Source organism: Rhinatrema bivittatum, chromosome 2 (assembly GCF_901001135.1).
Source record: "Rhinatrema bivittatum chromosome 2, aRhiBiv1.1, whole genome shotgun sequence".
In the NCBI taxonomy this organism is placed as follows: Eukaryota; Metazoa; Chordata; class Amphibia; order Gymnophiona; family Rhinatrematidae; genus Rhinatrema; species Rhinatrema bivittatum.
The window spans coordinates 98,823,291-99,067,083 of record NC_042616.1 but is presented as its reverse complement, the minus strand read 5'-3'; the positions used below and the strand labels follow the sequence as shown (position 1 = coordinate 99,067,083).

The following is a 243,793-nucleotide window of genomic DNA, read 5'->3' as shown; positions in this document are numbered from 1 at the left end:
AAACGAACCTTTCACAGGTATCGGTGGGGATTGTCAAGATTCCTTGGATTGTATGGGGGGAGGGTACAACGTCCTCAGCACAGGACTGCTTTGGGGGAGGCACGAATGATATGTGCCTTCCTGTGGTCCGTCTTCGATGATGAAGATGCAATAGCACAGAATTCCCCAAGGAGTATCTGGGGCACTGGGGGCAATGGTGGAAGCTGGATGATGCCATGGGAAAAAGAACACGGCACTCAGTCAATGCCCGGTGGCCACCGGGAGGCGACATTGTTAGTAACAAACCTCAAACTACCAGGGAAACTTACCAATACCGAGAGAAATATCCTGAAAAAACACAGAGAGACACCTGATGGGACTCGGGGAAAAAGAGAAAAGTTGTTTTCTTCAGCAAAAAAGTGCGAGCTCCACAGCTGCGAGGCTTCAGCTTCGCGGAAAAAGAGAGGCTGAAGAGGGACCCCGCATGGACATGTGGATAGTGGCTACATCTGATAATGTCACCTATGTGTGAGGACTACCATCCTGCTTGTCCTTGGAGAACTCATTGCCTTCAGGCAGGCAGGCAGAAACAAACATATATACCTAGAAAGTGTAGAGTTTAGAAAAGGAGCCCATAATTATATCCTAACTGAATAGAGATCATACCACAATTTCCTGATGTTTCCACATGCTCAGGGCACCACTTGTAGTAATAGGAGTTCTTAATATTTTGCTACTACACTGATACTAAAAATATTTTCTAAACCAAAAAATTTCAGTATCTAAATAAAAATGAAGTCTTTTTAAAGCAAGCTAGTGGTACAAGATTCCCAAATTATCATAGGAACAGAGGGTCACAGACAAGCTGGAATAATGTATTTATTAATTATTCTACAATTATGCTGTACACCTCTTCAAAATCACTAATAAAGAAATCCCTTCAAAGTGCAACCCTCAACACAAATAAATGCTGTGAGTGACCATCATAAAGAAGCACTAAATGCACATATGCCATGTGTCTTATGTATTTAGGGGGTCATTTTCAAAGGAGTTACGCATGTAAATGTGACATACTATCGTAGCAATTTTCAAAAGCTATTTACTCGAGTAAAGTGCACTTACTTGAGTAAATCCTATGGACAATTCAATGGCATATATTGTAGCAATTTTGAAAAGCCCACTTACTTGAGTAAAGTGTATTTACTCGAGCAAAAACCAGTTTTGCTCGAGTAAATGCTTTTGAAAATCTACCCCTTAGTGCATAATAGGGTGTAAGCATTGGTCACAAATCCAAATATTTTTTTGAGACTTTTTAGGAACATACTGTTTCTTAGAATAAGTTTTTTTAACTGCATTATTAAAAAGCCTCAAAAAATAAATGGATTTGTGACCAATGTGTTTGTTTCTGCCTGCCTGAAGGCAATGGATAATTATAACAGCTAGGTTATCATATTAACTTGTACTTAAACTGCACCTATCAGAGCAATACATGCTGCACTATTATTGATACTGACTAGAGTGAGTGCACTTCAGCCATCCTCTAAGTTGGTATATTATACAAGCAAAAAATAAGACATTGATTCAAACTTTTTTTTTAATTAGGAAAAAATAGATTATATTTGACCTCAGAATATATTAGTAGGTAAAAAGCATTACACACTAATCAAAATATTATTTGAGCACTACATTCCTTATGGTGATGCTAATAATACATGACTATATCATCTGACCCAGGTAGACTATTTCACCTATCAATCAACATAACCCATGTAAGGTAAAACAGGAAAATGATTGCACAGTAAGACTTGTATGCAACCATATTTTGGATTTTACTAACATACAAAAATATATCACTTTTTTCTTAGATTTACCTTGTCAACAAACCACTCCCTTGGTGTTAGGCCAATCTTATAGTGGGATGCTAGTGAAAAACCATGTATTCTTAGGGCACACCATAGCATTGCTCTGTTGATTTCTTTCTGCAATGCGTAATGTAGGCATAATGCAGGTTTTAACAACTGATACTGTTCTACATGACTACTTTAAATATTAGCACATAAGAATTCTCTTTTGATAACAAGAACGGCATAAAGGACAAATATGGGTTTCTCCTAAGGAGAAGTCTTCAAATGCCTGCAGACAAGTGTGATGAAATACATGTGAACAAGATAACAAAACAGTTTGGCGTGAACAGTGATTGTTGGTGTTCTCAGGACAGCACTGAATATGATTGGTGGGACAGAGTGGCATGATGCAGATAGGGCAGTCAAAGATCTCTCGACGAACTGCCTAAAAAAATACAGAGTAATTGCAATTAACAAACATACTTGGATGGCAGGTAGTACACAGAGCAACATTATCAGCATAATATTTTCAGTTTTTGCAGCAATGACTATGGCAGACCTTTTATATACTTTTACTGTAAATAAAGTAATAATTTACTAAAGGCTGTGGTTTTGTAAACAATGTTTTAACAAGAAATACCAAGGAGAATTCTTGGAACTTACTTTTCAGACTATGTGCATATATGTGTATATCAGACACACAAAAGTGTAAAAAGCCCAGAAAAACAGAGTTTTGGTCAATCTCTCACTATTGCAACTTTACTGAGATGAATTAAAGTAAATTGCAAGAAGATTGTGAGAAATTGCAAGAGAACCTTGCAAGAATGGGAGATTGGGCATCCAAATGGCAGATGATGATTAATGTGGACAACTGCAAAATGATGCATGTAGGGAAGAGCAACCCAAATAATAGCTACACACTGCAAGGTTCCACATTGGGAGTGACCACCCTGGAAAAGGATTCAGGTGTCATTGTGAATATGTTGAAATCCTCTGCGCAGTGTGCGACGATGACCAAGAAAGTAAATAAAATTCTAGGAATTATTAGGGAAGGAATGGAGAATAAAACTGAGAAGAGCAAGTTTGTTTATCATAAACAATGGTTTCCGTAGATAGCATGATGAATTAGCCCTGCTATTTGGGTGATATCTTCGGACGGCACACTCATTTGGACGTTTTCTTCAAGGATCAAAGTCTTTTGAGCTGCGCATGTGCGGCACTTCCCGCGGCACTTCCCGTGCACAGCTCGCGGCTCCTCTGCTAGAAGGCTTTGGACTTAGAATAAAGGAGCAGAAAACAACATGACCAGGGTGGAGGGTGGGAAGCTTGGCTAATTCATCCTGCTATCTACGGAAAACACAGTTTACGGTAAGCAAACTTGCTCTTTTCCATCGATAAGCAGGCTGAATTAGACCTGCAGGTATGGAATAAAGCAGTGATCTGTGATACTTGTCATTCCATACCGCAAACTTTTTTTTTTTTTTTACTCCTTGGTGGACATGGTTTTCTTGTCTAGAGCACAGGAGACAACTGCTTGACCGAGTATGCTGTCTGAAGTTCCTGAGTAGTCTAAGCAGTAATGAGCTGTGAAAGTATGAACTGAAGACCAAGTCGCAGCTCTACAGATGTCTACTTGTGGTATGTTTTTTAAATAGGCAATAGAAGATGCCTTTGCTTGAAGTTGGTGTGCTGAGACTGAGTTTGACGAGGGAGTTTGTGATCAGTTATGGCAGAACTAAATGCAGTTTGAGATCCAGTTGGATATGGTTCGTTTTGAGACTGCAATCCCTAGTAAGTTCAGGTTGAAAGATATAAACAGTTGAGAATTTTCCGAAAAGGTTGAGTTCTTTGTTTATAAGAAGCTAGTGCTCTTTTGCAGTTGTATGGAGTTGGGATTCTCTTTTGTTAGCATGAGGTTTGGGAAAGAATATTGGAAGCGTGATTGATATGGAAAGGTAATACTACCTTGGGCAGGAATTTTGGATGAGTTCTTAGAACTATCCTGTCATGAAAAAATTGCAGGTAAGGTGAGTAATGAACTAAGGCTTGAAATTCACTTACTCTCCGAGCTGAAGTTATTTCAACTAGAAAAAACACTTTCCAAGTTAAATACTTCAAATGAGAAGATTGAATTGGTTCGAAGGGAGGTTTCATTAAGTTTGATAAGACTATGTTTAGGTCCCACAGAACCGGAGGCTTTTGGAGCGGACGGTGGAGATTAAAAACTCCTTTGACGAAACGAGTTATTAAAGGAGGTGAGGCTATGGAAGTGCCATTAAGTCTTTCATGATAAGCTGCTATGGCACTTAGGTGTACTCTTACTGACGAAGTAATTAAGCTTGTTCTGGAAAGATGAAGCAAGTAGGTGAGGATTTCCTTAGGTGTTGAAGAAAATGGAGGAACCTTTTGAGTGTGGCACCACGAAGTGTACCTCTTCCATTTGAAGGAGTAATTTCTCTGTGTTGATGGTTTTCTCGATGCTTTAATGATGTGTTCAATGTCATCTGAAAGAGTGACGTTCTTTAAGATCTCGCGTTCAACATCCATGCCGTTAGGTGAAGAGAGGCGCATAGGGGGTGAAGGAGGGTTTTGCCTTCCTGGGTCAGAAGATTTGGATCATGACAGATTCCAAGGCTCTGTTTTGGAGTTCTGCACTAGATAAGCGTACCAAGGTTGTCTTGGCCAAGCAGAAGCTATGAGTTTCATCCATGATCAGTCTTGAATCAGTTTCTGAACTGTCCTTGATATGAGAGGAATTGGAGGAAATGCATAAAGAAGACCCTGTGACCATGACATCAGGAAAGCATCCTGTTTGTATCTGATGGGGCTGGGATATACTGAGCAGAACTGTTGAACGTTTCAATTTTGGTCTATCCAAGGGTGACCCCACTGTAGAAATATCTTATTTGCAACTGCTTGGTTCAGTGACCATTCGTAGGGGTGAAATATTCTCCTGAGACAGTTGGCTAATGTATTGGCTACACCTAGTAAATAAGTTGCCTTCAACAATATTGAATTTTGGAGAGCCCACTCCCATATCCAGACAGCTTCCCTGCAAAGAGTTCAGGAACCTGACCCTCCTTGCTTGTTTATGTAGAACATTGCAACTTGATTGTCTTTGTATCATTAAGGTTTGACCTCTCAAAAGATGTGTGAAAGCTTTTAGTGCAATCTTCATGGCTGGAAGTTCCAAAAGATTGATTGGATATGATCTTTCGACTTGTGTACATAGTCCATGCGTCTTGTAATGCAGATGTGCTCCCCATGTGCTCCCCAACCTTGTGTTGAGGCATCTGTTAAGATTAAGTCATGGACTGGGTCTTGAAGAGGAGATCCCACTGTTAGATCGTTTATATTTAACTACTAGTTGATGTCCTTTGCCATGGATTCTGTGATTATCTCTGTGAACATCAGCATCAGGAATTGAATCTACTGAGCTTTCAATCCCAATTGAAGACAACGCATATGGAGTCGGGTATGGGGAACTACGTGCTGCTAATTGTCCCAGAAAAATCAGAATTTGGTCAGCAATTTATTTTGTCATTGATAGTAGGTCCATACCAAGTTCATGCAATCAATTTATTCTTTCTTGGGGAAGGAACACAAGAGCTTCTATTATGTTTATCTTTGCCCCTATGAACTGAATAATTTGAGTCAGTTTGAGTACCGATTTATCGTAATTGATAAGGAAACCCAGAGATTCTAGACATGAGATTGTCCTCTTCAGGTGTTGAGATAAGGAGTTTGGGTCAGGGGAAACTATTAACCAATCATCCAGGTAAGGGAATAGACAAATTCCAACACCTCAAGTGGGCCACTGCCTCAGTCAGACATTTGGTGAAGACTCTGGGAGCAGAGGAAAGACCAAAGGGCAGAACCCTGTACTGGCAGTGTATGGAGTTCACCTGAAAGCAGAGAAACTGCCAGCAGGAGGGATGTATCACGATGTAAGTGTATGCATCCTTGAGGTCTAGAGAATACATCCAATTGTTCTGTTTTATGAATGGGAGAACTAATTTGAGGGATGTCATCTTGAATTTCTCCATCCACAGGAATTAGTTTAGGGTTCGAAGGTCTACAATTGGACAGAGATCCCCTGAGCATTTTAGGATGAGAAAGTATTCTGAGTAAAATCCTGAACTGATTTTGTTCTTCAGAATTATTTGGATAGCTTGATGCTGCAGCAGCAGTGTTTGTAGTTCTTGCTCCAGTAGGTGAACAGTGGAGATATTAGTCACTCTGGTAGAGAAGTGAGGAAGATAAGGTTTGGAGATAAAATTGAGATGATATCTCTCCTTCACAATTTGGAACACTTATTGGACTGAGGTGATCTTCTGCCATTCTGGGAAGTAATGTTGAATTTGTCCCCTGATCGGTAATTCTGGCTGTGGCTGAGATATCTTCAAAAAGACCGTGAAGGTTTTTGGAGAGGGGTCTGGACTGGTTTCTGTTGTTTCCTTTCTCTCTGGCAGGGTCTAGCCTGAGTTGTTTGAAGCTGTGAACGAGGTAGCTGGTAAGGTTGGAATTGTTGCGCTCTAAATGGATTGTAAGTTTTGTATGGTTTTCTTTGGAAGTAGCACCTAAAAGAGGATTGGAGATCTACGGATCCTGAGAGAGACTGGACTGCTACATTTTGTTCTTTTAGTTGAGCTACTGTATCCTTAAATTTGTCTCCGAACAAATTGTCTCCCACACAAAGGAGGTTAGCCAGTTTTTCATGAACATCTCTGATAGAACTGGAACATAGCCACGCCATGCAACGAGCTGCAATGGCTATGGCCGATGTTCTGGCAGATGTTTCAAAAGATTCACATACTGTCCGTAGAAGATGTCTGAGACCCTCTTCCATGTCATAAAAAGGTTGAGGTGTGATGGGCTGACCTGTGTCTGAACAGAGAAATAGTTTTAGCAATTGGAGGGATTCATAAAGATATTGGACAATGTAGAATTGATGTTGTTGTATGTGGGAAGTGAGCATCGCACTTTGAAAAGATTTTCTGGCATATTCGTCTAGAATCCTATGATCCCTTATAGGAGGAGTTGAAGAATATAGTTTGTTTGGTTTCTTTTTCGCTCGCTTCATAACTGATTCCACGATGACTGATATATGTAGAAGCGGAACTACTCTGTAAAAGTTAGATTTTTGTAGTCTAAATTTCAGATCTAGTTTTCTAGACACTGGAGCTGTTGCTTGCAAGCACTCCCAGGTTTTTGATAGAATGGTGTCTAATAATTTGTGAGATGGTAAAGCTGATGGTTCAGCGGGAACATCTACAATTTTTAGAATACCAAAAACATCCTCTCTATGGTCTGGTAGTTTTCTGATTTCCTCTCCTAGGAGGGTACACAGTTTCTCAATAAAACGAGAATAAGAATACCAGTAGAGCTGTCAGGGTCACCGGGTGAATCCTGCCATGTCAAGTGAGGCAAATGGATTTTCTCTGTGGTCTGCTCTGGGTTGGGAGAGCATGGTCAGTCAGGAATAATGGGGTATGGTGTGTACCCTGTTGGATCCAGAAAGTGTGGTGGAGATAATTGCGGATGCAAAGATGAAAAAAGATTTGTTATAATTGCAGAGATTTGATTTATGGCCTCCTGGGAACGGAATGTATTTGTATCCCCATGGGCCTTCTGAGGTTGAGTTTTTTGTTGTGAAACTTTAGAAGGTAATTGTCAGCGGTGTATGCCTGCAAGAAGGATGTCTGAAGGATGTTGAGGGGTCCAACAGACCTGGCTCCTGTTGGGGAGGTATGGTTCTTGGAGTTAGTTCTTCTTGTAAATGTGCTGATTTGTGAGGGGAACAAGAGGAAAGTCCCACATTGTGAAGAGGCTGAACTAATCAAAAGTGGTTTTTGAGGGGAAACCCACGGAGGATGTGATAATATATCCAAGATGGGGTCTTTTTTTAATTTATTTTTTAATTTTTTAATTTTTTTTACTATACCGGCTTTCATGACATGGATCACATCAAACCGGTTTACATTTAACAAAGTGTGCAAGATAAGAGATAACTCAAACAACTGTAACAAGAGCATTGTAAGGAGAGTGACAGTTACAATACAACAGGGAAATAAATAACTGGGACTTGGAGGTGAGAAGAGGGGGATTTAACTTACAGCAACTTATTTACAAGGTTACAAGATTGAGTCTGAATAAATGAGATTTGTATAGTAAATGATAGTGTTAATAATGTGAAGGTGATGGCAGCGAATGACAAAGTTTGTTATTTAAAACCATTTTTTATATTGTGGTTGAGATGTCGGGTGTAGATCTCAGTCGGAGCTTGGATAGTGTGGTTAAGATGTCTGGTGTAGGTTTCAGTCAGGGATTGGAAAGGCTTTTTTAAAAAGCCAAGTTTTCAGCCTTTTTCTAAATGTTGGAAGGCAGAGCCCTTTTGTAAGATGAGCCCTTGTTTTATGTTTGGACAATGCATGTGTCGTTTATTGTTTCTGCATCAGAGAATTTGAATGATGGTGCAAGTACGTCAGAGCAAAGTGCTTTTTGCTTTGTTTATGCGTCGTTGCATCATGATGATGGTAGTGCATTGTTGCATCATGTTTGTTTGGATGCAACGCATTTTGCGCCGGATGGCATTGATGCGTCATGTTTATTTTTTGACGCAATATCTGGTTTAGTTGGTTGAACTGGCTGTTGCGTTGTGCATCTTGCGGCACATACGGCACACTTGAGTCAGGATCACGCTCCTCCCGGTTCGATTTTACTTTTTTTGCATCTGATGTGGATCGATGCTTCTTTTGTCTCGGTTCAGCTGAAGAGGACCATCTGGGTAAATCGTGAGACTTCATTCTGGACCCTGGGGACGATTGAATAGAACGTCCCGGGAGTGGGGGGGGGGGGGGGGGGGGGTATATGAGCCCGAGGCAGGAGAGTGGTCCTGTCGAAGGCTAGCTATTTTAGCGGCCCTCTGACTTTGGGCTCTTGGGGACACACATCCACAATCCCGACATGACATTTGGTCATGGTTGGGGCCCAAACAAATATAAAGCAAAATTGCTTACCTTGTAATAGGTGTTATCCCAGGACAGCAGGATGTAGTCCTCACATATGGGTGACGTCACTGACGGAGCCCTAGTGCAGGAAAACTTTCTGTCAAAGTTTCTAGAAACTTTTGACTGGCCCTGTGAGGCCACTGAGCATGCCCAGAATGCCATGATATTCTCTGCCACAGGGGTCTCTCTCCAGTCTCATATGTAGCAATAAGCGTTAGCAAAAATAAAATAATAAAATATAACATACCCAACTCCGCGGGGTGGCGGGTGGGTTTCATGAGGACTACATCCTGCTGTCCTGGGATAACACCTATTACAAGGTAAGCAATTTTGCTTTATCCCAGGACAAGCAGGATGCTAGTCCTCACATATGGGTGAATAGCAAGCTAGATGCTGAGTCATCTTGAAGTGAAGCAACAGTGAAGTACTGCTGGTGAAAATGAGGCAGCCGAAGATCACAGCAGATTGGATGTAGAAGGAGTTGGGATTAAACTGGAAACAAGTTCTGTAAGACAGATTGTCCATAGGCTGAATCTTGTCGTCCCTGTTTGTCCAAACAGTAATGAGCTGCAAAGGTGTGAAGAGAACTCCATGTTGCTGCTTTACATATGTCAAGAATTGGCACTGAACGATAGTGTGCTACTGAGGTTGACATTGCTCTTACTGAATGTGCCTTTACTCGCCCTTGGAGAGGAAGGCCTGCTTTTTCATAGCAAAACTGTATGCAATCTGCTAACCAGTTGGATAGAGTATGTTTACCCACTGCTTTACCTGGTTTGTTTGGATCATAAGAAACGAACAGTTGAGTGGATTTCTTATGGACTGCAGTGTGGTCTAATTAAAAAGCCAGAGCACGCTTACAGTCCAAGGTATGTAAGGCTCGTTCCCCTTGGTGAGAATGAGGTCTTGGAAAGAATGTGGGTAAAACTATGGATTGATTCAAGTGGAATTCCGTAACGACTTTGGGAAGGAATTTTGGATGTGTACGGAGGACCACTCTGCCATGTAGGAATTTTGTATAGGGTGAGTACGTGACAAGTGCTTGTAACTCACTAACCCTTCTAGATGATGTAATGGCTATGAGGAAGATAGTCTTCCATGTGAGAAATTTAAGATCACAGGAATTCATGGGTTCGAATGGAGAACACATGAGCCTTGTTAAGACCAGATTCAGGTCCCATTCTCTAACTGGTGGTTGAATTGGTGGTTTAAGTTGAGTTAAACCTCTCATAAACCTGCTGACAAGGGGTTGTATGGATATTGATGCATCTCCCATCTTGTTATGGTAAGCTGAGATTGCACTTAAATGGACTCTTACCGATGAAGTCTGTAGACCAAAGTCTGAAAGATGGTATAAGTAGAGAAGTTGTGGAGCAGGTGAAAGGATCAATACTCTTGCTTGCACCACAAAGTAAACCTTTTCCATTTCGAAGAATAGCTTTTTCGTGTTGAAGGTTTTCGTGAAGCTATAAGCACTTGAGATACATTAGTTGAAAGACTGAGTGGTTGTAAAATCAAGTTTTCAACATCCATGCTGTCAGGGATAGGGATTGAAGGTTGGGATGGCGCAACCGACCCTGATCCTGAGTTATGAGAGTGGGAGCTACTCCCAGGCGAACGGGATCCCTGACTGAGAGGTCTAGAAGTGTGGGAAACCATACTTGTCGAGGCCAATATGGGGCTATGAGAATCACAGTCCCCCTGTCCTGTTGTAGCTTCACTGGAGTTTGTTATGAGTGGTATCGGAGGATATGCATATAGAAGGCCTGAGTTCCAAGGACGAGCAAAGGTGTCCTTGGCTGGCTGGTTCTTTTGTTTGTGTAGAGAGCAGAATTTGTCTACTTTGTGATTCAGATGTGACACAAAGAGATCTATTGTTGGTTGTCCCTAACGTTGAAACATCCTGGTCACTACTGAGGGATCCAGGGACCATTCATGTGGTTGGAACTGACGACTGAGTCAATCCGCCACTACATTGTGAATGCCTGCCAGATAAGTGGCTCGAAGGACCATGGAATGGTTCAGGGCCCAGCCCCAAATCTGTGCAGCTTCTTGACAAAGGAGATACGAGCCCGTACCTCCCTGTTTGTTGATGTACCACATGGTTACTGTGTTGTCCGTTTGGATAAGAACAGTCTTGTGGGAAAGGCAGTCTTTGAACGCATGAAGCGTATAACGTATAGCTCGAAGTTCCAGGAAATTGATTTGAAATGTTGCTTTGAGTTGTGTCCAAGTACTCTGGGTTTGGAGATTGTCTATGTGAGCTCCCCAACCCAAGGTGGATGCATCTGTAGTTAAAGTTATCTGTGGGACTGGTTGTTGGAAGGGTAGACCCTTGCGCAAGTTGTCCTTGTTCACCCACCAAAGTAGAGAACATTGTAGCTGATGGGTTACTTGAATTGGAGAATACAGTGGTTGAATGGCTTGGATCCATTGTGATCTTAAAGTCCATTGAGTTACCCTCATGGCGAGCCGTGCCATAGGAGTGACATGAACTGTGGAGGCCATGTGGCCTAGTAAGGTTAGAAACTGATGAGCCGTTGCTTGTTTCTGTGAATGGATCGAGTTTGCCAATAGGGAAAGTGTAGCTGCTCGATCCTGTGGTAGAAAGGCCTTTGAAAGGATGGTGTTCAATTCTGCTCCTATGAATTGAAGAAGATGAGATGGAATGAGATGGGACTTTTGATAATTGATAAGAAAGCCCATGGAGTGAAGTAGAGTAATTGTTAGACTGAGAGAAGCAAGAGCTCCTTGTTGCGAGTAACTTCTGATGAGCCAGTCGTCTAGATATGGGAAGACATGGACACTTTCTTTGTGTAAGTGTGCTGCTATTACTGCCAGACATTTGGTGAACTCTGGGAGCAGAGGCAAGTCCGAATGGCAGTACTCTGTACTGGAAATGATGATGACCTACCATGAAACGCAGTTACTTGCGATGAGGAGGGAATATTGGAATGTGAGCATAAGCGTCTTGAAGATCTAGAGAACAAAGCCAATCTCCTGTTTGAAGAAGTGGAAGTATGGTACCTAAAGAAACCATCCTGAACTTTTCTTTTTTCAGAAATTTGTTGAGATTTCTGAGGTCTAGGATGGGACGTAGGCCTCCGGTTTTCTTTGGAATGAGGAAATAACGGGAGTAGAATCCTCTGCCCTGCTGAGTCCGGGGTACCGGCTCTACAGCCCTGGCTTTCAGAAGGGTGGATAATTCTACTTGCAATTGAATTATGTGATTGTCGCTGAGAGAAAAAGGTCTCTGAGGAGAATCTGTTGGAATTGAGAGGAAATTGAGTTTGTAACCTCGAGAGACTATGGACAGTACCCATTGGTCTGTTGTTATGTTTGTCCAATGGTCGTAAAAGTAGGATATCCAGCCTCCTACTGGTAGATCTGCTCGAGGGTTGAGGAGATGGATTTGTTCTCTGGTTGTGGCCTCAAAACCCCACAGTTGGCCCAGTCTGAGGCGGGGCTGAGGTCGAGCAGTTCTTGTCTGCCTGGACTGAGAACGTTGTTGCGGCCTAGTAGACCTGCCCTTCGATGCTGGAGGGTAATAGCGTCTCTGTCGGTAGAATGGACGTCTGGGTTCATGGCGTATAGGACGGCGAGATGGCTGTGCAGCAGGTTCTTGTGGAACTAGGGATAGTTGTCGCAGGGTTTCTGAGTGCTCTTTCAGTTGTGCCACAGCGTCTTGGATCTTTGAACCAAATAGGTTGTCTCCAGCACATGGCAAATCGATCAGTTTATCTTGGACTTCAGGTCTAAGATCAGAGGCCTTAAGCCATGCCCAACGCCTAGCAGCAATCCCCGAAGCTGCTGTCCTGGAAGCTGTTTCGAAGCTATCGTAAGCAGCTCTAACCTCATGTTTCTCAGCTTCAAGTCCTTTATGGATGATGGTCTGGGCTGCTTCCTGGTATTGCTGTGGTAAAGATGTAGTGAAGTCCTGCATCTGTTTCCAGAGATTCCTCTGATACTGAGTCATGTAGAGTTGGTAGGAGGAAATTCTGGTATTTAGGATACCTCCTTGATATATTTTCCTACCCAGGGAGTCTAAAAATCTATGATCTTTCCCTTGGGGGGGGGGGGGGGGGTGTCGAAGAATGTGGACGTATTCTCTTTGACTTCTTTTGAGCAGATTCCACCACTACTGAGTGATGAGGGAGCTGTGATTTTTGATATCCAGGAACAGATTGTGCCAGATACGTAGTGTCCATTCGTTTATTTACAGCAGGTACAGAACATGGGTGCTCCCAGAGTCGATGTTGTAGATCTAGGAGGACCTCAAGAATAGGTATGGCCAATACCTGCTTTGGAGGGTCAACAAACTGGAGTACCTCCAATGTCTGTTGTCTGGTGTCCTCTTCCGCAACCAGTTTGAAGGGTATGGTATCTGCCATATCCTGAATGAAGCTGGTAAAGAATAAATCCTCTGGTGGAGACTTTTTCCTTTGATCTGGTGGTGAGGGCTCAGACATAAAATCTTCAGATGATGTATCTGTGTGGGTATCATCCCAGGTGTCATTTGGATCACCCCGATATGGAGATAGTGGGGAGGATCTTGGTGGATGATGGAGCCCTGAAGGTCCTGGTAGCGGATCATCAGAGGGTATGTCTGCAGAAGTGTCCTCTGATGGTTTTTGAGGAAGGGCATCGACCACTTTTTCTAATCTGTTCATAAGAAGTTGAAAAAGTGCCATTTCTGGTCGTTCCGGGTCCCCGGTTGATGTCGGCATCAACGGCATAGGGGTTGGCATCGGTGACGACATCGATGGTTGCTCCAGCGGAGGTTTCAAAAATTTTGATGGTATTGGCGTCGATGGAACCGTCTGTATCAGCATGAAGATCGGTGTGATCTTCATGCTGATACAGCATCGGTGCGGATACCAGCATCGGTGCGGAAGGCGCCGGAGAAAGCTGTAGTTCTTTAAGTGCCTGAAGGACTGCTTGCCTGATAAAATCAGACAATTCCGGCATTACAACTGGTGAGGGAAGAGCAGTTGTACGCGGTGGCAGAGGCTGCGCTGGCATATCATCCACAGAGCCCTGTAGAGCTACAGCAATGGGCATCTCTTGTTGAACAGGCCCAGGAGTTGAAGGAACGGGTGTTTCCTGGGTCCGTGGCCGCTTTGCGATCGATTCTCCTGGGGAGAGAGGTGATTCCGATGCTGATGGATGTCAGTGTTGATGTCGATGCTTTGAGCGGTGTTCGCCGACTGATTTTACCGATGCTATTGACGACGTCGGCGACGGATGGTCCCCCGATCCTTCCTGATGGCACTTTTTGAAAAGTACACGCTTGGAGACCCCCGCCGGAGATGATTTCATCGAAGTCGAGGGAGATGGTAGAAGTTGCAGATGGAACAGATGCTCCATCTTCTCCTGGCGGGCCTTCCTCCCTTTCACCGTCATCTCTGCACACTTCGGACAGGAATTGACGTCGTGTTTCTCACCGAGACACATCACACACTCGAGGTGTGGGTCTGTAATTGACATTGTACGGTTACAAACGGGACATTTTTTAAATCCCGTAGCTATTTTGTATCGACAGCCATCGATGACAAAAAAGAAATCCTGAGAGAAAAAAACAGTTTTACTCGGAGAGTAAAACGAGACACAGATTTTACTCACCAGCCGGTGGAAAACCGAGAGAGATCCCGTGTGGGAGAATTTCTGAGAAAAATATATGACTTTTAGTCACACAAATTTGTGAGGGAACTCACAAAGGCTCCTAATCCGCGATGCCTACAGCAGCGCGGAAAAACAAAGACTGGAGAGCGACCCCTGTGGCAGAGAATATCATGGCATGCTGGGCATGCTCAGTGGCCTCTCAGGGCCAGTCAAAAGTTTCAAGAAACTTTGACTGAAAGTTTTCCCGCACTAGGGCTCCGTCAGTGACATCACCCATATGTGAGGACTAGCATCCTGCTTGTCCTGGGATAACAATAATTATGATTGTCAGTGATGGACATTATGTGTCTGCATTGACAATAGTTAAAGCCAGGTTTTTTCACAGCCATTAGAGCACTGAAAAGTGCTGTTTTTCAACAGTGAGTCAATGGAGAAAATTTCTGAGGAGAGAAGAAAAAAGCATCCATGCCTGAGAACGGAAGAAAAATAACTGAAGCGGAGGAGTCGCAAGCTGTGCAGGGGAAGTACCACACATGCGCAGTGCAAAAGACTTTGATTCTTGAAGAAAATGTCCAAACAAGTATGCCATCCGATGATGTCACCCAAATAGCAGGGCTAATTCAGCCTGCTTATCGATGGAAAACATTATAATTCCTTTGCATGCTCCATGGTGCAACCACACCTTGAGAAGGTGTGCAGTTATGGTCACCACATCTCAAAAAAGATATAGCAGAATTAGAAAGGATACAAAGAAGGACAACCAAAATGATAAAGGGGATGGAATGATTACCCTATGAGAAAAGGCTAAAAGAGTTAGGACTCTTCAGATTGGAGAAGAGATGGCTGAGGGGAGATATAATAGAGGTCTATAAAATGAGTGGAGTGGAAAGCAGAGTTGCTTACCTATAACAGGTGTTCTCCCAGGACAGCAGGATGTAGTCCTCACATGAGGGTGACGTCATCAGACGGAGCCCTGTCATGGAACACTTTTATCAAGGTTTCTAGAACTTCGACTGGCACACTGAGCATGCCCAGCAAGCCATAATTCCTGTAGCCACAGGGGTCTTCCTTCAGTCTCGTTTGTAGCAAAAGGTGCGAGTGGGTGGGTTTCATGAGGACTACATCCTGCTGCTTTCTCCCAGGACAAGCAGGATGGTAGTCCTCACATGTGGGTGATTAGCAAGCTACAGGCTGACTCATATTTAATGTGGACCAACAGCATACAACTTGTGCAACAGGCACAACAACTGGTGTACTGTTGGGAAAAATGAGGCAGCCTGAAAATCACAGCAGATGGAAGTGGAAGGAGTTGGGATTATACTGGAAATAAGTTCTTCATGACTGATTGGCCAAAGGCAGAGTCTTGACATCCTTCCTTTTCTAGGCAATAAAGTGCTGCAAATGTGTGAGGAGAACTCCATGTTGCAGCTTTACAGATCTCAGCAATTGGTACTGAACGATATTGTGCTACTGACGTTGCCATGGCTCTTACTGAGTGTGCCTTCACTAGTCCCTGAAGAGGAAGGCCTGCTTTCTCATAGCAGAATTCAATAAAGTCTGCTAGCCAGTTGGAGAGAGTTTGTTTACCCACTGCAACTCCCGGTTTGCTTTTATCGAAAGAAACAAAGAGTTGGGGGGATTTCCTGTGGACTGCAGTGCGGTCTAAGTAAAATGCAAGTGCACGGTTACAGTCCAAGGTGTGTAAGCCTCTCTCGCCCTGGTGAGAGTGAGGCCTTGGGAAAAAGGTTGGTAAGACTATAGACTGATTCAGGTGAAAGTCGGTTACCACCTTGGGAAGGAATTTAGGGTGAGTACGGAGGACCACTCAGTCATGAAGGAACCTTGTATAGGGTGAGTATGTGACAAGTGCTTGTAACTCACTGACCCTTCGAGCAGATGTAATGGCTACTAGGAAAAGAACTTTCCATGTAAGAAATTTAACATCGCAGGAGTGCAAAGGCTCAAATGGGGAACGCATGAGTCTTGCAAGTACTACGTTTAGGTCCCATTCAGTAACTGGTGGTCATAGAGGGGGCTTAAGTTGCAGTCCATAAATCGACTCACAAGAGTTTGCACTGTTATTGGGGCATCCCCTACTCCCTTGGTGCTGAGATTGCACTGAGGTGTACCCGTACTGAGGAAGTCTGGAGACCAGAGTCTGAAAGGTGCCAGAGATAGTTTAATAGAGGTGGAGTGGGGCAGGAAAAAGGGGTCGATACCTTTTTGCATGCACCACCTGGTAAATTTATTCCACTTAGAATGATAGGATTTTTGTATGGAAGGTTTTCGTGAAGCTATAAGCACTTGATAGACCTCAGTTGAAAGATTGAGCGGTTGTAGGATCAGGCTTTCAACATCCAGGCTATGAGGGATAGGGTCTGAAGGTTCGGGTGGCGTAACATGCTGTGGTCTTGAGTTATGAGATTGAGTGCTGTGCCCAGGCGAACTGGTTCTCAGATGGAGAGGTCGAGAAGCATGGGAAACCACACTTGTCGAGGCCAGTATGGGGCTATGAGTATCACTGATCCCCTGTCCTGTTGTAATTTCACGGGAGTTGCTATTAGTGGTATTGGAGGATACACATATAGTAGACCTGTGTTCCAGGGGCGAGCGAAGGTGTCCATGGCTAATGTGTTTTGTTGCCTGTGCAGGGAGTAGAATCTGTCCACTTTGTCGATGGTTGGTTGACCCCAGCGTTGGAAGATTTTGCTCGCTACATGGGATCCAGAGACCACTCATGGGGATGAAAACATCGACTGAGGCGATCTGCAACTACGTTCTGTATGCCTGCCAGATAAGTGGCCCAGAGATGCATGGAGAGTGCAAGGGCCCAGACCCAGATCTGCGCAGCTTCTTGGCAGAGCAGATAAGAACCTGTTCCTCCTTGTTTGTTCAAGTACCACATTGCAACTGTGTTGTCTGTCTGTATGAGAACAGTCTTGTGTGAAAGGCAGTCCTTGAATGCATATAGAGCATAACATATGGCTCGAAGCTCTAGGAAGTTGATTTAAAACTTTGCTTCGAGTTGTGTCCAAGTACCCTGAGTTTGAAGGTTGTTCACATGAGCTTCCCAACCCAAGTTGGATGCGTCCGTGGTTAAGGTCACTTGTGGAACTGGTTGCTGGAAGTGTAGACCTGTCAGCAAGTTGGCTTTGTTTGTCCACCAGAGAAGTGACAGGTGCAGCTGGTTGGTTACATGAATCCGGGATGAAAGAGGCTGAGTGGCTTGGAGCTACTGAGATTTCAACGTCTACTGAGTTATTCTCATGGCTAGCCTGGCCATAAGAGTGACATGGACCATGGAAGCCATGTGGCCCAGCAACATGAGGAATTGATGGGCTGAGGCTGTTTTGTATGTGCACAGAGATGTAGCCAACTTGGAGAGAATCTCTGCGCAGTCGTTGGGCAGGAAGGCCTTTGCGACTGTGGTGTCCAAGTCTGCTCCGATGAAGGTAAGGAGATGAGATGGGTGGGTGTATAGTTCTCATGGACAGACAAAACTACATTAAAGAAATAGACCGCCAACTGTCTGATCATAATTTTTATGAAAAGTTGGATAAAGATCCGTCATCTGGTTTGAAAAAAAGACATTGATAATTTGCTATCTACAGCAAAAGATGGAGGTTTCCTTACAAATAAAGAATTTGATTTCTTAACAGTCGAACATCCTGTCATACCCATGATTTACATACTTCCAAAAATTCATAAATCAGTCATAGATCCACCAGGTAGACCTATAATTTCTCCTTGTTGTAGTATGGGAAGCATGGTGCCAAGAGGCACCATCCTGAATTTTTTTTTTTTTTAAGAAATTTGTTGAGATTGCGGAGGTCTAGGATGGGGCGGAGACCGCCTGATTTTTTTGGAATAAGAAAATAACGCGAGTAGAACCCTCTGCCCCTCTGAGTGAGGGGGACTGTTTCCATGGCCCTGGTTGAAAGAAGGGTGGAAAGTTCTGACTCTAGAAGTAAAGTGTGGTCTTTCCAGGTCCACAGTGGATTGGGTGGAGAGTCCGAGGGTACTGTGAGGAAGTTTAGATGGTAACCCTGGGCTATGATGGAAATTACCCATTGATCTGTTGTTACGAGGCACCAGTTGTTTTGGAAGTGGCGCAATCGGTCTCCTACGGGTATTTCTGGGTTTGGGTTCATAGATGAGTGGCCACTGATCTCTGGAAATGCATCAAAATCCAGAGGCTGGATCAGCTTGCGAGGCTGGCTGTGCTCTGGGTGCTTTGGGCTGGTGTGTATGTCCCCTTTGAGGGCTCTGGCTGGTCACGCTCTAGATGCAGGAGGGTAGTATTAGCATGAGCGGTAGAATGGTCTTCTGGGGTCCCTTCTCATGCTTTTACAGGATGAGGAGGGAGCGTCTGCAGTGACTGTGGACAATTGACGAAGGGTCTCATGGTAGTCTTTCAACTGAGTCACTGCGTCTTGTATCTTAGCATTAAAGAGATTGTCTCCAGTGCAAGGGAATCAGTAAGTTTGTCTTGGACCTCAGGTCTTAAGTCAGAAGCCTTTAGCCAGGCCTATCTTCTGGCACTGATTCCTGTTGCTGACAAATGGGAAGCAGTCTTGTAGGAGTCATATGCCACTCTTACTTCATGCTTTCCTGCCTCAAGGCCCTTGTGGATAATGGCAGTCAGGCTTTCTTGTTGTGGTTGAGGCAATGAGTCTGCAAAATCTTGGACCTGTTTCCAAAGGTTTCTTTGGTACTGGGTCATATATAGCTGGTAAGCAGCTATGCGGGACACCAACATGGAGCCTTGGAAAATTTTTCGACCCAGTCCATCTAAGAACTTCTGGTCCTTACCAGGAAGAGCTGAGGAATGCGGACGTAATCACTTTGCCTTTTTATGTGCAGATTCCATCACCACTGATTGATGAGGTAGCTGTGGTTTTTGAAAGCCTGGGGCATGTTGAAAAAAAATACTTTGCATCTGTTTTCCTATTTATTGGAGGAACAGTGTCAGGATGCTTCCATAGGCGGTGTAGGAGGTCCAACAGGACTTCATGTACTGGAATGGCCATAATTTCCTGGGGGCATCAACAAATTGTAGAACCTCCAAGGTCTTATGACATGTGTCCTCCTCCGTCACTAGATTGAAAGGGATGGTCTCTGACATTTCCTTGATAAAGTTGGCAAAGGAAAGGTCCTCAGAAGGAGAATGCCATCTTTCCTCTGGAGGAGAAAGCTCTGAGAGTAAATCCTCTGATGTAGAGGTATCGGTAACTACATCCTCCCATAGGTCATAGGGAGTCTCATGTCAAGATCCAGAAGGAGGGAGAATGTCCCAACGTCCAGGATGTGTGGGCATTGATGGATGCCTCGATGGAGGGTATATTGGCATCGATGGAGGCTTAGATGGAATCGATGGCATCGAGGGGAATGGTGGACGTTTAGGTCCCGAGAGCTCCGATGGACCAGGAAGTAGTTCCAGCATCGATGGAGCTGGAGTCGGACTGGAAGTAGTGTCATCATCCTCCGAGGAGCCCGAATGGGTATCAGGAGCTGCGGAGGTCTCGATGGCCGACTCGGTGCCGATGGAACGGGCTGAGTTGGAAAAGCACTGATGAGGGTATCAAGTTGGTCCAATAGCGGTGCAAACATTGATGGTTCTGGGGTCGGTGCTGGTATAGGGGCCGGCATCGCTGGCGGTTGTAGATTCCGGAAGGCATCAAGAACTGCCTGGCATACAAGTACGTCCAGTTCCTCCCTGAAAGCTGGTGTGGATAGCGCAGTTACAGGAGGAGGCAGGCTAGGCGTTACTGGCTCTTCCACAGGAGTTTGTGGAGGCACAGTACCTGGCACAGATAATGGTGGGGAACACCTCGGGATCTTGGGTGTAGAGGAGGATGGGGGCTCCTCTGTCCAGGCCTTCTTTGAAGGTGGCTCGATGGCCATCAATGCTGCTGTGAAGTCTGTGTCTGCACCGGGAATGGAATTGCTTCGGTGTTGGTGGCGATGTTTCCCTCGATGCTCGGTCCAGTCTTTCCCCGGCACCGAAGATGATGCTACCAATGCCCTGGATGGCGTCGGTGATGGACGGTCACCAAGGCTTGTCGGAGAAAGGATGTCTACTCACCGGCGATGACTGTGCAGAAGTCAATGGAGTTAATCTTGATTTGAAGAGAGTCTCCATCTTATCCAGACGGGCACGTCTGCCTTTTGGAGTCATTTGGGCGCATTTGGGACACCGACGGACATCATGCGACTTGCCCAGGCACAGAACACACACAGTGTGAGGGTCCGTGATAGACATTGTTCGCGGACACTCTGGGCACTTTCTAAATCCAGTCGCCATGATAAAAAGGGTGCGAAATGGTCGGTGGCCTGCGGGAACCAAGTGGTGAGGTGGCAGGAACCGACTAGTGACACGGGAAAGTACTCACCGAGCATCAGAGGGACACGGAACGTGATGGGAGACCCCTGCTAGGGAACTTTTAAGAAGTAAAACTTCAAGTTTTTCCGTGAGGAAAAAAGTTGAGAGAAATCTCACAGAGCTCCTAACCCGCGAGGCAAACTGCAGTGCGGAAAAAAAGAGACAGAAGGGAGACCCCTGTGGCTACAGGGATTATGGCATGCTGGGCATGCTCAGTGTGCCAGTCAAAGTTCTAGAAACTTTGACAAAAGTGTTCCGTGACAGGGCTCCGTCTGACATCACCCTCATGTGAGGACTACCATTCTGCTTTTCCTGGGAGAACGGGTAAACGCAAATTGGTTGTTTACTCTTTCAAAAGTACAAAGACTAAGGGACATTCAATGAAGTTACTTTTGAGCAAATAGGAGAAAATATATTTTTACTCAACACTTAATTAAACTCTGGAATTCATTGTCAGAGAATGTGGTAAAAGCTGTTATATACCTAGGTTTAAAAAAAGGTTTGGACAAGTTCCTGGAAGAAAAGTCTATAAATCATTATTAAAATGGTCTTGGGGAAATCCATTGCTTATCCCTGGGATAAGCAGCATGGAAACTATTGACTTTCTGTGATCTTGCCAGATACTTGTGGCCTTGATTGGCCACTATTGGAAACAGGACACTGGACTTGATGGACCTTTGGTCTGATCTAGTATGGCAAATCTTATGTTATGTTCTAACATTTTAAACAGCATAAAGAAATACCAAAAAATGATTTTTTAAATTAATACTGTTTCTTATTTTTAAAGTATTACTATTTATTTTAAAAACTTCTATCCTGCTCTATCAACATTCCAGAAGGGTTACATAAAAAAAAAAAAAAAAAAAAAAAAATCAAAAAATTATTTAACTTACAAACAGATAAAACAGACTTCAACCACCTGCAACAGGAAAGCCCTAGAATATAAAGTAGAGTTGCTTACTTGTAACAGATATTCTCTGAGGACAGCAGGATGTTAGTCCTCAAACATAGATGACGTCATCAGATAGAGCCCGATGCGGAAAACTTATGTCAAATTTTTTAGAAACTTTGACTAGGTACAGTGAGCATGCCCAGCCTGCCCTATACCATGCGTCTATGTGGGACGATAAAATAAAAAATAGAACCCCAACTGCATGGGATGGCGGGAGAGTTTTGCTTACCTGTTACGGAGAGCACCTGTTACAGGTAAGCAATTCTGCTTTCTCCAAGGACAAGCAGGATGGTAGTCCTCACACATGGGTGAATCCCTAGCTACAGGCTGCTCCCCAACACATAAGGGGACCAACAGACACCTAACCAGATGCCAACGGGCACAACAACCACAGTGCTATTGGTAACAGAGGGGAAGACAGCCTGAACCCAAACAATGGGCCCTAGGTAGGGAGATTTGGGTTACACACCTCGAAGAGATTCCAAAGGACAGACTGGCCAAACCTACTATCTCGTTGGCCATCCCTATCCAGACAGTAGTGAGATGCTAATGTGTGGAAAAAACTCCATGTCGCAGCCCTGCACATCTCCACAGGAACTGCTCACAAGTGGGCCACCGACAATGCCATGGCTCTGACAAGAATGAGCCTTGACATGAGCCCCAAGATGCAGCCCTGCCTGGGCATAACAGAAGGAGATGTAATCTGCTAGCCAACTGGATATTGTCTGTTTGGCAACAGCAATGCCCAAACCATTCTTATCAAAAGAAACAAACAGTTGGGTGGACTGTCTGTGGGCTTCTGTCTGCTCCAGGTAGAAGGCTAAGGCTTGCTTGCAGTCCAAACTGTCCAGTGCTCGTTCGCCTTGGTGCGAATGGGGCCTGGGAAAGAGTATTGGCAGGACAATTGACTGGTTATGATGGAAATCAGACACCTCCTTAGGCAGAAACATAGGGTGTGTATGCAAGACCACACTGTCATGATAAAATTTAGTATAATGTGGATAAGTCACTAAGCCCTGGAGCTCGCTGACCCTGTGCGCTGAAGTGACCGCCATCAAAAATATGACCTTCCAGGTCAGGTACTTCAGGTCACAGATGTGCAGTGGCTCAAAAGGAGCTTTCATTAGCTGAGCTAACAACACTTTGAGGACCCAAGTCATTGAAGGAGGCCTTAGGGAAGGCTTCATTTGAAGCAGGCCCCACATGAAACGTACAACTATAGGCTGTACAGAGAAGGGCATACAATCTACACTGTGGTGGTATGCGCCAGTTACACTGAGATGAACTCTAACGGTGTTGGTTTTAAGCCAGCCTCCGATAGTTGTAGAAGATAATCAAGCAATTTTTGTTTGGGGCAAGAGAGCAGATTAGGGCCTTCTGCTCACACCACATGGAAAACCTCCTGTACTTCAGTTCATAGGACTTTCTAGTGGAAGGTTTTTTAGAAGCCACCAGGACCCGAGACACAGCCTCTGAAAGATCAAGTGGCTGCAGAATTATCCTCACAACATCCAAGCTGTGAGCGACAGGGCCTAGAGGTTGGGATGCCACAGCCTGCCTTGATCTTGCATGATGAGATCTGTGGAAGACCCCAGACTGATTGGTTTCCAGATGGACAACTCCCGCAGGAGCAGAAACTAGACTTGTCTCGGCCAATGAGGGGATATGAGGATCATAGTCCCTCTGTCCTCATGAAGCTTCAAGAGAGTCTTTGCCATTAAGGAAATCAGAGGATATGCGAACAGAAGACCCTTGCCCCAATGACGGGCAAGGGCGTCTGAGGCTGGTTTGCTGTCTGACCTGTACAGGGAGCAGAACTGAGGCACCTTCCTGTTGCAGAGGGACACGAATAGATCTACATCTGGGCTCCCCCAGAGGCAGAATATCTGATTCATTATCCCCTAGTCCAGGGACCACTTCCGGGGTCTGAAGGCTCGACTTAGCCTATCCGCTACCAGGTTCTCTGTCTTGGCCAGGTACATGGCCCTGAGCACCATCCTGTGGGATAGGGCCTAATATCAGATCTGGAACTCTTTCTGATACAGGGGGAACGATCCCGTGCCTCCCTGCTTGTTGACATATCCCAAGGCTACTTGGTTGTCAGTCTGGATCAGCACAACTTTCTTGGACAGCCAATCTTTAAAAACCCATAGAACGTACCTGATAGTCTGAAGCTCCAGAAAGTTGATTTGACAAGAACGTTCCTGAGCAGACCACAGCCCTGGGTGCCAAGCCCATCTACATGAGCTCCCCACCCTAGGGTAGATGTATCCATGGTTAGCACAATTTGAGTAGGGAGACTCCGAAAGTTAATCCCCCGTTTCAGATTGGAAAGTACCTGTCACCAGGACAAAGAGTCCTTGAGAGATGGGGTGACTCGGGTGTAATCCTGGAGGCTCTAAGTGGCCTGGTGCCACTGTGACCTCAGGGTCCACTGGGCTCTGACCATGTGTAAGCATGCTAAGGGTGTGACATGGTCGGTTGCGGCCATATAGCCCAACAGCTTCAACATGTGCCAGGCTGATACCTGCTGGCTCTGTTGAACTTCTGCTGCAATGGTCACCAAAGCGACTGCCCTCTGGTGTGGCAGAAAGGACCTGCCGTGTCTAGCAGGGCTCTGATGAAGTCCAATTGAGGTGAAGGACTCAGATAGGACTTTGGGTAGTTGAGGACAAACCCTAGTGACTCCAACACCTGTATGGTCAAGCACATGGATCTGGTGACCCTTGCCTAAGAGGGGCTTTTGACCAGCTAATCGTCAAGATATGGAAACATTTACTTCCAGTCTGCGGAGCTGTGCCAACACCATGGCTAGGCCTTTTGTGAAGACTTGTGGGGCAGACACGAGCCCGAAGGACAACATCTGGTACTGGAAGTGCTGTTTTTCCACCACAAATTCGGAGATACTTCCTGAAACTCGGGAAGATCTCAATACGGGTGTATACGTCCTTTAGGTCGAGGGAGCATAACCAGTCCCCTTTTTGCAAAAGGGGGATCAAGGTGCCCAAGGAAACCATCTTGAACTTTTCTTTTTTTAGAAACCTGTTCAAGGTCCTCAGGTCTAGGATCTTTTCTTTGGAATCAAGACCTACCTGGACTAGAATCCCCACCCTCTTTGCCCTGGTGTTATAGGCTTGACCACTCTGGCTGTTAAGAGGAAGGAAAGCTCTGTTTGTAGCACCTCCTGATGCGCTGCTAGCCTCCAATATGAGCACGAAGGGCAATTTGGTGGGACACCTAAGAGATTTAATTGGTACTCCTGGCAGACAATGGACAAACCCCACTGGTCCAAGGTTATACTGGACCACTGGTTCATGAAGAACCACAGCCTGACCCTAACTGGAGGGTCCATCATCCTGGGTTTGGGCAACCGGCTTATGCTTCCTACGGCCCAGTCAAAACCCCATCCCCAGAGTTGACTGAGGAGCTGGCTAGGGCTTGGGAGCTCTCTGCTGTCTGGGATGGCCATGGGAGTTCTGATGGTGTTGACGGGATTGAGGAGGTGGAGGACAGTATTTCCTTTGGCGAAAGAAAGGCTTCATTGGCTCTGGCCTTGATGACCTTCTGGAGGAGGAGGCCGGGTTCAGAGTACTGGTGGAGAGCTGTTGGAGGGTCTCATGGTGTTCCCGGAGTTGGGCCACAGTATCCCTCACCCTATCTCCGAAGAGATTCTCTCCAGTGCATGGCACATCAGCAAGTCATTCCTGTAGTTCTGGTCAGAGAACTGAGGCCCGCAGCCATTCCATTCTGTGGGTGCCCATTCTTGCTGCAGAAACCCTTGATGCCATCTCAAAAACATCATAGGTTGCACGGACCTTGTGTTTTTCTCACTTCAGACCCTTGTGCACCAGCGAGATGAGGGTGTCTTGCTGCTGTTGAGGTAGCTGCTCAGACACCTCATGCAACTGCTTTCAGATGTCCCGCAAGTATTGGTTCATGTTGAGCTTCTAGGCAGCAATGTGGGCAATAAGCATGGCACCTTGGAACACTTTCATCTCAAGAGTATCCATCGCTCTGTGGTCCTTCCCCAGGGGCACTGAGGAGTGGGTCTGAGAGTGCTTGGCCTTCTTGAGGGCAGATTTGACCACCACAGACGGGTGAGGCAGCTGATGCTTATCGTATCCGGAAGCCTTCTGGATGAGGTAGACCTCGTCTGCCTTCTTATTCACAGGAGGCACTGTGAGGTGGGTGTTCCCAAATCCTCAGCAGCAACTCCTTAATGATCTCGTGCACCTGGACTGCCACAATCTCCTTAGGCTGCTCCACAAATTAAATAATCTCAAGCATTTTGTGCCTGGCATCTTCAGTCAAAAGCTGGAATGAGATGGCCTTTGCCATTCCCTGTATAAAATCTGTGAAGGATAAATCCTCAGGCGGAGACTTACTTTGCTCATCTGGAGGAGAAGAGACTGATGGGAGACCATTCGAATCCTTGGAGAACTCCATCTGATCATTCCCCCAGGGGTCATAGGGATCCTCATTCTCACTGTATGCCACAGGGGATGGGACCCTAGGTGCTAAGCCTACGTCCAGAGGTGCAGGCACTGATGGAACTGGACGGGGATTACTGGCCTTGGTGTCTCTGCCGTCCTCGGTGGAGCTTCCTCCTCTGAAGAACCGGCGACGACCACCATATGAGTATGGGGAGGCCTTGGTGCCCCACTGGGCACCTAGTTCAGATGGGTCAGTAACGCCCTGATGAGCACATTCAGCTTTTCCAAAAGCGGTACGAGGACCAGCGGCACTGGCTCTGGTGCCGTCGGTGCCACAGGACCGAAGCCTCGCAACCTCCGCTCCACCACCAGCTGGACTCTATGCTCTATTTATTTATTTAGATTTTTTATATTCCGCTTTTCACACTTTTTTCAGCGCTTCAAAGTGGATTATATTCAGGTACTCTAGGTATTTCCCTATCCCCAGAGGGCTTACAATCTAAGTTTGTACCTGAGGCAATGGAGGGTAAAGTGACTTGCCCAAGGTCACAAGGAGTGACAGCAGGACTCAAAGCCTGGTCTCCTGGCTCGTAGCCCACTGTTCTAACCACTAGGCTACTCCTCCATTCCTAGCTCTAGCTCCTCCTCAAATGTTGCCGATGCCAATATAATACCGACTGGGAGGAAGGAGGAGTGGCCAGATCCTTCCTTGGACCAGCGAGGGGATCAGCGACTTGCATCAGGAATGGTGGAGACATTCGCGGACCCCGGGCATCGATGGAGGATGGGCATTCCTTACCACAGGGTCTCTTCAGGGGCATCGAGGCAAAAGCCATTGCTTCCCCGTGCCCAGTACCATGCATCAACGGGGCCCAGTACCTATGTTTCTTGGTCTTCCCATGTTGCTCGGCATAGTCCTTCCCGAGTGCCGAGGTCGAGAATGATGAACCCGGCGTCCTCAGCCTGGAGGAGACTGACAATGGTCAGTCTCTGGCGCCCTATACACCAGTGACCTTGACAGAAAAGACCATCTATTGGTGCAGCTCCAAGGTCCCTTGATGCCAATGCCATCGTTGCCAATGCCGATGGCTTGGACCTCTTCGACCCAAAGAGGTTATCCATCTTGTCGAGCCAAAGTCAACATCCCTTCGGGGTCATCTGGGCTCATAAGCAACAACCCCGGACATCATGTAATGCCCCCACGCAGAGGATGCAAACATCATGAGGATCGATGATCGACATGGCCCTCGGGCACTGGGGGCATTGGCGGAAACCGGTCATGGCCATTTTGGGATGAAACAAAAGGGAAAAAGCATGGCATGATGGCAGTGGATATTGAAGGCCATCGGGGGGAACCAACTGTGAAATGAAACTTACCCGAATGCCAAAAACCCTATGGAGAGGCAACATAGAAGGAGCCGGCGATGGACCAATTGTGAAAAAACCGCAAAAATATAAAGTTTTCCACAAAGCAAAAGCCAAGATTTTAGAGCTCAATCAAACCACAAGGCTCACTGCTCCACAAAACAAAAAAGAGACTGAAGACATGTTATAGGGCATGCTAGGCTTGCTCAGTGTGCCTAGACAAGTTTCCCCACATCGGTCTCCATCTGAAGATGTCACCGATGTGTGAGGACTATCATCCTGTTTGTCCTTGGAGAACACCAAGATCTTCCAATCTGCCAGCAACCAATTTGGAGAGCAGTCAAAACTCCAAATCACCCAGTATGTACCTTCTACAGATATCAACCCAAGTTGACACAAATCAAAATAGAATGTTATAACACTACTGAAGACTTATGCTGTGCTGGACAATGATGATGAGTAATCAGGTACGATAAGTCCCTGCCCAAATGAACTTACAATTTAAGTGGGTACCTGAGACAATGGCAGATAAAGGTAACAAGGAATGTCATTGGGAAAAGTGAGATTTGAACCATGGCTTCCCTGGTTATCAGCCCATTGCTTTACTCACTAGGCCACTCTTCCTTCTTCCTGATACAATTTCCAAAATTGCAATCTCTTATTGTAGACAATGTAGTTGCCTACCTTTAACGCAATGTATGTCAGTGGTTCCCAAACCTGGCCTGGGGATCCCCCAGCCAGTTAGGTTTTCAGAATATCCGCTATTAGGGATGTGAATCATTTTTTGACGATTTAAAATATCGTCCGATATATTTTAAATCGTCAAAAATCGTTAGAGCCGCGATACAATAACAATTCCCCCGATTTATCGTCAAAAAATCGTAAATCGGGGGAGGGGAAGGGGGAGGGCGGGAAAACCGGCACACTAAAACAACCCTAAAACCCACCCCGACCCTTTAAAATAAATCCCCCACCCTCCCGAACCCCCCCCAAAATGCCTTAAATTACCTGGGGTCCAGAGGAAGGGTCCCGGTGTGATCTTTTACTCTCGGACCTCCGGTGCTTGTAGAAATGGCGCCAGCGCTACCTTTGGTTTTTCCGTATGGAAAAACGATTCGCGGCAGGAGATCGCTCCCGGACCCCCGCTGGACCCCCAGGGACTTTTGGCCAGCTTGGGGGGGCCTCCTGACCCCCACAAGACTTGCCAAAAGTCCAGCGGGGGTCCGGAACGACCTCCTGCAGTCGCATTGTGTTGTCTACGGCCGGCACCATTTTGCGCAAAATGGCGGCGCAAAATGGTGCCGGCCGTAGACAACACGATTCGACTGCAGGAGGTCGTTCCAGACCCCCGCTGGACTTTTGGCAAGTCTTGTGGGGGTCAGGAGGCCCCCAAGCTGGCCAAAAGTCCCTGGGGGTCCAGCGGGGGTCCGGGAGCGATCTCCTGCCGTGAATCGTTTTTCCGTATGGAAAAACGATTCGCATGCAGGAAGTCGTACCCGGACCCCGCTGGACTTTTGGCAAGTCTTGTGGGGGTCAGGAGGCCCCCCCAAGCTGGCCAAAAGTTCCTGGGGGTCCAGCGGGGGTCCGGGAGCGATCTCCTACGCTCCTGACCTCGGGGAACAAAAAACAAAATGGCGCCGGTGCTACCTTTGACCTGTCAAATGACAAGGCAAAGGTAGCGCCGGCGCCATTTCTACAAGCACCGGAGGTCCGAGAGTAAAAGATCACACCGGGACCCTTCCTCTGGACCCCAGGTAATTTAAGTCATTTTGGGGGGGTTCGGGAGGGTGGGGGATTTATTTTAAAGGGTCGGGGTGGGTTTTAGGGTTGTTTTAGTGTGCCGGTTTTCCCGCCCTCCCCCCCACTGGACCCCAGGTAATTTAATGCATTGGGGGGGGGGGGGTTCGGGAGGGTAGGGGATTTATTTTAAAGGGTCGGGGTGGGTTTTAGGGATGTTTTAGTGTGCCGGTTTTCGATTTACACGATTTTCACGATATTTAAAAAACCCAAACGGCGACGATCCGATTCCCTCCCCCTCCCAGCCGAAATCGATCGTTAAGACGATCGATCACACGATTCACATCTCTATCCGCTATGAATACACATGAGGCAGATTTGCATGCTTCCAGGGCCTTCTAATTTTACTTACTATCCATATACAAAATTTTTGTTTAAAACTGTGTTTAGGTCTTATCAAAATAATTAGGTTATGGGTATTGCTATTAAGTATTACTATTTCTTTATTTTATTTATTAGAACCCACCTGTATTTGTATTTTCTCCCAATTGGCTTCACTGATTTCTGGAACATTTTTTTTGTCCAACTGTTGAAGTATGTTTCTACTGGCAGCTAAGCAGTCATCAATTTCAGAAAAGAATTCATCGATGTTGGTATCATAAGATCTCAATAATCTATTGTTGATTTCTTCAAACTAAAATTTAAAAAATAAATCATTCAAATATCATTGAACTGAGATAATTGAATAAAAGGAAATGTAGTTTACGATGCATAAATCAATAAGGTCTGGAGTTCACCAATTCATAAGATATTAACTCTGCAAGCTAAAGCCAGGTCCTTGAGGTAACGAATTTCAAAGAGTGCTTTCATCAGCTGGCTCAGATCAAGGCTGATGTCCCATGAACTCTGGAAGTAAGCTCCACATAAAAGGGGCAATTTTCAAACTGGGAACCAGGACCAGAATCTACATTGGTGAGACCTTTTGGTGAAAACTGGTTTCCACCTTCTAGTGCTGTTTCCATCATTAGCTGAAGCTGCAGGGTCTTGATCTTAAGCCTCCCTACCCTGTGATGTCACCAGAGCCTGCCTTACAATCAATACAAGCCTGAGGTGGTAGACTGCCTCCAAAGTAGGGGAGAGGTTTCCGCCTTTGGGAGCCATTTAGGACTTTCGGGTGCTATTGGTGGTGTTTGTTTTTGGTAGTTTCATTAGTCTTGCAGAAATTTAGAGCAAATAGTCTCTGTGAGAGAGTGGGGTTGGTAAGGGTGGGCTCTCTTTACTGGTGAATGGGTAATTCTTAATTTTGAAATTGTGTATTTTGTAATGATGTAGTAATTTTATGCTTATATATTTTGTATTGGTATACATTGTTTTTGATGACATTTAATTTATGTTTTAAACTACTCTGACTCCTGGAAGAGTGATATAGAAAACAGAAACTATTCATACTAGGTCAAAAATCATGCATATATTTTTTTCCCCACACCAATTCTCAAAGCAAAGGTACGTGTGCGCTTTCACTTTGAAACTTTCTGCAGGTGTGACTTGAACCTGCTTTTTCAGCAGGTACAATTTTGCTGGAAAAGGATGCTTGAAGATTAGAAATGTAATCTATGCACATACTTTTCCTCCAAACTAAACACCCACCACCCTAGAATGCTTTTTCTCAATATGGCTAAAATAATACACAAGCTTTTGGTCACATTACGGAAGGGCAATTTTCAGACAGCTGATTTACACAATTAAAATGTTTTTTACCCATGTAAATCACTTTGAACATTGAACGCAAAGTGAGAAATTAAAGATAAACAGGAATCTGGCTTCCACCAATAAAGTGGAGATATGTTCTAATTGTACTAAACTGAACCTTGTCTTCAATTGATTTTCAAACCAGATTCAGATGTAAAAAGTACTCAAGCAATTTTTGTGTAACAAGGGAAAGTGAGCATCCTGACCAGCACCTCCTAGTCCCAGAACCCTTCACTGGGTACAAAAATAGAGGAAACAATGGTCACTGAGGTTTATTATACAAACGGGTTCATTTTCAAAGCCCGGTGTGCACAAATACTGGGAGATATGCATGAGGCCACGCTGAGCACATTATCAACGGCCCAGCCACACGCATATCTCTTGGTATGCATGGAAGTGCTGGGCCTTTAAAAAGGGTTGGGCTGGGGAGGGTCAGGGGCTAGCCGGGACAGCGCCATTAGGTCCTGTCCTGGGGAAGCATGTGCCGGCAGTCGGCCAGGGTGCGGAACTTGTTATTTTAGTATTTCCATCTTAGACTCACAGGTAGGATAGATCTAGTTGGCATTGTTAGGGGGTGGTTCTTATTACTAAGCACCCATGATTGACCAGAGGGATACTCTACTTGCCAACAAGTTCATGATCATGAATCCATTATCACCTGCTTTTGAGATGTCAGTTATTTATGCCTTGTCTACTTGATGGTTTCAACTGTTTGTCCAGGTTCTTTCTTGTGACCATTACTCACATCCCTTCTGATTGTTCACCAAAGTCTCTTCTGACCACAGACACCTTGCAGCTACCCTTGCTGATCCAAAAAGAAAAATTATTCCTCCCCTTCTTTGCCTATAAATTGATTTGCAGAATGATATATCTGAAAGGAAGTATGTCTGCAGTAATAAAGATATGGAATCTTAAGATGAGCCTATAAGGAAAATATGTTCTTATTTTCATAAGAGGGTCAGTCTTGCATTTAAAGAAAATATGTTAAAATAAAAATATGTTCTGTGTATCTACAAAACTGTATTAACTACTTACTATATCCCAAGCCACCTCTACTCAAAACTGTATGAACTGAAGGACCTGAACTACTTCCTCAGTGGACCAGAACCAATTCCTTAAACATTTTCTGAAAATCCAACCTATGAGGGCTAGAGATAGTTGGTGCTGGTAACCGTATAGAGATCTGCGCCAGCGTTGACATTAATATGCCCAGCACTCATGGAGAAGTCAACAGAAGCATGTGGCTCCATTTCCCCATAGCTAGTGTCTCAGCACCCTTAAGACATCATCTAATATCTCCATAAGAAATCTCCAATGAGAATGTCACAAATGACAAAAAGGTGGTAAGCCTCAAAATGTTCTAAATATCTAAGAAAAATGTACGGTGGAACTCCTTAAAGGCTTGGGAATGGCCTTTGGAGGACCAGCATGATTGGCTTTAGATCTTGGGAGGTTAGGCAATTCTCCATACACAGCTACTTCAGAGTATGGTACACTTTGAGCATGCTTGAATCCCCACAGCCAATATGGAACACTCAGGATATTGATGCCTTTGCTTAAGATTCTGTGCTTTCTTGGTCAATGAGTTTCAACAGTTTCATTTTGAGGTAATATGTGCATGAATAATGGTTGCAAGATCAGAATTAATAAAATAAACCTTAAAAAGAGCTTTTAAAAATAGCTTTTACATGTGTATCTAATGATAAGGTAGAATCCAAAACCTGTACTTGCTCTTCATAGGAATGGAAAACCTATCGATTACTGAAGTGAAAATGAATAGGGGGAAAACACTTTCATTATCCACAGAATTTCCATGTTTTGCAGATTAAGGCAAAATTTATAACTACGGTAATTAACCAATTTCTTATTTTATCAAGGCCAAGATTCAGCCTTTTCTCAGAGACAAGCAGCATGTCAGTCCTTGCACATAGATGACATCAAATGGAGCCTGGCACATCAATTTGATTCAAATGTTTGAGCATGCCTACTGGGTATCTTCAAAATGCTATATCACCACACCAGTCTCTGCTTTTCTACTGATCCCACTGGATTTTTTTCTCTCCTCTGTTAAGGAAATTTGCTTCTCAGGAGCTCAGAATGCATGCCTCATAGGGTCCTGAGTCTTCTCTCACCCCTTTAATCTTTAGGTAGGTTCCCAAGCATTTTTTATTTATTTATGCATTTACAAAATATATTTCAAGAATCCACTTGAAAGGCAATACATGTTACAAAACAGAAATAAAATATAAGAAATAAATGTTATAGGAAATTATACATCTCAAACTACCCAAGTCCTCAAAGGGGGATCCAAATACACAACCACAGGAAAAAAAAATTATAATTGAAAAATCACTAACTAGCACTAAAGGAGGTAGCTTATTACAAACATGAGAGGATTATGTTACTGGACAATCTGCACTCTACCTAAGGAGGTTGGAGAAGAACTTAAGGAAACCCTAGATTTATCACGCAAAAAAGCTGATAGTTGAGATGGTTGAAAGAAAACATAAGAAGCATCACGATATTTTATCAAGCATTTGCAGGGAAATCTAAGCAGAAAAAAAGGCACCAAGTTCTAAAATCTAGGGGTTTCATTAACAAAACTTGTCTCCTCCTCTTCTGTGTTTGTCTGGCAAGATCTGGAAAAATTTGTACTTTTAGGATTAAGAAAGATAGCATACGATGGCGGAAATACATTTTAAGAATCCAATCCCTGTCAGACTCTAGTAGAAAGGAATCAATTAGAGTAGCCAGAGTAACTGTTTTTTCCTCAGAGGTTTCCAAATTTGTAGTAAGATCCAGATTACCAGGCTCTATAGGCGAAAGAACCTACTTATTATTTTGATCAGAGAGACCTTTCTTGAAAAAAGGTATATAATGTATCCTTGAAATTAACGGGAGAGCTTGCTCATGAATTTTAAGTATGTCCAATAAATATCTTTTCCACATGTCCTTAGGTGAAACAAACAGATCTTTTGGGAAATTAATGCAACAGATGTTCCTCCCTGGTATTTGATTTTCCAGTGCAAGGTAACTCAATAGGGACTTCTCCAAACTGCTGCGGAGCAGCATTTCCAGCATCCTCCCCTGTGACAGGAGATTCTCCGAAGGCTCTGGGGTGCTTCCATCAAGCCCTCTGGCTCAGAACAAGACTGAATGCTGATAATTTCTTCTATCGGCACCGTTCCTCATATTGGTTCCTGCAATCTCACCTTAGCAAGATTGGCAGGGGCCGTCCACTCTTCCGGGGAAAGAGATGTCATCAGTTCGGGGGGGGGGGGGGGGGGGGGAGATCAAGTTCAGCTTCCTCCTGATCCACCTCGGCGAACTTTCTCCTGGAATAACAGCTCCCTGGCACACACATGAGTGTTCATAGGTCCCAACAGAGGGGTGGAAGAGATAGCAGCCGAGACCTCACTCTCTCTAGCCCTCTGTTTGCAGGCTGAATGAGGCATTTTCCACAAAAAATTGAAAAGGTAAGAGCAAGCTCACGCATGGCAGGCTAGTTTACCATCTTGGATCCCCAACCAAGCATTTTTTTTTAAAGTTTTTGGCAGCCACAAGGTGCACCAGAACTGCTGGATCAGGGTGGCATTGCTCAGGGTTTTTCCTATCAAGTTATTTGATTTTGCTGCTTTAATTTTTCGTCTGATGCCTCAGCAGGAGAAAGTCAACAGCTTTAACAAGTGACCCTACGTGAAAGGTTCATGACTACCATGGATCCCCATGATAGATATGTCCTTTGCCTGGGAGCCAACCATGATATTCAGTGGATGTCCCTATTGTGTGACCATGATCTCTAGAGAATGCTATTCATGGAGAAGCACTTTGGGATTCGTAAGTCTGGTTCATCAGTATTGACATCGAAGGACCAGGAGCTGCACTGACCACTGGTTGTGTATCGACATCAGGAGGGCAACAAGCACCAAATAGAACTGGGGGAGAGGCCATCATTTGCTTTTTTTCCACCCAAAGAGAGCAAGCTCTTAGATTCCAGTATTGTGGAGCCCTGATAATGTGCATCAGGTGAAGGCCAAGAAGCACTGGCATCTATCTCCATTGATATGTGATACTGGGAACAGAATCATTCTGACAGCATATTTGAATCATCCAAACCGTTCCCATGGAGAGGAAAGTTCATCTTCCATGCAGTCCCAGGAATTGTGACAGTCTCCAAGGGTCCAGTTGTCAGCCAGATACTTCTCAAGTAATCCAAGAAGAGGTGGTATCCGCAATTTTTGGTATGAAGCTGGATCATAAGATGTAGAGCATTGGTGCACCAGCATCAATAGAATCTATATACTTGCACATGGCTGTCCAGCTCTACTGGAGCCCTTGCTAGCACCTAGAGGAAGGGTGCAGCTGCTGGTTGCTGGAAGTGGTTCAACATCAGGTGTTGCAACTTTGATGATAATCTCCAGTACATTGGGAGTGGAAGCTTCTCCAAGGTGTCAGAGTTCATCAGAGTCTAAGCCCCAACAGACAAGTACTGCCCTCTCTGAGACCATGTCTGCTAGCCAGGTGAGGTCCAGGTCCACACCTCCAACATACCAGTCAGGACCAGCTCAGAGTACGCCTGGAGTTATGGCTATGAATCTGAGAACTTCTATGATCAAGTGGAGTCAACAGGTCTCCTGAGGATCTCTCCTTCACCAACTTTAAGAGTATGGGAGACACAACTCCATTTACTTTGCAAAAGGAGGAAAAGTCCAGGGCCTAGATACTGGATATCCACCAAACTGTAAAATCCTGAAAGGATATTGTGGCAGTGCCTGTCTATAAAATCTTTCAGGATGTACAGATGAGAAAGTGAGACAGTCCCCGCTTTGTGGCTTCAGTCAATAAGAAGATGGATGCAATATATACTGCATTGGGAAGGCTCTAGGATATGAAAAACAGCAGCTGCCTCACCAACTGGTGGTGGTCAAATTCTCTCTTAAGAAAACCAAGAGGTCTAGGAGTCATTCCTCTGAGCCCAGGGAACTTGCTGGATACCCTGAAATTGCTGGATATCCACCAAATTGTAAAATCCTGAAAGGATATTGTGGCAGTGCCTGTCTATAAAATCTTTCAGTTAATAGACTCTCAATTTCCGCTAGTGCAGTATTCCAAATTTTGAGCGCATTGGGTAAAGAGTTATTGTAGCGGCCGGGGGAGTGTACCGTGAATCTTGGTACAGAGTGGGGGCCGCTCTGACATCCGGCAAGTTGAGAGACTCGGAGGTGTCCAACTGGCGGGGCTGATGTAACCTGGATATCATGTAACCTCCCAAGGGAGCGTGGGCGGTAAAGTCTTACCCGCATTTCTGTGTGCTGTACAAGAAAATGTCGAGACCTGTCGCCAGGTTTCGAGGTGGACTTGCACCTGAGGCAGTATTTGCTGGATCTAGTGCTTAGCAGATCAGCGAATCCATCTGGAACTTCGGTCCTGAATTAGGAACCAGAAGCCAGAGTATTAATCAGTGCAGGGTCCCGTTGCTGACAACGGGAGGATGTCCTGATGCAATCCCAAATAAATGGTAGAGAGGTTCTCTTGGTATGGTGTCTGACATAGCTGGCAATAGCGATATGTGACACTAATACGATTCTTGGAAGACAGACTACCTAGAACCTTTCGAACCATGTGGCTCGAATTAGAGAACAGATCTCAATGGGAATGCCGCTGAAGCGGGATTAGAGTACTTACCATCCGACGTGGATCGCCGAAGGACGAGCCGGTGAAGACTGATGGCTCTGTGGATTTCAGGAGTCATTGAGGGGTAGCCTGTCGGACATAATATCCGTCTCAACTCTGAAACCTGGTATGGTAGTGCAGGTATAGAGGAGACAGGCTGAGCGTGGCTGGCGCTACCACAGTAATTTGTGGGGCCACAATCCCGCACCAATGTCGGTGGGGCACGCCTCGGGTACAGGGGAGCCATTATGACTCGTGAACCAGGCCCTCATTGCAGCGGCTCGATGTGTCGTGATGCCAGTGCAGAATTCTTTGGAACTCGTTCCAGTGTTTCTGGAGCACCAAGGATGTCAGCAGTGTGCGGAATAGTGGCGATGGCAGTGGTGATGTTTCTCGGCCCAGGCGTTCTCCAGCACCGAGAAGGATAGCACCAATGTGCTGGATGGCGTCAGTGGTGGACGGTCACCGTGCCGGTGACAATGAATGCCACGGTGCTCAGCCAAGTCTTTCCCCAGCACCTAGGTGGATGCCCTCGCTGTCTTGGATGGCGAATGTTGATGGACTGTCAAGCATGCCTGCACTGTTCCTGGTACTATGTAGTGTTATAGGCTAATATAGGGCTTTAATAAGACCCCAAAGCATGGAGCACTGTTTTTAGACGAGGGCATTACGTGGAGGTGCTATGTCGGTATTGACGGTGTCGATGGTGGCCGAAGCGGCCTCGAGGGCATTGTCAAAAATATATATATGAAAAACGTCGATGACCCAGGCACAGCAAGGATAACAATGATGAAAGCACTGATGGCATCGGTGTAGGTATCTATGGAAACGATGTGGCATTGAGAAATCGAAAAACATTGTTGGCATCGGGAAAAATGATGCCGGCAACGATGGAGTCAATGACCGCATCAATAGGAACGTCGACGGCATGGCCACGGGCGTCGACGGCATTGATGGTATCAACGCCATCGATGGAATCGACCCGGGCATCGACGCCACCGATGGAATTGACCGGGGCATCGATGGAATCAATGATGGCATCGATGGAACTGACCCGGACATCGATGCCACCGATGGAATCAACGATGGCATCGATCCAGGCATCGATGGCACCGATGGAATAGACGATGGCATCTATGGAAATGACCCTGGCATCGATGGAAGTGCCCTGGGCGATGATGGCATCGACCCGGGTATCGATGGCACCGACGACACAAGGGTGTGCATCGATGGCATCCATCCAAGCAATGATGGCATCGATGAAATCCAGGGGAAAATCAGTGCCATGGATGAAAAACATGGATGGTACTGATAGAATCGATGCAGGGAACGTTAGCATCAATGTACCGTGGGGGAGGGGTACCGATGGCATCGAAGAATGCAGGATGGTCTGGAAGGGGGTACCAACGGTAGCGATGGGGGCATCGACTGCGCGAGGGTACCGAGGAAATCGAAGGACCTGGATTCGACAGAGGCCCTGGTGGCAATGGAAACTGTGGAAGTCCCTGTCCCACTAGCGTTAATAACCAAGCAGAGTGTCACAGAGGGACACTCGCAGGCTATGTGTGGCTAACTATGAAAACATAGGGAGAGGGAAGGCTGCAGTCGGTTGGCAGGCCAGAAAGGTGACAGGAACCGACTGAAAAACAGGGCATAGTACTCACCGAGCGTCAAATAAATGTACGTGAAGGAAGACTCGTGCAGGGAAAAAGTGTTTGTGAAGTAAAAGTTTGTGTTTCCGTGTGGGAAAAAGTGTTAGAATTTCTCACAGAGCTCCTAACCGCTACTCTTACTGCAGAGCGGGAAAAAGAAGACTGAGGGAGACACCTGAGGTCACAGGGATAATTGCAGGCTGAGCATGCTCAGTGCACTCAGTGTGCCAGTGTCAGTTAAAGCTTTATAGAAACTTTGACAGAAAAGTTTTCCGTACAGGGCTCCATCCTGTGATGTCACCCATATGTGAGGACTACCATCCTGTTTGTCCTGTGAGAATTGGGATTTTATTTTCATGGAGCACCTCTCAAGGGAATACATTTTTAGATCCTTACGTCTCATGTCATATGGTTTCAGATACAGACTGCCTCTAGCTTTTCTCTATCCTCTCTGAGATGCAATCTTCAGAACTGAACACAATTTTCCAGTTGAGGGCTCACTAATGATCTGTTCAGTAGCTTGATCCTTTTTTCTGCCGGGTATGCCTTTCCCTATGTTTACCAGCACTCTTCTGACTCTAGTCACAACGCTGTCACATTGTTTGCTCTTTTGAGATCATCAGACACTATCAATCCAAAGTCTCTCTCCTGGTTGGAGCACATAATCTTCTCACCCATTTCATATAGCTTCTTTAGATTTCTATACTCCAAATGCATGACTTTGCACTTTTTTTTTTCCACTGAATCTTAAACAACAAGCATTTGACCATGTCTCAAGTTTTCTTAGATCATTTCTCATTTTGGCTACTCCCTCATGTGTGTCCACTTTGTTATAGGTTTACTGTCATTTACAAACAAGACAGACTTTTCCTTCTAACTCTTCTGCAAAATTGCTCACAAAAATATTGAACAGAACCGGCCTCAGGACCAATCCTTGTGGCACTTCACTAGTCACTATCTTCTCAGACTTAATTCCATTTAATTCTACCCTCTGTTGTCTAACACTCAGTCAAGTTTATAATCCAGTTCTATACCTTCATACCCACCTCCAGGCTGTTCTGTTTATTCATGAGCCTCCTATTTGGAATTTTTTCAAAAGTTTTGCTGTATTCCAAGTAAACCACATCTAGTATATTTACTTGATCTAATTCCTTTGTCTCCTAATCAAAGAAATCAATTGGGTTTATTTGATATGATCAGTATCTGGTAAAACCATGCTGCCTTGAATCCTGCACTATTGGTTTGTAGATAGTTTACTATCTTATCCTTCAGGTGAATCTCCATTAATTTTCCCACTACCAAAGTAAGATGAACCAGCCTGTAGTTTCCAACCTTCTCCCTGTTACCACATTTATAAAGATAGACTATATCTGTCCTTCTGCAGTCTTGTGGAACATAAGAACTTGAGAAATGTCATACTAAGTCCATCAAGCCTACCATCCTGTCTCTGACAGCAGCCAATCCACATCCCAAGGACTTGGCAGGATCCCAAAGAACATATCCAATCCTTCCTGCTCATACCAGGAACAAGCAGTGGCTTTCTCAAGTTTACATGGTTAATAATGGTTTTCCTCCAGGAACTTGTCTAAACTGTTTTTAAACCCAGTTATGCTAACTGCTTTCATCACATCCACTGGCAAATAGATTATACAGTTTATTTGTGCACTGAGTGAAAAAAAAATAATTACTCTGATTTGTATTAAATGTGCTACCTATTAACTTCATAGAATGTCTCCAAGCCCTAGTAACATTTGAAAGGGTAACACAAGTTTTCTTAACATAAAGAAAGATCTCCATAGACTGCAGGATAAATTAGCCATGACATATGGTTGACATCAAACAATCGCTCTGAACAGACCCTTCTCTCTTAGCTCATAGAACTTTTGCTCTGTTGAGCATGTGCAGGAGTTCCTGTGTAGCCTTGTGAGCTCCTCAGTTTATTTTACAGCTAACTTTAGCCAGTTGAGATGGGGCTAATTGGATTTTGCTCAGCCATAGTACATGCTGGAAAACTAAAAAAACTCTTTGGAGCTGGGATTCTAAGGAACCAGAACCTCTGCTGAATCTAAGTGCAATTTTATTTTATTTACCTGTGTTTTATTGTAATAGAGCTGTCTATTTGCCAAAGTCTGTGCCTTGTTCTGCTTGTAAGGGGTAAATTTGATATTGAAACCTGAATGTGAGCTATTTTGTCCCAGGGGTCAATCTGATACTTTGGGCTGTGCTTAGCCAGGAGACAGGAAGCACTAAAGCTTCTTGTGTCCAGCAAAGTAAAAGTTTTAACTTAGTAAACCAATCTGCAACTCAATTGCAGATTCAGAGTCCTGAGAACAACCTTTACCAAGGGTTAACTGACATCCAAAAGATGGGAAAGAAGGGAGAAGTGGTGATCGTTGGAGACTTTAATCTGCTGGATGTAGATTAGAGTATCCCTTCTGCAGAATCTAACAATAGTAGAGAAATAGTGGATGCCCTGCAAGGGGCTTTGTTCAAACAAATGGTAATGGAACCCACGAGAGAGAGAGCTATACTTGATTTAGTGCTCACTAATGGAGATAATGTCTCTGATGTCCAGGTGGGCGCCCACCTCAGCACCAGTGATCATCAAACGGTATGGTTTCATATCACACAAAGGATACGGAGAAGAAGCACGAAGACCAGAGTTTTGCAGTTCAAAAACATGGACTTTGATGAAATGGGGAAGTACCTGGAGGAAGAACTAGAAGGCTGGGAGAATGAGAGAGATGTGGACCAAACTAAAAGGAGCAATTACCAAGGCAACTAATCTATATGTTAGAAAAGTAAAGAAAAGCAAAAGAAAAATGAAACCTAACTGGTTCTCAAAGGAGGTGGCTGACAGAATAAAGGCTAAAAGAACAGCGTTCAAGAAATATAAAGGATCCCAAAGGGAGGAGCACAAAGAAGAATATCTGGTGGAACTGAGGGAGACGAAGAAAGTAATCAAGAAGGCAAAAAGTCAAGTGGAAGAAAGGATTGCCAAAGAGGTAAAGCGAGGTGACAAAACATTTTTCAGATACATCAGAGAAAGGAGAAAAGTCCAAAGTGGTATAGTGAAATTGAAAGGTGGAAAAGATCATTGTGTGGAGAGATATGAAGAAATGGCAGAAATATTAAACAAATACTTCAGTTCGGTGTTCACTAACTGACTGTTCACTAACTGACTGGAGAAGGACCGTCACTAGTTAACAAGAAACCGGAGGGGAGTGGAGTAGATGTAACTCCATTTACAGTAGAGAATGTATGGGAAGAGCTGGGGAAACAAATTGGAAAAAGCCATGGGGCCTGGTGAGGTTCATCCCAGGATACTGAAAGAGCTCAGAGATGTGCTGGCGGCTCCGCTGAGTGACCTGTTCAATAGATCCCTGGAAACGGGAGTGGTGCCGAGAGATTGGAGAAGAGCGGTGGTGGTCCAGCTTCACAAGAATGGGAGCAGAGAGGAGGCTGGTAACTACAGACCAGTTAGCCTCACCTCGGTGGTGGGAAAAGTAATGGAGTCGCTGCTGAAAGAAAGAATAGTGAACTATCTACAGTCGGGAGAATTGCTGGACCAGAGCAGCATGGATTCACCAAGGGAAGATCCTGTCAGACAAATCTGATTGACTTTTTTGACAGGGTGAGTAGGGAATTGGATAGAGGAAGAGTGGTTCGATATCATCTACTTGGATTTCAGCAAAGCTTTTGTTACGTCCCGCACAGGAGGCTGGTGAGTAAAATGAGAAGCTTAGGAGTGAGTGCCGAGGTGGTGGCCTAGATTGCAAACTGGTTGATGGACAGAAGACAATGTGTGATGATAAATGGAACTTACTCTGAAGAGAGAGCGGTGTTAAGCAGAGTGCCGCAAGGATCGGTGTTGGGACATAGCAAGGATCGGTGTGTGCGACATAGCAGACGAGATAGAAGGTAAGGTTTGTCTTTTTGCGGATGACACTAAGATCTGCAACAGAGTGGACACGCCAGAAGGAGTGGAGAGAATAAGACGGGATTTAAGGAAGCTGGAAGAGTGATCAAATATATGGCAGCTGAGATTCAATGCCAAGAAGTGCAGAATCATGCATATGGGGTGCGGAAATCTGAAAGAACTGTATTCGATGGGGGGTGAAGGGCTGATGTGCAAGGAGCAGGAGAGAGACCTTGGGGTGATAGTGTCAAACGATCTAAAGTCGGGGAAACAATGTGACAAGGCAATAGCTAAAGCCAGAAGAATGCTGGGCTGCATAGAGAGAGGAATATCGAGTAAGAAAAGGGAAGTGATTATCCCCTTGTACAGGTCCTTGGTGAGGCCTCACCTGGAGTACTGTGCTCAGTTCTGGAGACCGTATCTCCGAAGAGACAGAGACAGGATGGAGGCGGTCCAGAGAAGGGCGACCAAAAAGGTGGAGGTTCTTCATCAAATGACTTATGAGGAGAGATTGAAGAATCTAAATATGTACACCCTGGAGGAAAGGAGGAACAGAGGTGATATGATACAGACTTTCAGATACTTGAAAGGTTTTAATGATCCAAAGACAACAACAAACCTTTTCCTTTGGAAAAAAATCAGCAGAACTGCAGAAGATCCAAGGAGGAAGACTCAGAACCAATGTCAGGAAGTATTTCTTCATGGAGAGGGTGGTGGATGCCTGGAACGCCCTTCCGGAGGAAGTGGTGAAAGCCAAAACTGTGAAGGACTTCAAAGGGGCGTGGGATAAACACTGTGGATCCATAAAGTCTAGATTATGTGAATGAAGAGAGGGTGGCTTGCAGGAAAGACAGCTAATACCTGGAGATAATACCCTTATTCAATAGACATACACACGGTTAATGCGACTCTAACAGTGCTCTATGCTTCAACGGCAAGAGGAAATGTGGAAAAAAGGATTTGCATTCACAAAAAAGTGGGGAGTAGCTTGCTTGTTACGGCGGTTACTACCCCGAATCAATTAAGCTTGATACTTCACTTTCAATACATATCCAGAGTAGCTCTCTGCTTCAATGGCAGGGGGGATGAAGAAAAGTTGATTTATATTCAGATAACAACCAACAAGGACTAAATTGCTCAGGCTGGGTAAAGCAAGTGTTGCTTACCTGTAACAGGTGTTCTCACAGGACAGCAGGATGTTAGTCCTCACATATGGGTGACATCATCAGGATGGAGCCCAATCACGGAAAACTTCTGCCAAAGTTTCCAGAACTTTGACTGGCCCCTACTGGGCATGCCCAGCATGGCACTAACCCTGTAGCCAGCAGGGGTCCCCCTTCAGTCTTATTTGATAGCTACAGGCAGTGCCGAAAAAATAAAACAACAAAACATTACAAACCCAACACCGCGGGGCGGCGGGCGGGTTTCGTGAGGACTAACATCCTGCTGTCCTGTGAGAACACCTGTTACATGTAAGCAACACTTGCTTTCTCACAGGACAAGCAGGATGGTAGTCCTCACATATGGGTGAGTACCGAGCTGAGGATGTCCGAACATGCACCAAAGATACCCAACGGCATGCAACAGGCACAACAACTGGGGTGGAATTTGATAGAGGGCATCCTGAACCCCACCGGGCAGGCGGAAGGGTGTTGGTACGTCACGTTGGAAATAGGTTACGAAGGACAGATTGGCCGAAGATGGAATCCTGACTTCCGGCTTTGTCCAAGCAATAGTGGGCTGCAAAAGTGTGGAGAGAACTCCAGGTGGCAGCCCTGCAAATGTCAGGAAGCGGCACCGATCTTAGGTGTGCTACTGAAGTCGCCATGGCCCTTACAGTGTGTGCTTTAACACAGTCTTGGAAAGGAATGCCTGCTTGCTGATAGCGAAATGATATGCAGTCCGCCAACCAGGAGGAGAGAGTCTGCTTACCCACAGGTTGCCCTAATTTGTTAGGATGGAAAGAGACGAATAACTGAGTGCTCTTCCTGTGGGCAACTGTACGGTCTAGGTAGAACGCTAGAGCCCGTTTACAGTCAAGGGTATGCAGAGCCTGTTCCCCTGGGTTGGAGTGGTGCCTGGGAAAGAAGATAGGTAGTATGATGGATTGATTAATGTGAAACTCCGAAACTACCTTAGGCAAAAACTTAGGGTGAGTGCGGAGTACCGCCCGGTCCTGCAGGAGTTTAGTGTAAGGCGGATAGGTAACTAGGGCCTGTAACTCACTAACCCTGCGAGCTGAAGTGATAGCCAAAAGGAAAATCACTTTCCATGTGAGATATTTTAGGTCACAGGAGTGAAGAGGTTCGAATGGTGGTTTCATGAGCCGCCCGAGAACCAGATTAAGGTCCCAAGAAGGGGCCAGAGGACGTAAAGGTGGCTTGATATGGAGCAAGCCTTTAAGAAAACGTGTTACGAGGGGTTGGACTGATATAGGGACATCCCCCGACACCTTTATGGAAGGCGGCTACCGCACTGACATGCATTCTAATGGAAGAGGTCTTTAGAACTGATTCCGATAAGTGCCAGAGATAGTCCAAAAACCTTGGGATTGGACAGGAAAAGGGATCAAGGGATTGCGAAGAACACCATGATGTATACCTTTTCCATTTATAGGAATAAGATTTTCTCGTGGAAGGCTTCAGTGAAGCAATCAGGACACGAGAAACCGAATCTGAAAGGTTAAGTGGTTGAAGGATTAACCTTTCAACAGCCATGCCATCAGGGACAAGGCCTGAAGATTGGGATGGCGTAGACATCCGTCGTTCTGAGTGATCAGAAGCGGGTGCGTTCCCAAGGGAATGTGCCTGCAGATGGAGAGATCCTGGAGTATGGGAAACCACACTTGGTGTGGCCAGTGAGGTGCTATCAGGATCATGGTTCCCTTGTCCTGACAGAGCTTCACGAGAGTTTGACAGAAGAGGAAGTGGAGGGAATGCATAAAGCAGACCGGTTGCCCACGAGAGGGAGAATGCATCTCTGGGCTGAGAGAACTCGCTCCGAATGAGGGAGCAGTAGTTGTCCACTTTGTGGTTCTGAGGGGATGCAAAGAGGTCTATTTGGGGATGACCCCATTGCTGGAAGAGAAAGGTCGCTACCGAAGGATTGAGAGACCACTCGTGCGGTTGGAAGACACGACTCAGTTTGTCTGCCAAGACATTGTGCACTCCCGGCAAATAGATGGCCCTGAGGTACATCGAGTGGGAGAGCGCTTCCACCCAAATCTGTGCAGCTTCCTGACACAGAAGGAAGGAGCCTGTGCCTCCCTGCTTGTTGATGTACCACATGGCCACCTGGTTGTCCTTTTGAATCAGGATGACGTGATTTGATAGGCAATCCTGAAAAGCTCTGAGAGCATATCGCATTGCTCGAAGCTCCAGGAAATTTATCTGGTGTTTGGCTTCCTCTGGAGACCAAAATCCTTGTGACTGTAGATCGTTCACATGAGCTCCCCATCCAAGGTTGGAAGCGTCGGTGGTGAGAATGAGTTGAGGATCTGGCACTTGAAAGGGCAGTCCCTGGAGGAGATTGTTCTGATCTTTCCACCAGGCGAGAGACAGACGGAGTGCGTCGGTGATGTGGACAATGGTTGACAGAGGCTGAGTCGCTAAAATCCACTGTGATCTCAGAGTCCAATGCATGACTCTCATGGCCAGGCGGGCCATTGGTGTGAGATGGACTGAGGACACCATGTGTCCGAGAAGGACAAGGAATTGCCGAGCTGTTGCTGTATACTGAGACTGCAACTGGTGAGCGAGGGACACGAGGGTTTGCACTCATTGTTGAGGTACAAAGGCTTTTGCCTGTAAGGTATCAAAGTCTGCCCCAATGAACGACAAGGTTTGCGATGGGACTAAATAGGATTTCTCGTAATTGACGAGAAATCCTAGAGAAAATAGAGTGTGTAGGGTAAAATCCAGGGACGATCGAGCAGCTTGCTGGGTTGGGGCCCTGATTAACCAGTCGTCTAGATAGGGGTAGACGTGAACACCTTCTTTCCTGAGAAAGGCTGCGACAACCACGAGACATTTGGTAAAGACTCGTGGTGCCGATGCTAGGCCGAATGGAAGCACCCGGTATTGATAGTGCTTTGGGCCTACTAAAAACCTGAGGTACTTGCGATCTGGAGCTATCGCAATGTGGGTGTACGCGTCCTGGAGGTCCAGAGAGCAGAGCCAGTCTCCTCTTTGTAGAAGAGGTAGAAGTGAGCCCAAGGTTCCCATCTTGAACTTTTCCTGCTGGAGGTACTTTTTGAGGGCACGTAGGTCCAGAATTGGACGAAGCCCCCCGGATTTTTTGGGGATCAAAAAGTACCGGGAATAGAATCCTAGGCCTTTTTGCGAAAGAGGAACGGGTTCTATTGCCCTTAACTGGAGAAGAAGGGAAACCTCCTGCTCCAGAAGGACAGAGTGGTCGGTTACTCTCCACACTTGTAGAGGTGGTGATTCCGGTGGAAGAGCAAGAAAGTTCAGGTGGTAACCCTGAGCAATGATTGTTAGCACCCATTGGTCGGTAGTGATTGATTGCCACATGCCGTGAAAGTGGCACAATCGACCTCCCACTGGTATGCCTGGCAGAGGAGTCAGGCTGCTGCTCTCCAAGGGAAAGTCAAAAACCTGAAGCAGGCCCTGGCTGGGGAGCTGCTTGTGGCTTTTGCTTCCGAGGCTGGTGAGGCTGAGATTTTTGATAAGGCCTCGTAACTTGGGACCTTGTTGGTGGAGGATAGTACTTCCTTAGGCGGAAGAATGACTTCTTAGAGTCCTTCTTGAAGGGCTGTCTAGAAGGGAAGTCAGAAGGTATCGATGAGAGCTGGTTGAGGGTCTCATGATGGTCCTTTAATTCAGCCACTATTTGTTGAATCTGTTCACCGAACAGATTATCTCCTATACAGGGCAGGTCAGACAGCCTGTCTTGTACTTCTGGGAGAAGGTCAGAAGACTTGAGCCAGGCCCAGCGTCTTGCCGAAATGGCAGTTGCAGACACTCTAGTGGAGGTGTCGAAGATATCATAAGCTGTTCTTATCTCATACTTTCCTGCCTCAAATCCCTTGTTGACAAGGATTTGAAGATTTTCTTGGAATTAGTCAGGCAGGGTTTCAGAGAAGTCCTGTATTTGCTTGAAAATGACCCTGTTGTATTGGGTCATGTACAGCTGGTAAGAAGCAATCCTGGAGATGAGCATGGCCCCTTGGAACACTCGTCGACCAATATTGTCTAGGAACTTGTGTTCCTTGACAGGAGGGGTAGAGGAGTGAGGCTTCGTCCTTTTTGCTTTCTTTTGAGCTGATTCTACCACAACTGAGTGGTGGTTGAGCTGAGATTTTTGAAAGCCAGGGGCTGACTGTACTAGATAGGTAGTGTCAGCCTTTCTGTGTATTGGGGCAATGGATCCAGGGTTTTCCCAGTTCTTTTTGAGGAGGTCAAGAAGAACTTGATGAATGGGAATAGAAGTGATAACTATAGGGGCATCCAGGAACTGGAGAAGCTCCATCATCTGGTGCCCATCATCTTGCTCCGTCTGAAGCTGAAAAGAGACCAATTCTGACATTTCCTTCACAAAATTAATGAAAGAGAGGTCCTCTGGAGGAGAACGCTTTCTACTTTCAGTAGGAGAGGGAGGTGAAGGTAAGTCATCGGTGTCTGTGGAAGTATCATCATCCCAGGTGTCGTAAGGATCAGCAGGCTGACCTGTAGGACGAGAAGGGGCTTGGATACCTGAAGGGCCCGGCTGAGGCTCTGAGAAAATTGAAGGAATCACCGGGGGCACCGTGGACACCCTGTGGGGTATCGGTGCAGGCATCGATGGCGCCGATGTGCGTATCACCCCCGATGAATGAATCGGTGGCGAGGGACGACATGGCATCGATGGCTGAGACAATACCCCCGAAGGAGGAATGCGGAACAGTGTTTCTCCTCCCGATGAAGATGTCATCAGGGAGCTCACCGAAGCCATCGGAGACCCGGGAATCACCGGTGGAAGGGCAGTCATGAGTGCCTCCATCCGGGAGAGCAGCGGTGCCAGCGCTGCTGGAATCGGGTCGGTGACCGGTTCCACTCTCGGTGCCGGAGGAACCTGGAGTCGGCATCGCCTTGTCGATGGCCTCCTGGACCAGCCGGTCCAGTTCTTCCCGGAGACCTGGGGCAATCAGCCCCAGCTCCGTGACTGAAGAGGGAGGCTGAGGCACAGTCGGAGGGACCACCTTTATAGGCGGAATTGCGACTCCCAAACCCCGATCGGGTGAGGGTGGCCTCGATGTCCCGGTTGGTGCCGTTCCTGGACGGGGCTTCTTTGCTGGTGGCTCGGACGGTGGCTCGGACGATGATTTTGCTCCCTCAACGGTCCAAGACTTACGATGCCGATGGCGATGTTTCTCCCTACGATCCCTCGATCTTGAGGGGGAGAAATGGGAGTCGATGGCCGTGAAGACGTCGATGGCGGGCGGTCACAGGACGGTTATCGATGCTGGTGTGACTTCGGTGCCGGTTCCGATGACGTCGATGCAATGGACGGCGTCGGGGTGTGAGCACGGAAAAGGAGTCCCATCTTCTCCATTCTGGCTTTGCGACCTTTTGGTGTCATAAGGGCACATTTGGTGCAAGTCAGGACATCATGCTCACGGCCTAAACACATTACACAGACTCCATGAGGGTCTGTGATAGACATGGTGCGAGTACAGTCCAGGCACCAACGAAACCCCGACGCCATGGCCATAGAAAAATTGAGCCGCGGTACGGTCGACGGCCTGTAGGCTGCGAGGGCCAAACTCGACGGTAATCGACGAAAAACAGTGAAAAACTTACCAGAGTACCGCGGCCTGAGAAAAGTTAGAGGAGGGACCCCTGTGGGGCAATCTAATTTTAATTAACTCCGTGAGGAAAATTCCAGTCAGGAATCTCTTCAGAGCTCCTAAACTGCGAGGCTACTGCTGCGCGGAAAAAAGAAGACTGAAGGGGGACCCCTGCTGGCTGCAGGGTTAGTGCCATGCTGGACATGCCCAGTAGGGGCCAGTCAAAGTTCTGGAAACTTTGACAGAAGTTTTCTGTGATTGGGCTCCATCCTGATGATGTCACCCATATGTGAGGACTACCATCCTGCTTGTCCTGTGAGAAACAAATAAGCATGGGAGTAGCTTGCTTATTGCGGCGGTTAATACTCCTAACCAATTAAGCTAGATACTTCACTTAGCTCTCTACATTAATGGCGGGGGTGAAAGGGAAATAGAACCAAAGGTTACATTAATGGCGGGGGTGGAAGGGAAATAGAATCAAAAGGTTACTAAAGGCCAAGAGTAACAGATATGTATGAGAGAAAAAAAGTGTGAAAGCTTGCTGGGCAGACTGGATGGGCCATTTGGTCGTCTTCTGCCATCATTTCTATGTTTCTATATGTAAGTTAGTTGTCCTTCCAGGGAGGCATGGGAAATTCATCCTTCTGTCTACGGGGAGCACTGTTTAATGAAAGAAAAGTTAATTTCTCCATTGAAAGGCATGGCTGAATTAGCAAGGACACAAGGGGAGTCCCAAGCTCAGTCTTGCAGCGGATTACTTACTGAAAAGCAACCGGACCGCAGTGTAGAGAGTAGACTATTGGGAGAACAGGCCACACAAAACTGCTTGTACAAATTTACTGTCACTTTTTGATGAATTGTCCAGACAGTAATGGGATGTGAAGCTGTGCACTGATGATAAAGTTGCAGCTCTGCAAATGTTCTTGATAGGTACATTTCACAGATGAGCCACTGATACAGCCATGGCTCTCACTTGATGAGCCTTAACAGAGTTTTAAATCTGGAGGCCAGCAAGTAAATATCAGTGTACGATACAGTCTACTAGCCAATTGGACAATATACACTTGCCAGGATCATTAGATATGAATAGTGGCAATCCCTTACAAAGTGGCTGAGTTCTCTTTCTGTAGTAAGCCAAGGATCTCTTACTATTAAAATGAAGGGCTCTTGGAAAGAATCTGGGTAACCTGATGGCTTCATTTATATGAAAAGTTGACCCCATTTTTGGTAGAAACTTTGGGTGGGTGCAGAGCACCACTCTGTGGAAGAACTGTCTACAAGGAGAGTAATGAAGCAATGCATGAATCTCACTGACTCTTCTGGCCGACATGATTGCAATGAGTACTAATACTTTGCATATGAGAAACTTCAAAGAAGCCAACTCCAATGGCTCAAAGGCTTCATAAGGGGTGCCAGAACAACATTAAGATCCCATGGAACAGATAGTTTGGCCTTTAGAGGTTTAGTATTCCATAAGCCTTTCATAAATTGTGACACTAAAGAATGAGGAGATAGTTTATTCTCTTCCAGAACATTGTAAGCTGCTATGGCACCAAGATACATCTTGACTGATGAGTTACTGAGTCCTAATTAGGAAAGAGAGAGAGCAAGTACTGAAGCAGCTCCCGCAGTTCATATGTAAACATGTCCAGGAAGCTTTGTTGACATTAGGATGAAAACAGTTTCCATTTAAAGCCATAAGTCCTTCCAGTTGAGGGCTTATTGGTGGATACCAGTACGTCTTCAACTTCCTTGGGTAAGGAAAATATGTGATCACTGAATGCTCAACATCCAGGCCGTCAAGCTGAGATAGAGGAGGTTTGAATGATAATGACGGCCCTCTTCTTGAATCAATAAGGATGGATCAGCCCTTAGAGGAATCAGGGGGAGGATGGACAGTTGTACTAGGTATGAGAACCACACTTGTCTGGACCATGCTGATATAATAAGTATCAGGCAGGCCCAGTCCTTGAGTACTTTTTCAGTGTACTATTAGCGGAATCTGTGGAAAAGCAGATATGAGAGCTGTTCTTTAAGGTAAGCAGAAAAGCAGCTAGAGTGAAACTAGGTTTGCTTGGAAGGATGGAGCAAAATCTTTCTTCTCCTCTCTTTTCCTCTGATGTGAAGAGGTCGATTAAGGGATGTCCCCAAAGGACAAACAGCCCTTCAGCTATTGCCTGAAATAGGGACCATTTGTGAGGATGAAACACCCTGCTGAAGCAATTTGCCAATGTGTTGGATATCTCTGGAAGATTGGTTGCTCGCAGAGCAGCTTGATGGTTGCACTCCCATTCCCATACCCTTATAGCCTCTTGGCAGAGAGCCCATGATCCTATGCCTTCTTGCTTGTTAACATAAAGCATGGCTACTTGGTTGTCGGTTTGGATGAGAATCCTCTTTCCCTCAAGAGATGCGAGAAAGCACTCAAGGTGTGTCTGAGTGTCCCTAAGAACTGTGTGTGCTTCCCATCCCTTGCTGGATGGATCTTTTGCTAACGTTACCCAATGAGAAGTTGATGCATGGTGGCTCTCTCCCATAAAATTTATGGGTCTAACTAAGGCTAGATTAAGGCCAACTGATGCCTTAAGCACAGGCTGACAATGGTGTCCCCTCGGCTCTTCCATTGCTTAACTGACAAGACATTAAGACTCAATGAGTGCTGAAGGTGAAATAGATTAAAAATTCAGTTTTCTTCCAGGCCCCTAGGCCAGACCCTACAACTATATTAAATACAAACTTTTTAAAAAATTTAATTTATTTTAACACTAAATAGTAGTAAGCAATATAAACAAATTATTTACTTATAACTACCGGGCAACAGAAAAAAATGCAAATTTTCAAAACTATGTGGTACCCTGCAGAGCCCACAAGGGGCTTGCGGATGCCTGAGAATTGCATTTTCACATGTTGCTTGACCCAACCAGGTGGAGGACCTATGGCTTGCTCTGAAGAGGAGAAAGATCTGCTCAAGGAGCTCCTGATCATCTTGGCACCTGGGGAGCCAGAAGAGGTACTGCTCTGGGAAGAGGAATGGCTGCGGCTTTTTAAAGATTTACGCAGCTCTTCCATCTTACAGGATCTGGATCTTTAAGTCCTTGGAGACACCAACCACAGTGGAAGCAGTTAAGAGCATCATGGTTAGGCTGAAGATACAGGTAACAAAAGTCATGACCATCAGTTAATAGACATCTTGCCACAGATGCAATTCTTAAAGCCGACGAGGGAAGCCTTCTCTTCTTTTTTGGAAGTGCTTAAAAGTGCTGTTTGGGAGCTGCTAAGTCAGAGAGGCAACAAAGTTCTTAAGAAGAAAACAAGAAAAATATTAAGAAATTGAAAGATATAAACAAATAAAAGTAGAGATAAGGTACACTTACGCCATGGTGCTGCACTCCTGTAGAGGAATTAAATTCTTACTATTGGATTATTTATCCGCTTTTTCTATATTCCTTTCTATTGATTTAAGCTACACTTCATCTGTTTCAAGGTGGTATTATGTCAGTGCTGCTGAACCGCTCTGGTTGTTGCCTAGCCTTACTCCAGTTTTGAGAGTTTTTCCTGGGTCTCTCCCGAGGCAGTCCCTCCAGCAAAACACAGCTGTATTGGGGGCTGTACCGATGTGAATTACCTTTAAAATAAACAGCCAGTACCTTTGAAACTCTTAACTGTGATTGTAGAATATTTAAAGACTAAACAGTTTAATATTTATTCACATATTCTTGCCTTGTATTACTGTTTTATATGTGATTTTTTACTTCACCTATGCTTTATGTTTTTAAACAGTGTCCCACCGAATGCAAACTTTTAAAATATGCAACTGTTCTATTTTTTCTAATTTACTCATTTTATCATAGTCTCCTTGTTTCAGATTAAATGTTACTACAATAGTTTCCCTTAATCTTCTCCCTTCAAGGATTATGTTAAATTAGTAACAAAAGCCTATCTAAGGATGGAAGAAATACTGAGAATAGTTATATTTGTTTTGATATAGTGATTTTTGACCAACTTCAAAATGGTGTACAGGATACAATAAACAATAAAATAAAATAACTTTCAATAATAATAATAAAAGAGCATGATATATAATAAGTATACACGAAAAAAAAACCAGATACAAAAAAATCAAAATCAATACAATAAAATCAAACAAAAAAACCCAACCTTCTTCTAAAATTATTAATGGCCATCAATCTGAACTATAATTCACAGAACTTAGTGTCAAATTTCTACATTACTAATGCGCACTATATTGCGTATATTGTGTGATATACGCACTATTTTGCATGTCCCCACCCAGATACCCTCCCCTATTACAATGACTTTATTTGCATGCAATTTGCACGCATGAATAATATAAATGCCTGCAAAGAAGGTCATTACTAGGCAATTTGATGCAAATATTTTATCGCAGCCAATTGAGATGATGGTTAGCTATTATAAAATAACACCTCCCTGGTAAACATTACATGTGTAGCGGGAGGCTCGGGACCCTAATGAGGGTCCTGAGGCTCCCGCCGCACATTTACAGCAGCAATGAAAAAAAAACCCACGGCCAAAAGGGAAGGTCATGCGGGGGTCATTGCTTACCCCTGTTGCAACCCAGGACTGCTGGTCGAGACAGTCCTAAATCCCCCAAAATAAAAAAAAAAAGTTTAAAGTATGCACGCGGTGGCAGCGGCCCCCTGATCTTCAAGACCCCTCCCCCACAGTCAAATACCCCCTCCCCACTCCCTGATGGCAGTCCCCCTCCCCCTCATTGGACAAGCCCCCCCATCCCCACCCCAGAGTCTCCCTTACTTTATTGTTGTTCCTGCATCAGGGACTGGGGCACCTTCACACCTGTCCCAGTCAGTGCCATTTTGGAAAATGGGTGGGGACTGCTCCTTTGGGGGGGGGGGGGCTGAGGAGAGACTGCTCCACTGGGGGGCCAGGGAAGGGGGACTACTCCATTTGAGGGACTGTTCCATTGGGGGAGGGCTGGTGGCCTTGAATGTTAGGGGGGCTAGGGGCTGCGCCTTCAGGGAAATGGAGCAGGATGGGGCTGATCCTTTGAGGGGTCCAGAGGGAAGGGGACTGCTCCTTCAGGGGGCCGGGGGACAAGGGGAGGAGGGCTTTGATTATGTGTGGGGTGGGTAGTTTGGACATCAGGGTGGGGAGGCTGTGCGCATAGTTTAAACTTTTTTTTTATTTTGTAGGCGTGAAGTCCACCTTGATCAGTAGCCGTGGATTGAAACAGGGGCTGCCAATGACCTTGCTCAACTTCCCCGTTTGCCAGACATTTATTTTTTTGGTGGCCAGCAGCCCTTTAAGACGATGGCGTTCCCGTGAGATTGGGGTCACCATCACATTAAAGGGCCATTCTCCTTCTTCTTTTGTGTTGTGGTTTTTGGCTGCAACACAAAAGAACACGCCATTAAGCTGCAATCTGTTTTCGGAAGAGGGGCCCCACTATTGCGGTGACACCCCACACCACGAGAAAACATCGTGGCTTGTTGAATATAGGGGTAAGATTTTGCAGGCCATTAATTTAAAAACATACCCACAGATCTACACTGAACCCTAAAACTTTCTGGCCATTAAACAAAAACTTGTTCAAAAGCCAGGATTTAACCAGTTTCCTAAATTTAGGAAAGTTATTTTCTAGCCAGATATCAAAGGCAATAAATTCCAAGTCAAAGGGGATTGATATTGAAAGGTTGACTTATTCCTTCCAGATAAATTTCTTTAGGAGAAAGCAGACGCAAAAGTCCTTTCTGGGAAGATCTCAAAGATTATGCAAAATTAGCAAATTAAATTCATATAATCTGGAATACCTTTAGACAAAGCTTTGAGAGTCAGACATAGAATTTTAAATACCACTCTGCAATGAACAGGCAGCCAATGTAAATCCTTAAGTATTGGTGAGAAATGATCAGACTTGGACACACCTTAATCATCCTAGTAATCATATTCTGCAATAACTGTATGCATTTTAAATTGGTCTCAGTAATCCCTAAGTAGAGAGAATTGCAGTTGTCAATTTTAGAGTGGACTAGAGCACAGGATAACATAATCAAATCTGAAATACTCAAATAAGGTTTTAATCTCCGAATCATTTCGATACTGAAAAAAACAAACCAACAGATTTAGATGGACAAGAAATCTGCGCAGACATGGAAAGCACACAGTCCAAACATAAGATGTATGTAATTGAGATGTGTAAAAGCAGAGAGCTTGGGTGCACTGTGTGATAGTAGAGACGGGCTTGGACAATTCAGAAAGAGAGAAGGGGAAAGGCAGAACTGGAGAGTACAGCCAGAGAGAGGGGCGGAGCTCAATTTCCATATGTGGTAGTAGAGAATAGGTTGGACAATACAGAGAAAAAGGGGTGAAGCTGCAGCATACAGGGAGAGAGGGGGTGGGGGGGGGGGGGGAGCTCAATTTGCATACCAGAAATGCAGGCACAGGGCAATTTTCCTCTTTATTATACCTAGATTTGATTACATTTTGATCACTTGCCAACAGTCCCACCACCATTACCTCTCACACTAAATCCTGCATTGAAATGAGGATTAGATGTAGAGTAGACCCCTCTCATCTATTTTGGGACCAGCTACTCCATGATGCATTTATGGCATCTAGAAACTTTACATCGTTAGCATGTCTAGATGAATCATTCATCCAATCAATATTAAGGCAATTGCCATCTCCTATTGTTAATGTTTCCTAATTTGTTAGCTTTACTAATTTTTGTTAGTATTTCATTGTCTGTCTTTCATTGTCTGCAGTATACCTCTACAGCAACTCTTCCCCATCACATATGGAATTTCTATCCATAGATTTTCCATTGTGCATTTTGTCTCCTGGAAGACTATTATCCTGTTTCTATGCCCCTTTCCTCCTCGCCTCCAATTTGACCTGTCTCCAAAGATCTACTAAACAGGTCTTTCAGTGGACCCACCAGAATCTCTCCGATCTCCTTTAATATTCTGGGATACATCCAGCTGGGCCCATAGCTTTGTCCACTTCCTGTTTTGCTGTTCCACACAAACACTCTCTTCCATAAATGGCATTGTCTCCACCCCACTCCCAGATGCACTCTTGCCAAAGTCTTTTTCAGACATGGACTGCTAATTGTTGGCAAGAATGAACTATTTCTTTATAAGTATAGTGGATGCATGGGACAGTCTCTCAGTAAGGGTGGTAGAGACACGGATAGTATCTGATTTTGAGACAGTATGGGACAAGCACAGGGGATCTCTAAGAGAATGGTGTAAGGATTGTAAAACTGGATAGTTAGTATGGATGGGCAGACAATATAGGCCATATCGTCTTTTTTTTTACCATCTTGTTTCAATGTTTCTCATTCCAGCTATTTTAATGATATTGTATGCATTTTTTGTTTCATTTTTCTGATTTAAATACACTATAATATTTGTAATTAAGTGCTCTAATCTGAAAGAATTTAATGTTAATTTGGAAATTTAACCCACTGTTCTCATGTTAGCTAAATTCAAAGATACTATAAGACTCAGTGGATTCATAGTACAACAGTGGATACAAATGAACTGGCAAATTCTGACCCATAATTAAAATTTACAGTATTGAAAATACTGATAGTCTTAATAAAAATTTACAGAAACATTGTTTAAAGGTTACAAATCAAATACAGCAGTGTTGATATATCTGTTTTCTTCTTTTATAATGAAAGCTATGCATTAATTTGAACAGTTTACTATACTATAACCATATTTATCATCAATATGTCAAACAATCATGAGTTATTTAGAATGCAGCATACTAGCTAGGTGTTAAGAAGAGACAAACAAAATCACCCAAGTGAACTTTGTCCACTACAGGGAGGACTTTTTAAGTGATCTATCTTAATGACAGCAAATTGCTTACTAATGTGTTGACTTATGGCAACCCTCAAAAGCAAAATGAATAGGATGGAATTTACAGCATATCAATGAATCAGCTGATAAGCTTTTACTGGTTTAATATCCTTCTAGTCTTGCTTCTTGGAGTGCTTCAAGTTAGCAACAGAATGTTTGCCATCTCCATGTGATAAAGGAAGTCAAACGGCTAAACAAACCTAAGAACCATTATATTGTTTGGTGAGATTTAAATTAAAATTGTTGGAGAAATCACGTGGTTAGGAAAAGAGAGGAAATACTGAAGCCAACCACATCAGTTCACAAATGTCTTCTTACCTTCCTTCCTAAACAATGGTTAAGGCATTTAGCAAAGCTGGAGATAATATAATGTATTTGAAAAGATTTAACTGCAGTAATAAAAAGACCAAACCTCAATTAAATGACATATGCAAGCAGTTCTATAGATAATGATCAAAGAAATTCTCTACCAAACATACCACATTCTAGGCAACACTTTACTTTCTATATAAATGGGTTATAGATATTAGCATAACATGGTATCAGTGACCTTTCCAATCCCCTTTGATCTAAATTAGTAAAGAACTTTAATGGATTAGTGTAATGAGGAATACTGCAGCAGTATCAGACAAATAGAATACTTTCTACTTAGCAGTGACATTAAAGATCTTAATTCTAATGGTATGCCATTTGTGTAGAATATTAATTGTTTATTTGGCCTTATATAGTAAGCGTAAGATATTAAATCAACTTTGACTTCATTCATATTTATACACTGCCTTTCCAGTTATAGTTCATAACAATTTATAAAATTTCATACTTTATAATAATACATTTAAAAAAGATTGTAAAATAGTACAAATGCATAAAAAAACAAAACTTCACTTAAACCATCCATATGAAAGGATCTAAAATGTTGATACCATACCTAAAAATCCAGATTTAGTACAAAAGAAAAATATCAAATAAACAAATAATCTGCATAAAAGATCCAAGTCTAATAATACCAATATCAGATCATGTACTACAGTAACCAAACTCTATAACCAATAAAATGAGCTGAATTAATGCTCTCCTTCTTTCCTAAAAACATTTCACTGCTTTTCTAAAAGTTATTAAATCTAAGTTGAAATAAATTTCTTTAGGAAACAAGTTCCACATTACTGGAACCATATAAGAGCCTCTACATGCACTCTAATATCACTTCCTTCAGTGACACTACCTCTAAACTGGCCTCATTTGTTGAGCTTAATGATCTCCCAGACACATCTCTCACCAATGGTTGCACTGTTTTTTATTTTTTTAATCATACCACTAAATTTATTTTTCTTTGGGACCAGCAGTTTCCTCCTGCTCCTTTGAGTTCAGAACTGGGGCTGAGGATCTGGTGCCATAAGACTTTGACCTAGATTTATCAAATTGATATAAATATTGCCTGTGATTAAAAAAAAAAAAAAAAAGGGGGGGAGCTGGTTAGGGTAATTTTCCTGCTATCGCATAACATTGGTATTTTCCACAACACGCGCCCGAGAGAGAGCGAGCCTCTGTAGAGGCTCACATATAGGTTAACTATTTATACCATTGTAAGAGGGGGCACTAGTAACTCGGGGTGAGGTCTGGGGGGATGGGGTAGGTTTTGGGGGGCAGTTTTACATGCACAGTCATAGGTACAATCAGCACAGTTGCCATCAGTGAAGATTTTATGTGATTTGGAGTGATGAAAGGTTAAAGAAGAGTAGATTTGTACAATTTACTCTCTACCTAGCTTGATTGCAGCTAGGTAGAGAGAACGAACATATGATTGTGCATATAAAACTGCCCCCCAAAACCTACCCCACCCCCCAAACCTCACCCTGAGTTCATAATGCCCCTTCTTACAGTGATATAGAAAGTTAACTTAGAGAGAGAGCCTCTATGGAGGCTCACATATATCTCCTCCCCTCCTCTCCCCTCTTCCCCTCCTGAACTGGTAAAGCACAGTTAATGCAGGCATAACGCACAGAAAAAAGGTGTAGCTATTTCCAGTATTAAAACCTGCGTTGCTGTGCGTTACTCTATCACACGCCACGTAAACTGACCCTCATTTCTATTTACTCCACCCAAACTCCTCCCACTTGAATACTAATTTTAAATTTGCATATGCATTTTGTGATGTGGCATTTATCGCGCGCGTTATGGCATTATTGCGGGCACTCAGGCCTTTGCCTGGGCCAGTGGCCCGGGAGCATGTGAGCAGGCAGGCTAGGAGCGGGCCGGCAGCCTAACAGGTTATGACCCAGACCCTTGTCGCTTCAACGGCCAAGAGGTAGGGGACACTGAGGGAGTTTCAAGAGACCCGGACTTCCACAGTCAGGTCATGGTAAGCTCATCCTACGATGATGCCATGGCTACTATGGCCAGGTGTCTGCTGCGCTATCCCGGCTTCTACGGCCGGGATAGCCACGTCCGCTATTGGCAGGGTTGGCTCATCACTTGCTAGTAGGGTGCTGGTCACCAGGAGTTAACCCTATATAGTTTTAGGTTAAGGAACGTTGTTTGATTGGGTTATGTTATGATGTTATATTACTATGCAAAACTTGCAATGTTATGTTTGGGCTATGGCCATTATTTGTCCAACAATAAAAGCAATTTTCGAACTTAAGCAGCGTGAGAGTGGATTAATATGGGCATGGTATAAATGGGAGGAAAAGGGAGGGGAAGTTGGGGAAGAGGGTAAATGGGTGCAACCTATTCCACACTGCCCACATTGTGGACTTTTAGTTTGCAAAGGGTAGAAACTGGAACTATGAAAGTAGTTGCCATCTGCCAGTTATTTTTTAGTATACAGATATTTGTGAGTGTCCATTGTTGACTGAGACTGTAGTGTCTAAAAAAAATTAACACTTTCCATGCAGCAGACCATTTTGAGTTTGAATGCAGCTTGAGATTCCCTTTTCCCTCAATTTAAATCATGAAAATATCATCAATATACCAGTAATATCTGAAAGGTTTGGTGTGTCATTCATTCAGGAATGTTTTGTCCTATCCTGCCATAAAAAGGATGGCATACTCTGTTGCTATTTTGGTGCCCTTAGTGATTTCCATAATCTATTAACAGATGTCAATTTACAACCACATCCCCCGTGCAATGGCATAGCTACATATACAGACTCCTAACAATTACCCTGGACTACCAATGCACGACAGAAACTGTTGCAAAATTAAACTACTTCAACTTCAATAATGACATCTATTTAGAGTTTGTGAGAACTGCTTTTAGCATCAGAGAACTGGAAGAGACATTCCTGAGTGGATACCACATCTCTAAGAAAACTGCATCCTCATTCAAAACACCTATAGAAAATCTATTGCAATAGAGGAGAGGAGAGCCATGGAAGGGTACCACTTGTAGTAACATTACAACCAAGATCTAGAAAATTAAGAAAAATCATGAAAAACCTAGAACCACTACCACTGGAGGATGAATTACAGAAAGAAATAGTCCCTTCCTCCCCAGTTCTAGCCTTCCAGCAGCCACCTAACCTGAAATAAAAACTAATAAGTAAGCTTCAGACAAAACCTCAAATAGATGAAAATGGCACAAAACTATGCAAGATACCATGATGCAAGCACATAATCACAGAATTCTATGGCTACCCATATGGGAAGGACATAGCCTATCAAGGATTCATACTCATGCTCCTCTATGAATGTAGTATATTTGTATGACTTATATATACTTGTATATTTAGGTGACTTTGCCTTAACCTGTTCATTTTGTTTTGACCTGATAAAAGGAATGTAACGCCTGGAAGCTAGTCATGGAATATATTATCTAAATATGTGTAATTTATACCCAATGCACCTACTTCCGTATTCCTATCTATTGCACCCCACTTCTTATGTATTTAACTTGCATTCTGCCTTATATTTGTATATCATATCTATAGGTTTCCATTACTAATGTACTTTATGTCTTTTACTTTAAATAATCTGCCTTGGGTTTACTTTTAGGAAAAGATGGAATATCAAATGCTTAGAAATAAAAATTTAAACACTATACAAGATCTAATGCAAAAAATGTGAAGAAGGATGTTACATTGGTGAAACAACCTGAAAATTAAGAACAATAATATATATCCACAGACTTAAAATTATATATTACAAAAAAGAACAGAGCAACACCTCCCTTAATGACCTAACAATCAGACTCCTCAAAGTGAATTTCAGGAGAATACAAGAATGCCAAACATTTGAAATTAAGATGAACTAACACAAAAGGACTTTAGAGGAACATGGCTTTCTCAACCACCATCATATATAAGACATTTGATCTGTAATATCTACCATCATTGGCACCTTCTCCCCCTCTCTGCTAAACTGTAATAGTATATTCAATCTATGGCCTACTTGTCTCTGTACTATTTAAATCTAGTGCAACTGTGCTGTTTCTTCAGTCCTGATGAAGGCAGCTTAACTCTTGAAAGTTAGTCATAAATATATTAAGTTAGTCCAATGAAAAGGTATCACCTACAACTTATCTATTGACCCTTATTTCTATATATTGCTGAGCCTGGAAAGCAGAGTTGCTTACCTGTAACAGGTGTTCTCTCCCAGGACAGCAGGATGTTAGTCCTCACATATGGGTGACATCATCGATGGAGCCCTATCACGGAACACTTTTGTCAAAGTTTCTAGAACTTTGACTGGCACACTGAGCATGCCTAGCATGCCACTAACCCTGCATCCAGCAGGGGTCCCCCTTCAGTCTCATTTGTAGCAAAAAGTACGAGCGAAAAATAAAATAATAAAATGTAAGTGAACTCAACTCCGCGGGGTGGCGGGTGGGTTTCGTGAGGAGAACCCCTGTTACAGGTAAGCAACTCTGCTTTCTCCCAGGACAAGCAGGATGGTAGTCCTCACATATGGGTGAATAGCGAGCTACAGGATGCCCGAATAGAGTGAACCAAAAGCACCCAATGACGAGCAACGGCACAACACCACGGGTGCTGTTGGGTATGAGGGCAGCCTGAATTCCAGTGGGTCGCAGGTAAGAAGTTGGGTTATTAAACTGGAAACAAATTACGTAGGACAGACTGGCCAAAGACGGAATTCTGCCTGCCAGCCTTGTCGAGTCAATAATGAGCTGCACAGATCTGGAGAGAGCTCCATGTGGCAGCTCTACAGATGTCAGCAATAGGTACAGAACGGAGGTGTGCTACTGACATTGCCATGACTCTGACTGAATGCGCTTTCACATATCCCTGTAGCGGAAGGCCTGCTTGTTGGTAGCAGAAAGTAATACAGTCCGCCAGTCAGGTGGATTTGGTCTGCTTGCCCACCGGAACTCCCAGTTTGGTTTTATCAAAGGAGATAAATAAAAAGTTGGGTGGACTTCCTATGGGCCGTAGTGTGGTCCAAATAAAAAGCGAGCACACTTTTACAGTCCAAGGAATGCAGGGCCCGCTCACCTGGGTGTGAGTGAGGTTTTGGAAAAAATGTGGGCAGTATTATGGACTGTTTCAAGCGGAAATCAGAAACTACCTTTGGCAAGAATTTAGGGTGAGTGCGGAGTACCACACAATCGTGAAGAAATTTGGTATAAGGTGGGTATGTTAACAGTGCCTATAGCTCACTGACTCTGCAAGCCGATGTTAAAGCAAGCAGAAAGAGCACTTTCCAAGTGAGATAATGTAGCTCACAGGAGTGCAGGGGCTCGAACGGAGCCCCTGCACAACACTGAGGTCCCATGCAGGAATTGGAGGACGCAGTGGAGGCTTCAGTTGTAGTAAGCCTCTCATAAAGCGCCCTACAAGAGGTTGCGTTGAGATTGGGACATCTCCTACACCTATTTGGTAAGTGGCTATGGCGCTGACATGCACTCGGATGGAGGAAGTTTGTAGGCCAGACTCCGAGAGGTACCAGAGGTAGTCCAGGAATCTTGTTGTAGGGCAGGAAAAGGGATCTATTTCCTTTGTCGTGCACCACTAGGAGAATCTTTTCCATTTGGAACAATAAGATGCCAGCTGCCATTAAGAAATTATCTGTAAGAATTTCCCGCGACTCACGTGGTCGATCCACACTTGGCAGTTCCCCGGGGTGCCCTTGCGATGGTTCCGTTATTATTGGTGCACCCAGGCTTAGCGATATTTCCAGAGTCAGGGGGCTCGGTAGCTGCTCTTTACCGGCTCCCGCGACTTCAACATCCGGGTTGCCTATCGGCGTTTTGGTGAAGGCTTCGTTAATCCTTGGTTGCCGAATATCTCGTTCCAGGGTTTATTTATTTATTTATTTATTTATTTAACATTTTTATATACCGACCTTCATGAAAGAAAATTCATATCAGATCGGTTTACAGATAACATGAGGGGAATAACAAAGTCAACCATATAACAAGAAATGAAAGTTACATATAACAAGGGGGGGTATTAACCTGGAGGGCTAGGATAGCCGGAGCGATAGAAGGCAAAACTGAACAAATTAGATAATACAATAATATGATGAGAAGAGGCATAAGTGTATAGGCTACACTTGTCAGAGAGTTTAGGTAGGAGTCAGTGTCTGAATTAGTGAGGAATTGCTGGAACTGTAGGTTAAGTGAAGGCCTGGATGAAGAGCCATGTCTTAAGTTTTTTGCGGAAGGTAAACGGGCATGGTTCTAATCTGAGTTCTGTGGGCATCTTGTTCCAGATGGTTGGGCCAGCTGTAGAGAAGGTTCGTTCTTTGGTAGATGATAGGCGAGTAGATTTCGTTGTAGGGGGTTGCAGGGTGCCTTTATATGCTTCTCGAATCGGTCTGTCTGATGAGTATAATTTGAGGGGAATCTGGAGGTCTAGTTGTTGTTGGTTGTGAATGACTTTGTGGATTATAGTGAGAGCCTTGTGTAATATTCTATATTTGATTGGCAGCCAGTGCAGGTTCTGTAGTATGGGAGTGATGTGTGTTCCTCTGTTGGTATTAGTCAGGATTCTTGCCGCAGCATTTTGGAGCATCTGTAATGGTTTGATAGATGAAGTAGGGAGCCCGAGGAGAAGAGAGTTATAGTAATCTGTTTTGGAAAAGAGTGTGACTTGGAGCACTGTCCTGAAATCTTGGAAGTGGAGGAGGGGTTTGAGCCTTTTCATGACTTGTAATTTATAAAAGCAGTCCTTGGTAGTGTTATTGATGGCTTTCTTAAGATTCAGACGGTTATCAATGATTACTCCAAGGTCCCTTACTTGCGTGATCTGGGTGTTGCCTGCTGGTGGATTGATTAAGGCCGAGTGGTCCGAGGAGATGATTAGGAGTTCAGTCTTATTTGCATTCAGAACTAGATTCAAGTTGGTGAGCAGACTGTTTATAGATTTGAGGCAGATTTCCCAAAAGGCGAGAGATTTAGGGAGAGATTCTGTAATGGGAATCAGAATCTGTACATCATCTGCATAGAGATAGAATTTTAATTTTAGGTCCGTAAGCAGTTGACAGAGGGGCAGGAGGTATATATTGAATAGTGTGGGTGACAAGGAAGAGCCTTGTGGTACTCCTAATGTTGATTTGACATCTGGGGATTCGTTGTTATTGATTTTTACTTTGAAGCTTCTGTTACTTAGAAAGGAGTTAAACCAGCTGTGTGCAGATCCTGTTAATCCGATTTCTGCTAGGCGATTTAGTAGGATGGCGTGGTTCACTGTGTCAAATGCGGATGAAATGTCCAGAAGGACTAGGATAAAAGATTGACCTTTGTCTAGGCCCATGAGGATGTGATCGGCAAGGGAGATAAGTAGGGTTTCTGTACTAGCTGCTTTACGAAAGCCATATTGGGATGGGTGAAAGATATTGTGCTCTTCCAGGTATACAGAAAGTTGTGTATTAACAACTTTCTCCATGATTTTTGCTAAAAAAGGGAGGTTGGATATGGGGCGGAAGTTGGAGGGTTCACTTGTGTCGAGGTTAGGTTTCTTCAGGAGAGGTTTGAGGGATGCGGTTTTCAGCCTGTCCGGGTAGATTCCTTGGGCAAGTGAGCAATTTATAATGTTGGCCAATGCTCTGGAAATAGTATTCGGGATGAGAAGCAGTAGTTTAGTTGGAATGTGATCTGTTGGGTGGTTTGATGGTTTTAGTTTCTTAAGTATAGATTCGATTTCCAGTGGTGTTGTAGGTTCAAAGGAATCAAGGATGGCCCCAATATAAGTCCTGGAATTGAAAATTATGGAGGTTGGAGTTGCATTGTTCGGTAGGCGTGCTAATGTGTCTGCAGTTTTTTTCTGAAAGTAGAGTGCTAATTCGTCTGCTTTGGTTTGTGCTTGGTCGTCTGGAATGGTGGGTGTAGGTGATTTTGTGAGTTGGGAGACGTAAGAGAATAGGGTCCTGGCATCAAATTGAAGGTCGTGTATTCTGTGGGCATAGAAGTCTCTTTTTGTCTTTAAGATGGTGATCCTGTAGTTGTGGAGGGTGCGTTTGTAATCAGATAAATTAGTGGAGTTGGGGATCTTGCGCCATTCGTATTCTTTGTGTCTGAGATTTTGTTTCATCTGCTTGAGTTCTGGGGAGAACCAGGGTTGTTTCTTCTTCTGTATTGAGTTGATTATTTTCACCGTTTTAGGACATAATTTATTTGCTATTGCCTCAGTGATATTGTGCCAAGAGAGGAAGGCTGCATCTGGGCTAGTGGTGTCCAGATTGGGGAGTTCTTTGGTGAGATGATCACTGAGTGTGTCAGAAGTGCAGGTTTTCCTAAATTGGATGGTGGAAGGTGGTTGAGGAGGTTTAGGGCTTTCTTGAGTCATGAGTGTGGTTGTAATTATTGAATGGTCTGACCAGGGAATTGTGGTACAGATAGGATCATTTTTATAAGATATATTAGAATTGATGAAGATGAGGTCCAGATTGTGTCCTGCTTTATGGGTAGGTTTTTCTATGATTTGTTTAAAGCCCATAGCACCCAGGGTGGTAAGGAGTGCTTCACAGTTAGGGGTGAGGGGAGAGGCGTCTACATGGAGGTTGAAATCCCCCATTATTATGGCTGGCGAGTCCATGTTGATGTATTTGGCTATTGTTTCTATTAGGGGGGAGATATCTGAGTCCAGTAGTCCTGGCGGAGCATATATTAGAAGAATTTGTAGGAGTTTAGATTTGAAAAGACCTAATTCGAGTTTTGTAGGTGTGATGGTTTTGATTGGAAGTGAATTAAGTTTGAATTCCTTTTTGGTAGCTAGAAGAATACCACCTCCTCGTTTCTTTTGTCTGGGGATCGAGATGATGTCGTAGAGGTGAATCGGTAACTGGTTTATTAGGGCTGTGTCTGAGCTTTTTAGCCAGGTTTCTGTGATGGCACAGATATCTGGCTTTGAATCTGAGAGGAAGTCATTGAGGACGTGTGTTTTCTTTGTCAGAGATTGTGCGTTGAGAAGGGTAAGGGAGAACATGGTGAGACCTAGCATCTGCGTGAGCGGAGACGTCATGATTGGAATGAGAGATCTGGTAGTGTGTCTTGATGGTTGTTGAAAGGCTTTTGTGTGATGGAGGTGGCGGTGGTATATGATAGGGATTGGGAAGATTTGCATGTTGACTTCTCTAGGAGGAATGTGGGTCGTGGTGGAAGGCTAGTCTGACTGTGGGAGGAATGTTATAAGAGCTTAGGGCAAATTGAGAGTGAAGCATGAGTCTGTCTGCTGAAGAGCTGGATGTTTGAGCGGGCTGTTTGAATCTGTCTGGATGGGAGGGCTGAGCGTTGTGCGCTTCGGGAGGGTAGGGGATGATGCCCTTTGCATGGGGTCTCAGAGGTGGCTGGAGAGTTGCTGGAGAGGTAGACTTTTATTCCATACTGCTGAAACGGTCTGTTCCACAACTTTGCTGGCAGTTGCCTATGTTAGGGGTTTAGGTTGTTCCGCAGGTATGGCTCGAGCCTCCTCGGGGCTCTACGAAGGGGCGAGACAAAGGGGCAGGCCCCTTTGTCGCGCTCCTTCGGCGCGCGACGCTCAGCGCGCGGCGCCTAGCCGGTTAGGTTTTAAAGTCCTGCCGGGCTGTCTCTGGTTGGCTGCCCTCCTTTTTTAGGGCGGGCCTAGGCGCGTTTTTTTTAATTTTTTTTAAAGGTTTCCTTCGCCGGAAACGGCCTCGGCGATCGCGGTCGGCGTCGGGGTCCCCCGGGTGGGGAGGCCGCACACTGACCTGACCTTCCCCCGGTGGGGCTCCGGCGCCGGCCGCGCAGGTCCTCGGTCGCCGCGTGGAGAGGAGAGAAGAGAGAGAGAGATGGCGCCTAGCCGGGTAGGTTTTAAAGTCCTGCCGGGCTGTCTCTGGTTGGCTGCCCTCCTTTTTTAGGGCGGGCCTAGGCGTGTTTTTTTAATTTTTTTTTTAAAGGTTTCCTTCGCCGGAAACGGCCTCGGCGATCGCGGTCGGCGTCGGGGTCCCCCGGGTGGGGAGGCCGCACACTGACCTGACCTTCCCCCGGTGGGGCTCCGGCGCCGGCCGCGCAGGTCGTCGGTCGCCGCGTGGAGAGGAGAGAAGAGAGAGAGAGATGGCGCCTAGCCGGGTAGGTTTTAAAGTCCTGCCGGGCTGAGGTAATATCTCGTATTCAAGCTTTTCTTTTCATGTGTGGCATATTCTTTTTTTTTTTTTCCCGAAAAAACAAAAAGAAATAGAAAGCTCAATAAGAAATTTCAACAGCAGCCGGAGACACGAGCCTTCATGCCTTACAGCTCAGCGGCCATCTTGGTCTCCGTGTAAGAAAGTTTAGATGGTGACCGTGGGCAACCACAGAAAGGACCCATTGGTCCGTTGTGATTGAGTGCCATATGTTGGCAAAGTGGCACAAGCGGCCTCCCAAAGGAAATTTTGTTGGAGGCAGGGTTCGACTGCTGCTCTCTAGAAGGGAGCCAAAACCCCGATGCAGGACTAGTCTGAGGAGCTGGTTGGGTTTTCAGAGGCCGACCTCTTTGAGAGGGTCTGGTTGGTCGAGTCCGGGATGCAGGAGGGTAATACCTACAGGTTTTATGGGTTAGCATCCTGGGTTCCCGTCTAAATGGACTTTTGGTGGTAGATGAGAAGTCAGAGGGAACAGTAGATAGTTGGCGCAATGTCTCATGATGGTCTTTGAGTTGTGCAACTGTTTCCTGGAATTTCTCTCCAAACAAATTGTCCCCTGTGCATGGAAGGTCTGCTAACCTGTCCTTGACTTCTTGACTTGTCTGAAGATTTCAGCCATGCCCAGCGTCTGGCACTTATACATGCTGCTGACACTCTGAAGGCAGTCTCGAAGATATCATAGGCAGCTCTGACCTCGTGTTTTCCAGGATCAAGGCCCTTTTGGAGGATGGAATTCAATCCCTCTTGAAACTCCTCTGGCAGGGATTAGGAGAAATCCTGAACTTGTTTCCAGAGGTTTCTAGAGTATTGTGTCATGTATAGCTGGTAGGCTGCTATACGTGCCATCAACATAGAACCCTGGAACACCCTGTGCCCGAAGGTGTCCAAGGATTTCTGCTCTTTGCCAGGAGGGGCAGAAGAATGAGGTCGGGACCTCTTAGCTTTCTTCTGAGCGGATTCGACCACTACAGAGTGGTGAGGAGCTGGCTCTTCTGGAATCCTGGAGCTGATTGAACAAGGTAGGTAGTATCAGTTTTTCTGTTCACCGGTGGAACTGTACCTGGGTGTTCCCAGGTATGTTGTAACAGGTCAAGCAGAACTTCGTGGACTGGGAATGCCATCGCTTCTTTGGGCACATAAATATATAACATTGCCAACAATCGGGAAAACAATTTTTATTTATTTGTGTAACCAGACCTCATATATTATAAGGGTAAACATTTTTTTTAATTCCCCATTATTTATTTTACCACATCTATAAACTCTTAGTGGTTATTCAACTTGTATAATCATTGGTTCTGGTTACCATTTTTTTAAATTATTAGTTCTGGTTACCATTTTTTTAAATTATTTAGTGAACAACACTTATCGTTTTAACGCTGAGAAGAACGCTGAAGGAGTGATCGTCTATCAATGTGCCCGACAGGGCTCGTGTTTCTTAATAGCTTAGTCAGGGGCCAAATTTTCAACTTTAATTTGCTTCTCTTCTTTTTGATTGTTGCCAGTTAAATGCTTCACTCCCTTCAGGATTCAAGCCTGCCGTGCTGCATAAAAGCTACAAGTTGAATAACCACTAAGAGTTTATAAATGTGGTAAAAGAAATAATGGGGAATTAAAAATTTTTTTTACCCGTATAATATATGAGGTCTGGTTACACAAATAAATAAAAATTGTTTTCCCGATTGTTGGCAATGTTATATATTTATGTGTTATGAGATACACTGACCGTGCAGTTTAAGAGTATAGTTGTTAGATATCACTTCTTTGGGGGCATCCACGAATTGCAGAACTTCCAGCATTCTGTGCTTGGCATCCTCTTCAGTTTGCAGCTTAAAAGGGATGGTTTCAGACATTTCCTTTATAAAGATGGCAAACGAGAGATCCTCTGGAGGAGAGTGGCGTTTTTCTTCTGGGGGTGAAGGCTCTGATAGGATGTCCTCAGAATCCTGAGAGTCAGAGGAATCATCACCCCAGGGATCATATGGTTGGTCTCCTCCACCCTGTGGTCCTTCTAATGGAGGCAGAATCCCTAATCCAGCTGGATTAGGAGGTGGCACCGATGGAATCGGTGGAGGCGGTACAGAGGCCGGTGGAGGCACTGATGGCATCGGTGTTTTTGATGATCGTCGGGGTGGAAATATATCTGATGGCCCTGGAATCGGGTCCAGCATTGACAGATCTCGCTCTTCATCGTCCGATGACAGAGGAATTGGGGTCAATGCCAGTGGAGGAATCGATGGTCACGGAGGCATTGCCGGTCCGGAAGGAGCGGGCACAGAAGGAAGTGCGCTGATAAGGGTGTCTAGCCTTTCAAGAAGTGGAGCCAACATCGTAAGCACCGGGTCAGGCTTCGGCATGGGAGTCTGTGCCAGTGGTGATTGAAACCCTCAAAGTGTTGGTAACACAGCTGCCAGTGTTGGAGGCTCAATAGGCGTTGCTGGAGGGTCCACAGGAATTTGTGGATTCTCGGCTCCCGGCACCGTTGCAGGTGTGGAACGCCTCTGTGTCCCGGGTCCAGAGGAGGATGGGGGCTCCTCTCCCCGGGACTTCTTGGTTGGTGGTTCCAACGATGTTGGTGCCCGCTCCCGAAGAAGATTCTCGTTGGTGTCGATGACGATGCTTTTCTCGGTGCTCGGCCCAGTCCTTCTCTGGCGCAGAGGACGATGATGTTGAGGCCTTCAAGCGTGATGATGCCAGTGAAGGCCGTTCCCCGGCGTCCCGATGCTGAGACATCGATGGAGATGGAGTCGATGATGAAAATGGCTTCCGACTCGGTACACTCTTGGCCAGAGTAGATGGGGACAAGCGCTTAGATTTGAATAGGTGTTCCATTTTTTTCTAAGTGGGCCTGGCGGCCTTTCAGAGTCATTTGGGCACAACTGGTGCACAGTTGGACGTCATGGGAAGGCCCCAAGCATAAGACGCAGACATAATGAGGGTCTGTAATGGACATAGTCCTCGGACACTCGGGGAACTTCTGAAAACCGGTTGCTATTTTTGGAAAAAATAAGTGCAGCACTCGGTCGGTGGTCGTTGGGCACCGATGAGAGCACCTTCGGGAACTGACTGCAAAGAACGAAGTAAAAACTTACTGGCGCTAGCAGAGGTCGATGGTCGATGGGGGACCCCGGGATGGGGAAAAAGTTTTGAAATTTTTAAGAAAAGTTCTGTGAGGAAAAAAGTTGTGAGAAATTCTCACAAAGCTTCTGAGAACCGTGAGGCAACTGCTGCATGGAAAAAAAGAGACTGAACGGGGACCCCTGCTGGGCATGCTGAGTGTGCAAGTCAAAATTCTAGAAACGTTGACAAAAGTGTTCCGTGATAGGGCTCCATCGATGATGTCACCCATATGTGAGGCCGACCATCCTGCTTGTCCTGGGAGAAAGATTAATGTCTCCTTTCAAAGTCCTATAAATGCTGAAGATTTATGTGACATTTCCAAGATAAGATGCTCTCAATGAGCTGATGGTGATGTTTCATTTGCGATATTCCAAAGTACTGGTAAGTACAAGAATCTAAATCAGACCCTGATGCAAATTTTATAAAGAAATGCATTAAAGAGTAAATTTTCAATAATGTGCCTAACAACTATATATGTATTTTGCAGCCTGTGCAAATCAAGCTGACCTTCAAACACAAAGTACCTGCATAGTTTGTGCTTCAAGGTCGGGGAATTAAGTAAATAAAGCATGAGCGAACCCTATGTCATCTCAAATGAGAGCATAAAAAAAACATACATTTTTCAAAACTTTTTCTCTGACCAAGTTAAGGTCCTTCCCCCCTCCTCCCCAAGAATGTTCTTTTTTAATGTGGCTAACAATATATTATGAACGTATCTGTATACTTTTAGGCAGCTGAAAATCTGCTTAGATGCATTCAGTCATTCTCCCCATGTAACCTCTATTTTTACCCATAAAGGTCCTGTCTAATCCTTTGAAAATTTAACCCTATAATCTCAAGAATTAAACTGGAAGGTTTGCATAAAAATTCACAGTAGACATCATGGATCACATCATAAACTTTGCTTAGCAACATTTCAACTAAACCTAGAACTAGGGAACAGTCCATGAAACTAACTGGTAGAATATTCAAAACAAATTTAAGAAAGATTTTTTAGTCAGCACACATTTAAACTGTGGAATTTGTTGTCTGAGGGTATGGGCAAGGCAAATAGTACTGCTGGGTTTAAAAAACGATCTGGGCAAGAAACTGGAGCACATGTCCATTAACAACTAAGCCTGGGGAACACTGCTGGGAGTGAACATCAAGGAACGACAAGTGAGGTAATCAAATTTGCAGATGATACAAAATTGTTCAGAGTAGTTAAATCACAAGCAGATTGTGATAAATTGCAGGAAGACCTTGTGAGGCTGGAAAATTGGGCATCAAAATGGCAGATGAAATTTAATGTGGATAAGTGCAAGGTGATGCATATAGGGAAAAATAACCCATGCTATAGTTACACAATGTTAGGTTCCATATTAGGTGCTACTATCCAAGAAAGAGATCTAGGCGTCATAGTGGATAACACATTGAAATAGTCTGTTCAGTGTGCTGCGGCAGTCAAAAAAGCAAACAGAATGTTGGGAATTATTAGAAAGGGAATGGTGAATAAACAGAAAATGTCATAATGCTTCTGTATCGCTCCATGGTGAGACCGCACCTTGAATACTGTGTACAATTCTGGTTGCCGCATCTTAAAAAAGATATAATTGCGATGGAGAAGGTACAGAGAAGGGCTACCAAAATGATAAGGGGAATGGAACAGCTCCCTTATGAGGAAAGACTAAAGAAGTTAGGACTTTTCAGCTTGGAGAAAAGACAGCTGAGGGGGGATATGATAGAGGTGTTTAAAATCATGAGAGGTTTAGAACGGGTAGATGCGAATCGGTTATTTACGCTTTCGGATAATAGAAAGACTAGGAGGCACTCCATGAAGTTAGTATGTGGCACATTTAAAACTAGTCGGAGAAAGTTCTTTTTCACTCAACACACAATTAAACTCTGGAATTTGTTGCCAGAGGATGTGGTTAGTGCAGTTAGTATAGCTGTGTTTAAAAAAGGATTGGATAAGTTCTTGGAGGAGAAGTCCATTACCTGCTATTAATTAAGTTGACTTAGAAAATAGCCACTACTATTACTAGCAACGGTAACATGGGGTAGACTTAGTTTTTGGGTGCTTGCCAGGTTCTTATGGCCTGGATTGGCCACCGTTGGAAACAGGATGCTGGGCTTGATGGTCCCTTGGTCTGACCCAGTATGGCATGTTCTTATGTTCTTAATGGATCACTCCATGAGGATCTGTTGAGTACTTTTTCCAAGCAACCCAGACTTGCCACAATCAGAGACAAGAGACTGGTCTGAGCAAGTATGGCATTTCTTATGTTAAAAGAGTTAGGAATGAAGCAAAAATGACACACTGACTACAACTGTTTAGCTAAGTGAAACATACCTTTTCTTCAAAGAATATTTTTCTTAACTTGATGTCTTTTGGGGGAATTATTTTTCTTATGTTTTTATACCATTTTCGGACAATATATCCACGCCAACATGCTTGAATCCTATTACAGAAAGCAGTTTAGAAAATTCTACTAATATTGACACAAGAAAACAAAATATGAATTATTCTACAAACAAATGATACAAAAGAGAAAGTAAATATTCTTCCTCTGTGTTTATTTATTAACTCCCAAGACAAGCATAAGATTATATTTCCCAAAACCGGAAGCTGAGAATTATCACTCCTGGAATCACCATGCCCTACCAAGTGAGATCATATTTTTCATTGCAAATCACAAGACTCTCACTATACCTATAGAAACTGAATGTAATCCACTTTGATGCACACTGTGAAGTGACGAAAAGCAGAATATAAAAATCTAAATAAATAAATACACTGTGCGGCTGATGTAATAAGACCTGTACTAAAATCAGCACTCTGTTTTAGCACAGACATGGCCAAAACAAGGTGGCCCCATGGGATACAAAAACCCCATGCTAGAGAATCCTCCCCTCCACAAATAAACCATGCTAAAGCCTTGCTGCAGAAGCCCGCACCAAAACCCAGTGCTAAAAATCTGTGCTATTGGAAAAAATGCTGCAGAGATCCTTATTGGCTGTTTAAAGTGACATGGGCTGAATAGCAAAAGTGTGTACCTTGTAATAGGTGTTATCCCAGGACAGCAGGATGTAGTCCTCACATATGGGTGACGTCATTGATGGAGCCCTACTGCGGAAAACTTTCTGTCAAAGTTTCTAGAAACTTTTGACTGGCACTCTGAGCGCACTGAGCATGCCATGATATTCTCAGCCACAGGGATCTCCCTTCAGTCTCATATGTAGCAATAAGCTTTACCAAAAATAAAATAATAAAATGTATCAAACCCAACTCCACAGGGTGGTGGGTGGGTTTCGTGAGGACTACATCCTGCTGTCCTGGGATAACACCTATTACAAGGTAAGCAATTTTGCTTTATCCCAGGACAAGCAGGATGCTAGTCCTCACATATGGGTGATTAGCAAGCAGAGTCATTTTGTAGTGAAACAACATTGCAGTATTGTTGATAAAAATGAGGCATCCGAAAATCTCAGCAGGTTGGATGTAGAAGGAGTTGGGTTTATACCGGAAACAAGTTCTTTAAGACAGGTTGTCCGTAGGCTGAATCTTGTCGTCCTTCTTTGTCCAAACAGTAATGAGCTGCAAAGGTGTGAAGAGAACGCCATGTTGCTGCTTTACATATGTCAAGAATTGGCACTGAGCGGTAGTGTGCTACTGAGGTTGACATTGCTCTTACTGAATGCGCCTTTACTCGTCCTTGGAGAGGAAGGCCTGCTTTTTCATAGCAGAACTCTATGCACGCTGCTAGCCAGTTGGAGAGAGTGTGTTTGCCCACAGGATTACCTGGTTTGTTTGGATCAAAAAATACAAAGAGTTGAGTGGATTTCCTGTGGACTGCAGTGTGGTCTAAGTAATATGCTAGCGCACGTTTGCAGTCCAAGGTATGTAAGGCCCATTCCCCTTGGTGAGAATAAGGCTTTGGAAAGAATGTGGGCAAAACTATGGATTGGTTCAAGTGGAATTCCGTTACTACCTTGGGAAGAAATTATGGATGTGTCTGGAGAACCACTCTGTCATATAGGAATTTTGTATAGGGTGAGTACCTGACAAGTGCTTGTAAACTCACTAACCCTTCTAGCCGATGTAATTGCTATAAGGAAGATAGTCTTCCATGTGAGAAATTTAACATCAAAGGAAGTCATGGGTTCAAAAGGAGAACGCATGAGCCTTGTTAAGACCAGATTCAGGTCCCATTCTGTGACTGGTGGCTGAATTGGTGGTTTAAGGTGAGTTAAACCTCTCATAAACCTACTGACAAGAGGTTGTATCGATATTGGAGCATCTTCCATCTTGTTATGGTAAGCTGAGATTGCACTTAAGTGTACTCTTACAGATGAGGTCTGGAGACCAGAGTCTGAAAGATGGCATAAATAGTCTAGTAGAGAAGTTGTGGTGCAGGAGAACTGGTCAATGTTCTTTTGCGTGCACCACAAAGTAAACCTTTTCCATTTCGAAGAATAATTCTTTCATGTTGAAGGTTTACGGGAAGCTATAAGCACTTGAGAGACATTGGTTGAAAGATTGACTGGTTGTAAGATCAAGCTTTCAACATCCATGCTGTCAGAGATAGGGATTGAAGGTTGGGATGGCGCAACTTGCCGTGATCCTGAGTTATGAGATTGGGAGCTACACCCAGGCGAACTGGTTCTCTGATTGAGAGGTCTAGAAGTATGGGAAACCATACTTGTCAAGGCCAATATGGGGCTATGAGTATCACGGACCCCTTGTGCTGTTGTAGCTTCACTAGAGTTTTGGTCATGAGCGGTATTGGAGGATACGCGTATAGAAGGCCTGAGTTCCAAGGGCGAGTGGCGTCCTTGGCTGGCTGGTGTTTCTGTCTGTGTAGAGAGCAGAATCTGTCCACTTTGCGATTCAGGTGAGATGCAAAGAGGTCTATTGTTGGTTGTCCCCAACTCTGGAATATCCTGGTTGCTATTAAGGAATCCAGGGACCACTCGTATGGTTGAAACTGACGACTGAGGCGATCTGCAACTATGTTGTGGATACCCGCCAGATAAGTTGCCTGGAGAAATATGGAATGTGTCAGGGCCCAGTCCCATTTTTGTGCAGCTTCTTGACAAAGGAGATACGAGCCCGTACCTCCCTGCTTGTTCAGGTACCACATGGCTACTGTATTGTCCGTTTGAATTAGAACAGTCTTGTGTGAAAGGCAGTCTTTGAACACATGCAGGGCATACCGTATAGCTCGAAGTTCCAGGAAACTGATTTGAAATGTTGCTTCGAGTTTTGTCCACGTACCCTGGGTTTGGAGATTGTCTATGTGGGCTCCCCAACCCAAGGTGGATGCATCTGTAGTTAAAGTTATCTGTGGGACTGGCTGTTGGAAGGGCAGGCCCTTGCGCAAGTTGTCCGTGTTTGCCCACCAAAGTAGAGATGTATATAGCTGGTGGGTTACTTGAATTGGAGAGAACAGTGGTTGAATGGCTTGGATCCATTGTGACCTTAATGTCCATTGGGTTATTCTCATGGCTAGTCTTGCCATAGGAGTGACATGAACTGTGGAGGCCATGTGGCCTAGCAAAGTTAGAAACTGATGAGCTGTCGCTTGTTTCTTAGAGTGTAGTGAGTTTGCCAATAGGGAGAGTGTTCTTGCTCGATCCTCGGGTACAAAGGCTCTTGAGAGAATGGTGTTCAATTCTGCTCCGATGAATTGAAGCAGGTGAGATGGAATGAGATGGGATTTTTGATAATTGATGAGAAACCCCATGGAGTGAAGTAGAGTAATTGTTCGGTTGAGAGAAGTTAGCGCTCCTTGTTGAGAGTGACTTCTGATGAGCCAGTCGTCTAGATAGGGGAAAACGTGGACACTTTCCTTGTGCAAGTGTGCTGCTATTACTGCCAGACATTTTGTGAATACTCTGGGAGCTGAGGCAAGTCCGAATGGTAGTACTCTGTACTGGAAATGTTGGTGACCCACCAGGAAACGCAGATACTTGCGATGAGGAGGGAATATTGGAATGTGAGCATAAGCGTCCTGTAGATCCAGAGAACAAAGCCAATCTCCTGTTTGAAGAAGGGGAAGCATGGTGCCTAGAGAAACCATCCTTAACTTTTCTTTCTTTAGAAATTTGTTGAGATTTCTGAGGATTAGGATGGGACGTGGGCCTCCAGTTTTCTTTGGAACGAGGAAATAACGGGAGTAGAATCCTCTGCCCTGCTGAGTCCAGGGCACCGGCTTTACAGCTCTAGCTCTCAGAAGGGTGGATAATTCTGCTTGTAGATGAATTATGTGAGTTTCGTGTAACGAAAGAGGTTTTGGAGGAGAGTCTCTTGGAATTGAGAGAAAATTGAATTGGTAACCTCGAGATATTACCGAGAGTACCCATTGGCCTGTTGTTATCTGTAACCAATGAGTGTAGAAGGAGGAAACTCGGTCTACTGGCAGGTTCAGTTTTGGATTGCGGAGATAACTTTGGTCTCTGGTGATGGCCTCAAAAACCTGCAGCCAATCCCGTCTGCGGTGGCGGTTGAGGCCTAGCAGCTCTAGGCTGTCTGGGTTGAGATCTTTGTTGCGGACGAGAAGATCTACCCCTGGATGCTGGTGGATAACATCGTCTCTGCCTGTAGAAAGGTTTTCTAGATTCTTTCCTTGGTGGACGGCGAGACCGTGATGAAGCAGTCTTGCGGAACTGACGACAGTTGGCGCAATGTCTCCGTGTGTTCTTTCAGTTGGGCCACGGCATCCTGAAATTTTGACCCAAAGAGGTTGTCACCTACGCAGGTAGATCCACCAGCTTTTCTTGTGCCTAAAGTCAGAGGCTTTTAACCATACCCAGCGACGTGCACTTATTCCTGAGGCTGCTACTCTCGAAGCTGTTTCAAAGTTGTCGTAGGCGGCCCGGACTTCATGCTTTCCAGCTTCAAGTCCCTTGTGTATTATAGTCTGAGCTGCCTCCTGGTACTGCTGAGGTAGGAAGTTGGAAAGTTCCTGCATCTGCTTCCAAAGATTCCTCTGGTATTGCGTCTTATAGAGTTGATAGGATGCAATCCTTGAATTGAGCATAGCTCCTTGGTATACTTTTCTCCCTAAGGAGTCTAGAAATCTATGGTCCTTTCCAGGTGGAGTGGAGGATTGAGGTCATACTCTCTTGGACTTCTTTTGAGCCAACTCCACCACAACAGATTGACGTGGTAACTGTGATTTCTGGTAACCAGGAACATGCTGGACAAGATAGGTGGTATCCACTCTTTTATTAATCGGTGGAAATGAGCATGGATGTTCCCAGAGTCTATGTTGCAACTCCAAAAGTACCTCGTGGACAGGAATGGCCCGGACTTCTTTTGGAGGATCCACGAACTGTAAGACTTCTAAAGTCTGCTGTCTCGTGTCTTCCTCCGACACTAAGTTGAATGGTATTGTGTCTGCCATGTCCTTTATGAAATTGGTGAAGGACAAGTCCTCTGGAGGAGATTTCTTCTTGCCTTCCGGCGGAGAAGGGTCAGACATAAAGCTTTCTGACGAAGTATCAGTATGCTTGTCTTCCCATGAGTCATATGGCTCTTCCCTGGAAGGGGAAGTTGGAGAAGACCTCGGTGGTCAAAAAAAGTCCAGAAGGCCCTGGCTGAGGCTCATCGACAGGTCTCTGTCCAGGAACATCCCCGATCGGTTTAGGTGGGATAGACTTTGGTGGAAGAGCACCAACAATGGCGTCAAATCTATCCATGAGTAGTTGAAACAAAGCCAATTCTGGTTGACCTGGAGCCCCAGGTAGTAGAATCGGTGTTGTCGGGGTTGGTTCCGGCATTGGTATGGGTACCGGCATCAGCGTGGGCACCGGCTTCGGTGTTGTCACCGGCATCAACACTGGTGTCGGCGAGGGCATCGGCGATGGTCGATGCACCTGTAGTGCTTGTAGCACCGCTTGGCGGATAAATCTGCTCAATTCCTCCGTGATAGCTGATGTAGGCAGAGCAGCTACACGTGGTGGTGATGGGGGGGTTATCGGTCCTTCCACAGGGCCCTGTGGAGGTTCGATGGCTGGCACCTCGACAGAAGGTGAACACCTCAGTGTTTCCTGCAGGCGAGGACGCTTGGTGGTCGATTTCTCCGGGGATAGCAGAGATTCCAGAATCGATGGATGGCGATGTCGATGCCCATGTTTCGGTCGATGTTCCACTGCTGACCTCGTCGATGCCACGGATGGGGGTCGGTGATAAACAGTCCCCTGAACCTTCCGGACGACGTTTTTTAAGGATCAGTTGTTTTGAAACTCCGGCCGGAGATGACTGAGTGGATGTCGATGGAGAAGGTAAAAGTTGAAGATGGAACAAGTGTTCCATCTTTTCTTGTCGCGCCTTCCGACCTTTAGCGGTCATTTCAGCACATTTTGGGCAAGATGTTACATCATGAGATTGGCCCAAGCAAAGTACACACTCGAGGTGTGGATCTGTAATGGACATGGTCCGATTACAATTGCGACATTTTTTGAAGAAAAAGTGTGAAGAAAAAATATGTACTCGAATGAGTCAGAATGAGAATAGTTTACTCACCAGCCGGTGGTAACGAGGGAGACCCCGATATGGGAGAGAAATTATCAATTTTTTAAATCTGATTTTTAGTCAGAATTGTGAGAAAACTCACACAGGCTCCTGCTCCGCGATGCCAGAAGTAGCGAGGAAAAACGAAGACAGAAGGGAGACCCCTGTGGCTGAGAATATCATGGCATGCTGGGCATGCTCAGTGGGCTCAGAGTGCCAGTCAAAAGTTTCTAGAAACTTTGACAGAAAGTTTTCCGCAATAGGGCTCCATCAATGACGTCACCCATATGTGAGGACTAGCTTCCTGCTTGTCTTGGGATAATGACATGTATCTGGTGTACATGCATGTCCATTACATTTTCTGGGATACTCCTCCTTCCAGGGCCCTGTGTGAGTGTTGTTAGGAGTTGGTAGTGGTTAGTGCTGGTGGTACTAAATTGCTATTGCTGAGTGGTGTACCTGTCCCCACCACTGTAGCGGAATACTATGCACTTCTGGTTCTATGCACCTCAAAGGGCCCACTAATGTTGAGATTACTTACCTGATAATCTCCTTTTCCTTAGTGTAGACAGATGGACTCAGAACGAATGGGTATAGTATCCGCGTGCTAGCAGTTGGAGACGGATCTGACATCAGCACGGGGTATATATACCCCCACAGGAAGCGTAGCAACTTAGTAATCTTCCTTGTAAAAGCTGTTATGGATGTGTGTACTGACGCTCAGTGAAAAGTGAAACAGGATTCCCCTGACCGATTGATAGTAGCTGGAGACCGCCAGCATTCCCAACCGGAAGGCGTGAACACCTGTAGAGTGTACGCTCTTATGGAAACAGATGACATGGCTTACCTTGAATCGGTGAAACCCATGTACACAGGCAGCTGGGCGGAATGCTGAGTCCATCTGTCTACACTAAGGAAAAGGAGATTATCAGGTAAGTAATCTCAACATTTCCTGGCGTGTAGCCAAATGGACTCAGAACGAATGGGATGTACAAAAGCTTTACTCCCAGCCTGGGCGGGAGGCTGCCTGAGGACCATGTAGTACCGCCCTCGCAAATGCTGAGTCCTCCCTGGCCTGGACATCCAGACGGTAGAACCTGGAGAAGGTATGGAGGGAGGACCATGTCGCCGCTTTACATATTTCTGCAGGCGACAGCATCCTGGATTCCGCCCAGGATGCCGCTTGTGCTCTGGTAGAATGAGCCTTGACTTGTAGAGGCGGAGACTTCCCAGCCTCCACATAAGCTGCTCTGATAACTTCTTTAATCCAGCGGGCGATGGTGGGCCGCGAGGCCGCTGCACCTTGCTTCTTCCCGCTGTGGAGGAAGAACAGATGGTCCGTCTTTCGTAGTTCATGTGTCACTTCCAGATATCTGGGCAGTAATCTGCCAATGTCGAGATGGCGCAATATGCGCCCTTCTTCAGATTTCTTCAAACCCGCCGTAGTAGGCAAGGATATTGTTTGGTTAAGATGAAACTGTGAAACCTCTTTCGGTAGAAAGGAGGGAACCGTCCGAAGATGGATAGCCTCAGGAGTGATTCGGAGAAACAGATCTCGACAGGACAGTGCCTGTAGCTCTGATATGCGGCGTGCTGAACAGACAGCCAGCAAGAAGACCATCTTCAAGGTTAGAGAATGGAGAGACAGGCCCCGAAGGGGTCTGAAGGTGGATCCCGCAAGGAAATCCAAAACAAGGTTGAGGTTCCATAAGGGCACAGGCCACTTCAGTGGCGGACGAATATGCTTGACTCCTTTCAGGAAACGAGAAACATCTGGGTGCTTGGCAATGGTCTTGCCATCCCTCCTGGGACCATAGCAAGACAGCGCAGCCACCTGAACCTTGATGGAGCTGAGGGAGAGACCCTTCTGAAGTCCATCTTGCAGGAAATCCAACACAATAGGGATCATAGTCGCATGTGGATTGGTGCCATGGGTGTCGCACCATGCTTCAAATACTCTCCAGATCCTGACGTAGGTGAGGGATGTGGAAAACTTGCGAGCTCGGAGGAGTGTATCTATCACGGGCTCCGAGTAACCTCTTTTCTTCAGCCTAGCCCTCTCAATGGAGCTGGATCCTCGTGGAGGATGGGACCTTGACGTAGAAGGTCCCGGAGAGGAGGCAGGGGAAGAGGTTCCCCTACCAGTAGTCTTCTCTAGTCCGCGTACCAGGGTCTTCTTGGCCAGTCTGGTGCCACTAGAAGAACTAGGCCCTGGTGTTTCCGAATCTTGTGGATGATGGCGCCCAGCAGAGGCCACGGAGGAAAGGCGTATAAGCAGAGTCCCTGGAGGCCATGGCTGCACCAGGGCATCGATTCCGTGGGAGAACAGATCTCGCTTGCGGCTGAAGTATCTGGGTACTTGAGCATTGGACTTGTCCGCCAGTAAATCCATGTCCGGAATCCCCCAGTGATCCACAATCATCTGGAAGGCTGTGGGTGACAGCTGCCACTCCCCCGGATTTAGGGTTTCTCTGCTGAGGAAGTCTGCTGTGGTGTTGTCCTTCCCGGCAATGTGGACGGCGGAGATGTCCCGAAGATTCGCCTCTGCCCAAGCCATCAGTGGGGCGATCTCCAGAGATACCTGACGGCTTCTGGTTCCGCCCTGACAGTTGATGTATGCCACCGTGGTGGAGTTGTCGGACATCACTCTGACTGCTCTGTTCTTCAGTCTGTGAGCAAATCGAAGGCATGCCAATCGGACTGCCCTGGCCTCTAGACGGTTGATGTTCCACCGCCCTTGTGCGGCGAGTTCTTCGCAGTGTGCTCCCCAGCCGCTCAGGCTGGCATCTGTGGTGAGCAGAGTCCACGTGGGTGATGACATCTTCGACCCCCTGCTCATGTGGTTGGACTGCAACCACCACCGCAACTGGGTCCGAACTCTGGCTGGCAGAGGAAGGTGCGTGGAATAGTTCCGCAAGCGGGGGCTCCAGCAAGAGAGTAGGGAGTGTTGTAACGGTCTCATATGGGCCCTTGCCCAAGGTACCACTTCCAAGGTGGATGCCATGAGGCCGAGAACCTGCAGGTAATCCCAAGCTATGGGCCGACTGGCTCCCATCAAGTACTGGATACACGTCTGGAGTTTTAACCTTCTCTTGGTAGTCTAATGCCATGAGGAATTCTCCTGGCTGCACTGCGGTCTTGACGGAGCGCAGAGTTTCCATGCGAAACCTCGGGACCCGTAAGTATCGATTGACTGACTTGAGGTCCAATACAGGCCGGAAGGTGCCCCCTTTCTTGGGTACCATGAAATAAATGGAATAGTGTCCAGAATTCACTTCCCAGGCAGGTACTGGGATGATGGCTTTCAAGGACAGGAGCCTCGCCAGGGTAGCTTCCAATGCTGCCTTCTTGTGTGTGGGACAGGAAGATTCCACAAACTTATCTGGAGGGAGATGATGAAAGACCAGATAATATCCCTCTCGGATAATGGCGAGGACCCACTGGTCCGACGTGATCTCGACCCATCTGGGGTAGAAGAGGGTTAACCTGCTCCCTATGGCTCCGTCCCCCAGATGAATCGGCGAATTCTCATTGGGAGGCGCGGCCGGGACCTGAGCCCGGGCCTGCTCCCCTCTTGTGCTGCTTGGTCCGAAAGGACTGATTCCTGGCCTGAGGACGTGGTGCCTGGTAGCGACTCCTATAGGGAACAAAGCGCTGTGAACTCCTGCCCCTGGAGGACCTTGGAAATGCGCGCTGGCCCCTTCGGAACCGATCTTCCGGCAGTCTAGGCACTGGAGAGGCACCCCATGTGCTGGCCAGTTTATCCAGGTCGCTAGCAAAGAGGAAAGAGCCTTAAAGGGCAATCTGGTGAGGCCGTGTCTTTGAAGGTGCATCAGCTGACCATCTCCGGATCCAGAGCTGCCTCCTGGCGGCTACGGAGGATGAGATCCCCTTAGCTGTTGTCCGGACCAGGTCTGATGCAGCATCCGTGAGGAACGAAAGAGCTGACTCCATGTCAGCTGCTGGAGCGTTGTTCCTAACCTGTGACAAACAGGCACGCGTCACCACTGTGCAGCAGGTCGCGATCTGCAAAGATAGAGCTGCCACCTCAAAGGTCTGTTTCAGAATGGCGTCCAGCCGCCGGTCATGAGGCTCCTTGAGGGCCGTCCCCCCTTCAACTGGAATGGTAGTGCGCTTGACCACAGCGCTAATCAAGGCGTCCACCTGAGGGCACGCCAGCAGGTCCTGAATAGCCGGCGCCAATGGGTACATGCCCATCAGGGCCCGGCCCCCTTTAAAGGAAGCCGCTGGTGCCGCCCATTCTAAATCTATCAGTTGTTGTGCCGCTTGCAAGAATGGAAAATGGCGGGCTGTAGGACGAAGACCTTCCAGCAGGGGGTTCTGCGCAGAGGGTACCGTAGCGCTGGGACCTGTTATATCCAACTCCGCCAGACACTGAGACACTAGGTCGGAGAGATCCTCCTTAGGGAAGAACCGCCTCATGGTTCTATATGGCTCAATCCCTGGGGGAAGTTCCCCCTCGTCCGGGAGTTCGGACTCATCCGGTGAAACCTCCTCGTCTGACTGATCTGGACTGTCCAGTGGCGGGAGGACCCGCTCACGATAAGGGCATGAGGGTCCAGGAATAGGATCCGCAGGAGCCGCCACCGCAGCGGCAGCGGCAGCAGCCGCAGCCACCGCAGGAACAACAGGGACAGCAGGACCTGGACGGGAAGCCGTCTGCATCTGTACAAAGGCATGAATCCCCTTAAAGAGATCCACCCAGGAAATGGAAGCAGCCTCTAATCGCCGGGGTACAAGATCCCCCGTTATTCCCGATTGGTCGAGACTGCCCGCTAAATCCGGGGTAGCCCCTGGGGAACTGTCAGCAAATCGTGGCTGAGACTGGTCCTGGCCCGAGGGTCCCACGGCCTCCTCACATTGAGCACATAGGGAGTCTGGCTCTTCACTGTGCGTGGCTCTAAGCTGGCATGCAGAGCAGAGGCCAAGGGCTTTAATGCCTGAGGCAGGCGCCGCCGCCGCTGAGGCGTTCTGTTCCATGGAAAAGTATGCGCTGAATGAGAAGCGGCAATAATATATGCTTAATAGAACAGGCGCACAATAATAATAATATGCGGCAGCAATATGCGCTTAATACAACAGACGCACAAAAAATAACAATATGCGGCAGCAATATTTATTTATTTTATTTTATTTAAAGACTTTTATATACCGAAGATCATGTACTGGTACATATCGCTTCGGTTTACATATAACCAGATTGGGAATTACCATAAATATGGTGTACATAGAACAATGATTAATAGTCAGAAATCGATAAACAGTAAACACAACAGGTGCACAAAAATAATAATAATATGCGGCAGCAATATGCGCTTAATACAACAGGCGCACAAAAATAATAATATGCGGCAGCAATATGCGCTTAATACAATAGGCGCACAAAAATAATAATATGCGGCAGCAATATGCGCTTAATACAATAGGCGCACCAAAAGAATAATAATATGCGGCAATAATATATGCTTAATAGAACAGGCGCACAATAATAATAACATGCGGCAACAATATGCGCTTAGTACCACAGGCGCACAATCATAATAATATGCAAGACGTTCTCAGCAATAGGCGGCCATGAAAGCCGCTCAATTGGATGCAATATGCTCTCAGCAATATGCAGGTAGCAATACACGCTCAATGGCAGGTAATACGCTCTCAGCAAGAAGCGTCTAGTAATACACACTCAATGGTATGCAATAGGCTCTTAGCAGGAAGCGGTTAGCAATACACGCTCAATGGCATTCAATAGGCTCTCAGCAATATGTGGTTAGCAATACACGCTCAATGGCATTCAATAGGCTCTCAACAATAAGCCGTTAGCAATACATGCTCAATGGCATTCAATAGGCTCTCAGCAATATGCGGTTAGCAATACACGCTCAATGGCATTCAATAGGCTCTCAGCAATATGCGGTTAGCAATACCCGCTGAATGGCATTCAATAGGCAATCAGCGATAGGCGGTTAGCAATACACGCTCAATGGCATTCAATATGCTCTCAGCAATAAGGCAATATACGCACAAGGAGGAATAGAGCCGCGCCTATTACGGGCGCTCAATACCTGAACTAGGCCCACAAAATGGTGCCCTCCACGGCATGCCATGCCGCCGATCCTCTGTTCCTCGGAGACCAGAAATAAGAGATGTACGCCTTACCTGATCCTCAGCGCTTCCCGGCTGGAACCCGGGCGGTCTCCGGCTGCGGGGGGAGAGGGCAAGTACCTTCACCGCCGCGTTTGAGGATATGCACCCGCTGCCTCGTCCACGCCGGGACTGAGGCGCCTCGAAAGCCTCACCCGAACCTCGCCCGGGGGCTGTGTCCCTGCCGCGATTTGGTCACCGGACCGAGGACTTAAACCTCCGGGGGATCACGGAAATCACCCCGGGAAACTCTACTGGGGGAGGGACCTTAGGGTATCACCGCAGGAGTGCGGGGCTCGATGCTGTAGAAGTTGTAGTAAGTAGAAAGTAGAAATTAGAAAGTAGATTTGGAAAACACGCTCAGCAAGCGTGTAGGCTCTCCAAACTGCTTTGGAGACGGAAATTACTAAGTTGCTACGCTTCCTGTGGGGGTATATATACCCTGTGCTGACGTCAGATCCGTCTCCAACTGCTAGCACGCGGATACTATACCCATTCGTTCTGAGTCCATCTGGCTACACGCCAGGAAATCCATTTTGGTTACCTACTCCAGAGAGCTTACTGCAATTTTTAAGTATGCTCTTTGTTTTGACTTGCGTTTCAAACTTACTATGCAACCAGCCTTCGCTGTATTTCCCTACAGTGAAATTTTGGGCCAGCGTAAACTGTGAGGATGAAGGAGTCATGACTGATTCCAGCAAATTTGGAGACAATACTGAGGATCTTCATGTGCGCATGGGCAGACAATTTGTATGTTCAGGGAGTGGAATTGCTTCCTTTTCCGGTATGCCTTTTCTCCTACGTGTGTGTGGGGGGGTAGTGACCTGGGTGCAATCCATTGCACTCTACATTTGGCATGCCAGCTATGTTATAGAAAGCTTGCTTCATCTCCTGCCACTCCATAAGCTGCTGTGGGTAATGGATGTCATGCCTGACCTTTTTCATCATGGCCCTCAGTACCTGGCTGAAATGCCTTGAGATCTTTGACTAGTCCATACCAGCCACCTCAACCACTGTGTTTTAGAATGAGACTGAGGCAAGAAACTGCAAGATGCCGAGAAGCTTGACCAGGCCTGAAATAGCACATCCATGCTCTGTTAGAGGATCTCTAAAATTCTTGATTTCTTTATAGAGACTGAGAATAGCCCTGGAGCTCAGTCTCCAGTATCTTCAGCAGTTGTTCTTAGGCAGAATATCCCCTGCCTGCGTGCCCTTCTGAGAGCGGCTTGAACCAGACAACTTGCTCCTCTCAGGCCCTTCTCTCTCCTTCAGCAAGAAACTATTTTTTCTCAGCCTGCAGCCTCTCTCTTCTGCTGTGCTGTAAAGCTTCTACCACTGTCATTCTTTGGCTGACCCACACCAAAACAAGTGCATGTAATCTTGTTATCAAGCTAGGTTGAGAGAACATTGCACAAATCTCATCTTTGTGTGATTTTCCTCACTCCGAAGATCATCAAATCTTCACAAGAGAGCACTGTTCTGTTCGTACGTCTCACTTTGAATGTCAAAGTGGCCCCTAACCCCTACACTAATACCTAAACCTCACCTTGAGTGACTAGGTGGGCCTCATATAGGGGTATAAATACTTACCTAGTATGAGGGCATTATGGCTAGGCTCTCACTCTCTCTCCCCCCCCCCCCAAAAACGGGATTTGCGAAAACATCGCAAAGTGTGATAAAGCCTGATCGCACGGCTTTACACAAATGAAAAAGGTGCAGTTAAAATACGCGTTAAAGCTGTGCGATATGGCTTTGCAAATTATGAAGCCAGCCCACTTGGCCACAAAACCCGCCCCAATCTCCTCCTCTTTTTCTAATTTGCATCGCACTATGCATTAAGGCGTTTTCGCATGAGTTAAAGGCATTTTTTGCATGCGAAAACGCCATATAGCAGTTTGATAAATGACCCCCTTAGATTGTAAGCCCTCTGGGGATAGGGAAATACCTACAGTACCTGAATGTAATCCACTTTAAAGCGCTGAAAAAAAAAGTGTGAAAAGCGGAATATAAATCTAAATAAACAAACAAATAAATAAATAAAAAATAAATCTAAATCAATAAATAAATAAAATAAATAAATAAATAAAATCTCCCTGCTAGCAGGGTTTTCTACATCGTAAATTGCATGGGGCCGCCTAAACAAGTCGCAGATCTTTGGGTGGGTTTTTCAGCACAAAACGCTTTATTATATACATGAGTAAGATTAGCATTAGAAAATCTGTGCAAAAAACAGCACAAAAACCCATGGATGGTTTAGCGTGGTTTATTACATCGGACCCTATGTGTGCTTTGAAATCCATCTGCAAACACAGGTAACATTAATTCAAATGTACTCTGCAGTTAGATGTGAACATACACCTTCTTAAAGAACAATAGTTCATTCTGTTTCCACTCATTCTATATCTAATTTTAATTTAAAAAATATATACATTATGCAATATCATCTTCATATCTATTCAATATAAAAGATTTCCTTACCTAGTGGCACATTTTGTCCTGAACAGACGAGCTCCATCATAGATCACTCTAGTCTGGTACTGCATCTTCCTACACATGGGACAGATCTTTTTGCCTGTAAACTTTTCAAAAGCCTGGAGACAAACCTTGGGGAAAAAAAAGACCCGAGTTGTAATTATTTTGGCAATAATGGAGTTAGCAATTTTAGTGCTGACAAAATCTTTATTTTCATTACAGTTTAAAGAAGAAACTGCATTTAGGTTGATTCTGAACAATATATTAATCAAATACTCACACAATTTACAAGAATATATTTAACTAACTTATTTATTTAATTTATTTATATACTGTTCTGTTTTATCAATCACGGTGGTTCACAATAGCAAGCATGAACATACACGTAACAATCATGCATTAATTAAAATATATATATACACATCAGAAAAACAATACAAATACTTGGCTACAGTGGTAGACTCAAATATAAATATTACACCCTGTATATACACTTTAGTTTTGAATCATATGGATGCAAATTTAGACTGAACTGCTAGGGGTAACAGTAGAAAATTATTTCCCAACAAGGATAGAAAAGTAACCAACAGGGTTTACAATACTTAACAAAGTGGTACACAGGGTATTATTTTTCCCAAAGGGTTATCATTTTCCCTGTAACCTGACAAAGTTCAGTATGGTTCTGTTCCATTAAACCATACATTACGGAGGGAAATATTGATATATCTTTGTTTGGATGGGCTCATCCAAATTCAAAATTTGTTCAGATTTCTAAATCACCAATAAAACAGATCAAATCAAAATCAGAATTTTTACAGGTGAGTTTGATTTGGCAGGCTTAACTTCATTTAAATTAAAAATTTGGTTTATAATTTATTGAGCTGGCTAGGTTATGCTCAATTCAACAGTTAAGGGTAAGCAAGAGGATTTCACATGATCTAAGTCACTATCCCCTGGATTCATCATCCATGAGCTGCGGGAAAATAAGGGGCAGGGGGTGGTAGTAAGTAGCCCGATTGCGGCCATGCTGCACACTATCACCCCCGTAGCGCCAATGGAAAAAGTGTAGTTATTTCCGGCACTACTGCCAGCGATAATGTCCGAAACATTATCACCCGCAGCGCTACCGGCTTCTCATTTTCCTAAACCTCGCCTAAACCCCGCCCAAACTCCTCCCCTTTCTCTCATTAAAATTTTCAATTTGCGATAATGTCCTAACACATGCAATAATGGCGCATCGATTTGAAGAATGACCCTGTATCTTAGCTAACCTGTGATTTTTGGCAGCTATAACTGCACTTAGGCCTACATTTACCAACGTCGCAGGGCTCCCTGAATCATGCGCTAATGGGGGGCAGGGGGGCGGTCCTGTGATAGCCGGCAGCGATCGCACCTCCGCAGTGCGATCGCTGCCAGCATTGTGCCGAATAACTACACCATAAAAGGTGTAGTTATTCGGCGCGAAACTGGCAGCGATAAAGAGGCGTATCTTTCGCTGTCTGCGAAGTCTTCGTGGCGTCAGCCCCGGTGCCACTCCTCTTCCAGGGCTGATGCCGCCCCGATCTTGGTATCGCACGTGATAAGGGACTTTTCGCATGCGAAACGTCCCTTATCGCGTGCAATACGCATAGAATATGACCCCCTTAGACAACAAAAGTTTGATTCATCCAAATTTGAGACTTGTAAACTTTTCTGGCACAAAGATGTTCATCAAATTCTGGGAATAAGAAGTCACATTGTATGTTTCATACTGGACCAATAAAACTGCAGGATAAGGCCTATGCCTCTTACAGTGGTGGTAAAATAGAAGGATCACTCCTAGAGCTATACATTGTCAGAACATCATATCATTTGCTGGTGCTAGATTTTTGTTAGGGGTTAGAGCAGTGGACTATGAACCAGGTGACCAGAGTTTGAGTCCTGCTGTCGCTCCTTGTGACCTTGCGTAAGTCACTTTACCCTCCATTGCCTCAGGTACAAAAACTTAGATTGTAAGCCCTCTAGGGATAGAAAAATGCCTACAGTACCTGAATGTAAACCGGTGTGATATCTCAATTGAGATCAAATGTCGGTATATAAAAATAATAAATAAATTAATTAATTAAAAATAAATTACAAGAGGATTGTGAGATATTGCAAAAGCACCTTGCAAAACTGGAAGACTGGGCATGCAAATGGCAAATTAAATTTAATGTGGACAAATGCAAAGTAATAAAATTATGGCCTAATTTTAAAAGGCCAGTGCTCGCCAATACCGGGAGATACATGCGTCGCGTGCATTTTCAAAGCGCCGCAGTCACACACGTATCTCCTGGTATGTGCGGAAGAACCGATGTGAAAAAAGGGGCAGGGAGGGGCAAGGGCAGGCCAGGACAGTGCCATTAGGCGATCCTGCTGAAGCACGCGCCAGCAGCCAGCTGGCTCACGCAACTTACTACGCGCCGGAGAGCAGGTAAGTTGGAGCGTACTAAGAAGGAACTGGGGAAAGGGCCTATTGCGTTGCCATACTATTCTTACAAAATTTATTCCCCTTACGTGCGCGAGTCGGCATTCTTGTCCACTTGCACGTGCCAATATAAAATTGGCGCATCCACGTGCGCGCGCCGGGAACCGTGTGCAGGGAAGAGTAACCCAAATTATAGTTACACAATGCAAGGTTCCACATTAGGAACCATCATTCAGGAAAAGGATCTAGACATCATTGTTGATAATATGTTGAAATCTTCTGCTCAGTGTGCAGCAGGAGTCAAACAAACAAATAGAATGCTGGGGATTATTAGGAAAGGAATGGAGAATAAAACAGAGAATATTATAATGCCTCTGTATCGTTGCATGGTCAACCTCATTTTGAGTATTGTGTGTAGTTCTGGTCACCATATCTGAAAAATAAGATTTAGTGAATTAGAAAAAGTACAGAGAAAGGTGACCAAAATGATAAAGAGGTTAGAACGAATCTCCTATGAAGAAAGGCTAAAGAGATTAGGGCTCTTAAGCTTGGAGAAGAGACGCTGAGGGGAGATATGATAGAGGTTTATAAAATAATGAGTGTGTAATGAAATGAGTAAACGTTAATTAGCTGTCTACTCTTTCAAAAAGTACAAAGACTAGGGGATACAAAATAAAGTTATTAGTTGATACATTTAAAACTAATAAGAGAAAATATTTTTTTACTCAATGCATAATTCAGCTCTGGAATTTGTTGCCAAAAGTTGGGATGAAAGCTATGGGGCGGATTTTGAAAGGGTAACGCGCGTAACCCTTTTAAAAGCCGCATAGGCTCGGCAACGCACGCAAGCCCCAGGACGCGCATATGTCCCGGGGCTTGAAAAAATGGGCGGAGAGTGGGCGGGGTGGGGCGGTGCCGGAGCCTCCAAGCACAGCGGCCATTTGCCGATGTGCCCAGGATTGCGGGCTGGCCGTTGCCTATTTTATAAAGGCCCGGCGATGCGTGTAAAGCCCCGAGACATGTGTAAGTCCCGGGGCTTGCAAAAAGGGGTGGGGAGGGGGTAGGGTGGGGCTGTCCAGAGGCAGGGCAAGGTCAGAGGCTCCTGGCACAGCGGCCATTTGCTGCTCGGCAGGCGCAAGCAACTTACTTCAGCCCCAGGGCTGAAGTAAGTTTTAGAACAAACAAAAAAAAAAAGAAAAGAAAAAGGTAGGGGGGGAAGGGCAGGGGAGGTAGGGGAAGGGAAGGTGGGGTAGGGGGGTAGGGAACGGGGGAATGTAGCGCTGCTTGGCGCACACAAGGTGCACATGTCTTAAAATCTACCCCATTGTTTGTTTGATAGTTTAAGAAAAAAGTATAGAGACTCATTTTCTGTTTTTTTTTTTCTTTTTACAGAAATCCTTCTTTAAGACAAAGAGGCAGAAGCTTGACGGAGGAGCAATTTATAGAAAATTCAGCTGCTCGTATTTTGCTTGGTTCACTCTCTAAAAGTCATATTACTCCAATTTTATTCTTTCTGCATTGGTTACCGATTAAATTTAGAATCCTCTATAAGTTATTATCTATTGTCCATTCACTATTATATAACCCCTCTTCAATCTGGCTTGTTCCAGCCTTTGGATTTATAAACCAACTAGGCATTTAACGTCACTAGACAAAAATTTACTAGACATCCCTTCCATGGCTCAATGAGACATCACCAGGAAAAGGGCTTTTCAGTCGCAGGTCCGCTGTTATGAAAATCTTTCCCGACTACACTTCGTAAAATTTCAAATCCCAAAGAATTCAAGAAATTGTTAAAAACATACCTATTTACAAAAGCCACTTCCCACACAGAATCCACTTAATGTTTTACCATTTTTATGTTCAGACGTTACCAGGGCTTACTTATTTTTGTACTTCTTTCTCTTTTATTTCCATTTTTTGCTTTTAAATACTATCTTAGTTTAGTTAATTTATAATTTTATGTATGTAATTTTGCTTTCTTCCATTTTACATTTGTTCGTCATTTTTTATTATTATTTTATTGTAAAGTACTTTGTTCAATATTTTATTGCAAAACAGTAAATAAATAAATAAATAGTAAAACAAAAGCGGAAACTATTTAGGACTTTGTACAAGTACTAATGAACCTTAGTTTACAGAATTTAATAGCCAGCTTTTCTTTCAGAGAACTCATGAGAGAAAAACAGAATGGATAATATAGGTTAGGAGACCAGATAGATCCATAACATAAGAGAAGGAATAAGATAATCCAGATTTCACTTCCTGCATCTATGGCCTTTTAGTCTTGATTTTCTTAGAGAAATTGGAACCTCAAGTCTATCGCTATAATGGCTAAAACGGGCTGACTCAGTCTGTCCATTTGAACAAATATTTATTTAAAAAATGTATAAGCCGCATTATCCAAGGTTCTAAACAGCAGACAATAAAAATATCCATTATAAAAAATAATTGAACAAAATATAAAATAAAAACAACTGAGCACTCTCATACAAAACAGAAAAAATTAGAGTAATTGAAAACAGACTAACTTTATGAGGTATAAAAAATTTCCCTGACTAGGTGAGCTTTTAGTATCTTCCAGAATGTTTTGCAGCAGTATATTTTCCTTAAAGCAAAGGGTAGGTCATTCTACCATATTGGCCCTGTAACTTGAAAACAAACTGTCTCTAAATTCAACAAGCCTAATAGATTGGTGGCTGGGAACATCAAGTAAACACTGAGTTCAGAACATAAGTTTCTTGCAGGACGATAGATTTGAATCAAGAAGCTAAGGCAGGCTGGAGCTGTCTAGTCAGATCAATGGTCTAAAGTCAGGTTTTTCAAATTGTAACTAGAGTTATTAATGAAATACCTTGGACTTCTGCAGTGATTTACATTTTATTAAAAGCTTAGATTTCCTATTAAAATTATTAGTGATTACATCATACTTTTTACAAGAAAAGTTAAGAACAAATTACTTACTTTGTGAAATACATGGGAGCATGACAGCAGCACCTGTTGCCCAATCAAAAGAAAAAACATAAAATATTTGATATAAGGTAATTCAAGATATTAATGCCATGCATGCATTTTAATTATATAGGAGGTACTTTTCATAAGGATTTACACGTATAAAAGGAGCATATATCATAGCAATTTTCAAAAGTCCAATTACACACAAAAACCCTTTTGAAAATTACATCTATAACCTTGAACCATATAGATATTTATATAAATTAAACTTTTGTCTTCTTATAGTTCCTAATTCTCTGTTTCTGCACTGTTACATTTAGTAACTTTAGCATATGGATTCAGGGTTACATTTAGCAACGTTCTTCAATCATTGAAATTTCATAATATTAAAAGAATAAAATAATAGTAGCCAGCACTTAGGCTCATTGGTATGGCCTATATACTTAAAGTACATGATGACAATTTTTTTTATTCTCATTCTGCATATACTTTCGAGGTTAAAATAAACACAAAGAGTAAGAAAACACCACACCAAATGTATAATTATCTAAAAAATAAGTAGATCATGATAGGAAAGATGTTTATAGAACTAGTAGTATTCTGCCAAAATCAGGATGTTTCGCTACCTTAGTTCAAACCTTAAGGAGAGCACCAAAGGTTAAGTAAGATTTGGCACCGATGAAAATGCTTCTTTTCTGTTCTTTGTTTTATTGGCTTCCCTTCCCCACAGGGTGAAAACACCACTGGAACTGAAAGTCTTCATACAGTTGGCCATTTGCCATTAGTCCTTTTACATTTACCAGCCCAATAATAAAATTGCTCAAGTTTCATTATTTTCCAAGAGCTTTGTATGTATATCTAAGATACATGCAAGGAATTAAAGTCAAAGTTTATATGGAATTTGACTTTCATTGTATATTTATGCTTATGTAGTATTGTCAACTCACCCTGTGTGCTATTTTAGCAATGAAACAGTATATAAATAAAAGATAACAATGATTTCTCATGACTGTATGAAGGGATTCTAGAAGAATGTATAATTTACACTACTGAATGCTTTTTATACTAATTTTTTTTTAACTAGATCAACCTCAAAAGTAGATGAATCATAAGAAATTATTAAAAACCACCTAAGAAATACCAAATGGAGTCAACAAAAATGTTTATTTAACAAACAGGAAGCATCAAAGTAGTCTATTCAGCACTGTGTTGCTGCAAATAGCATAACCACTATGTTCAAATTATATACCATTTTTTCTTTTATTGTTTTTTATGCTTATTACATTTTTTATAATACTGGTCTTCTTAAAACTACATACTTCAACCAAAACAATTTTTATATACTATAAAGTCCCTTTGATCAAATTCCGTCATCTATGTAAAAATTCCTGTACATGTCCCTATTTATTTTTTGTTTCTAAAAACTGTATTTAAATCTTCGTCGAGCTTGTGGACATATTTATGTACATCCTGACACTGTTTTGGCAAATGCCTGCTTCCGGAGACCTTCCATACCACGAACTGAAAATGGACAGAGAATCTCTGGTCAACTCCAACATTAAATGCCATCATATCTTTTAAATTACAACCCCCCCCCCCCCCCCATGAATACTGATACCCAGTTATAAGATTTAACCAGTCATCTTATTGCAAAGCCATTCATAGAACTGTATGATCATATGACAAATTCTAGCCAATCTCAGGCTTCCAATGAGCAATTTTTTCAAGGACATTCAAAAGCACAATACCATAATCAATCATCCGCAAACGGTGTAGAGCAGAGTTGATTACCTACATCAGGTGTTCTCCAAGGACAGCAGTACTCACACATGGTTGACATCATTACATGGAATCCAGCATGGAACTTTTACTTCAAAGTTTCTACAGTTTACATAATATGTGCAGTATACCATACTGCCACACATCCATGCAGGGGTCCCCTTCAGTCTGTAATTTAGCTTATATTTGGAGAAGGCAACTCTAAAGGGAAGTTGGTGGCTTTTGTGAGGACTGACAGCTTGCTTTGCTCGAAGAACATCTGCTACAAGTAAGCAACTCTGTTTTCTCCGAGGACAAGTAAGATGGCAGTCCTCACACATGGGGAAATCTAGCTACAGACTGCCCCAAATGAAAAAGGGACAAATCCGAAACACTGCCAACGGGCAAAAAACTGTTTTTGGTGGCAACATTCCATTTTTGTAATTCTTATGGGGATAATATTTAGTAAACCAATGATCAGACAAGTTATCCAGCTAGTGTTAACTGGATAGCTGGTCCTGGATATTTAGTGGGATAAATGTCCCACTGAATATCCCCAAATAGTTATCCAGCTAACCGTAGCCAGATAACTTTAAATACAACTGGATATTTTTTTGAATATTGCTGGTTAGGTATAAAATTATCCAGCTATGATAAGCCAGATAACTTTAGATTTAACTGGCTATTCAAAAGAAAATAATCTGTTAAGTCGCAAAGTGCTAGGTATTAAAAACATTACAAAAAAAATTCACAGGCCTACTAGCCAAAACACAGTGCCCCTTCTCCCTCCCGTCCTAGCTCCAAAGGCTCGGCCCTTACAATCTCCTCCCTAATATCCAGCAGCCGGGAACCTGCACCCACAACCAGGCCCGAGGCCTGTGACCAGGCCAGCGACTAGGCCCAAAGCCCAGCCAACCTACGAGATCTCCGACCGGGACGCCAGCCACTCCACCCCCCGGCTTCTTTCGCAGCCTACCTCAAGGCGACCTCCTATGTCCTGAACGTGACGACGACATCATCGAAGCAACGATGGGTGAGCTTTTAAACTGCGGCTGTCCCCGGGCGTCGCGCACAAGAAGGAGCACAACAAAGGAGCCTGCCCCTTTGTGCGCACCGAGAAGACCGCCACCAGCCATCACCCCGCTCACTCATGAAACCCACCGTTCCCCAGCTACTTCAAAGGACAATCTCTTCCCCTAACCCCAGATCCATGTCTTGCAAACCTACCATCCAAACCCCAAAGCCACCCCCCCACCACTCCAAGACCAACATCGGGGGACACCCCATCACACTGAACCAATGCCCTAAATCCACCTACCCCCACACTACCCTCTCCCCCTAGCAACACCATGCATACATACCCCAAACTACCCCCTCTCAACTGCAACTGCCCCCCACTCAAAAAGACACCACATCCCCTCACACCCGACGCCTCACCCCCATCCCCACCTCCCACAACACCCCCCTCACGGCTCTATCAATACTAACTCTGCTACTCATCAATGAACAATCCATCTCCAAAAAAATTCCCATTCTACACGACCTCCTAACAGATAACCACCCCGACATCCTGTATATCACCGAATCATGGCTCAAAAAATCAGACACAGCCCTAATCAACCAACTTCCTCACGCAACATACAACATCTTCTCCCTACCCAGACCAAAAAAAAAAGGAGGTGGCCTTCTCCTTCTGGCCCTTAAAATTTCAACCTCACATACATCCCCATCAACATATCACCCCCCTAGAAATAGGCCTTTTCAAATCTAAAAACCTCCAAATCCTCCTACTATACACCTCCCCTAAATGCCTAGATGACAAGCTATCCACCCTCATTGAAACCATCTCCTCCCAAATCAACATGGACCTACCTGCAATTATATTAGGAGACTTCAACCTCCCTATGGACACCACCCCCCTCCCACCTCAATGCAAACTCCTCCTTGACACTGTAACTGCAATGGGTTTCAAGCAAATCATATATTCCCCGACCCAAAAATCAGGACACACCCTCGATCTGATATTCATCAACAACAAAATCTCAACCTCCAACAGCCCTCCCATCACCACCATGTGAGTAGCATCCCATGGTCAAACCATAAATTCACCCAGACCACCCTTCAACTCAAAACCATCCACACTGAATACAACAACTCCAAAAAATACATCAACTTCCACAATCCTTGCTCCAGCGAAGACCTTACTCCAGCGTCATAACCACCTTAGACCTCAACGATCCAAACATGGCCATCAATTCCTGGATTAACATCAAACGCTGAAATTGCCAAAACCAAATGCCCCATCATCTCCAAAGCAATCACCAACAACAACCCCCACAAAACACCATGGTACACCCCTAAGCTGAAAAACACCAAAAGACTACGCCGACAAGCTGAAAAAACCTGGAGAAAACATCCTACTCCACCCAACCTCGACAGGTACAGAACGTTACTCTACATCTACAGAACCGATACCGATAAAGCCAAGCGAGAATTCTACGGAAAGAAAATCCATCAACACCAATACAACCCCAGAGCCCTATTTGACCTCGTCTCCAAACTGACGCAACCCAACCACCTTTCTCCAACCACAGGCAGCAACGCAAAGACCTGCGAAGAACTTGGCCGCTTCTTTTCAGATAAAATTACCAAACTCATAACCCCCAAACCCCACACAAACAAAGAAATCCCAACCCTGCCCATCACTGCACCCCCCACTTGGTCCAACTTCGAACTTATCGCTTCAACCGAAGTAAAGAAAATCATTCAGAAAATAAATCCAGCCATACACCCCATTGACCCCATCCCAGTCAAGACTCTCAAACTCATCCCAGATCTCATCGCCAAACCCATCGCGGACATAATAAACACCTCACTTGAACAAGGCATCTTCCCTGAAGCCCATTCTCAAAAAAACACATCTCAACCCCACCGACCTCTCCAACTACAGACCCATCTCAAATCTCTCATTCATATCCAAGATCATCAAGAAGCAAGTGAATCTCCAACTCTCTGAATACTTAGAAAACCAAAGCATTCTGTATCCCACCCAACACGGATTCAGAAAATCTCTCAGCACCAAGACTTTCCTCTTAACCCTCACAGACACAGCGCTCTAAGAGGCATCGATGCCGGTCATTCCTACCTTCTCATCCTACTGGACATCTCTGCTGCATTCGATACCATAAATCATGACATACTACTAACCCGACTAATGGAGACTGGGCTAGGTGAAAACACCCTCAAATGGTTTAGATCCTACCTATCCAACAGATCCTACAAAGTTCGCCTCAACAACTGCGAATCAGAGCAATTTCCACTCCCCCACGGCGTACCTCAAGGATTCTTTCTCCCCTCCACCCTGTTCAATATATATATATACTCCCTCTCTGTAAACTCCTCTCCAGCCTGGACCTCTCATATTATATCTATGTAGACGACGTCCAGATTCTTTTCCCCATCAAAGAAAACATACCAAAAACCATCTTATTATGGGAATCCCTCTCCATCCAAATAAAAAACCTCCTCACTCATCGTTCACTCTCGACCACAAAAAAATCAGAAATTCTACACATCTCACACAAACCCACCACAAAAACCATCCAAGACATCACCCCCACTCAACCAAACACCAATCTCACTAACGAAGTAAAAGACCTTGGTATCATCCTTGACTCGAACTCAACATGAAAAAACATATCAACCTAACAATCAAAGAGGGCTACTACAAGCTTCAAGTCCTCAAAAGCCTCAAACCTCTACTATTCAACCACGATTACCGCACAGTACTACAATCCCTCATACTCTCCAAGCTGGACTACTGTAACTCCCTCCTCCTCGGACTCCTTGCCTCCACCACCAAACCTTTCCAGCTTCTGTAAAACGCAGCAGCCAGATCTCTCACAAACACCAACTGCTCACCACACATCACCCCCATTCTAAAAGAACTCCACTGGTTCCCCATAACGTACAGGTCACAATACAAAATCTTCACCCTCCTGCACAAAACCATAAACAACGAAAAAATCAAATGGCCAAAAGACTCTCCCCAACCCCATGACTACCAGAGAAACCTGTGGTCCCAAAACACAGGCCTGCTTGCCATCCCTCACACAAAACTAGCTCACCTTACCTCCACCAGACAACATACCTTTTCAGTAGCAGGCCCCTCCCTCTGGAACAAGCTGCCCACCCAACTAAGACTGGAACCCTTCACCCAATCATTAAAAAAAAAAACCCAATTGAAAACATGGCTATTCCAAAAAGCCTACCAACACACAGACTAATCCCCCCCGCTCCATCCTACCCCTATTTTCTCACTGTTTACTATGTCTCACTCTCTGTTACCATGTTCCTCCTCTCCAATGTTTCCATGTATCATTAAGACACCTTAATCTCATGTTAAGATGCTTATATGCTATATTGTATTTGTTATAAGGCACCTTAGCCTAAGTTAAAATGGTTAAATGCTATATTGTATTTGTTACAAGGCACCTTAGCCTAAGTTTTAAAATTTGAATGTTCAGTCCTTAATGTTTAATGTTATAATGTATCAATAGTAAGACACCCTTGTCATACTATTCCAACAGTTATAATATAAACCGATGTGATGTACTCCAATGAATGTCAGTATATAAAAGTAAATAAATAAATACATAAATAAAATCCCTTCTATCTAGTTTTTTAAAGTATATGGATTGGGATGTTGCCTGTCGTGTTCCCTACCCATATCCCCCTCTCCCTAGTCTGGTATAAATTTTTAAAATCTCCAGGATTCTCCCTGCCTCCCCTGCACCACCCACCAAACCCTTACCCTGCCACTCTTGCAGTAGCTTAATGTTCAGCCCAGATCGTGGTAGCAGCCTACCAAGATCTTGGCTAAGTGCTTCTGCTGGCGCTAAGTATGTTGTTTTTATTTTTAAATAGACAGAGGGCTTTTATGGAGGAGACTGCAGGCTTGGCCCAGCAGGGCTGAGCCTTTGGAATTAGGATGATAGGCTGTATTCAGTCCAATAGGCCCATGATTTTTTTTTTTAACAGCTAGCTCTTTGCCACTTCATCGCCTCTTTTCTTTTGAGCATAGCCAGTTAACTGTAAAGTTAGTCAGAACCTATTCTCTGGAAAGTCTATAGTTAACCTAATAATTTATATGGCTAACTTCAAATTTTGGATTCCAAATATTGGAGTTAACCGGATAAGCTTCTCAGCTAACAACACTGCACCGGAATGCCCCCAACACACTCCTTACTTATTTGGCTAAATGTTAGCTAGATAATGATTTATTCAGCTAAGATTTAGCTGTTTAAGCAAGATAAATATGCAAAACTAGCCATTTATATGGATAACTTGTTAATATTGACCTATGTGTTTTGTAGGGTAGTCTGGAACCAAAATATCAGGCCTAAGGAGAAATGCGAATTGGGTTCTACACCTCAAAAAGATTCTTCAGAATAAAGTGGCTGAAACACTGTTGAGTTGGGAATCCCTCTCCAAACAATATTGTGACATGAATGTGTGGAGAGAACTCCACGTCACAGCCTTGAAAGATCTCCTCCATGGAGACTGATCTTAGATGGGCCACTGATGTGGCTATGGCTCGACAATATATACCTTGGCATGGCCCACCATACTTGGCCCACCTGGGTATGACAGAAGAATCTATCTGCTAGCCAGTTCAATAGAAAATTTGGCAATGGCAATCCCAGGTTCGTTAGCATTAAAAGAAACAAAAAGCAGTGTGGGCTTTCTAACGTCTTCAGTCTACTCCAAATAAGTAGACTTTGACACTTTTGTAGTCTAAACTGTGAAGCAGTACTTGTTCTCCTTTGTGGAAACGTGGCTTGGGAAAAAATGATGGAAGAATGATTGACTGGTAATGTATCAATAGTAAGACACCCTCGTCATACTATTTTTGACAGGAACGTAAGCTTTGTGTGAAAAAGTTTGTACAAGGTGGATGATAATACAGCTTTGAACTGCTGAAAAGCGGAATAATTTTTTTTTTTTTTAAAGTCAGAGTCTAGAGCTTACTGCTTACTGACACTCAGCCCGATCCAGTAAAGTCCGTGGGAGAGCGGACTAACGCCCGCTCTCCCGGCGCGCGCACCGGCCCCTCGCCGGTGCGAGCGATCCAGTATTTAAATGAGGCGACGCGGTGCAAACGAGGAAAAGGAGGCGCTAGGGACACTAGCGCGTCCCTAGCGCCTCCTTTTGGCCTGGAGCGGCGGCTGTCAGCGGGTTTGACAGCCGACGCTCAATTTTGCCGGCGTCGGTTCTCGAGCCCGCTGACAGCCACGGGCTCGGAAACCGGACGCCAGCAAAATTGAGCGTCCGGTTTTCGGCCCGACAGCCGCGGGCCGAATTCAAAATTTTTAATTTTTTTTTTTTTCTTTTTTTTACTTTTGGGGACCTCCGACTTAATATCGCTATGATATTAAGTCGGAGGGTGCACAGAAAAGCAGTTTTTACTGCTTTTCTGTGCACTTCCCTGGCGCCGGAAGAAATTAGCGCCGACCTTTGGGCGGCGCTAATTTCTTAGAGTAAAATGTGCGGCTTGGCTGCACATTTTACTTACTGGATCGCTCGGGAATACCTAATAGGGCCATCAACATGCATTTGCATGTTGAGGGCGCTATTAGGTGCCGCGGGTGGGCCGCGTGTTTTCCTCCCCTTACTGAATAAGGGGTAAGGGAAAACACGCGTCCAGAGCAGGGTGACAGTGCGCTCCGACGGAGCACACTTTACTGGATCGACCTGACTGTAGGCTGAAATGACCACCACTAAAAAACAAAACAAAAAAAAGACCTTCCAGGTCAGGTATTTCAGCTCACAGGTGTATAGAGGCTCAAAGGGACCTTTCATCAGCTAGGTCAGTACCACATTGAGGTCCCAAGATACAGCAAGAAGATTGATGGAAGCTTCAAATGAAGCAAGCCCCACATGACTTGGACAACTAAAGACTGTACAAAGATTGGCCTATCTTCTACATAGTGGTGACAGGCACTAATTGTACTACAATGAACTTTTACTGAGTTGATCTTGAGATCTGACCCTAAAAAACGTAGAAGTAATCAAGCAGCTTTTGGAGGAATAGGATAAAGATATAGGGCTTTTCTCTTACAGCACAAAGCAAACCTCCTCCAATTCAATCCATAGGACTTCCAGGTGGAGTCCTTACTGGAAGCCAGAAGAACCCAAGACACATCCTCAAAGATTCAGAGGCTACACAGCTACCATCTTAATATCCAGGCTGTAAGAACCAGGGTTCTAATATTTGGATGGCATAACTACACCTGTTCTTGAGTGATGGAAAAGCTTGAAGGAAAAGATAATGTTTGACAGCTTTCTTAAATAAGTTTTTATCTTGAATTAGACGCATTTCAGAGGGAATTGAGTTCCATAGTATGGGTCCAGCTATCGAAAATGCGTGCTCTCTGGTGAAAACTAGTCTGGTAGCTTTTGGCGAAGGAACTATAAATTAGACCCAATGCAAATAAAAATTTACTCAATAAACTTAAACATATGTTTAAAAAAGTGCGGCCAATAATATTGAGCCTTGAGGCACTCCTACATCCAGGGACCAAAATTGAAACACTACGTATAAGTAGCAGCCAGTATCTTGGGGGCAGGCAATGGGCGGTTCAAGGAGGGGCAACTTATCTGGTTGTCCTGCTGAACAGGAGCTCTAAAGTTATCTGGATATAACTTATCCAGTTATATTCAGCAGCATAGCTATGCTGCTAAAGGAGAAATTACTACTTCCCTGATAATTTCCTTTCCTTTAGTAAAGGGTAGGTCAATCCCAACGAGTGGGTTATGCACCTCTGTCAGCAGATGGAGACAGAGCAAACGAAGATGTCACGGCTGTATAGTCCCACCCCGACATCAGCCAAACTATGGACAAACCTGATTAAACTCGAACATTATTAGCAACAGGCAATGATTCATGTTTCTCAACCAACAGAAACACTGAGTTCAGCCAAAAAAAGGAACATATCTAGCAAAATAAGGACTACAGAAGTCACTTACCAGTTAATCAATGAAGAGCAGGACTCAAACTCTGCATCGCTTGCCCTAAGAAGGCTAAGCACAAAATTCAAATCCAGCAGCAGAGGGCAGGTCCTGGGATTGACCTACCCTTCACTAAAGGAAAGGAAATTATAAGGTAAGTAGTAATTTCTCCTTTCTTAGCATTTGAGTAGGTCAATCCCAAAGAGTGGGATGTACAAAAGCTAATCCCAAAAAGGGCTTGAGGCTGCCGGCATTCCAGTCAAAACCGCCCACGCATAAGTGGTGTCTTCCCTAGCCCTAACATTCAAGTGGTAATGCTTGGAGAAGGTATGCAAAGATGACCATGTCGCCACTCAGCAAATTTCAGCAGGTGACAACAAAAAAAGGTCTGCCCACGATACCACCTGAGCCCTTGTAATCTACTTCCATAAGGCAATCTCAGCAGCCACATAAGCTGCCATAATGATCTCCTTAACCCAGCGGGCAATCATTGCCCGCATTGCTGGTGCTTCCTGTTTACCTCCACCATGGAGCACAAACAAGTGATCAGACTTCCAAACAGTCACCTCCAAGTACCACAGTAAATGACGCTTGACGTCCAAGGAACACAAAAGTCGGCACTCCACTTCATCTCTGTCCCTGTCCAAGGCAGGCAGAGAAATGGACTGATCCAAATGAAAGTCTGAAACCACTTTGAACAAAAATGAATTCACAATCTGAAGCTGAACTGCACCCAGAGTCATATGGACAAAAGGCTCATGGCAGGAAAGAGCCTGCAGCTTAGAGACCTGTTGAGCTGAACAGATTGTTACCAGAAAAACTGTCTTCAAAGTAAGGAGCTGTAAGGAAAGAGTACGCAGCGAAGAGAATGAAAAATCGGACCTGTAAGAAATCGAGGACCAAGTTAAGATCCCATGACGACACCGGAAGCCACAATGAGAGGCAAAGATGTTTAACTCCCTGCAAGAAACAGGATGGGAAGACAAAGGCCCTCCATTGACTCTTCCCCTGTAACAAGCCAGTGCTGCAACTTGAACCTTCAAGATTTTAAGGACCAAACCCTTAAGCAAACCATCCTATAAAAATTCCAAAACCAAAGGAATATCCACCTTGAGCGGTTGAGTACCTTGCTCAGAACACCAGGCCTCAAAGACCCTTCAAACTCTAATGTAATCTAGAGAAGTATGAAATTTCTGGGCCCAAAGAAGAGTGGAAATTACAAAAGGCGAATATCCATGCTTTAACAACCGAGCCCTTTCAATGGCCAAACTGTACGACAGAACCAACCTTGATTCTCATGCAGAATGGGCCCTTGACATAACAAACCCATCCGAGACAATAGCCGGAAGGGTCTGCCTACCAGAAGTCTCTGAAGATCAGCTTATTACAGCCTAAGAGCCCAATCCTGAGCCACTAAAAGGACGTTGTTGGTTTGAATTGCAATCTTCTGTACCAGCCTGCCTATCAAAGGCCAAGGAGGAAACGCAAACAGCAGGGCATCATGTGGCCACTCCTGAACAACAGCATCTATGCCCATCAGTATTGGGTCCTCCTCCTGTAACTGAAGAATTGTGGAACTTTCACATTGTTGAAGTTCACTGACAGATCTAGATCCAGTAGGCCCCAGCAGTCCAGCAGGAGCTGAAAGGTTTCGTCTGCCAGCTCCCATTATCCTGAATCCAAGCTTTTCCTGCTCAGGAAATCGGCTCTGATATTGGCCTTTCCGGCAATGTGAAAGGTGGATATGCTTAGGAGATGTTTCTCCGCTCATAACATGAATGCATCTATTTTCTCCGACACCTGTCAACTCTTGGTTCCACTCTGATGATTGATGTAAGCCACCGTTGTTGCATTGTCGGACATTATCCAGACTGCTGAGCCTCTAGCTGCTCATTAAACTCCAGGCATGCCAATCAAACTGCTTGGCCCTTCAGTCTGTTGATGTTCCACTGCTGCTCCACTGCATTCCAGTACCCTTGCACCACCAACTCCTTACAATGAGCCCCCCAGCCGCTGAGGCTCGCATCTGTCATGAGTACCAACCAATATGGCTGCAACAGGGAAATTCCCTTCCTGAGATGGTCCACGTGTAACCAACAATTCAACTTGGATTTCATCTCTAATGGAAGGAACAGCCTCACCACATAATTCTGTAACTGCAGTCTCCAATGAAAAAGCAAGGCACGCTGAAGAGGGCACATTTGTGCCCTTGCCCAGGGAACCACTTCTAATGTGGCAGCCATCAGCCCCAGGACCTGTAGATAAGACCACACAATTGGACGAACAGTTTCACAGGGACCGGACTGGCAGCATCAACGAGTGGGCTCGAGATTCCAGCAGAAACACTCTGCTCTGCCTTGTATCAAATCGAACCTCAAGATACTCCAGAGTCTGAGACAGCTGCAAATTGCTCTTGGCCAGATTCACCACCCAGCCTAGGTCCTGTAGCAAGGAAACTACCCTGCGGGAAATGCAAAGATTCTCTTCCAATGTCTTGGCTCGAATCAACCAGTCATCCAGATAGTGGTGAAATAAAATGACCTCTTTGCGAAGGGCCATTATTACTACTACCATGACCTTAAAAAAGGTCCTGGGCGCTGTGGCTAGTCCTAAAGGAAATGCCTGAAACTGATAATGATGATCAAGGATGGCAAACTGGAGGAACCACTTATGTTCCTGCCAGATGGGAATATGCAGAATCGCTGCCATCAGATCCAAAGACGTGAGGTACTTCCCTGCCTGAACCATTATTATGTCAGAGCGCACTGTTTCCATCCTGAAATGTGTGTCTCACAGATGAAGGCTGACCCCCTTGAGATCCAGTATGGGCTGAAATGACCAAAATAAAGCAGAGTTGCTTACCTATAACAGGTGTTCTCCTAAGACAGCAGGATGTTAGTCCTAAAACATGGGTGACATCATCGAATGGAGCCCAGCAAGGAAAACTTACGTCAAAGTTTCTGGAACTTTGACTGTGCATACTGAGCATGCTCTATATCACGCATCCACATGGAGTCCCTTTTCAGTCTCGTAACATAGAATTATGATAAAAATTAAAACAAAAAAAATGGGAGAAACCCAACTCTGTGAAGTGGTGAGTGGATTTTGTGAGGGCTAACATCCTGCTGTCCTGTTACAGGTAAGCAACTCTTTCTCCTAGGTCAAGCGGAATGGCAGTCCTCACACATGGGTGAATCCCTACCTACAGGCTACTCCCCAACACAAAAGGGGACCAACCATTGTGGCAATGGTCACAACAACTACAATGCTGTTGGTAATAGAGGGGGAAATATCCTGAAACCAAACAATGGGCCCTAGGCAGGGAGATTTGGGTTCTACCCCTCAAAGAGATTCCGAAGGACAGACAAGCCAAACCTACTATCACTTCGGATATCCCTATCCAAACAGTAGTGAGATGCTAATGTGAGGAGAAACTCCACGTTGCAGCCTTGCAGATCTCCTCCACGGGAACTGCTCGCAAGTGGGCCACATGGCTCTGCTAGAATGAGCCTTGAAATGACTCCCAAGATGCAGTCCCATCTGGGCATAATAGAAGAAGATGCAATTTGTTAGTCAATTGGAAAATGTCTGTTTGGCAACGTCAACTCCCAACCTATTCCTATCTAAAGAAATAAAAAGTTGGGTGGACTATCTATGGGCTTCTGTCCACTCCAGATAGAAGGCTAAGGTTCTCTTGCAATCCAAACTAGGCAGAGCTTGTTCGCCTTGGTGCAAATGGGGCCTGGGAAAGAATGTTGACAGGATGACAGACTGGTCCCAGATGGAAATCCGTCACCAGGAACTTAGGGTGTGTACGCAAGACCACCCTGTCATGATAAAACTTATTATAATGTGGATAAGTCACTAAGGCCTAGAAATCGCTGATCCTGCACGCTGAAGTGACTGCACACAAAAATATTACCTTCCAGGTCAGGTACTTCAGGTCAGAGGTGCGCAGCAGTTCAAAAGGAGCTTTCATCAGCTGAGCTAACATCACATTGAGGTCTCAAGACACAGCGGGAGGCTTTAGGGGAGGCTTCAATTGAAGCAGGCCCTGCATGAAGCATACAACTATTTGCTGATAGAGATGGGCGTGCCATCTACATCTTGGTGGTATGCGCCAACTACACCGAGATGAACTCAACTCCTGGATTGCCTCCAAGAGGGGAAAGAAACAAGAAGCCTTGCGCAGGGTGACCAAAATAGGATCCTTCTTCTGTGTCCCCAAGGAGTCAGGCTCAGCCACTCTGAGAGTCTTCAGGGTCTGTGATATTTGTCCCTGCAACTCATCTCTATGAAGAGTTCTATATGGCTCCAAATCTAGAGGGTATCATCCTGAACCACCTGCATTAGAGTTCTGTCAGACCTCACTGCGCTTCGGTGCTTGACTGAGAGCCAGGCGGAGGAGCACTTGGAGTGCCTGGACCTACCATAGCAGGAACTGCCGCTTCAGCAGACTGGCCCTGTAGAAATGTCTCCAATCCTTGGAAGAATTCCACTCAGGAAAAGGAGGCCAGTCCATTCCAGGCCCCATAGGCCCTAACATGATGTCCTGCGAGCCAGTGTTCCCTGAGGACTCGACCCACGGAGCAATTAGGGGAGGAGATACCCCTGCAGTGTCTCCCTCGGTCCCACTCCCCTCAGACCGAGGAGATAGACCATCATCGCTAAAATTGGAAGGAGGCAAATTTCCCCAAACATCCAGGCAGTACTGACACAGGCTAAAAGAAAGCTCCAGCTAAATGGCCCTGATCTGGCAGGCAGCACAGATAGATAGGCACTTAGGTTTCTTGCTGCGGGTGCCAAGCTGTAAGCACACAGTCCGATGAAGGCTAGTGCCTAGCTTTCCCGCATGTGCAATCGCACCTAATATGGATGCAAAAAAAATGTGAGAGCAAGCCCATGCGTCTAGGCCACTTGATCCATTGGATGTCCAAACTGGACGCCCAGGACTGATACTTAAACTGGGCACACAAGATGTGCGTCCAGAAGGAATGCCCAATTGCATACACAAAGGAGATTGGGCGCACACATGGATGTGCAAGTGTGCGCTGACGGTCTGCAACAAAAAAGTGCGCAAAAGTACCCCGTGGCCTACTGTCCGCCAAAATGCTTGGAAGCGGGGCCTAGACCAGCTGCTCAACCAGCCATGCCTGCACTCTCTTCTCACCTCACAGAACTCCCCAGAAAAGTGAGCTAGATAGCCGAACACTGAAGAAACATACCCTTCTCCTGCTGTCTTCCTGGTGCTGACTTTTGATGGTTTTTTTTCAAAAGTTTAAAAACTTTTACCTGAGCTCAGCCCTCCTTGGTTGAGAGCAAGAACAGGTCCCGGCTAGGGGGAGAGAGGACTAAAGCCTTCACCACTGAGCCTCTCTCGGCCTGCAACTGCTAATTGGAATTTAGGTCCATGCCAATCAAGGCTACCAGACTGAGGGCAATCTGCTGAGGGAGGGACCGCACAGTATCACCGCAGGAGGCAAGACATCTCCTTTCCAACTTCTTTATTTTGTTCTCTCTCTCTTTTTTTTTTTTTTTTTTTTTTTTTTTTTTTTTTTACTCACAGGCAATCCCCGAAGGGAAATGCATGTCCACCATCTGCTGGAGATGGAGAATACTGGTGGGCTGATGTCAGGGCGGAACTATATAACTGTGACGTCAGCTTTTGCTTCATCTCCATCTGCTGGCAGAGGTGCATAACCCACTCGTTGGGATTGACCTACCTGAACGCTAAGGAATATCCCTTTCTAAATTATCTGAATAAGTTATATCTGGATAACTTAGTTAACTGGATATTTTTTAATATTGAGCCTCCAGGGTTTTCTGACCAGTCTTTAGACTGACAAACCCTCTGGTTCCTGTCATCCAAAAAAAGACCCAAATCACTTTAAAACCATAGCTCTCATTCCAATGCTGTCAGTGTGCCAAAAGATTTGCATAAGATATTGTATCAAAGGCCAAAGCTCTATCTAACTGAACCAGAATTCCTGACTTCTTCTCCTCTATGGTAGAGTATATTTCATCCAATAATGATAGTAATAAAGTTTCTGTACCATGGTTTCTTCTTTATCAAGAATAGCATGTTCTGACAAACTCATCTAACTACTTAAGTATCCATTTTTCAAGGATTTTGCACACTGTGCACAAATTAGATATTGGATGATAGTTGCACAAGTTCAGAAGACACATTTAAATCCTTTCAAATTGGTTTTACAAATGCTTGCTTAAAACACTGAAATACAATGCCAAATGGATATGACTTTTGAAAATTGTCTTCCTTATGTGTATCAGCAACATAAAAATGTTCTTTTCTTACTAAGAAAGCCCTTGTACACAGCTGATATGCGGTCTCATGCTAGGTTTGAAAGCAGGCTAACTTTGATTTATATTGCAAATACTAATTAACTGAAAAGTCCTGAAAACCTGCAGTAGATAGAGAACAAGGAAAAGCATTCAAAACAATTATTGATTGATTGGGATTCCATTCAATAAAGGCATGTGGTAAAAAATACTCTGTAAAACAAGAAAATTATTTCTTACCTGCTAATTTTCGTTCCTGTAGTACTTAGGGTCAGTCCAGACGGTGGGTTGTGTCCCCCGTCCAGCAGATGGAGTCAGAGCAAACTTCTGAGGGTGCTGGCATATAAGCTGGTGCAACCCTCCTAGTCCTCAGTATCGAGAATATCAAAGCCAAGTCAGAAAACTGGACAGACCGAGGAGGATGGATCAAGCATATCCACAAAGTCAAACTGTAAAAACTGTGAACCAGAACAACTTGCCAAGAGAACTGACAACGGAAACAAATACACGCAGACAGTTAGCCCCCAAAGAAGAAGGCTAAGCAAAAGGACAGGAGAGAGCGGTTTCGAGCAGGTATACCCCCAGATCCAATCACGACCAGGGCGGGCGTCTGGACTGATCCTAAGTACTACAGGAACGAAAATTAGCAGGTAAGAAATAATTTTCTTTTCCCTGTACGTACTAGGATCAGTCCAGACGGTGGGATGTACCAAAGCTTCCCTAAACCGGGTGGGTCCCTGAGAACCCTGCTCGGATAACCCTGTCCCCGAAGGAGCCGGATTCCGCTGCCGGCAAATGGAGCCGGTAGTGCCTGGAAAACGTGTGCAAAGATTTCCAGGTCGCTGCCCTACAGATTTCCTGAACGGAGACGTGCTGCGACTCCGCATAGGAAGTGGCCTGTGCTCTCAGCAAATGAGCCTTGATACCTATCGGAGGATCCTTACGCTGAAGCCACCGCTTCCTTGAGCCAGCGCGCAATGGAGGTCTTCGTCGCTTGTTGTCCCTTTCTGTTCCCGGACCAGAGAACAAAAAGATGATCGGAAACTCGAAACTCATTCGTCACTTCCAAATAGCGCAAGAGGACTCGCTTCACGTCTAGGCGCCTGAGAGATGTAGGGGCGTCCTGTGGGAAGGACGGAAGTTCTACCACCTGGTTCAAGTGAAACGCCGAGACCACCTTGGGCAGGAACGAAGGAACTGTCCGGATGAAGACTCCCGAATCCGAGAACCTAAGGAAAGGTTCCCTGCAGGAGAGAGCTTGGAGCTCCGAGATGCGCCTCGCCGAGGCTATTGCCACCAAGAAACTCGTCTTCAGAGTGAGATCCTTGAGGGAGGACTGATGCAGCGGCTCGAAAGGAGATCCCGCTAGAGCCCGCAACACCAGATTAAGGTTCCAGGAAGAACAAAGCTGACGCACCGGCGGCCGCAGATGCTTGATTCCCTTCAGGAACCGTGAGATATCCGGATGAGACGAGGGATCGGGTCTTCCCGAAGAGCGAGCCAAGGAGGCCAGCGCAGATACCTGCACTCGCAGGGAATTGTAGGAGAGACCCTTCTCCAGCCCCTCTTGAAGGAACGCCAGGATCTGCTGCCGCGAAGCCGCTGTTGCGTGGGCCCCCCGTGCGGAACACCATACTTCGAAGACCTTCCACACCCGCACATAAGCAACCGAGGTCGAAGTCTTTCGCGCTCTGAGGAGAGTGTCTACCACGGAGACAGCGTAGCCCTCATGCAGGAGGCTCCTCCTTTCAAAAGCCAGGCCGCAAGACAGAAGTGTTCCGCCTGATCCGAAAATACCGGACCCTGGTGAAGGAGACGAGGCAGGTGTGCGAGCCGAAGAGGACCGTCTACCGCAATGTTGAGTAGATCTGCGAACCACGGCCGTCGCAGCCATTCCGGAGCTACTAGGATTACCGATCCGTGATGCAACTCTACCCGTCTCAGCACCTTGCCCACCAGGGGCCAAGGGGGAAAGACATAGAGAAGAATTCGGGACAGCCAAGGAAGAACTAGGGCGTCCACCCCTTCCGCGCAGCGCTCTCTTCTGCGGCTGAAGAACCGTGGGGCTTTGGCGTTGGAGGCGGTTGCCATGAGATCCATGGAGGGCATCCCCCAGCGCCGCACGATGAGGGCCATCGCATCGTCGGAGAGAGCCCACTCTCCGGGGTCCAGGGCTTGACGACTCAGGTAATCCGCTTGAATGTTGTCCACCCCTGCAATGTGCGAAGCCGCCAGACGAACGAGGAACCGTTCCGCCCACGACATCAGACGAACGGCTTCGAGGGCTACCTGACGACTCCTGGTGCCCCCTTGCCAATTGATGTAAGCCACCGTAGTCGCATTGTCCGAGAGGACGCGGACCGACTGACCCCTGACTAAGGGCAGGAACTGCATGAGCGCCAGACGCACCGCTCTGGTCTCCAGGCGGTTGATCGGCTATGTAGTCTGTTCCTTTGTCCATTGACCCTGAGCCGAGCTCCTGAGGCAGACTGCCCCCCAACCGGACAGGCTGGCATCGGTAGTGACTACTATCCAGTCCGGAGTCTCCAGCGGGCAACCCTGGGCCAAGTGTTTGGGGTCCAACCACCACCTCAAGCTGTATCTGGCGGTTGGAGAGAGAGGGATGATCGCCTGATAATCCTGAGACACTGGCTTCCATTTCGATAGCAGAGACATTTGCAGAGGTCTCAGGTGTGCAAAAGACCAGGGCACGAGATTTATCATAAAAGCCATAGATCCCAGGAGTTGTAGGTAGTCCCGCGCCGTGTGCACCGGAAGAGAGGCAAAGTGAACGATCTGATCCCGCAAGGCTTGCGCCTTGTCTGGACGAAGGAAGACTTTGCCCTGTACTGTGTCGAAGCGTGCTCCCAGAAAATCCAATTGCTGGGAGGGAAGCAGGCTGCTCTTGCTGAAGTTCACCACCCAGCCGAGAGACTGCAGGAAGGACACCACTCTGTCGACCGCCGACCGACCCTGCTGAAGAGACTTCGCTCGGATGAGCCAATCGTCCAAGTAAGGATGGACCAGGATTCCTTCCCTCCTGAGTGCGGCTGCCACCACTACCATGACCTTGGTAAAAGTCCTGGGCGCGGTCGCCAATCCGAAGGGTAGGGCCTGGAACTGAAAGTGTTGACTTAAAATCTTGAAACGAAGAAACCGCCAATGGGCCGGCTGGATCGGAATATGCAGATAGGCCTCTGTTAGATCGAGAGAGGCCAGGAACTCTCCCTGATGCACCGCAGCGATAACTGAGCGGAGTGTTTCCATGCGGAACCTGGAGACCCGAAGCACCTTGTTGACTTCCTTGAGATCTAGGATGGGACGGAAGGAGCCGTCCTTCTTGGGGACTACGAAGTAAATGGAATAATGTCCCGAGCCCACCTCTCCTGAGGGGACGGGTGCAATGGCCCCCAAGTCCAGAAGCCTGTCCAGCGTGCGCTGGATTCCCAGGCACTTGGAGCCGGATCCGCAGGGAGAGAAGATGAACCTGTCCCTGGGAAACCGGACAAATTCCAATGCGTAGCCGTGTCTTAGGATATCCAGGACCCACTGGTCCGTTGTGATGTTGGTCCACTCCTCAAAAAACAGAGCGATGCGACCTCCAATCCGGGGAAGCAAGGAGTGGACTGGCCTGGCATCATTGGGAAGGCTTACCAGAGGCTCCCTGAGCCGAGGAGTCCCTGGCGGGTCTGCGACCCCGAAAGGGCCGGGTCCAAGACTGAGACCTCCCGGATGGCGTCCTGGGTCCTTGCTGCCTAGCTCCCCTGTAACGCCGCTGAGGGCGGGCGCGGTTCCTGGAGCTTGATGAAGATGGGCGATAGGACCTCTGGCGGTCTTCGGGCAACCGATGGACCCAATTTTCGCCTAGAGACTTGATAATCTGATCGAGGTCCTCGCCGAAAAGAAATCTACCCTTAAAGGGTAGAGCCCCCAGGCTAGATTTGGAGGAAGGGTCCGCCGCCCAGTTTCGCAGCCACAGAAGTCGCCTGGCGGAGACTGCTGACACCATGGTCCTCGCCAGAACCCTCAATAAGTCATGTAAAGCATCCGCTCCATAGGCTATGACCGCTTCCAGGCGGTCCGCCTGCGCCGCCTCCTCCGGCGGCAACTGCTGCGAGGTGAGGAGCTGTTGGACCCAACGAAGACCGGCTCTCTGAGTTAAGGAACCACAGATGGCTGCTTGGACCCCCAGTGCCGAGACCTCAAAGATCTTCTTCAGGGCGACCTCCAGCTTCCTGTCCTGTAGGTCTCGAAGAGCTGTACCCCCTGTGACCGGGATCGTGGTTCTCTTCGTGACAGCGGACACCGCTGAGTCAACGTTAGGGACCTTAAGGAGATCCAGAAAGTCTCCAGGGAGAGAATAGAGCTTGTCCATAGCCCTGCCGACCCGGAGGGACGCCTCCGGGGTGTCCCATTCCCGCACTAGCAGCTGGAGAAACGAATCATGGATAGGAAAGGTCCTAGCCAGTGGACGCAGGCCCGCCAGCACTGGATCCCCTTTCTTTGTGGCGGAAGCTACAGAGGGAGCCGGAGGAGCCGGGGGCTCAACAGGGGGGTCGAGGTCCAACTCCTGGAGAACATGGGGGATAAGCTCCGCCAATTCCTCCTTACGAAAGATCCGTAGCACCCGAGGGTCATCACATTCCAGGTGGATTGCCGAAGTTGCTTCCTCATCCCCCTGCGATGCCGGATCCCTCCCTGGGTCTGGCAGAGGAGACGTCCCTCCCAGGGGCAACGGAAGGCCCAGTGGCTCCCCGGTCCCGCGGCCGCAGTCCCAGAGATCCTTGGGAACTTGGCTGGCGGGGAAACTGTTGCTGACCCCCCCCCCCCCCCCCGTGGGGTGTAGGCTTTGAAGATAGGCCTGGTGCATGAGCACCACAAAGTCGGCCGAAAACCCTGGGGGCCCAGTGGAAGTGGAGGATTGAGGGTCCCTGGGGAGTCCGCCGGTGGAGGGGAGCGGACCCGGGTCCGGGATCAGCGGTACCAGCGACGAAAATTCCTCCTGAGTCTCTTCAGGTTCGGATCCCACGCTGCTCTCCAGCTCCAAGATGGCCGCCGCTCCCGCCAAAGGAGGGGGCGGGGCACCTCCCCGAGGAGCGCGGCGCTCCGAGCGCGGCGGCGAAATCGTCGGGGGAGCGGCGCTTGATTCCCCCCCGGGGAGACACCGACCGCACGGACCTTCCCGCGAGCCGCCCTGTCCCGGGCCGCCGCAGGACGGGCAGCGAGCGCGCTGCATGGCGTTGGACCCGGGCGGGAACGAGGCGCAGGAGAGCCTTGGAGAGTCGTGCCGCGGGAGGAGCAGGCCTGCCTCGCCCTCGCTCTACTCGCTATCCTCCCACCAGGAGCGACAGGGGAAAGGACCTCCCTGCCGCTGCGACCCCGGGGAATTGGCGCGTCGCGGGGCCGCGAGAAGGGAGGAAAAAACCGCGACTCAGGGTAGGGGAGAGGCTGGCCCCACCAGCATCCACCTCCGTACGGCTTGCAAAGCTGCAAAGGAAACAATACAAAAAAACTTACCAAACTTTCCCCCAAAACGGCTGCGAAGTGAAGGGAAAGCAGAAGGGAGAGAGAGTGAGAGGAGAAATGAAGAAATTACCGCAGAGGCAGTCCAGATAGCAAGAGTTAGGGCGGCAAGCCCAAGCCTCCTCACCACACACAATAAAATCTCCCCTTAATAAATAACTTTTTTTTTTTTTTTTTTTACTGCTTGATCCAACCTAAGAAGGAAATATAAAACAGAAAAGTGTGGAACAAAGCCACTAGCTAGGGGAAGCAACGGGTTCCCCTCCTCACATCTGCTGGAGTCAGAGAGATACTGAGGACTAGGAGGGTTGCACCAGCTTATATGCCAGCACCCTCAGAAGTTTGCTCTGACTCCATCTGCTGGACGGGGGACACAACCCACCGTCTGGACTGATCCTAGTACGTACAGGGAATAATTATTTTCCAAAACTAGTTTCTACAACACTGAACACAAAAAGCAAAGAAACATCAGCCAAGTGTATTGAAAACTAACATACAAAACTGAACGTATCCAGAGAACTTTGCTTGTATTACTGAACAAATAAAGAGCACGAGTTCGGCCAATAAATCTAATTTATTTATTTGTTTGTTTTTTGTATACTGATATTCAATCATGGCCATCACATCGGTTCACATATAACAACGATAAAAAATTACAAAGTAGAGAATAGAGATAATGGAATTATACAATATAATGGAGAGAATTAAGGAGGAAAGAAGAAATAGAAAAGGAATAATAATAGAGAAAAAAATTTAGTATATAATTATTTTAACTTTAGATTATTACATATCTCACTAATCCTTTCAAAGCCTCCCTCCCCTGCTATCACTACCTTGATGAAATGAGTTTTTGCCGTGCTCCTTCAGTGGTAAAAATCACCAGATAAAAATGAAATATTTGAATTACAATCTATGGGAATGCTTTGTGAGTTCCAGCATCTGCTAAGTGACATATCAAATTGTTACAAAAAATCACTTTCGTTTAAACTCAATTACTACAAAGAGAAAATGGAATATTAAGCTCAAGGTGTATTCCTTCTATAAATGTCAGATAATGGGCTAGATTTTAAAAGCCCTGTGCGCCTATTTTGCATAGGCCGCCGGCGAGCGCAAAGCCCTAGGACGCGCATAAGTCCCGGGGCTTCGCAAAAGGGGCGGGAGGGGGCGGTACCGAGTCCCCCGGGACTGCAGCCTGTGCCGGGGGATGCTGAGGCGACGCGGGCAAGTTACGCCTGCTTGAAGCAGGCGTAACTTGCACAACAAAAGGTAGGGGGGGGGGGGATTTAGGTAGGGCTGGGGGGTGGGGTAGATAGGGGAAGGGAGGGGAAGGTGGGGGGACGCGGAAGGAAAGTTCCCTCTGAGGCCGCTCTGATTTCAGAGCGGCCTCGGAGGGACGGAGGCAGGCTGTGCGGCTCGGCGTGTGCAGGCTGCCAATTTTGCGCAACCTTGCGCGCGCCGACCCCGGATTTTATGATACACGCGGCTACACGCGTATCTTATAAAATCTGGCATACTTTTGTTGGCGCCAGTTGCGCCAACAAAAGTACGCGCACGCGTACTGTTTTAAGATCTACCTCAATATGATTGTTACATTTTTAATATTCATAGCTAATTATCTAATAACAGCTAAGAAAGCATGCATTCTCTATTCTAAGCTTGACTATATTGCAGTGACATCTTTCTCACACACACACACACACACTGCTGAAACCAACTGAATAGCAATTTCTCAGATTTAATTTGTGACCCTTCTCCAGTCACTTGCAAAGATGTAGGGGAAATTCAAGAGAGTGCAGTTTTAAAAATTGTGCACAGAAAACGGCATGAATTGTGTACTTTTCTGCACAAAGGCTACTTTCTATATTCCATATAAATACCTGTGGATGAAGTTCAAATTCTTCTCGACATATGACACATGGCTGCGAGGAATCTCCTTGTTCTATGGATCTTTGTTTCACTTTGTTCCATTCAGTTACTGTAAGTGGTAAGGAAGGGGCCTCAACTAAGCCTAATTTTTGAGCTAGAAAAATACAAGAGCATGTATTAAATTTTATAAGCATTTTAACATGTTCCTTAATAAAGGTTTTAGTAGATTTATTTATTTTTATAGACATATTATACCATCCAGTAAATGGTTAATGCATGCCATTAACATATTTTGTACAGTACAAGATAAAGGTTACATCATATCATTATTTCTTAGGTTATTTTCAGCAAAAGTTGTCTATGTTTCTATTAAGGTATAAACTCTTTCCCAGTTGGCTCCTTATGCCCTATTATGTAACATGTTGCTTCTTTTTTAAACTGAAGCAGGTTATTTTGTCCTCCATTTTCCTTCTCTCTAGGTAGATGGTAATGACTTCACATTTTGCTCAGTATATCCAGGGGTCCAAATGATATATTAGCACTGGTGGAGAATGAAGAAAAAGGAACTTGGGATGACCGACTAACAAGACTGCTAAGGTTAACTGTAACTGGGATTGTAAGACAGAGATGCAGGAGAGGAATGTACTGAAGGTGTTGAGGAAACATAGAAATACCAAATATATGTAGCTCCACCTCGGGAGGTATGTCACATTCTGGCAGGGCCATAAACATATTTATAGTTTTTTGGGGCAGACACCCCTGACTAGCTCTTCTCATGGACTCCTTCCCCATGTGGAGGGAAAGAGTTAACTTTGAGGGCCCAAGTGCTAGGGGTGACTTTCTCTCTTTGGGCTGTCCCTGGGAGAGGGATCTCACTTTCTTGATTTCTCTAAGACCCTGTGAGAGGGATACATACACTCACTAGGGCAGATTTTAAAAGGGTTACGCGCGTAACCCCGAAAACCTGCTCCTGCGCGCGCCAAGCCTATTTTGCATAGGCTCGGCGACGCGCACAAGCCCCGGGTTGCGCTTATGTCCCGGGGCTTTTAAAAAGGGCCGGGAAGGGGACGGGGACGGGCGCCGGTCCAGGGGCGGTCCCAAGTCATCCGGCACAGCGGCCATTATGCCTGCCAGAGGCAGGCGTAACTCCTGAAATAAAGGTAGGGGGGGATTTAGGTAGGGCTGGGTTATATAGGGGAAGGGAGGGGAAGGTGGGGGAGGAGCGGAAGGAAAGGCCGCTCCGATTTCGGGGAAAGCTATCGGGGCTCTCCTAGGGCTCGGTGCGCGCAAGGTGCACAAGTGTGCATCCCCTTGTGTGCGCCGACTCCGGATTTTATAACATGCTCGCGGCTGTGCGCGCATGTTATAAAATTGGGCGTACATTTGTGTGCGCTGGGTAGGCCACACACGCAGGTTATAAAATCTGCCCCACTGTGTACAGTGTTTTAAAATAACCAGTCCGGAACCACTTTGTTAGTGTCCAAAATTAAAGTCTTTACTGTTCAAACACTGATGATGACACACCACAGACTTCTCTTGTTTTCTTCTCTTTCAGTATCTTTCCCTCTATTTTTGCAGATCTCACATAGCAGGGCCAGGGAAATATCCAGTCTCCAGGGCTTGGTTAAGTGAAGTTTCCAGGTGGGCAGGGTCTCTTTAAGCTGGTTGAAAACCCCTTCCAATCTGGCAAAAATAGTAAATAGTTTATGGCAGAGATAGTAAATCTTCTCTCTCTCATCCCAGGGGATGAAAACACCGGTGGGATGTCCTCAGTGATTGATAGTTTCCCTTACTCATGCTTAGCATATCTTCTGGATCTCTTTGGTTCTTTCTGGATCCCTAATGGGAGGGATCCTTGAAGCAAGCAGCTCTCCTTGCTTCAAGCAGGAAGGAAGGGCAGCCAAAACGTCCTCCTGGAGGTTGAACTCAAAGTATTTTTCCTTTCAATGGAAACTAACACCAGAGTTCCTCCTTGCAGCAGATCACTGACATCCCCATTCTCATTGAAGGTATGGAGGGGCAGGTCTTCCCTAACCTGCACAGCCCCAGACACAAGTAGTGTACAGGCTCTCACAAGGCTCCTACCACTAAAAATCTTAAACCCTGAAAAATATTCCCAGAGGGAAAATTCTAACCAGCCAGTGAGTGGACTGGATATGGAAAACCCTCCCTACCCTGGTCAGTATCCTCAAGCAGGGTTTGCCTGGTTCCTCTTACTGTTCCTGAAAAAAACAACTCATGCAAAACTTACTACCTCCAAACTCTTAGCAAACCATAATGGACTGACTCCCAAGCTCTTAGGAGGTTGGCCATTCCAGACCCCTCAAAGGGAGAGGCTGGATTTGAATGGATTCTCCCCCCCCCCCCCCCCCAATGCACTAACCTGATTCTTACTAGCTGAAAAAAGGGTTCACCCAGACCTTAACGGTAACAGACTGGCTGTCTGTATATCTCTCTACTTTGATTTCTGTCTCTTCATTTCCAATTCCAAGTTACTCACCCTTGTTATAATGTAACTTTTTACCTTCTGCTCCCAATCTGTCTCCTCTTTTGAGGTTTGACTAGTTATTGTTAATGTACTATCGTTCTATGTAAACCGAGTTGATTTGATCTGTATCAAGAAAATCGGTATATAAAATCCCTAAATAAATAAATAAATAAATATATTTGTGCAGTAAATCCTAAAGAATAGGATAGAGAATGCCCACAGATTAATGTCAGGAGAACAAAATGAAAAGTGTCCAATCATAATACATTTACAGATGAGAGTATAGACATTGAACAAGCAAAAATGTAAGTGTCAGACAGAATGCATCTTAAGATGTTAAGGGAGGTTCCAGAGTTTCTGGCATCTCCACTGAAAGTCCTGTTCAATCATTATTTAGAGAAAGGTGGTCCCCCAGAGTACTGCAGAGAAGCAAATATTATAATTCTTTGCAAAAGTAAGAGCAGGAAGGAGGCCTGTTAGTTTGTCCTTGGTGGTCAGTAATTTAACTGAAAAGATAGTGAAGTAACTTGAATCCAGCTGCTTACACAGATCCAAGGTAGCATGATTTTACCACAGGGTGGTCATGTTCAAATAATCTGAATCAATTTTTTTGTCTGTGTGTCAAAAAAATTATATCAGGGTGACCGCTGGATGGGGGTGCATTTAAATTTCAGTAAGGCCTTTGACACTGTTCCACAGAGTTGGTTCATAAAAAAACTCAGTAGCCTAAGGATGAGTCTTAAGGTGTTAAATTGTATTAGAAACTGGTGGTGTGATATACAGTACAAGGCAGTGGTAAATGGAGTCCATGCCACTGAAAGGAAGGTTACTAGTGGCATACCACATGGATCAATTCTAGCTTCAATTCTGTTCAATATTTTCTTAAATCATATTGCAGAAAGTCTAATAGGAAAGGTTTGTCTTCTTGTACATATGCAACAGGGTGGACACACAAGATAGAATATAAAAATGAGGTGTGATCTAAGAAAGCATGAGAAGTGATCATGTGTTTGGCAACTACATGCTAAGAAAAGTGGTGCATGGTCATGCATTTGGAGCAAGAAGCCAAGAAAGCAGTACAAACAGGGTGAGATACTATTATACACCTTTACAGACTGTTCAGAAGGTTCTCCACCTGCTTGCTAGAGGGACTTTGGTTGTTTTATTTCACTTTTACTCACATTGTCAGTATACGTGTGGTAAGAAAAATAGTTTGTGGGCTGAATTAATTCTGTGTGTGTAAAGAATTTTCAAAAGACAACAGTTTTGCTGTGGGAAGGTGACGGCATTGCTTTTTGGAAAAGAAATCAGTGGTGTTTGATTTGAAAAGGTGTTAACTTCAAGCATTGTTAGAGATATAAAGGAAGGAACAGGAGAGAGGGTCACATTGTCAAACTACTTGTGCATCAAATGAGTTTGTTAAACTAATTGTCTTAGAAGCACAGATATATATGGAGGGCGAGAAGGGAACCCAGGAGGAACCCCCGGAACAGCGCTGGTGAGCGGGAGAAGGAGCCGGTACCCCGACGCAGCTGTGGTGACTTTGCCGCCGGAGGGAGGTACGGAGGCGGGGCCGGAAGTGGCTATAACAACTGCCAGCCTGTGGCGCGCTGCAGAGCCGGCGCGCCGCTGGAGCCGCGCTAGAGGGGCGTGCGATACATCGGGCTTTGCCGGGCTTCGCCGGAGTTCGCCCAACGACCAAAGACCCAAGTAAGTTCCTCCTAAATATCCCTTCTCGGGGCCAACTGTTGTATAAAGTACTAGCTTAAGAGACAGTTTGTAATCTTGTCTAGAGTGGAATAGGCAAAATGCCTCCTAAGAGGAAGGGAAGAGTGAGAATCTTTCCTCCCCTCTCACTTCCATCGCCCATTCAGCAGGAGATTACAAACTTTTTGATCTCTCCTGTGCCGATATGTAAAGCAGCTGAAGAATCTGATGTGCCACAGGATCAGGGAGGATCTTGTGAGCCTCTGGAGGAGGCTTCTTTAAGCCCTAACACTGGTTACCACCTCTTCAGAGAGGGAAAGGAAGTTCCCCTGAGAGTAAATCCAATATCATGGAGGATTTAGAGCCTAATGCTGGATCTTCTCAACCCAGCATTCAGTCCCATGATATTGAAGTTGCTTTGGTTACCTCCTTGGATACTGAAGGAGGTATACAGGAAGCAACTCAAGTGGAAGAAAATTCTCCATAATCCTCAGAGAGGATAGAAATCCCTACTCGACCTGTGTTAGTGACTTTGGATACATTATGGGATATGATGGCTGGCTTGACGGTAAATATAAAAAATCTTGAGAAGAAAGTGGATTTGATTTCGGGACAAAAACAACAGGAATTTACTATGACACAAAAGCAAATAAAGGATATGAATGAAAAAATCAAGTATTTGGAAACACAGGAGAAGAAAAATATGGACTTCAAAGTAGCAATAATTAAGGATAAAGAATCTATGTCTAGAAGAATGGAAATGTTGGAGAACAACCATAAACGTTGTAATCTAAGATTTCTAAATTTTCCAAGAATGCTTGGTGTGGATCCAATTATCACTGTTAAAAAATTTCTTGTGGAAAAATTGGGTTTTGCTTTGGATCACTCACCAACCATAAGTACTTGCTTTTTTCTTCCCCAGCCACGTAATACTGAAAGAGTAGAAATGTTTCAAGGTAATCTTTCGAATTTTTTGGAAGATTCTTCCGCGAATGTAATGAGTTGGGGAACATTATTAGTCTCTCTTTATTCTGTTACAGATGTTAATTCAATTATGAAAAGGTATTTTAGTAAATATCCTGTTGTATTTCTAGAAAAAACAGTAAAAATATTTCCTGATCTGGCTATTTCAACTCAGTTAAGAAGGAAAGCCTTTTTGTCTTATAGACAGGAGGTTATATCACTTGGATATACATTTGTTCTTAAGTTTCCATGCAAATGTATAATAAAGAGACAAGAGGATCTCTTTATATTTTTTGATCCAGATCAGCTAAAAAATTTCCTTGAAGGTACCAGAGTGTCAACATCATCCCCGGTATCCAACTGAAATGATAGAGCACAGTAAGCTAGGAAATTTATTTTTATTTAATCTTGTTTGTCTCCCTAATCTTGAAATTACAAAACCCCCTCCATGTTGATTGTTAAAAATGGATAAGGCTTTGTGAAATTATATTACTGAATTAAGTGATATGTAAAATTAAGATGTTGGGTACTTAACCTTACCATGAAATTGCTGTATAATAATATGTGTTATATTATTTGAAAAAGTATAAATAAAGAATTAAAAAAAAAAAAAAAGAAGCACAGATATATAGGAAAGAAAAAGCTGAATAAGGCATGGTACTAAGAGTGCTGATAGGATTTATGAATATTGTTTTGCTGAGAGATAAAGGGGATAAAACAGCTCTCTTATGAAGAAAGACTGAACAGGCTAAGGCTCTTCAGCTTGGGGAAGAGATGAGGGAACGTGGAATAGGTAAATAGAGAATGATTATTCACCCTAACAGTACTAAGAATAGGGGACACTACATAAAACTAACAATAACAAATGTAAAACAAATTGGAGAAAATATTTTTTCACTCTACATACAATTAAGCTGTGGAATTTGTTGCTGGAGGATGGGGGTCAAGCAATCCTAGCACAGAGGATAAAAGGGATTTGGACAAGTTCCTGGAAGAAAGGTCCATAATCCATTATTAGCCAAGCAGACATGGGAAGGCCACTGCTTATTAGAAATTATAATGAATCTTTGAGAAAGTTGTTCTGGAGTTGAATATATCCTATAACAACAAATACTTCTTTATTTTTATAGGCAAGACTTAGCAGTAGAGGCACTCTTATAGGATCAGCATCTCATTTTTATCATATTGGGAACTAATAGTTGAATTAACTAGAAGAGCTAAAATATTATCAAAATCCTTTGTTAGGTCTATAATCTTATATATATAGTGAAGTCATGTCCATATTCTGAAACCTATTTTGAAATTTTGCACTAAACCATGGAATAAAATTTGAGTCAATATGAACTACTTGTGAAGTTTCAAAATGTTACTGCTATGCCAGAGTATCAAAAGCTTTTTTTTTTGTCTCGTTACATTACATTCAAAACTTTAGTATCCCTCTTCAAAAATTATAATATAAAAAAATCCTCTTGATATTATGAGATGTAGATCTATGGAATATAAATCCAGCCTGGTCTTCATGAATCCATAGCATATGCATGTAATCCATTTGCCATTACTATGGCTGAGATCTTCACATTCAAGTTTACAAAAAAAATAGGTCTATAGTAACTTGTAAGTGTTGCTTTATCTTGTTTCAGTAACAGTGAGATTTCTGCATGTTATGGAACATGGCTGATAATTTTTTTATTTAAAGTTAAAACTAAATATAGTTTAAAAAAATGGTATTTTTAGAATATTTTTAAATGTTTTGAACATTTCATTTGGGATCCCATCTGGTTTGGGAGCCTTTCCAGGATAAAGTTCCTGCATAATACATTCTAGTGTTGTCATAAACATAGGTCATCCAAGGTTTTCAAAACCACATCTGAGAATTTTGATAATAATACTGAGTTAAGAAATTTATGAACATTATCTAATTACATGATTGTACTTTAGCAGAACAAAACATTTTGTAGCACTGAATAAGTTAGGTTAATGTATTCTCACGAGGTTTTATGAGTTCTGTCATAGGACAGAATGGAAGTTACAGTTTCTTGTACCTTTTTGTTTCTGACTACCAGAGTTAATAAACGATCAAGTTTGTCACTCTAGTAATAAATTCTTTCTTTAATTTTAAAAAGAAGTCTTTCTGTAGTCAGACTGTTTAATAAATCACATTGTCTTTGCTTTTAAATCATACTAACAATTTCTGGATTACAATTTTCAAGATATAAATCCTCTAATTGTGTAACTTTGTTTCTACTTTAGTTAATTGGCTATCCTATTTTTTATTTTTTTTGTAATAAGCTGAGTAAACCATGGCATACCATCTAAAATTTACTTTAAAAGCCTTCCTCAATATAATAGAAGAGTGAAAAGGAATTCATTTGAAAAAAGTTTGTAATACTAGCCCTAAGATTCTCCAACACATGCTAGACATAGTGATATTATTTAATTTTAAATCAGGGAAAGGGGAAGGATCTGAGATCCCGCTAGTAAAGTAGTCTTGATTAATGATCTTGTCAATTACTTCACTCTTAAACTAGTAATCAAGCCTAGAGAACATATGGAGGGCGATTTTCAATACGATGTACATGTGTAAATTGGCCTGAGTGAAAATTGCCCTCCTCAGAGTGGCTAATAGTATATGCAGGCTTCTACAGCTGCTATTAGGCAAAAGAGGACGTAGAATGCATGTCTTCCTGTCCATCACCAAGATACCTGCGATGCTGCCTCACGACAACACAAGGGCAACTAGGATCTCTATACTCTAGACTTGCAATCTTGGAGTACTGTGGACTCCAGAAACAAGATGCCCATGCCCTTCAAACTGTACCATGCCTTAGCATCTTGTCAGTCATGCCCCAGTTATAGGTCAAATAGTGTGAGTGTGTAGGGATCCTGAGCTTTGGGTTGACAATCTATCTAGAAGAAACTCCAGTGTAACACCTGAATCCACAAGCACTACTGAACCATGGATCAATCAGGAAATGGTGTATGTCGATGAAAAAGTGTGACTGGGATGGCACAAATCTCTCGTTACAATCGATGAAAAAGTGTGACTGGGATGGCACAAATCTCTCATTACAATCCACTCATATGCAGGCTATTCAGCAACGCCATGTGACTAAGCACAATTACTACATCCTTTAAATCCTGTGGCAACAGGCAAACAGTGGTAGGGACATGCCAAAGATGCTGCTAGCAGTCTCTAGCCACAACCCTGCACAAAGGCAGCCCATGTGATATGGTTATTTGCCACAGACGGGGATAGATATGGCACTCATATCCTACATGGGTGACAGAGCAACTCTTGCCTACCCTCTCCATAGCCTGCCAAGTTGCCGCTCCAAGCTGACTATCCAATACATTTTTTTAAAATTTTTATTTGTATTTATTTAAGCATTTTATATACCGTCATTCCAAAAGATGATCACAATGGTTTACAAAAGCAATAATCATATTATAGGTCAACACTGCAGATGGAGTTGACCCCTGCTCTCAAGGTTTAAAAAACAAACGTAATATGAATGTTTACCAAGGACTCAAGACCAGAGAAGCACACTTGCCTTACTAGGCAGGATGCTAAAAAAATAATTAACATAGTAGCACTGAATAAAATTCAGTTCTTAGGGGCCAAGTCTGGTAGAGGCTGGTACAAGCTGCACATTGTATTGGATAGGAAAACCTAAAAGTAAACAGAAAACATCTGGAGTGAGCTTTACGATTTGTCCATCTCTGATACATAACTTGGATAAACTTCCAAAATGAATGAATGACAGATTAATGTCTACCACATAATCATCAAGAAAGGCATGCCACCCTCATCAGGGCCTTTGTCCTTACCATGACTCACACTAATGAATGCAAGAATGCCTTCTATGAGCAACTGGACAGAACTATAAAAGATAAATAATAAATGAATACGCATGGGTGACTTTAATACTAGAGCTGGTATTAAAGAAATATAGCCTCATGGAACAGAATGTTGCAGCAGCATGGCATTGGGAAACCCAACTCAAACAGTGTCTTGCTTCTGTTCAAATGCACTGAATATAAACTTGCAATCACTAACACTATCTTCCATCAGCTAAACAATTACAAGATTAATTGAATGCACCTCTGCTCCAAGCAGTGGTATATTCTGGACTTCATCATTATCAGATAAAGGAATATTCATGATGTAAACATTATCCACACTATGGGAGGTGTAGATTTCTAGTCTAAGCACAGACTAGTCCAAAGTCAGATGTCCCTCCATGTACAGCCAAAAATGGAGAAATTACTTACCTGATAATTTCGTTTTCCTTAGTGTAGAAAGATGGACTCAGGACCAATGGGTATAGTGTACTCGTGCTAGCAGTTGGAGACAGATCAGATTTCAATCTGATGTCAGCCCCTAGTACATATACCCCTGCAGGAAGTGCAATTCCTCAGTATTCTTTCTTGCAAAGCATTGTGGATATATGTGTGACTGACTGATTGATTAACTTCATCATATGGTTAATTTAACCAACTTGTTAATAACGTTTAAAACTTAACTTGGTTAACTTGAACTGGTTGATTGACTATAGCTGGGACCACCAGAGTACTCAACCGGAAAGCGTCAACACCTGACAGGGCTCTCACCTCCGAGGGACCACGGAAATCACCTCGGGAAACTCAACTGGGGGAGGGACCCGAGGGTATCACCGCCCTGGTTCCTGGAGCCGTAGCATGACAATGCTGCAACCTGTACCTTGACGGAGTTGAGGGGCAGGCCATTCTATAAGGATTCCAGAATCGCAACTTTTAGAGGGGCGTGGCTTGACGTTGTGGTCTTCGCACCAGGCCTCAACGACTCTCCAGATCGTTATGTACTTTAGAGATGTGGAGAACTAGCGTGCTCGGGGGAGAGTATCTATTACTGCCCCCCGAGAATCCGTTCTCTCTCAGGTGGGCCCTCTCAATGGTCAGACCGTAAGAGAGAATTGCGCTAGGTCCTCGTGAAGAATCGGGCCTTGTTGGAGCAGGCCTCTGTGTGGGGGCAGGGGTAATGAGTTCCCTGCCCGTCGTCGTCTCATGTCTGTGTACCAGGGTCTTCTTGGTCAATCCAGGGCCACCGGTGGAACTAGTCCCCTGTGTTGCTGTAGCTTGAGAATAATTGCACCCAGAAAGGGCCCCGGTGGGAAGGCGTATAGCCGGTTCCCCGGTGGTTAGGTCTGTACCAGGGCCTCGATCCCCTGGGGCTGCAGATCCCGCCTGCGGCTGAGGTATCTGAGCGTTGGACTTGCTTGTCAGAGGGTCCATGTCTGGGGACTCCCACCGAATCCCTATCACCTTTAAGGCTGTGGACGACAGCTTCCTTTCTCCTGGGTTTAGACTTTCCCTGCTGAGGGGGTCTTCCTTTGCCGGTGATGTGGACAGTGAGGATCTCCTGGAGATTTGTTTCCGCTCACGCCATCAGAGGGTCTAATTCTAGGAGCCCCTGTTGGCTTCTGGTTCCGCCCTGTCGGTTGATGCAGGCCACCGTCGTGGCGTAGTCGGACATCATTCTGCCCGCTTTGTCTCGGGACATGTGTGTGAACCGCAGGCAGGTTAATCTAACTGCCCGAGCTTTTAGGCGGTTGGTGTTCCATCCCGCTTCTTCTGCGTTCTACTGCCCTTGGGCGGTTAACTCTTCGCAGTGTGCTCCCCACCCGTGTAGGCTGGCACTTGTGGTGAGCAGGGTCCAGGTTGTGGAGGATAGCCTTGACCCTCGGCTCGTGTGGCGGTTCTGCAGCCACCACCGTAGCTGGGTCCGAAATCTGCCTGGAAATGATAGACTTGCGGTGTAGTTCTAGGATCGTGGACTCCGCCGCGATAGAAGTGAGCGTTTTAGGGATCTCAAGTGGGCTAGCGCCCATGGCACCACTTCCAGTGTGGACACCATTAGCCCAAGACCTTGTAGTCCCATGCTGTGGGACGAGGGACGCTCGGTAAGGTCTGAAGCCGGTTCCACAGCTTTGATCTCCTCGAGGGGTTCAGGCTAACCTTGTCTTCCTTGGTGTCGAATCGGACTCCTAGGTATTCCAGCGACTGTGAGGCTGTAGGGTGCGATGGCCACTTTTCCTAGGCTTTCCAGGAGTGTTATGACTCTGCTGGTTGCTCGATGGCTTTCCTCCGGAGACTTTGCCCTGATCAGCCAATCATCCCGGTTGGACTGAAGGAGATCTCCTTCCTTCCTGAGTGTTGCCGCCAACACTACTATCACCTTGGTGAATGTCCGGGGTGCAGGCTGACCCGAAGGGTAGTATCCGGAACTGATAGTGATGATTCAGGATCTTGAAGCGTAGGAGCGCTGGTGTTCCTGATGAATTGGGATGTGTAAGTAGGCCTCCGACAGATCCAGGGATGTGAGAACTCTCCCGATTGAATTGCCCATATGACGGATCATAGGGTTTCCATCCGGAAGCGGGGGATCCTTAGGAGGCGGTTGACCGACTTGAGGTCCAGGATGGGCCTGAATATAAATGCAGTAATGTTCAGTATTCCTGGCCCGTGTAGGTACCGGAGTTATGGCCTCGGGGGCCAGAAGCCTGTTCAGTGTAGCTTCCACTGCCGCCTTCTTGCGGAGGATGTGGCAGGGAGATTCCGTGAACTTGTCCGGAGGGGTTCGAAAGAAGTCCAGGCAGTACCCCTCTCGGATGATGGCTAGGACCCACTTGTCCGAAGTTATCTCGACCCGTCTGCTGTAGACTAGGGTTAATCTGCCCCCTATGGCTACTTCCCCTGGATGGGTCGGCTGATTCTCATTGTGGGGTGCGGCCGAGGCCTCTACCCGAGTTGGTTCCCCTCTTGGTGTGCTTGTTCCGGAAGGACTGGTTCCTGCCCGTAGGGTGGGACGCCTGATAATTGCTCTTGTGAGGGCTGAAGCGCTGTCCCTGGTGACATGGGGGAAGGGACGTTTCCCTTTGTCTTGTCTTCTGGCATGCGCGGTAATGGGGTGGGGTCGCCCCGTTTGTTGGCCAGTTTTTCTAGTTTGCTGCCGAACAGGAGGGATCCCTTGAAGGGTGTCCTCGTGAGGCCCGTTCTGGTGGAGGCGTCAGCCGATCGGATTCGAGCCAGAGCTGTCTGCTGGCTGCCACTGTGAACGAGACTCCTCTGGCCGCTGTGCGCGCTAGATCGGAGGCCGTGTCAGTGAGAGAAGATAGGGCTGAATTCAATGTCTTCTTCCGAGGTGTTATTCCTGGCTTGTGATAAGCAGGCACGTGACGCCACGGTGCAGCAGGCCGCAAACTGTAGGCCCGAGCTGCAACTTTGAATGAGAGCTTGAGTATGGCTTCCAGTCGCCGGTCATGTATATCCTGAAAGCCGCTACTCCCTCCACTAGGTGGTAGTGTGCATAACGATCGCGCAGACTATGGCGTCCACTCAAGGGTACTCCAGGAGCTCCTTGGTTGCTGGGTCCAGGGGGGTACATGGCAGGCAAGGCTCAACATCGACCCCCATTGCATGAGGATTCCGGAGCATTCTCCTCTAGGGCAATTAGCTGTTGCGTCGCCCGTGGGCGAGGAAGTGGCGCGACGTCTGGCGGAGAGCCTCCCTCAGGGGTTTTAGGTTCCCCCGAGGTGCTTTGGCCCGGGATAGCGAGTTCCTTTAGGCATTGGGATGTCAGGGCCGGGGGCTCCTCCTTCGTGAAGGAGCATTTCATGTTTGGTGGCTCTGTCCCCGGGAGGGGGTCCCCCCTTCCAGGGGCTTGGGTTCGTCTTCGGAAAGGTCCGTGTCCCCATCGGTGGGACTTCTGGACAGTGAGCTTATGCCTAGGCCTCAAGGGTCTTGGGGCATGAGGGTCCTCCGGTGTCGCATGTGGCTGTTACGCCCCGGGTTTCGGCTGCCTATTTAACCCAGGCGAGAATCCCCTTGGACAACTCCACCCCAGAGCTTCTGGGAGAGATGTCAGCCGATCAGATTCCAAACCAGAGCCTCGCTTCTGGGGTCTGGGTTGAGGGATACCGGGCCCTGCTAGATCCAGGGCACCCCCTGAGGAGCTAGCACTGGGCCCTAGGTGGGACTGGCCCTGACCTGGATCTCTCAGGGCCTCTTTACCATGTGCTCCAAGGGCGTCGGCTTCCTCACTCTGAGCTGGCATGCTGGGCAGAGGCCTTGAGCTTTTGTTCCTGTTTCTGGAGGTACCATGTATATGGACGCGTAAGCTTTTGTGCGCTCCAGTGCGTCAGAAATGTGCGTGCATATGTGCGCCCGGCCGCAGATATGCGCTTTGTTCTGTGCACGTAACTTATGCGCGGAGGCTTTATGTGCGCCTAAGCTTATGCACACATGTAACTTTGTGCGCTCAGCTCGGATGGCGGGCGGTGCGGCGACCAGGGCCAAAATGGCGACGGCAAGCATGCAGACAATATGGCGACCTCCTCAGAGGGTCTCCACATGGGCAGACCCTGGAAACAGCCGGGGCCTAGCCCTGCTAGGGCAGATCAACCCGGTGGCACTGGTTCCGATGGACCTGTGCTCCTCCTCGATCCTCGGAGACCGGTTTAAGTAGAAGATGTACGCCTTACCTTGTCTTTGGTGCTTCCCGGTTTCGCCCTGGGCGGTCTCCGGCTGCGGGAGGAGAGGGTAAATACCTTCACCGCCGAGCTCGAGGGGGTGCACCCGCTGCCTCTCAGCCGTGCCCGAACTCCTCTCGCTCGGAGGCTAAGTCCGCGCCGCGATTCGGCCCCCGGACCGAGGCTGCCTCTACGCCGCGCCCGAACTCCTCTCGCTCAGGGGCTAGGTCCCTGCCGCGATTCGGCCACCGGACCGAGGCTCTCACCTCCGAGGGACCACGGAAATCACCTCGGGAAACTCAACTGGGGGAGGGACCCGAGGGTATCACCGCAGGAGTGCGGGGCTCGTCTTCATGTAGGATTTTTCTTCAAATTTCTTTAGATTTGGTCTAACGCTCTGAGAGCGTGCAGATAGCTCCTAACTGCTTTGGAGACGGAAAAATACTGAGGAACTGCACTTCCTGCAGGGGTATATGTACTAGGGGCTGACGTCAGATTGAAATCTCCAACTGCTAGCACGAGTACACTCTACCCATTGGTCCGAGTCCATTTGCTACACGCTAGGAAAAGCAGCATTACAGAGAGAAACTCCTAACAAACTAAGCATCATAAAACTTAAAGATCTAAGAATTCAGGAGTTACAATAAACTGGCTGAACCATTCCCGAGCTCCAACTTTACAGATACAGACTGTGAATACCAACAACAAAGGAAGGTGTGGGAGGGAGGTTCTGGAAGTCAAATTTAGACTTTTAGGTAGAGAGTTGAAATCCAGTACCTCTCAGAAATGCTCCCTGTTCCAAACACAGGACCCCAGAGGCAGGCAGAGCTCATCAATGCATGGATGAGACAATGGGGCAGGGAAAGAGGTTTTAGATTCGTTATGAACAGGGCATCATTTTGGGGAAGGGGGAACTTATTCCAAAATGATGGGCTCCACCTTAACCAGGAAGGAACCACATCGCTGGTGCTAATATTTAAAAAGGAGACAGAGTAGGTTTTAAACTTGAACATTGGGGGGGGGGGGGGGGGGGGGGGGGGGGTGAGAGAGAGAGACTCTAGGTTGGCACACATAATTGTCATCTATACATACCACTGTAGGAGGGTAATCTAGTAACTCAAGGTGAGGTTTTGGTGGTGGACTAGGGTTTTGTGGCCAGATTTACATGCACAGTCAGAAGTATGAACAGCATAGTATACATCAGTGAAGATTTGTGTTCCTTTCCTCATTCCAAATCACATCAAAGATAAGATTTCTACAATGTTCTCTCACCCTAGCTTGATAGCACCCAAGTAGTGCATGCATAAAGCTAGGGAGAGAGTACATTGTAGAAATCTCACATCAAAACATGCTAGGGAAATTTTCTACATGAAATAAATGATTGCTTCGTGGAACAGCTGGTCCAGGAACAGACAAGAGCGGGGAGCTATTTTAGATTTAATCCTTAGTGGAATGCAGGATTTGGTGCACTAGGTAACAAAGTGGGGCCACTTGGCAATAGTGATCATAATGTGATCAAATTTGACTTAACTGGAGGGAGGACACTAAGGAAAATTACTGCTCTAGCATTTAACTTTCAAAAGGAAGGCTATGATAAAATGAGGAGTAGAAAAAAATAAAAGTGTAGTTGCAAATGTTTACATCAGGCTTGGGCATAGTATTTTTAAACAATCTTGGAAGCCCAAATCAAAAATGTATTAAAAAGGTAGAAGATAGACCAAACAACTGCTGGCATGGAACATGGTGAGGTGAAAGAGGCTATTATAGCCTAAAGACCTTCTTTCTTAAAATGGAAAGAAAATCCAAATGAAGAAAATAGAAAAAGCATCAGCATTGGCAAATTAAAGAAAATATTGATAAGGCAAATAAAAAGATTTTGAAAAGAAGCTTGCCATAGATGCAAAAAATCATAATAACTTTTCAAATGTATCCAAAGCAGGAAGCCTGTGAAGGAGCTGGATGGACTATTAGATGATCGAGAGTTATAAGGGGTATTTAGGGAAAGCAAGGTCATAGCAAAAAGACTACATGAATTGCTTGCTTCAGTGTTTACTGAGGAGGATGCTGGGGAAATACCCACGCTGGAAGCAGTATTTAATGGTGATGATTCTGAGGAACTGAAACATATCATGGTGAACCTGGAAGATTTAATAGGGCAAAATGACAAGCTAAAGAGTAGCAAATCACCTGAAGCAGATGTTCTGAAAAAACTAAAAAATGAATCTGCAGAACTTTTATTAGTATTCTGTAACCTATCATGTGCATGTTTGTGTATTATAAATCAAGTGATCACCAGATGATATAGTTAAGTATTAGAGCACATGAGATGAAGGTTCATTCAAAGGCAAGGGTCCTAGACTTCAGGTAAACTAATTTTGTAGACCAGAATTAATTTTTGCTTCTTTAGAAAATTGCTATGGTCACTGGAGGGGGGGGGGGGGGAGAGAAAAACAGAGGGTAGCAGTTGGATGTTATGGTGGAATAATTGGATTTCTCTTTGTCTTTTGTGTACCTGAGGTAGTGTGCAAGAAAACATATATCACCGTAGGGAGAGTTCATTGTTATATATATATATCAATCACCTTAGGGATATATGTTTTCTTGCACACTACCTCAGGTACACAAAAGACAAAGAGAAACCCAATTATTCCACCATAACATCCAACTGCTACCCCCTGTTTTCCTCTCCCCCCCTCCCCTCCGGTGATCATCGCAATGTTCCAAAGAAGCAAACATTCATTCTGGTCTAACAAAATTAGTTTACCTGAAGTCTAGCACCCTTGCCTTTGAATGAACCTTCATCTCATGTGCTCTAATACTTAACTACATACTGGATTTATAATACACAAGCATGCACATTATGAAACTCAAAAAAGATTTAAACATATTTTATATATATAAGGGAATACCTCATGGAGTCATTAGCTAGTTGGGAAAATCTAGAAGTAGAAGAGCAATGGGAAAAACTAAAAAGGAGATATTATAAGGTCAACTAACCTTTTTGTTAAGAAAGTAAATAAAGAAGAGAAAAAAAAAGAGGCCACTATGATTTTCTAAAGAAGTAGCTGAGAAGGAAAAGGAGAATATCGATACGTTCATATATCCAGGATTCAGTACACTTTCTCAGAAATTTACAATTGTTAGAAATTCCTCAGCATTGGATAATATTGGCCACCATGGACATTACCGCCCTGTACACCAATATACCACAACAGGAGGCAGTGGAGGTAATTTCTACCATAATAGCACGGAGACCATAATCACAAAGAATACTAGATAGTTTTATTGTGGAAATAGTCAAACTGATCTTTATTTGACCAACAATTTTACAATCAAGAACATAGTATGGCATCCAGTCTGGCCAATTTATGTGGAATAATTTGAAGCAAGGGTGGTATATCTATCACAATGGTGGAGCAAGTTCATTGGTTTATAGATTTTCTTTTTCAATATTTATTAGGAATGCTATACAATAAGCACAGATAAAGATGCAGAGTACAAACACAGATACATTATAGAATTGCACAACACTCCAAATGATTTTCCATAACAAAGCCCCCTGCCACCCTCCCCCACCAGACGCTAAATGTCCATATCCAGTATAGTTAGCAAGGTGAATACAAATAGTCTCTGCATAATATGAAGAATGCCTTATGGCTTAGACTGCAGGGGAAAATATCTTGCAGGGATCTTGGCAGGGATTTATAATAATTGTATCAAGTGTCTTTGAAGAGGACTTTCTTCTTGGGAGATAGATAACGAAATGAAGATTCATATTCCAGCTGGAAAAGATCAGTCATAAGAGATCTCCACATATCTTGAATAGGAGCCTGTGGTTTTAACCAACTGAGTAAAATACATTTTTTTGCAATTAAACATACCTTGGAAAAAAATATCACATTGTCATTATTTAAACACACCTCACCCGCATCATTATTATTATTATTTTTTTATTTTCTCTTTATACATTTAACAAAATTATAACAAGAATTCCTCTTGAAAAATGAAATACAGAGATGTTACATATATTCTAACAAAGCTTCAAAACTTCAGAAATACAATATAATTGAAGAAAAACAAACACCTTCAACATCTCTGCAATAAAGTCCACCAGTTGAGGGGGGCAGGATTTACTCTACTTAAAGAAAGAAAGGATAAATCCTTATTTTAACATATTAGCTAGATAAATACATATAGGACAAGCAATTTCAATGTTGGCACTTGCTGGGGTTATGACAGCTTTCCCAATCAAAAATTGAGTCAGCTGTGGAGGGTCATAGAATATATAAGTAGTATTATTATTGTACTTAACAGTACATTTATAGGGGAATTTCAGGAAAAAATGACCCCCCCCCCCCCAATAAGCAAAACTTGCGGTTTCAACAGTAGAAAGGTTTTTCTTCTCTTTTGTGTCTTGCGAGAGACATCAGGAAAAACTCTTATGTTACAACCAAGAAATACTTCATTTCTGTATCGCAGACATAACCGCAAAAGCCAATCTTTGTCATGGTCCAGTGCTAGGCACACTATTAGTGTCGCTGGTATAGCCAAGTCAGTGTCTGAACTTTCCAAGATGTTAGAAATATCCATTATTTGATTTTGCCCAGGATCCACAGGTCCTCTCCCTTGTGTTTGCACTTCAGATCTTCTTACTTTAGGTGCATAAAACAGCTTTGAAATAGGGGGCATTGCTGCCACTTCAATCTTTAATATTTCCAACAAGTAACATTTAAACATGTCCCTTGGAGATGTCGGAGGTACCTGGGGTAAATTTATGAATCTTAAATTTCTGTATTTGCTTAGATTCTCCAAATTTTCTAATTTCCTAGCAGTGCTATTTCTATCTTTAATAAACATTTCCTGAGTTGCCTTAATTTCTATTATCTGCTGTCTATTGATTACTACTTGGTATTCCAGATCCACTGTAGCGTGTTTTAGCACTTTCACTTCCTCTTCAAACTGAGTCATTTTTGCTGTTAATGGCTGAACAAGCTGTATAATAGAAGTTCGCATTTCTATAATTGTTTCCCATAAAGTCTCCATTGTAAAATGAGGTCTTATCACCTCAGGAATACTCTGAACCGGATCTGCTCTAATTTCCCCAGCTCTATCCAACAAAGATAATCCTGCATTCACATCGTTTTGTCCCTTGCTGAAACATGGGCTTGCTGGCGATGTTACATCCCCTCCGATCCCCGCCAGGATACGCTCTTCGGCTCTTTGGTTGTCTGGCATGTCTCTCTCGCCTGCTGGATTCTCCGGCGGTGTCCTCGTCACGGAGCTCAAGGGTGACATCGAGCCTGGGAGAGAGGGGAGCTCTTCTTCTCCTCCCCACGTCTCCAACGGCTGAGCATTTCCCGTGTTTGCCTCTCTGCACACGATATGCGCGTCCATTGGCCCCGAAATCGGCCTTGACGAGGAGGGAACTGCAGGGAAAGGTTCCCCTCGTGGTTTTCACTTCCTTCCCATTTGAGGTAATCAAAAATAGCAGGAAATATTCAGGCAGCTCAGGAGCTCAGAAATCGCACTGCTCTACCGGGCAGCCATCTTGAGTCCCGCCCAACCGCATCATTATTTAAAAGACAAAATGAACAAGACCATTGGATATTCATACCAAAACACAATGAAATCCATTTATGGACATCTTCCCAAAATTCTTGTATAAGGACACAAGACCAAAAGCAATGTATAAGAGAAGCAAATGGAGCACTGCATTTGGGACACATACTAGAGGCAATAAGACCTATCCTGTGGGCCCTAGCAGGAGAATGCACTATTCTATAGAAAACTCTGATCTGCATCTCTCGCAAGTTTACATTCTTAATGCTCTTATAATCGAGAGATAACAGTCCCTAAGCATTTGTACATCTAGCTCCTCCGAAATATCTACTTGCCACTTACCAAGCAACGTTTTAAAAGTTTTATGAGAAGAGATGTTTTGATAAAAAAATATACAACTGAGAAAGAGAACCTAAATGTGTCTCAAACATCTTTAGAAGAAAAGCTGACTGAGAATTTTCAATTGGGCCCTTGACTCCCCTCAGAAGTTGGTGGTATGAGGCTCTGATCCAGGCATAAAACAAAAATTGGGTAGGAGATAATCCCAATAATTCCTGAGATTGATTGCGTAAACGTATAAAGTTTGTCTGAAACAGGATCTGTGAGATCTTTTAATAACCAATTGGATGAAAATATTTCTCTGGGAGAGATCCAGGAAAAATATTCTTGGGTTACTCCTGAGCGGATATTGAGACGAGATATGTACAGGTAAATGTTCCCAAGTCTTACGCATAGTAGTCGTCAGCCCAGATCTTAGCTGTACGGACAAATCCCACTTTGAGGCATGGAGAACAAATTTAGGATCAAAGGGCCTACATAGTGCCTCTATTAAATCCACATCAATGAATTCTGAAGTGTAATTGAGCCAGATCCCCAGAAAGCGTAGATTAGCAGCCCAAGAGTACAATTTAAAATCTGGCAAGTTAACAGCCTCTTATATTTTTGGTGCCATCAAAAGAGAATATGCCAATCTCGTCCTCTTTCCCTGCCATAAAAAGGAACCTATAATCTGTTTTAGTCACTTCTGTTCCCTTGACCTTAATATAAATGGGAGCATTTGCAATAAGTACAACAATTTTGGGGCTATTATTTTTATCACAGCTACCCTACAATGTAGTGACAGAGGGAGAGACCGCCAGCCCAGTAATTTCTGCTTTACCTTTTCAATGAGGGGAGGGATATTAATGAAATACCATTTTGTAGGTTCCCTATGTATGTGGATCCCTAAGTATTTAATAGAATCACCAGCCCATTTAACAGGGAAATAAGCCGAAATATATCGGAGGTTTCCGGTGATAGAGAGCTTAGTTTTATCGAGGTTCAATTTAAATCCCGAGATTGCCTGGTAAGCAGCAAAAATTTGAAGTGCAGCAGGAAGTGCATTCATAACAGGGGAAAGTGAAAGTAATATATCATCGGTGAAGAGAAGCATTTATTATTGTATTCATCCAATCTTGATTCACGTTACATTGGAAGCTGATCTTACTGCTGCGACCAGGGGTTCCACAGTTAAAATAAATAACAAGGGTGATAGCGGACACCCTTAACAGGTACCCCGGCAAAGGGGGAATTAACCTGATAAGAGGCCATTAACTAAGATTCGGGCTGTGGGATTAGAGTAAAGTAATGTGATGTATTGATAAATCTTACCATGGAACCCATATTTTTTGAGAACCCTCCACAGAAAGGGCCATGCCACCCTATAAAAGGCCTTCTCTGCATCACAGCTCACAAGTAAAGGATCTTTAATTATGCCATGTTTGCATAATTCTAGAGCTGTTAAAACTTCATGAATATTAATAGTAGACCTTCTGCCCTGAACAAATCCCACTAGATCATGAGAGATTAACTGGGGCATTATATTCTTAAATCAATTGGCCAGCAATTTAGCATAGATTTTAATGTCTAAGTTAAGAAGAGAAATAGACCAAAAGGAAGAAGGGAGCAAGGGATCCCTGCTGGGTTTCGATAGGACAACAATTGTGGCTGTCTTCATATCAAGAGGCATAGATCCCTTTATATACATCTCCTCATATACTGCATCTAAAATTTCAGGAATATCATGCGAGAGAGATTTATAGAAAAAAGTGTCAAACCCGTCCGGGTCCGGTGCTTTCAATGATGGTAGTGAGTTAATGGCATCAGTTATTTCTTCTGATTTATCTTTTGGTTTAACTTATCCAGTGTCTCCTCTGATAGGGTATTTATTTGTACTCGTTCAATAAATTTAACTTTAAGATCTGGATCCACCTGTTCAGCCAAATATAACTCCTGATAGTACTGAGAGAAAATGTGTGCCATCTTTATAGTACTCTGCTTATCTTTGATAGCACAAATAAACTTAGAGGGCTCCTGGGTTTTGAAAAGATGGGCCAGCATGTGGCCAGCTTTATTGTTGAACTGAAACAGCCTATATCAAACATGTTGCAAAGAGGCTGATGCCTTGTTATGCAATAAATTGTTAAGCGAGGTTCGAGTGGCATTATATTGCTCTAAATAAGGATATGAGTCCCTATCTGACAACTTACCTTTTAAAAACCACAATTATCTTTCTAGTTTTATATCATCAGCATTCACTGTTTACGCTTATGGCTAGCATAACTAATAATATTGCCACGAAGAACAGCTTTGGCCATTTCCCACAATTCCATATACTCCTTCCATTTTTCTTGTAAAAATTTTGGGAACTCCGGGGTCTGAATACAAATTTGGAGGCATTCTCCACTGTTTATACACTCTGGGTTCTCCTACTGCCATTGAAGCCTGCACCGGGCAATGATCTGATATTATTAAATCTTCGATGGAAGCCACTGAAAAGCGAGAAAATATGTCCTCCAATACCAAAAGCTAATCTATTCTGGTTCTAGAGAGATGGGCCCGGGCCAGATGCATAAATGCTCATTCTCCCGGGTGAAGAACCCTCCATAGATCGAATAAACGAAGATGTTTGCACAAAAAACAAGGGCCTTTCCTGTCACTTAAAGGGTGACCTCCCATCGACGGTAGAGCAGGGGTCTATGATACAATTTAGATCCCCACCCAGGATAATCGGGTAATCTCCTAATTGAGATATAAAGAAAGTAACTTAGTAAAAAAGAAGGAGTGCATGTACCCATTAGGAGCATGCACTGAAAGTAAGATAATCTTGACACCCATAAACTCCCCCACCAAAATTAAATAGCTCCCCCCAGGATCAGCTATGCTTTTATGTAACTGGAAACTTGTCGCTTTATGAAATAAAATAGCCACACCTGCAACTTTTGGAAGTATCAGCTGCAAACAAAACCTGTGAGACTCAAAGTTTTCAACTTAAGGGCCTCAGGCTTTAAGAAGATGAGTTTCTTGGAGAAAAATATCTTTAGCATCCAGCTTGCCTAATCTAGTTAGAACTTTTTCTCTTTTAATTGGTGTACCAAGCCCTGCTACATTCCAGGTAATGAAATTATATGACATCTTGATATCAAATTTGATGATATATCCCCAAGGATCAATACCAATAAAGAACATTTCCATTGCATTAAAAATTGAGAATGGTCCACAGAAAAATACTCCCCACCTCTGAAGTTCCCCTTCCATTTTCTCGGTAACATATATACCCCTGCTATCTGAAAAATTTGTAAATTTAAACTAATAGCATGAGGCCCCTCCCTTCCCGACCCCCCAACTCCCCCACATCTGTTGCAATACCATATGAATAAACTTAACAAGCTTACATTACCTATCTCCCCCTTAACCTCCAAACTAAACAATCCTTCTGAGGAGGAAATGGAGTCATTAAGCAATGTGATGTGCTCTGTAGCCTCCCACTATATGCAGACATCTCCTCCCTTACATTTTTGAAGGTTTATGCCCCATTCCCTGAGTTAGAATGTGGCAATATTAAAGTAACTTGATAAAGAGCACATTACCCCATCATCACATAAGAACATAAGAAATTGCCATGCTGGGTCAGACCAAGGGTCCATCAAGCCCAGCATCCTGTTTCCAACAGAGGCCAAAACCAGGCCACAAAAACCTGGCAATTACCCAAACACTAAGAAGAACCCATGCTACTGATGCAATTAATTCACCAACTCACGCTACAAGGGAATCCTTGTGTGGTGGTAATCTTGTACGGAGGTTATCGATGAGGATAACCGATTTTGCAGTTATCCTTTCTTTTTCCTCCGTCTATTATTCTTTTATTAAGGTCAAAAGTATTTTTTAAAGGTGCTCTTTTGTGTGATTTTTCTTAAAATCCCTTCTCCCCTGCTGCTTTTCTGACCCACTGCTAGTCTTATGTCATACTTATCAAGGTCGTCGCCTTTATTGATGTCTCATGGGTACGGAGCTGCTTGTCCGACACGGGCCATGTTTCGGCACAGTGTGCCTGCTTCAGGGACTATGGGAGAGTGTGCTGTGTCTTGTCAAAAACTTCTGCTGTCTTCTCGTGCGACGCCTTCTGTGTGCGTCGCACGAGAAGACAGCAGAAGTTTTTGACAAGACACAGCACACTCTCCCATAGTCCCTGAAGCAGGCACACTGTGCCGAAACATGGCCCGTGTCGGACAAGCAGCTCCGTACCCATGAGACATCAATAAAGGCGACGACCTTGATAAGTATGACATAAGACTAGCAGTGGGTCGGAAAAGCAGCAGGGGAGAAGGGATTTTAAGAAAAATCACACAAAAGAGCACCTTTAAAAAATACTTTTGACCTTAATAAAAGAATAATAGACGGAGGAAAAAGAAAGGATAACTGCAAAATCGGTTATCCTCATCGATAACCTCCGTACAAGATTACCACCACACAAGGATTCCCTTGTAGCGTGAGTTGGTGAATTGTTGAAGAGGGAAAGAGGTTGGTTAGCGACTGATGCAATTAATAGCAGTGGCTATTCCCTAAGTATAATTGATTAATAGCCATTAATGGACTTCTCCTCCAAGAACTTATCCAAACCTTTTTTGAACCCAGCTACACTAACTGCACTAACCACATCCTCTGGCAACAAATTCCAGAGCTTTATTGTGCGTTGGGTGAAAAAGAATTTTCTCCGATTAGTAAATGTGCTACTTGCTAACTTTTAAGTAGCACATTTAAGACTAATCGGAGAAAATTCATAACCAAAGCATTAGTTGAATTCTGAAAAGTTAGCCTCTGAGCCAGCAGTGAGCTTGGTTAATGAAAGTTTTAGAGGCAACAGCTTTGTCTCAGCTAACCAAGCTGGACTCCGTGGTGGATATCTTCTGCACGTATTCCATTGCCTCATTCACTGAATCAAAAATGTGTGTCGTCCCCTGGTGCCAAATCTTTAGCTTGGTATGATAATTCAGAGCAAAACCGGGCAATGATCTGATATTATTAAATCTTCGATGGAAGCCACTGAAAAGCAAGAAAATATTTTCTCCAATACCAAAAGCTAATCTATTCTGGTTCTAGAGGGATGGGCCTGGGCCAGATGCATAACAAGGGCCTTTCCTGTCACTTAAAGGGTGATCTCCCATCGACGGTAGAGCAGGGGTCTATGATACAATTTAGATACCCACCCAGGATAATTGGGTAATCTCCTAATTGAGATAATAAAGAAAGTAACTTAGTAAAAAAGGAGTGCATGTACCCATTAGGAGCTTGCACTGAAAGTAAGAATCTAGACACCCATAAACTCCCCCACCAATATTAAATAGCTCCCCCCAGGATCATCTATGTTTTTATGTAACTGGAAACTTGTCGCTTTATGAAATAAAATAGCCACATCCGCAACTTTTGGAAGTACCAGCTGCATGCAAAACCTGTGAGACCTAAAGTTTTTTCATCTTAAGGGCCTCAGCTTTAAGAAGATGAGTTTCTTGGAGAAAGATATCTTTAGCATCCAGCTTGCCTAATCTAGATAGAACTTTTTCTCTTAATTGGTGTACCAAGCCCTGCTACATACCATATCTGTGCAGAACAGCGAGGATCCTTTTCTAAGCCCAGAGACCTTAGAAGAGAAGTCCTGGAAAATCAGCACTTTCCTGTTTTCATAATGGATCTCTTGTGATTTGCGATAGTATTGAATTATTACTGTTTTACACATATAATTGAGTATTTGCACAGTCACAACACGCGGTCTCCTTCCGCCTGAGCCATCTGGTTTAGGGCCGAGTCTGTGTGTCCGCTCTACAAGGAAAAAAGAAGTAACTTGCAGGGATGGAATTAAAGAAATCAGCCAGTTTTCCAAAACTTTTACCAGTTCTCCTTTCGGAACAGATTCTGGGAGCCCAACGAATCTTAGATTGTTCCTCCTTGCCCGATTCTCAAGGTTGAGCTTTTCATCACGGACCTTCGCAGCCTTCTCCAGATCTATGATGCGATGTCTGAGGGCTCCCACGTCATCTTCAGCTAGCGCTATCCTCCCTTCTACCTCTTCTAGCCGGGTGTCAAATTCCCTCATCGCCGAATGGACCTCAGCGATCTGTTCAGATATTTGGTGCAGCCGGGAGTCCAGCGCATTAACATCTGCCTTGGAGATTTTTTTCCTCCAAAGATTCTTCCCTGACTGCCGCTTCAGGTGAGTCCGAAGATGCAGCGGCCATCTTGGGTTCTGGGGGCTTGACTTTTTATCTTTTTTTAGCCATTTCGAGGCCATAATGTCATCTAAGTCACTGGATCTAAGTAATGACAGCAGGAGGATCACAGAGATGTCGTTGACGCTCGAGGGAGGCTTCAAGAGGTAATTCTAACTGACCAGATATGTAGAAGGCTGCTGAAGCTCAATGTTCCTGCACCTCACCGAGCCCACCACATCATTTGACTCCTCTAGATGATTTTTTTAAATCTGGCAGGGATCAGAGGATGAACTGCAAGCCTTTCACACATGGTTAAACCATCAAGAACCAAATTTCAATTTATGGTTTCAAGCCATCTAAAACAGATTACATATTTAGATGTGGAGGCGTGATTTGAACAGAGATCCTTTAAGATCACAGTACACAGGAAGTTGACAGATTGCAATATCTTTTGAAGATATAACAGTCATCATCCTCGCTTGCTTAAGGTGAGGATATGCACTGATATGAAGGAATTTAGAATACAGTGGCAATTTTAACCCAAAGATTTTGAGCAACAGGATATCAGGGGTTGGTACTCAAGAAGGCATATAAAGCGAGCATTGTACTCATATAGTGAATTCTTATTACAATAGAAATCTTCACCAGAAACATAAAAATTGGTGTGTGTATTATGTTACACAGATAAAGTTATAGACATAGTTTCATCTATCAGATGATACTGGCATGGACTCAGATAAAAATATTCTATTTTCGAGGAGATACTATTAATTGCTTTCTCCTGAGGTTTAAATATCAGAAACAGAGTGCCACTTTGCCAGAAGTGCACCAATCAGAATACACACAGTCAACATTGTGATTTTTGCATCAACACCTTGACTGATCCAAATTGGTCATATTCAATGACACAGTTCATAACCAGATGTAAAAGATCTACCAATTACATGTCAGATTACATGGTGTATACTTTCATTTGTCCAAGCCCCAAACTATACATTGCAAGGAAATTTTACTTCAAAATACGGCCTGGGTAGGATAATTTTGGGTACTCTTTGGAATTATCATGCTGATATTCACCACTATGGAGCAAGAGGAAAAAAAAAAAAAAAGAAGTTTTTAAATGCATTTCATATAAATGTTAAAAATATTGTAGAGGACTAGGAGCATGAAATATAAGGGTCGATGATAATACAGAGCTACCCTTTCTTGCATTATTCATTTGGCTTATCATTGTTTCAAATTGGTTAAATCACATAGGGCCTCATTTTCCAATATCGCATGCGATACCAAAAAGGGGTGTACCTTATGCTAATAAGCATGTGTATCGCGAATTGCACTATCAGCTATGCGAAAGGCTATCGCAAGTTGCGCTATTAGCCCAATTTGGGCTACATTGCCAGTATATCGCGGTTCACGATGTCTACTGACAGGCCTGTTTCAGTATGAGAGGGAGAGAGGGAGAGAGAGACTGACTTGCCATAGTGCCTCCTCCCTAGACAGGTATTTGTATCCCTATGGAAGGCTCACCTAGTAACTCGAGGTAAGGTTTAAGTATTAGTGTAGGGGGTTAGGGGCCACTTTCACATTCAACGTGAGACGTACGAACAGAACAGTGGTCTCTTGTGAAGATTTGATGACCTACAGACTGAGGCAACTCACTCCAAGATGAGATTTGTGCAATGTTCTCTCAACCTAGCTTGATGGACTCTCTACCTGGGTAACAACAAGCTAGGTGGAGAGAACACTGCACAAATCTCATCTTGGAGTGAGTTTCCTCACTCTGTAGGTCATCAAATCTTCACAAGAGACCACTGTTCTGTTCGTACGTCTCACGTTGAATGTGAAAGTGGCCCCTAACCCCCTACAGTAATACTTAACCCTCACCTCGAGTTACTAGGTGGGCCTCCCATAAGGATACAAATACCTGTCTAGGGAGGAGGCACTATGGCAAGGCTCTCTCTCTCCCCCTCCATCATACTGAAACAGGCCTGTCAGGAGACATCGTGAACCGCGATAAACCTTTACCAGCCTGTAGCGCACAACGTAATGCAAATGAAAGAGGTGTAGTTATTGGCCGCGTTAACAGTGCGGCTGTTTTGCGGCACACGATAAATCCTCCCTACTTTACATTTGCTCTGCCCCCTGAATACGAAATTAAAAATTTGCATTCGCAAATCGCGTTAACTGCTGTTAGCGCGGTTTGTGGAATTATCACACGCGGAAACTCCTTGGAAAATGAGGCCCATAGTGTGTTTACATAGATTGGATTTTTCACTATATAACTTGGCTTTTTGGTTATATTAGATGTGCCACAAATAGCATTTAGAAATGCTATGTCTTATACACTAAAATTCAAAATATAGTACAGTAACCTCAAGTGAACAACACCTACTGAATTTATTACCTACATAAACATGTTCAGGGTAATTTTAAAATACATAAATTCATCTAAAACAATTTGTCATCTGTATATAATGGCTTTTTGAAAATTGCCTGTCCTATATTTGGGTAAAAGTAAGCATGCCGGGCCTCCATACTCATCCTTTTACCTGCAGTGAGCAAAGGCACTCCCATAGGCAGGGTTGGTAAGAGGTTTACACTTAGATGCATACTTTTATATTTTCAAAAGTATACACGTATTCTCTAACAAAAACCCAATATGCACAAATTAGCAGGTGTAAATGTGTGCGGGTAGTTATTCTGAGATAATTTTGAAAGAGAAAGTACATGAGTGAAAATTAGTGCAAAGTCTGCAAGTAAAAAGTACCTGCAGACTGCACCAATGTGGGCAGTTTTAAAATTACCCCCTTTAAGTGTTTGTACAGTAAATTTGAAACACTATTACAATATAAAAAAGTAACTATACCACTAAGAATGATATACAAACTAGTTATTTTAACAATTTCTAAAAAACAATATGGCAGATTTACTAGATACTTTTAATACTTTAAATTTACCTAAAGAGAATGGTGGAGGACAAGGATCAAGGACATATTCCTTTTCTGAATCATCTTCCATTCTATTCTGGTCCTGGGACACATTTTTTCTTCTTAGACCAGTATTTATTACTGCTTTTACCATTCCTTTGTTCACAAATCTACAGCTATTTTTGTTGTTTCTTGTGTTTGTCCTACATGAACTGGCTAATGAAAGATTTTGGAGTTGAAGACTATGCAGAATGTGATCTTGTAATGCCACAGCAGTAAGTGTTAGGGATTCTTGTTTGAAAGGTCTATCCTAAATTTAAAAAAAATGTTATATAATTAATGTCAACACTTTTTACATCACACACATGTATTATCTGCATTACAAATCATGCTCTTATTTAAAGCTGATTCAAATATAGCACAATATGTATAACAATTTCTACCACATACAATGCAGAGAAAAGGTTTGTGAACCCTAACTATAATAATGAGAATTGAAACCAGTACTTTACTATGTAATAAGAAGGATATAAATTAAACAATTCTGTGTTTCCTGAGACACAATAATGTACCAAGTAGGAGCAAGAAGTCTAATTCAGAATCAGTGTGTGTGAAAAAGTAAGTAAACTCCCCACCCAGTTTTCTGTCTGATATAAAGCTCTAAAAACCTTTGGAGTTTGGTCTTCACCATAAAGTTAGTGGGAAGTCATTATGCCACAATCAAAAGAAATTTCAGAGGATTTATGAAAAAGAGTAGCTGATTCTCATCTGTCTGGAGAAGTTTATCAGGCCATTTCTAAACATTTGAGACTTCATCTATCCACTGTCAGATTACAAATGGAAAATGTTGATAACTACAGCAACTCACCCTAGGAGTGAATGTCCTACTAAAATCACTTTAACAGCAAACCAGAAAATCATCTATAAAGTCACAAAGAACCCCAGACTAACATCTAAAGACCTGCAGGTCTCTCTCACTGCAGCTGATGTGAGGGTTTCATGAGTCAAACATTAGGAAAAAACTGAAAGGGAAATGGTGTTAATGGGAGGATAGCTGGAAAGAAACCAGTGCTATCTAAAAAGAACACTGCTGCCTGCCTCAGGTTCACCAAAGAGCATCTGGATGACCCACAGTTCTTCTGAAATAATATTCTTTCGACAGTGTAGACAGATGGACTCAGGACCAATGGGTATAGTGTACTCCTGATAGCAGTTGGGAGATGGAGTCAGATTTCAATCTGACATCAGCCTACATATACCTGTGCAGGAAGCTCTGCTCTTCAATATTCTCCTCGAAAAGTAATTGTGGATATATGTGTGTTTTAATAACTTGATTAATTTGGCTAACTTGATTAACTTGGACTGGTTGAACTAATTTCCAACTGGAGACAGCCAGTGCACTCAACTGAAAAACGCCGACACCTGGTAACTATGGGTGTCCTAACTAGAGGTAAAACCTGACTTACCCGTGCTTGTCTTGCTCTCGGGGATGTCACCTGAGGTTTCCAGATTTTGGGGCAGCCATGGGCGGGATGCTGAGTCCATCTGTCTACACTAAGGAAAACGAAATTATCAGGAAAGTAATTTCTCCATTTCCTAGCGTGTAGCAGATGGACTCAGGACCAATGGGATGTACAAAAGCTACTTCCGAACCGGGTGGGAGGCTGCCCATGGCTCACTTAGTACTGCCCTTGCAAATGCTGTGTCTTCCCGGGCCTGAACATCCAGGCGGTAGAACCTCGAGAAGGTGTGAATGGAGGACCACGTAGCCGCCCGACAGATCTCGGCGGGTGACAGCATTTTAGTTTCTGTCCAGGATACTGCCTGGGCCCTTGTGGAATGGGCCTTGACTTGTAGAGGGGTGGAGGCTTTCTTGCCTCTATGTAGGCCGCTTTGATTACTTCTTTGATCCAGTGGGCTATGATTGCCTGCGAGGCCGCTTCCCCTTGTTTCTTCCTGCTGTGAAGTACGAATAGGTGGTCCGTCTTTCGTACGGATTCTGATCTTTCCAGGTATCGGACTAGGAGTCTGCCAACGTTCAAATGGCGAAGAAGGCGTGAGTCCTCAGAGTCCTTATGCTCGTCTGGAGATGGCAGCGAGATGGTTTGGTTTAGATGGAAATGAGAAACCACCTTTGGAAGGAAGGAGGGAACAGTGCGGAGCTGTATGGATCCCGGTGTGAATGTAAGGAACGGTTCCCGACAGGATAGTGGTTGAAGTTCGGAGATGCGACGGGCTGAACATATTGCCACTAGGAATGCAGTCTTCAAGGTCAGGAGCCATAGTGACAGACCGCGTGTAGGTCTGAAGGAAGCTCCCGCCAAGACGTCTAGTACTAGATTGAGATTCCATAGGGACACCAGCCACTTTAGTGGTGGTCGGATTTGTTTGACCCCTCTTAGGAAACGGGAAACGTCTGGATGGGATGATAGGCTGATGCCGTCCACTTTGGCTCTGAAGCAGGCCAGCACGGCTACCTGAACCTTGATTGAGTTGAGAGACAACCCCTTCTTCAAGCCATCCTGCAGAAATTCAAGGATCAAGGGGATTTTGACTGTCCACGGAAGGATGTCACGGTCCTCACACCAGGCTTCGAATATTCTCCATATTCGTATGTAGGTTAGGGACGTGGAAAACTTGCGTGCTCGGAGTAAGATGTCAATCACTGCCCCCAAGTATCTGCTCTGCTTCAGGCGAGTTCTCTCAATGGCCAGACCATAAGAGAGAATCGAGTTGGGTCTTCGTGGAGGATCGGTCCTTGCTGGAGCAGGTCCCTGTGTGGAAGTAGACACAGAGGGTTCCCCGCCAGAAGTCTTTGCATGTCTGCGTACCATGGCCTTCTTGGCCAGTCCAGAACCACTAGAAGTACTAGCCCCCTGTGGTGTTCTATCTTGTGGATGATCCTGCCCAGTAGTGGCCATGGGGGAAAGGCATACAGCAGGTCTTCCTCTGGCCAGTTTTGGACGAGGGCATCGATTTCCAGGGATTGTGGTTCTCGTCTGCGGCTGAAGAACTTGGGAACTTGGGCAATGGACCTGGTTGCCAGAAGATCCATGGCTGGTGTTCCCCAGTGGTTTATGAACAACTAGAAGACAGTGGTTGACAGCATCCATTCCCCTGGGTCTAGACTCTCTCTGCTGAGGTAATCTGCAGTGAGGTTGCCTTTTCCAGTGATGTGGGCGGCTGAGATCCCTTGTAGGTTTGCTTCCGCCCACGCCATTAGGGGTTCTATTTCCAGGGACACTTTTTGGCTTCTGGTTCCTCCCTGGCGGTTGATGTAGGCAACTCTGACAGATTCGCCCTGGAGTCTGTGACCGAATCGAAGGCAGGCTAGTCTGACTGCCCGGGATTCCAGTCAGTTGATGTTCCATCCCGACTCTTCCTTGTCCCATTGCCCCTGGGCTGTCAGTTCCTGGCATTGGGCTCCCCATCATCATAGGCTTGCATCCATGGTAAGCAAGACCCAGGTCTGTGGGGATGCTCAGATGGTCTTCTTGTAGCCACCATTGGAGCTGGGTCCGCACCTCTGCCGGTAGCTGGAGGCGAACGGAGTAGTTCTGGGTCATCAGGTTCCATCGTGACAGTAGGGAACGTTGTAGTGGTCGCATGTGGGCCCTTGCCCATGGGACGACTTCTAGCGTTGATGTCATGAGGCCGAGGACTTGGAGGTAGTCCCATACCTTGTGGCAAAAGCAGGTCAACAGGTTTTGTAACTGGTCCATCAGTTTCCTTCTCCTTGTAGGGGGAAGAACGACCTTGTCTTGTTTGGTGTCGAACCGGACTCCCAGGTATTCTAGTGATTGGGAGGGCTGCAGGCAGCTCTTGGTTGTGTTGACAACCCACCCGAGATTCTGCAGTAGATTCTTGACTCTGGTGGTCGCCTGGTGGCTTTCCTCTGGAGATTTTGCCCTGATCAGCCAATTGTCCAGATAAGGATGTACGAGGATTCCTTCTTTCCTCAGTGTCGCAGGCACAACAACCATGATTTTGGTGAACGTCTGAGGAGCAGTGGCTAGTCCGAATGGTAGCGAATGGAACTGGTAGTGATGTTCCAGTATCGCAAAGCATAAAAAGCGCTGATGGTCATGATGGACTGGGATGTGGAAATAGGCTTCTGACAGATCCAGTGAGATCAGAAATTCTCCCGGCTGTACTGCCCTCATGACCGAGCGTAGGGTTTCCATGCAGAAGTGTGGTATCCTCAGGTAGCAAATGATGGACTTGAGGTCCAGGATGGGCCGGAACATTCCCGCTTTCTTGAAGACAATAAAATAGATGGAATAGTGCCCAGTATTTTGTTGGTGCATGGGCACCGGTGTTATCGCCCTTAGGGCGAGCAGTTTTGTCAGTGTGGCTTCCACTGCTGTCCTCTTGGAGGGGGAGTGACACGGTGATTTCACAAATTTGTCTGGAGGGATACTGTGGAAGTCCAGGTAGTATCCCTCTCGAACGATGGTTAGGACCCACTTGTCCGATGCTATCTCGACCCATCTTGGTAGAATAGGGCAAGCCTGCAACCTATGGCTCCTTCCTGTGGATGGGTCTGTTGATTCTCATTGTGGGGTGTGGCTGGGGCCTGGACCTCGTTTTGTCTGTTCCGAAAGGACTGGCCCCTGACTTCGGGACGAGGTGCTTGGTATGTGTTTTTGTACGGTCTAAAACGCTGGGATCCTCTGCCCTTGGATTTTCGGGGAGAGGGACATAGGTTTCTTCTGTTCCTGTCCTCCGGTAACTGAGGTACTAGGGATTCGCCCATTTGTCGGCTAACTTCTCCAGTTCGCTTCCGAACAGGAGGGCTTCTTTAAAAGGCATTCTCGTGAGTTTTGTCTTGGAAGTCACATCAGCTGACTAACTTCGGAGCCAGAGTTGCCTTCTGGCTGCCACTATCTTGGTGGAATAGGGCAAGCCTGCCAACTCTGTTCAAGCATCCAGCTAACAGATAAGGAATATTTCTAATTTCTGAGTGCTTTTGTGATAGAATATATTGCTGTCTGTACTTTCATATTTCTCTCTCTCTCTCTCTGCTTTTAGATATTGAGATTGTATATTAATTTGCTGTGGGTTAATTGTTTCAAGCAAAAAATCAAACAAAAAAATCCTCTTGAGATACTCCTGTCTCTATAATCACTCTACACTTTAATCTCTATCTTTAACTACATATAGCTGTTATTAAAAATCACTGTTTGTCTAGATATAAACATTGGGGCCAAAAATTGATGTGGAGTTAATTTTAAAGCAAAACTGAAAACATTACTGGAACAGCCTTGCTCTAACCAGCTTGGGTAGCAGATTCACAGAACCAGCAAGGGGCAATTAGATCATTTGAGGGCTGTGCTCAGCCAGAATACAGGGAATACTAAAGCTTCTTGTGTCCAGCTAAGTAAAAAAGTTTAACATAGTAAGCCAATCTTGGGGAGACTATTGTCAAACGCAATAGCAGATACAGGGTCCTGAGAGCAACCTTGACAAAGGGTAACTGTTTAACAACTCTGTCAGAGGCACTAATCTTTTCCCTTGCACAAATGCAAAGGGAAAAGTAGATAACAAAACTCAACTAATGAGGTCACAAAAGGAGTCCAGGAACAGCAGTAAACTGAATGAAGAAAGCTGGAAAGCTATGAGCACAAATGCTCGTAGTTTGGGCAATAAAATCCCAGATCTGCAAGCCCTAATGTTGGAGGCGGACTTGGACGTTGTTGCTGTCACAGAAACGTGGTTTACGGAATCTCATGACTGGGATACGGCAATACCAGGCTATAACTTGTTAAGGAAGGACAGTGAGGATAGGAAAGGGGGAGGAGTGGCTCTTTATGTCAGAAACAATATCCAAGCATCTGAGCTGCAAGGAAGATGGGGCAATGAAGAAGCACTATAGGCCAACCTAAAAAAAAGATGGGGCATCCATTTTTATTGGAGTGGTTTACAGGCCTCCAAACCAAAAGGAAGAGCTGGACAGAGATCTGGTTGAAGACATCCAAAAGATAGGAAAGAAGGGAGAAGTGGTGATCGTTGGAGACTTTAATATGCCAGATGTAGACTGGAGAATCCCATCTGCAGAATCTAATAATAGAGAAATAGTGGATGCCCTGCAAGTAGCTTTGTTCAAACAAATGGCAATGGAACCCACGAGAGAAGGAGCTATACTCGACTTAGTGCTCACTAATGGAGATAATGTCTCTGATGTCCAGGTGGGCGCCCACCTCAGCACCAGTGATCAAACGGTATGGTTTAATATCACAAAAAGGATACGGAAAAGAAGCACAAAGACCCGAGTTTTGCAGTTCAAAAACACGGACTTTGATGAAATGGGGAAGTATCTGGAGGAAGAACTAAAAGGCTGGGAGAACGAGAGAGATGTGGATCAACAGTGGACCAATCTAAAAGGAGCAGTTACCAATGCAACTAATCTATGTGTTAAAAAAGTAAAGAAAAGCCAAAGAAAAATGAAACCTATCTGGTTCTCAAAGGAGGTGGCTGACAAAATAAAGGCTAAAAGAACAGCATTCAAGAAATATAAAAGATCCCAAAAGGAGGAGCACAAAGAAGAATATCTGGTAGAACTGAGGGAGACGAAGAAATTAATCAAGACATCAAAAAGTCAAGCGGAAGAAAGGATTGCCAAGGAGGTAAAGAGAGGTGAAAAAACATTTTTCAGATACATCAGTGAAAAGAGAAAAGTTCAAAGTGGTATAGTGAAATTGAAAGGTGGAAAAGATCAATGTGTGGAGAGAGACAAAGAAATGGCAGAAATATTAAACAAATACTTCAGTTCTGTGTTCACTAAAGAGGACCCTGGAGAAGGACCGTCGCTAGTTAACAAGAAACTGGAGGGGAGTGGAGTAGATGTAACTCCATTTACAGTAGAGAATGTATGGGAAGAGCTGGGGAAACTGAAAGTGGACAAAGCCATGGGGCCTGATGAAGTTCATCCCAGGATATTGAGGGAGCTCAGAGATGTGCGGCGGGTCCGCTGTGTGACCTGTTCAATAGATCCCTAGAAACAGGAGTGGTGCCGAGTGATTGGAGAAGAGCGGTGGTGGTCCCGCTTCACAAGAGTGGGAACAGAGAAGAGGCTGGTAACTACAGACCAGTTAGCCTCACTGTTGAAAGAGAGAATAGTGAATTATCTACAGTCGGGAGAATTGCTGGACCAGAGGCAGCATGGATTCACCAGGGGAAGATCCTGTCAGACAAATCTAATTGACTTTTTTGACTGGGTAACCAAGGAATTGGATCAAGGAAGAGCACTCGATGTCATCTACTTGGATTTCAGCAAAGCTTTTGATACAGTCCCGCACAGGAGACTGGTGAATAAAATGAGAAGCTTAGGAGTGAGTGCCGAGGTGGTGGCCTGGATTGCAAACTGGTTGTCGGGCAGAAGACAATGTGTGATGGTAAATGGAACTCTCTCTGAAGAGAGAGCGGTTTTAAGTGGTGTACTGCAAGGATCGGTGTTGGGACCAGTCCTGTTCAATATCTTTGTGAGCGACATTGCGGAAGGGATAGAAGGTAAGGTTTGTCTTTTTGCGGATGACACTAAGATCTGCAACAGAGTGGACGCGCCGGAAGGAGTGGAGAGAATGAGATGGGATTTAAGGAAGCTGGAAGAGTGGTCGAAGATATGGCAGTTGAGATTCAATGCCAAGAAGTGCAGAGTCATGCATATGGGGAGTGGAAATCCGAATGAACTGTATTCGATGGGGGGAGAAAGGCTGATGTGCACGGAGCAGGAGAGAGACCTTGGGGTGATAGTGTCTAATGATCTGAAGTCGGCGAAACAATGTGACAAGGCAATAGCTAAAGCCAGAAGAATTCTGGGCTGCATAGAGAGAGGAACATCGAGTAAGAAAAGGGAAGTGATTATCCCCTTGTACAGGTCCTTGGTGAGGCCTCACCTGGAGTACTGTGTTCAGTTCTGGAGACCGTATCTCCAAAGAGACAGAGACAAGATGGAGGTGGTCAAGAGAAGGGCGACCAAAAAGGTGGAGGGTCTTCATCGAATGACTTATGAGGAGAAATTGAAGAATCTAAATATGTACACCCTGGAGGAAAGGAGGAGCAGAGGTGATATGATACAGACTTTCAGATACTTGAAAGGTTTTAATGATCCAAAGACAACGACAAACCTTTTCTGTCGAAAAAAATCAACTGAACCAGGGGTCACGATTTGAAGCTCCAGGGAGGAAGACTCAGAACCAATGTCAGGAAGTATTTCTTCACGGAGAGGGTGGTGAATGCCTGGAATGCCCTTCCAGAGGAAGTGGTGAAGACCAGAACTGTGAAGGACTTCAAAGGGGCGTGGGATAAACACTGTGGTTCCATAAAGTCTAGAGGACGTGAATGAAGAGTGGATGGCTCGCGGGAATGACAGCTACTGCCTAGAGCTAATACCCTTATTCAATAAACATACACATGGTTAATGCGACTCCAACATTGCTCTAAGCTTCAACGGCAAGAGGAAATGTGGATAAAAGGATTTGCATTCACAAAAAAGCGGGGAGTAGCTTGCTTGTTACGGTGGTTACTACCCCAAAAGAAATAAGCTTGATACTTCACTTTCAATGCATATCCAGCATAGCTCTCTGCTTCAACAGCAGGGGAGAAAGTCTGATACTTCACTTTCAATGCATATCCAGCATAACTCTCTGCTTCAACGGCAGGGGGAATGAAGAAAAGTGGATCTATATACAGAGAACAACCAACAAGGACTGAATTACATAGTCTGGGTAAACAAATAAGCATGGGTGTAGCTTGCTTATTGCAGCGATTACTACCCTTACTAATTAAGCTAGATATTTCACTTAGATGCAGTTCCAACACTGCTTGCTACATTAATGGTGGGGGTGGAAGTGAAACAGAACCATTTCTTCGACGCAGGCTTCAACTCGGTGAAGGGCAACACTTGACCCTGTGGCTTCGATTTAGACCCATGGGGGAGTTCTTGAGGAGCTCCTGCTCAACAAGTTTCCCAGCATGGCAGACGCTGCATACAAGGCTCTCTTAAAAGCTTTTTTAATGACCTTAGTGGCAAAAACATTAAACATAAAGGGGTAGATTTTCAAAGGGATACGCGCGTACCCCCCGAAAACCTACCCCAAACCCCCCCCGTGCGCGTCGAGCCTATTTTGCATAGGCTCGGCGGCGCGCGCAAGCCCCGGGACGCTTGTAAGTCCCGGGGCTTGCATGGAGGGGCGTGTTGGGGGGCGTTTCGGGGGCGTGTTGGGAGTGATGTGGCGTTTCAGGGGCGTGTCCATGGCGTGGTTTCGGCCCGGGGGCATTCCGGAGGCGTGACAGCGGCCCCTGGACCAGCCCCTGGACCGGAATATGGAGCGCGGCAGCCGACCCGGCGCGCGCAAAGTTACGCCTGCTTCGAGCAGGCGTAACTTTCGTGATAGAGGTATGGGGGAGGTGAAGGTGGGGGGAGGGAACGGAGGCTGGCTGCGTGGCTCGGCTCGCGCAGGCTGCCAATTTTGGGCAGCCTTGCACGCGCCGACCCCGGATTTTAATGGATACGTGCGGCTACGTGTGTATCTATTGAAATCCCGTGTACTCTTGTTCGCGCCTGGTGCACGAACAAAAGTACGCGTGTGCGCAGATTTATAAAATCTGCCCCTGAATATATAGCAAACTTACAACATAAAATACAATAACAAAAACATTAAACCAAAAAAGAATTAACAAAACATAAAACAAATTACACTTAAAACCAAAACATAATATTAAAACCCAAATAAATCCACAGCTACATAATAAACTCCTAAAAATCTTATCTTCATCACTCAAAAGCTAATCTAAAAAGCTAAGCCTTACTCTGTTTCTAACTAGAATAACTATGTAACTAGAATATTTTGAATTTTATTTGGCATGGAGTTTCATAAAACTGGCCCTCTAAATTAAAAGATTATTTTCATGTGTCCACCTACCCTACCAACTTTGGTGAAGGGACCTGTAGTCTAATCTCTTAGGAGAACCTTAAACTCCTAATCAAAGTAGAACATATCAAGCAATCTTTTAGATGAGTGATAGACTCGGGAATAATCTAATGAAATATTTCTTTATAGAGAGGGTAGTAGATGCAAGGAACAGCTTCCCTGTAGAGGTGGGGGAGACTAGAATAGTATCTGAATTCAAGAAACCATGGGATAAACACAAGGGACCTTTGAGGGCATTGTATGTATTGTAAAGCTGAATTAGTCAGTGTGGCTGGGCAGACTGGATAAGATGTATGATTTTTTTTCATCACGTTTGTTTTTATGAAGGTAATTATCTTGGGTGGGACACAATTTTCGTTGAGTTAGATCTGACACTTGTTTTTGACTAACTTTTGACATCTGAATCCAAAAATGGCCCCAGTTTTTCTCTATCATGTAAACTTTTTAAGGTACAGGATTACCCTCCCTTTGTCCCAAAAATCATACAAAATGTACATACAAAAAAAATAAAAGAAAAAAATTACCTGACTATACTGTTTATTTAGTTATTTTATTCATACAAAGGCTATATATTGTTACTGTAATTCAAATTGTGTACAAGTAATAAAGTTCTGCTACCAAACATACATATTAAGGTAAAACTTCACGGTTATAGCTTTTCCAGCAGTGTTCAATCTGTGGACAATTTCGCCTGATGTTCCATGAATAGTCAGCCATCATATGTACATCCCATCTACCCTGATACCATGCCTCCATGACCTTCAAATTTTGGTGGAATCGTTCACCTTGCTCATCACTGACTGCACCAAGGTTTTTCAGGAAGTCAGCAAGATGGCTATGCAGAAAATGCACCTTGATACTCATGTTGCAACGAAGCATTTTGAAGCTCTCCAAGAGTTTCTGGACAATTTCGGTGTAATTCTGAGCTCGTGTATTTCCAAGAAAATCCTTGACAAAATTTTTCAATGACAACCAAGCATTCTTTTGGAGTTCTGACATTGTCCCGATGACATGCTCAACTTTAATGAGCTGCCGAATCTGTGGACCGTCAAAAACACCGGCCTTTATCTTTTCAAACGACAGGCTAGGAAATGCCAAAATGAGATGCTTGAAACAGTCTCCTTCAGTTGGCAAAGCTTTAACAAACTGCTTCATGAGACCCAGTTTTATGTGCAGAGGTGGGAATATAATGTTATTTCTGTCAACAAGTGGCTCATGTAGAATGTTTGGATCACCAGGTTTGCGGTCAGATCTTGGAGGCCAATTCGACTGCGATAAACAGCCTATTACCATAAAACACGCCCCTTTTCCTATTGCATGCGATATTTAGTGCTTTTTGATAAATCCAGGCCTAAGATAGGCTGTAGAGAAAAAACTTGACGTGATAGAAGAAAACTAACTGCAGTTTTGAAATCAGCCTGTCTAAGTCTAAAACAGCTGAAAAATCAAACTCAACAGGAATTATGTTATAAATTGTTCCCCAGTGATGAAGAATTTAAAAATCTAAAAGTTTAGTTGCCTTTTCCCATAGGTAAAACTATTATGTAGTGAAAGAGAATGTGGTTCAGCTAGGTATAATCTACCTCAGTCTGGTTCTGAAACAGAACTAAGAGGTAATACCAGTGATTCTGCAAATAGTGACAGAGAAAATGCAAGTGCCACAGCGATCTCAGTGGAAGAAAGTTAAACTTTGTTGAAGTAGATTAATGGACAATTATGGCATATAATGCACAGATTTTTTGGGTGTACTAAATGAACATAAACAGTTTTCAGTGCCTTTAGTTTCTTTCCTTAAATGTAAATGTGGGAGTTTGAAATAGCTCTATAGTGACTGCCATATTATGGCTGTTTTTTATTTCCTCAAAATTAGTCGTCATAACTTGTTTCAGTAAATCAAACCACTTTTTCTCTAATTGGCTACATTTTCATTTTGTACATGAATGCAGTGTAAAAACCAACAGCACATTTTCACTGAAACCTGGAAAATTTTTACCAAGCATGTTATTTTACAAAATTTCAACCACAAAATGACAGGCTTTAGAAAATAATTATGAACTAAACTGATCTACATTATGAAGTATCTACAATAAATTTTTAATTTTCACAAGCATTTCTCTTATCATAGTAAGAATGTTCATTTATTTATTGTATTTATATTCTGCCTTTCATGATACTTATAACCCACTTTACTGAGAAGAAATTCAAGTTGGGGAACAACATAGAGATGGTTGTTTACAACTCACTAACAGTAAAAACAAATAATATTAAAGAGACAATAAATAAATACCAAGTACATTAAACATAGAACATACCTATAAAAATACAAACCACATTAAAAAATATTTACTGTACCTTGGAGGTTTTTTTACTGTTCCAAACTGAAGGAAAGCATGTTTTATTTGTCTTCAGTTGAGAAAAATGATGATCCATTAGAAAGGCAGTTCTCAATATGCAGGTTCCTTAATACAAAAATATATTTACAAAAATATATTTACAAAATCTAGCACTCTATATATGTTAATCTGTCAGGAGTACCCAAACCTTTCAAAAGAAGAGTAACATAGGACATTTCAAATCACCAAGATGGTAGGGGGAGGGGACAGAGAAAGGTTCTGCTCATAGTTTGCTGAGTACAGGGGAGGAAAAAAATCTGAGTTGTTAACTGATAAGGGTTTTTGGGAGGATGGGGGGAACCATGTCTGGCCCTTTCAGTGACCTGAAATATTGAGGAAGGGGAAAGGTTTCCCAGGGAAGTAGGGGTGTGAGAGAAAGTGACAGTAAAAATATTTCTAGATTTCTCTAACAGGTGGCAACCCTGCCATATCCCCAGTATCCTTGTTACGTGCCTCCTCTCTTCCCCAATATCTGCTTGATTAGGGAAGTAGGGGAGGGTGGGTGGATGGATAGAGGGATGGGTGTTTGTATGTGTGGTGCACTCTCTCTCACTTACATCCCCTCATGAATTTTTGCTTTCTCTCTACTTCCTTTCCTCATATCTTTCCTCCACTCCTTTTCACTTTTACCTTCCTCTCACTCCCCTCTTTTGTAACATGCCAGATTTGGGGTATGAGTAAAACAACACCTTCAGGAAAAACCTAATCCAGAGAGACCCTTGGGCTTCATACATGGGTTATAATAAAGAGAATTTCTGCACTCTGTGCCTCCAAAGCCTGCATCCTTAGAGGTTGATGTCGATGTCTCTTGCCCCCAAATATCTGAAGAGATGGCAGCATGGTTGGGAGTTCCAAGAACTACCATTCTTTCCTGGCTTTTACTGGAAGCCCCACAAAACCCATGACTCGGTACCACCAGTGCCTTCCTCTCCATGGCATCCACTGCTTTGCACAGAGGCCAAAAACTCCTTGTGGCTGTATGCAGCCTCTCTCACTGTCTTCAGCCCAAGTAGCTCCACCTGCACAAGCAGCAGTAACACCAGCAGCGCATAATGCAACCAATAAGTTGTGAATTTACACTGGTATGCTTCACCCACATCACTCTGATGTGCTGCCACTTGCAACTTCTGACTTCTACTACCTGAGCTGGCGGTAGCAGCAAAATGTGCTCCCATTGCTAGCTAGATGAAGATCTTTTTGTCATCGCTGCTGAGGGCTAGATTAGGTTCCTCCTGCTCTTGCTTCCGTGGACCGGTTAAAATTCAACCAAGAGCTACATCTGGCCCTTGGGTCATAGTTTGGGAACCCCTGATCTATGTGGTCTGATGGTACTTAGTTCAAACAAATGCACATATGAACAAATGTATACAGTAAATCTTAGATAAAAGAGTTTTTAAACACACATTTATGGCATGTAAAATTGAACAGAATTTCCTACATAAAACTCAATTCTGAAAACATTAAGAGCTGAGTAACAAAACAAGTATCTTGAGACATGCACTAGTCATTTTTTTTTAAATCTGCAAAAAAGATATTCAGTTTTTTCCTATTTATTTGTTCCTACACACACATATAGAGTATTTGATCTACACACAAATTTCATATATGCCCCATCTCCACCCTTTTTGGATTGTAAAAAGTAAATCTTTCAAAATTTTGGGAGCCTCCTGTGCACCATGCATGTCATTCTTGCTTCACTAAGGAGTAATTCCATTTGGAAATAGTCTGAGAGCATACAGTTCACTAAGATTCAATGGGAGCCCCTCTTCTCACACATTTAATTTTACCCTTTTCCATGAAAGTTTTCACCTATTGTCTTCCAGGCTGCTCGCCCCAGAAGGTGCCCCCTCAAACAGTCCGCCTCTTTGTGTCCCACCTTTTTCTTTTGTTTCAATTCTCCTAACTTATTTCATCTTTTGGCTTCCGTCCTACTTCATTCTTCCTTGAGTTTTTTTCACTCTGGACTTTTCAGGGTACCTTCTCCTACATGGCTCTTATATCTTGTCCACCTCCCTATATGCCTTATACACTTCTGGGCTTTTCCTTTTTTCTTTCCTTAATGTGCTATGCACATTTTTCACCTCCTTCCTTTCCTGAGATTCCACAAACTTGTCCGGAGGGAGGTGGTGGAAATCCAGGTAATATCCCCCTCGAATGATGGATAGGACCCACTTGTCCGAAGTTATCTCGACCCATCTTTGGCAGAATAGGGCAAGTCTGCCCCCTATGGCTTTTTCCTTTGGATGGGTCGGCTGATTTTCATTGTGGGGTGCGACTGGGGCCGGAGCCCGAGCTGGCTCCCCTTTTGTTGTGCTTGTTCCGAAAGGACTGGCTCCGGCCTGTGGGGCGGGCCGCTTGATATGTGCTTCTATATGGGTTGAAGCGCTGTGATCCTCTGCCCCTGGAGGTTCGGGGGAAGAATCGCTGGTTTCTCTTATTTCTGTCCTCCGGTAGCCGCGGCAGTGGGGACTCGCCCCATTTGTTGGCTAGTTTCTCTGGTTCGCTTCCGAACAGGAGTGTTCCCTTGAAAGACATCCTTGTGAGTCTCATTTTGGAGGATGCATCGGCCGACCAGTTTCGGAACCAGATTTGTCTTCTGGCTGCCACGGCGGATGACACTCCTCTAGCTGCTGTGCGTACCAGATCAGAAGCTGCGTCCGCGAGGAATGGTACAGCTGGTTCCAGGGCCTCCCCAGGAATATTGTTCCTGGTCTGTGCTAAGCAGGCGCGTGTCACCACGGCACAGCAGGCCGCGATCTGTAAAGACAGCTCGCAGCCTGCTGACGGTGACGTCCTCAAACAGTCCTTTGACGGAGACGTCAAAGGACTGTTTGAGGATAGATTCCAGACATCTGTCTTGAGCATCCTTGAGTGCTGCTCCTCCCTCCACCGGGATAGTAGTGCACTTCGAGACCGCACAGACCATGGCATCCACTTTTGGACATGCCAGATCTTTGGCGGCTGGGTCTAGAGGGTACATGGCTGCCAGAGCCCAGCCCCCTTTGAATGTAGTTTCTGGGGCATCCCATTCCAGGTCAATTAGTTGCTGGATGGCTTGTAATAGTGGGAAATGACGGGAGGTCTGATGGAGTCCCTCTAATAGTGGGTTCGTCTTAGGTTCCCCCGAGGCACTTGTGCCCAGGACAGCAAGCTCTTTTAAGCTGTGTGTGACCAGGTCTGGAAGCTAGTCCTTGGTGAAGAAGCGTCTCATGATTCGGTGGGGCTCTGTCCCCGGAGGGAGTTCCCCTTCCTCCAGGGGTTCAGAATCCTCATCCGAGTTGTCCGTGTCCCCGAAGGTGGGGCTTCTGGGTGGTGGGATCACTTCCCTGGGCATAGAAGGTCCCGGCATGTTGAGGTCCTCTGGTGGAGCCCGTTGCCGTATTATAGGAGGCCCTGGTTGCGTGTGGACGAAGGTATGCAGACCTTTGAAGAATTCCACCCAGGAGATAGATGCTGGGTCTAGACTAAAGGGCGCCGTGTCCCTGGGGAGCCCTGTTTGAGGGGGGGGGTGTCCCGCTGTGCAATGCTAGGTCTGGCGTACTGCTCGAGAGGCTGGAGCCCGGTACCGGCTGGGGAGGGCCATGAGTTGAATTCCCTAGGGCCTCTTCGCACTGTATACACAGGGCCGTGGCCTCCTCATGCTGTGCAGTACTAACATGGCATGCTGGGCAAAGGCCCTGAGCTTTGAGTTTATTTTCCGGTGATGCCATGGCTTGTGTGCTCCGGTGTGCGTCGAAGTTGTGCGCGTATGTTTGGTGTGCGCTCAGGGAGATGTGCGCACAAGTTATGCGCCCGGCATAGTAAGTGCATGGCTATGCGCGTTGCTTGTGCACCCGGTACTTGGGCACGCGATGTTGTGCGCACAAGGTATTTGTGTACACTGATCGAAACGGCAGACAGGGCGGCGAACAGAGCAAAATGGTGACGGCGACCACGCGGACAATATGGCAACAACCTCGGAGGGTGTCTACATGGGAGGACCCTCGGATCTGACCGGGGTCTAGCCCTGCTAGGGCAGATCAACCCAGTGGCACTGGTCCCGGCTGGTGACCTGTGCGGCTCCTTGAGCTTCGGAGACCGGAGGCTTTTAAATAGATTTCTACCTTACCTTGTCTCGGCGCTTCCCGGTCTCGTTCCGGGCGGTCTCCGGCTGCGGGGGGAGAGGGAAAATACCTTCACCGCCGCGCTCGAGGTTGCACCCGTTGCCTCTCAGCCTCACCCAATGTCGGGGGCTAGGTCCCCGCCGAGAGTCGGCTGCCGGACTGAGGCTTACCTCCGAGGGATCGCGGAAATCACCTCGGGAAATCTCAACTGGGGGAGGGACCCAATGGGTGTCACCACAGGAGAGCGGGGCTCGCCTGTAGAGGTAAGATTTCTTCTTATTTTGGTTTTCTTTGGTAAAATTACTCTAACGCTGTGCGAGCGTGCATAGAGTCCCTAACTGCTATGGAGACGGAAAATACTGAAGAGCTGCACTTCCTGCAGGGGTATATGTACTAGGGCTGACATCAGATTGAAATCTGATCCATCTCCAACTGCTATCAGGAGTTCACTCTACCCACTGGTCCTGAGTCCATCTGCTACATGCTAGGAAATGATCCAGAACAAATGTTAAATTTGAGTAGTTGGAAGAGCAGACTAGATAGGCCATATGGTCTTTTTCTACTCTCATGTTTCTATGTTTCTTACATAAAATGGTTCGATTTGAGCCAAAAAAAGATCACAAACCATTTTTTAAACAATAATTAATGTAGAGCTCTCCCCTCAATAAGTTATGCCCTTGGTAGTGCCTCTTTGTACTGTGACTAAAGTGCATGTGTTGTGAAAGTGCATGCATGCTTTTAGGGAGCTAAAAATCAACTTAGGCGGATTCAACTTTTTTAACCAAATTGGTATTGCAGTAATAATGGGAGACTTCAATTACCAAACACGAGAGTGCAGAATAAAGTAAGTCCAAACCACAAGGTAAATCAAAACAGCTCTAAGGAGCCTGAAATTTTTAATTCCTTTTTTGAATGGCAACTCCACTGACTTGCAATCACACCATAGTATAGACCGCGTCCCCCGACACGGTCCCGTGTTTCGCCAAGGGCTGCATCGGGGGGGAGCAACAAGGTTATCAAGGCACTGTAAATAAACATACAAGGGTTAGGACATAAGCTGGACAAAACCGACATATTAATACTATTTCAGATTCAAATAAATCGCATACCTGAATGCAGAGCAGTTTAAAAAATGGCAGGGAGCGCGTCCATCTTGACTGCAGACAGGTATTTAAACCTACCGGAGTGAGCGCGAAACTCAGGTTGACAGGTCACATGGTCACTAGGGGCCAATCAGCTTGGCCCCCGTTCCTGAGGCGCATACAGCAGTGCATACAGCAAGCAATCTCTGGTGACCCCACACTCTTTATGTGAACAGATGCCATTCCAATTCTCGATTGAGCCCTTTCGGGGCTACTGTATCGAGGCGGAAAATCCACCTCTGCTCAATTCTTCCCAACTGTTCATTATAATTACCACCGTGCGGAGAACGAGGAACAACCTCAATGATGGAGAAGACTAAGTCGGAAAGAGAGTGTGAATGTTGAGCCCAGTGTGTTACTAGGGGTTCATTCTCCCGAGAGTTACGTATATTTGAGCAGTGCTCAATAATGCGTGTTTTTATCATTCTAGTAGTCTTTCCTACATAGATTAAGGGACAAGGGCAAATAATGGTATAAATCACCCCTTTTGAAGTGCAGTCCGAGAAAGACCGGAGAGGAAAAACCTCTTGAGTGAGCGGATTTATGAAAGACGTACAGGTTACAGTGTGTTTGCACATCGTACACGCATTATTGAGCACTGCTCAAATATACGTAACTCTCGGGAGAATGAACCCCTAGTAACACACTGGGCTCAACATTCACACTCTCTTTCCGACTTAGTCTTCTCCATCATTGAGGTTGTTCCTCGTTCTCCGCGCGGTGGTAATTATAATGAACAGTTGGGAAGAATTGAGCAGAGGTGGATTTTCCGCCTCGATACAGTAGCCCCGAAAGGGCTCAATCGAGAATTGGAATGGCATCTGTTCACATAAAGAGTGTGGGGTCACCAGAGATTGCTTGCTGTATGCACTGCTAGTTGCGCCTCAGGAACGGGGGCCAAGCTGATTGGCCCCTAGTGACCATGTGACCTGTCAACCTGAGTTTCGCGCTCACTCCGGTAGGTTTAAATACCTGTCTGCAGTCAAGATGGACGCGCTCCCTGCCATTTTTGAAACTGCTCTGCATTCAGGTATGCGATTTATTTGAATCTGAAATAGTATTAATATGTCGGTTTTGTCCAGCTTATGTCCTAACCCTTGTATGTTTATTTACAGTGCCTTGATAACCTTGTTGCTCCCCCCCCGATGCAGCCCTTGGCGAAACACGGGACCGTGTCGGGGGACGCGGTCTATACTATGGTGTGATTGCAAGTCAGTGGAGTTGCCATTCAAAAAAGGAATTAAAAATTTCAGGCTCCTTAGAGCTGTTTTGATTTACCTTGTGGTTTGGACTTACTTTATTCTGCACTCTCGTGTTTGGATATTATTGAAGTGCAGTTCTCCTGCTCTGTGGTGTTTTTGGGTCTGGCGTTACCTTGTCATTAGAGCCCTTAATGGCAGCCGACGATCAAACCTTCAGTTACACCGAAGCGGAGTTTAATGCAGTGCTCACGGATCAGCAATTTTTTGATGACCCTCCCTCGCTTGAGGCCCCTACTGTCACCTGGCCAGACATTATCAACTTACAGAAACGCCTCACACGAGCAGAACTTCATGCTCTAACCCTGGTTGAATATTGCAGGGTCCGTAGAATTCCTCGAGGACTTCGAGTACAAAAAGCCCCACGGCTACATACTGATAATCCCACGTTTGTTACCCGGTGGAACCAAATTTTGAATAAGTGCTCCTTTGATCTTATGGTACTTATTATAGAAACAACTAAAGTCTTACAAACATCTTTGCAAGAGGAACTATCTACTCATTTGGAAACTATTAAAACCTCGACCCCGGTTGAGGTTTTTGATCGGGAGCTATGTGAATTCCATGACAATCTTGTTAAATTTAAAAACGATTTAAAGGCTGTGAAATATAATAAATTTGTTCGGGACGAGACTGATTATACATCTGGCTTTGTATACCAATGGATGGCCAAACCTCGCCAACAACAAGCCCAAAGAAAGGTGACTTTTGCCCAGGACTCGTCCGGAGACTCTTCAGGCGAAGAAATCATTATCACTCGCCCCAAACAGGTACGCGGCGAAGGTTTACTGGCTGGGGCACGCCCCAAGAACACTGCGGCATCTACACGCTATGCATCTATAGCCTCATCTTTTTTGGACTCGGGCCAAAAACCTCTGGACTCCGGGCAGCAACCTCGACAGGATCGAAATCCCCGCTCACGACAGAGAGGCAATGCTTCACAAGCTCAACGGGTAACCCGAGCGACCAGACAGCGAACAGATCTGTGGCAGTAGATCCTTTAGCCATCTTTAATTTGTCTTCTCGAGTTCTATCTGAGGTTGAATTGGGGATATTGGGGAAAGGACTTTCTTTTGTGCCCACGATTCAATGCAATTTATTTGATTTGAAAATACATTTGTACCGTTTCTGTAGAGCCCTTAAGCTCAAACTCTTTTTTGCTGATTCACCCGCTGTACGAGATGACTCAGTGGTGTCTCCGAAATCTCGATGGATTCCGCCAGGCACTACTGACCCACTCATTGCGGCTTTTGAAACTCTGGTTGATCAGGATATCCGTAGTTTGATGTCTAGTCGTCATTTCACATGTTTCAATTTGACCAAATGTGAATATGATGCTATTAAAGTGTTGGAACGCGATCGAAGCATTATAATCAAGCCTGCGGATAAAGGAGGCGGGCTAGTGGTGCAGGACATTGAACACTATGAGGCAGAGGTTTATCGCCAGCTGAATGATCGTTCCTTTTACCTTCCACTAGCTGGTGACCCCACACCTGATCTTGTGTTCCACATTAAGGAAGTGGTCCAAAGGGCCACAGATGCAAAAATATTGACCCCCCCGGGAATCTAGATTTTTGGTGACTGAATTTCCCCAAATACCAGTTTTTTACACTTTACCTAAAGTGCATAAAACTTTAGACAAACCCCCAGGTCGACCTATTGTGGCTGGAATTGGGTCAGTCCTTGAGCCATTATCACAGTTTGTGGATCTATTTTTAAAACCTTGGGTCCCGCAAATTTCATCATACATTCGTGATTCTTCCCACCTGATCACTATTCTAGACAATACACCTGTTCCACCTACCGGATTTTTCTTTGTAACTTTGGACATAGTCTCCCTGTATACAAACATTCCACAGGTAGAGGCACTAAGGATTGTTGAAGAAACCTTAAATCACCGTCAAACCCCTTATCGGGTCCCCACCTCCTTTTTAACCACTCTGGCAGAACTGGCCCTTACTAAAAATTATTTTCGGTTCAAGGATTCTTTTTTCCAACAGATAAAAGGTACTGCAATGGGGGCTACAATGGCTCCGAGCCTGGCATGCCTTTTTGTGGCTCGTTTTGAGGAAACTTTTGTATATCCATCAGATGGCTTTCAGCATATATCCCTATGGCGTCGATTCATTGACGATATTTTTTTAATATGGCGGGGTACCGATATACAGTTTTTTCTTTTCTTTGACTGGCTTAACTCCTGTGATCCGAATATACAGTTTAATTTTGTAATACATCCACGTCAAATTCCTTTTTTAGATATAGTGATATCTGTCCATGAAAACCAGTTTACCACAACGATTTACCGGAAAGACACTGATCGCAATACTTTGCTTTCATTTCAAAGCTGTCATCCGCGTAATTTACGTCATAACATCCCCACTGGGCAATTTTTGCGCCTACGCAGATTGTGTACAACCCGGGTGGAATTCTTGTCCCAGGCTAAGTTAATGACAGGGCGGTTCTTGTCCAGGGGTTACCCCATGTCAGTAGTAAAGAGGGCCTTTAAACGGGCTCTCTTTGCAAATCGGGATTTTCTTTTTCTCCCACGCTCTGAATCATCTGAGAGTACTATCAACTGTATTTTACCATTTTCCGTCTTAAGCCGGCAGGTTACGAATATTATTCGTAGACATTGGCAGTCTCTCTCTCTGCATCGACTTTTTCAAGGTCCTTTAAGGTTCACCTTTCGGAGGGGCCGTAACCTCCGTGATAGACTGATTCACGCGGACCTACAGCCAGAACCAAGGGTCCCCTCACCCTCAATTGGACATCAGCCCTGTGGGCGTTGTACGATGTGCAAACACACTGTAACCTGTACGTCTTTCATAAATCCGCTCACTCAAGAGGTTTTTCCTCTCCGGTCTTTCTCGGACTGCACTTCAAAAGGGGTGATTTATACCATTATTTGCCCTTGTCCCTTAATCTATGTAGGAAAGACTACTAGAATGATAAAAACACGCATTATTGAGCACTGCTCAAATATACGTAACTCTCGGGAGAATGAACCCCTAGTAACACACTGGGCTCAACATTCACACTCTCTTTCCGACTTAGTCTTCTCCATCATTGAGGTTGTTCCTCGTTCTCCGCGCGGTGGTAATTATAATGAACAGTTGGGAAGAATTGAGCAGAGGTGGATTTTCCGCCTCGATACAGTAGCCCCGAAAGGGCTCAATCGAGAATTGGAATGGCATCTGTTCACATAAAGAGTGTGGGGTCACCAGAGATTGCTTGCTGTATGCACTGCTAGTTGCGCCTCAGGAACGGGGGCCAAGCTGATTGGCCCCTAGTGACCATGTGACCTGTCAACCTGAGTTTCGCGCTCACTCCGGTAGGTTTAAATACCTGTCTGCAGTCAAGATGGACGCGCTCCCTGCCATTTTTGAAACTGCTCTGCATTCAGGTATGCGATTTATTTGAATCTGAAATAGTATTAATATGTCGGTTTTGTCCAGCTTATGTCCTAACCCTTGTATGTTTATTTACAGTGCCTTGATAACCTTGTTGCTCCCCCCCCGATGCAGCCCTTGGCGAAACACGGGACCGTGTCGGGGGACGCGGTCTATACTATGGTGTGATTGCAAGTCAGTGGAGTTGCCATTCAAAAAGGAATTAAAAATTTCAGGCTCCTTAGAGCTGTTTTGATTTACCTTGTGGTTTGGACTTACTTTATTCTGCACTCTCGTGTTTGGATATTATTGAAGTGCAGTTCTCCTGCTCTGTGGTGTTTTTGGGTCAGACTTCAATTACCCCAATATTGACTGGGTAAATGTATCATTGGGACATGCTAGACAGATAACGTTCCTGGATGGAATAAATGATAGCTTTATGGAGCAATCTGGTTCAGGAACCGACGAGAGGGAGCAATTTCAGATCTAATTCTCAGTGGAGCACAGGACTTGGTGAGAGAGGTAACGGTGGTGGGGCTGCTTGGCAATAGTGATCAGAATATGATCAAATTTGATTTGACTGGAAGAGGAACAGTGTGCAAAATCCACGGCTCTCGTGCTAAACTTTCAAAAGGGAAACTTTGATAAAATGAGAAAAATTGTTAGAAAAAAACTGAAAGGAGCAGCTACAAAAGTAAAAAATGTCCAAGAGGCGTGGTCATTGTTAAAAAATCTCTTCCAAATCACAAAGAGCGAATGTTGCGAACCTGTCTGATCTTAATAATACAAACACAAAAGGTAACGCCAAACACAATCACATATAGTTGCCACCGTTTGCCAACTCAATTGTGTATTCAAAATGTATGGTTCCTTAATAAAGTCCAGCAAAACAGGAAAAAATTTTTTTTACATAAAGTCCAGCAAACGAAATTTTTTTTTTGAGAGGAAACAGAACTGCATCAGCAAGCCATTGTCGACGTGCTCAGTAAAGATACACCGAGCCGTCCGGTCTTTTCAATCATTTGCAGCCTGTATATTGAAATCACACCCTCCGGTGTTGTTCAAATTATATGTCAGTATGTGCAGCTTGTATGTTCACATCATACTCTCCAAAGATGTTCAAATTAAATAGTCCAGCAGTGCAATAGCCTCAAGCAATATTCTCTAGCAGGATCCTGCTAGAGAATATTGTATATTATATATATATATTAGAGAATATATAGAAAATAAATATATATATATATATATACATATACACAGAGAGAGAGAGCGTGAATATATATTAGAGAATATTATAGAGAATATAATTTAACAATATTTATCATTGTTAAAAAATACCATTCTAGAAGCACAGTCCAGATGTATTCCACACATTAAGAAAGGTGGAAAGAAGGCAATACGATTACCGGCATGGTTAAAAGGGGAGGTGAAAGAAGCTATTTTAGCCAAAAGATCTTCATTCAAATATTGGAAGAAAGATCCAACAGAAGAAAATAGGATAAAGCATAAATGTTGGCAAGTTAAATGTAAGACACTGATAAGACAGGCTAAGAGAGAATTTGAAAAGAAGTTGGCCGTAGAGGCAAAAACTCAAAGTAAAAACTTTAAAAAATATATCTGAAGCAGAAAGCCTGTGAGGGAGTCAGTTGGACCGTTAGATGATCGAGGGGTTAAAGGAGCACTTAGAGAAGATAAGGCCATCGCGGAAAGATTAAATGATTTCTTTGCTTCGGTGTTTACTGAAGAGGATGTTGGGGAGGTACCCGTAATGGAGAAGGTTTTCATGGGTAATGATTCAGATGGACTGAATCAAATCACGGTGAACCTAGAAGATGTGGTAGAACTGATTGACAAACTGAAGAGTAGTAATTCACCTGGACCTGATGGCATACACCCCAGAGTTCTGAAGGAAATAAAAAATGAAATTTCAGACCTACTAGTAAAAATTTGTAACCTATCATTAAACTCATCCATTGTTCCTGAAGACTGGAGGATAGCAAATGTAACCCCAATATTTAAAAAGGGCTCCAAGGGCGATCCGGGAAACTACAGACCAGTTAGCCTGACTTCAGTGCCAGGAAAAATAGTGGAAAGTGTTCTAAACATCAAAATCACAGAACATATAGAAAGACATGGTTTAATGGAACAAAGTCAGCATGGCTTTACCCAAGGCAAGTCTTGCCTCACAAATCTGCTTCACTTTTTTTGAAGGAGTTAACATATGGATAAAGGTGAACCGGTAGATGTAGTATACTTGGATTTTCAGAAGGCGTTTCGACAAAGTTCCTCATGAGAGGCTTCTAGGAAAAGTAAAAAGTCATGGGATAGGTGGCGATGTCCTTTCGTGGATTGCAAACTGGCTAAAAGACAGGAAACAGAGAGTAGGATTAAATGGACAATTTTCTCAGTGGAAGGGAGTGGCCAGTGGAGTGCCTCAGGGATCTGTATTGGGACCCTTATTTTTCAATATATTTATAAATGATCTGGAAAGAAATACGAGTGAGATAATCAAATTTGCAAATGACACAAAATTGTTCAGAGTAGTTAAATCACAAGCAGATTGTGATAAATTGCAGGAAGACCTTGTGAGACTGGAAAATTGGGCATCCAAATGGCAGATGAAATTTAATGTGGATAAGTGCAAGGTGATGCATATAGGGAAAAATAACCCATGCTATAATTACACAATGTTGGGTTCCATATTAGGTGCTACAACCTAAGAAAGAGATCTAGGTGTCATACATTGAAATCGTTGGTTCAGTGTGCTGCGGCAGTCAAAAAAGCAAACAGAATGTTGGGAATTATTAGAAAGGACATGGTGAATAAAACAGAAAATATCATAATGCCTTTGTATCGCTCCATGGTGAATACTTGAATATATCGCACCTTGAATACTGTGTACAATTCTGGTCGCCGCATCTCAAAAAAAAGATATAATTGCGATGGAGAAGGTACAGAAAAGGGCTACCAAAATGATAAGGGGAATGGAACAGCTCTCCTATGAGGAAAGACTAAAGAGGGTAGGACTTTTCAGCTTGGAGAAGAGACGGCTGAGGGGGGATACGATAGAGATGTTTAAAATCATGAGAGGTCTAGAACAGGTAGATGTGAATCGGTTATTTACTCTTTCAGATAATAGAAAGACTAGGGGGGCACTCCATGAAGTTAGCATGTGGCACATTTAAAACTAATCAGAGAAAGTTCTTCTTCACTCAACGCACAATTAAACTCTGGAATTTGTTGCCAGAGGACGTGGTTAGTTCAATTAGTATAGCTGTGTTTAGAAAAAGATTGGATAACTTCTTGGAGGAGAAGTCCATTACCTGCTATTAATTAAGTTGACTTAGAAAATAGCCACTGCTATATTACTAGCAACGATAACATGAAATAGACTTAGTTTTTGGGTACTTGCCAGGTTCTTATGGCCTGGATTGGCTACTGTTGGAAACAGGATGCTGGGCTTGATGGACTCTTGGTCTGACCCAGTATGGCAAGTTCTTATGTTCTTACTCATGTAATATCTGTTTTTACCCATATAGATCCTAAGTCTTTAAAAATGTACCAATGTATGACCTTGGATGAGATATTTTATTTCACTGTCATATTTTACTCAACTGTAATTGAATAAAGATGAGCTCCATTTATCAGAAATAAATTTGGATTGAGAAATACTGTAGTTCACATCAGTTGCTTCATCTGTTAGGTCATTACTTATCTTATCTCCAAAACAGATACACTAAACCAATGAATGTATAAAATTATTTTATTTACATTTTATACTATTTCTATTAAGAATTTGATTAATTCAGACATAGTACTTTTTTTTGCTTAGACAATCTTTACATTCTGTATTAACTTCCTCACATCGATTATTAAGTATACTTATTTCTGAACAGGTTAAAGTTTCAAAAACATATGCACGTTTACAACCCTCATTTATGTTTGGTTAGTGATCTATTTACTAAGCTGCATTAGAACCGACATAACAAATTACCAGTCAGTCCAAGCCTGTGTGGTAATCTGGATTGGGTTTTGACACCTGATAATAGGCTAAAAAGAGTGCGGCCGTAGTTACGGCGTGGCCATGGCAACCTTCCATATCTGGCAGCTCAGGTTTCCAGCACTAACTGTTCCAAAAAGAAAAAAAGGACTGTTTAGTACGAATAAGACCCCACTCCGAAGTACCAAATGCTCCACCCCAGCTCCAAAGGCCAGAAACCCTCCCGCAAGGGCAGCTCGACAACCTGGGGTCAAACTCCTCCTCCCTACCCTGCACCCCAAGGTACAAATACCGACTCCAAGAAGTAATCCCTCCCCTTCATTCCCCTCTTAATGCTTGATGTCTTCCGGAAAACACCCCGCTCGAGCATCCCCATTCCCCGTCCCCAGGTCCCCTCTTTACCCACACCCACTTCCAAGCTGGAACCCCCGAAAGCATAAACCATTCTGCACCAACCTCGAACCCTTCCGTCAACAACGGTCCCTCACACCTCAATACAGATCCCTACTCCGCCAGAGGACGCCGGAAGATGCCAGATACCGCCTCTCTCACTCAAGCGCCCACGTACCGTTCCGCCGTCCGCTAGATTTTTAGACAGAAAAAAAAGTCCCCCTGCCACCGCTTGGTGCAGACGCCGAAATCAAAATGGCGCATGCGACGTTTCTGACCCGAACACTATCGTTCGTGTTCGGGTCAGGAACGGCGCGCGCCCGCGCGCCATGTGGATTTCGGCGGCTGTAAGGTAGACGGGCTCTTACCCGTCTTCGAAGATTTCGATAACTACGGACTGGACATTTTGGGGAAGGGGGTGTGGCTTGCGTAGCTTCACCGGGGAAAAAGGGACGGCATTGAGTTTGGAAGAGGGTTTTTTTGCTTGTTTAATGGGTGAAGGGGCGGGTAGAGTGGTTTGTGCCTTGTCGGGCTTTGAGCGAGGGGTGGAGATTTCTGCCGGGGAATATAGAGAGCTGGGGGTGGGGGGTTCCAAATCCTGCTCATCAGTCCTCTTGAATATGCCTGTTATTTTGCACGTGAATTAGTATTACCTCAAGATAACGGTAATGTGCATGCATATTTTGTGCTTTACCATCACTAATAGACTGTGCATTATACAAATCACGTATTAAAATGTGCATATTGGGGGGCAATAGTCAAGTAAGACGGCTAGCAGGATAGCTTGTCCTGGATAAACATCCCACTGAATATCCCTGATTAAAATTAGCTAGCTACTTTTAGCTGGATAAGTTTAAACCTAATCCGCTCTCTTTTTAGTATAGCTGATTAGGTTTAAAGTTATCCGGCTTTGTGCAGCCTGTTATCTTTAGAGTTAAGTGGCTATGTGCAAAACAGTATAGCCCATTAAGTCCCCTATAGACAAAAAGAAAAGGGTATTTTGTAGGCCTAACAGGCACAATGGCCTCTATGGCCAGGCTTCTACCCCATTCAAAACCCTCCGATGCCATGTCAATTATTTCACAAGTTCAAGGAGGCCAGGTCAACCTCCCCCCACCTGCCTTTTGGTTCCAACAAAATGCTAAAGAGTCAGCCCTCCTGTTCTAGTAAACACACCAATTTCCAAAAATATAAAAAGGAAAAATAGGAACTTGAAATTTCAGTCCACTTCCCATTTCTGCAGGAAAAGGATCAGGGACCAGGTTGGGGGACCCCTTTATAAAATAGCCTTTCTCCAAAAAAGGTTTGTTTTTCGACATCATCATTAATATCTTTCAGATATTTGAATGTCTGTATCATTTTGATTTATCTCTTTATGGGGTATCAATGTTTAGATTTTCAAGTCTCATAGGCCTTCTGATGCCGACCTCACATCATTTTGGTAGCTCTGGCAGGCTTGCAAGTTTTATAATAACTAGAAGGTCCTGTAAAACTCAAGTGCTGGAATTCTCTTGTTTGTGATGGCTTTTGTTGGCAATTGTAATTGTGTACCTGTTTTCTTCAAAAAATTTAAAACTGGTGAAATTTGTATGTTGGGGCATGACAATTATATGTGCGTCAGCACTTAGGACTGGGCTCTTAGTCATTAGAAGGAACTATACAAATTTTTGCTAACACTTAGAAGACAATTTCTGGATGGTAAACTTCCAGATACAAGCATCTGTACCAGCCATAGGCAGCTCCAGTCCTCAACAGCTGCAAGTCTGTTGGATTTTCAGGTTATCCACAATGAATAACCATGAGATGCATTTGCATGGAGTAGAGGCAGTGTATGCAAATGTATATTTGGCATGAATATCTTGAAAGCCCATCTAGCATGCAGCAGTCAAGGACTAGAGCTGCCTATCTTTGATCTGTATTGTAGATCAGGGGTTCTCAACCCATTCCTGAGAATACACCTAGCCAATCAGGTTTCCCTGTACATACGCTGATCAGTCCAGACTCCTGGGTTTTGCCTCCCCTTCAGCAGATGAAGACAGAGAAGTTTTGACTGCCACTGCCATTTAAGATGAGGTGCCACCTGCAGTCCTTCAATATTTCTCTGACTCCAGCAGATGGTGGAGGTGCAAAACCTGCAGTCTGGAAGGTAGATAAAAAAACAAAGAGAGAAGATTCATCTCTATAGCCTCCCAGGGAGTAGTCAGGTCCCGGGCAGGCTATCCCCCCTGGTATTGGAGGCAGAGGGGCTAAGGGTCAGGGACCTTTTCTTCAGCCCTCATCTCCTTGGAGCCTGGCAGGGTTGAGACTGGGTGTCCCGGCTCACTCACCCTACAGAGGACGGACAGAGCCTGCTGCTTTTTTTCAGAGAAGTGTTTTCTTTTATTCAGTTTTATAAAATGTTATTTAAAAAAAAAAAAAAAAAAAGGAAAACAAAACAATCTCCTTTAGCCAGTGGTGTGCTTTCCGATCGCGAGCGGCTCCCCGTCTCTCCAGCGGCTCCTCTTTCGTTCCTGCTCTGCCACATTTGTTTGTCAGTCATACTGCTCCTTTTAGGTCCAATTTGGAGAATATTTTGGCCCCTTGGAGTCTATCAAACAGTTCAGATATTAAGAGCAGGGGGGTACCTGTCCTTGATGGTAATCTCATTCAGACAACTGTAGTCAATGCAGGGGCGTAAAGTGCCATCCTTGTTTCCTACAAAAAAGAAGCCTGCACCAGCTGATAAATCCCTTTTGTAGATTTTCCTGTATGTAGGTGGACATAGCTTTGGTCTCAGCTACAGAAACAGGGTAGACTCTTCCTTTGGGAGGTTCAGAGTTTGGCTTCAGATTTATGGCACAATCAAACTCTGTGTGGAGGAAGCACATCAGCTGCTTGCTTAGAGAAAACATCCTGAAAGGAGGCGTATTGTGGAAGTAAGCCAGGTAATGATGGAGTGGTAGGCATGCAGATGAGCGGTGAAACTTCAGCTAGACACCGACCATGATAGTCTGGTCCCCACCGGGACAGTTCCAAGGTAGCCCAATTAAATTGTGGCATATGGTCTTGAAGCCACAGCAGACCCAACACCACCGGATGCATGGCTTTTTCCAACATTAGAAAGGAAATTGATCCTGAGTGTAGGGCTCCAGTGCGCAGAGCAATGGCCTTGGGTGATCAAAGAAACCTCCAGGAAGTAGTTCTCCATGGATGAATGACAATAGCAGAGGCTTATCTATTGGTGTGGTAGGAATCCTCAGATGTTCGACGAAGCGCTGCAGAATAAAATTACCTCCGGCACCATAGTCAATGAGAGTGAGGGTCTTAAACTTGAGATCTCCACAAAGCAGGGATACAGATAAAGATAATGGAGGAGTAGGAGAGGTAAGGCCCAGGAAAAGTCCTCCTGCAGATCCTGGGCCTGTCAGTTTCCCAGACAAATGGGACAGGTTTGGAATGCGTGGCCCGATTGGCCACAGTACATGCACAGGCCCATGCGCTTGCGGTAATGTCTCTCCTTAGAGGTAAAGTGGCTTCGGCCTACTTGCATAGGCTCTTCCTCCTCTAGGGGTGCAGACGGTAAGCTGGAAACAATAGGCACAGGTTTTGGATGGTTGGCTCCCACTGCAGATTTTCGTGGACTCTTAGCCTCTTGAGTACGATCGCGGATATGGCGGTCAATTCTCCCTGCTAGTTCCATCAGGGACTCAAGGTAAATCACGAGCCACAAGTTCGTCCTTTATGCGAAAGTTGAAACCCTCCATGAATATGGCATGTAGGCATCCAGTGTCTCAATGCAGTTCGGATGCTAGAGTCTTAAATTCAATGGCAAAGTCTGTAAGTGGCTTGTTACCTTGCTGAAGGTTGAGCAAGGCGGATCCAGCAATGGTCTGGTGAGCCGGGTCATCAAGCACAGACTTAAAAAGTTGTAGAAATCCTGATAGGTCATTCAGGATAGGATCTTCTCGGTCCCATAGCAGTGAAGCCCAGGCCAGGGCTTGTCCTTCAAGGAATGACAGGATGTAGGTGGTCTTCGAAGCCTCTGTGGGAAAGAGGGTAGGCTGTAAAGCAAAATGCATGCTGCATTGATTGATGAACCCTCTGCACATCTTGGCTTCACCCGTAAAGCGGGTAGGTGTAGATAAAGGCACAGTGGTCTTAAGGTTTACCACTGGTGACAGCAACTCCTTCACAGGAGGAGCTGAGGAGTTCAGTTGAGCGTGTAACTGATTGAAGGCAGTAGCAAGGTTCTCCAAATATTTTTGTTGTTCTGTAATCTGCTGGGCTAGGCCAGGAATGGCCTGCAGGGCTGCGAGCTGAGCCGAGTCCATGGAGTTAGCAATCTGTTGTGTTTGAGGCATTGTGGACCCTTGATCGCAATGGAGACGACTCCGCCCACGGGGAGGAGCCCCGTGGGGAACCACTGTGATAGGCTGACACAGTTAGCAGACACAGAATAGATAGAGTCTTTATTGTACTGCTGTATAGATGGTAATGCAGGAAGGTAAGGCCCTGATCCACGAGGTGCCAATACGCTCAACAGGCTCAGAAGTATAGTCTCACCCAGATTTATTTATTTATTTGTTTTTCTATACCAATGTTCATCGGACATATCACACCAGTTTACAGTGGAAAAAGATGGGTCTGTTAGAGTGGACCTCTTGTTTTACAATGGAACATTGTGTCATTTAAGATTAAACAATTTTAACATTTTACATTGAAATTTGTGACATTTTACATTGAGCATTTTACATTGAACATGTTCACGATAGCCAGGAGCCCGCAGTGCGGGTAATGCCGCAGCTGGTGGGTGGAGTTGGAACGCTGGTTCATAGAGGTACTCACAGAGTAAAGGTGTCTTCCTGATGGTGGAATGGTAGGACCGAAGGTCCATGGTGAAGGGATGAAGTAGATAGGCCCTCGAGGAGCGAGTACCCAATGGTCCATTATCCTGGAAAGAGTAAGTGAAAAGACCCCCGAGGAGCGGTTGTCTAGGTTAGTGAGGACCCTGAAGGGAAGTTGGAAGCGAGAGACCCCTGAGGAGCGGGTGTCTAGAGCTTCTGCTGGAGCGAGGCCCTTAGCGAAAGGAAACATCTAAGCTGGCAGCTTAGAGCAGGCAGAGTAGCGAAGCGGAGGCTAGTTATACCCGGAGGTACTGACGTCATGCGGTGGGGCCACCCCCGAGGTTCCCACCATGACATGTATTTGAGCGTCAGAGATGTGCGTGCTCGTGCCCTAGGAGGCCACGGGAGTGAGCATGGCGGATGGGGACGCCCATGCTGGTCTGAGAACGCCGAGACCCGCAGCACCCGGCACCGGAGACAGCCATCTTGCCCAAAGAGAGAGAAAGGGGAGAAAAACAGGTAAGGCAGAGCGGTCGCAGCTGTTTGCGACTGACGGACACAACAGTGTTTTCTTTTTTGCAGGAAGGTCTTGCTAAGGGATTGTCCGTTAATTCCTTGAGAGTCCAGGTGGTGGCCTTTGGTTGTTTCCGGGGTAAGATTCAGGGAGTTGCCTTGACGGCACATCCGGATGTAGTGTGCTTTCTTCGGGGAGCGAAGCATTTGCTGCCTCCCCGTCCGGAATCCTTTTCCTTTCTGGAGCCTTAACGTGGTCTTGAGAGCTCTGTGTATGCCCCCGTTCGAACCTTTGAAGTGGGTGACTCTTAAGGATCTTTCTTTGAAGGTGATATTTCTGGTGCTCATTTGTTCTGCTCGGAGGGTGTCAGAGCTCCAGGCCTTGTCATGCAGGGAGCCCTTCTTGAGAATTTCAGATTCAGGAGTATCCCTAAGGACTGTTCCCTCCTTTCTGCCCAAGGTTGTATCCTCTTATCATCTAAATCAATCAGTGGAGCTCTCTTTTCCACATTCAGGTTCCGCTGCTACTCAGGCTAAAGATTTACAGAGGTTGGATATTAAGCAGGCGCTCTTGCAGTATTTGGAGGTGACAAACGGTTTCTGTCTGTCCGATCATCGGTTTGTGCTTTGGAGTGGCCCCAGGTGGGGTCATAAAATCTCTAGGGCCACTATTTCTCGGTGGTTGAAGGAAGCAATCAGTTCTACCTACATTACACAAGGCCGTCCGATTCCCGTTGGGCTTCAGGCATATTCCACTCATTCACAGGCGGCCTCCTGGGCCGAATGTCAGCAAGTATTGCCGCAAGAGATCTGTAGAGCGGCTACTTGGAAATCTTTGCACATCTTTGGCAGGCATTACCGTCTGGATGTCCAAGTCCCATACACTAGGGGGTTTGGGGAAAGTGTATGCTTTGAGCAGGACTTTTAAGGTCCCACCCCAGATGGGGAAGCTTTGGTACATCCCAGGAGTCTGGACTGAACTGGGTACATACAGGGAAAGGAAAATTGGTTCTTACCTGCTAATTTTCGTTCCTGTAGTACCACAGATCAGTCCAGAGTCCCACCCAGTCGGGGATAGGGAGATTAGGAGAGTCCGCTTGATCTTTCCTTTTTTCGGTAATTTTTCTGAAGAATCGTGCAGCTTTTGTTCGTTTTGCTCAGGGTTTTGTTTGAGCTTTAATGGTTTCTTTCCCCGCTGTTCTGTTTGGGGAGATCAATTACTTTGCCTATTTTCTGGCTTGGGTACATTTCAATACTGAAGGACTACAGGTGGCACCTCGACTTAAGTGGCAGTGTCAGTCAAAACTTCTCTGTCTCCATCTGCTGGAGGGGAGGCAAAACCCAGGAGTCTAGACTCATCTGTGGTACTTCAGGAACGAAAATTAGCAGGTGGTAACCAATTTTCCTTTTCAAGATATTGACAACGAATATGCATGAAATAATTTCTATGCACTGCTTCCATTGTATGAAAATTTATTTTAAATGCATATTCATTGTGAAAACTTGGCTGGTCTATCCCAAGGATTGAGTTGAGAATCCCTAATCTAGATCAGTGCTTCTCAGTCTTTTGTTTATTTTTAAATATCACAGTACACTTTGTTTGCTCAGTTCTCATGGTACACACAATCCACACTCTCTCTTCCTCCCTCCCCCTACTGTTTGGACCCTGTTATCCCTCCATGTGATCTTCTTTCACCTGCCCTCTGTCCTCCATTCATGCCTGCTTCTCTTTCATCCTCCTATACGTGTTCCTCTCTATTCTTCCCTCTGCTCAACACTCAGGTATTTCTTTTTCTTTTTACCTCTCTTTCCAAGGCCCAGGCCAGACAGTAGCTGAAAAGGGATCCCAATAAGAACTAAACTACTCCCAATTATAGCTTTTAGTCTAAAAATAATCATAACAATATTAGCCTGCAAGTGACACGATTCTGCCTGCTACATAGCCCCCTGCCAGCAGAGGTTATCAGCGAGCCTCCCTCACGGCCACTCTAACCACCTTCTTGCTGATCCCATGAGGCAACATCACTAGCCCTACTTAACCCAGCTTGTCCATTCCCTCCTTGCACCTTCATCAAGTCACCTTGGCTCCTTGTCCTAGCCCTCCTTGCCTTGCTTTTCTTCTTTGGGGCCTTCTCGGCCTTCTACCTTGCCTTATGACCTTCCTGCCTTGCTTAATGGCCTCCTGGGCCTCCCTGGCCTGCATTGCAGCCTTCGGGCCTTCTAAGTTTGCCTAGCCAGCCTTATGCCTTGTTTGGGCCTTCCTGTTTAGCATTATACAAAACAAGTAACAATAATCTTGTCCTTCCCCAGTCCTTGACTAGTCTTGTCTTATCTTGCCCTGTCTAGTTCCTGTGTCCAGCCCAGGCCCTGCTTTATCTTGTCCTGTGTGGTATCTGTCTCCTACCCAGGCTTTGCCTTATCTTGTACTGTTCAGCCTGAGTCTCCAGCCATGTCGGCATCCAGCTCCCAGCTGGTGATTTGTTCCAGTTCCAGCTAAGTCCTGCTGGCCACCAGAACCCAAGGGCTCAACCTGCAGGGGAGGTGGCTGGTCTAGTCAGAAGACTTTGCTCTGTCCTGCCCTGAGGTCCCAAGCTGCCCCTGTGGGGTGTTCCCCTAGTTCTAGTCGGACATCCATTTGTTACAGCAGGACTAAAGGTTTGTTCCATGAGAAACAACCTATATATAGAGACTGAAAGAAATGCACAACTCAACCTACCGTGTTTCCCTAATAATAAGCCCTATCCTGAGAATAAGCCCTAGCTTGATTTTCAGGACTTTTGGAGTAGGGCTTACCCTACTCCAAAAATAAGCCTTAGTTATAGGTGGACGCGCGGTTGCATCTCAGTTAAAATAGGCAACTCAGAATCCGCCCTTCATGCGCTCTCCCAGGGAGTCCCTCTGGGCTCCTCCCTCTCATCCACCCTCTTTAACATATACCTCACCCCCCTCTGCCAACACCTATCTGATCTCCGCCTCAAATTTTTCCTATATGCTGATGATGTTCAAATCATCATACCCATTCAGGATACCCTAACAAAAGCATTGGACCATTGGAGAAATTGTCTTGCCTCCATCAGTGCTCTACTCTCTGACCTTCACCTAGCTCTAAATGCATCAAAAACCGAACTGCTCCTCATCTCCCAACAATCACCCCCCAAACCAGCCATCACAAATGATCCTGCCTACGATACCTTCACAAGGCAGCCCGATGCACGAAATCTTGGGGTTCAAATAGACCAACAACTGAACCTAAAAAAACATATCAATCTGATCCTCAAGGAAGGTTTCTTCAAACTTAATGTCATGAAGAAACTGAAACCATTACTTCATGCCAGTGATTTTCGCACCGTCATTCAAGCCACTCTCTCAACAAAAATGGACTACTGTAACTCCCTTTTCCTAGGCCTTCCATACTCTACAATAAAACCCCTCCAAATGCTGCAGAATGCAGTAGCGAGAACCATCTCTAACGCCCGCAAATATGACCATATTACTCCCCTCCTCAAGAACTTACATTGGCTTCCAATCCCCTCTCGCATCATATACAAAACCCAACACTGACACACAAAGCTATACTCTCACACAACTCAAACTGGCTCGTTGATCCATTTTGCCTGGTACAATCCAAAAAATCCACCAGAGCCTCCAATAATGGAACCCTCCACATACCCTCACTAAAAAAAAGCACACCTTACTTCCACAAGGGAATGAGCCCTATCCATTGCTGGACCCACGCTCTGGAATTCTCTACCCCCCAACCTCAGGCTCGAGACCTGCACCTCAGAATTCAGAGCCAACTTGAAAACCTGGCTCTTGAAACAAGCCTATCAACAATAACACCCTTCTCACCCCTTGCAACATTCCTGAACCATGTATACACACCCGAACCTTCCACGCAAACCCCCCCTTACACCCGTTGTACATAGTTCTAATTGTTTCTCCAAATTGTATACTCAATGTTCATTTATTTGGCTATCATCAGTTACAGAGTAGCCTGTTTCCTATGTACTTTCAATCTTCTTTCTCACAGTTCCTATCATTCCCTCCCCATCTCCCTATTTAATGTAACTATATTTCCTTATGTTCATTGTTTTGATGTAAACCGATATGATGTTCCCACTAATATCGGTATAGAAATTTAATAAATAAATAAATAATAAATAAATCCCAAGACTTGCCCGACCCCCCCCCCCCCAAGACTTACTGAAAGTCCCTGGGGGAGGGCCCCGAAACCCGGGGGGGGGGGGCAGACGGGAGGGAGGCTGTAAACAAAAAACAAAACCCCAAACCCACCCCAACTCTTCAAATTTACTTCATTGCGACCCCCCCCAGAACTTGCTGAAATTCCCTGGTGGTCCAGCGGGGGTTCCGGGAGCGATCGGCTGCCAGTAATCAAAATGACGCCGATGGCCCTTTGCCCTTTCTATGTGACAGGCTATCGGTGCTCCTACCATGTGACAGAGGCCGGCCAATGGCACCGATAGCCTGTCACATAGAAAGACAAAGGGCCATCTGCGCCATTTTGATTACTGACAGCCGACGGCCCGAGACCACCAGAGAATTTCGGCAACTTTTGGTGGGGGTCGGGAAGTGGGGGGTTTGCAGTGTAGTAAATTTGAAGGGTTGGGGCGGGTTTCGGGTATAGTTTCGGGGGGGGGGGCAGCCGAAATAAAATCGGCCCAAACCGCGGAAAAACAAAATTTCCCGCAGTGGGCCGATAACGAAGGCCAAACCAAAAGGTTCGGCCGAAAATTGAATCTGATTGGTGAATGAAAGAGGAGGCGGGCTTAGCATTGTCCTCATTCACCAATCATGGAAAAAAAAATAAGACATCCCCCAAAAATAAGCCCTTACCTTTTTTTTCAGAGCAAAAATTAAATATAAGACCTGTCTTATTTTTGGAGAAACACAGTAGCTGGTATAGCTAAATTGTTTCTGTAACATATGTGATGTAAGTTTCTTTAAAAAAATCTGCATACAAGGTATATATAGTTGCTCAGGTAAAGTATTCCAAAAGTTTGAGTCTGCCATAGAAGATGCTCCCTCTGATCTCAGCAAGATGTGCCGACCAGATGGAGAGGATATCAATTAGCCACCATTCAGTCAATCTCAGCGCTTGTGGAGGGTTACAGATGCACAACATGGTACTTATCTAGACAGAAGCATTACTGTTCAGTAACTTATGAACAAGCATGGCCACTTTGTATTTGACTCTCCATTGTTATCAGCAACCAATGAAGGTCGCAGACTATAGGCGTGTTGTGATTTATTTATTTATTTATTTAACAGCTTTTAATATACCGGTGTTCGTGCGAGCATATCACGCCGGTTTACAATAAACTTGCGAAAGGAGGAAATTACAAAAAACAGGGAGTGGGAGATGGAGCAGGTTTGAGAAAAAGGGGGGGGGAGAGGGGGGAAAGTAAAGGAGGAAGAAGATAGCAGCTGAGAAATTAAAAGGAACGTAACATTATTTACATGAGAGGCAATAAATGAGGGATAAACATTGTCACAAAGTTACAGCGGATAATGAAGGAAATATGGATCGTATGGAGTATATATATGGAGGCTTATTTACGGTAGTTATGGCAAGTTATGAGGAACATATATATATGCTTATTTACAGCAGTTATGGCAGGAGAAGAAAGACAATTAATTTTAACTTTTAACATGCAGATTGTACAGGTTGTAAGGTAGATGGGGTGCGGTAAAGTGTAAGGGGGGGGGTATAGGGTGGGTGGGTGGTGGGCGGTACTGTGACTAGGGGGGTTTCAGGGGGGTAGGCTACGAGGGGTTGGGTTCGGGGTAGGCCTGTCTGAAGAGCCAGGTCTTAATGCCTTTTTTGAAGTTGGGTAGTGAGGGTTCAAGACGGAGGTGTGTGGGGAGGGAGTTCCAGAGGGCGGGGCCTGCAATGGTGAAGGCTCTTTCTCTGGTGGTGGAGAGGCTGGCTGTTTTGAGGGGGGGGTGTGGAGGGTGCCTGTAGATGTGGATCTTGTCTGGCGGGTTGAGAGGTGGAAGTGGGGCATTTCCTTAAGCCAGGGGGAGTTGTTTTTGTAGAGAGTGTTGTGTAGAATAGTTAGGGTCTTATATTGGGCGCGGAATTGGATGGGCAGCCAGTGCAGGTCAACTAGGATAGGTGTAATATGCTCTCTTCTACGTGTGTTTGTAAGGATTCGTGCCATGGCGTTCTGAAGAGTTTGAAGTGGTTTGATGGTGGAGTATGGAAGGCCTAGTAGAAGGGCATTGCAGTAGTCCACTTTGGAGAAAATAGTGGACTGTAGGACTAATCTGAAATCTTGAGTATGGAGTAAAGGCTTGAGCTTTTTAAGGATCTGGAGTTTGTAGAAGCCTGCTTTAAGAAGGGACTTGATGTGTGGCTTGAAGTTCAGGTGTTGGTCGAGTGTGACTCCCAAGTCTCTTACGGAGAGGGGTAGTGTGGGAGAGATGAGGGGGGGCGGTGGCGTGGTGGAGGAGTCGTGTTCAGGTTGCTTGGAGCATGTCAAAATATGGGCAGCCAAGTTTTGAATGATTTGAATCACTCTAAGAACAAATGCTGGTATCCCAATGTAGAATGAATTACAGTAATTGTAATGTTCCACCAACATGGCAGTCATGCCATGATCGGAGTCTCCTTATCTCCTCTGTGCCATGCTGCCTTCACTGCCACTGACCTCTCGGCCTTCCATAGGCACATTTGTGCGCCAATTGTGTACTGATGTAGTCTTTCTTCATAAGGGAGCTGTTCCATCCCTTTATCATTTTTGCTACCCTGCAATATTGCAATAGAGAGGAAAAACTGAATCTTGGAGTAATTCAATTGATGTCAGCTTGTATTCCTGTGAGTGTAGTGTTACTGTCTGAGAGATGGAACCTACAGTGATTTTTTTTCAAGGGGATGGGAAGGGAGAAAACTTATTATTTGGGATGGGGTGGGAGTTTTAAGAAGGAGGAGGATGTAGAATTGGAATATCTGAATGGTTGCACAGAGAGGTTTTTTTTATTGTTTGTTTGTTTTTTTTTCAAAGAAAGGATGTTAGCAGCATGAGATCTATTTACTGTTTGGGATTTTGCCAGGTACTAGTGACCTAGATTGGCCACTGTTGGAAATAGACATTGCGCTTGATGGGTCCTCAGTTTGACCCAGTATGGCAGTTCTTATGTTCTTAGGGAGATACAATTAGTAAGAACTGGAGAGGCAGAGATTACAGATCCCCATCCTACCCCCATTCTCTAGCCCTCTTCTCCCTTACCAGCACCAATCACTAAGATCCTATTTCCCCCAAAAAGAATCAAATAAATTCTTCTGACACATAAAAAATGTTAGAAAACAGCTTTACTTTTATAAGGTAAAAAACTAATGAAGATTATCCATAATCTTCTTTACAAAGTTTCTTTGGCCTGGATCGCATTTACTTTATGAATACATACCCACCCACCATATCTATTACGTTCCTCAGGTCAGTAACTTTTAGATATCCCTTCCTTACACTCAGCATTTCTCTCTCTGACTAGGGAATGCTCCTTTTCCATATGCAGTCCTGTAGGAGTGTCTGGTGGATATCTTACATTTGATTATCAGAATTTAATCTTGTAACCTTATGATTTGAATTGTTTAGTTTTGGAGAGCAGTTAAAGACACTTTTATGAGGTAGTAATTTTATTACCAGCATAAATAAAAATGTAATATGGTACAATTATTTCTTTTCTTTGTTGTTTTTGGTTCAGTTGTTATAGTGTCACAGCGCATAGCTGTATAGTAAAAGATAATTACTTATAAGCGTTATCTCTAAGTCATTGCACTTAGGAATTTATGCAATGCCAATCTAAATAGCCCAGCTGAAAAATAATTAAGCCAATGTTCTCACCCTTATCCAGTCCAGGTTACGCTCCTGCCAAAGTCAGGAAACCATCTCAATATGTCATGCCACGGTAGCAGATCCAGCAAAGCCCCTTAAGATGGATGAAAGTTAGAACCCAATTGGTCTCACAGACATCTCCATGATGGCAAAATATGGCAAGATTTACTAGTTTGCCAAAATCTTTCAAGGGAATAGTTGACTAAACAGTTGCTTCTGTATTATGGAGCAAACTGTACCGAGTATGAAACCCAGTCTTAACTTACAAGTCACAACTGTAGTGACCTGCACAGTCAGTTCTGGCAGCAAAGCTCTCAATGCCAAGCTTTAGGGTAATCCGTGAAGGAAGCCACTGCCATATGGGTAACTCAGAGTACCTTTTTGCCGAGTCAAACTTCACTGACTATTCAGTTCCATAAGCTCCAATGTTGATCTGGATTGGATGTTGCCACTTCTTACAGATACAGAATACAAATGATGTTGCCTGAGTCTCGATGCATAGGAATATTCCTGATGAGTTAATGAAGTTCAGAGAGTGCATTAGCATAACAGATGCTGGAACAATACCCATTTCATAGCTGGATACAAACTTTAATCAAGGACTTGTTTCACAGTTCTAGTCCAAGGTTCTCCTCTTCTTCAGAAGGTGATGTCCACTCTCTGCTATGGAGAAACAAACACAGTCTTTTCTTGTCTTTATGAATCACAGTCTCGTATAAAATTGCCACTGTATTGCATCGGCCCCTTTGCTCTTAGCGTAGAAGTGGCATGCTGCACTACAAGCCCCCATTCTGTGGAATGTGCTGCCCTTTGATATTCATTTGAAATTAAACTACCCGAAATTCAGGAAACTTGTGAAATCTTGGCTGTTTAGCCAGGTGTAGAATAGCTAACTGGTTAACTAGAATACCTAGGGCCATGCCAAAGGCAGGCAAACTGCTTTTTCTACAAGCTATGTTCTCTTTAGAAGATCATTTTAGTGTGCTATTTTTTTTACTCTGTTTGATTAAACATTGTTTTTTAGAGGCTCCTGGACTTTTTATAACTTGTCTGATTGTTCTTTGTTTCTGTATAATATTTTCCTTTGTTACTGTATCCTGTTGAACCTTGTAGAATGTTTTTGTTAGTATTCAGTGGATTCATGTTAATTATGATTGTAATTTTGGTTTAACTCCTTGGTTCCTTCCAATTACATGTAGTATATTAAAATAATAAAAATAATTGGTACTTTTTTGTGATGAGCTTAAGAACATAAGAACATGCCATACTGGGTCAGACCAAGGGTCCATCAAGCCCAGCATCCTGTTTCCAACAGTGGCCAATCCAGGCCATAAGAACCTGGCAAGTACCCCAAAACTAAGTCTATTCCATGTTACCGTTGCTAGTAATAGCAGTGACTATTTTCTAAGTCAACTTAATAAATAGCAGGCAATGGACCTCTCCTCCAAGAACTTATCCAATCCTTTTTTAAACACAGCTATACTAACTGCACTAACCACATCCTCTGGCAACAAATTCCAGAGTTTAATTGTGCGTTGAGTAAAAAAGAACTTTCTCCGATTAGTTTTAAATGTGCCACATGCTAACTTCATGGAGTGCCCCCTAGTCTGTTTATTATCCGAAAGAGTAAATAACCGATTCATATCTACCCGTTCTAGACCTCTCATGATTTTAAACACCTCTATCATATCCCCCCTCAGCCGTCTCTTCTCCAAGCTGAAAAGTCTTAACCTCTTTAGTCTTTCCTCATAGGGGAGCTCTTCCATTTCCCTTATCATTTTGGTAGCCCTTCTTTGTACCTTCTCCATCGCAATTATATCTTTTTTGAGATGCGGCGACCAGAATTGTATACAGTATTCAAGGTGTGGTCTCACCATGGAGCAATACAGAGGCATTATGACATTTTCCGTTTTATTCACCATTCCCTTTCTAATAATTCCCAACATTCTGTTTGCTTTTTTGACTGCCACAGCACACTGAACAGACGATTTCAATGTGTTATCCACTATGACGCCTAGATCTCTTTCTTGGGTTGTAGCACCTAATATGGAACCTAACATTGTGTAACTATAGCATGGGTTCTTTTTCCCTATATGCATCACCTTGCACTTATCCACATTAAATCTCATCTGCCATTTTGATGCCTAATTTTCCAGTCTCACAAGGTCTTCCTGCAATTTATCACAATCTGCGTGTGATTTAACTACTCTGAACAATTTTGTATCATCTCCAAATTTGATTATCTCACTCGTCGTATTTCTTTCCAGATCATTTATAAATATATTGAAAAGTAAGGGTCCCAATACAGATCCCTGAGGCACTCCACTGTCCACTCTCTTCCACTGAAAAAATTGTCCATTTAATCCTACTCTCTGTTTCCTGTCTTTTAGCCAGTTTGCAATCCACGAAAGGACATCACCACCTATCCCATGACTTTTTACTTTTCCTAGAAGCCTCTCATGAGGAACTTTGTCAAATGCCTTCTGAAAATCCAAATATACTACATCCACCAGTTCACCTTTATCCACATGTTTATTAACCAGACCTAGAACTGATCCCTGTGGCAGTTTGCTAGTAATCTTCCTTTTCTTGGCATGAATACCTTCTTTTGTCTATCCCTCAACCAATTTCTAACCTAGTTTTCTCACTGTGGCATGCACCCTAAGATACGAGGGCCAGATTCATTATGGCTTTTCTCCCATTTTGTGTCTATGGGAAAAACCTTTAGTGAATCAGGCTAAAAGCCGTTAACGCGATTTGCGAATGCAAATTCTTAATTTAGTATTCAGGGGGTGGAGTTTATGTAAAGTTATCGTGTGCGGCGAAACGGCCGCAGTGGTAGCGCGGCTCCTAACGCGGCCAATAGCTACAACCCTTTCATTCGCGATACAGGCCGGTAAAGGAGTATCGTGGTCCACGATATTCCCAGACAGCCCGTTTCAGGAGAGAGAGAGAGAGAGAGACTGACTTCCTATAATGCCTATGCCCTAGACAGGTATTTGTATCCCTATGGGAGGGCCACCTAGTAACTCGAGGTGGGGATTAGGTATGAGCGTAGGGGGTTGTGGGCCACTTTCACATTCAACATGAGACCTACGGAAAGAACAGTGGTCTCTAGTGAAGATTTGCTGGCCGTCGGAGTGAGGAAACTCACTCCAAGAAGAGATTTGGGCAACATTCTCTCAACCTAGCTTGTTGTTGCCCAGGTAGAGTGTCCATCTCTTTCTCTCTCTATACTGAAACGGGCTGTCTGGGAATATCGTGGACCGCGATACTCCTGGCTGGACACTTTCGTGTACTGCGATGATTCATTGGTTGTTTTATCGCGGTGCACGATGTTTGCGCGATTTGCGACTCCAGTTCCACGAATGGCGAAAACATCGCATGCGGCGATGTTTCCCCCACTGCACGAAAAATGCCTTATTTGCATAGGACACGCCCCCTCATGCGTTACCACTGCGATATTGGAAAATGAGGCCCTCAGTTTGTTAATGAGACTCGTGTAGAAAAGTGTTAAAAGCCTTACTGATATTTAAGTAAACTACAGCCAGTGCTTAGTCTGGATCTAATTCCCTGATCTGTAAAAGAAATACATGAGATTTGTTTCTATAGTAACAGTCAGTGCATGATTGTTGGTGTTTAATACTGTTAGAATGTATTTACTATTTTTTGTCTTAAAATTTTTTTGGGGGGTGTTTTTCACTCTTGTAAATTCCTTTTTAGCAATCAACGAATGAGTTTACCAAAAAATTCACCCCTGCATTAATATCAGTTGTAATAATCATTTAAATTTGCTTTATTTCACTGTACACTTTTCTGTATATTTTTTTTAACCATGTGGCATCGTGCTTTCTCCCAAGGCTTGAAAGGAGCAAAAAAGTAGTAAAAAGAATTCTAACTTTTTTTGTTTATAGAAATCATAAAAGTAAGCTAGACCTCAGTCCCATGCACTAGAATAAAGTGGCTGCGCACTCTGATGCTTACGTCTCACTTTAGAAGCACTATCGCAGAAAGCTGTCTGGTTACAGTTTAGTTAAAAAGATTGCTTGGTGTTTATATTCATCTTGCTGCCACAGTGCTTTTCCCTCTGTGAATTTTGTATATTGATTTCCTTTTGTAACTACTAGCATCTTATTCCTTCATTTTGCTCTCATCACGGAGATATATTGTGCAGTCTCTTGTATTTTTTACCAATTTTTCCTCCACATGTTCTTTTGTACCTAGGCAAAGTATTGTAGGAAGATCTTGTAGCATGAGTATGTCAACTGGAGCCCCCTTGAGGATAACATTTGGTGCAGTCCTTAGCCAACCACTTGGTGTCATCCTATGAGCAATAAATGGCTTAAAAAGTTAAAATTGTCTAAGTCAAGTTACCCTTCTAACCCTTCTTAAATACAATTGCATTTTGAAACCTTCATAATTGTTTTAATTTGTTGTACATTCAGTTTTATTCAGGTTTTTATTTGAAGTATCATAAACAGTAGTACTAACATTCTTCAACCTTATTAATTTGCTTAATTCCTGGCTCTGTTGCTTTGTCTTATGGTCTTTTTCCTGAATCTTCTGTCTTTTTTTTCTCTTAGCATGTCCTAGTTCCTTTTAGAATAAAGTAATTACATCTTTTATTGTAGTCATACATTTCTTTTTTTTTTCTAATCTTCCCTGTGTCTGCTATTCAGTTCTTTGTGATACATGTATGCTTTACATATAGAGTCATACCTACATGGGGTATGTGATGCATATTTTATATTAATATCTAATGAGAGAAAAATGAAAAAAAGAAGGGATGATAATGAGTTTGTGTTTAACTGCCAACTAAACTATGTAAATATGTAGGGCTGGACGCAATAAACTTTCTTCCCCATAGATACAAAATTAGAAAACCCTTTAGTATACTTGACCCTTAGGGGTTGATTCACCTCTGCTCACCAGTTAAACCAATTTCTGGCAAACATGCATTTGCTGGCCCAGGCATATAAAAATTATAACTTCTGCTCTGATATGGCTACTAAAATTCTATATGCAGTAAGAGGAACCCAAATAACCCCCCTTTATGTGTGATATTAAACCTGTCCTCACTCAAGCATATACTACTTTATTAGTGTCATTACAATATTCATGAGGCTCACTGTTTTTATTTTATTTATATATTAAAAGTTCTTATTGTCTACAACTTCCACAACGTTCAGTGCAGATTACAGTTTTAACATACACATTCAATAAAACAAGACAGTTAATAAACAGTAAACAATAAAACAAACATAAAAATTTACAAGGTTTACAAATTGTCTCCATAGGCCTCAGTAAACAAAATTGCTTTTAACTGCTTGCGAAAAGTTTTCACATTGCTTTCCATTTTCAAGTCAGCTAGTAATGCATAATTGAGTATTAGAGGAGCGTAATTGACGCTATGAAGAAGATAGCTCCAAGTTATTTACCGTGAATAAGATGAACTATACAATAATTTGTGAATCATTACAATTATTTTGAGGTAACCCCTGTATAAAGACTGTTATAATAATCTAGCTGTCCATATAACAAAGCTTCTAAAATAGATCTAAACAGAGCATTCAACTACATCATTTTATAGGTTTTAAAAGCCTCAATTTAAAAAAACTAAAATTTTACTACTTTGTTCACTTGACTTTTTTTTTAGTTCAAATCTTTTTATTGCAAAAATAATAAACAAGAATGAAAAACAAACAGATTACAAAAAGACAAAGATGAAAAAATCAAACAAAAAAAAACCCTACAAAAAGAAGGCAAAATGCAAAAATTCAAAACAGAAAATGCATCACAGGGCCACAATGGTATTATGCCATAGAACAAGGGAGCAATATAACTGCAAGTTGTGCATCAGTTTGACTTATCAAAAGAGTCAAAATAATCATCAAGTGGTTTCCACACCTGAAACCACAAAGCAAGACAATGACTCTTAACAGTGACAGCTTTTTCGTACTTACAGTAGAGACAGACAGAATTCTACCAAAAATGTTCATTGAGTAAGTCACTGTGTTTCCAGAATGACAAAATTAAATGAATGGTAACAACAAGGAAAAAATCTAACAATTTACATTGCGGAAGTGGAAGAGTGAAAGGCAAGGCCGTTCCCTGAAAAATAACTATATGATAAGGGGTAGATTTTAAAAAATTGCGCGAGCCATACAGGCACGTGCACTACCCGGCAAACACACGCATGGACGCGCAATTTTATAACGTGTGTGCATATTATAAAATTGGTGGCGGCGCGCGCGGGGGGGGGGGGGGGGGGGTGTGTGTCGATTTGGTCCATATTCGCACGGTGGCGCATCGGGGCCTTCCCCAGTTCCCTCCCAGTCCATTCCAGTTAAGGAGTGGACTAGGAGGGAATTTCCTACCCTAACCTCCCTTCCCCTTCCCTTATCCTAGGGCCCCCCCATTTTTTTACCTTTTTTTGCTCCTGAAAAGGAGCTGTAGTAAGTTACACGCGTTGGCACAGCGGAAAATGGCCACTGTACCAGGCTCCTCTAACCCCTGCCCGCCCCCCTGGACCGCTCCTCTGCCGAGGCCCGGCTCTCGTGCGCATAACGGGTCACGCGCGCGGCTGGGCCCTATTTAAAATGTGCGCAAGGCCTGGCTGCACGCATAACCCCTGTGTTTTATGCGCGTGGGCCATTAAAAATCCGGCCTTAAGTGAGGGGAGCATTCGCGTGTAAAACCCGGGAAATAATTCCCCACACCCTTTGCTAAAAAGAGAACACTGTGGGACAAAAATATAACATATGAGATAATGTGGCCTTTGCAGAAGAGCAGGACCAGCAGGAATGGGATGAAAATAGACCTGCCCGAAAAAGTTTCCAGGAAGTCCACACAGCTCGCTGAGAAACAAAAAAAAGAAGATTGTGTCATACTGGAGGACAGTGAAACATGCAGAGAGGAACACCAGAAAGACCTTCAATCCACAACATCAGAAGAACATTTAGTTTCCGAAAGCCATAAATTCTGTAACTCAGTCAGCCTGGGAAAAAGAGACTCTTTTAAGGATTTATAAATCCAAGAGATCATTTGAGGTTTTAATGATAAACATGAGTCTAAAGCAATTCTGATCTCATCCCTGCGACAGCATAGAGGAGGGTTGGAGCAGCAATGCCATCACAGGATCCCATCCCCGTGATAGTGAAGAGGAGGGCTGGAGAACCAAGGCTGTCGCAGGATCCCATTCCCGCGACAGCAGAAGTAGGAGTTTAGCTATGCCTAATGAAAAGGCCCCATGTGTGTATGGGTAAGAATGGGAGCTTGAATGTGTGTATGTAGGTGAGAATGGGAACCTGGGTGTGTGTTTGTGTGGGTGAGAATGAAAGCCTGGGTGTGTGTGTGGGTGAGAATAGAAGGCTGAGGGTGTGTGGGGTGAGAATGGGAGCCTAGGTCTGTGTGGATTAGAATGGGAGCCTGGGGTTGTGTATGTGGGAGAGTATATGAGAGTGAAGGCTTGTGTTTGTGGTAGAGCATGAGAGTGAGAGCATGTGTGTGTGTGTGTGTGAGTGCATGTGTAGAGAATGTGAGAGTGAGAGCTTGGGGAGGAGAGCATATGAAAGTGAGAGCCTGTGTGTGTGTGAGGGAGTCTGTGAGAGAAAGCATGAGCCTGTGTGTGTGTGTGATGGAGGAAGGGAAGAAGACAGTAGGAGAAGAAACAGAAAGAGAAGAGAACCTTAAAAAGGAATTAGGAAATGACCAAGGGAAAAGTGGAAAAAGAGACGATTAACTGATTAGAAAAATACAAAGATCAGACAACAAAGGTAAAAAATAATTATTTTGATATTTTAGCAATTGAAATATGCCATCTTTGGGATTGTGCATTTCTTATATTTTTGTATTTTGCTCTTTTTTCAGTATTTCACTGTTCAGAGTCTAGTTTCTCAGGCTTTCTATTTTGGTTTTGTCTGCATGTTTCTGTTTCTAATTTGTAGTCTCTTATTTCTATATTAGCTAAGGGTTGGTCTCTGTTTTGCTGTGTGTATGTGACTGAAGTGCAGTATTTCTGCTAGCATATAGTTTCTCTGTAGTAGTCCAGTTTGTTCTGTTATTCCAGTAGGTGATGTAGCGCCTGGTGTAGTATTTGCATTGCTGCTTTTTCATAAGGTTACTGTTATTTGAGTCCTGAGAGTCAGTGCTGTGACTGTATGGTATGGCAAGGTTGTAAATGTCTCTTTATTTGCAGGCGTTTGTGTTACTTCACAAAATGTTTAGCAATGGAGGGATATTTTTTGCTGAGGTGACACCAGAATTTGAATATTTTTTTTCATGTTGGTTATACTCTGCTGCTGTTCAGATGATTAATGCTATTTTATTATAGTTATGATGATTTCTTGCTTTCTTCAAAGAGGATTCATGAAAGAATACATAGATTTTTGTTTTATTACATGATTGGTTGGATCTGTTTTTCTTTACTTTTTACATGATATATTTGTACATTTATAAACTGCAATAAATATAACATAAATTAATACAGATTAATAAGGAATGTTTAATGCTGGTAAGTGCTTGAAATAATTGAGGTAAAATGTTTTAAAATTTCACGCATGATGCATAATGGCTATGCAAACTACTTAGAAAGCCATTGTAGGGTGCAGTATATGGCATTGTTTGGGGTAGATTTTTAAAAAAAAGCGCGATCACGTACTTTTTAAGATACGCGCATAGCTGCACGTATCCTCTAAAATCCTGGATCGGCGCGCGCAAGGCTGCCGATTTTGGGCAGCCTGCGCGCGCTGAACCGCACAGCCTGCCTCCGTTCCCTCCGAGGCCGCTCCGAAATCGGAGCGGCCTCGGAGGGAACTTCCTTTTGCCCTCCCCTCACCTTCCCCTCCCTATCCCACCCCCCCGGCCCTATCTAAACCCCCCCCTTACATTTGTCCCTAGATTTATGCCTGTAAGAAGCAGACGTAAATCTACGCGCGCCAGCGGACTGCTGGCGCGCCGCCTTCCGACCCGGGGGCTGGTCCGGAGGCCTGGACCATGCCCCCGGGCCGGCGCCACGCCCCCGGTCCCGCCCCTGGTCCCGCCGCATCATCTGGTCCCGCCCCCGACACGCCCCCGACATGCCCCCTTTGAAAAACCCCGGGACCTACACGCGTCTCGGGGCTCTGCGCGCACCGGCGGCCTATGGAAAATAGGCGCGCCGGCGCGCAATGCCCTGCTCGCGTAAATCCGGGCGGATTTACATGAGCAGGGCTTTTAAAATCCGCCCGTTTATGAATAAGAAAACAACTAGTAGGCTCAGACCTGCATGCCTATAGCCCACCCAAAAAATCAGTTCTGGCTAAGCTACTGAGCAGCAAGCATGCACGTCCTCAGGCGGCTTTTAAAATCCACTCGGCATGCGCCAGCCCATCTTGTGCGCACATCTCCCAGTTTTGGCATGCGCCAGGCTTTTAAAATTTTCCTATAAAGGGTTTCTTCCATTTTGTGTCTATGAGAAAAATTCTTAGTAAATTGCGCCCTCAATTATCCTCTCAAACACTTATGTACCTTAGTTCCATAGGAAATAATAGGGAAGAAGCTAGCAGCAAGACATATTTAGAAAACTACTGATTAGAGTAAATAAATAGCAATAAATCAGAAAGATGCAAGCATGATGATCTGCAGTCTTGAAAGGCAAACATGTATCTTCTCACCCCAAAAAAATAACTTTTCCTACGCTTTCATTTATTTTCTCCTTAACCGATGAACAGTTCTTCTGCCATATGGGTAGGACACTGGATTTTCACATCGTAAAGCATATCTTTCTACTATTCTGAAAAAGCAGCACAGCATGTGTGCAAAGCTAGGCTGGCTTGCCACCTCCAATAGGTTTAAACCAAGCAAAGTAGCATCAGCGAGGACTTCCAGTTGAGTAGGAAATGAGGGCAGACTTGTGCTGATGGTGCTTCTTTAACATTTACCCATATAGAGGAATCAGAAAACAGAACTGATCTATGTGTAGTAACCAGTAGCGTGCAGTCAGGGCCTTTAAGGGATTTAGTGAATCCCCAGCCCGAAAAATTTTTTTTTTTAGTTTTTTCTTCTTCTGCAGTTGTTTCTATGAGTGGAGCTGGGGGGGGGGGGAATTACCCCCACCCACAAACAACAAGAGCAACAGATGCCCAGCAAGGCCTAGAAGAAAAGGCCCAGAAGAGAGAGGTGGCCGTTCATGTGTGTATGTGACAGATCAAGCCTCTCGTCCAAATTTTCAAAGGTCTATGCGTGTAAAAACCAGGATTTACGTGCGTGGCCAGGCCTTGCGTGTGCAGCGTGCATTTTATAACAGGCCTGGCCACATGCCTAAACCCCATATGTACACAAGTGACAGCCTCTGAAAAAGCCGCTGTCTTGGGGAAGCTCGCACTGGCAGCTGGCCGGTGCGCGGAAACTACTTCTGCTCTGGAGGTGCAGTAAGTGGTAAGATTAAAAAATTTCGGGTAGTTAGGTAGGGGTTAGAGGACAGGGTGGAGAGGGGAAAGGGAAGGAAGGTTAGGTAGGGGGGTAGGGATGTTCCCTCCCAGCCGCTGCTTAATTGGAGGGAATTGTGGAGGCCCGATTGGGTCGCCATGCGTAATATTCGAAGTTCCCTCCCAGCTTCACGATCCAGTGAAGTTAGAAAGGAAGCATCATTATCCTTCTTGATGAAAAACAAAACTTTGTTTTGGTGGTGCTCCTGCAGCTTAGCAGGAAAAAGCAGAGCAAAGCGAATGCCACAATGGTGCAGCTCAGAGCAGGCAGGACAAAATTCCTTTCGCTGTGCAGCAATGTCTGCAGAAAAGTCATTAAGGAAGAGAATCTGACTACCTTGATATTCCACCTCGAGTGTTGAAAAAATGCACACATTAGCTGATTTTTGTGGGACCAATTCAGGATATAAGCCATAACTGGCCGGGGCCTGGTATCCTTATCACGAGGTGGGCCTACACAATGTATTCTCTCGCATTGCAAATGGTCTGTAGCTAGCACTAGGCCCTTGCGGTCTGGCAGCCATTTTTCTATAAAGTCATAGAGATCCTCCTCCTTCAAAGTTTCTGGCAATCCAATGATATTGATATTATTTCGGCGGTTGCGGTTCTCTCTATCCTCTCTAACAGCCCCGAATTGCACTCGTTCAGGTCGGCTACTTGGCGCTCTGCTTCTGCAAGCTGTTCATCTTGTTCAGAGATGCACTGTTCCACTTGGTCCAAGCGTTTCACCTGCCTGTCCAAACTGCTTTTGATCTCCTCCATAGATGATTGTAATTTCAATAGGCGATCGTCCAGGGCAGTGGAAACGCTCTGGGAAATCTGTGTGAGCACCTTTGTTGCAACAGCCTCCAGAGTTTTTTAGGTTTTGGGTGCGGTCGCCATCTTGGAACCGGTTCTGGACTTCACTCTGCTACTCTGTTCACTTCTGTGCCGCATACCCATCACCTTCACCTCAAGAATGCAGCAAGCAGCACATATCCAAAAGTGGAGGTAATGCCCCGTAAAAAGATGCAGATCCAGTCATATATAGTCCAAAATCAGCGGTATGGCAGAGAGGGAGGCACGGAGCTCTCACCATCCTCCTCCTATCAGCTATGCGCCATAACCGGAAGTCCCGAGAAATCAGAGTTGCTTACCTGTATCAGGTATCCTTCAAGGGCAGCAGGATGTCAGTCTTCACAAAACCTGCCCACCACCCCACGTAATTGGGTTTCCACTTAGTGGGTTATTTTCATTTTTTGATCCTCAATTCTATGTTATAAGACTGAGGGGACCCCATGTGGATGCGTGGAATAATGCATGCTGAGATTTCTCAGAGAGGCTCAGTCAAAGTTCTAGAAACTTTGACATGTTTTCAGTGCCAGGCTCCATCCGATGATGTCACCATGTGTCATGACTGACATCCTGCTGTCCGCGGAGAACATCTGTTACAGATAAGCAACTCGGCTTTACCAACTTTTGAATTATTTACTGTAACTCGCTGCTAAGCTGTTTCTTTAATTATTATTTGCTATTCTATAATCTGTTATTGAGCTATGTGCTGTAGTTCGTTAAGCCATTCCTCATGCCTGTCGCATGCTTTGAACTCTCATGGTGGAAAAGCGTGATCATAAATCAATAATGATGATGATGATCTGACATCTGAAGAAGGGACCTATGTAATTTTAAAAGTTTTTCCTCATGTATGTTTTTTTTTTATTTTCCAGGTATTTCTAGGCAGTCTAGTTTGTTCTCGTTTTCCTAATAGGAGATGTAGAGCCTGATGTAATATTTGCAGTGTTCAACTACTATAAAGGTGAAATAAGAACCAAATAAACTCAGATAAAAACAATAAAAGTCCTTAATGTAAGTATAATGCCATCAGCTCAAACTAAGCTCAAATTTATCCCACTTACTATCTCAATTATCACTATGCCTCAACCAAGCCAAAACAGAAATCCTTCACATCCACGATGACCGTCCCTCTTCTCCCCTCAAGTGCACCCCCTCTAACTACCCAGGAAGCTCAATCAACCCAGGAGTGCCACAAATCTCACTCACGCCATCCACAAGAAACCTAGGCGTAACAATCGACAGCCAACTCAACTTTAAACGACACATCTCCAATACAATTAAGGATGGATTCTTCAAACTTCAAACACTGAAAAAACTCAAACCCCTTCTCCAAGCGCACGATTTCCGAACAGTCCTTCAATCAATTATCTTCTCAAAACTCGACTACTGCAACTCCCTTCTCATCGGCCTACCAGAAATCCACATCAAACCCCTCCAAGTTCTACAAAATGCCGCCGCCAGAATCATCACAAACAACAAAAAATCCTCCCACATCACACCAACTCTCAAAGAACTCCACTGGCTACCCATCACACAAAGAATCCATTATAAAACCCTCACCCTCATGCACAAAAAAATAAACAACAACAAAATGAACTGGCTAAAAAACGCAATACATCCATACCCCACACAAAGAACTCTTAGATCCACCAACACTGGCCTTCTAGCCGTCCCCAATCTCAAATCTGCACACCTCAACGCAACCCGCAAACGAGCCATAACAATAGCGGGCCCTACCCTATGGAACTCCCTCCCCACCTGTCTCAGAAATGAACCTTCATTGCAAGTCTTCAAAAAACACCTCAAAACATGGCTGCTTTTAAAAGCCTTCCCACCTGACCCTTAACCTGCCCGAACGCAACACACCACACCCCCTACACAGACATCTCGCCCCCCCCTTTCATCCCTCCCTGACACTACCTTCCTCCCACCCATCCCTCCTCTCAACCCTCCCTTCTACCCTTAATCCTAAATTATTTTTATCAACAAGTCATTTTATGTACATATGTTATATACTATAACCTATTGTTCCATGTATTTCTGTTATAATCTGTTATAATTGTTTTATTTGTTACCATGTTATAATGTAAAATAGAGCTGATATCGCCCTATTCTTTTAGTTATCTGGAAACCGATGTGATATCTCGATTGAATGTCGGTATATAAAAGAAATAAATAATAATAATAATAAATAATAATAATCAGCTGTGGCCAATCATAATAGGCACTTCCGATATCCAATTATACCTTCATTTGCTGTATGCTTAATCATAGGCCGGCAAATATTTTCTTCATATTTTTTCTTTTTTAGATACAAATCAAATGTACTTATCTTATTATACAGTGACATTAATTCCCCAACATGGAGCAGTTTTTCAAAACCTGTATCAAGGGTTCCCTACTCTCACCTGGTTAACATAATGAGCACAAGTCTTTTACTAGAATGAAAACAGAAACATAAATAAAAATTCAAATACAGGCACTTCAAGCAGATATTTGATGACTTATTCTTTTAACATACTCTCAAAAGGAAAGTGCCTAAAATTGTCATTTGTAAAAATATAAATAAATACAGAATGCATAGGAATACAGAGGTCGATTTTCATAAACGCATGTGGGCATCCATGTGCGTGCGGTTTCTGGCACGCACACATGGATATGGCGATTTTATAACGTGTGTGTCGCTGTGCGCATGTTATAAACTTTGGTTCCCGAGTGCACATGCATGCGTGGATTTTAATATCTGCATGCGCATGTGTGGGCGAGTGGCCTCTCACGCGCAACAAGCAGGAATTTAAAAAAAACAACATGCGGTGACATGAGTGGCCTACCCCAGTTCCCTCATGTTCCTATCTCCCTACCTAAGAGGCTGTCCATAAAGGTTGTCACATTTTTTCGTAGATTTTTGACCCCCCCTCCCCCCGACACAAAGTGTCACAAATTTCTTGACCCCCTAAAATAAGTATGTCATAAAATCTATGCCCGCCCCCCCAACTTGGAACAGTTTTGATAATGATAGTAATGACTTTTTATTTATGTACCACATTGACTTTTTATTTATGTATCATATTTAAGATATATCACAAATTCTCTGTGTCATCAAACTAGCATTTGACATATGAAAACATAAATCAGTTCTCTTCCCATGGGCAATTTAAGTGCTGTGTAAGTGAAATAACAGGAAGAGCTGTCTTTTCTTCACTTGCAGTACTTGGTACCTCCAAGTCAGTTGTGTCAACGTCTTCTTCATTTAACCATTCTACGTCTTCATTTTCCTGACATGCAGTTATTACCATAAGCTTCCTTTGATGTTTTGCAGCAATTCTGACGGGTCTCATCTTTCTCAGTAAGAACAAATCATAGGCTGCTTTGTGCACAAATTGATGTTTCTTTGCCATCACAACAGAGGCAGAATATAAACCACAGGTCTTGCATATTCGACTTCCAAGTGAATCATGGATAGAAGGACAAAAAGCATCATATCGAAGCTGTGAGTATTACTCAAACTCTACTAGAAGAACAATTTTATCCGTAAGCAACTGAGTGACAAATAGATTTGGAAAGTTTGGCTCATCTTTACCAACAGTCTGTGCTTGCAGGCCCTGGGTAGTTTGAATGACACGAATAGGTGGATGCAAAAATCCTCCTGGAACAACTTTCAGCAGATCACTTTGAATCTTGAGCAGCAAGTATCATCTTTACATTTGACAATTTGCAAAAAATACTGGCTTGTTTGGCAAACCAATCAGAGGATTTGTCTAGCAAACCATTACATTCCAGTTCTGACATGTCAGATTGGATATACTCTGACACAGTTGGGTATCCATCAAAAATTACACTTGACCATATTTTTGCAAGCACTATAACTACATGCCCAAAGTTTAATTTCTTCAAGTCATTGTCAATTGTGTGACCTTGGGAATCCAGATGAGTTCCAAAGTGATCATGTGGTAATATTACATCATCCAGCTCCTTTGATAGTTGTGCCATTCATCGCTCAACCATGTTAAATGCCCTGCAACCTGGTGCATTTGTTGCAATATATATAGCATCCAAGTTATGCTTCAAAAAGTGGTGAAATGATACATCAATGACCTTTTGGTACCTTGGATTTTCATCCAGACCTCCATCCACAATGGAAACAACAATTAGTTCACCATAATTTTCAGTCTTTGTAATGCTTTCAAACTCAGGCAGCTGTACTAGACGCTCAAAATCCAGACCATGACTATAAGCAGTTGAGCTTGAGTGTTTACCAGATCATATGGCAACATAAGTGGGATCAACATAACCAACAGCATCTGGTCTCCCAAGAGCATTTGGCTTTATGTCAATTTCAGCAACAACTGAGGGAATTAGTTCATGTGCTCTGTAACGACAAAATCATGATCAGGCAAATGAATTCTGTAGTCAATATGCATTACCATGGGAGCCTGTTTATTTGCAGAAGTAAGTCCTATTGGTACTCATGCTTTGTCATTCTGACCTAAAAAACAGACTTGCCTTTGACTAAGAAGTTATGACAACTCCTCAAGATGATGTATTGTGGCAGTCCAAAACTGACCATCTATATGATGAGCATGTTTGTCATTCTGGGCTCAAATCAACCAAACTGGAATAGATGAGCTACGTTTTGGAAGCAAGCGTAAATAGACTGAACTTCTTGAGAGCAAAAAGCCATTCTTATTCAGTTCATCTGTCAATTCACTGAGAGTTTTTATGCTGCAATAAATACCTTCCTGTTTCTTGCATGAGCTGCTGAACCATAACAAGCATAACCATAACTATATCAATTATAGTTTTCAAGAGCTCTGGCTGGTTTTCCTCAATTCGTGGGTGGAATGTCTTCTCTCTCTTCTGAAGATTATTCTTAGCATCAGAATACTGTTTACACAGTTAAGCTATTCTTAATTTTTGCTTTTCATGGCTATGCTGCTTGCAATTCTGCCAGATTGTTGCCTATCCCAACCTACGCTGTGTTCGGACTCCACCTGACCGCTCTCTTACTGGACTCACGCCTAAATTCTGCCGGCCTCATATCCAAGGGCTCAGCCTGTGGGGGAAGAAGCGGGTAAAGGTGAAGCCTAGTCCTTGCTACAGCTTGAGCGTGTCTGCCTGCTGTCGGCATGGGCCTAGCTGGTTTGCCTGCTTGGCTGCATCAATCATGCCACAGCCAAAGGACTCACATTCCATGACACTCGGATCAGCAACATTTTACTGGCAACCTCCACCTCAAGAGAACTCAAACCATGGAAAAACACTTCAGTCCACATGTAAGACTAGAGATTACAATATTGCCAAAATGTATTTAATCACAAAATAAGGTGTCTTCAACAATTTAAAATCTACATATTTCCACAAAAAAAATTCAGATAGTAGTAAAATGATTAGTAGCAAATATAGTCCTGAGTGCAAAGAATTAATCTCTGGCAAAATCCAGTACAGTTCGTCATTAGCAAGATCATTCACTTTCTCAGTTCTTTTAGTTGAAATAAATGATGAGATTTCCATGAGGTTTGCTGTTCCTTCTTCTGTTGTCCTCATAATTTCTCCCAGGACCTCTCCAGAAAGCAAAAGGCCTTAGGCCTTGGTGTAGAATTATGTTGTTACTCCCTCCATTAGCAAAAAAGGCATCTATTGGCTTTTGCACCAGCAGACAAATGCCCTAGCACACAGCTTAAAGTAAAAAGAACAATTCCCCAAGAAGAAGGTACATATTCACTCCAAGTCTTACCCTTTATACCCAGTAGATGTCATTGCTGAAATTATCAAGGTTTAAAGGCACAATATCCTATTCCATCTCTGCCACTTGAACAAATGCAAGCAATTGTTCCCTACTGAGTAAATTTTCATAGGGGTTCTGCATGGAAAAGTGGCTTGTATACATATATGCATGCACAATAGAGTTTCCAAGCATGTAGTATATGCGTGTACTGCCACATTTGAATGGAAAACTATGCAAGAACAAAGTGGGCACATTTGGATGTGTCAGAACATGGTTTGCAAGTTCACACATACTCTGCTAACTGCCTCAGTCACATACACACACATACACCCTTCCAGAAATGTAGTGCCATTCACTAATAGGTTCATCCAAAGAACAGACAAAAGGTCAAACCTAACAAAAAAACTTTATAAGCAAACACACTTCCGGGCAAGGACTATGATTTCTCAGTTAGTCAGTATGCGGGGATGATATACCATCAATTCTTAACTGCAGTGAACAACATTGTATTTAATATTTAACTCAATATCTCATAATTTGCACACTTAGTAATGTATATTTATTCATTTTTTAATTTAATCTTCTTGATTGACAGTGCTTTCTCACCAATAAAGTCAATTTAAAAATGGTGATGGTTCTTTGACCAAGTATTTAATAGATACTACATGGGTAAGGATGCTGACAGGCTTAATTGAAGCAGCTGCTCATTAGGTGTTTATTCTATATTCGCTCTAACATGCTTATGAAGGACATTTAACTACTATGCAATAAATTTCAATGTATGTTGCTAATGTTCACACGCCTGTAAGATTTTTTATTAAATTGTTTTATCTTTATGCCCTAATGCAGATGCAATCTTTGAAACACTGTTTCAGGGTCAGAGTACACCAGGGATTATACCAAGATTACAATGCTGTATTGGGAAGACACTTCAGCACAAGCTCTTACTGAGCATTACAAGAGATAAGTATCCCCACAAAATTTATTTATTTATTTAAAGGCTTTTCTTTGCTGACATTCGTAAGGCACATCATGCCGGCTTACATTGAACTGAAACAAAACCAAATCGTAGTCAAAGCAAAACAAAGAGGTAAAACAAAAAAAAAAAAATTCAGTCACAAAAAAACTTTCGGGAGGTAGCCTAGTGGTTAAGAGGAGTAGTCTAGTGATTAAGAGCAGTGGGCTATTAACCAGGGAAGCCAGAGTTCAAATCCCACTACCACTCCTTGTGTCCTTGGGCAAGTCACTTTACCCTCCATTGCCTCAGATACAAACAAAGGGCCGATTCTGTAAAATGCGCTTGGCGGTATGCACTGTTTAACTCGGGTTTGGCCATGTGTTTTCGAGGCGTGTCTGTTACCCCTTATACTGTAAGGGGTTTAGCGCCTTGAAAACATGTAGCCAAACCCCCTGAAAACTAATAGTGCTCATCACATGCAAATGCATGTTTATGATGCTATTAGTCAGTCACCCGGGATTCAGAAAGTAAAATGTGCAGCCAGTCTGCACATTTTATGCTGATAAATTAGCGCCTGCTTTTCTGTAAACCCTCCAACTTAATATCCTAGCAATATTAAATCGGAGGAACCAAAAATGTAAAAAAAAAAAAAGTGCCGGCCGGTACAGATAGGAGAATGGACGCTCAATTTTACCAGCGTCCGTTTTTCTAACTGATCACTGTCAGCAAGTTCGGAAAACCTATGCTCATAAAATAGAGCGTCAGTTTCCTGAACCCGCTGACAGCTCCCTCTCCTGGGCCAAGGAGGCACGTAATCGTCCGTAGTGCCTCCTTTTAGCGTGACCCCTCATTTAAATACAGGATCGCATGCCCAGGAGAGGTGGCTGGGCACGCTTTGGGAGAGCAGGTGTTCAACACAGAGTGCTCGTTCTCCCATGATCCTTTCTGTATCTGACTGTTCGATTGTAAGCTCTTTGGGGATAGGGAAATACCTAAGGTACTTGAATGTAGTCTGCTTTGAGGGGTGAAAAGCAGAATATAAATCAAATAAATAAATAAAGTATGCCATATATAATTTGGCAAGTAATTTGCGCATAGCCAGAGACTGGATACTAGATAAATCTTCTTATGTCAATGTGTTAGCGGAAAGATCTTTAGCAGATCCGATAGATCTTAAATATGTTCTGCAATCTGAAGCGAGTAGGCTTCAGACTTTCTTAGTCCAGACTATTATAACAAAGCCGATCTGACAAGCATGGCTGAAGCTTACCAGAATATTACAAGTACCTCGGATTTGTTCTTATTTACAGCCCATTGTTGGAAATGTCGACTTCTCCCCGGCTCTCAGCCTCCGGCTTTCCGTGTGTGGGCATCCAACGGCATTACTCAATTGGGGCAGCTAATAACGGGGGAGGGGAAGGTCCTGTCCTTCATAGAATTGCGTGATTTATATGGACTGGGAATCAACATATCTTCCCCTACTTGCAAATTTGTCATTATCTTCGCTCATTGCCGCCAGCCTCCATGCAACAATCGGTCTTTCACCTATTAGATACGATATTTAGATTTGAAAAGGAACAGACCCCCTCATTATCTGTTTACTATAAGTGTTTGAAGAACACCCTAAAGGTGGATATTTATTCAATACTTATAGATCGATAGAATAAGGATGGAGATTTTATAGTAACCAAGTCGATCCTTAGAGTTTGTTTTAGATGGGTGGCTAGGATCTCTTCTAATATGTAGTATCGGGAATTGCAATATAAATTTCTAGGGAGGGCATACGTATCCGCTCAGATGGCTCATTGCCTGACTATCCCTCTGCCATGTGGGTGATGTAAGAAGGCTTTAGGAACTCTGTCCCTCGCCTTTTGGTCCTGCTCCCTCATTAAATGTTTCTGGAGTCGAATTGCTGGGTAACTGGCGGACCTTTTAGATGTCTCTATAACATTGGCTCCGCTATGGCTTTTATTTGGCTGTATTCCTCCTCTAGGAGTTCGAGATCCTAGTCCTCGTCTGCTGATTCTGAAAGCTAGTTTGGTGGGGAAGAGGATGATTCTATCAGGCTGGAGGAGCAAAGACCCACCTTCTTTCTGGGCATTGAGGAATTATTTTCACTCTATCATGAGTATGGATAACCTATCCTCCCGCAGTTCTCCCATGCATAGGAGGCGTTTATCTATTTGGAACTCTTATCTACAGGCACTTCCACACAGATCCAGAAGTCGGATTTTGAATGGCTGAAGACATCTTTTTTTTTACTTACCTAGCTTCGCTGATTTGGACTCATTTATTACCTGTTCTTGAATTTCATTGACAGAGACTGCCTGGGGATTTGTATACGAGGGGGGAGAGGGAGATTGGGGGATGTTTCAATGTTTTCGAATTAAAGGTTATATAGTTCTGGGAATGTATCAGAAACATAACATCCTCAACGTTGTATTTGTGTTTTGACAAATACCCATAAAAACATTTTAACATAAAGTATGCACATGCTTTGAAAATTGTCCCAGGTGTAAAGATTGGCGTGAACCCTTGATGGTACAGTGTAGTTGATGCAGCCTTGTAGGCAAAGCTACAAGGCCTACACCGGCAGCTAGCAAACATGCTCTATAGTGGGACAGACTGGAGCTTCACCTATACCAGCTGCCTTCTCTGCAAGTTGAGCCCTTGGGTTCTGGCAGTTGGCAGTCTTAGGCAGGTCTCTAGGGTAGAGGCAAGAGTAAGAGTCCAAAACCACACTGGAGTCAGGACAGGCAGCAAGCAGATGGAGTCTGTGACAGACCACGATCGGGGTAAGTTGTGAACAGATGTGGTCAGGTCCAGGCAGAAAATCATGATCTGGAGAGTCGGGCCAGGGGTGTATGAAGACATACTGGATGAGATGAACAAGACAAGCTGGTCGAGGGTATTGGAGTTATAGATGGTTTTTTTTTTAAGAGTGTCTGGAAACGTACCTGTAGTGAGAGATATATTTACTATCTGCTATGACTGGAGAGAGAAACTCGCGACTGTCTCTTAAGAGTTTTGCAGAGCAAGGATTGTAGGGGGAATGATTGTGGTAAGTACTCGAGTGTTACGACTATCGCTGCCCGACGTCTCCACTCCGCCCTCATTACCTCTCTGGTGACTCCTCCCGCGGTTGACGGACGTTTGGCTGCCGCAGCGTCTGCCTGCTGTCCTCTCCGGCGTCCCCGGTCCGGCTTGGGCATTGCCTCCTGCCATGCTGTCCAGGTGCCTTAGGGCGCGCGCGCCGCATGGCCCTGCTTCAAATACTTTCTTTGGCACGAACCTCAAGGGCGTCCCCCTGTGATGATGTCACGCATCCCGGTTACAAAAGGCCTACACTATTGCTAGCTAATTGAGTTAGCAACAGGTATTCTTACTGGTGAACTCCTTACAAATGGGATTCGCTCTCCGTACCTAGCTATTCTGCCTCTGTTGGGGTACCCGCTGTTGGTGATGGGAAACGCACGGAAGCAAACACGTCAGGCAGAGATCTTGGGAAGGCACACTGAGCTAAAACCGGGCGCACTTCTTTTATTGTCCTGCGTTACATCTCATCAGAGTAAACATCATACCATTGGTTACAACACTGCAGGATATACAGCTGCAAGGCTTATTATGCTATGCGCGTGATTAACTCATGTTATTATCTTTGTCAAAGCAAGTAAGCATTCTGTGTTTAGGGCAAAGGTTGTTTGTGAAGCCGAGAAGCTGAGATAAGAAAGTGCAGAGAGCTGAGGAATGCTAAAGCAGACAAGCTCAGCGTGGTATGCCAGCCCCGAGTAAAAGCCTTTATTCCCCACATCTCATCCTTTCTTTTATATTTTACAGGAAATCTTTACGTTGTGTTTTAGGTATAAGTATGTTAGCCGGGTTGGGCAAGAATTGAATACAGCAGCAGCAACATATTAGAATGAAGATACAAAGTAATACAATGGGAATTATCTTTCTGAGACCTGCCATGTCGGGGAGCCAGGACCATAGCCAGTCCCAAGGAGACTGGGGTTCGTTATCGGATAGAGGGCGATCGGCTATTATAGTCTCCATCTGCTCAATGGTGTGTATGAGGTTAGCTTTATAATCAGATATGTATACACAGCAATGTGAACCAATCAATGCACATATGCCTCCCTTTGAGGCTAAGATCATGTCCAAAGCATAGCGATTTTGCAATACTACTTATCTCATTTGTGAGACCTCTTCTGTGAGGAGTTTTATGGATTTAATCATTCGGTTGAATAGGGCTGTGGTCCAGTTGGCAAGGGTGCGTAAATCTCAGTAGTTTAGTGCTGCCCTAATGGGGGAAGTAGGCCCCTATAGACCATCGTGCCTGTGCCTCGCTCAATTGGGTTTTGAACTGACTCTCTCCTGTTTTTGATTCTACCCTTGGGCAATTTGGTAGTAGTATAAAAGGATGGCATTATGTAGCCTAGAGTACATCTACCTGTCCATCTTGCAGGGATTCTCATATAGGTCCTGCGTCCACACAACATCCAGATGTTTCCCAACAAATTGGTGGATGTGTTTTGCTTGTTTTGGGTTTGTTTTACCATTTCTGCTATAGTGTTACACAGGTCGAATCCTCCTGTGGCTGTGGAGGTGGGGCAACCCTGTCCAACTGGGCACCCTGTGAGCTGATAATTACACATATATTTTGTGAAATTGTGCATGTGTTCAGTAATGGTTGCATTAAGGAAGGGGTTTTTTCTAGATATGTTGTGTTGCAGGATGAATGTTTGATTGCAATATGGGTATTTCCCTACCCTGAGTCCTGTGATACTGTCATTATTATATTCCCAACAAAAAGCAGCATTCTCTTGTACCCTACTACCCAAATGCATCACCGTGTAATTAACTGGTGAGTTTATAAAGACCCCATTGTCCCATGGGTATGTAGTCCATCCTGATAGGTTAAAGGAACTGCATGCATCAATAGTCCTCCTCTGGTATGGGTTGGCATGTGCATGCAAACCCAGCAATCTGTTTCGTTCAATAGTTGTGATAAGTTCTGTGCATCGGTAATGTACATATTGGTTTGCCATAGTCCTTGTTCAGAGATCGCCATGGCGGGAGGGAGAATGCAAGATAAGAAGATGCACATCACAATTGTCAATGAATTGGCATTCAAGCAAGAGAATGCAGCAAGCAAAAAATTCTCTGGAGTTTTTTCAAGTCCCTGCTGTTCCAGGAGCTGCGTGAATTGGCTAGATAATGCCTTAATTTGTCTCCAAGTCATCTGATGGTGCTGGCGAGGAGCCTGATCCCGATCCTTTTGAGGGTTGTGAAGACTCAGGGAGAAGTTTGGAATCGGATTTTTCAGGCCTTGGTGCCACGCCATCTCTCCACGCCTTAACGCAACGACTCTGAACCCAGACTGGACCTGAGGGAGCAAGCACAGCAGCATATCCTCATCCCCATGTTTTCAAGGGGACATTCTATATAAAACTGATGGTTGTGGATTGCTAATCCTGTTCCCAAAATGATTGTCCACAGCTGTAGCCTGATTGGAATGTGATATATTTAAATGATTTAAGGTAAACAGTACTTTGTTCAGCCATTCCTGTTTGGAGGGGAGTCCAGGGGAATTTCCTGCTTTTTGTTTGTTTATCAAGAGCTGTCTTAAGAGTGAGGTTGGCTCGCTCCACAATAGCCTGTCCAGTGGAGTTGTAAGGGATGCCAAATATGTGTTTGATGTTCCATTGTTGACAAAAGTCAGCAAAGGAATGGCTGTTATAAGCAGGGCCATTATCAGTTTTTAAAACAGAAGGCATCCCCATGACCGAAAAGGTTCTTATACAGTGATTGATAACATGCTTGGTGGCTTCCCCTTTTTGGGGGGTGGCCCATAGAAAATGCGAAAAGGTGTCAATGGTTACATGTAAAAATTTCCAGGAGGCGAAAGGAGAATATTGAGTAACATCCATTTGCCAGATTTCGTTAGCACGTAAGCCACGTGGGTTCATGTCCATAGAAGGGGCAGATGCAACTTGGGAACACTGGGGGCATTGCTGCACAATGGCTCTGTTGTGCTCCGCGGCTGTGGCGCCCCACGACCGCGTTCCCCTACCTGAGTCTCAGGCCATGAAAGCCCCGGGGGAGGGCTCTGACTCGGGCCCGTGCTGCCCGCTGCAAGGGAAGCCTCCTGCTTCCCTCAGTGGCGTCTCTCCTTCTCCACCGGGGAAATCCAAGATGGCCGCCGTCAACTCATTTGCATTTAAAGGGACCTGGTCCCTTTAACTAGACTCACCTGTTTCCAATGATCCAGAGCAGAGGAAGTATATAGGGAGGCTTCCTCTGCTCATTCCTTGACTTGGCAACGTCTCCTGTGAGCTTTGTCTAGTCTGCTTGCTTCGGTGAGTTCTTTGAGTTTGGCTTCTGCTTTGTCTTCCTGGTTCCTGACTTCGGATTGGCTTACGGTGATTCTCTGGTTCCTGACTTCGGATTGGCTTACGGTGATTCTCTGGTTCCTGACTTTGGATTGGCAAGCGGTGATTCTCTGGTGCACGACTTCGGACTGGTGAGCGACGACCCTCTGGCACTCGACCTAGGACTCCCTCAAAACTCCGTCTCCAAGGGCCCACCTAAGTCCCAGCGGCCCGGGTCCCTACGGGCTCCTCCTGGGGGGACCGCGGGCTTCCAGGGCGAAGCTCCAGTTGGCCTTTGCACCGTTGCTCTGACCTCCCTAGGTCCACCCAAGTCCCAGTGGTCGGGTCCCTACGGGCTCCTCCCGGGGGGACCGCAGACCACCAGTGGTGAAGAACACAGCGCCTCATCTCGTCTCTTCATCGCCTCTGTATTCACCTCAGCCTCCAGTGCCAAGGGTCAGCTGGTCCCACCTCCTGTTCTGCCTCGCCACCCGACAAGAGAGCCTACGGACCCTCCGAAAGGTACACCACCCTCTTGTCGGCCAAGGGTCCACAAGCCTGAGCATAACAGATTGCCAAGTCCATGGACCCGGCTGAGGCATCTGCCCGCCAGGCCATTCCGGGAATGGCCCAGCGCCTGAAGGAGCAACAACAGACCCTCGATGCCCTGGTCTCTGCAGTACAGGGCCTGACCCAGTGCCTTGAGGCATTAGGGCCCATGAACCCCACGCTGCCGTCTCCACCTGGGGCTCAAGGAGGCCGTCCTACTCAGCCGCACACTGTCCAGGTTTCCGGGGGCAACCTGGGACAAGGAATTCCCACTCAACTCCCAGCACCCTCTCGATACGCTGGAGATGCAAAGCTGTGTCGAGGTTTCCTCAGCCAGTGCCAGGTTCGTCTTTCCTTGCTCCCCGCGCAGTTTCCCAATGACTTGGTCAAAACCAGCTACATTATGTCCCTGCTTGATGGTAGGCCTCTGATCTGGGCCTCGCATCTCTGGGAGAGAAAGGACCCCATCTTTGAAAGCTTGAGCCAGTTCCTGTCTGCCTTCCGGCAGCTGTTTGATGAACCTGTCCGCAAATCCACTGCGGTCTCTGAGTTACTCCGATTGCGCCAAGGTACTCGGACTGTGGCCGAATACGCAATGGAGTTCTGTACCCTGGCCACAGAGCTGAATTGGAGAGACGACTGCCTCTACGGGATCTTTCTGGAAGGACTAGCCTCACGCCTTCAGAACGAGCTAGCGGCGAAAGAACTTCCGGAAGACCTCGACGGCCTGGTAGAATTGGCCAACCGAGTAGATCGCCGGATGAGGCTTCGCCTCCCAGTAGTCAAGGGGACGAGGAGATCCTCACCGCCTTCCAAGAATGCTTCTGAAGTTCCTGGAACGTCCGCCGAGGAACCCATGGAGTTGGGTCGCGGAAGAGTCTCCCCACAGGAACGCCGCAGGCGGATAAGGGAAGGACTCTGTTTTTACTGCGGAGCAGCGGGCCATCAGATAGCAGTATGCCCGACTCGGTCGGGAAACGCCCGGGCCTAGGACCAAAAGGAGGTCTCATCCTGGGCCGTGCTTCTCCAGTACCTCCACTAACGCTACCAGTTGCGTTAACCTTTGCCTGCGGCGAGTTCCACACTTTGGCCTTGGTGGACTCCGGCGCCGGGGGTAACTTCATCATGAAGAGTCTAGCAGAGCATTTGGAGTTACCACAAGCTCGCCTTCCAGCGCCCTTGGTCATCTCCTCCATTCAAGGGAAACCTCTCCCAGAACGTGTGACTCACACCACAGTTCCAGTCCCACTGAGGGTTGGAATCCTCCACCAGGAGCACATGCCATTGTATGTTCTGGAGTACTCCATACACCCAATCGTCTTGGGCCTTCCCTGGCTGCAGGAGCACGAGCCTCAGTTCAACTGGAAAACTTTGCAGTTGCCTTGCTGGGGGCCGAAGTGCCACGGCCACTGCCTCCAAACCGTGGTTCCCGTCCCCTGTCCCGTGGCTTCCACCAGCCTTCCGGGCCTGCCGGCTCCTTATGCCTTGTTTGCAGATGTATTCTCAAAAAAGAAGGCCGAGGCACTTCCACCCCATCGTCCCTTCGATTGCGCCATCAATCTCCTCCCTGGTACTGAGCCTCCTCGGGGCCTCACCTACGCCCTCTCGCCTGCTGAGACACAGGCCATGAATGAGTACATCAGAGAGAACCTGGAAAAGGGCTTCATTCGGAAGTCGAAGTCACCCGCAGGGGCGGGGTTCTTCTTCGTCGGGAAGAAGGACGGGACACTTCGCCCATGTATTGACTACCGGGGCTTGAATGCCATAACGGTCAAGGACCGTTACCCTCTGCCTCTCATCTCTGAACTCTTTGACCGATTACAGGGAGCGAGGATCTTTTCTAAGCTAGACCTCAGAGGGGCATACAACCTCATTCGAATCAAGGAGGGGGACGAATGGAAGATGGCCTTCAATACCCGAGATGGCCACTGAGTATTTGGTGATGCCGTTCGGGCTCTGTAACGCCCCTGCCGTATTTCAGAATACCATGAACGAGATCCTCCGTGACCTCTTGTACCAGTGCGTGGTCGTATACTTAGACGACATCTTGATATTCTCCAAGGACTTAGCGGCTCACCGCCAACACGTCGTCCAAGTGTTACAACGCCTCAGGGAGAATAAATTATATGTGAAGCTTGAAAAGTGCCAGTTTGAGCAAGAGTCTCTCCCCTTCCTGGGATATATAGTCTCCAGCCAGGGATTCCGTATGGATCCACTAAAGCTAAAAGCCATTCGGGAATGGCCACAGCCGTTTGGACTAAAGGCACTTCAAAGATTTCTGGGCTTCGCCAATTATTACCGCTCTTTCATTCCCCACTACGCCTCCGTTGTCGCTCCTATGACGGCCCTGACCCGAAAGGGTGCAGACCCCAAAAATTGGCCTCCAAGAGTGGAAACCGCCTTTTGTCGCCTCAAGGAGGCATTCATGCAACAACCTTGCCTCAGGCACCCGGACCCGCAGCGGCCATTTTTTGTCGAGGTGGACGCATCCTCGGAGGGAGTGGGGGCCGTACTGAGTCAGGCCTCCGACGGCCATAAGCTACGTCCGTGTGCCTTTCTCTCCCGCCAGTTCTCACCGGCAGAGCAGAATTACGCCATTGGCAATAAGGAGCTCCTGGCCATCAAGGTGGCCTTAGAAGAGTGGCGCCCATGGCTGGAAGGGGCTCAACACCAGTTCACAGTCTTCACAGACCACAGGAATCTGGAATACTTGCATCGCGCTCAGCGGCTCAACCCACGACAAGCCCGTTGGGCCCTGTTCTTTACCCGTTTCAATTTTGTCCTCAGGTACAGACCGGCTGGGAAGAACGTTAAGGCTGATGCCCTGTCACGGGTGTTTGAGTCTACGGAAGAATCCGAGGAGCCGCAGTTTATAATTGAGCCATCCCGTATCCTGTTGTCGGCCACTACAACCATCCCACCCGGGAAGACACTAGTTCCGCCATGTTGGCGGAAACAAGCCTTGGCCTGGGCTTACGACTCGCGTTGTTCCGGCCACCCCGGACAATCCCGGACATTACAGACCTTGCGACGATATTACTGGTGGCCGCGGATGAATAAAGATGTCCGGGCGTACGTGGAATCCTGCCAATCATGTGCCCGCCACAAGAGGATCCCTGGTGCAGTTCCAGGCCTACTTCAACCCTTACCGGCGCCCTCAGAACCCTGGACCCATGTGGCAACTGATTTCGTGGTGGACCTGCCGCGATCCAGCGGCAACACCGTGATCTGGGTGGTCGTCGACCGTTTTAGAAAAATGGTGCATTTCGTGCCATTGCCAGGATTGCCATCCGCGCCACAGCTGGCCCAGCTGTTCGTCCAGCATATCTTTCGGCTACACGGCCTACCCCAAAGTATTCTGTCGGATCGAGGCCCTCAATTCACAGCCAAGTTCTGGAGGGCTCTCTGTCAAAAATTCGACGTCACCCTGGATTATACGTCGGGCTATCACCCTCAGACCAATGGACTCGCGGAGCGAACCAACCAGACGTTGAAGCAGTTCCTCCGCATCTACGTCAATGAAAAACAAGATGACACGGCTAGCTTGTTACCATGGGCTGAATTCGCTCTTAACTCCCATCTCTCCGCAGCTATGGGATCCTCTCCATTCCAAATTGTGTATGGAAAACAGCCACGACCGCCTCTGCCCGTGCCCATCACGGTGCCATCTCCGCTGGCCCAGCTCTCGGCGGAAGAGCTACATCGCCTGTGGGTATCCACACAACGCGCCCTGATCAAGGCCGGTCAGGTGGCTAAGAGGGATGCGGACCAACGGAGAAGACCTTATCCGCCTTTTAAACCGGGCCAAAAGGTTTGGCTAAGTACACAATACATCCGGTTGAAGCTGCCATCATCGCGACTAGCCCCGCGATTCATCGGGCCGTTTCCCATTATCCGACAGGTGGGTTCTGTCTCTTACCAACTCCGTCTTCCTCCGTCTCTCAAGATACACAACACGTTCCACGTCTCCCTCCTAAAACCTCTGGTATTGTCATGGCCCTCCAGCACGCCTCCTACTCCCCAACCTGTCGCCTCCGAAGATGACCTCACCTATCAGGTCCGGGAGGTACTAGATGTGAGGAAGCATCGAAAGAAGTGGGAGTACCTGTTAGCGTGGGAAGGCTTCGGCCCCGAGGAGAACTCCTGGGAGCCCCTGGCTAACATCCTGGATCGGAGTCTATTGGATCAGTTCCACCGAGACCACCCGTCTAAACCCAGACCTCCAGGGAGACGCCCTAAAGAGGGGGGTACTGTTGTGCTCCGCGGCCATGGCGCCCCACGACCGCGTTCCCCTACCTGAGTCTCTGGCCATGAAAGCCCCGGGGGAGGGCTCCGACTCGGGCCCGTGCTGCCCGCTGCAAGGGAAGCCTCCTGCTTCCCTCAGCGGCGTCTCTCCTTCTTCACCGGGGAAATCCAAGATGGCCGCCATCAACTCATTTGCATTTAAAGGGACCTGGTCCCTTTAACTAGACTCACCTGTTTCCAATGATCCAGAGCAGAGGAAGTATATAGGGAGGCTTCCTCTGCTCATTCCTTGACTTGGCAACGTCTCCTGTGAGCTTTGTCTAGTCTGCATGCTTCGGTGAGTTCTTTGAGCTTGGCTTCTGCTTTGACTTCCTGGTTTCTGACTTCGGATTGGCTTACGGTGATTCTCTGGTTCCTGACTTCGGATTGGCTTACGGTGATTCTCTGGTTCCTGACTTTGGATTGGCAAGCGGTGATTCTCTGGTGCACGACTTCGGACTGGTGAGCGACGACCCTCTGGCACTTGACCTAGGACTCCCTCAAGACTCCGTCTCCAAGGGCCCACCTAAGTCCCAGCAGCCCGGGTCCCTACGGGCTCTTCCTGGGGGGACCGCGGGCTTCCAGGGCGAAGCTCCAGTTGGCCTTTGCACCGTTGCTCTGACCTCCCTAGGTCCACCTAAGTCCCAGCAGTCTGGTCCCTACGGGCTCCTCCCGGGGGGACCGCAGACCACCAGTGGTGAAGAACACAGCGCCTCATCTCGTCTCTTCATCGCCTCTGTATTCACCTCAGCCTCCAGTGCCAAGGGTCAGCTGGTCCCGCCTCCTGTTCTGCCTCGCCACCCGACAAGAGAGCCTACGGACCCTCCGAAAGGTACACCACCCTCTTGTCGGCCAAGGGTCCACAAGTCTGAGCATAACAGGCTCGGGCTTGGTCTAGTGGAATATTAAATTGTTTAGCGATGGACTTAGCATTCTGATGAAACATGGAGTGGCTATTCCAGGGAGTGACGCTGAGCACTGCCTGTTTAGTAGCCACATCGGCGATAGCATTGCCTTCAGATATACACCCAGGGAAAGGCTGGTGGCTTCTGATATGGGCGATATAAAGCTGGTGTGTGCGACCTTGGAGGGCTGATTGTAGTGTCAGAAAGAGGGATAATAGGTTATCATCTAAAGAAGGGGTTACATAGGCTCCGGGAAGAATGGAGTAAGTTCCATAAATGTCGTAGTCAAGCTTTCAGTAAGGTGTATCAATTTTTCATTCATCGAGGCCTAATTGTGATATGTGTTCCTTATGGTTTCGGCTACCTAATATAGTAAAATAGCATAAATTCAAATTAATCATTTAAAGGAAAAGTCATTTGCAGTAGGCTGAACCACAAACAACAAGTATTTCAGACACTACATTAATTATATGTTACACAAGACTGACACATATTCATCCATCCTACGAATATTCATTCATCGTCTTCTTGACATCAAGACAGACAACGGATAACACATAATTTGAGCTCAAAATTTGTATCAAAAAAAGGTATCAAAGATCAAAAATCAAAAGGTGTTTGAAAAATGTTTGAAAAATAAAAGTTCAGAATTCTGTATAAAAATTAGAAAAAGAAAATAAAACTGAAGTTTCCTTAAGACAGGAAGGCCGTAGACCTGAAAGGTAAAAACTAGTATATAACAGAATTATTAAAATAACAAATATTGTACAACTGGTAGAATAGCATAGTGCCTCTTAGTGGATGCACTATCATCACTTTATAGATTTCAACCTGGAATAATAAATTCAATCAATAATACTCTGAGCTTAAATTCAATGTGCAAAACTAATACCAATAATCAGAATAATTAGAACTTAAATATGCTCCATTTAAACAAAAGTAACTATTTTCTCCTTTTTTTTTTTCTGATCGCTCAGCACTGAACTGAAGCACTTCTCTAAAAGCAGTGCTCTGCCTGCTACCACACGCTAAAGCAACTCTTACTTCCCCCCTTTTTTTTTCCTAAGATACAGTTTAACTCTTTGGTTAAAATGTCCATTCAGATTTCAGTAGCTCAGATTCTAAATTTTAATACTAGTCTTTGTCAGTAACCTCAGTTCAGTATTAAAGAAGTTTGAAAGTATAAAAGTAATAAAAGTTCAGCATTGAAGGTTGAGGGCAAAAGAGGTTTGGATTAGCAGACGATCTGTCCCGTTCCCTCCTTAACTCCTGTTTTACCACCATAAAATCTGCAACGCACAGTTGGAACAGATAATTCAGGAAGGAAAGGTATAAAGTATGTGTTGTGAGAAAGAAATATCGCATGCGCTTGGTGATCACCTTAATAGGAATGTATCAGAGATATAACAAATACAGAAATTAGGGAGAGAAACTTAAAAGCGGTACCGAATAACATTAACTTACTTAAACTAAAAATCCTTATACAAAAAATGTACCAGCAAATGATAACATAACTAGATAACGTCAACCAGAAACGATAAGACTGGCAAGGATTTGCTGGTCTCTTGTAAACAGATTCTATCTTAACCTACTTTGTCCTAAAACGAATATTGCAGTAAAAATGCAAATTATGTACACTGGCAATGCAAACAATAGCTACAAAAATAAATCTCAGAGTAACGGAGTCATCCTAAATCTGGTACTATTTAGCTTTGTCAAAGGGGACCATTTCACATTGAGTTTACACAGTGTCCTGTCCAAGTTTCACTACAGTTACAACGTAAGGCCCTACATACACTTGATCTTTCTCTGATGTGTGGGGGAACACTTCCTGTGGGGAAATGCACTCTAAGTATGCAGGCTTCCTGTAACGGAATATCAAGGCCCATGATAAACATTCCTTCCAGATTTGCTTTGTCTGCTCCATCACTTGGTTTAGTCTGGTTTGCAACAGGCCATTGTATTGTCTCATTAGATCATGTCTCTCACGTCGGCACTGTTTTTGTTTGTAACGCCACTGCGATATCAGGAGTTTGGCTACCTGGCCCAAGGTCATATATGCTAATTTCTTTGGAGGCATGGTTACTGCTTATGGCACTCCGGGCGGTATTCAATTCAATTGCGGTTGGGGATCCCTCTAGAGGACAGACTCTCATTTGTGGGCTGAAGGCAAGTGTCCATCCATGAATTGAATCAACCCAAATGGTGACATAAAAAAATGAACGGTCTAATTTGGCAACTTTGGCTGCTGGAGGACCGGCGGCAGCCGAAGCTACAGTGACTACGTCAACTTCCTCACTACTCTCCGTGTCTTCCTCACTACTCTCAATCAAAATAGGCATGGATTGGAGGCAAGGGTTGGGTGAAAGGTCAGGAGGTTCAGGAGTCAGTGACAATTCAGGAAGCTCAGGAGGCAGTGACAGCTCAGGATACAGGGAGTTTGTCGGTGGCGAAGGGGTTTGAGGGTAAGGCGGAGGGAGGTTAGTTTCTTTGATTTCAGTTTCTTTGGTTTCCTGGGGTTTTTCCTCTGAGGTGGACTCGGAGGATGCCACAGGAGCCTTGGTTGGGGACAGTGCCTTGTGATTGTGTGTCCCCAGAATTTCTATCGCTTCCGTGCATTTTTGCCAAAGCAATAGATGTTTTATTGAGGCACGCGGGGGTGCGTGCAAGGCATTTCCCAACCCGATCCAGTCCTGGACATCCAAAGTACCAGCCTCTGGATACCACGGGCACTGGCTTTTTATTTCTTTCAACATATTTTCTATATCTCCTAGTCTGACGTTAATTGCCCCTCCTTTTGTAATAAAGAAATGATTTCTTACTATTTTCTGCAACTCTTTTGCATGAACATTCTGCTGAGTTGACAGTTCCCCCCCATACTCACGAATGTGGGAGCGAAGTTCGCTGAGGTGCACCTGGGCTTGTCCGGCCGAATGAGTAGGGGGATTCACGTCTGGAGGGGTCACCAGATGTTGGTGATGGGAGACACACGGAAGCAAACACGTCAGGCAGAGATCTTGGGAAGGCATACTGAGCTAAAACCGGGCGCACTTCTTTTATTGTCCTGCGTTACACCTTATCAGAGTAAACATCATACCATTGGTTACAACACTGCAGTATATACAGCTGCAAGGCTTATTATGCTATGCGCGTGATTAACTCATGTTATTATCTTTGTCAAAGCAAGCAATCATTCTTTGTTTAGGGCAAAGGTTGTTTGTGAAGCTGAGAAGCTGAGATAAGAAAGTGCAGAGAGCTGAGGAATGCTAAAGCAGACAAGCTCAGCGTGGTATTCCAGCCCTGAGCAAAAGCCTTTATTTCCCTCAACCCGCTCCTTGGGGGCCTCTCTCTTCTCTTTCAGGTCTTTATCTGGAACCGGTACTCGCTCCTCGAGGGCCCATGTTCCTGGACTCGCTGCCTGATTTCACTTCTGCCTGGAAGATACAGCTGCCTACACCATCAGTGAGTTACTATCTACTTCTCTCTCAGAGCTGTTCCCTGGAACCATGTACTCGCTCCTCGAGGGCCTGCCTCTACTCCAGCTCCTGTGATTCCTACCGAGAGAAACCGCTGTGTGAGTACTCAACCAACGAGGCTCTATTCCAGAACCCTGCTATACTTCATTGTACTCACTATCTCAGTTTCTCTTCACTACAGCACAGTCATTGTGGGATCGCTGTTCCAGAGCCTTGAGGGACTACAAGCCCAGCCGGGCTTCATCTCTGCTCACTACTGCCACCTCTGGTGGCTCCTCAATGCTGTTAATAAAAGATCTATCTGTGTTGTGTGTCCTAAAGCTGAGCCTGACCTGTGGCCTCTCACGGGACTTCCCCCTGTGGGCGTGGTCATCAGCCACAGTGTCCAAGGGGTCCACCCAAAACCTTACATTGAGATATGGTAGCAGAGTCAATTTCAGTAAAAGCAGGTAAGAGGAGATAGATTGATTTTAGATATAAGTTTTCAAATTCAGCAGATATCTTTAAAAGTTTTTCTTGGAAATGACAAGCAATTTTGTTACAATGTTCGTCAGTCATTTTATTATTTGGCATTGTTATTTGTGAGGGCAGGGACTTAATAATATTAAATAGGACTCTGTGATTTCCATTTGCTAGGTTTATTTTGTTTGCGTAATATGTTTTTTTGGCATTGTCAATGTCTTTTTTTTATATTTATTTAGCAATACAAAGTAGGCATTTTTGCATTCTTGACATGGGTATTTGCGCCATTGCCTTTCTAGACGTCTTAGTATAGTTTTTGTTCTATGAAACACTGTAGTGTAGTGTTCCAGGGAGAATTAGTTTTGGATCTAATTTTGTGTAATTTTCTAGGCGCTATTGATTCTATGGATTTGTGTATTAAAGTGTTCCAGTTATTAACAGTTTGTTCAATATCATTATTGATGAGTACAGGGAAATTTTGGAGAAAGAACTTTAGCAAAAGTTTCCGTATCAATATGTTTCCTTTTATAAATTTCTTTACATTGGTTAGAAGTGATCAGTATATTCCTGTTAAATTCACCATTTACGTCAATTAAAAAGTGATCAGACCATGGTACTTGTTTCAACACAGCAGATAAGTTTAAAAATTTAGGATTGTAGAATACAAGGTCTAATGCATTGCCTTTATTGTGTGTGGGTGTATTTATAAGTTGTACCCATCCGAGCCCAGACAGAGAGTCAAGAAGTGTTAAAGCAGGAGTCGATATGGAATATACAATCTAGATGTAAATTAAAATCTTCGGCTACTATAGTTTTTGAGAGATCAGCAGGGAGAGTGGTTAGAGCTTCTATTAGTGGGGACAGATTGTTGGACAACAGAGTGGAAGGGCAACATACGATACATAAATTTACAAGGTGTGCTGAAACAAGCATCAATTCATAGGGATAGTTTGGAGTTAAGACCTTCTTACACGGATGCAAGGAGGCCTTTATTATAATTAACAAACCACCTCCTCTGTGATTTGAATAGGGTTCTGAAAAAGGGATATACCCAGGCGGACATATACTATTCAGTATCACAGAATCGTATTCAAAGAGCCAAGTTTCAGAAATAAGAATAGCATCAGGGGATTTTGAAGAAATTAAATCATAAATGATTGGAACTTTTTTTCTAATAGATTGAGCATTGATTATAAATAGAGAAATGGAAGTAAATAGTAAGGTAGTTACCTTAAATGATGGTGTAATTGTAATCAGATTGGATTTGTCAGGGGAGGAGGGTTTTGTGACGATATTTGTTAAGATCGCCATTTCTTCCTTTTCCAGTGGTAGTTGAAATAAACCTAGTTGTGAAAAAAATTGGGAAACCAAAGAAGAGTTGCCACAAAACAGGGGAAGACATGCGGTCCATAGTTTGCCCACCACTTCACCCAGTCGTCCCACCCAAAACCTGCAGACAAAAGACAAAACCAACTCCAATTTCTCGAGTCCATTAGTAGGTGGAAAAATTATTGGACAGTAATGTATGTTCATTTATAGGTGAATTTTAAAAGCCCAACATGCACATAAATTAAGGAATATGTACACAAGTCAGGCTTATGTGCGCCATTCAAATTTTAAAAGTCACCCAGATGTGCGTGTATCTCCTGCTGCATGCACATCTCATTTGATTTCATAAAGGTATGGTCTAGGTGGGGCATCGGGGTTTTGGGGCATGGGCAAGAGAAGTATGCACAAATACTTATGCGCCCTTGCATGTGCCCAGGTCCATTGTCACATAAGTTTACTTCTGCTAGGCAGGAGGTGTAAAATTAAGACCAGCCATTTCTTCTGGATTTGAAGGGTCTGTGGTAACTGGGGGGGAGTGCAAGCTATCAAACTACGGGGGTTTGGAGGACATAGCTCTTAACTGGGCAAACTGGTGAACTAATTGGTGAAACTGGCAATGACATGGATGTGTGCCCATTATAAAATATCCTGACTTATGTGGTAGAATCTGGATTTGTGTGCCTAGGCGTGTGCGCGGCCGGGCTATTTTAGAAAGTGCGCGCAAGTTATAAAATGACTGCGAATCTGGGCATGTGCCCATGCGCCAATTTGAAAGTTATCATCATACTTCTTACAAAATAGCAACTTGAGTACATTCTTCTGAACCCTACCCTGGAATGCCTTAGACCACCCCATTTTCCTCCTGTAAATGTACACACCATGCTGCAAATATGCATGTATTCTCAAAGTTTATAAAATAGCATATATACACATTGCTATTTATGTACATATATGCTATTTTTATGCATGAAAACCTTAGAAAATGCACTCATATATGTATTATAAATGCATTTGTACTTTGCAACTAAGCAAACTATTTGAAAATTGCCCTAAACTTCTGTCATTTGGCACTGAAGATGGTGAGTTTGGTACTGAATAAGAAATTGGCTTTACAAATTTATCATATTCAAGAAAATATGATCCAGTTACAGAAATCAAATTTCTTACTGACATTTTAAAGCAAGAAATGTCTTAGATTTTCAGTAGGCTGCTCTAACCCTATGCAATATTGACTTCTCCAAGTGAAATAAATTTTCCATCACTCGCTATTGCCAGTTACAAAATTATTTTTAGCCAATTAAGAACATTAAAATAATTCCATGCTGGGTCAGGCCAATTGTCCATTGAGCCCAGCATCCTGCTTCTAACATTGGTCAGTCTGGGTTGCCTGGAAGTGCCTGTAAAATATCAATATGAAAGTCTGTTTTATGTTGCTGTCCCCAAGAATTAAGAGGTAGAAAACCAAAGTCTATCTGGCTAATAATTGTTTATGGACCAGTCCTCCAGAATCTTGTCAGTTATACTACAAGCCAAAAATACATTTTCTGGCAACAAGTTCCATAGATTAATTATGTGTTGGCTGAAAAGATTCTTCCTTAAATTTGGTTTAAATCTCCTACCTGTTAGTTTCAGGGAGTGTTCTCTAGTCCAGTACTGTTTGATGGTTTACACATTAACCATTCCCTATTCCACCCATAATGTTATAAACCTCTATCATATCTACATCATCTCTTCTCCTGTTTAGTCTTTCTTTTTAGGACCGTAGGACCTACCTCCAGCTACCCAACTTGCTCATGAGTCTGGTGGGTAAGATGGCCTAGTAGGTCTTTTTGAAGTGGAAGTAGACTGCAAATAGAGCTCTTCCTTTGTCTAATTCCTTGATTACTCAGTCAAAAAAAGCATTTCGATTTGTTTGATATGATCTCTTGCTTGTTAATCCATGCTGCCAAAGATCCTGTAATTCATTGGACTCACGATATTCCACCATCTTTTCTGTTAATAGGGATTCTATTAATTTTCCTACTAATGAGATCTGATTAAATTACCTGCAATTGTCAGCCTGTGGAGAGAGACTATATTACATTTGTGTAATGAATATTTGCTAAAAATATAAGAAATATTAATTATATTTAAATCGGGGGCTCGCAGATTACAGATAGCAATGCTTGCATATTTTTGATTGATCTAAAGATGTTCATTTGTTCAATAAGAGCCATTTAGTTTTATCTCAAAAAATGGAAAGCAGACCCAAATGAAGAAAATAGGCAGGAGCATAAGAACTGGCAAGTTAGATGTAAAACCGTAGTGAGATAGGCCAAGAAAGACTTTGAGAAAAAGCTTACCAGTGAGACAAAAACTTATAATACACACTTTTTCAAGTACATTTGAAGCAAACTGCCTGTGAGGTAGTCAGCTGGGATGTGAGATGACTGAGGGCAAAAAGAATGCTCAGGGAGGGCAAGGAAATAGCAGAAAAACTGAATGAATTCTTTGCCTCAGACTTTACGGAGGAGAATGTTGGGAATATACCTTTTAATGGTGGAGATTCTGAGCAACTAAAACAAATATCTATGACGGAGGATGTAATAGATCAGATTTACAAATTAAAGAGTAACTCTAGGGTGGATGCCATATGGCATCCACCCTAGAGTTCTAAAAGAACTAAAACATGAAATTGCTAACCTATCATTTGAAACAGTCAAGATTCCTGGAGACTGGAAGGTGGCCAATGTGACTCCAATTTTTAAAAAGGGATCCATGGGTGACCATAGAAACTACAGGCTGGTGAGCCTGACATTGGTGTTGGACAAAATGGTAGAAGCCATTCTTAAAAACAAAATCTCTGCCCATATTGCTTAATGGAGAAGAGTCAACATGATTTTAGCAAGGGGAATTCTTGTTTTTCCAATCTTTTAGAATTTTTTGAAGGTGTAAATAAACATGTAGCTAAAGATGAGCTGGTTGATATAGTGTATATAGATTTTCAGAAGGCATTTGACAAAGTCCCCAGTGAGAGACTCCTTAGGAAATTACAAAGTCATGGAATAGAAGACAGTGTTCTGTTGTGGATCGATGACTGGTTAAAAGCCCAGAAATAGAGGGTAGGACTAAATGGTCAAGTTTCCAAATGGAGAAAGATCATTAGTGTAGTACCACAGGAATTGGTACTGGGACCTATGCTATTTAACATATTTATAAATGATCTGGAAAAGGGAATTGCAAGAGAAGTGATCAAATTTGAGGATGACATAAAATTATTCAAAGTTGTTAAAACAGTAGTGGATTACAAGGAACTGCAGAAGGAACTTGTGAGACTAGGAGACTGGGCAAGTGAAAGGCAGATAAAATTTAATGTGGAAAATTGCAAATTGATGCATATAGGGAAAAATAATCCCAACTACAGAACACGATGCTGTGTTCTGTATTGGGAGTCACTATCTAGGAAAAGAACCTTGGAGTCCTTTTGGACAATATGTTGAAATCCTCTGCTCAGTGCATGGTGAAGGTCAAAAATGCAAATAGAATGTTAAGAATGATCTGAAAAAGAATAGGGACAGATTTTCAAAGCCCTACACGCGCAGAGCCTATTTCAAAAGGCCCGGCGGCACGCGTAAAGCCCCGGGACGCGCGTATGTCCCGGGGCTTGAAAAAATGGGCGGGGTGGGGGCAGGACCGAGGCTTCCGGTACAGCAGCAAAGCCAGGGGATCGCGCGCCGGCAGCTGGCCGGCGCATGCAAGTTACATCTGCCAGAGGCAGGCGGAACTTACAAAATAAAGGTGGGGGGGGATTTAGGTAGGGCTGGGGCGGGTTAGATAGGGGAAGGGAGGGGAAGGTGGGGGGGGCCGAAGCAAAGTTCCCTCCAAGGCCGCTCCGATTTCGGAACGGCCTTGGAGGGAATGGGGAAAGCCATCGGGGCTCCCCTAGGGCTCGGTATGCACAAGGTGCACTAGTGTGCACCCCCTTGCATGCGCCGACCCCGGATTTTATAACATGTGCGCGGCTGCGTGCACATGTTATAAAATCGGGCCTAGATTTGTGCGTGCCGGGTAGCGCGCACAAATGTAGGCCTGCGCGCCTAATTTTTACAATCCAGCCCATAGAGAATAAAAGGGAACATATCATATTACCTCTTTATTGAATCATGGTGTAATCGCATCATGAGTATTGTGTACGTTTTGGTTGTCCCATCTCAAGAAAGAATAGCAGAACTAGAGAAGATGCAGAGAAGGGTAGCAAAAATGATAAAGGGGGATTGAACATTTCTCCTATAATGAGAGGCTATGTAGGCTAGTGCTCTTCAGACTGGAAAGAGACAGCTGAAAGGGGACATGATAGAAGTTTATAAAATAATGAGTGACGTGGAATGGGTAAATAAAGGACAGTTATTTACCTTTTTAAATAATAGTAAAACAAAGGGACATGCCATAAAACTAACATTGTAAATATTACTACCCTTATCATAAGGCTTGCGGGTAACTGCACAGAGTGGCAGTTACTACTCTTGAGAGAAACATGAGGGTATCCATCTCGCAGGTTCTACCATAAAACATTTTCTGGGCAGACTGGATGGACCATCTGGTCCTTTTCTGCCATCATTACTATGTTACTAAGTAACAACCAGTAAATTCAAAACAGATCGTAGAAAATACTTTTTCACTCAGTGCACTAATAAGCCGTGGAATCTGTTGTCAGAGGATGTGATCAAGGTGACTAGTATATTGGGGTTTAAAAGAGGTTTGGACAAGTTCCTGGAGGAAAGGTCCATAACACATTATTAGCCAGGTAAACTAAAGAAAGCAATTGCTATCCCTAGGAGTGAGTAAAAGGAATTAAATGTACTTTATGGAATCTGCCAGGTTCTTGCAACCTGGATTGGCCATTGTTGGAGACAGGATGCTGGGCTTAATGGACCTTGGTCTGACCCAGCATGGCAATTCTTATGTTCTTATGGTTTAAAATACCACAAAGCTTTTATCATTGTCTAAAAATGCTTTATTGATTTTGAAAAAAATCTAAATGCATCTAAAAATTTAAATATAGACTTGTAGAAATATATGCTACACTAATGCACTATTTTGTGCCAATAAAATTGCCAGTCTGTAGTTTAAGGAATGTCTTTGAATCATTGTTGAAAAGGGATTCATTCTTTGAGAATGAAGTAAAGCCCTAGTTCTAGTCTCACAGGCGACAGAATTAGCATTAAAAACATGGGATTCTTTTCTTGGGCTGATGAAAGTAATTTCTTGTTTGCTGTGTCAAACAAAGCATGCTATTTGTCACATTGTGGTCTGTGTATCTTTTTAGAAAGCTTTCAACTTTGATCTGAGTCAAGGTACACTCAGTAGCCCAGATGGCAGAAGTAACAAACCAGTGATGTACATTATCACTCAGAGAAACTCTAAGTCAACAAATACTGAGACTTAGACGGGAGAAAGCTGTTCCACTTTGAGGAAGCTTGTACATTCCTGCGAGAAAACACAGCCCTTTGCTTTTCTTGCTTCAGACAAAGGTGTGGAACAATTTATTAGTTACAGATTCAATTCCCTGTGAGCAATCAAAAGGGGGCTGCCTCTTCAAGTCCAGATCCTAGCCCTTGCCTGCATTTTTTTTGGGTAAACAATGGAATTTAAAAGACTTTGTAAAGATAGGCTCAGTAACACATAAAAGTCGCTTTCTTTAAACTATCATTGAAGGGGATTTCAGAACGTGCTTGTCGCACTCTCAGGGCTCCATGTTTGTCTTTAATAAATGCAATTTTTCAAAAAATGTTTTGTATTTAACTTTTACCTTTGCATGTCTTTTCTCAATTTGTGGTATCTTTAAGGAAACTAACCTGTTGTATGACAAAACAAAGGATTAGGAAAAATTTCATAACAACCTTTTAAATGTCATGTCTTTCATAAAGCTCCTTTTTAGGCTCTATAAAATAGAATGCTACAAAGACATACAATTCTAAATGGAACAAAGAGTTTTTACCCTTTTTATTACTTCAGGACCGTGTTAGCAAGATAAATTAATTGTTTATATTGCTTGTTTTTGCTCCTTTCATCTCTAGTTTAAAATGTATTACCCTTCATGACAAGCATCATTTGAACTTCATAAAGAGCTCTATTCAGGAAAAAATAAATAGTTAAGTCCTTTTAGAGCCTCAGCAGCCTTTTTTGTCTTGGCTGACACATATCCTTATGATTCAGGAATCAAATATCAATTTATACTAGTCCACAGAGCATTCATTTTGGGCCTGCCCAGTTATTATACCTCTTTAAGTGCTGTCAATTTTCATGTGCAATGTAGAAGCTCCCAGTACAAAGTTCTTTTGTACTTCTGTAATGTCAATTAATATTTCTTTCTGAAATAACCTTTGAGGTTAATATTCAAAAGGTTTGTCTGGCTAATTTTTAGAGGTATTCTGGCATTTAAAATTCCATCTCCGCCCCCCCTCCCCCCAACCCCGGCCAGCTTGCTGAATGGCTAAATTTTGTCAAGGGCAAATCATAGCCTGCACAAAATTTCACCAGACAAAAAAGAGGCAGGAATGAACCTTGACTGGTCAGTGCTGAATATCGGGACTGGCTGGCCAGAGTTTTCTGGTTAACTCTAGTCGGCCAATAGCAGACCTAAAGTTAACCAGGCAGCCCTCCTGGGCGATGCTCAAAAAAACATACAAAAAGCACCACTGGGCAAATGCCTCTTCCTCCCTCCTTCCCTCTTCAAAATAAGTAAAAATGCCTTGGGGGGGGATGCCCCCTTCTGTCCTCCCTTCTATTCCAATTTGATGCCCCCCCCCCCCCTCCGCAACATGGTGACATATAATAATGTTACTGATGTTGGATAAAGACCAAATGCTCCACCTAGTCTGCAATCACTCCTCTCTCCATTTGCTCTATAGAAGTATAAAAGAAAAACCGGCTGCCAGTGAAATTCTCCTTCTTTCCTTATTCCTTCTGCTCTGTAAAAAAAAACAAAAAAACCCCAAACAACCCCCCCCCTCAAGCTCCTCCCCTCCCTGTATACATCACTGCTTACTATAAAAGGATATCCCAGCAATTTTTTTTTTTTTTACAGGGCAGAAGGAGTGAAGTAGGGTGAGAATAATCTTGCTGTTGGTTGGCTTTCCTTATTAGCTTTGGCAGAGAATAGAGAGGAAGGGGGAACGGCTGCAAGGCAGGGTTCTTAACTTTTCAAAACCAGAAGGGAAGGAGGAGGAAAGGGAGCCTAGCCCTCACTGGGTACTTATACTTTTTTTGAAGTATGGGATAGAGGGAAGGAATGAGGCATCTTCACCCTACCTCCCAAAACACTCTTACTTTTTCTGGAGTGTACCTCCACTTTTTCCATATTTTAAAATGAAGTGGGGAGTAAGGGTTGGCAGGGGTGGGAGTCATGGGGGGGAGAGTAATTCTGAGATGGAGTGGGGGAAGGAAGCAGGGAGGGAGGGAAGGCTCCTCAGGTTCTTTTTGTATGTTGTGTATTTTTTGGTGCCTGATTTTCAGCACAAATCAGCTCAAGTTTAGCTGTGGAAACCCAGCTTCACTAAATCTGAACAGTCGAATTTTGAGCAACTATATTTAGGAAAGAGTCGGATGAAAACCTGATTGACTAGATTCAGCTGAATATTCACTTAAAGATAACTGGCTAAAATTAGACGATTATCCTACCTGCTCAGCAGGTCTTTGAATACTGACCTCTTTAATTTCTTATTCTAATTTTTATCACAACTAATATACACGGTACCTGAATGTTATCCGCTTTGAATGCCGAAAAGCGAAATATAAAAATCAAATAAATAAATAAAATAGAACATATCTGGGAAAACGAAGCCCCTCCTTTTTGTTTGTGGGAAAACATATATATTATTAGGGCAATTTTCAGGCAGCATGTGGGGCTTTCAGGCCTGTGGGAACATTGTACCAGAAGCTTTGAAAAGCTCATGCCCGGCAGCTACCAGGGCAGAAAAGTACCTGCAGAGATTTCAGGGCCAAACTCCCTAGTGAGATGTACACACAGTGAGTTAAAAATAAAGTCCCCAAATGCACTTTGTCAGGACAGCCCCGGGCCACACTGGCCCCACCCCTTTCCCTCGTGAAGGAAGGTACACGCGATGTGAACTGTGTGCATACTTTCCCAAGCACTGGGGTGGGGGGAAGGCAATTTTCAGAAGGTGCGTTTCCACAGATGGAGGAACCTTCTGAAAACTGCCCTTCCCAAGAGCATAACTTCCAGGAAGACTCATTTAAAAATATTACAATGGCGCCAGTGAAGAAACTGCTTACATGTTACACATATTTTACTATGGTAAATGGTATTAATACACTTGCTATAACTACGAATTAATGTGTGTCCTGTTGGCTGAAGATAGATGGAGAGAACAATTTTCCCATGCTTTAGTATTCAAAGAAAAAATTTCCACTTCAAAAAATTCATCCATTTCATAAAATTCATCAGCAGGAAAGAATGAATGCCAATGCAATAATAGGCAAGCTTGGCAAATTCAAAGTTGTAATTTAAAATTGTCTTTCATGTGATTTATCCCATGGAATTGTGTGACTTAGTAAATAATATATTCTTTTTTTATTGGTTTGTAAAAAGAAGGATAAATGTACTCACATAATAATCCAAACCAAACCTGTCTTGTGCAGCTGTTCATTTAAGGGTTGGTCAGGCACTGGAAGAGAGAGAGAGGAGATCCAGGAGAGAGCTATATAATTGATTACCTGGGTTATTTCTCTTGTGTTTAACAGTTTTCCTCTTTGTTTACCTTTCTCACTGAGCTCTATATCTGTGTGTGAAAGAAGTGTGTGTTTGTTGTGTCAGTCTTGTTTGTGTGTCCTTTTTGTTTAGTGTGAGAAAGGGTTGAATGTGTGTATATGCTAGGAACATAAGGGGGCCAATGCAATACAGTGCATTCAGCCGAGCTCACTGTATAACCCACAGTTGGACGCGGGTTGTATAGGCACTAATTAATCCCCTTATGCAATAAGGGGATTAGTGCCTCTACATCGCATGTCCAACGCGGAGTGAATCTAATCACATGCAAATGCATGTGAGTGAATCTAATCACATGCAAATGCATGTGAGTGAGGCTATTAGCTTTCACTCCCAATGCAAAAAAAAAAAAATGTGTGTCAAGGACGCACATTTAGCGATCAGAAATTAATGCCTGCCTGGAGCAGTAGATTTCCCCAAGTCCACCTTAATAATGGTTTATGGACATTTCTTCCAGGAACTTGTCTAAACTTTTTTTTAAATCCAGCCATACTAACAGCTACCACCACATAATCGGGGAACAAATTCCAGAGTTTAATTTTGCACTGAGTAAAAATATATTTTTTCCTATTTGTTGTAAATGTATCACCAATTTGTTGTAAATGTATCACCAATTAACCAGAAAACCTGTTTGTGGCACTTGAGGACTGGAGTTCACCAACAGTGATGGTGAACTCCAGTCCTCAAGTGCCACAAACAGGCCAGGTTTTCAGGATATCTACAATGAATAAGCATGAGAAAGATTGCACACACTGCCTCCATGTATGCAAAACTATCTCATGCATATTCATTGTGGATATCCTGAAAACCTAGCCTGTTTGTGGCACTCGAGGATTAGAGTTTGCCATCATTGATCTAGTAACTTCATTGAATGTCTCCTAGTCTTTGTACTTTTAGAAAGAATAAACAACTGATTTGCATTTACCTGTTCCACTCCACTCATTATTTTATAGACCTCTATCTTATGTCCCCTTAGCTGTCTCTTTCCCAAACTGAAAAGCCTTAATTTTTTTTATCCTTTAGTCATAGGGGAATTGTTCCATCTCCTTTATCATTTTGATTGCCCTTCTCTGTACCTTTTCTAGTTTTGCTAAATCTTTTTTGAGATGCAGGTACCAGACCTGCACATACTACTTTAGGTGCGGTCGCACCATGGAGTAGTATAGAAGCATTATGATATTCTCTGTTTTATGAATGAGGATGGCAAGCGGTAGGGGAGTAAGTGGGCATGATAGGCATGTATATGGGATGTGTGAGAACAGGAAGGACAGGAGAGAAAAGAAGGGATAGATGAAAAGAACATACCAGAAGAGGGACAGAGTAGAGCCTAGAAGCAGCAGGGAACAGAAGGAGAGGCGCAGAGTCAGGGAGCATGGGAGAGTTAACAGGAGGCAGGAGGTGGTGAGGGGAAGGCAGGATAGTGGGGAGCGTGAAAGAAGACAGGAGAGGGCAAAAAAGCAGAGGGGGGGGGGGGGGGGGAGAGCACTCAATGGAGGAAAAAGAGGTCACTAAAATTGTTTTGGTATGTTAGTTTCCATTTTGGGTATTCGTTTTTCAACTACTGCCGTTACACAAACCTTTATAAGTGTATGTTTGAGACACTGATTTTTTAGTGATTTGATTACATATACTTCTGCCTACATAACTACCGAAACTTGGCTGCCTGCCCCACATGTTTGGACTGCTTTGGGATGTTTCTTATTTGGATGCCTGCCCCCCACTTCTGGACTGTATTGACATGTTTCTCATTTGGCTGGCAGTCCCCCACCTTTGGACTACAACTACATGGATTGTACTGAGGTGTTTCTCATTTGGCTGCCTGCCCCCAACTTCTGGACTGCATTGGGCGTGATCCTTTCTTGGCTGCCTGCCACTTCTGGATTGTAACTAGATGGATGTTATTAGGCTTAGATATACTGGCCTATGGACTATCTGGTCATGGTGCTAGTGCTCTATTAGATTGGGTTGCCACTTCTGCTTAATGTGCTCTGTTCTTTGTGTTCACCTGTGTGCTCAAGGATAAGAGAGCATGCTTCCAATGCTGCATTTGATCTGTGGGACTATTGCTGTTGCCTGATATCTATGGCTTCAAACTTGTAAGGGGTACTGCAAATTTTGGCTTTTGTAACTTGTCCTTTTTCTGTATGGTGTTCTTGCAAAGAATACATAAGTATTTGGTTTGATAACAAATTGGTTGCCAATAAAAGGCAATATTTTTTGGATTGGTGTATTTTCCTTTAGTGCTAAGGTGTCAAAGTTTCTGTGCACTTGGATTTAGCATCTTCCCTTTTACAGAGTCTCTGCTTGTCTGCCCTTACTCTCACATCTCACTCACTTCTATTCCATGTGATTCATGTCCTTTCACCCTGCACTCTGCTATGCTACCTTCTGTACAATGAGAAGGTTGAATGGCTCAATGCAGCACTCCAATTTCATATACCAACACAATTAACGAGATCAGCTAATACTAGGCTACTACTAATCCCGACTGTAAAATCCGCACACATGAATACCGTTAGAGAAAGAGCATTATCCATTGCAGGACCCAACCTGTGGAACTCTCTACCATTACAATTGAGAATGGAAACCAACATCAAAGTCTTTAAGAAAGGAGTTAAAACATGGCTTTTTAACAAAGCATTTAATAACAACGGTTGACTTTGATGGTGTTTTTTACTTTTATTTATATTTTAGTTTTTATGATTTTATCTTCCAATGTATAGTTGTTTTTTATCTTAATTTTATTTAGATATTTTAAGCAAAATGGATATGTAACTAGATTTTAAATGTTTATTTTAAAATGCAAATTCAATTACCAATGCCTAATGTAAGATGTAAACTGACGTGATATGTTTTTACATGAATGCCGGTATATAAAAGCATTGTATTTTTTAAACAACTGGATGTAAACCGTGGTAATGATGTAACAATTTTGATGAATAATGAACCATGTTATTTAAAGTGCCAATGATATTTCACCTATGACAACAACCCTCATTCGGGAGCCAAATGTTTACACTGTATCGTGTTTTATTCTATTCACTTGAATGAATATGGGATTTGTAACCCATTATAAAGTGAATTGCTCACCACGACTAATATCTAATCATTGGGTTTGTTGCAGTAGGTTTTTTTTTAAAAAAGGAAATGAACCTTGACGGTTCCGTTTTTTTCTTTCAACTTTTTTCCTTTTTCTTTCAATTTTCAATATTTTAACAATTTCATTTGCATCTATCGTCCACACAATATATTCACTGTGAAGTGTATCCACAGAAAAAGAATAGAGAAAACACTTATCGTAATGTTGAATCACAGCGGCACTTGGCTTCTGTGCCCTGTCCAAAATGCCCAACTGTTTACCGCAGTTTTGGCTTTAAACTGCTTAGTCAACAACACCCGACACTGCACGTGTTTCGTGAGAAGAACTTCATCAGGGGCTCGGGCTTCAACTTCAGTGTTTCTCTGTGGATGGAACTCCTCTCAGCGTCTTGGCGTGATCAAAAATGGGCTCCCTGATGAAGTTCTTCCCACGAAACACGCGCAGTGTCGGGCGTTGTCGTGGTGAGAAATTCACTATATAATGGGTTACAAATCCCATATTCATTCAAGTGAATAGAATGAAACACGATACAGTGTAAACATTTGGCTCCCAAATGAGGGTTGTTGTCATAGGTGAAATATCATTGGCACTTTAAATAACGTGGTTCATTATTTGTCATAATTGGTATATAAAAACAAACAAATAAATAAATAAATGTTAGATAGCTCTAGAGATTTAAGCTTCTCTTTGGGAAGATGGTGGTAGAGTATGCAGCCTTAAGTGCTGCTTCTTGGATATAACTGTGCCTCAAGATTAGTGGGGAGACCAACAGCTTTAGAGGCTCAAGCTCCTGTCCTGCATCCTACATATAACTTTTTTTGCCCAACCTTTTTCTAAGGCTTGTATGCAGAGATGCACTGTAGACTTTGAGGATGTTCTGCCAATGGCCAAGGCATCACTTATGTTAGCACTCCTCCCCATACTTACAGGGTAATTTCTTCTAACTATCCTTCAAACTCATCTGTTTGTTTTTAAAACTTTGCTCTTATCAAAACATTCATTCTTCAATACTGTCAAGTCTGGTGTGTAAATGACCAGGTCTTCAATATAGACATTCTGAGGACTTCGCTACAGAAGGAAACTGCTCTATACTACATTTTTCCTCTACATTTTTCTATCACTCTCAAACTTTCCCCCTACTAATGCACAGCTGATACATAAACTGATTGGACACACATATCCGTCCACATGCTATGTCACCACTTCCACTTCTAAGAGTGCCCTATTGACTCCAACCAAAGGACCAAAAATGCAAGCATCCACAGATCAAGTGTTTTCAGGATGCATCAGCATATCTTATGTACAAATGGGCATTCATATAGAGACAGAAATCATGAAATATGAAGACTGTCTCTGTTATAAACATTGACCCATCTGGAAATGTCCTGCACACCAGGCAGCAAGAGGACTACTGTGAAATAAAAGCAAATATTCAACATCAAAGCCAAACCAAAGACAGCTGCATGTGAACAGAACTTAAAGACACAACACTTAACACCTTGTTATGGGCCCTCTAACATGAACCTTGGTATCAGAGAGGTCTGGTATGGTAATCAAACCCTTATAAGGCTTCACAGAAACTCCTTAGCAGAATGAGCCACAATCTTACAATACAGCTACCATGAACATCAACTCACACACACCAAAGGCACAAAGCCTGCAGTCAGGCCTGATGTGACCAAGTGTGCATACCGTGCAAACCCGCTGGCGGCTGAAGAGGAAAAGAGGCTGCCGGCTGCCACAAAGTTCAACCTGCCAGCGGCCAAACGTTTCCTGCTTCAGTGCCAACTCTTCCCCCCCCCCCCCCTCGGGGCCAATGAGAAAAGGAGCCTGATGGCCTGAAGAGAAGAGGAACCCAGGGGCCGTGATGGAGCTCATCCCATCAGTCTTGAAGAGAACCGAAGGCTGTGTATGTGTGTCTGAGTCTATGTGAGAGTTTATGTACGTGTGTATGTCTGTGATCCTGTGTGTGTCTGTGTCTGTGTGAAAGCTTATGTGTGTGTTAGCCTGTATGCATATGTGTGTCTGCATGAAAGCTTGTGTGTGTGTATGTGTGTGTCTCTGTGACAGCCTGTATGCATGTGTTTGGCCATATGAGAGCCTATGTGCCTGTGTGCATGTCTGTGTGCCTCTGCATGTGTGTCTGTGTTAGACGTGTGTGTGTGTCTGTGTGAGAGTCCATGTATATGTGTATATGTGTGTGTGCGCCTTTGAGAGCCTATGTATCATATATAGGCTCTCACAGGCATGCGCACACACACATTATGTGTCTGTGAGGGAGAGAAGGAGAATGTGTGAGAGCATAGGCATGTATATGAGACAGGGAGTATGTGACACAATCAACATGTTATTGTGTGTCTCTGAGAGAGAGATGATGAAGTTTGTGCGGCCCTATCTCCCCAAATCCATGAAAATCTCAGGGTGACTGGAAATCAAAAGATACCAGATATGGAGATCAGAGATTTTTAATCCTTATTAGTTTTAATTATTGGGTGTAATTTGATGTTTTTGCTGTTTAGAAACATTTTATTGTTTTTTGGGGAAATATTAGAACTTTTTTAATTATTGGATTTTTTTAAAATATTGTATCGGTTTCTGGGAAATTTTAGATATTTTATTCATTAACTGGTTTAAAATATTTATTATTTTATGAATATGATTTTACTATTATTATGTTTTATATTGCTTGATTTTATTATTTAATGTTTTATGAAGATTGGTTATGTTTTTGTTTTTCCATTGTTGATCTGCATATAGAGGCTGGCTTTGTTGTGAGTTCCAATTCTGTTCTTTTCGGCACATTTTTATTTATACTTTCTGGACTCTTTATTCTGTATTTAGTGAGGGTCTGTCTGTATTCTGCATATGTGACCAAGATGAGTTATTTTTTGGCATGTAGTTTCTGTGTAGGGATCTATAGCAGCTTGGCAGGTTCTATTTTCCCAATAGGAGGTATATTGGTGTTTTAGGGCCTGATGTAATATTTGCAGTGTTGCCTTTGAGTGCTTATATTTAGGATTTTTTTGATATGAGAGGTTTACTATATTGTAATGGTAATTATGTTGATTCATGGCTTTCTGTAGTGCCATTATAAATTCCATAGGAGTTCCAAGTGTCTTTTTTGCAGAGTTTTCTGGTTGGCACCACAGCAGTGCATGTAAATATAATATATATGTTTTAAGTGACATTTTGCCTCAGAAGACTGTGCTTTGAATGTTCTTTTTCATGTAAAATTTGTTACAAGTTCCTAATTAAATTTTGTATGGCTATAGAGGGTGTGGGAGTGTGGGTGGTGACGTGTGTGCAAGGCTGTAAGGTTTCCCTAGGGTATGTAATACCTTTCCCTTGACCATGGGTTCTGTGGAGGAGTGGGTGTCAGTTTTTAAAAATATAGATTGCTGGAGGGAGCTGGGCTTTATTTGATGGGCCTGAGACAGAGACTGAATGAAACGTGGTGGTGGTGATATGTGTGTGTGGGGGGGGGGGGGGGGGGTGCAGTACAGTAATTGTTTGCACAGGGCAGCAACAAAGCTAGCACCGGCCCTGTGAAGCACCTAAACTGGAATTTTGAAATGCTAAATGTTCTTTTAATGATGGCTTCGATGAACCTCTGAGCTTTATTATACTGTTCCTTTCCATGTCTGTAGGGGATAGCCATGATTACTTATGGGGGAAAACACTGAATAGGTACTGGGGAGGAGAAGGAGGGGTAAGGGGATACATAGATCAGTGGGAATAGGTAGACTAAAAAATAGACAGTGCATATACTTTGGTAGGCCCAAGTTCTAGAAATAGTGCCTGCATTTATCGTAGCCATCTGCTGCTAAACTGTTCAGTTTCAAAGAAGTGATAAAAAGCAGATTATGAGAGAAGAAGGAATCACGGCAGAAGCTAGGATACCTTGCTAAAATATCTGTGATGAGATCTTTGATCTGCATATGAGGGTGTAGAAAGACTTTCTGTTCCTATTGCTCCTCTCAGTAGCAATAAGTGAAATTTATTGTAATGTGCGTGAAAAGGTTTGCACCCAAAATGGATGGGAAGTTAGAAATTTCATAAAAGTCTCTCATGACTTATTATTTCTTAGAGCTTTGACTACAGAGGAAAAGAGACATATTGAAGATGTCTTTTGAGAATAATATGAATATGGAAATATGAAATATAGAAAGAAGTGGATAGCTGGGTTATTCCCATGGTCCCTGTGATCTAGAAACTGTCAGTGGCAAAGAAGCCTAGGACAGTGGTGGTTTTGACATCCATGAGCACGGCATAGCTGCTCTATGCTGGCCTCTAAATCTCTCTTTAACTCTTAACAGAAATGTAAAATAGTTCGATAACCCCCAAAATCAGATTGTGGGCCTGTTGACCCTTTCTGGAGCACATCTCATTCTTAGCTGCCTCCTCCTCTTCTTACTGGCATGGCTCAATACTCAACAAGTAAAAAACTCATAGTAGGCACCAAAGCAGCAAAACGCATAAAAAGCAATGTCCAAGTCACCAAGGAGAAACTATGTTTTTCTTTACCTACATAAATATGTGGCGCGAATATCTGCACAATGTGGGGAGACATCAAGCATCCAGTGCACTGAATTTCAAAATATGTGCCCAAAAAATGGCCATTTACCATGCACTCTAATTTTTCCGGCAAGAGCATAATATTTTTCCTGTCTTATAAATAAGTGCATGCACAAACCTAATTTTTATCCGCATTAAATCCAACTAAGCTTTTGATTATCACACCCTATGTTTGTAGCAACAGGTAATACATGAGAAGGGCTTGGGATAATTGGTGGTAGTACTGCTACTGTGTTCATATTGAGACGACTGACAGTCATATTTGATGCCTGAAGATCTGTCGATTTTAGAACATGCTCTCTACACCCATAGAACAAAGAGGTCTATCTGGTTTTCCATTTACCAAGTCAAGGAAAATCACCCAGAATTCTTCTTTAATAAATGTATTGAAAAGCAATTGATACTTCTAGCAGATAAGTGGCACTGTAATCTGAAAGGGTATGAACTATAGTAAGAACATAAGAAAATGCCATACTGGGTCAGACCAAGGGTCCATCAAGCCCAGCATCCTGTTTCCAACAGTGGCCAATCCAGACCATAAGAACCTGGCAAGTACCCAAAAACTAAGTCTATTCCATGTAACCATTGCTAATGGCAGTGGCTATTCTCTAAGTGAACTTAATAGCAGGTAATGGACTTCTCCTCCAAGAACTTATCCAATCCTTTTTTAAACACAGCTATACTAACTGCACTAACCACATCCTCTGGCAACAAATTCCAGAGTTTAATTGTGCGTTGAGTAAAAAAGAACTTTCTCTGATTAGTTTTAAATGTGCCCCAAGCTAACTTCATGGAGTGCCCCCTAGTCTTTCTACTATCCGAAAGAGTAAATAACCGATTCACATCTACCCGTTCTAGACCTCTCATGATTTTAAACACCTCTATCATATCCCCCCTCAGTCGTCTCTTCTCCAAGCTGAAAAGTCCTAACCTCTTTAGTCTTTCCTCATAGGGGAGTTGTTCCATTCCCCTTATCATTTTGGTAACCCTTCTCTGTACCTTCTCCATCGCAATTATATCGAAGCTGATGCACGAGAATGTGCATTTACAGTGAATGCTTATATTTATTTAATACTTTATAACCTGCCTAACCGCCAATAGCAACCTACTTGAGGAAAACAGATACAATTAAAAAAGATTTAATAGTAATTTTAAAAGGAGTTATACATATAAATGTAATATACTATCGTAGCAATTTTAATAAAGCCATTTACGAGTGTAAAGTGCCCTTACATGTGAATATCCTATGGGAAATTCAATGGCATATATTGTAGCAATTTTCAAAAGCCCACTTCACAGGGAAAGTACATTTATACATATAAAACCCAGTTTTATGCATGTAAATGTTTTTAATATCAGGCCCTTAGTAAATAGAAACAGTATCTGGCATGGCTCATGTTATATCAGTTTTGTATTTGCTGTTATTATTGAATATAAAACTTGCTATTCTGACTCATTTCCCTTGTGGAGCTGGTTTTGATGCTTCCATAAGACTGAACATTGAATTAAATATTCTTCTTTCAATAGTGTGATATGTTTGCGTTGAATTCCATATTCCAAAGCATTTAGCCGGCTAACTTAGAAGTTAGCTGGCTAAATGAATATTTGGGCACATATCTAGCTATATCCTAGCTGGCTAATAAGTTAAGTGGCTAGAATTTAGCAGGATAAAGGTTATTCCGGGAGAGTAACTGGGAAGTGTTGAGTTAGCCAAATTAGCTAACTCTGATATTTAGCCTGTTAAGTCTAATCGAGCCAAAGAACTGTCCTAAAGTTAGCGCCTCCTTGCTAATGCGACCCCCTCCTTTAAATATTGCATGGTGCCCACCTTGGGGGCGCCTGGGGCGCGTTAAGAGAGCGGGTGCTGACTGTTCAGCGCCCGCTTTCTACGCAAGTTTATTGCATCGGCCCCAAAGTTAGCCAGATAAGTTTATCTGGCTAACTTTGTTCTCTGGACTGTGTCTGATTATGAACTTCATTATGTTTAGCTACAGCAATACATTGTTTACATTTCCTCCTTACAGTTTATTGTATTATTGCAAATAGTGTGTATAGTATTCATGCATTAAAAATTGACACAACATGGTACTATTTGACGTTTACATCAGTTTTCTAAAGATGTTTGTACTTTAAATTGTTTATCCCCTTCCTAGTTGCTGCTCTGCATAGAAGAAGCTTCAAATGCAGACTCTCTGAGCCTTGCTGAGCTGTTCAAAGACACGATTAGTTATCCACATAATGGTCCAGGAAGCAGTTGCAAAAGGTTAAGTGATCCTCCAAATATTTCTTAATTGAGTGTAGATGCATTCCATGCATTTTTATGTTAGCATCAAAGGTTGTGTCTTCAGAAAGATAAGCAGTTTCCTCTCTTGTTTCAAAAAATCATCACACATTTTCATCAAGCTTTCAGGAATGAGAGCTATTGGCTTGCACTGTTGTCATAATAATAAAAAGAAAGATGTATAGATATTGTGATCCAAAGGTGCCAAATGCTGAACAAATAGTGCATGAAGGCTTTTGATTTGCTGACAAATGTTCATCTCAATCTGTTACTTCTTTTTGTACACCGGTTCAAATATGTTTGATCAGCTTTCTACATTATCATCATAACTGAAGCAGGTGAAGACAGTCACTACACTTTGATGCAAAATAAGGTACGGTAATCGGCTGAAGTGTGTTTCTTATTGATAAAATGTGACTGTAAAAACGGGACCTTTAGATTGCATATGTATAGCATGTGTGTATATATATTCATTAATATTTGCTTAATTTATTAGTTAGAAATTACTCTTTAGACTCTCTGCACATACACATATGTTTAAAATGTCTGTTCTCCAAGGTTCATTTCAGAAAATTCAGGTCATATTAAAAAAATACTATAGACAACTAAAATATTTCATTTTCATCCCTTCCATTTGACTTTTTTTTCACCTTATTTTAATTTACACCTTTCCTCTCCCTAACAGTTCTTTGTTTATCTTCTCAATTTTCTCTCCCTCCCCAGCAGACAAGAGTTTCCATTTACAGACAAACAGAGGTGCTCCAGTGCTACTGTCAGAGTGCTGCATGTATCAGTGAAATTCTCCTTTGGTCAACTTTGTGCAGACGGTGAATAGTCCCTAGTGAGCCTATAAACAAGAATTCAAATTGGAATGGAAAGGAAATTCAAGATTTGTTGAATGGCACAATTGCCAAGGAGGGCCCCGACCAAGAGCTGAAGCACCAAGGAAAATCAAGATGACTGCAGGTTGCTTGACAGCCCTTATACGTTTGCTTTTCTTGTAAACATTTTCTGCCAGATGTTTATTTTTCTATTTTTCTTCCTCACTGTTGGACAAAAGGAAGTTTTAGACTTACCCCTCTGAAGATCTGTTTTGGCTGGCAGTGACAGGTCGATGGACTTGGACATACTTGCAATTTCTTCAGCACTGGGGCTGGGCTATGCCAATGCGGAGTCCTCTCCAGGTGATGAGACATTTCTCAGTCCAGAGATTTGCATTCTACTGCCACTGCCTCTTGGTGGGTCCTTAAGACATTGGCATTGGCATCTGCTTCACTGTTTGGATTCCTTGCGTGAGTGCACCGAGACCGACTGAGAGAGAAACAAATATGAGCGCCTAAAGGTGTTGAAAGGAGAGGGGCAGCCTCTTTTTTTTTTTGGTTGGGCTGAGTCTGGTACTGGCCCGAATGAAGATCTGCTGGGATTAGTGAGGACAATTTCTTCAGAGGAAAAAAAGACTACCCAACCAGTAGATTGCAGAGATGGGCTCAATTTAGCTGCATTGCAACTCTCCTTAGTTGCACAGGGAAAGGATGAATGGATTAGTGTGCAGAAGGCTCCTTAACATATTATATATCATATTATATATCATATATATCATATCCTTCAACAAAATCCTCGCATCATAAACGTGCCATATCTACAGCAGGCCCCATTCAATGGAATGCGCTCCCACCAGACATTCGGCTTGAGTTCTGCCACTCTTCATTCAAAAAAAAACTTAAAACCTGGCTCTTTAGCCAAGCTTTTCCAGGACCATGATCATCATTTTTTCCCCTCCAACCAGCAAGAACATATCTTCTTCACAAACCCCCATTTTCCATACCACTACCTACTTCGGTATCTAATCTCTTGCTGCAGGACACTTGAGACTTTCTCACTTATACGTTATAATTTTTATGCTCAATAAGACCTGTCAACTTAATTGTTTAAGTCTTTTTTTTTTTTTTTCTCCTTTATCTTTTGGTCATCAATGTTACAACGTTATTGTTAAATTTTGAACTTATGTACATTGTTCCAAGTTTCATAACCTTGTTCTATGTAATGCCTTTTGGCAATTTTCATGTTCTGTTTCAATGTAAACCGATGTGATCTTTATTTCATATAGGAACACCGGTATATAAAAATCTAAAAATAAATAAATAAATACATTATCCTTTAACCTATTTGGAAAGCTATCATTAAGCTGGAATTAATTGTTCCCGGAATGTTCAGATTGTTAATACTTCACTTCAGAGTCTGGAATCTAAAGTTTCTGTTCAGGCTCGGGTATTGGAAGATCAACATGAAAAGATTTCAGGTTTAATGGGACAATTTGTACTCTTTGAGATGTAAGTACTGTTATTATTAGGGACAATTTGTGATTCTTCACTGTAAAGTTGAAATTTGGAAAATGTAAAAAAATGTAAAATCTTTGATGGCTAAATCTCCCAAAAGTTAAAAAAAATGTCTTCCTTCAGAGCTATTTAAATGTTATCTACTCGAGGTTCTCCTAATTCATAGTCCTATAGTAAATGACAGTAGAAAAAGATAAGCTTGTTTCATTCACTCTGCCCCATTGAGATTCCTTCACTTATTTATTTAGATATTTATCCCGTCCTTCCAAAAGTGCTCACAGCAGGTTACAGTAAAATATAAAATCATGAAATAGAAATAGACGAACAAAACATAAAATCAAACAATATATTAATGAATATCAAATAGCTGTAAATAAAAGGGGTTTTAAAGAATGTGTAAAAGAAGAGCTAAGGTCAGTTGAGAAGCTCACAGTTTGTGGTAACTTATTTCACCAATTTGGAACTGCATAAGAACAGCGATTTTGGGCTATAGATGAGTTAAAGATTTTTGATGGTGGGAATCTTCAGATAATTACACTCTTGAGACAATAACAAATGAGGTGGAATTTATGGGATCAACTGCTCCCCCAAATCAATGGGACCCATATAATGCTGGGTCTTAAGTGCCAAGGCTAAAGCTTTAAATTTAATATGGTGAACAATTGATAAAACAGTGGAGAATAGTCTGAATGGGTGAAACATGATCTCTGAATTGTGCCTGGACAAAAGGTCTAGCTGAAGCATTTTGAATTAGCTGGTAAACCCAAGTACGTGGCAATTATAATCAACATGTGACAACACAATGGCATACAATATTTGTGCAAAGTCTGTCTGAGTAAAAAAATAGCTGAATAATTCTAACTGTTGCAAATAATAAAAACAAATTTTCACAATGGAGGAGGATTCAACATTGAAGATCTGTACTTGGACTGGTGCTTTTCAATATATATATAAATGATCTGGAAAGGAATACGACGAGCGAGGTTATTAAATTTGCGGATGATACAAAATTATTCAGAGTAGTTAAATCACAAGCGGATTGTGATACATTACAGGAGGACCTTGCAAGACTGGAAGATTGGGCACCCAAATGACAGATGAAATTTAATGTGGACAAGTGCAAGGTGTTGCATATATGGAAAAATAACTCTTGCTGTAGTTACACGATGTTAGGTTCCATATTAGGAGCTACCACCCAGGAAAAAGATCTAGGCATCATAGTGGATAATACTTTAAAATTGTCGGCTCAGTGTGCTGCAGTAGTCAAAAAAGCAAACAGAATGAGGAATTATTAGGAAGGGAATGGTTAATAAAACGGAAAATGTCATAATGCCTCTATATCGCTCCATGGTGAGACCGCGCCTGGAAAACTGTGTACAATTCTGGTCACCGCATCTCAAAAAAAATATAGTTGCGATGGAGAAGGTACAGAGAAGGGCAACCAAAATGATAAAGGGGATGGAACAGCTCCCCTATGAGGAAAGGCTGAAGAGGTTGGGGCTGTTCAGCTTGGAGAAGAGACAGCTGAGGGGTGATATGATAGAAGTCTTTAAGATCATGAGAGGTCTTGAACGAGTAGATGTGAATCGGTTATTTACACTTTCGAATAATAGAAGGACTGGGGGGCATTCCATGAAGTTAGTAAGTAGCACATTTAAGACTAATCGGAGAAATTCTTTTTCACTCAACGCACAATAAAGCTCTGGAATTTGTTGCCAGAGAATGTGGTTAGTGCAGTTAGTGTAGCTGGGTTCAAAAAAGGTTTGGATAAGTTCTTGGAGGAGAAGTCCATTAACGGCTATTAATCAAGTTTACTTAGGGGTAGATTAAACCTATCCCTGCGCACGCCGAGCACAAGCCCTGGGACGCCCATATGTCCCGGGGCTTCGAAAAGGGGTGGGTCTGGGGGCGGGGCAGGGCCGGGCATGGTGCCGATCCGGGGGCGGACCCTAGTCCTCCAGCACAGCGGCTGTGCCGGAGGTTCGCACACTGGCAGCCTGCACAAGATACACCTGCAAGAGGCAGGTGTAAAAAATAAAATAAGGTGGGGGGATTTAGGTAGGGCTGGGGGGTAGGTTAGATAGGGGAAGGGAGGGGAAGGTGGGGGGGACCGAAAGAAAAGTTCCCTCCAAGGCCGCTCCGATTTCGGAGCGGCCTTGGAGGGAAAAAGCCATCGGGGCTCCCCTCGGGCTCGGCGCGCGCAAGGGGCATTTTTTCGCATACCTGCAGGTCCGACACTATATTGGTACTTTAAAGCTGCCAGACCCCCATCATCCT

General features: G+C 44.2%; 1 protein-coding gene across 8 annotated transcripts; it reads right to left on the bottom strand.

Moving 5' to 3' along the window:
- Window positions 1-1,555: 1,555 nt before the first annotated feature.
- Window positions 1,556-172,372, bottom strand: RNF32 (ring finger protein 32). 8 transcript variants are annotated; one of them, XM_029588485.1, is made up of 10 exons: window positions 171,973-172,018; window positions 171,511-171,643; window positions 157,583-157,689; window positions 145,329-145,608; window positions 116,635-116,777; window positions 93,176-93,208; window positions 87,772-87,896; window positions 72,967-73,075; window positions 29,851-30,018; window positions 1,556-2,268 (listed from the first exon to the last, which is right to left on the bottom strand). In XM_029588485.1, exons 3-10 carry the CDS (start codon window positions 157,658-157,660, stop codon window positions 2,029-2,031), a joined length of 1,176 nt encoding a protein of 391 aa, XP_029444345.1. In that variant the 5' UTR covers window positions 157,661-157,689; window positions 171,511-171,643; window positions 171,973-172,018; the 3' UTR covers window positions 1,556-2,028. The 8 variants fall into 8 exon arrangements, with proteins under 8 accessions (XP_029444345.1, XP_029444344.1, XP_029444347.1 ...); XM_029588484.1 differs by having other exon boundaries at window positions 171,929-172,002; XM_029588487.1 differs by lacking the exons at window positions 171,511-171,643; window positions 171,973-172,018 and adding an exon at window positions 172,275-172,372.
- Between the last annotated feature and the right edge of the window lie 71,421 nt (window positions 172,373-243,793).

What these genes read in the sequence shown, in the direction of transcription:
- RNF32 (XM_029588487.1), bottom strand. Translation starts at nt 157,660, where the DNA reads ATGGATCATCATTTTTCTCAACTGAAGACAAATAAAACATGCTTTCCT. An exon ending in AATTTGAACTTCATCCACAG is followed by an intron (nt 93,209 to 116,634) that starts GTATTTATATGG and finishes ATTGGGCAACAG; the next exon opens with GTGCTGCTGTCATGCTCCCA. An exon ending in GCTCCCATGTATTTCACAAA is followed by an intron (nt 87,897 to 93,175) that starts GTAAGTAATTTG and finishes TTTTTCCCCAAG; the next exon opens with GTTTGTCTCCAGGCTTTTGA.